We start from the raw sequence: 253053 nt of genomic DNA, 5'->3' as shown, positions 1-253053 counted from the left end.
GAGCATAGCTGAAACACCAATATCGTAGAGTCACAGAAAGGCTTGGATTGAAAGGGACCTTAAGGACAATCTCATTCCATGCCATGGCAGGGACACCTTCCACTGTCCCAGGTTGCTCTAAGCCCCATCCAAGCTGGCCTTGAACGCTTCAGGGATGGGGCAGCCACAGCCTCTCCAGACAACCTGTGCCAGGGCCTCACCACCTTCGCAGGGAAGAAATTCTTCATAATATCTAATCTAAATGTACTCTCTGTCAGTTTAAGGATGTTCCCCTTACATCCTATCACTATCTGTCCATTTAAAAAGTCACTCTCCCTCTATTTTATAAGAGCCTCTCACGTACTGGAAGGGGCTCAAAGGTCCTGCCTGGAGCCTTCTCCTCCCCTGGCTGAACAAGCCCAGCTTTCTCAGCACCTCTGCTTTGAAGACAGGAAATACAGGGAAGATTTTCCCTGTACTTCATTGACTTACCCACCATGGAAATGTTCCTGTGAATAGACCGATGGCAATTTAGCATAAAAATACATAAAACGTATTCCAGCAATTAAAATTATTGGGTCATGATCTTAAAAGGGGCATAGTAATCATAGTTCTCTTAGAAGTTAGTAGAATGTGGGCATGCTAGACCCTTTTCAAGATGAAATCTCTAATTAACTCTAAGGGCCCCATCACAGCATATTTGGGTTTTACTATGGGTAGGAAGTTTCTCCAAGGTGGACAGAACCACTTTGAGCAGGTGCTACTGTTGGCTGTGCTTGCAACACTTAAAAAGGAGGAAACCTTTAGCAAGCAAACAGTTGTTTAATTATGCATAATCTCATTGTGAATTGCTTGCATCCAGGTAGTATGTATATATAAATATACACACACCCATTATATATATAGAGTTAATGTTTGCTCCTCTTTGCTTATAGAACCTAATTTATCACGCACCCCAAATTACATTGTCTCAGTTTCCTGAGCAGATGACTTCCCAAAAAGGATCATGCTAGGAAACTTCAATAAAGAATCTCCAGGGGTCATAGAATCATCTGCAGTAAAATTTGAGAAACTCTCTCAATTTGTACTCATCTTCCCGAACAATGAGCGCAAATGTGCTCCTCCTGTTTGCCCTTCGCGATGCCTTTATAATTGTCCTTCCAGAATGATACATTAATGAGGCTTTTCTGTGATGGTTAGTTTGCCACATGTTGCTTTTATGCTTGGATTCATTAACCAAATAGAAGGAGCAGCTTTGCAGCCCGTGCGAGGTGATTAGAGCTTCACAGGAGCCAGCCCAATCCACACACGCGGAATTCCGCTGCTGCCCACGGGACCGCTCACATTTGGAGCGTGGGGACTAACGCTGCCAAATTGTACTTGATGTGCAGGGCTGGAAGCTGGCATTGCCCATCCACTGGCCATTCAACCTGGGTCACAGTCCTGATTTTGGGATGTGTCAGCAGAAATAAGCCCCTCCTCTGCCTGCCTTTGCCAGAACGCTGAGTGTGCCTTTACCCTGTGCAGCTCTTGGTGTCCTCAGTGAAATCTAAACTACCTTCAGCTCTTTTCAGGCTCCTCTCTTTTTATTTTGTGAGCAGCATCAGAGCCATAACGATTTGCTGGGGGCAAATGAAAAGAATCCAGCAGCATCCCAAAGCCAGTGATTCACTCTCCAAAGTGATGTTCCCTCGCTCACACAATTCCCTGTGCTGGCTGGCTGCTGTGAACACAAAAGAGTGAGAGCAGCAGAAGCCTGAAACATGAGATGTTCTTCCATGCAGAAGAGAAAGGAGTCAGCTCAGCTTCATCTCTCACTCCCAGTCACACACAGCTGGGGCAAAGTTTGGAGAGCTCAGGTAAAGAGTTACCTGACAATTCGTGTCATTCCAACACCTATAAATGTGTATGACTTCATGTCCACGTACAAAGACATCTGTACTCATTCTGACTTCTTTATTGGTGGCCAAAACTATATCCTGTGGGGTTTTTTTAAGCCCAGACTCCATCCTGCTGTGACAAGACAATGAGCCACTCTGTGGTGAAGTATTTTAGCTTTGGGGAAGAAATGGCTTTTTGCAGATGTAAGTCCCACAGAAATCAATTGAAGCCATTTGTTCCAGCCTCCTCTAAATAGCTACACCAAACAAGGAGATTCCAGCTATGACAACTGTCTCTGGCAGAGGCATAATCCCTCGGTTTGGCAGGTGACAAATTCTCTGAGGCAGATTTCTTCTAAATTGTTTCCCACACTGAGGAAATCAGAGGTTCCATCCTGCTGGTGTAAATTGACTCATTGATGTGGATCCATTTCCTTTCACTTGCTTCTTCACCTCTAAGAACTCAAATCCATCCAATGATTTTCCCAGCAGCTGAGTGAACCACTGTTGCCAACTCTTCCATTAAAGTCTTGGAGACTGGATGTTTTTATCCCATCTAGCTATCTATTCTGATAGAACTGAAGTGCTGGCTAACACAATACTTTTTAAGCAGCCAGAATGGCTGCTCATTTTACCACAAAATTCCTTGAATTAGATCGGCCCAAATATGACTTCCTGTGCCTACAAACCACATACAATTTATGTGTTACATACATATGGACCAATTTTCACTGACACCTTATTAGAGAATAGCCACTGTTTGAAATTTATCAGCAGATGGAGCTGATAAGCCAGAGCTGGGACACTTGGCATTAGGCAAAGTCAGAGATATTTCTAGTAAAGCAGTCCAAGGTGCTTTTAATGGCAATACCTTGAAGGCATGTCCCTTACCCAGGCTATTAAAGCTCTGGACACTGCAGATTGATAAGGCTTTGGAGTCTTTGGGAGAAGGGACCGTGAAAGGAATATATGTGTGTATACATAGATATAGATATAGATGATATAGATGATATAGATATAGATATAGATTATATAGATTATATAGATAGATAGATAGATAGATAGATAGATAGATAGATAGATAGATAGATAGATAGAGATATGTTTCATTTGAAGGGTTTAAAGCGGCGCCTTTGGCTGCGGCGGGGGGGCAGGAAGGTAGGAAGGGAGCGGAGGCGGAACGGTCGGGGCGGTGCGGCAGTTTCCGGGGAGCGCTGAGCTGCGCGGCGCCGCCCGGACTGAAGGCGCGTTGCACGCAGGCGGGAGCGCATGGAGCCGGCGGCCGGGCCGGGCCGGGGTGGCATTTGCCCGGCTCCGGGGGGCGAGGGGGGCACCGATCCGGGCCAGGGCTCCTCCGCGGCCGGGAGGGCCCCGGCGGCACAGGGCAGCTGGTCGGGGGCGGCTGGCGGCAATTGGATCACGGCTCACCCCACGGTAGGCCGGGGCGGGGGTCCCTTGGTGTCTCGGGGGTCCCGCTCTCCCGCCCGGCCCCGCAGGATTCTCCCCTCGCGGCTCTCGAGGTGCACGTGGGGTCCCCCCAGGAGGGTTCTGCGGGGAGATGCTTGTATAATCTATTGTACTGGGTTTATCGAGGGGGGCTCCGGCCCGTGGGGTAGTTGGGGAATGCCGCTGCCAGCAGGGGCGGAGGTTGTAAATCATGGGATCCCAGCTGGGAAACCTAAATGCTTTAAACTTCTTTATTTTTACCACACCGAAAACATGGAGGTGTTTAATTTGGCCATCGTCTTACGTTGATGTGTTGCAGCAAAAATGGGTACAATTATTTACCCCAACATGGGTAAAATTCTACAAAGCTAGAGCTGTTCCAGAAATAGCTGTGACTCCTCTTGGGTTTGTTTATTTTGCTTGCTTTTTTTAAGCGCTAAAATATGGGGAATGGGGGAAAAAGGAGCTTTTGAGATACTGTGAGGAAACAAGTCCTGCTTTTTGATTGCCTTCAAACTGGTTTGAAGCTCCAGTGGCTCTGCTGGCTGTAGAGATGGTGTGTGCATTCTTAGCATCACCTGTGCTTTCCTTCCTCAACGTTCCTCTTTGGCTCTCAGTTCACAGAAATGATGTCACTTGATGTATCTGACAGCACTCAAGTCTATGCTGCCTTTTTGGTGTACCTGGACCTCTTGGAAGGTAAGTGGGGGAAGGACTGTATCCCAGCTGATGCCCTGAGGAGCTGTTAAATTCATTGTTTGCAGTGGGACAGGACCTTTCCTTCCAAAGTCCTTGGTGCCCATTTTGAAGATTTTTTGTGCTGCAGGTTTCTATGCTCTGCCTCCCTGGAGCCTGTGCAAAGATGAGGGCGTGTTTCATCCAGCACTTCCAGGTGCAGGTTAAGGGAAAAGGCAGTCAGCATGGGAAAAAAGCAAAAGAGGAGTAGGGGGAGGAAAGGAATGTAGGAAGGTGAAGTGACAAGTTCAGTGGTTGAGCTTGTAACAGTCCTCACTGGTAGATTAAAGTGAAGTTCCTCAATCACAGTGTTTCACAAAAGTCACCATTTAGCAATGGCTGCTGTGTGCTGGCCTGTTTTCTGCAAAGGGCACTGGTTCCTCTAGCAAAGAAGATCATTTGCAAGTGTGGTAGCAGTAATTTATAACCATTGTAGTAACAGTAATTTATACAATAAATTGTAGCTGTTGTGCTTAGGGCCATGGCTTGGAGGAGGATCTGGCAGTGTCAGGTCTCTGGTGGGACTCCATGATCTTGGAGGGATTTTCTGGCCAAAATGGTCCTGTGAAATCCAGTGTAGTCTGCTGGTGTCTGCTCAGAGTGGAGCAGAGTTACGTGATATATAAACTTCTGTCTGGCTTCTTCCAAGTTGGCTGTACTGAAAAGGGGCTGTGAGTAGGCAGCCAGCCAGCCTGAGAAAAATATTTCAGTTTTGCTTGGAGCCTGGTGCTTCTCAAGGTCAGGGAAGGGAGGGATTTTACAGTCCAGAAATTGCTGCATCTGTTGCTGTTACACCTCTGAAGGAAATGCCTTAATAGTCTTTAAAAGAAGATTTCTGTAATTGTGCAGCAAAAGCTTCATCCTTATCCCTTGAGCAGGAGGTTAGAACTGTGTATCATCATTAGCCACGCTTTTAGCACCTGCTGCTTCACAGAGCAGGGTGCTGAGTCAGACGACTAAAGCTGTGTGGTTTCATCTTCTTTTTGCCTTTTGCAGAGCAGCTTTGTCAGGCAGCTCACTTCACCACCCGTCAGTGCAGCTCTGGAGCCAGCAGGCTGCTCCTGCTCCTTGGATTTCTTTAGCAGGAATGCTTCTCAGGAGGGGAATTTGGCAGATGAATGGAGTTTTCTGTGAGGAGAGGGAGGGAAAACAAAACCTTAGATGTTAACTTAGATACTGCACTTACTATTTGACCAATTAAGACTTGTGTTTTGTGTTCTGCCCCTCTCATCCCTTTCCAGGGAGGAACTGGCATGAGGTGCACCCGGTGGGCGTGGCAGAGCTGCAGCTGGTGTGTTTGCACGCCCGTGCCAGGGAGCAGGAGGGGCTCCAGGTGATGGTGCCAGTGCCTGCACACATCCTGATCAGCCACGAGAGGTGAGGGTGTGCTCAGTGCTTGTCTCGGCTTTCCACTGACAGAAAATGGAGCACAGCAACATTTTACAGGCTGGTGATGGCTTGGTCAAGAGGGGAAGGAGGAGGAAATAGAGGAATATCAGAGGAAAGCAGCCTCTCAGCCTGTAAGCAGAGTTATTTTGGGTTCTGCAGACACACAGGCAGCTTGGAACATTAAGGAAACCCCAGCTTGCATCAGTCTCTGCCTCTCCCTGTCTGGAAGTGGTTCTTGGAGGTCAAGCAGAAACTGATGCCCACTGATAAACACTTCCTGTTGTCTGGAGTTGCATATGTGCTAGGAGATAACAGTGGACACCAAAGTATGTGTTTGAGAGACAAGGCTAGAACACAAGGCCTTCACAGCTTATGTTTTGAACATTCCTGTGCTGATTTTGTACTCTTGGAAATGTACGATGCTTTCTGAGTTGCTGGACTTGAAAGGACCTAAGAGGAAAGAAATCCTCTTGGAGCTGCCTAAGAGTCATCTTTTTTTATTGTCAGATTTGTGGATAAGCCTTGTATGGTTTGCTTTGCTTTTGTTTTCAAACTATCATTTGGCTACTTTAAATGGGAAACTCCTCTCACTTTACATTTAGAGTCTCACGTGCCTGTGATTTTTGACTTGATTTCCTCACACATGCAAGAGCAATTCTTCAAGCAGAAAACAGCACAGCCATGAATTTGTTACATTACAGATATTTACAGCCTAGAACACTTCCACTTCAGTAGTTTTACAGTCTCTTTTAACTGGCCCCTAAAGCAGCCTCAGACACACAATCTGATTTACTCTCTGATAAAGGCTGCCTTCTCTGAATGGTATTTGCCATGATGACTCTGAAGACCTGAGACATGGTTGTACATTTTTCAGTTTCTTCTGTTCCCACTCCTGCTAGGAGCTGGCTCAGGGCTGGCTTTACAAATCTTACTGCTTTTGCTGCTTCCTCTTGCCCTGTGGGCAGCAGCCTGACACAGTGCTAGGTGGCTAATTAATTGCACTTATTAGATGTGTGTGTGTGCTCTAGGAGAGATGCTTTTGCTTTTCATTTTGGATTTTAGAAGTGACAGATCTTGCTAGCAGACTTTCATTATCATTTTATTGTTTGTTGGGTGAGGGGGAAGAAAATTATTTACTACATATTGATGGGGTTCAGTACTGTTTTTGTACTGAAAAAAATATTACATTTGCAAGTATTGGTCAATTACTCCTGGGGGCTTGGTGATGTGATCTCCACAGCAGAGGAAAGCTGCTGAGAGGCCTTGCAGGGTGAAATGCTGAGTGTCATTCAGCCTGTCTGCAAGCAGGAGATGTGTGCGTGTGTGTGTGGGAATGAAAAGGACATGCTGCAGCTCTCAGCTCAGACAAGATTTTAGGTGGAAATAGAAGGCAGTCAGTGAGCATGTGGGATCTTTGAGGAATTCCACCTACAAGCTGAGCTGTTGTGCTTGGTTAATATAGTGTGTTTCCACCTGGGCTGAAAACTTGGATTCCTGGCATTGGGTAAAGGCTGGGAATATGTTCTGATTGACTTTTAATAACAGATATTCCACTGCATACATGTCCTATCTTATTCTGTGTCATTGGAGCTTTTCACGGGGAGCCTCTGCACTTGTTTGTTCTGTGGTGATGCTGTTTGCTCTGCCTCTGGCACCAGAGTGTCTGGAATCCAGTGCTGGAAGGATGTGTGTGGAGAGGCAAAGAGTGAATGCATCACATTGATTAAAAGTACAGTTTGTAACCAGGGTTTGCTGCACAGCAATGGCACAGGGTGTGTTGTCACTAAAACGAGCTGAATCCCAGGCTGCAGTGCCAGCTGTGTCCATAAAGGCCTAAATGTGTTCAATAGCCATGGATGTTGTCAGGCTGGGAGGTTTTTTTTTGTGTACAACACTTGTATTTGTGGTGTTGAAGGTGCATCTGCATTTTGTTCAAAGCAGCACTGTGTGGTTTTGTGTTACCTGCTAAAAGCAGGGGAGGAGGTATAAGTACAAGTGAATGCAGCTCACTTAGTGTTGAAAATAAGCCCTTGGAGGGATTTGGGATGGTGAAAATGTTCTGTCTCTATTCTGGGCCTGGAACTGTGCTAACTGCAAAAGAAGTCAGCAACAGCAGCATTTATGGGCAGCACTTCCTTGTTTAACCAATAGGGTTTGGAAGTGACACCTTGAAATCAGACTTCCATCTTCATTCTGCTCTGTTTTCCTTATTGCTAGAAGAAAGAAAGTGGTTCTTTGGGAAAAAAATGGATTTTAGTGCTATGTATGTGCTAAAAAAGATCTCACATTTTGCCAATGTTAGTCAGTCACTCTTGTGGGCTTGGTCTTCCAGAGAAATATAGTGGTGGTTCTCTACTTGAAATCCATGTCAGCCAAGCTCTGCCTTCCCAGGTGTCTCATGAAGTTCCCAACTTGGCTGCCACTGAGAAGTGTGTCCTTAAAAGGCCACAGGAAAGTTGCTGTGGAAATTACCAGCAGGACACCTCGGCAAATGACAAATATGAGTGCCCTACAAAAAATAAAATCTATTCAATGTTTTTTAGCCAATTACAAAATTTCATCACGTCCAGTTTGAGCACGACAGTTAAGTGCTGAAGGCAAAAGCTGTTCTGCTTCCTAAGCTCACTGTCCACTTCTGCAGAGCTGGGTGGAAGCTGCTCGTCCAGCTGTGGCAGGGTAGGGCTACACAGGAACCCACTAAATTAGAGAATTATGGGCTGTGGAGCAAAGAGTCTTGAGAAGTGGCTTTGTGCTCTGTGTGTTCTTGAGATGAAGATTGCTGAATCTTCTGTGAGCGAAGCCCTGCGGAATACGATGCAATTTCTGTCTATCTTGGCCTGCTGTGACCCACACACAGCTGGCTGAGGCTTGGAGAGCCTCTGAATTCAGCAGGGACTCTGAAGGAGTTTGCAGGTGCATAGGCTGGGGTGTGTTTGCTGCTCACTACAACACCTCAGTGCATGCCAAGTACCTTGTTGTCAGTACATTCCAGAACTGTGGCTCCCCACTGTGGAGGAAGCAGTGAATCCTGGGAGTGCTGCTTCAGAGCTGGCAGAAATAACTTGCATAAACCAAGCTCAGCAAGTTAGGAGAGCTCACAATGTTGGCAGCTGGATTTTTAGATAGCCTGGAAAGCCTTGAGCCTTCAGGGACCAGGCAGTTAGGTCCCAGATCTAATAGAATTGGGCACTGTTTGTCCTAGACAAATAACTCTGTCTAAGCACAATGTTGCAGATAAACTGTCAGATTAAATGACATGTCACTGCTCTGTTTGTATTTTGTGTACAAGTGTTGTAAATGAAGGATGAAGTTGCCTTAGGTCATGAAGACCTGTGAAGTTTGGGAAGGGCTTATTCTGTTAAAATGCTAACTTACTTTAGAAGAAAGCAATACATAAATGTTTTGTTTTAAAGCTGATAAGTATCCTAAGAAGGAAATCTGAGGACTGGAATTTACTGTCTTCAAAGCCTGTAGACTTTGAAATAAATCTTGCCATAAACTGAAAACTCCCATTATTTTAAAGCACTGGAAGTGTGACGTGCATCTTGCATTCTCTTCACAGTTTTGTGAGTAACTCCCTTGCTATAAGCATAATTTACTCATGCAGTAAATTACACATTGAAAATATAATTAGTGGCTCCTAAATGTAAGCTCTTTATTAGTGTTTTTATTTAATTTTTTAAATTTAATATTTTAAATAATATTGCAGCTCCCACAGCAGAGTGGGTTATGCAGTACTGTGGTTGAATATCCAGTAGTAAGTGTGTCCTGTAGAACTTTGCTGAACTTTGATACCTCCCTTTTGTGTGGTTTCTCTTGTTTTCTTCTTGAACTTCCATGGGAAAAGATCTTTATACTCCTTGGGACTTCACTTCCTTCTCCTGACCAGTGTGGCATGTGGTGTTTTATTTGCATTTATTTTTTTTCTTTCCATTGCAAAAACTGAGTTTCTTTTAGCATTCCCTGTTTGTGTGTTTTTGGAACAAATCCCAAGGAACACACCTTCTCCCAGTCCCATGTGCTCCTTCCCACATATTTCAAGGCACTGGGTTAATGCTGCTGCCTGCCCTGCAGCAGGGTCTGGAGCAGCATTCCTGATGTGCTGAAGTTTGCAGTGCTGGCTAAATCCAAGGAATTGTGCTCTCTGGGAGGTTCCTGTGCCATGGTGCTGGCCCAGGCTGGGACAATGGCACGCTCCAGTGCCTGGGGTAATGATCTCTGCAGTGGCACAGAGACCAACTTGTGTGCACTCTGCAGCCCTGCCTGGCCAGCAGGGGAGGGAGCTGTTCAGCCTGGCCAAGCCTGCAAGGAATTATTCATCCTAGTATAAAGGGCAGATTGAAAGCCTTTGGTTTTTATGGGATGGAAGGCAGTAGTTCCATTTCAGCTCAATGGAGCTCTATGCAACCTCCATAAAACTGCTCTGAGCTTGCAGAGGGACGCTGCTTCTCAGAGGCATTGCATGGGATGTGTCTCTGAAATGCTCTTTTGTTCATCACAGAATTTGCTGCTTGAATTCTTTATGATTCTGCCCTTGGTTGTTTTTTGCAGAGTCAGTTGAAACCTCAGGGTCACCAGCTGTACACCTGGTTCTTTCTCCCAGAGAAAAGGGCAGTGTTATTTTGTTAGGAGCAGATATTGGGAAACACAGCACAGATTTCTGATGGGTGTTGAGGGCCTACATAGTGCAAAATTAAGATGGGGGAAGGATGCATTTCTAAAACACTTTGCATTAGAAAAAGGGCTCAGAAAAGGCTTCCTAGTTATCTACAGGGTGCTGGGGAATGTAGGTGGTCAAGGCTGTTGGCATCTGCCAGACTGCTGGATGCACTGAATTCCTCTGCTCCACTGATGTTTGACACTTTCAGAAATGTTAAATCCACTTTTATTTAAGCAAATAAAATAAACTTTTATAGTTGTCATCACCTGTATGGTGTAGCAGATTGTACTGGTCACTAAGGAGCTTATTGATAGCTATTAACTGGGTAATTTAAATCACCAGGCTCTCTTGGGGGTGTTAGCACATGGGCTTCTTGCCTAGGACTTTATTTCCATCATTGACTGCAGCTGCTTGTGAGATGGGCAGCCTTGAAATAAAGGGTTCTTGCCTGGTTTAGGATGTCCAACGTGCATTCTTTGAATTTCAGAAGACCAACAAGGCTTCATGCTTTCTTTATTTTTCCATAGACAGCATTAGATGCATTAAAAGGATTACAAAAGCTATACCTTTCCTGCAGTATTTCATCTTCCTGCTCATGGCAGGCAGCAAGCACAGTAAAATCAGAGGTTCCATGGCTCCTTTGCAATGTCTGCTGGTGCAGAGGAACGTTGTGATCAGGCTGGACACAGAGGCTGCTGGGGATGCCTTCAGGGAAGGAGGGCAAGGGATGATGTCTGGCACAGGCTTCCTGAATTCCAAAGCTTATCCCTGTAAAAGATAGCCTCTCGCTGCTTTGCAGATGTGCTGCCGTGCACTGTGGCTCCTGTGGTATGCATGAATGAGAGCCCTTGTCTTGGGGCTGCCTGTGTGGAGGGAGGGGGGAAGGGGAAAAGGGTGCATTTGCAGTTGTCATTCTTCATCTGTGGACAGCAGAGTTAGCAGATCATCCTGATACAATGGTGTGTCTTTGTGCTTCTTACATAAATCCTGGAACTCTTGACTCCTGGAAAGGAAGAAGAAATGTCATTAATCTGTTGTCAGAACCTGGCTGCTTTTGGGATCATGGGGCATCTTCAAAGTCCTAGTTGCTAAATAGGGGGAAATAAAGTCTCAGGTGTTTGTGCTTGGCAGTATAAGAAGAAATCATGAGTATCAGAAATGTAGATCTAAGGCCTCACTGTTCCATCTCTCCTCCTAATAGACTATGAGGAAAACCAGTGACAGATATTAAAGAAAACAGGAAGGCTGACAGGTGAATCCAGGCCTCTGCCTGAGTCTGCTCTCAGATACAACATCATCCACATTCAACGCAAGTTTGGTTTCTTTGGCTCCCAAAATATCTCTCCTGGGTAGCTGTGCCCTTTAATCTGGCGTTTTGTCATGAATTCTATATTGCATTCACAGGAGAAAGAGATCAGTGTCCATTGCTTCATGGATAGTTCTTTCCTCACGGGGTCTCTGCCAGCAGTGCCAGCTTGGAGCTTTCTCCAGACACTTGGCTGCTGAAGGTGGCAAGGCCCTGGCACAGCTGCCCAGTGAAGCTGTGGCTGCCCCATCCCTGGAAGTGTCCAAGGCCACGATGGATGGGGCTTGGTGCAAACTGGGAAAATGGAATGTCCCTGCCTGTGGATGGAACTGGATGAGCTTTGAGGTCCCCTCCAACCCAAATAATTTCATGATTCTGCATGTGGTAATTGGATTCTTGCTCTCTGCATGTGTCAGGAAGGAAGGAGATCTGTAATCTTTTCCCAGGCTCTTGTCCCCTGCCAGGGCTTTGGCAGGACATTGTGGTGCTGGGGGTACCTCTGCACAGGGGCTGGAAGTGACAGGAGCCTGAGGTTCAGAGCACAGAGTAAGTAACCTGCCAAATAAACCTGCAGACAGCCTGCTGAGGTGGCAGTGAGCACAGGAGTAGATGCCTCATTGTCTGAAGGAGTCTCTTGCAGTGTCTCTCCTCTGCCAGTGGCCAGCACAGTCTCTCACCTTATTTGTTGTGTTGTTAGGAATGTGCTGATGTGGGAGGGCTAGGATACTGCTTTTCCCAGCCATGGTATCTCTGTTGCATGAAGTAAATGTGTTGTGTTGCCTTGCTGTGTGTCTGGACCAGTAGTGCAGGCAGGAGGAGAGGCCCTCCTGAATTTACCAGGCTAGATTATGCACAGCTCAGAACACAGATGGATCCTTAAGAAGGTCATGGGCTTAACAGCGAGGCTTTCCAGGCTGCTGCTCATTCTCTGCCACGTTCCATTTGGCTTTTATTAGAGGATCAAAGGGGTTCTGAGGGAAGATGGTGATTGAAGTCTGAAAGCTGCTGCCTTTAGAGAGAGCCCTGTTTCCAGCTGCAGTGCCTGGCCTCAGAGCTGCCTGTGCTCTGCTGGTTGAGCTCTCCAGGGTGCAGGAAGCCAGGACTGGTTTATCCTCATGCACAGCTGAACTCCCCCTGGAATGTAACCTGTCCCAGCAATCTAAGAGGAGCCCTTTTGCACCTGATATGTGGGGGAAGGGTTAATCTCTGGGCACCACACTCCTTCAGAACTTGCTCCCCAGTCAGACCAGGAATTCAGGGACTCCAGGGATCAATGTTGTCCTGAGCTCTGAACCGTAAAGTAACTGGCATGTTTCTCTTAAAATAAGCTAAACAGGAAAAATTGCATAACTTTGTCTTGAGCTTTTAAGGAAGACATTATTTGGGCTCACTGTTCTGAAGAAGAGCATTAGTCTTGTGGCTTTTAGTCTAGACAGGGAGGTAGAGAAACCTGGCTTGGGCTCCTGGGCCTTCCATAGTCTGGCAGAGACCTGTGGCACAGGGATTGGAAGACTTACCTCTGCAAATGGAACAAGTCTTAATTATTCAGTTCTCCAACTGAACACCAGGTGTTACTTAATTAGATTTCTTCTATAAGTCTGCTGAAAACGAGGCCGGTAGAGATTGCTATGCTGGGATTGTGGTGGATGAGGGATGGCTGAGGCACGAGTACACCTAAACAAAGTGTAAAAGCATGCGTTGAGCCATTTCCAGCAGAGATGTGTGCAACTGATTCTGTTATTTTCTTTTGTTGCTTGATTACACAACTTTAGATTTTTATTAGAACAGATATTATGCTCACTTTAGTGAAGATGAGTTTGCAGAGTGAAAACGGGCTGAATAAAAATGGTGCTGTTCAACCTTTGTGCCACCGTAGGTGGTTGTGAACTCCTTTCTAAGTGATTTTTTTCCTCTCCTAGGTTAAGGGAAATACTGAAGAAAGCCTCTCTCCCTCCAGAGGATCCCGACACCCTGCTGTCAGTTACCTTGGCCATAGTTGAGACAGACTCCACAATAGTCTACTATAAAATGACTGATGGCTTTGTAATGCCAGATCCTCCTGATGATACCAAAGATGTGGATAATAAACAGTGGAGGAAGAAAAGAAAGAAACTTTTCAAATGACTGGGGCAGAGAAAACAAAACGTTTCTTGAACTCCTGTGCTCAAACCCAAACAAATGCAGGAACTGATGTATGTGAATAAGTGGTGTGCTAAAGTCTGCCTTGGCATACCAAGATGTGTTCAGGGAGAACAGAGGCTTGTGCAGCTGCACTGTGATGAAATGCCATTTGAGGTATGCTTTGACACAGATCGGTCCTGACTAATAAATACTCTTGGGAAGTGTTAGCAAAGCTTGTGTTTCCTCTCTATCTGGTCAGGCAAATAACAGAATAAACACACCCTTTCCCATACTGTAAACATTGGTTACAGGTAAGTCTGAAGGGCTTGTGGCAGGACTGAAGGCTTTTGTAGTTTAGAGTGTCTTTGTCTTAGCCCTGTCAGAAGACTCATGCTGCCCCCCAGGTAATGTTTCTGAACTTTGCTTTCTTCCCTCTGCTTTTGGAGAAAAGGCTCTTCCACAGAAATACCTTATTTTAATTTTTCCCTGCAGAGGAAAACTAATTACAGCAGCACCAGCAGCACCAGAGGCAACTGAAATACCAAAGTATGTCACCACCTATGCTGTAAGAGCACACCAGTTACCTGCTTCAGGCACCAACTAATTTTCTAAAGCCATTGTCATTCCTAGGACTTATTTTGTCTTTGGACACAGCTTCTGCATATTGGAAGTGATTGCCCAGGAAGTGTTTCATCTTGCAGTTAAGACAAAAAAATCTGACTTTTAGTTACTTCTGCAGGAATTTTCCATGTCTTCTGCATGAAGATCTCCAGGTTAAACTGAAGAGTTCCCTGGCATTCAAATAACATCCCAGAGCAGCTTCTTGAGCACAGGATTGTCTGTGTGACAGCTGTGTGGCCAAGGATCAAACATTCAGAAGGTGAAGCACAAGAGGTTGTCTTCTTGCATGAGTAGAAGAATGAGAGAGAATCCAAAAAACCAAGCTGGAAATGAAAGACAATTTAAGCTTTGCTGTCTCTGGGACTAGAGTGGATGTTTCTGTAGCTGTGGAGCTTGATGCTAGTTTGGCCAGATGTGCTGGGAGGCAGAATGATCCTGCACACCCTTGGAGGAGGTGTGTCACTGTCACACAGAGCTCTGTAGGATACCTTTATTCCAATACAGCCAGGGGAGACTCAGCATCTGTGGGTTTCAGTCATGGAGAAAAAGAGTTTTTCTTTGCCTTTCTCAGCATTGCTCCCCTCGTGGAGGAAACCACCATTTTACTTTGGTGTGATGCTGTCCTGCCTTGAAGGGCTCCCTGTGTGCTGACTCCTGCCATGCTGCATGACCTTGATGTTGGTATTTCCTGGCATCTGTGGCTTATTCCATAAAGCAAGTGTTACACCTGGCTAGGCTACCTGCCACCAGGTAACTTGTCCTGGTTACAAGCTGGGAAGTATTTCAGCCCTGCAGGAAAAGAGCTGGTTTGTGTGAAAGAGGCTGTAACAGATGTGGCATGTGGCAGATTTGGTATTTAAGAGACACATGCTTAACCCTAAAAGCAAATTCTTTTGCATTTGCTTCAGTTTCTGGGAAATACTGTCAGTTTGCAGTTTGCTGCATGACTGATGCTTGGCTTTACCCTTCATTTTGTCATTTCTGTTCACAGAAAGAGTAGCCTCATAACTTGAGCCTCATTTTCTATACACTGAAAACTGCTGACCCAACTTCACAGGTCAAATTGGATAAACTGTGTCTGAAGGCTTTGATTTCTGTTTCTTCTTGTGTCCCACTGAGAAATGATTATATAGGACTTTTTCCAGCCTCCTTAGATTGTGATGATTCTTTATTTCTGAGGGGAAAAAACAGAGAAGAACTAATAATATCACAGCACTGTTTGTCCCATAGGTATTACAGTGTAAACACGGGGATGTTAAATAAGCTTGGAGCCAGCTGTGCTGCTCCTTTACATTCCACTGAAGTATTTCTCTCTGTCAAATCAACAACACACAGACTGAAGCCTCTGGTCTTCCAGGCACTGAATAAAGATGGGAGGAGACTTCCTGTAGAAGTATATCAGTTCAGAGCAGTAGCTCATTAACATTCCTGAATCCATAGCATCTTGGTCCTGTGCCCAAAGTGTTCAGGCATAACTCTGCTTTAAGTGTTTGTGAGACATCCATGGAAGTGTGAGAGCCATGACACTGCTGCCAATCCAGCACTTATTTCAGCCCAGAAGATTTTGCAGGCTCCATACTGCTATCTTCTAGAGTTTTTTTAGGTTTTATTTGCCAAGCACAGCTTGAGACGTTTCACTGAATGCCCCTGACCAACAGAAGGTGTTTTAAAATCTGGAGAGGATCATTTTGCAGTAGTTTATTGTTCCAAGCCTTTCCTCTCTGCGGAGGGATGTTTGCATTGACGCTTCCCTACAGAGTCAAGAATGACAGAAAAGCAAAGGGCTGTTTTGGCCTGGCTTTGACAGTGAGACTCTTACATAAGGGAGCCCTTGCTGATGCAGACTGTGTCTCCTTGAGGCACTCCTGGCACCATCACCCACCTCTCCCGGATGCAGCCTCACTGTTTGCAGCGAACACAGAACATTTCATGCGAAGAAATGCTGGTGGAGAGGCAGGAGAGCCTTGTCACGTCCATGAGGAGGAGCTGTGCTTGTCAGCAGTGGCCAAGAGAGCTCCCACAGCCCTTGTGAGCCCACTCTGAGCACGGGGGGCTGTTTGGGCAGCAGCTGCTCCCCTGGGAGTCTCCCAGGCCTCCGTGGCTGCGTGTGCTCTGGGCCAGTGCAGGAATCTCTGGCTCAGCATGTGTCTCTGCTTCCTGGGCATGCTGGCTTGGCAGCGAGGCAGAGGCCAGGTAAAGGGGTGTTGCTTCCACATCTTAAGCACAATCTACAAAGTGCCCCTCAGCATCTCTACAAAACACTTCAGTTTCTCAGAAATAACTGGAAGGAAGATGCGGACTCTTGTAACCCATCCTTGATCTTGGCACAATTTTAGATAGGATCTCCTGCTGGGACACAGCAGTTAGATAATAACACTGCTACTGCTAAAGCTAAGTCATCTTAATCTTTCTCTTTTCTGTCAACAAAAGCATTTTTGTTTCTTTTCCCAATAAAAAATCCATATGAATTTATTAATTGGCCTAACAGTGTTGCAGAGGTATAGAAATTAGATGTTTAATAGCTTGTCCAAGTAGTTTTCAGCAGATTTCAGTAGAATCTAAATGCTATCAACTAGCCTGCAAGCCCTGTTCTATGTAAATGAACACTTGTTAACCTTCTCTAGTCCTCCAGGGCCAGGACCCGAGGGAAGGCTGGAGCTCAGGGAAAGGTTCTCCCCCAGAGGGTGCTGGGCACTGCCCAGGCTCCCCAGGGAATGGGCACGGCCCCAAGGCTGGCAGAGCTCCAGGAGCATTTGAACAATGCTCTAAGGGATGCACAGGCTGGGATTGTTGGGGTGTCCTGAGCCAGGAGTTAGACTGGATGACTGATCCTTGTGACTCCCTTCCCACTCAGGATATTTCATACTTCTAAAAATAGCTGCAGCTCATATTTCAGAGTATCCAGGGAGCTGCTGGCTTTTCTGTTTCATTCCCTCATTTCTCAGATGCTCCCACTGAGACCCCAGATCCCTGCCTGCAGCAGACCTCACTCAATTAATGATGCTCTGACTCCTGCTCAGCTCCTTGCTGGGTGTTGTGTTTGCAGCACCTGACAGACAGGATTCATTGCCTGATGCCTCCTTAGCTATTCTTTGCACCCCACCTGGCTACATGTTTCTCCTCATGTATCTCACCTGGCCATCAAGCTCTCAGTGCCAGACTAGAATGGCTCTGCTCATCTTTTCCACTGCTTTTTTATTTCCCCTCTTTCTCACTGCTGTAGTCATCTCAGCAAATTTCTTACTATTGTTCACTGCCCTCTTGACCCACATTTCATATCCTTAATTACCTTCAAATTTATCTTTCCATGCTATCTGGAAACACTTCTTTCTTTCCAAGCTTCCTGTCTTCTACTGGAGTGCCCGGATGGTCTATTAAGAACCATCTATGCCTTTCTCTGCTCCAATCCAGGTACCAACTGATCCTCTCAATTCCACCAGATCGATGCCATTTACCACGACAAATTTGGGTAAATTCTGAAGGAAAGTCTTGTGAGCCCTGTGCCAATGTCCAGCCAACACAGACTGACAGAACATCCTGAGCTGGAAGGGACCCTCAGGATCATCCAGTCCAGCCCCTGTCCCTGCCCAGACACCCCAACAATCCCAGCCTGTGCATCCCTGGGAGCGTTGTCCAAACCCTCCTGGAGCTCTGGCAGCCTCGGGGCCGTGCCCATTCCCTGGGGAGCCTGGGCAGTGCCAGCACCCTCTGGGGAAGAACCTTTCCCTGAGCTCCAGCCTCACCCTGCCCTGGCACAGCCCCAGCCATTCCCTGGGTCCTGTCCCTGGGCACAGGGAGCAGAGATCAAAAGGCCCTCTCTCCTGGAGAGCGCTGCCTTCTCAGGGCAGGGAGGCTGTCACCCCCCTTTCCATAATCCCAAATATCCCCATTAACATCCGCCATGGATGTTCCCTGGATAAATCCGCCGGCAGAGCTGGCTGGAGCTGCTGGTTGTGTCTGCGCCAGAGGGCGCTTGGAGACTGCCAAGCCAGAGCCTTCCTCCTCTGGCAATGCTGGAGCTTTGCAGAATTCCCCTTACACACCTCGCCTGCTTCTCCTAAACAAAAAGAGGGAGGAAAGCCCTGTCAGCAGAAACACCTGCCTTGGCAATTCTTCCTACCTGAAGGAAATGGTATTACTTAAACCTTCCTGGAGAGGGACTTTGGACAAGGGAATGTCATGACAGGACAAAGGGAATGGCTTTAAGCTGACAGAGGGCAGGATTAGATGGGATGTTGGGAAAGAATTCTTCCCTGTGAGGGTGGGGAGGCCCTGGCACAGGGTGCCCAGAGAAGCTGTGGCTGCCCCTGGATCCCTGGCAGGGTTGGACAGGGCTTGGAGCAACCTGGGCTAGTGGAAGGTGTCCCTGCCCATGGCAGGGGGTAGCCCTGGATGGGCCTTTCAGCCCAAACCATTCCAGGATTCCGTGAGAATGATTCTATGAAGCAGCAGCTTGTGTGGAGGCTGCAGGAATGCAGATCATACAGGGGTATGCATACACTAATTGTTGCCCACTTCTACATCTGTTAGCAGAAACCCAAGATTTTGGGGTGTTTCAATTCCTCCTGACCATCTGGATCCTCTGCAGCAGATTTTTTCACCCCAGAGCTTGAGGCAGGGTGTGAAAGCAAGGGCAGCCTTGCCAAAAGTTACAGCAAAACACAAGAGTCTTTTAGCCAGCCAGCACTTCTCTGCTGCTTGCATGCCTTAGAAACTGCAGTAGCCTCCAACTGAACAGCCAGATTATCAGGCTTCTCCAGACCTACCCCACTGCTCACCTGTTCCCATTTAATTCCTCCTCATATGACATAGAATTATATCCTCTGTGTTAGGAGTTGACCCCAGCACGACAGTAATGCCAGCTGCCCACCCACCTCCTGCCCAGAGCTTTGCAGTGCTCTTAGGTTCAGCCATGCATGTTTTGAAAGCCTAGAGTAAGTATCCAGAGGGAAAATTGCAGCTTGAAACTAGCAATAAAAGATCATATTCACTATAAAAGAACATAAGATGACATAAATAATACAGTATTGTATAAAAGAAGTGGCTGAGAGAGATGAGAAATACTCATTGTGCTTAAAAATGTGACATTCTGCAGGAAATTATAGAGTGAAAAAAGAAATTGGTCATTGTCCCAGGAAAATCTGATTTAGTGAAAAAAATCAAAATTGAAAGTAGAAGAAGAGTAATAAATCACTTGGACTCCAGCATTTAAAATACATTGCTTCTTTTTCTGAGAAGCAGGTTGATGCTAGAGAGGCATTTAAAATCATCCCTAGGAAGTGATGGGCTGAGCTGACCAAGGTAATGGTAAATCAAAATTATCCAAACAGAGTGGTTCTAATTATGGGGGAAGTGGGTTTAGACATGAGAGAGTGTGATAGATGAGGAAGTGCTTAGAAGAGAAATACCGAGTCATAGATATTAAGGGAAGCATCAGAGTGGAAGGAGGTTACTCATGGATTTGTTCAAGGGTTGATCTTGGGTCTGGTATGGTTTGTGTTCTAATTGATGGTGTTGGACTAAACCTAAGCACAAAGTTGATGAAGTGACAAGGCAGCAAAAAATATGGAAAAATATGGAACTTCTGTGTTGTAAACTTTGAGTTCCAGATGAGGATGAATGGAAACTAGGCTTTGAACATATTGGCCACGCTCAGCCAAGAGCCACCACATAACAAGGCTGTGAGAAGACAACTCTAGGACCTCTCAGGCAAAACATTCCCAGCAGAGCTGTGCAGCCCAGTAGGCCCAGCACTGAACAAGGCACCTGCCAGCCTCGGGCACCCAGGGTCCATCAGGCAGGCTGGGGCACGGTGGGTCCCCCCAGAAATGAGGTATGCAGGGGTGGGTGCTCTCTGTGGGGTCAGAGAGCGTGGCCAGGACTTTACACAGGCATCTGCTCATGCTCAAAGGTTTCTTCCCCACCTGGTCTACAGTAAAAAAAAAATGTGTTGATCCCCAGATGCAGGAAGAAATTATGTCTGGCTCCAGATCAGAAGGCTGAAGGATAGCTTTATTAAAACGATACCATATTACAGTAATATACTATTTAAAGATATACTATACTATTCTACATACTTCTTACTTACTTACCTATCTAACTAACAAACCAGTGACTCTCTGCTGAGAGCCCGAGCCACAGCTGGATCCATTGGTCACTGAACCCAAACACCCTGCACCAGAATCCAACCCAGCAATCACTGCAGGTGAACAATCTCCACACCACATTCCACATGGGGAAAACAAAGGAGCAGAGATAAAGTTTTCTCTTCTTCTCTCTGTGCTTCTCCTGAGAGACAGAATTTTGTCTCTCTGTCCAGAGAATGTGAGTGTCACACTGGTCAAACTCACTTTTCATGGAAGTGGAGGCGCAGGCGTGGGATCGCAGCACAGTGAGGAGCACCAGTTCGGCCGAGGCTCAGCTGGTCCCTCAGCCATCAGAGGGTTACACACACACAGACCCTTTCTACTCGCTGGGAGTGAGGGAGAACCACCACAGGCTGCCTCCCACAGCGTGGAGTTGTGTTGGGATTATGGGGTGGTCCTCCTGGGAAGGGGGATGTCTGGCTTAGATGAATAAACACGTGAGTGATTTCCCCTCTTGTCTTGTATTTGCTGTTGAAGCTCTACGTGAATGGCAAAGGTTTGCTGGGAGAGCTGAGAAAAAGAGTCAGTAGAGTATTTGCATCCAGGAATTTGGTTTCAAGATTACCATGAGAAATACAGGCTGGGATCAGAGCTGGCTGGAAACAGTTTTAAAGTGTGTCTTTTAAAACTCAGCTATTGAAATGTGTTGTCAAAGTAATGCATTTGGTTAGAAGAGTTTTAGCAGAGCAAAGGGAATTTACATAGCAGCACAAAAAAATCAAAAACCTCTGGGTGGTAATTTCCCTAAGTCAGAGTAATTCCCATCTATCTTCTTCCCCAGCAGCATCTTTAATTGCTGGAGCCTCACAAAAAGCCTGTGTGAGGAAAGGAAGAGAATAATTAGCCAAGCTTTTTTGTTGTGAGCTTGCAGGGACTGGTCTCTCCAACATTTGTTACTTGGTTGAATCATTTTGTTCTAGTAGATTCGTAGAAGGGAGAGCTGGGATGGAGGAAGGGTGTTGTGCTGTGCAAGAGATCTCTAGGATACTTCAGGGACATGAATTTTGCAGGCACTTGTCAAAGAAAAAGTTAACAAAATCACGGCTTTTTAGAGCTATGAAAGGAAAATCCTGATGGTAATGTAGGGCAGCTTGGGCTTTAAACTGAAAAACTGAAGGAGAGCAGATTTAGGTGAGATGTTAGGGAGAACTGTTTCCCTATGAGGGTGGGCAGGCCCTGGCACAGGGTGCCCAGAGAAGCTGTGGCTGTCCCTGGATCCCTGGAAGTGTCCAAGGCCAGGCTGGACAGGGCTTGGAGCAATCTGGGCTGGTGGAAAGTGTCCCTGCCCATGCCAGGGGTGGAATGAGATAAGCTTTAAAGTCTCTTCCAACCCAAACTGTTCTGGGATGCTGTGATTCTAGGAAAAAATCTGAGAAGACCTGAAACTGAACAAATCCAGCAGAAAAGCAGAGTGGAGCAGTGGGCAGAGTCCTCTGTTGCTGCCCCTTTCCACCTGCAGCACGCAGGGAAGGTTTGGTATGGCCTGAGCAGCCAAGCAGCTTTGAAGTGCTGGTTTTCATCTTTGGAGGTCCTGCCAGAAACACAGACTTCCCAGAACAGAACCATGGAAGCAGTTACGTTTGAAAATCCCTGTAAGGTCACGGAAATCAACCATCCCCCAGCACTGGCAGGGCCACCACTAACCCACATCCCCAAGGGCCACGTGTACAGGGCTTTTAGATCCCTCCAGGGATGGGGACTCCACCCCTGCCCTGGGCAGCTGTGCCAGGCTGGCCAACCATTTGGATGAAGGATTTTTTCCTAATATCCAGTCTAAACCTCCCCGATACAACTGTGGTGACTGTAAAGAGCAGGGATGTCTCCTCAAGCAAGGTCCTCCTTGGGTGTGGTACCACAGTGCAAGAGGGAATTTGGGCCTGTTATGGGGAGTTTCAGAGCCTGGCACTAGGAGATCCCAGAATTCAGGCTGCTTGTGCATCCTGAACCTGGTCTTGTCATCCTGGACTTGATCTTCTTGTGGATAAGTGTTGAAAAGCCCTTTGTTATAGGTTTCAAAACTTATTTTTCCATTTGGTAAATGTGGAGTCACTCAAAAGACTTTTGTCTCCTTCTCATTAGCATATTACTTTATAAGTTATTAATCAAAGGGTATCTGGACATGACACTGAATACAGAAGTCCTTTGAGGTGTTTCACCAGAATTTCAAACAAAGCATAAATATTAGTGAGCTGCCAGCTCTGTAATCCTGTGTAATTAGATTAAGAAATTAGACAGGGGTGATGCTGCTTCCTTTTGCAGACAGAGATCTGAGAAACTGAGATTAAGACTGTGTCTAATAATTTCCAGTGTTCAGTTTCAGATAAAGAGAGATTAATTTTTAAATTTTATTTAATTTAATTGTCCATGCCTAGCAATTCTACTGCCCTTCACTGGCTCAACATGCTGTGGAAGCAATAGCTAAACCATAAAGTCTTCACACCTTGAAGCAAACTTCACTTTTGGAAGCTAAACTGGCATCTAAGGAGGAGGAGGGACCTCGTCAGGGATGCAGTGTGGTCCTGAGGGTCCTCAAGCCCACCTGGAAATAAACTCATCCCGACAAAGCCCTGCACTGCAGGCACACAGTTTGTGGTAATTGGGAGTGGGGCTGCAGCCCAGCCTCATCCCTAATGAGCTACAGCTGTGAGAAGCAGGTGAGCAGCACTGACAGCAATGAGCCATGGAGTGCCCAGGGGCACTGAGCAATCCCAAAGGGAACAGAGGCACACAGGTGCAGTGTGTGAACATGAGGGGATAAAAAGTTGGGCTGAAGAACAAGAAGGGTGGATGCTTGCAGCCTTCTGAAGTGACAGGGTGTTGGTCTGCAGGGGTAGACACCTGAAGCCTTCTGATGTGGTCAGGTGCTACTGTGTATGGGTTGCAGCTTTCTGCCATTGCATGGTGACACTCTGTGTGTTGTGGCCATCTCAACTGTGGCATGTGCTGTGATGCTGCACCTCCTTATTTGTTTTAATTTCATCTCAGATATATGACCCCTGTGCATTAAGCAATGTTAAGACAGCTGCAAGTCCCAGTCTCCTGGCCAGGGCTCAGCACAGCTCCTGACACTTGGTGCTCCTGGGATGGAGAGTTGGGCTCTGACTGAATGTTGCCTCTCTCAGCACTTGGCCCCTCAGCCCAGCAAACTGCCAGAAACACCTATTATTTTTTCCTTGCTTGTTTTTCTACCAATACATTAAAATCTTAGTTTCTGTTGGGTTTACTGTGCCCTTCCCAGAAGAGTGGCTGCTCTGGGATTGGTGTGCAGTTTTAGAATCACAGGATCACAGAATGGTTTGGGTGGAAAGGGACCTTTAAAGGTCACCCAGCCCAACCCCCTGCCATGAGCACTGCAACTTCATCCATGGCCAATTGGATTTGTGTTCTGAGCCCTGGGTTCCCCTGTGTTGGTGATGTGTACTGCTGTGATACACATCTAGACACATAAACCCTGCTCTTCAACATGTCCCACAGTAGCTCCTCTTTGTCCAGAGTCTCCAGATGGTGCTGAAATGCTCAGAGCTTTGGGGTTTTGTTTGTTTATTTTTAGATAACTTCCCACACCTGGGCCCTCATCAGGATGCCTCAGCCTTTCCATTCACCAAACAATGTCACTTCTAGTTCATTTTGTCCTCACTGCTGGCCCCCTTCCCAAGCAGGTCTGTGATTAATTGTTGTGGTTTATTATTAGTGCTGGTGCTGAAGTTCAGTTTCTGAGTCTCTTGTTGTTTTTCCCCTTCCCAAAGTAAATTTGCAATTTCCCTTGTGTTGTGATGTCAGTGATGTGCTTACCTCAATGCTGGATCTGGACCAACTTTTCCACGTTGGTTATTGGCTGTTAAAAAGCAAAACAGAATAAGTGATCTCATGTGCTGAGCCCCAGCCCCACTGCCAGCATCTTTGTGGTGGTAACACCACGTCCACCTTCCGCTGCTTCTTTGCCTTTGGGGAATCAGCCCCCAAAATCAGCATTTGGCAAACATACAACTGTAACCAAGGGATTTTTCATGGGGGGAACAGGTTGAGCACCTCCAAGGATGGCAAAATTAGCAGCCCTACAGAAGAGCAGCTCAACTGTGTGTTCTGCAGCTCCTCCTGAGGAGCAGCTCCAATCTCTGCTCCCTGTGACCCATGAGAGGACCCAGGGACGGGCTGGATGTGCCAGGGGAGAGTCAGCCTGGCTCTCAGGAAAAGGCTCTTCCTCCAGAGGGTGGTGGGGCACTGAACAGGCTCCCCAGGGCAGCCTCTGCCATGGCCAGCAGCTCCCTCCATCCCTCCTCATCCTGGCAGGGAATGAGGAATTCTCTTTCCCTGCCTTTGGTTTTGGAGTGAGGGCTGCAGCTCCTCAGTTGGTCAGGTTATATTTAGCTGCTGTGTAGTAGCATTTCCAGCTTCCTATTTTTGTAAATCCTCATTTCCCAGGAAAGAGGCTGAGCCCCAGGGGACAGGAGATGTGTTTCTTCTGTGTGACTGCACCTGTGCCAGTGCTGGAGCTGGTCCAGGCAGTGCCTACAGCTCTGCCAGTGGGATCTGCTGCACACCCACTCCCCTTCCCTAGGGCACATCCCACAGCCATTCCTCCTTCCCTTTCAGTGCCTGCAGGGTTTCCCCCCTCTGTGCCTTCATCTCCCCATTGCAATCACTCATGGAATAATTTTCTATCTCCTTGGCACCCTCCCTGCTCCAGCCAGGGCACTTTAGGGCTTGAGCTTGGGTCACACTGCATTGCTTTCTGCCCATATGGGGTTGCACAGAGGTAGATGCATAAATATATTATATAAATAGCATGATAGATAGTATACAAGAAGCACAGCACAGTGGCAGGAAAATAACAGCAAATGAATCCAGTGTGGGAATATCAGTACAAAAAGCTCTGAGTTCCCTTCTTGGTGGACAAAGAGTTTTAGGCTGTACAGGGTTATTCCTTAGACATCTTAAAAACCATGTGCTGGCAGCAGTGTCCCCTGGAAAGACCATAACTGGTTATGGTGGTCCTGGGACCATGGATATGAGATCCAGAGGGATTGGGATAATTTCCCCAGTGAAGCACTGGGCAGCTTCCCAGCTCTCTGTGCTGGCAGTTTTTCAACTTTCTTCCCAGGAAGTGACTCCAACAGCAGACATTTACTGGGTTTTCTTTAGTGTGAAGAGCCTTTTCATGTCCAGGTGATGTGTCAGCCCAATACAGCCCTGACATGTATCACAACACACTTGGCTGGTCCTTCAGGCTGGGAAAGGGACCTAAATCTCCCATTTCTTTCCATGTCTTTAATGCAAAGCTTTTCAAAGGCTTTGCTGTGAGAGCTATCAGGGTGGACCCAGACCCTGTGAGGCTCCCACAAAGCCAGGAGAGGAAAGGGAGAAAACTGATGTTCAAAACACAAACACTCTTTCTGGGGTCCAATGGGGACCTTGTGGGGTTTCTCTCTAGTGCAGCATCTCCTTGGCCTGAGAATAACCTCATATGTCTTTGAACTTGTGGTCAGTGGGCTCTGGCCAGATTTACAGAGAACCCAGGAGAGTCTCTCATTAGTGCTGAAGGTAAACTTGGGATTCCCTTTCTCAGTGCTCCACAAGCAGCAGCTTCCTGAAAGAGCACCTCAGGTTAAACCTGTTCTTCTAGGCTGGCACAGCTTTCCCCTGCAGTCATAGGTATTCCTAAATATTCCTAAATATTAGATATGCCAGTGTAAACCATGGAATTGAAGAAAGAGGGGGAGACATTGAGTTGGTGACTTGGGTTTGCCATGCACCACCTACAGTTGCACAAAAAGAGGCCACCCAAAGCCCTTTGTCACCCAAATGCTTTGAGCCATCTAAAGCCTCTCATCACCCAACATTTTTGTGTTTTCTGAATACCTGAAGATGCTATGTTTGAAAAAGCTGTCACAGCTTACCAGCATGGGGACAGAGTTTGGAGGGGAGGCTATTGCCACAAGGAAAGAAAATGTAATGCAGGGCAGGTTTTTCTCACTGCCTGTGGGGTTTTTCTCAGCTGGAGTGCTGGGTCTCAGCAGGGTAGGATAGTTCAGCCCTACAATGAGTAACTCACCCAAAATCTGAATTGCAGAGGTGCTGTTTGGCTCAGGCTTGAGAACTGGAGGAACCTAACGCTAAAACTACAGCTCAGTGACTACTCCAAGCCCTCTTTGGCTGATGGGGACAGCACACAATGACAAGCCACCCACCACCTGATGCCCATTATCACCCAGACAAACCAGAGGGCAGGAGCCACCCAGCTGGATCAGAGCACACAGGTCTGTTTTCAACAGCTCGTTCATTCTTTGTACCTGGTAGTGTCAGTTCATCCACACAGACAGCACACTGAAGATGAGCCACTTAACCCAGCTCTTTCCTGAAGCTGTGTTTAGTTTTTAATGCTGTTTTCACATGGGGAGGTGCTCAGGAGGCCCACAGTTTGCTGGTTGAGTTTACAGTCATTTCAGAAGCTGCACATTCTTGTAATCTGATTTACCTGCAGTGAAAAATGGAGGTGGGAAGAAGTGAGCAAATTCTACCCTGGATTTTTCCTTCTTCTTTGCAATAAACTGTACATTCTGCTTCCAACCTGATGTGTTATATCCTTTTCAGTTGCAGTCTGAGTTCAGTGCTCCATGGTGTACACATGCTTGAAGTATTCCTGAAGTCCATCTCTCAGTTGCTTTGATGCTTTTTTCTTTGATGCTTTTTTTCTTCCTAAATTGTACTCTGGGTTTATGACATAATGGGGTGCTGAACAGTTCCAATACGGGGATAGAGCAGATACAAGTGTAGTTACCTTATTCTGTGCTTATAACAGAAAACTGAGGCCATAAATGATAATATTTATTATAGAAACTGACCCAAGAAGTTATTGTTATTTCCTGGACCCACCACAAACTCTACTTGTCCACCTCTCCATTACTCACAAGCCTCTGAGCTGGGAGAAGTTGTTCTTTCTTGACCTCAGTGAGCAATACATGGAAAAGCCAGAAACCACCTCAGTATCTAAAACTGGAGAGTCCATTGTACCTTCCTCTGCCCAGATGAATTTCTTTTAGCCCTTCTGCTTCTCCTCAGACAACATTTCTTCTGATGTTATTCCAGGGCTGATACCAGGCTCCTTTGATGCACTGAAATTCTCCAAAGAACAATACCCAACACTTATCTGCATGTATATATTCCTTTTCTCTGCCTCCAAGGAATACTTTCCTATGATCTTCCAATGTTTATTTAGGTCATTTTTGTCTCGATCCAAATTTCTCTTTGGAGAAGAAAGCCTATATGTTTCTTCAGATGTCACTCTCACTCTGTACAGTCACCATAAATATTCAGCTATGAAGTCTTTCCTCTGTGTAAACATTGAAATATAGAGAAAGTATCCCAATTATCTCCAAGATTTACCCTTGGGGTACCCCTTCCCCTTGAAGTCTGTATTAGCTTTAGTGTTCCCTTCAATTAGAAGCATTAACCCAACACCAAGGCAATTTCCAAAGCCTCCACCCAAGTTTCTGCTACCAGGGTTTGCTTCTCCCAAGGCTCCAAGACATACTCTGCACATTTCATGCTCGTGCAACAATTCATTGTATCCATAGGAACTTAAAAGACACTTTTTACAGATTTGATTTCAGCTAATTTTTGGATATGAAGCTGTTTGAGAGCAGGAGTGGCCCCAGTCGGGAGGCAGCCCTGTCCTGCCTCTCCCTGGGTGAGGGACCAGCTGGTCTGCTACAACCAGCCACCACGAGACTGCAAAAGAGGAAAACAAGGCTGGTTTTGTGTCTAGTTATCAGACAGTGCAAGATGCTTCAAGGCTGCCAAGCTGGCATTAGAGGGATTTGCTGAATTTCTGCTGATTTCTGTGATTTGCCATGGCCCAGGTATCGCTGGCACACGCAGAACCAGTTTGTTCTGCAGTAAAACAGCCTCCAGCAGCACCCAGCTCAGCAGGAGCAGGGCTTGCTCACTGCCTTTCTAGCTCCCAGGCCGGAGGGACTGGAGCAGAATGGGGCTTGAGCCAGCTTTTCTCATGTGGGACAAAGAGCACAAATGAGCATCGGCACCACTCAGCTCCAAGGTTTTGGGAGATGCTAAATGTCAGCCCAGGGCTGCTGGTCTTTTGTAGGCACTAATCTGCTGACATGGCAACTGGATCCACTTGGGTGGATCCTGGGATAAGCACAAATTTCCGTGGCAGGAGACTGCATGGGCAAAGAACAAAAGCCCCTTGGTGCCAGCAGAGCCAGGTGCCAAATTCTGCTCGCTGTAATCTCTCGGTGAAACCACTTATCTGAAAAGGCAGGAGGAAGCTGGCTCCAGTCCTTTGCATAATTAAAGGCCTGGTGCTCTGGGCACGTATCTTTGGAGTAGAAATCTTATTATCCCACTTCTCAGCTGCCAAGGAAACGTGGTTTAGCTGGAGTGGCTTGGTGATGTATAGGATCAGGATCTATACCCCTCTCTTGCCATCTGATGGGTCCAGAGCCAGCCCCAAACCAGGTGGGAGCACACCTGATATTTCAGGCATGGGTATGAGCTTGGGAGATGAGTATTTACATCTCATCACATGATTTAAAAGCTGCTTTAAGTTTTGGGAATAAATAGTTTTGTATTCATATATACATATCTGTGTGTGGGTGTGTATAAAAACACACAGGTGTAGGTGAGAGAGTGGGCTATTTATCTCAAAAGCAGATTTGAAAAGGAACAAAAGTATTTCTGAGTGTCTGGGGATGTGTCAGTATTGGCCTCTCAATGCCTTGTCCACTGACAAATTTTACTGAGAAGTTCATTTATTCACTCAGAGAAATGCATTTATTTCACCAAATTCTTGGCAAAGAATAAAGGTTGGACTGTCCTACTTACATCAAGTAATTTGGGTTTAAAGGGTTTTTTTTATTCCTCTGGTGGACACGAGTGGTCAAATTTAATAACCTTTTTAACCTCTATTTATAACTTGTCACAGCAAAGTGAGCAAAGGTCTTTTTGTACTTCCATGAAGAGCAATGCAAAAGGAAAGGAAAAATATCCCATTGCTCTGTTATGGCTCTGCTTTCTGCTCAGCAGCTGCACGACTCGGGCTCCTGGCTTGTTCCTCACCATTAGTTTTACTACTCATGGTCCTCTGTTTTTTTTCCTGCTCCTGCCTAGGAGCAGGATGCATTCCCATAAGGCTGGGATGGGAAAGGCAGAAGTTATAATCAAAAATAGTGCCAAATTTTGGAGGGGAGCTTTGAAAAGAGAGAATCACAGGATCCCAGGAAGGTTTAGGCTGGAAGGGACCTTAAAGATCATCCAGTTCTACCTGCCCTGCCATGGACAGGGACACTTCCCACTAGACTTCCAGCACTGAGCCTTTCCACAAGAGCTGGAATTCCACCCACTGAGGTGAGGACCAGCATCTTCACGCTCACCTGTGTGGTCCTGCCCCTACAAGTGCTAAAACTCATGCTGTTTTAATGTCCTCAAAATGCTAGACCAGCTGCAAATCTGGTGGGTGACCTTGTGCAAAGCAGCAAATCTGGATGTGCTCTGTCTCTAGCTGGAGCAGGGCGAGGGTCTGAGCCAGCTGAGCCAGCGCTGCTGATGGGAGAGGGGCCAACACTTGGGCTCCTTCACATGGCTCTGAGCTCCACAAGGAGCTCCCTGGGAGGTGGGTTTGGATGTCTCTGGAAAGACAGATATTGCTGAGCTGCTTCCCAGCTGCTGGTGGTTAAAGGCTGAGAACAGCCCTGCATGCTCACTCAGGCAGACAAGCTATTTTTGCATGAGTAACCCCGAAACTCTGGATTGAAAGTCTGGTAACAAGAAGGTTGTGTTCTGCATCCAAATGCAGTTATAATTTTGCTGCTGGGTAGTTTATATTCAGGCACTGTTGCTTAAGGATGTAGCTGCAGAATCAATGATCTTAACAAAGCAGCAAATTAACCAACAACTCATTTATAATGTCAGTTCTGTCTGGAAAAGTGACTATTACTGTTGGTGCTGGAACAAGCCTGATTGTTCAAGTGGGTTGAAATGCATCTCCTGTGTCCTTTGGTGGCACAAAGGTGGCACCTCAACTGACAATTGGCTTCATTTTAGACTGGCTTGTCTTATAACTGGGGACTCATCTTTGGACTCTGTACGTGGATTTGGGTTTTCATTTTTCATTTTGCATTTAAAGTTATGTTCATGAGCAGAGATTGCTTTGCAACAAACTGATTCAAGGTCCAGCATGTAGTCAGTACACCAGCTTGGGGTGGGGTGAACCCTTGGCAGTTGTGGGTGGTGCTGGACCTTCCCTTGGTCACTTACTGCTCTGTTGTGCTGATATTTTGCAGGCAGTAAACACAAATACTTGCAGGGTTACTCTTTCCACTGACATGAACCTGTCAGCTGCTCAACTAAAGTCCTAATCCCAAATCCCTGTTAGAGCAGAAGAAATCTACTCCTCAATACTCTCCTCCATAAATCTGGCTGCTTCTGTGGTGCCTTGTAAGGTTTAACCCCACAGGTCTGGGAGACACCTCTGACACATGTGGTGATCTGCTCTGATCTTACAATAAATCCACTGCCTTGAGCAGCACTGTTTTCCAAGATGGGGTTTTCACATGTCAATATTGATGCTCTCAGCATGGATATCTAAAACCAATTTTTTTAGAGTTCATCCAAGATAAATAGAAGGAAAAGGTAATAGTATAATTGATGCCTTAAGTTTTAGCTTTCATATATTTTAGATTCTGTACTGCCTTAGTGTGTGACTCTGAACTTCATATATAACTGAAGTGTTAGCAAGTTCTCTTCACAGGGTAGTTAGACAAAACAATCCTTTTCCAGCTTGAGAACCAAGGACACTGCTGCAGCTTTAGGCTCAAGAAGTGTAAACAACAGAGAATTGAGGAGAGCAACCTGGGAGGATGGGACTTCTTAACCTGAAGCTGTAATTGGACAATTGACCCCAACATGTAAATGGACCAAAACTTACAGAATTGTGAAAACTAGTGACTGGTCATCAATCTTGCATTCATCTTGGGTCCATCTTGGGCAGAACCACAGCCAGGCTCTTGTATTGCCCAAGGTGTATCCTTTGAAGGCCTTTTAATAAACTCCAGCTTTGTTCCTTTAACTCTGTCTAGCCTCTGTTCCAGGGCAGCCTCTTTAGGCATCATGACAAGCCAGCTCCTACTGACTTCAGAGGGAGCATGGATGCCACCCAACAGTGTTTCAGGCCCACAGAGCACCTTCCCTCTGACTCCAACATTGCATGCTTTGCTGATCAATGCACTGTGGTGATTCATGCACTGGAGCTGCTTATCTCTAGCTGCACCATTTGTGAGCTCCAAGGTCCTGAGAAGAGCCCAGCCCTGGTGACAGTCCCAGGATGAGAGCTGCCAGTGGCACGTGCCTGTCTCAGCTCTGGGATGCCATTGCTGGGTGCTCATCCTTCAGCAGAAGGAAGCAGCAGGAAGCGTGTGGTCCCCGGCAGCCCCTCGCAGCCGTCGGGATGGGAACAGCTCCAAGAGGGAATACTTAGCAGATGAAAGATGTTTGTTTCCAACGTCATCTAGTTTGGATAAGCTAATTCTTTTTGTCATCCCTCAGACTCAGAAGAGACTGTGATAAGGCCTGACAGGGAAACTGTCAGAACAACAGGGAAAGCAGAGCACTGCTGTCAACCACTTGACTGCCCAGTCCCCCTAGGTCTCTGTTAATTCTCTGTTATGCACTTGGGCCATCAGTCTTTTGATCTAAAGAGCGGGTGGCTGGAGTGTCCAGCTTGTCAGCAGGTTTGAGTGAAGTCTGTCCCAGGCATTCTCTGTCAGCTCAACAATCCCTCATGGAATGTGTATCTTCTTGCAGATGTCTGCCCACAGCCCTGGCCATGTGTCAGCAGCCGGCATGAGCCGCTGGGCGTGGGGGCACGACAAAATGGTGTTTGCTCCAAGAAAATGGAACAGGGACCTGTCCACACCAACCAGGCAGCAAGTTTCCAGGTCACAACTCCTCCTTTTACTGGTACTGAGTTACAGGAAAGTGCACAAACTAAATTCAACCAATGACAAAGATTTTGTGTACCCCCCTGCCCAGCTGGTTCTACCCATGGGGGAGTTGAAGTTCCTAACAAGTCCCCAGGGTTTTTTCACCACCACTGGAGCAGGAGTCTGATGAAGAGCAGCTGAGGGAGCTGGGAAGGGGCTCAGCCTGGAGAAAAGGAGGCTCAGGGGGACCTTCTGGTTCTGCACAACTCCTGACAGGAGGGGACAGCCAGGGGGGGTCAGGCTCTGCTCCCAGGAACAGGGACAGGAGGAGAGGGAACGGCCTCAGGCTGTGGCAGGTGAAATTCAGGTTGGATATTAGGGAAATTTCTTAATGGAAAGGGCTGTCCAGCCCCGGCACAGGCTGTGGTGGAGTCCCTATCCCTGGAAGGATCTAAAAGCTGTGTAGATGTGGCACTTAGGGACATGGGTCAGTGGTGGCCTTGGCAGTGCTGAGGGAACAGCTAGAGCTGATCTTAGAGGTCTTCTTCAGCCTAAAAGGTTCTTTGATTCCATGACCTTTCAGTCTGGAGTGTTGCTTTCCTCGACTCAAGTTTCTGAGGGCTTTCATAATAACCTCATTCTTGGGTACGTACTGTGTCTGGGGACCAAAAAAGAGACACGTTCCCAAAGGTGTCCACAAAACCCAGAGCAACACCTGCTTTGAATATGTCCCTAACATGTCCCTGTTCTGTGCAGGGCAGAGGTTGATGTAACACCCATTCCCCCCCAAGAGACATCAGCTTAGACCAGATTTAATCAACTTCTGTAGCCTAAGAAATTAATGGGTGAAGGTAGGAGCTGATGCAGGGCAAGCCATCTTACTGCCCCTTGCAGAAAGGATGTAAATTTAAGATTTTTGTTGTTCCATTCCCTTGTTGTGTCAGGGCAGTGGCGCACAAGCACCACTCATCCTTTCTTTTTTCTAGTGGATATTCCAGTAGGAACTCTGACACTCCAGAGCAAGCCACCATGAAAAATTAAAGGATGTCTGACATCTAACAGTGAAGATATTTATTCCATGCTCTAGACTGATGCACGGCGATGTGTAAGACAAAGCAGTCCCTGCTGGTTCACCCTCCCCTCAGGATGCCCTTGTATTTCAGAGGTGGGAAGACATTCTCTCCACAAGTTTCAAGCACAACAGAGTGGTAGGTCCAGTCCAACGAGCCCTCTAAAAGCTCTAGTGCACCACTGAGGGCTCCCCCTGCTCTATACCAGCTGTGCAGAAACGTCTTCCTAAGAGGTGCATTTTTACTTTGATTATGTTTTGGTTTAAATAGCCTTTGAGGCCTCAGTTTGCCTCCTGTAAAGTCTGAGCCAAGTATTCCTGCAGGCTCAGTAACCCCACCTACAAAGAAAGAAATGTCCTAAACAGTTTCTGTATAGGATGTGAGAGATTCCCAATTCGTGACCAAACAAGGGGAAGTAAAAGAAGCTTACAAAACCCACTGCTTATATTGAAGCCATTTTTATGGCCTTGAATGGCCTAATGGGGAATTATCTTATTAGCTCTGGTGATGGGATGCAGAGGATACCTTACAGGTGACTTTATTTTCAGCTTTTTTTGGATGCAGACATTGGCAACACAGGAACTGGAGGCCAACTTGGCTTTGAAAGAAATCCTCTCAGCACTTCATCACTACAAAAGGTACACAAGAGAGCCTTGGAAATTTGGAAAGGCAGAGTTTGCCTTGCTGAAGCCACACAAGCTCCGAATCAATGCTGGGGAAACCAAAGGTGCACACCAATGTGTGCATTTTTCATCATAAGGATGGACACACCCCAGGGCACGTGGCATCCAGGTGCAAGGGGTTGTCTTCATCTCCTTGTTGACACAAGCTTCTTTCAGCTCCAGAAAGCTCATCAAAGCCCATGAGATCATGGCTGGGACCTAACCACTAAAAGCTTTCAGATAATGCTTAAAGAATAAGCTTCCAAAGAGCAGGTGGGGAGAATGGAAATGAGACAAGATTTCCTTCTAACCCCTGATGTGATGGACAGCATTACCCTGCAACGTGTCTCGTTTCTGCAGCCTCCAAAGCAGAGCTGTGGAAGAGCAGGGCTGGAAACCATTTATCTGAAGTCTCAGCAGCTGCTCAGTTCAGCCACGCTTGAACCTCTCACTTATTCTTTGCAAGCCATCTGTAAACAGCCAGGGAAAGGGCTTTTTGTTCTCACAAAACATTTGGGAAGTGCCTCTGTGTGCTAAATATCCAGAATTGTGCACGTACAAAAATCTATTTGTTCTTCCATTGACAGAACCTCCCAAACATCATTCATAAATAGCAGCTGCCATGACTGTGTGCTTTGTGAACTGCTGTAAATGGTTTTTAATAGTTCGTTCCTATCTTCATAGTTACAGAAAGAAACATTCCAAAAACTAAGAGGAAATCTGTGAAAGAAGGGATTTTTTTGGTGCTTTGTACAGCTGCCAGATACTACGCGCAAAAAAAAAAAAAAAAAAAAAAGGCATCGTTTGAGGTTCCCTGTAAGGGTAATTTAAAGTTCATCTGCTTGTGGGGGCAATTTAACAAACTCCTCAGCTAATGTCCAGATACAAAGATACAACAAGTCCCCCTATGGCTGCACCTTTGTCCATGCCTGCCAGCAATCCTGCTGAACCCAATTTAGCAGTCTGACACAGCAGCCGTGGTGCCCATTCAGAAACCCGTGCCTGTTTTTGGAATCCAGTCATGCAGGACGTCCCCTCTGCATTGCCTGCCAAAGCAATTGCCCTCTGCAGGACCACTGAGATGGCCAGTGGTGCTCCCAGCCCACCATTGCCGTGGATCAGCTGAGTGGAGCGGTTTGAGTGATGAAAACAGGGTAGAAAAACTCAGCAATGCTGCAGAGCAACAACAAAAAAATCAGTTTATCCACTTCTGTGCCTCATTATTCCCTGCCTAGTGCAAAGATTCTCTTCTCCCCAGATTTTAGGGCATGCTGCTCCACAGCCTCATCTCTTCTCATGCAAATAAGAGCTCCCTGTGCATGAATAAGCAAAGAAGTTTGAGTTTCCCTCCCGCTTTAGAGAATTCAGCCTGTCTGGAAGCAGAAATGATGTTACTTAGGTGATGGCATGGGGCAGGAGGGAGGAATAGCAATGGTGATAGAGACGTGTCTGAAAGCTGAAGGAATACATCCAAACTACTTCACAAGCACTTAAAATACTAATTAGCAAGTCAAGATGCATCAAGGACGGCAGTTATAATTAAACAAATAATTTGGCTGCTGATGCTGCAGGGCTTGTTGTAGTACAAGCAGTGCCTTTTCATGGCACCAGACAAGAAATCTACATTCATGTCCACCCTCACTCTCCTTCCAGTTTCCTCTAAGCCATGGGAGCAACTGTTTGCTTCCAGGATTTTCCACCTTTTTATGCAAGAAGGAGGAGGGAGGGAAGCTGCAGGTGGGCTTGGGCTGGCATCCAGCTGGTTGTGTACCCTGAGGTGGCAGCAGGATGTGGGGTCACTGCAAACAGGGAAGATGCACTTGAGACACAAATCCTACCTGGCCCCACTGCTGCTGTGTTTCCTCTGAGGTGCCAATCACTGCCCTTCTGCATTTGCCTCTTTCTCATAGAGGAGGTCAGCAAGGCCAGCACTTTGCCTTATTTCCATGCAGAGGACCTCATTTGGTGGCTCCTTCTTCCAATTTCCTTATCCTTGGGCCAGGGATACCCCCAGCACACATGCCCAGTTGCTTTTCTTTGCAGGAAATAAATTCATTTGTTTGGTAATAAAATCCAGCCATTTGGCACCTCTTGTTGATGGGGTGAATCCCTCCTGTCTCCTTAGTGTGGTGCCACCAATCCAGTTCCTTTTTCCTGGTTTCCCTCTAAATGCTTCACACAAGCTGGTGTTTGCCTCGTCAGGTCTGATAAGCTTTCCTGAGGGACATCTGAACAACGGACAGGCAGTTTCCAAGAGCAGCTCCTTCCTTCTCCTCACAGAGGAAATGTGCAGGGCACACACTACCCCTGGCATCTGCACCATGGGAACAAATCCGGAGTTTCTCGAGTTGAGGGAACTCAGCTGGGGATCTGATGGTGGCACTTTGACAGCTGAACCTGCAGTAGCCACCCGGCTCCAGGAGATGTTGCTGTGCTTTCAGCTAAAGGCCTGGAGGGGACGCGTACAGAGCGTGGGGATTGCAAAGAGTTAGAGAAAACATTCCAAGTGCTCTTGGAGCAAGTAGAGCTGGGGGCTGTGACAGCACGAGTAAAAGCTGTGCTTGGGGCACTTCTGCACTTCCCAGGCTGCCGAGTGGAGATGAAGGAGGCATCTAGTAAAAAGCAGGTGGGTGTTAGCATCAAGGGTTGGGTCCCTGTTTCGGGGTTTCTATCACATCTCAGACGGATGCTGCTTTTCCATACTTGCTGGTCTGATGCCACACAGGAGGCAGGTCCCTGCTTTAAATAAAAAATCCACTTCTTCCCAATTGCCTTTTGGAAAAACACCCCACTGCATGGCCAGTGAAGCACAACTCTCTAGAGAACAAAACAACAAATGAGGTAGACACTTAATCTAAGCATTTAGACAAGAGTCTGCATCTTGTGATAGCACCAAGGCTGTGAGCAAAGTCGCCAGAAGGGCCAGGGCTCAGGTGAGGAAGGATCTGACTGAAGGAAGCACTGAGGTGCCCAGAAGTCCTGGTTGGACTGGGTCTGTCCCGGGATGCCAGCGGGATCAGTCAGCGTGGTGCCTTGGGGTTTGCTCGGGGCAGAGGCTCTGTGCTGGGTCACCCCTCCCAGGATGCAGCCTGGGAACGAGCTCGTTCCAGTGCCTGCAGCAGCCAGGACAGACTTCTCCTGCAGGGTCACTCCCGTGCTTGTGGCCACCCTGTGTGACCCAGCCTGGGGGCCTGCAGCCTGTGTTTGTGTGCAAAGAGCAGCCACCCTACGAGCAGAAATAAGGACAGCCAGGGAGAGCAGGAGCACCGAGGCTGTGTTTGTTCCCCATGTGCACAGGAGGAACTGCAGCATGGCATTGTCAACACCCACGCAGACCTGATGGCCAAGGTGTGCCCAGCCCACCTCAGCTCTGCTGGCAGCCAGGAGCACTGTGGTGACCTGTCTGCTGTTGGCTCACCCTGCTGTGTCCTCCCCATCCGTCATCCACTCATCCTTCTACTCCTGCAGGACATCCCTGCAGGTCTCTCAGCAGCGAGGAGAACATCAGAGCTTGGCACTGCTGCAAGCACTGTGTCCAACCCAGACACAGGGTGACTGTTGGTAGAGATATTTCCCTGAGCCATGGCTTCATCCAAACAGGAGCCATGGAAGCCAAAATCCCTGTGAGAGCAATGAAAAGAGTGTTTGGGGTAATTAAACTCCTCTGTTTGAGTTGTGCTCCCTGCCCCAAGGAAATTGCCATCTCATCAGGGACAAACACAGATGTTACAGCAAAAACTAAGAGATGATGATAACAGACAGGGACACAAGGGCTGCTCAGAGGGTTGAGTCAGCATCCGTTTGCCCGCAGCACAGGGGATAGGAATGCTGAAATAGCTCTTTGTGAGGCCAGCAGCCCTCCAGTGCCTAATCCCTGCAAAACTCCACTTCATCTGCACTGCTCCCAGGTGAGTGCATCCATGCAGGGAGGGGGAGGTGGAGAGGGGTCCAGGCTGTGAGGGTCCTCTTCATGCACCCACTTGTGAGCAGAGTTATGCACATGTACTGTTCCCAGTACCTGAGGAACACATTGACTGCTGTTATTCCTAGCAAGGGTCTGAGTGTACAACAATGACAAAAGGCCAGTAGTGTCTAGACACAGGTCTGGAAACAGCAGCTCTTTGTTGTGCTCAAGACTGCTGTGGAGGGGACGTGATGTGTCAGGAGCACAAGAGGCTGCTTTGTGCCCATGTAATTCCTTACTGCAGGTGGGAGACAGTGCCTGAAAAATTCAGGGCACCTCCATGCTTTGCACAGAGCTTTGATCCCCAAATGCAAAGCACTCCTTGAAACAGAGCCTTGCTGCTGCTGCCTCCCTGTCCAGCCTTTAACCGTCCAGGTTTTACCAACAATATGTCAAAATAGACTAGAAATATGACTAGGATATGTCAAAAAGAATGGAGAGGAGGGGAAAATGTGCTGGTTTTTAAGTATTCTGTTCTCCTGACTGAAGGCAGCTGTGGGCACAAGGGATTGGATGCTGAGCAACATAGAGACTTAAAATCTCCATTTGCCATCGCTTCTGCCCATCCTAATGTCTTCACCTCGGGACATGGGCTGGTGCAGGAGGAGCAGCTGGCTCCAGAAGCATGGCATGAGAAGGATTAATGGAAATATATCCTTTGTGGTGACCTCTGTGTTGGCAAGCTCTGAAATATCAACTAGAAAAGCACAACATGGAGGTAGTGGTGGGCAAACACTGGGTCAGCCACGACTGCCAGCCTTAAGCAACTAGGGTGCAGGTGGGTATCTGGATTGGGGGATTCATTTGAAAAGTATTTGCATTCACTGAAGTGTCTCAGAGTTCAAAACAGCCTCAAGAATGCTGCAGAATTGCAGCTGGGGCTCCAGAGGCTCCCAGTCTGTCCTAGACCAATTAGCCCTGCTGAAACAGCTCTGAGCAACCTGGTCTAGTGGAAAGTGTCCCTGCCCATGGCAGGGGGTTGGAATTAAATGATCTTTAAGGTCCCTTCCAAGCCAAGCCATTGCAGGATTCTATGAAATAGGGCCATGACAGGGAGTGTTTGATCTTTAGTGATGCTGAGGTCTCAGCTTGCACCAAATATCGCTTTTCCAAGCAGCACATGAGAGAGCAGGAGCCCCAGGCTCAGCCCAGAAAGCATCTTTTTCCTTTGTCCACGAAAAAATGAAGCTGATCCATGCAAAAGCATGCAGGGGCTTCCAGGTGTGGCTATCCTGTCACCACAGACAGGCAGCAAAGGTCTGAGGCAGAGCTGAGTTTACATCATGACATTTAACATGCGTGGCAAAACCAGAAGTTGAGCATCAGCTGTTAAGATTAGATCCCAACGTCAAAGAGTTTGGAATTAGAAGCACAGGCAAAAGGGAAAGCAGCTCCACCTCACAGCAAGCTCCTGTTTCATTCTTGAGACATTCTAATTGCTACTATTTTTAATTGCATATTTATACCACCAGCTATTTCTTTCCCTTTAATGAGACAGGAGTGAAATCAGCCTATAATATTTCTACATCTTTTCATGAAGGTGTTGAAGGAACTGCCTGCTCATTTTTACTTTTTTAGGGCTGAAGAAAAAGGGAATTGATAAATGCCAAAGGAATGAAAAGTCAGAGTTCCTTCCCAGCTGGGAGATTTCCATGTGGGTAAGGGAAGGAGCCCAGGAAAAGGGGGACAGGGGGTCCAGGTCTGAACCCATGGCCACTTCTCCAAAACAGGCTCCACCTGGCAGGAGAGTTCAGTGGGGAGCTGTGGCCTTTGACAGAGTTGATGAAACATCTTCAGGGCAGCTTGGGTTTAAAAACATCCTGGTGCTCCCAGGTCAGGGGGGTGGTAAGAAGGCTGGGATCAGTTTTCCTGTACGTGGAAGTTCAAGTAAGAAGGCATGGCAAGAGAGGTGGTACTGCCTCTTTCAGGCTTGCAGGAGCCCTCCTCTGTTGCTAGTCCAGATCTTCACCTCCCAGATGTTCACCTACCAACCTTCAGGGTGGACAAGGTGAGGGGAAGAAAGCAAGGAAGGAGGAAGCATCCTCCATCTCATAACTCTTAGTGAATGCAGGAGTAATGAAAAGGAATGAGGAAAAACACCCCAACATAATATTTTAGCTTCCAAATTTTAATGTGTTCAACTAGAAACACAGAAAATTCAAGTTTTCACCATTTGTGCAAACAGTTGTAAATTTTGTTGAATCTTTTAAAGCTGACCTGTTACACCATAGATGCCCAATTGCATTCAGGAGGGCAGGCTGAGAGACAAGGAAGAAACCCATTTGAAGGGATGCCTTAGGGATAAAACATGTTCTGGGGGTGGCCTTTTTTGGGAATTGGCTAAGGCAGGCAGATAAAATACCCAGTGTGACCTGTAGAGTGGTAAAGCAAATGAATTAATGTGTTTGGGATTATTTGGACTGTTTTTTGTGTGGTTAGGGTTTTTGTGTCAGTGTTTTTTTGGGGTTTTTTGGAGGTTTTGGTTGTGTGTGGTTTTGTTTGTTTGTTTGTTTGTAATTTTTTTTTTTTTTTTTGGGGGGGAGGGTTTTGTTTGGTTTGGGTTTTTTTTTTTTAATGCCTTAAAGGATCAGCACTTGAGGAAATAAACCTCAGAGGGGCTATTTGGGTACTGTAGATCAAAGCAAAAATGTTTCTCTAAGCCTGAAAATCAAGGAATAGCTTCAGTGGAAGTCCTGGATGACCTGACAGTGGGCTCACTGCTCATCCTTCCCAAACCACTTTCTTCAAAATCAGATGCCTCCAGTCACCAAAGCAGGAGCAGGACAGGGCCTGGAGGAATCCCTGAGTGACCTCCCTTGTAAGATCCTCCAGACAGAGCACAAACCACTGACCCAGTGATCCTGGCAGTTTCCCCACTCTTTTAGCTCTCCACCCATCCAGGCAGTAACACCCCAAACTGGACACAAGAAAATTGAGGGACACAGCAGCAAAGCCTGACTAAGGACAAGGCAAGTGGCATCCACTGCTTTCCCTCACACACAGATTCAGTCACAGAATATCCAGAGTTGGAAGGGACCCACAAGGATCATCGCAGCCCAGCTCCTGGCCCTGCACTCTCCCTGAGCAGTGGGCAGCCTGGGATTAAAGGGAAAAGTACTTTTAGGTTCTAAATCAGGCTCTGAACTTTTAGGTTCAGAAACAGCTCTGAAGCTGTCAGAAGCTCCCAGCCACAGGAGCCACTTGGAAGTTACAAAGAGCAAACTGAACTTCAGGATAACAAAAGCTGAACAACAAGTGCCCCAAGATATAACAAACCCTACAAGCAAACAGCAAAACCCAAAGAAAACCTCACCCCCAGAAAAGCCTGCCTGTATAAATAATTCACAAATGGTCAAGAAAACAAAACAGGGAACCACCTACTTCCCCAGACTGTCAGAAATGGAGGGGGAAGACAACAACAAAGTCAACAGCCATCCAAACAAACTGCCCAAACCCAGGAACAATAACCCCCCCCCTCCCCAACCTGCTGAAAAGGCCCACAGCATTAATGTTCCCTGCTGAAAAGCTATCCAGAAAAAAATAAAAAGAACAAAATAAAGACAGAAGCCAAACAATAGTTTGTTGGTTTCTTGGAAATATTTATGAACAATATTCAGAGGAAATGTTCTCAAGGGGAAGTCACGTAACCACGTACAGAACCCAGGCAGAGATCGGGAAAACAGATGGATCTTGCTCTCCAGAGGGGATTTCTGATGCCTAACAAGTCCAAAGCCCCACTCCTACCACACACATACATCAAGGCTCTGACAAAGAACAGCCTTGCACCTTACTTACTGGCACTCCTGATGAGACACAAAGCTTGGATGTATCAACCCAAGAGCTGACTGATGCCAGTAGAGTCATCCAGTTTTCAGAGGGGTTTCCAATTCATTTCCTTTTTTCAGCTGAAAATTTCAAATGTTCTTTAACTAAATACCCATAGGATGATTTGCTGTTAATGGCCCTTGCAAGAAAGAATTTTGCACCAGAGGAGATCATTTTTGCAAGAAAGTAACAGACCACAAGACAGGTATCGATAAGTTTGAATAAAATAAGGCAATGGTGATGAATTCTGGTCCATGAAAAGCTATCTTTGTCATTTAGCATCCATTTGAAGAAAATGTAATTAAGCACTGAGTTCATATGAAGATTTTAGTATTGTGCTGCTTTAATGTTTTGTTTGACCACAGGTAGGAAATAATTATTCAGAGGATATCACATTAGAGCACCTCATCATAAAGTCCACCTTCCATGCTCCTAATCAATACTGACATTTAAAACCTCACTGAGAGCTTCTGAACAAGCAAGGACCTTACTCCAAATGTCTACTGGGGAAAAAATGAATGAACAAATTCCACCAGGAATAAAACATCAGCCTCAACGGGCTGCTTGAAGCCTCTGACACCCACACAGCTTTCCATGTATTGGTAAGTAGTGGTGCTTCTCCCAGCCACAGAAGACAATTTATTTGGAGGTCTAACTGGCATCTTTAGCACTTGTAATTGTCTCTTCCCCCCGAATTTTGGCAGCTGAGGTGATGGGTGGCCACCCCCTGTTTTGCATGCCCGGGGGCTGTGCAGGTGAGACTCCCAGCGTGGTTTCCCACCCGACTGGGGCAGGAGAGCATTCCACTGCACAAACACGGGCTGAGCTCTTCCTGCACTGCTCTGTGCCCACCAGGCTGAGCTTGCTCCTGGGTGTCTCCAGTTGCTACGCCAGCAAAGCCCCAGTAATGAACGCTCAGCATCTGAGGGTGTCCCCCTGCCTCCACTCACAGCAAACAGGGGAAACCACTCTTTTTGTAGCTGTGCCTGAAAACCCTTTGCTGGTTTGCCTTAAAATTCAGCTTCAGACAGGCCTCATCAGGACTGGGGTCCTCGTCCCCTCAGTGTCCCCCTGTGAGCAGAGCTGCAGGGTCCTGGGACACGTTCCATTTCCCAGAGTGAGAGATCTGCTTTCAGGACACCCAAGCTCATGTGACACGGGCTTGGAGACTTGTTTACAGTGAGCAAACCCAGCAGCCTGGGCAGACCTGTTGGGACATTTATAATTGTGTCACCAGGCTATGTGAGCCCTGTCCAAGAGCAGGACAGGCTGTCCTCTGCCCTTCCCAGCCTCTTACCCACAGCCTTAACTGGAGGCTGATATCACTGCTTTGCCCTACTCTTCTTTAGCAAAAAACCAGAATGCTTGCATCTGTCACAAATGCATCGAGCACACGTGCTGATTGTCACAAGAAATGTTTGATTTGGGACTTTCTGCCTCAAGAAAGTCACATGATCTCCAAGGAAATTTAAATGAATTCCAGGCAAGTCTCCACGCACCCCCATATGCAGCCAGCCAGTACTCATCAATCTTAGGAACTATTTAAAAGTTCTGCAAGAATAAAAATCTGATTTTATGAACATTTTAAATACACTGTACGTTTGATATCCTCCATTAAGTTTCCAGGAGACATTCCCACTCTGTTAATAATCTTTTATCTCTAAGTAATTCTCATTTTTCATTCACAAGTTACAGTACTACTGAGTCTCTTACAGTGCATTTTTCTTAAGTTCCCCAAGCATTTAAGCCAGGGAAGAAGGGAAGGTCAAAAGAAACTAAGCAACTTGCTGAAGGTCCCTAAAAAAATAAGAAGAGGCAAGAAAACCCAGGTGTCTCCACATTGGCTCAGCACTCTTATAAACAGATTCGTTTTACTGTCCTTCAAAGGTCAAAGCCAAAAAGAGATTACAAGGAGACAATAAAAATACATGGAGACTGAAAACTCTGCACACCAAACCTAGAGTTATGTAGATGTTTTGAAAGCCTGAATAAAAGCACTCTCACTTGTTGACCATCAGAGCTCAGAGCTCTTGTGTTTTAGGAAACACAGATCCCTTCTAGGTGCCCCCACAAGACTTGGTGTTGTACAAGTGCTGAGAGAAAAAAAATCCCACTCTCCTCTTGAGTAGTACCAAAATTATTCTTTTTTTGGCAAGTTGCACAAAAGCCAATCCTGTTGATGCTCGAGCAGGGGGTCTCAGGCACAGCACGGAACCTCAGCACCTCTGAAGCCTTCCGAAGGATTGCCATCTTCTTGAAGAGTTTGTTTTCCTTAAGAAATAAGGAGTTTGGCTCCTTTGCTAAGGTAAAATAAACAGATAAAACTTCCCCAAAACCCAGAGAACAAAAGCCAAAACCCAGCTTTGAGTCAGAAATCTCCTGTAACTCTGTGCTGGAGAGAGCCCAAGGGTCTGCACATCCCTGCTCACCCTGCAGGCTGATTGATACCTGAGGGCACCTGTGAAGCAGCACAGGCACAGAGGGCAGGAGGAAAAGCAGAGCACTTTTAAGACTCAACAGTCAATGACTCAGCTTGCTGTGACATGGCAGCAGCCAAATTCTCTGATACCCAGCAGTCCAACCTCCCCAGCACCAAGTGAGAGCTGGGAGAGCTCTCATCCCAGATGGTACACTCACATGTGCCCTCTGCAATCTCCTGAGTTCTCAAAAAGCCCATGCAATTTTATTCTAAACTTTTTCACACTTTAGGACAGACTAACAGAGCATCCATTATTTTACCTCCCTCCCATGTCCTTTCTTTGTCTCCCCTGACAGAATGGGAACACCTCCCATGCCAGGGAGCATTTCCAGCCACTTTGAACACCCACACTCGGCAGCAATGGGAGGCCACTGCACAAAGTCAGTACAGCTGCTTGAGTCAGAGCTTGGCTTTCTAGATGAAAGCTTCCCACAGGCTCCAATTCCACTTTCCTTGGCCCAGCTCCTTAGAACCTCACAGCCCAGCAAGGCTCAATCCTCCCCAAAAGCTTCAGGAATTTCTGAGAGGAGGAACCTGCCGCCAGTGTGAGTTTTTACAAGCCCTGGGTTGCAACACTCAGGGCAGCTCTGAACGAGGTGGCACAGCTGATCCTCCCAGCCTGATCCTCTCCCTAAAGCTGTTTCAGCACTGAGGAACACCACAGCTGAACGCTGGGGAGCTTTCCCTCTGGGAGAAGGTAAAGGCAGCTCCTGGTCTTCGACGACATGACTGTGGCATCACGGGTGTTTCAGGTGTTTCACTGGGTGTTTCAGGTCTCTTGGAGCAGAGGTTTAGCTGTAACTCAGTTTAGCAGAGTCAGCTGCCTCCATCCCACCAGGTTCTGCTGGCAGGGACACGCTCCAGGAAGGGACATTCAGTTTGGATGGGTAAACAGTAACGGTTGCCAGCAGGAGAGATTAACTGCTGAGGTGAAAAGGTTGTCAGCAGAGCTGTGCTGAAAGTTTTCAGTGCAGCCTGAACCTCAGACACTGCCCTACAAGCCCAGGTGAGCACAGGAGGAAGCACAGCCCAGTTTGGTTTGGAGATGCACCATTTCCTCACAAAGAGGGACTTGGTTTCAAGAGATCAGCTTTGAAATAAAATGCTCAACAGCAAGTGAGATTCATGTTAAAACAGGCAAAGTGTTGGATGGTTAAATGCAGCTGATGAACTTGATTCAACATCACATCTTGATAAGTCCTGCATACCTTCTTCAGAAGCCACTTTGCAACCCCAAATTTTCCACAATTAAGAGAGTATAAGGGCAGCATTTCACAGAAGTGGATGGCTTTTGAAAGACTTCTTCTGCTTATGCTGTCTTCCAAGGGGGAAGGACACAAGCTGGATAGCTGTTGGTTTCCATTATGAAACTTTACTACATCTGAAGTTTTGAGTCCTCTGTGTGTGCTGGCTTTTCCCTGCTGCAGCTGATCCAACGCCTCAACATCTGAGCTAAACACCGTCCCTGGTGCTGCTGTACTTGCCACCACCCTCCTGGCAGAGCGACAGGACCAGTCCAAGGAGTCAGATGTGGGAACTGGAGGAGGGAAGAGTGAATGGGAACAGATGCAGCATAATCCACATGGCTAAAATGTACCCTTAAGTTCCCATGCTTGCCTTCCTTTATATATATATATATAAAATAGAGCTTGGCAACAGTTCAGGCCTAAGATTAAAATAATCTCTTTGTGTCATCCTAAAGTAAGAGCAGAGGGCACCTCTATGCTTTGCCAGCTTTCTGCCCCTGCTGCCAGCACAGACTCTGCAGGCTCCAGCACCCCCTGGACAAGCAGGAGCCAAGAAAGTTCCTTCTTCATAGCCATTATTTGGAGATATGCATAGAATCAGAGAATCCAGAATGGTTTGGGTTGGAAGGAACCTTAAAGTTCCTTCAGTTCCACCCCAACATGGGCAGGAACACCTTCTACTATCCCAGGTTGCTCCAAGCCCTGTCCAGCCTGGCCTTGGACACTTCATGAAGTCCACAGATTCAAGCTCTTCCCTCAGATGTGCTTTTCTTGGTTGGGAAGGCTCAGTTTGGGAGATTTTTAAAATCAGCTACCAGTTTCTAAGCTCAGGGGTGATAACCTGCACTACACACAAATCCAGATGGAGAAGATCCACCTCAGGTGGTAGCAATAACCTGCAGCAGTGTTCAGTTCACCCTGGAAGAGTTATGAAACATACAGTCAGCTTCTCTAGAGTTGCTATTGCCAGAGAATCTGGCTTTTCATTTAGAAATAGATTTATTTCCACAAATATGAAGGCTTGAGAGTTTGAGAACAAGAACTCAATGTTTACACATCAGTAAGCAAATAAAGACCCTGAGGTTTCTTTGTATTAAAAAGACAAAAAAAAAAAAAAAAAAAAAAAAAGCAGCAAAGAAAAAAAAGAAAAAGAAAAAGAAGTTACGACTGAGGCCTGACTTGTAGTTTTCAAATTCTTAGAGGCAGCAAACTCAGTATTCTGCAGTCTCTTGTGGATTGGGATGTTCATGAGTTTCCCTGTGCGTAGCTGACTGAAGTTTCACACAAGACTTTCAACCCCATTGCCGTGCTCCATGGAAATCTGTTCCATTGAATGCAGTCCAGGAAAACTGGTCTGTGACTTCCTCAGGAGATGCTCATGAATAATACATCTAGCTGCTTTCAGCAAATCCAAACCTCTAATGAAAAGCAAAGGCATATTCCCAGTTTGAGCTCCACTGAGCACCAGATCAGACCCTGGCAATGCAAATCCACGGCCAGGGGCAGAATGCAGACCTTCAGCCTGCCTTAACCTGGAGCACTAAGCCAAAGGCTTCTCTTTAAATGTGCTGCTTCACCTTCTAGATCAGGGATTTATAGATATTGGCTTATACTATTGGACATTCTCTGCAGCACAATCAGCACAGAGATTTTTTTCTTTTTGTATGCACTGCTGCATAAAGATTTTTTTTAAGCGTGATTTTTGGAATGCATTTTTCATGTATATAATTATATAATTATAGGATCACAGACTGGTTTGGGTTGGAAGGGACCTTAAGATCATCTTGTTCCACTCCCTGCCATGGGCAGGGACACCTTCCATTATCTGGTTGCTCCAAGCCCTGTCCAGCCTGGCCTTTGAACACTTCCAGGGATGGGATGTAATTTTTTTTTTATTCATATACAAAATGTTTTTCATCTCCACTGCTGCCCCACGTCAAATACCCGAGGCCATTCAGTGGTTTAGCAACGGGAGTCCAGAGGAGTTTCAGACTTACATAGGCACTGGGTGGGGGTGGCTGGGTCCCCAGGATGTCCCCTACCCAAAGCCTTGATCACACATTCTGGTCAGCAGGACAGAGCAGCCTCTCAGCGTGTTCCCAGGAGCATTGGCTCACCCCTGTCACACATGGCCCAGTAGGCTGGGTTTAGGGTCTCTCTCTGGGCAGAGCAGGCCAGAATCAGGGCTGATAGGTTTGCTTTGCCCCAGGTGTCTCTGCTCCTTGCCCAGCTGTTATTCCAGGTCCTGCTGGAGGCCAACTCCATCCCCACTGCCCAGCACTCTGCAGAGCCCTGCAAATTGATAAGGCTGCTTCATGATCTATGGCTGCTGGTTTTAATTAAAGCTGCCTCCTCTGCATTGCTCCCAGCCTTGTGCAGACAGCAGCACAAATGATTCCAGCCTCTGATCCACCAGATGCCAAGCTCTTAGTTACAAGCTGACATTATTCAAGAAAATTCTCCCCCTGCTCCCACTGGCTCAAGTGAAGTTAGAAGCAGAGAACTAAGGGGAAGGTGCACAATGACAGCAAACTAACCCTCCATGTCATCTCCAAACCTCCCCATCTCGGGAGCTCCTGGAGGGCAGCCACAGAGGGGATGAGGAGTCAGCCCAAGTGACCCCTCACTCACAGCCTCTCTCAGGGCTGCAGGCAGCTCCTGGTCCCTCGAGCTAACAAGACAGGTCCCAGTCTGGAAAGCTCAGTGTTTCCTACTTGTGAGAATCCATTCTTAATCCCTACTGACACATTCTGGGAGTGGGGTGCAGGTGAGGGTTCCATTTACACCTGGAGTCACTTCTGGAGTTATCATTCCCTCATTCCTCTGCAGGTGGGACCGAGGACATTAATGGGCTGAGACTGCCCTGACCACTCTTCACTGGGACCCACAACTCTCTGCCCTGCACAAAGGCAGGCCCAGAAAGCTTCCCATGGGCACCACATGTTGTCCTCACTTTCATGCTGTAGCTTGTACAGCATATAAGGTTCAAGCAAGACATTTTACCTTCCAAGCACCCTGGTGGAGGGGGAAAAGAAAAACCCCCAGACTCCTGACCCTGCATTCCAGGTGGGGATGTCCAGCATTTGGACCTTGCTTTTAGGACCGCCCTTGGTAGAGAAAGTACTTAAATTCTGCAGTACCAGACCATTGACAGATAATCTTGTTTGCAGAGTGGGAGGTTGTCTTCTTCCCTCTTATAATCAGGAGAGCAGAAGACAGAGCTGCCACCAGCTCATTTCTCACAGGCTCCCTTCACCTCAGGGTCCTAAAATTTGGGTCAGAGGCACCACAGCTACAGTCAACTCCAGACTTGCTGTTGAGGGTCTTGGAGGGAGATGTCAGACTCAGGTGCTGTGCACCTGACTCATGCAAACATGCAAATAAACACAAATGCTAATTGATGAGAGGGCTTTGTGGTCACTGCAGGATTGCAGGCAGCTTCAGCTCTTTCATGTGTGGGATGTGCAGTGTCTTATTTCTCTCATATTTCCAGTGTTGTCATAGAAGCAAGCAACATATTTTCTGGTACAGATCTACTCTGGTACATCCCAACTGGTACATTCCGTGCTTTGTTTGTGTCTCCAGAGGACAAGAACAGCCATCTTGAACCTATGGGAACTTTGAGGATGTTGCAGCATGCTGGGTGCTTTCAAAGGACCTGTGATATCCATCTCCAGGAAACAGATTGGAATGGCAGGGGGCGAGTGGTTGTACCAGGCAGTGATGCTGCTCCACGGGTTTGGACTCTTAATGCAGAAGTGAAATGATTTATGTGAAAATGCCAAATATTTTTAGAAATTATTTGTACATTCAGCCTTTAATAGAGGTGGAGGGGAAAGATGTTTCGTGACTACAATTGATCCGGAATTTGACTCAAATGAAGAAGCTGAACAAATCCAAATTCACACTTAGAATTTATTTAAGTTTCAAAAGCTACATAAAAGTGGGTGCAGCTCAAATCTTCTCCCATCATGGAAATGAAAGTGATTCAAATCCAGTTAATTCCTGCGTTCTGTAGCCAGTTTGCTCACACTGTGGCACTTGGTGATCCCACAGAAACACAGTTCAAAGCTGGGTGCCTGTCCCAGGGCCCTGAGCTCCAGCTGTGCTTCAAAGGGAAGCCTGCTAAGAAGGTGGATCTGGAGACACAAGGCACCTGGGAGGGTGTCCCTTGTTACAGCCAGCTGGGAGACAGGGTCCCTGTGCTTCAGCTGGGGACCAACAGCCCCAGCCTTTGCTCAGAGCTGCATGTTGTGATGACTCAAATGAGCATTTCTGCCTGTGGTCTAGCAGGAGCTGCACACTGTGCTCTCTGTGTGTCCTAGCTGAGGAGACGTTTCCCATAACATACGGAGCTCCAAGCGCTGTTTATAACAAGGCATGTCACTTAAGAGCACAGCACTTCCCCCCATGCCAAAGAGAAAACAACCACCCAGGAGATAAAGTGCTACTCAGCCATCTCAGAACCAAATGTTTTTCTTCTCAGTGAAATGAAAATGCAGCATGATTAGGACTGCCAGCCTGAACACAGAGCTCCATGCAAAATTCATACAAATTTTGTTTCCTGGGTCCCTTTCTTCCTTCCTTCTCATTCAGGCATCTTGTACAAAAGCATCTAAGCACAGTAAGCAGCACCCAGCTGGTCCAGTCCCTTCACCAGGAATGTCCCTTCATCCTGCAGAGCTTGGAAAGTGATGGCTGGAGACACTGGCCCTCTCTGGAGGCAGCAGGACACTCTGCAAGCAGGCATTTGCTCTGAGCTCTGCCTGGACAGATATTTGTAGCCCTCTGGTACCCTCAAAAAGACACTGGTTCCCCTCTCACACCATGGCTCACACTCATGGTGTCTCTGCAGGCACTTATCAAGCTGTGCCATTCCTCCATGGGCTCAGCCTGGGAAGAGCATCCATCTATTCTGGCAGGAGTCCTTGGGAGTTCTGCTTTTTGCTCTCCCTCCTCTGCACCTCCCCGAGGCCATGCTGGCCATTTGTGAGCACCCACTCTCCAAAAATCACCTTTTCCTGGCTGAAAAGAACACCCTCCTGCCCTTGGAGGGTACCTGTAGCCTCCTGTCCCCAGCCCTGGGATGGGATCTCCTCCATCTGCAGCAGCTTTGGGGTGAATGCAAACTTGGGAAAGTGCTCTTGCTTTTTCCAGGAGAAAGCTCTGGTGCTTCCCTCTGACATAAAAGATGATGGCTGGGACTCTTTTGGAGTCACAGATGATCCTAACTACAATTACAGCTTCTGTTTTAGCAAACTTAACTATGGTTCTCCACACAAATCCTCAGGTCCAACCAACATGTTTGTCTTGTGTGAGGAAACTTCACTTGTCTCTGTCCTACCTAAAAACAGATGGAAAGTGGTAAAGGTGAATTAGGGTCTTCTCAGTGGTGCCAGGACCAGAGGCAACAGGCACAAAGTGAAATGTATGAAATTCCACCCAAACATAATGAGAACTTGTTTGTTGTGCAAGGGGATGGACAAAGCAGCAGGTTGTCGGGAGAGGCTGTGAACTATCCAACCCTGGAGCACTGCGTGGATGCAGTCCTGGGCAAGCTATTCCAGCTGGTCCAGCTTTGTGGGGGGCTGGATTACACATCTCTAGAAACACCTGGAGAGATCTCCAACCTCAACTGCTCTCACCTACCATTGTAACTTCATTGACAGGCGTTGCCAGCAGCTTTCTGTAGCATGTGGGGGAAAAAGCTTGGCTCTCCAAGGAGACACTGCAGCTGTGCCCCTTTCTCTGACCCTTAAGCAAAGTCTTCTCTAAACAGAAATCTAGGCCATAGTTTAATTTTCTTTAATTTTTTTTCCATAAAGTAATGTCCCAATCTTTTTTTTTTTTTTATTTCCTGCATGTGGCAGAAGGCAGAAATCAGGGAGGATGAAAGCCATACATGGGAGAACTGGGAAGCAGCGTCAGAGCCACTGAGTTACCTCGGGGTTGCTGTCAAATCCATTATTATTCATTACAGTAACCTCCTGCAGACTAATGGACATGTGTCCTATTAGTCCTGCAGTCACTGTGGGTAAAATAAAAAGCTTTGGACAGTTCCAGGAAGGGTCTCAATTTCAAGCCAATTTTATATCACAGCCTATTTTTGGTCAGTGCTGCTCACTTGGGTTCTCCTCAGAGCTGCAGTTATGGAAACAGAATTTCTTCCTTCAAGATGACCATGTCTTGTTGACTGTACCTCATGCTCTAGGGGATAAAACTGCAGGGAATGGTGTCAGAATCAGGGTGGAATCCAGACCTGAGCCCTGGTGAATTCAATGGGGCCAGAGCTACTTAGGTGGCTGTTCAAACAAAAATATGTATTTGGGAAATTTTATTCAAGACTACAATCCACCGTGTTTCAACATTGGACACTATTTATTTTTATATTTATTTATATTTATATTTATTGGACACTATCTATTTTTTATTAGAAAATAATTTTTTAGCAAAAAACATGTCATTGTTCTGCAAAGCTTGCTGACCTTGTGCTAATTAAGCACGCTGGTAGGCACACAGCACAGCCTCATGCTAAGCTAAACAATGAGCAACCTATAAATAAAAAAGAGCTACTGCTAAATTTCACATGTTTGGCTTCAAACTCAAAGACTTCCAAGGGGGTTGGAGGTCGCTTCATTCTATATTTATCTCTTTAAAATTAACAGAAAGGAAAAAATAAGCCCCTTTGCCCTCGGACTGGAACATAAGGTCAGGATGACAAGTGGCATGGGCAGGGCTGGGGGAGTCTGGCAGCTCAGCCATCACCATGGATGCCCTGGGCTCAACACGCTGCATCCATCAGGAAATGTATTCCCCTCGTGTCCTGAGTCACTGCCCTGAGATTTTACACCCACGACATGCTAAAAAAAAATTAGTATCAGTCTTTCCTGCCACTTCCTGGCATGCGATTGCTAAAAACATCAGGAGAAAAATACTTTCCATTTGTTTCCAGAAGCCCTGGGGAGCAAAGATGTGAAACCTGGGAGTGGCTCAGAGGCTCTCCTAGAAAATGGCCCTTGTCACACAGCCAGATATTCCACAGACCCCAGGAGCTGCTGCTGGTGAAGGGACAGGCACCCCCTCAGCCCTGAGCTGTGTCGGGGTGTCTGTGCTCTCCTCTCCCTGCAGGCACCACTGCCGTGCCTGGCCATGGTGGGAGCTGTCCTTGGGCTGAAGGGAACAGAGACCCTCAGGCTCTCTTGGTGTCCTTGCTCTCCTCTGCTCTTCCTGTGGCCCTGCTCGGCTCTAGCCAGGCTGGTGATGGACCACCTCCACAGGGAAACAGGCACAGACCCTGCCAAAACATGGGGATGCTGAGCTGAGCCTACCCCGAGCTGCTGGTGGCTCAAATGCCATTCCAAGGCAATTGCTTTATCTTGGATTTCTAAATTATGAACCTAGGCCTCCAAAAATGGAAATTCTTGTCTCTCTAATGGGGTGGCGAGGCCCTGGCACAGGTAGCCCAGGGAAGCTGTTGCTGCCTCATCCCTGAAAGTGTCCAAGGCCAGGCTGGACAGGGCTTGGAGCAACCTGGGCTAGTGGAACGTGTCCCTGCTCATGGCAGAGGTAGGATGGGCTTTAGGGTCTCTTCCAACCCAGACCATTTCATGATTTTATGATATTTGGACACTGAAGTGTCCTAAATGCTAGAGCAATTGACAAAGAAATTATTAGGAAGTGGATCCTGTTTTGATAAACCTCATTTTGCTGTTAAAATAATTCTTCACCTGTAACCTTTGACTCAACCTCAGTTGCAAATCTAAGGTAGCAGGTCATAAGGGTCACTGGTAAAACAGGGGAAGAGAGGATGGATGTGGACTGAGGGGCCTTTGACACTAGTTACAAACACAAGTGAAGGCAAACATAGAAGACAGTGACTTTGACAATCTCATTCCTGAGAGGAGTCAGGGAGCAGCAGGGCCCCTGAACACAGGTCTCACATCCGTTGATGGAAAGTTGCATGGCAGGATTTTTCCAGAAGCATCCCAGGTTAGTCTTCCTGCCTGCAGGGGCCTGTGGTCATCCTGCTCTGCCTGCAGCCACGTGAGGCCCATGAGAACCCAGCCATGAGCCACTGGCCAGGTCCTGTCACCTGCTGAGCTCAGCAACACCACAGCAAGGGGAAGCTGAGGACACTGAGGATTGTCTGATGAACACGGAGCATCAACTGCATTCTTTGATCACCTTTGCCATGGTTAGCACTCATAGCACAGTTTTAATTGCTGAAGATACAGCCACAGTGCTTGGATCTGTCCCAAGGACTGAGAAACTCGAGGACACTGCCTTTTTTGTCCCTCTCTCTTGCTCATCCAGTAACGCTTGGTGTGCTGGGCAGATGTACAACATCACTGCAGTGCCTCAGGCAACCAGCTCCAGTGGAAAAAACCAAGAAGTTCATACTCGTGTTGTGCCGAGCTCTTTCAGCCTGTAAATGGCCCTGAAGCACTCGGGGGAATGGGAAATAAAATATTCCTTCCCCTGGATACTACTGGGCTAAAACACATCATCCAAAGGCCCCGCTGTAGGCCGAGATTCCCCCATGGGGCTGCAGATGAGGATGCTGAGTTTGAGGCTGCTTGTTGGCATTTGGAAGGAATTTGTTCCACCACTGGAAACTTTTGTGGCTGAAGAAGTTAGAGGGGGAAAAGCCAGTTAAACTTTGGCCTTTTTCTATGGAGGGTAAACTTAGAAACATGACTTAGATGCATAATTTAGAAAACCAAGATAAAAGTCAAGCCAGCTGCTTACCCCAGAGGTTTTTTTATGATTACTGCTTACCAGGCTTAGCCACAGGGACTAAGTGCCATGTTTGGAGTGCAGACTCTTCTGGCTGGTAGCCATGAAACCCACCAAGTATAATTTTTGCCCATGTAATTCATCCTCCCTGAACAGACTCAAAACCTAGTGAAGCAGGAAGGAATAGGATGTGAATTGCAAAGCATCTTTGTGCACTCAGGCTTTGGTGACCAGTGATACCCGTGTTGTGGTGTGATTAAATTTGCCAAGGGGTTTTCTGATGAGAGAATATCAGTGGATGATAAAGCTGAAAGCCTTGATGCATCAGAGGACCTGTCTTTGTGCATGGACAGTGAAAATAGGTTTATCACTTATTTTGTCTTGGTCTAAACTAAACCAAAATTAATGCCATGGCCTCATCTCACCCTAGACTGGCTTCTAGTTAACAGTTCTGAATAATTCAGGAGAAAGTCTCTCTCCTGCCAATTACTGCTGCAGACAGCCCCATCAGCGTGCACAGCCCCAGCTCTTCGCTCCTCTGGCAGACACTGCCTACCCTGGGCAGGGTGTAAAAATGAGATTTCTGTCTGCTGCATTGGTTAGACACTTCCACGTGATAAGGGAAAAAGGGGAAATCCAGCTCTTCTTCATCGTGTTATGAATAAACTGTTGGTTAGTGCTACGTGTAGCTTTAATAAATTCATTGCTGCAGTTACAAATCTCTCCTACTGAGTGAGGTTGTGGTTAACAAGACAAATTACAAAAATCTGTGCATTCCCACAGATGCAAATCAATAATGAGACACTCTCCTGCTCCATGCTGCTCCTTGAGCACCTCTTGTGACAAAGAAGTTTTCTGCAAACAGAGTTGCAAGAGCATATTGGGATGTACTGAAATATCCTCAGTCACATTTTGTACTGACAACAGTCAGGTTTTTCAGACATTTCATCCTGCTCTCTCACACTGTCCCAGCTTCCAATAAGAAAATATTGAAACCTTGGCTCTTTTCAGACTTCTGTAGGCATTGAGAAATTGATCTCCCCAGGGTTCTGGACACTGTAATTAATTTATTCTCTTTCTAATGTTAAAAACTTTCTTTGTGATTTCACTGTCCCAGACAGACATCATGGAAAAATGGTGCACGTCCCATCTCTTAATGCATTAAAATAGACTTGGAGGGCCAAGGTAGGAGCAGAAGGCTGTGAATCAGATCATGCACAAGTTCTGCTGGTTTCCATTTGCACCCTTTAGCAGAAGCCTGAGTCCCTTCCACAGCGCAAAAAACTTCATGCCAAGCTTTTGAAATGACTGTTTTAACAGTCTTGGTGATCTGCACAAATCCAGGCAGTCAGAGCTGCGGGCAGGCAGGTACCACCTGCTCCCCTTACTGGGACTCGAGCAGGGCACCCCAGCAGGATATGGGGAAGCCAAGGAAGGATTTCTGCCAGGCTGTTTGCCAACTGGTTGGCCCCCAGGACCTTCTTGTGCCTGGAGTTGTTGCTCCAAAGGGGCAGCCTTGTACTTCTTGTTGAAATTTGTGTGCTCCTGCCAACCCGTTTCTCCAGGCTGCCGAGGTGCCCATGGGTGGCACATCCATCCAGGTCCATCAGCCATTCCTCTGGGTTTTGTGTCACCTGCAAACTTGCTGAGGGTGCTCTCTGCCCCATCATCCATCACTCAGGTCATTAAGGCAGAGGGCTGGGCAGCACATGGAAGGATTTCAGCCTTCTTGGTGGCCCAGGTTGGTTCTGATGAGCTCAGGGTGGGATTTCTGGATACAGTCAGGAGCTCATCTTCCTTTTAAAAAGCCCGAACACTTGCAAACATCGGTGTTAAACAGGGGCTGTTCGATTTGCAAGTACAAGCACTTCAGAAGTGCCAGCATTAAAGTTTCATATCCCACTTAAATCAGTTCTCTCAGCTGCTGTTCACTGGCTCACAGGCGCTTTTCCCTGGAGCAGACAGAGCACACAAACGTGTGGTTAACGTGTGGTTTGACATGACACTGCCTTCTGCTGCACAAGTGGGTAATGGGCCCCAAAACTGCTATCACCAGCTAGTCAAGGACTTCCTCTGGACCACAGTGTCTTGTCCCCAAGTGGTGCCAGGAAAACTCTTTGTGAGGCCAGGCTATCAGATCATTTGTGGACATTACCTGGTTTAAAAATGGGTAGCAGGGAAGAAGCAGCCTGCTGTGTTGACTTGGCATTAAGTACTCCTCTAAAGATTAAAGCAAGGGTTCCACTCAAAAACTGGATGAATTTGCAAGGGAATTGAAGCAGAAATAGAGTTGTGATAAGCCATGCCCTTGTCTAACTTTTGAGTGGGTGACTGTTTTAGGAGTTACTAAAGAAAATAAGACCAGTGGCCTGTGGCTCACTTTTGGTGACTGCTCTTCATTTTGGGACCAGTTAGCAACAGATCAATGTAAGGAGCAGCCAGCATGTGTCATTCCCAGACACTTCATCCCCACGGAGATCCCCTGCCAATACCTTGTTTGCAGTGAGATCAATGACCTGGCAGTTCACCTTTAGGCTCCATGGGAAAGTACTTTCAGGAGGAAGAATGGGAAGGTCTGCTTTTGTCAAGCCGGCTCTGGCAGATTGTCAAACTGGCAGCTGCCAAGTGCAGGTGAGGAGAAGGCTTTTAGCCTGGTTTCCTGTGGAAATGAGGCTGCTACCATCAGACTGTGATCAGCTTAATCCAAGGCAGAAACCAGGCTGCAGTGAAGAGCTTAAAAAAAATAAAGTCCTCTAAACTTCGTAAGAATAGAGAAGCACATAGAGAAAAGTGATGTTATTGGTGCTGCCACAGAGGGAACGGCAGGGAGAACTTTCCTCCTAGACATTGCCTTCAGCAGATGCTGCTGGCCATGGATGTACTCACCAACTAATCCACAGGAATGAAACTCAAGGGAGCTGCTTGTGCAGTCCTCTGGCTGGGTGAAGAGAGAACATTTTGTGTGGTGGTCAGGGATGACGTGAGAGAGGAACTGATGAAAGAAAAGATCCAGGAGAGGAGGAGAGCAGAACTGAAGCTGTTTTGAAGAGAGCAGAGCTCAATGACTGTGTATTGTAGGAGGTTTGCTGGACCTGGGGCTATAGCAGTGCAAGAGGTGCAGCAGTGTGTGACTGTCTGCAAGAAACCAGGCTACAAGAGTTCTTTTTTATCATTTTGATAGCTTCCACAGTAACTTTAGTGCCATGGATTAATGTTTTTGCAGAGAAAAGGATCTGAAAGCTGGGTGACTTGTTCATGGGTCTTCCTGCATCAGCAGAAATACATCTCACATTCAGCCCCACTTGGCAAACCAAGTTGTGTTTAGCTAGAAATGTTTATAATTTGTTTTAATATTTATAATTTGTCCCTGAAAACTGCACTGAGCATGTCATCATGCTGGAAAGTATTCAGCTGGTGTCAGCTGAATTAAGGGAGATGGGCAATTATCTTGCAAGGAGTCTATGGATTCAGGTATTAAAACACCCACCACTGCTGCAGTCTGGCCCATGTGAAAGGCTCAGCTGCTTTGCAGTCTATTTTTACGGCTCCTTGGGGTCAAATCATCTCTGCAAAGGAAGGATTTAATGAGAAGGACTGACCCGTTTTGCTCCTCCTGCTATTCAACAATGACATTTTACCCAGCTTGTCTTCTCCTCAGAAAACAAACCACTCATCAGGCCCATTTTGTATAATGGGTGTTTCCATGAGATGGCCATGGTACCCCTGGGGGTTTCAAAGGCCTCTCAAGGAGAAGGATTTGCCTGGCACTTGTGTTCCCTGACTAGCCAGCCTTGTCCCATAATGTCATGGCATCAGTGCAACCAGGCCATCAGCCACTCTTCTGTGCCTCAGGAGCCCGTGGCAGGAGGGGAGAGCAGAAACATTTCTCCCAGCAAAACATGTCCAACCCAGCAAGTTCACCAGGTAAAGGTTTGCCAGCAGCTCGGTTTGTGGCAGCTCCTCAGGATCCCCACAAGACAATTCACTCTGAAACCCAGTCATCCAAAATCCCGGGAGGATTTGGATGTGTCAGGTAGTGTCAGTCTGATTTCACCAGTGCCCTGAGCCTTGGTCTGAGGGCTCCGTGGCTCCTCTTACAGCCAAGCATTTTTCAGCCACCGCAGAAAAGGGATGGGGAGAAACAGGCTGTAATTCCGGCAAGTCCATGAACCTCTCCAGTCAGCTACAGATAGGAGCATCTTTGACTCAAAGCTCTGAGCATCTGGAGGTATCCCTCCTTCTTCCACCAGGAGAAAGAAATGTTCTTGCTAAAAATGGGGGCTGGGGTGGGGTACATAGAATCACAAAATCTTAGGCTCACTTAGGTTGGAAAAGACCTCTGAGCCCTTGGAATCCAACAGCTGCCCCAGCACCACCACGGCCACAACTAAGACATGTCCACAAGTGCCACGTCCACATGGCTTTGAAATCTCTCCAGGGATGGGGACTCACTCAATAACTGCCCTGGGCAGATTGTACCAGTGCTTGACAACCTTTTGGACAAAGAAAATTCTCAAAATCCAACCTATAACATTCCTGGGGCATGATTATTATTATTTTCTCTTGTCCTGTTGCTTGTTACTTAGGAGAAGACATCAACACCTCCAAACCCACCCCCAATCACCTTCTAGCATTTGCATTTGAACCTCAGATTCATCTTGAGTTAAAAGGAGAATGCACAGCACAAACCTTAAAACAGCTTGGCCAGGGGTCTGTGCTCCTCTTCCCCCAAAGCCTGAGCTGCATTTTCCTGCAACTGTGACTGGTGCCATCAGATCATGGTGGCAGCTCTCCATTTCAAAGAGTTAATTTTGCTTTATGAGATCAATCCCTTCAGTAATTTTTCTGCCATTACTCCAGACAGCAATGATCACAATATTTAAAATATTAGACAGCAGTTTTTTCTGTAATGGCCAACAAAAAGTAAATCTGGAATACCAGAAGGTAATACCAAGGTGACTGGTTATTAGGGTATTTTTGTGGTAGGCAGAGTTCATATTCCTGGCCATGATTTGGTTTATATTAGTGAGGGAAAATGAAGTTTTAATTTAAAATTTGAAGGACTTGTGGTCCTGATAGCTGAAAAGTTTCTTCTAACTCCATCTACCCTGAGAAAAGATATTCTCCCCCAGTGTTTTGTGTTTCCTGCCCAAGCAGACAAATCTGAAGTTACTCAGACCATGATCTTTGTAACTGCCTGTGGCAACAGATGGCAGCCCAAAAGCAACACTCATCCAGGGAGATGTACCTGAATAATTTCATTTTCTTTGGTACTATCTTTGCATTGCAAAATTATCCAGTCTCGTCTATTTGTGGTCTAGGGCTTAATATGGCCCAGGTTTATATCGTCTGAGTAATTACCAGGATTTGCTCTGTGAAGCAGAGGAGTTCTGGGCAGACATTTTAATTTCCATCAGCTGTCATACCCTGGGAAGATAATTAAACACTCTTCATTTTCCATTTTAAATGATATACAAACGCTGGACATTAAACCCAGAGAGCTTTCCAGAGGGAACATGTGGGTAGCTTCAAACTTTCCTTTGGCACCCAGCCACCAGCGAGGGTCAGCCCAAGTTCACCATTTCCCATTGTGTAAGGCTATTTGTTTAACATTTCTTTTGTCTGAAGTGGCCTTGTCAAATGAGATCTCCACATAATTTTCATTTGGCCCTTCACTCACATCTGAGCTGTCACTCCTATGGAAGCAGTTTGACTTTGAGCTTAACAGGAATGTAGGCATAACTAGACAAAGCTTTAAGAAATTAATATAATTTTTCAGCTTAACCATAAAGGTATCCCTAAAAAAATGGAGTAGGCAGCTTCAGAATCTCATGCTGTAAAAATCCAAAGACACTTCCAAGGACTAAGGCTCAATAACTTGGTTCACTCTGCTGTTGTAGACAGGCTGGCCCAGGTTTTGCAGCCAAATTTCAATCTCTGTATTTTGACTAGATTAAAAAAATAAGCCTCACATTGTTTTGAGTGAGGGACACATCCTTCTTCACATCCTGTCCTGCATGGCATTGCTGAGTGAGGCTGAAAGCTTCCCCTCCTCCAGCATGAGGCCACCACGCGTAGGTGCACGTCATCCCCGGTGCCCTCGGGGTCCCTGTGACACTCTGTCTCGCTGTGTTTGCTCTCTGTGATGCAAGGACATCCCTGAAACAAATTAATGTCATCTCCTGGTAGGTCTGTGCTCCAGGTTTTAGCTGGGGATTGGAGCTGCAGTCACTGTTGCCATTCTAGTTAATCCTCCTCGGTCACAGTTTTATTCCAAGATTTCCAGCTGGGCACATACCTGCTCGTGTACTCGCTCACCAAGCTGCTACTGAACAGGAATGGTGGCAATTTCTCTTATTTTAAATCTAAATTAAACACAACATGGAAAGGGATGTTGCTGAGCACTTCTATAATTACAGGTGCTATCACTGAACACGGTACAGATCCACCTCTAGTGGTATTTGATGTGCAAATGAAAGAGATCATGTTGCTGTTGGCACAGAACCACAGGGGTTGTGAAGGGCCTCCAGAGGACCTCTACTCACTCCCACTTCCTCATCAGTGCAGCTACAGTGAGCTGCTTAGAACCATGTCCATTTAAATTCTGGATATATCCAAAGATGGAGCTTTTGCAGCCTCTCTGAGCAGCTGATGTCAGTTTTTCTCTACCCTCATGGTAGAAAATTCTTTTCTTCTATAGAGCTGGAATTTTAAGCTGATATGAACAGCAAGAGGAAAAAACATCAGCTCAAGCTGCAACTAGAAGCTACACTCATTTCTGGCGTGGTTTCTAAGCCCCTCAAAATTTCTGCTTCCTCCTTAGCATTTTCCCACTGCTAACAAAATTACATTTCTCTAATCATCTCCATTGTCCACACGCCCCATTTGTGTCCTGGAAACTGCCAAGGTTGTGTCTCATTTCAATTTCTTGATGGCCTTGCTCAAAGGCCAGTTGCCATTGTATGGAAGTCCAGTATATTTAAAATAATCAATTACAGAAAATGACACAGTTCCAGCTGCCTTCCAGAAGGCTCCTTTGGCAGGAGCTAAACATTGCAGCAGAAGCACATACAGGGCTATCTTCTCATGGGTAAATGCATAGAAATTTGAGAGTTAAATCAGGAATACATATTATTTCAATGAGATGTTTAAAATACTTTTTTTTAGTTAATCATGGCATTGTGGAGGAGCTTTGAACAATCCCTTCCTCACTCCAAATCCCAATCACATCTTCCAAATGTGACATGGAGTAACAAGGACGATTCAGATTTCAAAAATCTGAAATTGTCGTTGAAAATGAAAGATTTTATTGTTCACTTTTTTAAATGGGCAAAATAAAATACTATGCTAAAGCAAATCTTTAATGTAGCACATTTTTCGTTTAACAAGAAAAACCAGGCAATAATTTCCATCACAGTGGAAGAAGTGCAGCTCTTTGCATGGTGTTCTCAAGCAGGCTCCCTCTGTGTTAACATGCACCACAAGCTGTAGCTATTTTAATAGTTTTTAACTTCAGCATTCCTACATGTCATTGAAAACATCCGGCTTTCCACAAAACAAATCTGTGCTTCGTTGAGGTATCTGTCTAGAATACATATTTCTTCCCATGATATCAGATAGGAAGTTTGGAAATACAACAATAAAATACACACAAACCAGACCAAAGATGAACATCCTGCACCCATGGTACAAGGCTCTGCCTATGTACAATGTGGCAAACTGTTCCTTCTCTTTCCACAGTTCTTCTATTATTCTCTGCCTTTTTTTCAGGGCTGATCATAAAATCTGATCACTTCCCTGCTTCTCTATCTGTGCGACTTTGCCTTTTAAGAAGAGATGTTAATGAATAAGATTAAGTAACATAAAGCTACTTTAAATATATTCCCCCTAATATAACAGCTGTTTCCTGTGAAGAAAAGATTTTCTTCAAGAGATTTCCTTCTGGAGAAGAAATCTCCTCTCATTTGCCCCAAAGGAGTTTTCTCCTTTACCTTTAAAGTTAGACTGTGTGTATTTTGAATTTGTCTAGTGTTTTCCTGCTGTGACCTTCCACACACTTCCTTCTCAGATCAGAGTTGATGGCTGGGTCTGCTTTCACTCAGCTTCTCACAAGGTCATAACTCTGGTGTGGTTTTGCTCTCAGAAAGCAAAAATCCCACCTGGAGTTTCAGGGAGGTGCCATTGCCATTGCAGGCTACCAGTTGCATTTTCCCTTCAACCCTCAGATGATCCTTCTATGAATAAGCTGAGCTTCAGAACATGAAATTACTAGCAAATGGGCATTTTGCACACTTATATGGGCATTTTCTCCTCTTCCTGGCAAGGAATTGCTGCAGCATTGGACTAAAAAGTGATAGCTGGTGGGTTCCTCAGGAGCCGACCTCACCACACGTGTGTGGTTCTGTACAGGCTTCTCCAGACTGTCACCAGAGAAACTTCTGGTTCTGTATGGAAACACAGCGAGGGCTGAGGACTGAATCCACAGGGTTTTTGTTTTGAAAATGAATAATTAACCAATTATTAAGCTAATTCTCATCTCCCTTACTTCATTCCATGCGACACCTAAAAATTCTCCTCAGTTTTCACTGACTTCTCCATCCTTCCATGGCTCACTCCTGTGGGACTGTGCCTGTCTGGAGAGCAGAGCTCCTGCCCCATCCTCACAGGGAGGCTGCTGCCACCAGCTTTTCTCCTGATGCAAGGTGACTGTGTCCCTTGGGGGGGTTTATGCTTCCATGCATCCAGCTCCAGGGCCTCAGGAGAATGCTAAAAAACCCCTCTTCTCCAGACAGCACAGCTGGGCTGGGCTGGGCCAGACATGAACTGGGCTCCACTGATTGCAAGCAGAGACAAGGCAAAGCCTTCTAGTGTGGCTGTTCAAACCAGGCAGGGAGACCATCACCAGCACTGTCCCTCTGATGAGGGTCCATCACCTGCCCAGCACTCATCCCAAGCTGGCTGTTCAGCCTTGGTCACTGCAAAGAGGTGGGAATTACACCTCAGCTCACCTCAGGAAAGGACAGGGTTTTGACTTGATCCAGTCAAAAATTTATTGCAGCTGCCCTTAAACCTAGGGCAGGCTCTTGCTAGCAATGACTCAGGATAAAAGTGGTGTTGTGGCCCTAAGGACTAAAGGAAGTAAATTGTATTAAAATGTTTAATTTTGGTGACAGACTTGGCATCAACCCAATGGGTGGTTTAGTAATAGAATCATTGAATATCCCCAGTTGGAAGAACCCTCAGGATCATCCAGTCCAGCCTCTGGCCCTGCCCAGACACCCCAACAATCCCACCCTGTGCATCCCTGGGAGCGTTGTCCAAACCCTCCTGGAGCTCTGGCAGCCTCGGGGCTGTGCCCATTCCCTGGGGAGCCTGGGCAGTGCCTGACCAGTGAGGGACTGCAAATATACCAGGCCATTTACAACATCATTCAAGACTTCCAACGCTGCAGCAATAAAGCCAGCTCAATGTGTAATTTCATGAAGAAATTCTCTCTTCAGGTCTCAATATGTGTATGACTCTGCCAGTTCTTCTCTTCTTTGCAAATGAAATTTTTATCTTTGCATCAATTTCTCCCACAGTCAGGTTCCAAAGAAGGATGTTCAATTATCTAAACACTGAAGCTGGCTTGGGCACTTGCCAGCTTTGAAGGCATCATGTTCCCTACTGGACTGCTTTGAAGGATGCCTTTCTTCTAAAATACTACATCCTTTAGAATTACATTTTATTTCTATTTTATTGGGTCTTTATTTCTAGAAGTTTCTTTCACCCCTCACTGGCGTCCAGAAGAAATTCTGTGGCAGAGATGAGGTAAATTAAAACTAACTATCAGAAGGGAAAGGTTATTTCTGCTAATGAAATCAGCAAATGCCTCTGTCAGGAAGGTGTGGATCCCAGGAAGGACAGTTGCTTCACTATGTTTCCTTAGCACATTTAATCCTTGGGCAGTGGTCACAAGAGATGGCAGTGGACAATAATGGGGAGAGCTCGGGACACTTCTGGTCTGGCTCAGAGGAGATGCAGCATCCTGGGGCCATGGGAGGCAAGACTTCCTTGTTTTCCCTTTCAGCTGAGATAAAGAAGCAGCAGCACATTGCAGCCCCAAGGGTGCACAAACAGGAGCTGCAGAAACACAGGCAGCCACCTCACACCACGGACACAACCGAGAGTCCATCTGCTGCAAGGCTGGCAATGGAGCTGCCCGAGCCAACCCACCAACCTTCCCTGCAAGTGAGCTGTAGCTGCTTTCCAGACTCAGCTGCCTGAGGTGCCCTGCCCTGAGGATTCACATTTGCCTCGTGTTCTGCTCTCTGCAACTCAGAGGAGCTGCTGTGAAAGCAGCTCTGCTCACAGCCTGTAGCCCACGTGGGGACAGGAGCTGTCGGAAGTCTCCGCAGGGAAAACGCGCCGGGCTCTACTCATTCCTGTGGAGTCCCTGCTCCTTTGGGCACTGCTCTGCACCAAGGTGTTTGCTCTGCCAGCAGCTGGAAGGAAGGCATGGGTAAGTTCTTCCAGTGCTGGGTGATCCAAGCCTGGAGTTTTCCTCACACCGTGCAATATTTCTTCATTAAGAAGTCCTGACGCCAGCGAGATAACAGTTGCTGAACTAAGTCATTGCTGACAGGAAATTTTCATCCTGTGCTTAAGACACAGTTTTTCTTTATTTTAGGAATAAAGTTTTTTCACTACTTTGTGTTTTTCTCTAGTTTTTTCACTATGTTGTTCACTATGATGTCTTTCATGGCATCAGTGTGGATTACAGAAGCAGAGGACACAGTCTCAAGCTGCATCAAGGGAAATATAGGTTGGATATTAGGAAGAAGTTTTTTACAGAAAGGGTGATAAAGTTCTGGAATGATCTGCCTGGGGAGGTGGTGGAGTTACCATCCCTGGATCTGTTTAAACAAAGCCTGGATGTGGCACTTGATGCCATGGTTTAGTTGAGGTGTTGGGGTATGGGTTGGACTCAATGATCTTTAAGGTCTCTTCCAACCCAGTCGTGATGTGAATTCTGTGAATTATCAAAGAATTGAGTAGGAGCATCAGATGATGCAGAGGTCAAAGTGGTTTTGGTTTTGGTGGTTGAATACAAAGATTGGAATTAAGAGTTCAAATAATCTTCCTGGGAATTGTTTGCCTGGGAAATATTTGAAAAGTGACAGATTTGGTCCAGTGTACATTAACTTTCTGAAATTCATATGAATACTTTGTTTCTGTAATTTTAGATTTCACCTAAATCTCTGCCACTATGCAAAAAACCTGAATGACAAAAATGCTTAGGAGCATGACAGAGAACTATTTTGCTATGACTTTTAAAGATAGAAAATATTAAAATATGTGAAGTAACATGAACTTAAGCCCAGTAACATACAACAGACAGAAAATGGCAATGGTTACTGGCTAGAAATGGAGAATTTTCAGTAGTAGAACAACTTCTTTCTTGTGACCCTGTCTAGCAACCTCTGCTGTGAACAGAACTATTGATCCAGGGAGGGTGTTTTGCTCAGAGGCTGGAAATCAGCCTCTCTGTGTGCAGGCAGCTCTGCTCCTAGCCTGCTGCCCAGCAGGGCTCCAGCCAAGTGGAGATGACCTTGCAGTTCACAGTCTCTGTTTTCTGACTGATAAACCCAGGCCCAGCCCAGGCACTGGTTTCCCCTTCAGCTGCACATGTACAGGGGCTTTCTTCTGCATCATTTCAAAAATGCAGTTCCTCTCTGTCACATTGATCCAGATTTCAGGCCAGCTTTCACTTGCATTTCAACCTTCTTATCATCTGCAGCTGAGTCATCTCCCACGTTTCCTGTAGTCTGGATTAATTCCTTCTTTGGCAGATGGGATTTCCACTCCCACTCTGCCTCCACAGACGACTCCTCGAGCAAGTCATCTTGCTTTTCTGCCTTAGCTTTTCCATCTCTAGCATGGGAATCAGGACACTTTCCTTCCTTGGACCAATTCTGAGAACAAATCCACTTCTGTCTACAGAATACTGTGATGACTGCCACTGGAAACTGCAGTGCAATCAGTGTAATCTATAATGTGCTTTCACAGGGCTATCCATGAATAAAGAAATCCACTGTATTCCTCTTCCCAGATAACCACACCCTAGGAATGGAGAATTACAGCCACATCAATATTATAACACACATGCTGAAGGATAAGTATCAACTGTACCACAGACAGGGGAGGTGTGGCAGGAAAAGGATAAAAATGGAGTTTTTGTGGAGCTGAGGATTTGTGGGGCTCAACCTGAGCCCATAGAGGAGGAGGAGGAAGAGAAGATGCTTAATGGACCAAGCACAGACATCTGGTTTTTGGGACAGAAGCAACAGTGATGGAGAATAAAGCTTGGAAGGCCTTTTAGCATCATTCAGGAAACAACCTGAGATTTTAGTAGACAGCCCTATAAGTGCCCTTCCTCCACAGCCTTGGTCACATTCTGGTGACAGAAAACAATCTCCTGGGGAAATCCACAGGGCTGTAGAGCGCTGAAGTTAATGAAAACATCATCCAGCTCTCCACCTGTCAATATTGACCAAATTGCTGATGGTGTTAAATAGACTCTCTCTCATTTGAAATGCAAACAGGTAAATATTAGTGCTGCCTCTAATGAGACTTGGAGAACGCACAGAGCAGCCCCTGTTCATTACCCCCAGGCACAGCCTGGAGGGTACAGAGCAATGGAGAGGATATGCTCTGTCACAGCTAACTCAGACCCAGCTGCAGGAAAGCTAAAAGCAGAAAGAGCTCTCAGCTTATGCTGGACACAAGCTCGTGCATTGGAAATTATTCCAGAATGCTCTGTATTCATGTTTCATCTGTATTTTCTCAGCTCAGAGTAAGGCCCAAACAACTCCTCCTGCAGTCACAGGTGTGTGAGGGACACCCACACAGGATGGATGTGCCTGAGGAATCTCCTGTCCCTCCCTGTGGAGAATGGGACCAAAGGACACCTGAACTCCCTTGGCTTCCAGTAATGCTTCAATTTATTTTCACAGCCACACCAAACCAAAGAGGACACAGCCTTGCACACCCTTTGTATACATTCTTTGGAGTCCTTCTTTGCAGAGTAAATAAAATATTTACAGTCTATAAATCTAGGAAAATCGTTTCTCTTTTAGCAGCAGATCGACTTTCCTGGCCGGCTGCAGGGCAAATTGTGTACCAGTCTCTAACTCATCTCCTTGCCTGCAAGATTTATGTATTTTTAGAGCATCTTGGAAAAGATTTTTGTGATTTACATACATTTTTTTTTTTTTTGCCGGAGAGGATACTGGGGGCTTTGGGCTTCTCCTACAATACAAATTATATTCTGCAACTATTGTTATGAGAGTCTTTTGTAATACAGTTTTGTAGAATGCAGACTTTCTTTTGTTGGCCTTATTTACATCTGCTGTGTTTTATGGGCTCTGCACCACTCACATTTCTGAATCATGTGCATTGTTCCTCATACCCTTTTGGCTGAGAGCAGCACTGGGTTTCACACAGCTCTTTACTAGCAGGACATGCATGTTGAAACAAATCATAATGCTTGGGATTTGTATCCTTAAAGTCCTCTTCAAAGACAGCCAAGTACAGCTTTGCACCATTGGGGAGGGAACCAAGAAGAGTTGATTGCTGCTTCAATGGAAATTGAGTGGCTAAAGTGACACTGTGTCCCCACAAACCCAGTACGTGCCCAGGTGGGACGTCAGTGCTGGCCCCCACCACGCCGAGGGAAGAACGGGCTCCTTTTATTTTGGAAATGGTGAGTCCCATTCAAAGGAGATTTAATGCTATTTTGAACCATAGAAACACAACATTTGGTGTATTTCCATGCAGTCTCAGAAGTCATTGGGCTCATTTCCTCCCTGTCCAGCACCACGGAGCTGGGCGAGGCTGAACCTCCTCCAGTGCTTCTCTGGCTGCACACACAAATACATAACAAGATTATGCATAGTGTGAAGGCTCCTGTCTGGTCACAGTATACAAAATGTAGATAACACTTAATCCAGTTAAATGGAATAAGATTAATGGGGGCAGTTACTTTCCAAAAGGAAGTACAGGAGCGCAGGTTGTTGCAGAGATGAATCAAATAGTCTCATTCCACAACTACTGGGATGTGTGTTAGGACATTTAGGAGCCTCATTGAAACAAAAGCAGAAAAACAGTAATCCTCTGCTTTTTGATAACTGGGATGTGCTCGATCTCTTAGTTACTCTGATTTTTCCTTCATTTAACTGCTCCACCACCAGCTAAAGTCACAAGCATGGTGTCTGCTAAAAGAGTACAAATAGGTAAGGCTTATTCCTGCACATTCTGCACATTAAATGAACTAATGAAATAGGAGGTCCTGCTCATCCAGACGTCTCAAAGCCTGACATGGAGTAGGCCAGCCTAAGGTAGATGTTTGAGGGCAGACTGACACCTATCAAAAGCCATGGCCACTGCTGACAGATGCCTTTAGACCCCGTGTTTTCAGCTAATCTTTCTTTACACTTCAGATTTAATCAGGCTTTGCACACGACTCAGACATATCTGGGGAAAAGAGATGCACAAGGAACTATGAGAAAGGTTTCCAACATAGCTGATGGAACAGTGTTCTTCCATTTGTGAAAAGCTTTGCTGGACAGACACTGGGTACTGAGACCTGCCTTCCCCTTTTTGGTTGAGAGCAGAAGTCACAAATAGCATGAGCTGTTGGTTCAGGTTTACTCCACACTCTGCAATGCCAACAGCAGGTCACAGAGGCAAGCACAGCCCCAAGGCCACTAAGGGAGGAAATAACACTTTGCATTTCCCTACCATAGTTGTGCAAAGTTGGGAAATCTCCCTTTACCATTGCATGGATGATGAAAACCAAGGGTTTCTAGAAGCCAGATGAAGTGGTCCACCTCTGAACAGTGGCAGAGACTTGTTTAAGGATCTTTAAAGTATTTTCTTTTAATGTGGTTCAATCCCATTTTTCTTTGGCATGGTACCTGGGCCTCTGAGTCACAGCGAGCTCCAGAGACTGGCAGTTCTTTCCCTCTCTAAAAATCACACACACACATTCAAAACAAACAACAAACCAGTAACAGATGTTTGCACGGTCTCAGATGTAGCATACCCGTAAAAAATGACACTGCCACAGTCCTTGGAGGCAGGTTAACCTTTAGTTTGGCTTACAGTTTCTTCAGACTCCCAGGGCAAGAGTAACCTTAGGGCAGATACCTCCATAATTTTTGAAGCCTGAAGCACCCCATCCCAGCAGCAGCACACTGCAGATGCTGTTGGAGCTGATGCAGAAAGGCTGCAGCTTTCCTTTTTTCTCCTGTAGCACTGTTGGTGAGACTTTCATCTCTTACCCTCACACAGAAAAGGCTGCATTATCTCTATATTTATATTTGGATCACCTGGGTGGGCATTAATACACAGTCACGTGCCCAACTCCTGCCTCTGCTGTGGCTCAGCAATTTAGGGAAGTTGTTAGTGACCCTCAGCTGGTTTTGTAAAACTACAATTAACATGGACTGTCACAGGCTCAGACTGTGGAGGAAACGTTTCTCTCTTTTATTCCTAAAGCCAGATTCCCTTCCAATCTCCACGGTCACTGGTGACTGACATTCTCCTGGGTATCCATTGTCTGTTTGCCATGAAAAGCACCATTTGCCCCACAGGCAGACTTGCATCTCTCCTCCTTGCAGAGATGTTTTCTCAAGGGGTGACAGGAGTCTGGCACCTCACTCAATCCATTTGGGACCCTGCTCAGGGATAAGGAACACCAGTGGATTTTCTGTGCAGTTCTTCAGAGGCAGGTTGTACCAAAACAGACTCAGGGAGGGCTGGGCAAGATGTTCAGCCTTCTCCACGTCATCCTGTGAACCTGTCCTGGCTTTACCCTCCTCTCTCCTTATTGTTCAGCAACAGAAGAAGCTGGTGAGAGGACCCCACTTCACAGAGGTCTTTGGACTTCAAAAAAAGAAATATAGTTGAATTTTGTGATAACAGCACAGAACTGCATATTGCTACTGCCCTTCACTGGTTTGAGAGTGGCCAGAATGTTTTTAACAAAACAGCCTCTCTACAGCCTCTCACTGGGATGTATAAATCTTTGAACTGGACATTGAATCTGAATTTCTAGGTCCATAATGGTCTCCATTGGCCAGACATTATAATGGAAAGTGCATTTTTTCATTCTGTTTAAACATGCATAAATAACACCCAAACAATGTGTCATATATTAACACATTTCTGTTATTCACTTATTCTGATTTGTCCCCAAACCAACTAAACTTACCTGGAATGAACTCCTAAGTGATTTGCAACTTTAAATCACCTTGAGTTTTTATTATGACTTTGTGGAAGTCTTGTTTTTTAATGTCTCCTATTGCCATCCCAGTTCCCCTCTCTGTGTCTAACCTACAGAGATGATTCAGACAAAACTGCTGGCAATACCATTCCTGCCTTTTTTTAAGGAACATCCTTTTTTCTACTAATTTCTCCTTCTTCCTCACAGACAGAACCTTTTAAGCAGCCTAGGGAGCAAAGGAGTTTGTTTTGATAATGAACTGAAAACCCTTTTTTTTCAGTAGATACTGCTGAAGTGGAAGCATTTTCACAGATCTGCAAGTTGAAAATGACAAGGAGGAAGAAGGATAGATAGACACGGCAAACGTAGGAAAGAAAGACAGGCAAAGCTTTTCATATGTTTATTGAGAGGAAGCTCCCAAAAATGATGAGGAAATGATTGTCTTCCTAAACACCATCAAATTGCCCAAGGGTGGATTCACCTGACATGGCTTAGACATCAGGACATAGGTGCCTGTGCTCGTGCCAGTTATCCCAGCAAAACACAAGCCTCTGGAAGGTCATTCACTTCATTTCAACACCAATCAGCCTTTGGAGGTCCTTACTTCCCCTCAGTGACTCTAAAGAGATCCATGGTGGAGTTGCTGCAGCACAGGAGAAGGCAGGCAAATCCTAACCCACAGCTCTGTATCACCACCTATATGTAAAAGCTATGATGAAAGTGCATTTGTCATTAATCACATATCCTAACAAGTTGGGAAATTCCATGTAATAGTTCCCTTATGAACCATAACACACACTTCCTGTCAGCTTAATGTTTTCTCAAAAGGTGTGCAGCAACAATTGCTCCAGAAGAGCTCAGTGTTTTGGACCAAGTTACAGTTTCTAAGGGAATCATAACTTTGCCTTGATTTGAATGCAATTAAATTCTCTACCATAATAGCAGCATAATGACAAGAATATTTTTTCTTTATTTCCTCAGCTTGGAAATTAAAAGGGAATAACACACATTGGTGCACAAGGAAATAGACCTTGAATTCCATACAGACAGCAGTGTTCTCAAGTCAGTGTGTTCTCCTTTCTGATAAGGAAAGGGATGCAGGAAAACCCAATTATATATTTCTTTTTAATGCCCACTTCCTGTGCATGAAAAGGAGGAAGTTGTGCCAGCAGTTAGAACATGGACTCAGCCATGGCTCGTAGCTTTTCTTCTCAGCCCACTCTGGGCTTTAGGCTACTTATTGAATCCCTGTTTGCCAGCCTGAGATGTTGAGACCTGAGACTTGATCTGATAAAAGCTGTGTACAGGTTTAAGTTTGCACAAGGCACACAGTAGAGCACAAATGATTTCATCTATGTTAGTTCTACTGCTTGAAGCCATCCTTCAACTAGTTATGAACTTAGAATGTTGTTTATTGGTTTTTTGTTTGTTTGGGTTTTTTTTTTGTGCATAAAATACATTTAAAAATCCTCCAATTCTTCATTACTGTTATAGTCACCTGTTTTTGCTTTATGTTCTTGCAAGCAGTGTTTTTATGGGTCCCTGAAAGACTGATTTACATAAAATTTAACAGTGTTTATCTCTTAATGTAGGAGATACAGCTGAGATATTATCACAACAAGTAAACTGCTGTTGTTATTGGGACAGGTTCTCTTTTTGTCTCTTAAAACACTAACTTAAAACTAGGCTTTAACTTACAATTGTGTATATTCCTGAGGGAGGTGAGGAGTGGGAGTGATTCTGTGCTTTGCAAACATCTGTGCCAGAGAAGAAATCACCAGTGAGCAGTGTCCCTCCCAAAATGAGACGTGCACCTTTCCCCAGGAGGAGGTAGAACAGCTCACACAAGTGTTCTCTGTATAATTTAGTGTCAGAATGAGCTATGTTAAAGCATAAGATGCTTAAAGAGAAAGTTCTGCAAGCCTGACTGGTACTGAGAAACAAACGTGCAGCCTAGAAGAAAATGTTCTTGGCTTTTTTGGTGCTAGCTCAGTAATGAGCAGAACTCAGCCTGTGCTTTGGATCCAATTCTGCACCTTGAAAGCCAGAGGGGCCTTCTGCTGGTGACCTGAACAGGACCACAGCACCCAATCCTCACTTTCCACTCCTTCCCTGGGTTTTCAGACCATATATTGTCTTTTTAGAGAAGTGGCATAGTAAAAGGGGCATGGGTTCTGGTGAACTGGACCTTCAGGCACACAAATAAGAGTCGATCTTGGGAGTTAGATTTGATGATCCTGGTGGGCCCCTTCCATCTCAGGGTATTGCATGACTCTGTGATTCTGTGATCTTCACTGACTTATCTTATTCTAGCACAGGTACATGGCCTGTGATTCCAGTCCCAGCATGAAGCATTCTTCAGGCTCAAACCCCAGTGTACTGGCTTTGGCAGTATCTGTGCTGCATCCAAATGTTCAACAGTTGACAATTAAAGTTCCTGCTTAGCCTTTCCTCTCTCAGCCCTTGCCTGAAATTAACAGACAGTTTTGCTAAATTGTTAATCTGGAATTAGGACCTCAGGATTGCATGCTCTGCCACCGACCTTTTCTTCTTGTTTATACAGCTTCCAAAATGTGGGTGGTTTATTGGAGGGTTTATCTACCTATTTTGTCTTATCTTTCCTAATTGCAAGCTCAGGTATAAACACAATAATTGAATCTGCAGAGTAAATAAACAAGCACTGCACACAGAACTGGGATCAGTAAAGGTTGCCTGAAAATTCCCAGGTGTATCTGTAGCTTTCTCCTACAGCTGGGCTTGCTTTGTGTCCCAGGGTTTTGATGTAGGCCCTGCTGTGTGATGATGAAGTTGTGAAACAGAAAACTCTGGAGAATTATGCAGCGTTAAGTGACGCAGAATAATCTTTGACTCTTTTAAAAATTTCATTCTCCTTTTTGCCCTCTGAACAGGTGCAGTGCTGGCAGGGTGAATGAGAGCAGTTTCTACTTCCAAGGGCATTATTTATTCAGACATAATTATTTATTGGTTAAAATGCATTCTCTTATATGCCCAGGATTTGCAATCCATGTTTTTCTGTATTGCAGATTAACATCCATTTCCATTTTAATAACGACAGTGAATGCAACAAGCAGGGCCAGACTGTGCAAAACAAATGCCTGCTAATTTGTAGTCTTTAAAATATGTAAAGCTAGTCTTTGATGTTAACACACCATTAAAAAGGAGCTGGGAAGTTCACATGTCTGTTCCTGTGTCGCTTGTCGAGCAGCAGAACAGCTCAAAGAGCAGCTTGTTGGTTTGCAGCATCAAACTCACCTCAACAACTTTGGCATCCTGTAAAATCCTGACATCTTAAAATTTTATAGAACATGCAAAATCCGTGGGAGGAAGCTGCATCTGCAGGGCTCATGCCTTTCTGTGCCCTTTATTCTCTCTCCAGCAGCAACAGCAATGTGGTCCACGTGAGCCTGACTGGGCTTCTCCACAGTCCTTGGGGATGGAGCAATAGCCACCTCACCCTGGCAGCCAGAGTCCCTGCACAGTGACCGTACCTTCCAACCCCGGGGACTGTGTTCACAAAAATCTTTGACTATCAACACAGTTAGGAAATAGTTCAATGTTTTGGGACTACAATACTTGAAGGGAAAATGCATTTGTCTTTGTGGGGTTTACTTTAGCCAGGGTCGAGGTGATAACAATTAATAAAAATCCTTAAACTGTTTCTGGCAGCAGCTTGTGCAGCATTTTAGTTTTCCTTCTGAACTCCTGTTAATTGGGAAAAATGTGCAGCAGTTTCAGTTTTTCCTCTATAAGGTGAGCCATGACTGCTCTCATTTTTTCCATTTCTGAAGTGAAGAGCTTCACTGAAGTATCAGGAAATCATCAGTGCCTTTCAGAAAATAAAACAGGGTAACTTAGGCATTTGAAACAGTTTTCAGCTTGAAACATAGACAGTTGTGCTGATAGCAGCTACCTGATCCAAGTAATGGTCTATTTTTCACCCATAACAAGTAGGACACAAGTACAGTATACATACTTTTGGCATAAACAATGAACTGCATTCCCATTTTTAGGGGAAGACAGACAGTCTCATTAGCATTGCTGTATTGATATGACTGAGGGAACATGTGAGGCATGCACACACTGATTACACTGCAGTACTGTGATGAAAGCCAAATCTTTTTTCTCTCATAAATAGGCCAAACTGGTGTTTCTACACCACTGTTTTACCTGCTATCTTCAGAGGCTTTTTCTTTTCTTTTGGCACAGAGGTGGAGCTGCTTTCCAAAGAAGACAACCAGGTACAAGCCATTGACTTTCCATACTCAAATGTATCCTCATCTTTCCTCTTTCCAAGAGTTTTGAGTGCTTATTATTATAAAATAATGATAATTTCATCTTTGCAAATATTTGTCTCTGGTTACTTTCAGTCCATGACTCTCCCAGATCCAAGTCAATTCATTCCAACAGCAGCAGGAGAACCGAAGAAGGAAAGCCAATTTCTGTTCTCATGTACAAAAAAGTCAGGATGAAATTTGTCCTCCTCTTGCTGGAACAACCCCCAGCACTTGGTTTTGATATTAAACCCGTAATTTATTTGTGAGTTAATAAACTAGTATCTGGTTTGAGCATCACTAGGCAGGGACAGAGCACAAGGCCCAGCTGATGTACCAAAATTGTCCTAGATATCAGAAATTGTTTACACTGTTTATCATTTTTCAGCTTCTAAAAATAACTCCCCAATATGCACTGTCTCATCTCAGAAATGAGTAAAACAAACACCAGAAATCAGGGAAATAACTATTTTCTGATTTTAAACATATTGTTGACGACATGAGAGTGGCAGACAAAGACTCCATAAACAAATTTGTGCATAAGGAAATGGATTTTCATGTAATTAATTATTATGAATGTTAACTAGCTGCACACATCATCAGGAAAACATCAGGAAGGTTTGTTTGTGGAGGCTATACAAAATATGTTTGCTTCCTGCTGGTCTTTTATGGGCATTTTTATTGGAAGCACAGTTTACAGAGGCATAGCAATCATATATGTTTCACTGTAAAAGCACTGTTTCTTTGGAAACAGTATCAGGCTCTCTGCAGAAAAACAAAGTTGGCCAAACTTCACAGTTATCAATCTAGAGCTGAAAATATTCCCTTTTCTGGAATGTCTTGATGTTGTTTATGTGCACCTTTCTGGTAGTGATTTCCAGTGCAGTGAAAAATAATTAATTGCTAGAAATCTGAAGGTAGAAATTACTTCAAATGGGATCTTGCCAAGGATTTGGCAAACAAACTGTTATTTATTTCAACATTTTCATCATGGTGAAGGAAAAATGTTCTTCGATGAAAACTTATCTGCCTGGTTTATTGGATGATACTAAAACTGTATGATGAAAAGGATGTAGGCTTGCTGGAGTCTTTCTAGTTCACGTGGTAGCACCTCCTGGCAGGAACAGTCTGAGACAGCTTTTATAACCCAATCTTCAAAGAGGCCTCACCTCCATCTCCAGTTTTTCAGTTGTTTTCATGAAAAACTCTGCCTCTGTGAACAGAAAAACACAGGCTTCCAGGGAAAGTTTGGGTGCATGGTGCCATAGAGCTGATAGGCATTGCATTCCTGGGAAAACAACTTCCATGCTAAGGAAGAGAAGCATTCTGCTGTCCCCCTGCTGAGGGGGCACCAAAGGCACAGGGGGCTGTGTTTGAGATCCACATAAATATCCCAGAGGCAGGTGCCAAGAGGATGGTGCCAGACTCTTTTCAGTGGTGCTCAGTGACAGGACAAGGAGCAATGGACAAAAAGTAAAACACAAGAAGTTTAAAAACATGGAACCATGGAATATCCAAAGTTGGAAGGACCCTCAGGATCATCCAGTCCAGCCTCTGGTCCTGCCCAGTCACCCCAACAATCCCACCCTGTGCATCCCTGGGAGCGTTGTCCAAACCCTCCTGGAGCTCTGGCAGCCTCGGGGCCGTGCCCATTCCCTGGGGAGCCTGGGCAGTGCCAGCACCCTCTGGGGAAGAACCTTTCCCTGAGCTCCAGCCTGACCCTGCCCTAGCACAGCTCCTGCCACTCCCTGGGTCCTGTCCCTGGGCACAGAGAGCAGAGATTGGAGCTGACCCTCCACTTCCATGGGGAAGAACTTTCCATGAAGGGTAGCAGAACCCTGGAACAGCTGCCCAGGGAAGGTGTGGAGCCTCCAACTCTGAAATATGCCAAACCCACCTGTGTCACCTGCTCCGAGTGACACTGCCTTGGTGAGGGGTTGGACTGCATCATCTCCAGAGGTCCCTCCTACCCCCACCGATTCCATGAGATGTGTTCGTGCATTTGTGACCTCACCGGGCGCTTGGTGCCTCCCTGCGCTGTGACACCGCGGATCCGAGTGCGGGATGAGCAGCGCCGGTACCCCAGACCCGTGTGCAGGATGAACACTCCCGGTACTCCCAGACCCGTGTGCAGGATGAACACTCCCGGTACCCCAGACCCGTGTGCGGATGAGCACTCCCGGTACCCCGGGGTCTGTGTGCAGGATGAGCACTCCCGGTACCCCAGACCCGTGTGCGGATGAGCACTCCCGGTACCCCAGACCCGTGTGCAGGATGAACACTCCCGGTACTCCCAGACCCGTGTGCGGATGAGCACGCCCGGTACCCCAGACCCGTGTGCGGATGAGCACTCCCGGTACCCCGGGGTCTGTGTGCAGGATGAGCACTCCCGGTACCCCAGACCCGTGTGCGGAGGAGCACGCCCGGTACTCCCGCACCCCGCGGGGACCCGGCGGGCGGGCGGGCGGCTCCTCCCCGCGGTGACGGCCCGCGCCCGCCCCGCCCCGCCCCGCCCGCTCCCCGAGAGGCCGCTCGGCTCGGCTCCGCTCCGCTCCCTGCCGCCGCACACCGCCCGGGAGCCGCAGCCGCCCGCGCCCGCCGCCCGCTCCGGCCCGGGGGAGCCGCTCCGAGCGCGGCTGCCGAGGTGAGCGCCCGGGGCCGGGGCAGCGCGAGTCAGGGGCCCGGGGGGAGCCCCCCCCATCCTCCGCGGGGCCGCTCCCCCTTCCATTCCCTTATCTCTCGTACGCCGACCCCCCTCGCCGCCGCCTCCGGGCGATGTTTTATTCATGGCCCGGCGGGCTTTGTGCGGGGCGGGCTCGCCGGGAGCGCCGGACCCGCGGCCGCGGCGGGGAAATGGCTGCGGGTGGGCGGCTCGGAGCCCCCCGGCGCTGCCGGGCCGGGGCCGTCGCGCCCGGGGGGGCTCGGCTGCGGCTCCACGGCCGCGGCGGGAGCGAGCCCTGCGAGCCGCTCTCCGGCGGGTTTTGTGTTATAGCCGTGTGTCGATATATCTGTGTCTGTATATTCTACGTTCTTTTTCGATGTTCGGCAGCAGCGTATTGCAGCACCGACCGCTCGTGCGCCGGGCGGCACTTACACCATCACCGAGTTAACTGTAGATGTCAGACTGTGCTTGCTCTGGGTGATGTCAGATTGGTAATAAAGCGCAGAAATGGGAATTCGGTGCGGGCAGAGCTGATGGAGACGGCACAGACCCAGCTGGCGCGGACAGGGCCGGCGGAGCCGCTCTGTTCCCGGTGCAGGGCCTGCTGCGGGGGCAGTGCCCCGGCGCGGGCGGAGCGTGGGGGCACTGCGATAATTAGCAATTACTTGTGGGTAGCTGCGGACTCGGAGGAGCAGATATCTATGCCTGGAGCAGAGATACTTGGCTGGTTTTGCCTTACAAAGGTATTCAGGCGTGTTTTGGTTAGAGAGTCGGCTGATGGCTGTCTTGTCTGCCAGTTGTGCCATAAGGCAACCTCCTCGGGTATCGTCAGTCCGGAGGAGGAATTCTGTTGTGTGCTGTGGAAAGCTGGCTGTGATCAATAGGCAGTGTAATGTTAGCTCCTGATACCGCCTCTTGATTTCTCCCAGGCTGATCATGGACCAGTGAACTAAAGCTGAGGGATGCTGAAACACGTCCCTCACCTTATTCAGTTCCCCATTCGCCTGCCCTTCACTTTCCCTACGCCCTGGTTGGTTGGATTTCAAAGGAAAAATTCTGATTCTGGGCCTGTTAAAGAAATCCGTGTGTTTTGATTTTGCTTGTCTAACTTGCCGTTTAATAATAGCTGTGAGGCTGAACATCCCCGTGCCCAGGGGCTGGGGGTATTTGCCCTTCTGTACAAGCGAAGTTAACCGATACTGCTTGATGCTGTTTAACCTTGTATTATCTTAGGTGTCATATGATGAGGCAGCTTGATTTGTTTAAGGTTTTGTGATGATGCAATGCAATAATAATTATAAATCTTCTCATTGTCTGAAGAATCTTTAAATACTACTCTGTCTTGGGAGGTACTTCATGTGTGTTTATTCCCAAGAGGCATGGGCATGGATGAGCAGATGATATTAATCATCTTCATTTTGGGGTGGGAGCAGTTTGACACAGGTGCTTTAAGTTGTAATTTATGGGTGTGATGTCATGTGCTAGATAAGCTTTCATAGGATCTGCGATGTAAATTACAGCCTTTGTTTATATACGTGCAATTTCGTGTTTTGGAAATCCGCGCTGTATAGTTTGCTTGCGAGCCTGCGCCCGAGCTGTGAGTGAGATCCAGCAGAACGCGCTCCAGTTGCGCAGTGGAGCTCAGGGGTTGAGAACATTTTGCTTTGCCTTGTGCTCGCAGCCCGCTCCAGGTGCGAATGTGCCCCGTGGCATCTGCGTGCCGCGATGTGTGTGGTGGTTGGCTGCGAAAGCAGTGGCCGGGTACTTTGTTTGTGTTCTTCTTTCTCCATGATCTGGTCTGTTCTGTTTTTCAGAAGAAGCGGGGTGCTGAAATGACTGATTTCAACTAATGTGTGCAGGAGAGAGCAGCTTGGTTATTTCAGGCTGCTGTGGTTTGTTATGCAATCAGATTAACAAAGGTTGAAATGATCATTCAGCTTTGGGTAAACACGATCTATAGAACAGTGTGGATTAGGGCAGCTGTTTACATCGGGCAGATCTGCTGCACTTGGCGTGTTGCAAATACTGGATGGAAACACAATGGGTGGACACAGTAATGTACTAAACAAATTTTTAGTAATCTCTTTGGGATTATGATGTATTTACTATCGATTGTCTGTGCTCCAGGAGCTTCTGCAGTGCCTTAGGTGCTGCCTGCACGCATGGGCAAACTTACTTTCGGCTTCATTTAGTTGACAATCCAAGGCCTCGTGGAAAGTCTTTGTGCACAGCTGCTGGTGCCTGGGGTGCTGTGTGGGCTCTGGGCTACTGCAGTCCAGGGCTTGGGGCAAGCAAGATGACCAACGCTCAACTGGAAGCTTCCTGAATTAAACAAAAAACACAATTCCAGCCATGTTTGCTGAAGCCGGCAGCCCCTCAACCGGTCCATTATTAGTTGGCCGTTTCTTGTCGCTGCCGTGGAGGTAGCATTGCTGCAGGAGAGGCTCTCAGGGCTTGTCTCCCTGAATCTGCTCGGTGAGGAGGCGATGACGCGCGGGCAGAGATTGGCGCAGGCATCGCCACCGTGCTGGAGGTGAGAGGAGCTCAGAGGGGAAGGGGCAGGCTGGGATGTGGGCAAGTACCTGGAGTGTGGGGAGGAGAGGGAGGTGTTGGTCAGCATGGACCTCTCCATAGGTGTGTGCAGTGCCTCGCTGGCACCCCCGTCTGCAGCTGCACTGGGCTGGGCTCTACTGCTCTGTGAGGGCATCTCGTTCTGAAAATACAGGATGTGATGGCATCAAGTGTTCGGGGAAAAGGAGGAGTAAGCAACTCCTGCAGTCAGTTTTCCAGAGGCCTTTGTGTTGGAGTGGAGCCTGAGCCTTCCAATCTTCCCCTCATTCACAGAAAGGTAAGGGACCCTCGAGGGTGCTGCTTTTCCATCCTCTAGCAGGGGATGGAACAGTACTACATTTTGAATATATGCTCAAAAATACTCTGGAAAGAGTTTATTATTATTATTGTTACTTATTTCCTTGCTGGCTGTGTTTAATTCTATAGAAGCAGGTATGTAATTGCAAAGGGATTTCACAGGCACTTGCAAATGTCTATCACCGTGCTACTGTCTACTCTGTGTGCTGTATTACATTTGTGATAAATGTACACAAGCACATTTTGGGTACACTGGAATCCAAAGAGGTACTTCAGGGAATAGGTAATATTATTAAGGCTGTGTTGTAGGATGTTCAGAGGAGGCAGTGTGGAATGTGATAGGCAGTCAGTCATGTTAAGACTATTTCTTTTGCTGGTACGAGTATATTTCAACTCTGATTTATTAACAGGTTGGTCTCTTGTCATCTTCAATCTTGTGAATGAAGTAAGAGCAGTTATTCTGTGTCAGACTAGAGGTCTGTCTAGCTTGGTAGCTCTTCTGATGAGACCACTCCCAGGTGCATAGAAAAACTGGAACAGTGAAGTTCTCTTCCTGGTAAACCCTTGTAGCAGTCACCAGTCTAGGAGACCTTTGGGCTGGCAGTTCCAGGGAGGAATTAAACTGTGTTTAACAGCTGCTGATGGATTGTCTTCTCTAAAAAAATGTCTTAATTAGTTTGGAAAAACTTCATTACATTAGTGTTCACAGCCTCCTGTGCTGATGAACGTCTGGTATAATTGTCCAGTCTGAAAAGGATTTTATACTTTCATTTTACAGTTTGCCATTTGAAGTCCTTGTGAGTCTATCTGAATTCTAGAAGAATATATTTCTTTTTAGATTTTCACACAGAAATGAACTATATGTGAGGATGCTAAGTGAACCTAGAAGGTAAATGAAGATAATGGCTTTATATTTGCAGTGAGGTATAATCCCAGCCCTGTTTGCAGTCATGTTTCATGCATAGGTACCATTATGGCTGTCATATTTAGGTGACTGTATGCAAAAAAATCTTCAAATACAAGAAGTGATTTCTGCAGCTGTGCATCCTTGACATAGGACAGGGTGAGTCTTGATTCAGAAACACTCAGATGACAAAAGAGTTGCTGCAAGCCAAGGAGCAACTTCAGCAATGTTGTTGGAAGATTTGCCAAAGTAAATCTTAGCAAGGGATCCGGTGCAACATTTTAGGGCATGCGTAAGAGTGCAGAGAATAGAATTTTAAAGTTCTATTGAAGAGTTTGAAGTTAAGTAATACAGATTCCAGCAAGTGCTGCATGATGCAGAAAAAGTAGTACTCAGTCCCTGAACTGTTCTATAGGTTGGCTTCCACCATGCCATCCTCGACCATTTCAAGAATAGATGGGTGGTAACAAAGTTGTGGTTTAAATTCCACTTTTTCTTTGTGTGGCAGGGAAGCAGAATCTTTTGGCTGTGAATTGACCTACAGTATTTGCTTTTGTGCTGGTGGTTCAAGAATGTGAACCACCAGCAGGAGTTTGTCTGGGTTGCAGGAGCCCTCTGGGTCACAGACTTCTGGATGCTGGTGGTAAAGTTGTGTTTGGCTTATTAAAATAAGCTCTTCAAAGGTTGCTAATTTATTCAGAGTCATACAATCAAAGAGTATCTTGAGCTGGAAGGGACCAGGAAGGATCACTGAGTCCAACCCTCTCCCTGCACAGATGCTCCACCAGTTCTACCCTGTGCATCCCTGGGAGCATTGTCCCATCACTCCTGGAGCTCTGGCAGCCTTGGGGCCGTGCCCATTCCCTGGGAAGCCTGGGCAGTGCCCTTATTGTGGTGGCTTCTGAAATCCTGTTGGTAAAAATGGGTAGAATTTTCATACTTCTAAAGCAAATAGAAACTCTTGATCTTGTCATTTCTACTACTTTTCCACCCTCAAGCCTGTAAACTTATGATTAAAGTGGCTGGGATTTCAGCCTGATGGTTTACGGGTGGGATAATAGTAGAGACTGACCAGACAAACATTTTGTTTTAAAAATAGAGAGGCTTACATAATGATGCTATACACAACAACAGTATATGTATATTGGTAAGCTCTCTGGAGTGGTGTGAATCCAACAGCATCCCTTGCCTGCATGTCTTCTGTTGCTTGCTTCAAAGGAAGGTAATTCTGGAGTGAAGAGATGTCAGTGCTGAGTGATTTAACTGGAGTATTGATCCAGTCCTGAGCAGACTTCAGGCACGGCTCTGGTTAGAAGTTTGGAGAAACGGGTTTTTAAACCATTGTGAGCTCCTAATCTGAGGCCCCATTTTGGAGAATAAAAATAACAATCCAGTGAACATATCTGAAAGCATCAGGATGGCATCAGAGGCTTTCCTCTTGCTATGAAAGCAGCCTCAGTTTCTTCTCCTTCTGTTTCTGTATCTCTAAGAGAAAAGCACAGACTTTTATCTGTCAAGTTTGGAAAAAGATAAAGAGCAAGATCTCTTGAAATATGTATTTAATAGGGAAAATTTCCCAGGATCTATATATACAGGTGGGCATTTTCCCAAAAGTATGTGAGGTGTTGAGGCCATAAAAATGTTGCTGCTAACCAAAATTCTAGCCCTGAATGTATCTATAAATACCATAGCCTCACCCCTTTGGCTCTGTGAAATTATATGTAGCTGGAATAATTTCATACATCAGGACATAAAAGGACCTTGATGAACTTGTGCTTTTATAATAAACAAGGAAAAGTTTATCTAGGTTGCCCAGTTTATTCACACAAAGACAGCTCTTTACTCGGGGAGGTACTTACCTCGTAGACTTTCCTCCTTAGGATTTTTATCTCATCCTGTCCCAAGATTTTATTAATGAAAGCAAAACAACTTTAATGTTTATGCATTTAGACAGACAGAGCTCTGCATTTTGGAGTCATGGCTAATTACATTTGTGGAGCCTGTGCAATTTTGGATATTGGGCAGGGAGATTGTTTTTGCAGGAAGACACAGAGGAAGGAACACGTTGCTCGTATTCCCTTTCTCACAGCAGCATTTTCCATGGCCTGTGCATGTTCATGATGTTGGTGTGCTGTTCCTGGGGAAGCAGGCTTGTTGAGTGTTGGGAGAATTCCTTTTAAAACTGCTGTTCAGTAAAGCTCTGTGTAGCAGACATTTGCACTTCCCCAGTGGAAAACAGTCTGAGGGAAGAATCGACTGGTAAACCAAAACAAATGCTGCCTTTCTAAGGGCTGGTAATGGGCTGTAAGCCCATTTCTGCTTCAACTTTGAGGGATGACTAAGATGTTTCTCTGTTCTGGCAATATGCACTTTGGATCCTGCTGCTTAATTTCATCTACAGGCCTGCTCCCCCCAGCTGCATCTTGAAGGGAGCACAGCTGACGTGCAGTAAATGCATGGACAGGCTGACTGCAGTAAATGCACTGACAGGGTGTGCAGGAGCTGCTCTGTTGTTACCGATGGCTGTGCCCGGCTCCAGGGGTTCTCTGGGCTGGGCTCTTTCAGGCTGTGCTGTGGGCTGCTGAGCATGGCCAGCCATGTGATGCTGAAGGACAGGCTGCTGCTCCTCTCCTCGCAGCGCAGCCGTGCCTGTGCCTCGTATGTGCGTGCAGTAGTTGTGGTCTGGTGGATGCCCAGAGGCTCAGCTTTCCCTTCCGAGTCTTTATTTTTGCAGGAAATCTGAAATAGCAGAGCTGAAGCTGCTGAATAAGCCAGACTGAATCCAGGGGAGCAGATCTGGCTCTCCCCTTCATCTGCCACAGAAATGTGGAGAGGAAAAACTCCTGTGAGTACTTCAGGGAAATGTTTGATTAGTGGGTGAAAGGAAAACCAGACAGGGTTTTCTAATCCCATCTCTATTCTTTTTACCACTCAAAGGTCTAATGGATATAATTGTTTTTTCTTATGATTTATGTTTTTAAATTACTCCCTAGTTTTCAGGTATGGAAGTCTATCAGCTGGGGCTGTTGAAATTAAAATCAGAACCTCATGATGAACAAGCTCCTGAGAGGGAGCTGTATTCTTTCTGCTTTGGCCATGTTGGATAAGGTGTATCTTTGAGATTAAAAAGTCCTGATGCTCATGGGAGGAGGGGAGTGCTTCTTTCTTTTGTCTCCAGCATTGCAGCAGGGATGCTAATTAAGTACCAAACAAATTGGATTTGGGCAAGTTTGCCTTTGCTATGGCAGTGAAAATGTTTTGTTTGGGAGAGCTGCGCAAATTACACCCGCAGGCGTTCACGCAGAGATAAATCAGCCCCTGCCTGCCCCAAATCTTCCTGCTTCAGTCTGCAGAAATATGCCAGAGAAGCTCTGGGGATGGCAGGAGTCAGCGAGCATGTTCTGGAGCAGATTGTGTAGGGGCACAGCCCTGAGCAAAGACGTCACAGCGAGCAGTGACTGTGATGGCAGCACGGAGAGGCTCTGCCGGCGGGACAGCGCCTCGGGGTGCGCAGCTCCAAATGTGGGGCTGCTCTGCTCTTCTTCCCCAACAACAGCGCTCTGAGCTGGCTTTTCCTCTCACTGCCATTCTGTGCTGTTCTCTGAAAAATCAGGCCTTAAAACATGGAATAAGAGACCTCAGGCTTAGTAACAACGTTGAGGAGAATAAGAAACGCTCAGCCTTGTGAAGCTGCGTTTAGTTGTACGTTTATTTGGGGATTTTTTTACAAGCATAATGGAAAATTATGTACTCGACTCTTCTCTTCTCGACTCTTGCCGTGGGATTCAGGGGACCTAATTTCCCTAAGACTATGAAAATCCCAGGCTTTGCCATTTAATTTTTGTTTGCCTTTACACTTCTGTACTAGTCTCTGAGCCTTCTTTCATCCACAGCAAATGCTTGGGTGCTGCAACAGAAATAGTTTGAAAGCCAATGATTTGAGAGAAAAAGGGCTGGAGCTTCTTAGATGTCTGGGGACTGGATGAAGTAGGATTAATCTGGCATTAAGGCAGAAATTTGTGAGAGAAGCTCGGTCAAGTGACTGACTGGAGAGAGGGGGATTCATGAAGTCAGTCACTTCTTCAGCCAAAGGGGGATCAGGCTGATACATTTCTGACAGGGTGTTTTGCCTGGCCTCTCCCACGGACTCTGGGTAGCTGTCACATACTTTCTCTGCAATTGCTTGGCATTCTGAAAGATCATGCCTTAAAAAAAGACTCTCACAGTGAGCAGCTTTCCAGAAGGTCATTGGAAATTTAATGCTACAGTGTAATGAGGTTTGTGAGTTACCTGTAACACAAATAACAGTGCTGACGAGTTGCTTTTCAATTATTAATTCTTGTACAGTAAGCTGTGGCCATTAAGATGGGTTGTCTATGCAAAGTGGTTCCATAAAATGCAAATTATTAGTTTCTATGTGGGTCAGAAAATATTGCATACTTGGTGTAACTCTTGTAGTTAAATAGACTCCTTTGCTAAGCAAATAATTTAAGCACTGGTTACTCTCAGCTTTGTCAAAAACATACATGAGTTCTTGCTGAGTGTAAATAAAAGAGTTTCAGCTTTGAATGATGACTGCAGGATTTGGCTTAAAAGCTATTTTTGGGCCACGGGCACAGCCCAAAGCCGGGGGACGTATGTGGCTCTGCCCCTGGAATGGCGTCAGGATGGAGGATGACTGAGTCACCCCTGCAACTTCCTGCTTGCTCCAGAAAGGTGGTGATTTACTGCAGCTCTGTCAGCGGTGAATCGCTGTCCACCCGCGCTGATTCAGCCGCCCAGCTTAGCTGGGAGTTAGGGCTGTGCCCTGGCTCCCTCCTGGCTCCTTCCCACCCAGCAGCTGCCGCGGTGGAAGCGGCACCATCGCCCTTCCTGCCCCGTGTCCCAGCGCCAGCCCGCCCTGAGCCCTGTCCCCGTGCAAACGTGGCATTGGGGTGCCCTTCTTGCTGAGTCAGGGAAGAACGGCTGGGCAAAGCCTTGGGGCGTTGGGCTCCTGAAGGTGCTGAGGTTGAAGCGAAAGCAAACGTGGCAGAACCAGCGCATAGTGATGGTGCTGCTCGGTGAAGAATTGGTCCAAACCCTTCCAGGCCCTGCCCTGGCTTTCCTTTGTGGGCAGAACAGGTTGGGCAGCAGCACAGGAGTCGGGAGACTACACACAACAAGGGGGAGTTCACTGCAGATGCTCATTAGGTGTACCATGTTGAGGGCTCCTGTTTTTCTGGGGTTTGCAATGCCTTCAGTGCATGAGGACAGATTTTTTAGCTCCTGTTGTGATGAGTAAGGCAAGTAGTTGTTTTACTGCTGCCTTTTCCCTCCTGCCTGCCCTCCAAAAGAAAGCCCAAGGTGCAAACCCCCACGAGTCTAAAGACCTGATTTTGAAATAAACCATTTCAGGTACAGGAATGATCTGGCTGTGATGGAGACTGATGGCAATGCCTCCTCTCTTCTCTTCCACCCTGCTCTCCCAAGAGCTGCTGCTATCCTGGGAAAGCACATGAAGAACTCACTTGCTCGCTCTTGTTGTCACAGCCCTTATCTCTTCAGTGGAGTGTAAATAACTGGGATATTTGTTGTGTTCCTGCATGTTTTATGCCCTAAGCCAAATCCAGAAGAAACAACTCTTTTCTGGGGCATTTTTGCATCATCCTGTGCTTTGAAAAGGCACAAACAGTCTGTTGTTGGCCATAATCGGCGTCAGCTGCTTCCTGAGGTGTCTCTGGCCAAGCAGGAGTCAAGTTTTGATGCAGTCCTGGTCAGAGGCAGAGGTGGGAGGGAAGATCCCAGGTGAATTAACCATGCCATAAGAATAAGGAAATTATCCCCCAAAATCTGTGAGCTTTCCTAGCGTGTGGGGTCAGCTCTGCTTTTGATTGTGACTGAATATCCTCAGGAATAAAAACTTGCAAGTAAGAGTGGAGGCAGCTCTGAAGACTTCTGGATTTCTGTTTCATGGTTGCTACCTGCTGAATGGTGCTGTTTGGTTTGCTGATGGATTCTTTTAATTGGTAAATTGGTGATGCCTCTGCTTTTTTAAGTGTTCAATTTCCCATTCTTCTTTTCCTTGTCTATGATTTTCCATTCCCTACCTGCTGCCATCTCCCCTGCCATGGTCATGAACATGCCTGAATTTTTGTGTTGAAATGGTTTTATTGCTTTCAAAATACTATGTGTGACTTGGTGTAAAAATGAAAGTAGCTTCAGTGCCAGTGATATCAAACTCTGTGAGCTAGCATCTATATCCATAAGGTTTTTTCCAAGTGCAGACTGAGATGTGGTGCTGACCATGGGAATGCTGACCAATGTTGAGGGAGAAGGGCCCCAGCACTGGAGGAGTGCAGGGACCTTTCTGTATCATCAGACTGCAGGACTGGTTTGGGGCCTCGATTTAAATGTCAAAGGTGTGATGGAAAGCAGAAGATGAGAGTGACTTTGGCCCTTAAGGCAGAGTATGCCTGTTGGTGGTAGGGGTTGGAAGCTGTCTCCAATCTCCTGTTCCTCATCCCTATCTGGTCATTAGCCACCAGGTTGAGTAGGTTGAAGGATTCAGGGTGCTCTAGGACTAAGTTTAAAACTGATGGAAATTACAGTGGACTCAGGGAAAGCATCTTTAGGCCTTCAGTTGTTTGTACTTACCTGGACATGTAGGAGTGCTGTGTGCATCTGTCTTCGGCAGTTCCCCTGGTTTCTCTCCTGTTTGCTGCTTTGTTTTAGGGAATACTGGGGAAAAAAGAGAACAAGCATGCACTGGTAAAACAGCTTCAAAGCCTGTGATAAGGAGGAGAAAATGTATGTGCTTCCAGATATTGCTGGAATAGGAGAAAAAGGACATGGGGTAGAGAATGGTGCACTGGGATGGGAGCTGGAGGACCACAGCTCTTTTTCCCAGAGGGCTGTGGAGCTGCTGTGGTGAGAGTTGCCCAGCCAGGCTCTCTGCAGCCAAAACAGTGTCTTTGTGGTAAGACTCTGAGCTTGTTATGTGCTTTGCTATCAAAAAGATAAAAACTGGTTCTTTTTCTTGATTTTCAAGTATTTTTGTTTGTTTGTTTCTTTAAGCCAGAGTGAAATCTGGATTATTTTTCAAAATTGTTTGATCAACTTGAACTTCAGTATCTTAATTTTGTTCTCATAATAGATTTGCTTGTCAAATGCTATTTTTAAGTTCAGAATTACAGCAGAGAGTGTTTCCTCTTGCTGTCTATGACAAGTACTACTGCTCAGAGTGCAGTCCTGGGGCTGGGGTGTGCGTCCTTATTTCCTGATGTTTTTTGAAGCTTCACCTGCCTCCGCAGGGCGAAGGCAGTGCTGATGGACTGCGGGGTTGCATTGCTAATAACTGTAAACAATAATTCTGACTCACTGGTCATGGAAGACAGAAGTACAGTCATATATTGTGGCTATGTTAATTTGTTTACAAATAGGAAAATTTGTATAGAGGAGGTTTAGCACATGTCTTTCTGGTTGCCCTCTTTAGAAGGTGTATGGCTCCCCTGCACATCTGGTGTTTGGTTGTCCCCCAACTTCAGCTCCCACCACCTTTCTGCAGTCCCTACCTACCTCATACAGACTGGAGTCTTTAAGTACCTTGGGCTTAGCATGCGTTAAAAATTAACTTCTAGGAAGAAGTTCAGAGTAATGGTTGGCCACCATGATGCCCAGCAAAGGAGATTTTATAGATGTTCACAGCATGGCCTGGGTTGGAAGGCACCTTGGAGATTTTATCATTCCAACCCCTGGAATAGCAGGGACACCTTCCACTAGACCAGATTGATCCAGGCCTCATCCAGCCTGGCCTTGGGTATTTCATTTTGGCTGACTTTTCATTTTGGGGTAAAGGCAGAGCCTGAGCATGTTGTGTTTGGGTTGTCACCATCTAGAGCTGGTGTCAGTAACCAGAAAAATGACATGGGGAGTGGGAGTATAATGTTCATAAATGTAATGAACAAGGAGGCGGCAAGGTGGAGCGCTGACAGGGAATGTGAAGAGCTAAACAGCTGATGGCATGAGGCTGGAAACGTGAGCAGGAGAAACTGAGGCACGGCCTAGCAAAACCAGAAAGAGGCACTTGGTGTTGGAAAGGAAATTGTGTAAGGGCACACGTGTGCTTTGCATTGCTGTCTCAAGTTGTGTGGTCAGGGGCAGAAATGATCAAATGCTTCTTTCTCCCATCCTTCATGTGGTGTGTGTTACAAATAAAAACTTTCTGAATGAGTGCTCAGGGCCAGAGCTGATTTCTCTAGGCTGCCATGGCTTTGTGTCGCTTTTCTTCATTGTGCACCCTTCTCTTCTAATGGGGGACATAGAGTTGGGCTGGACCCAGACAGAAAATTTGTCACTCGAATCATGCTGAACAGCACCACTAGGTAAGGGCAAGGCAAAAGAGGAAGGATTCAGTCAGGGTTTTTCTTCAATTCTGAAATACTAAAGATCAGCCAAAAAGCTTGTAAATATTCCAGTTGTGAACTGCAGTGATTCTGCTTGATGTGCTTTACTGATCTTCCTGTCATCTCTTCCATAGGGAAATGTTAATATTCCACTTAGGAGCAGTATTTCTTTTGATCTCTGGCTGCACCCCTTGTTTGTTCCCTAAACCTTCTCTCTTTCTACCACAAACCACTTAGATAACTGGTGTTACAGCAAAATAATCACCACTTAGTGTTAGTTCCCTGATTCTCAGTGGGGCTGGTTTGTATTCTGGGATTTGACTGCAAGACAGACAAGTAGATAAGTAAGTAAAAGGCAAAGCAACAGCAACGAGGAAAAAAAAGAAATTGTATTTAATTAAAATCCATTTTACTGTGGTACCTTAACTGTAGCTAATCAGTGTGTGTTTTGGGGGGAGAAGTGAGGGTACAGGTGAAATTTAATGGATGAGCCTTCACTTGTTAAGCTTGGGATGGGGTTTGATGGAAGAAATGAGTCTCATTGTGGCATGGACACACTGCTGGGAAGGAGGGAGCACTAGTGCTGGCTGTGGGAATAATACAGTTGATGTGATTCCAGTAGCTTTGACTGGTTAAAGGCCCTGCTCTGTAGATGGAGGCTTGTTGGTATTTCTGTTTTATGTCCCCACCCATGCTGTGTGGTGTTGCAGTGACCTGCAAAAGTCAGAGCAGCACCAATTTCCATGCAGTTTCATGTTGCCACTTGTGCTGGCACACGGGATGTTTGACAGGAGAGGTCCTGGCAGGACACCAAAGAGCAAGAGCTGGCTTGTCAGCAGAGGTAGTGGAGGGAAGGCACTGGTGCAGCAGGGCCTCCTGTCCAGGATAAAGAGCTCCAGTGCTGGTTTTGGGCAGGGAACCTCATGTGTGTGGTGTCTGCAAAGTCTTAGGCAACATAAAGTTGTTCCATGGGGGTCTTCTTTACTGGCTTAAAATTTTAAGGTGTTTCTAAAAAACTCCTAAGAAATTCCTTGGCTAATTTTGCTTCCAAGTCAAAAAGCTGTTCTTAAGGAGCTTCCTCTCTCCAGCACTGGCACCATTTCCCATTTCCTCTTCTTAAATTTCCCCTCACCACATTACCAGTTGTGTTATGTTGGTGCAGGGAAGCCCCAGATGAGATCAGGTGTTGTTCTGGGAAGTGCAGTCATGCCTTTCAGCAAGGAGTTTGGTTTTCCAAAGCTCACAAGGTGGGGAAGAGGGAAGGAAGGAGGAAATGGACAGGAGAGCCCGACAGCCTTGATGGTCAGTCCATGTTGACTTGCTGTGTTGCACTTCCTACAACTTTAGTTACTCTTTGAAGGAGAAAAGAGTTGGGGTAGGAGGGAGAGTTACCACGTGATGGTTTCTGTATTCCTACACCATTCCACATGTATCTGCTTTTGGTTTCTCTTGGGTGCAGGATGAAATGGACTTCATAGACTGCATGTTGTTGGGAATAACTGCATTGTCAATTCACCTTTAAAGTCTTGGGTGAGCTTGTGGGGTCTGTGTAGGATGACTGGGGGGATTGGGGGATTCCACTGAAGGCTTCCTAAAGAAGGAATTGCTGCTTTCTTTGTTTCTGTACATCCCCAGCTGAGCTTTTGGGATAGCAACCATTTGGGAAAGCAGAGGAATATAATGAAAGCTTGCCATCAAATTTGAAAATGAAAAAGGCCTATTTCTTCCATGGATAGAAGAGCAGAGGGATGGAAAGGTGGAAGTTTCTTTTGCCTCTGCTGTGCTACTTGTCCTTTGCTTTCCTGTCTGTGAGATGCTGTAAAAATGCCAGCCACCTCTGCTCAGCACAGAGGAATGAAGATGTAAAGTGCTTTCCCCATTCACAAAAAGGACAACTGTTCTGTTGGCTTTGGAGCGTGGGGGAGGGGGTGGGTTGCCTGTCTTTAATTTCTTTTACATTGTTTTCTCATCTTCCTCTCCGATGAGTGAGGAAGGAAGTGCTGGTATTCCTGCAGTCTCTGAGGAATGATGGATTATCATCTGTTAAGGGACTGACAGTCTAATCAAAGTGGAGCACACTGTGAGTTCACTTGTTCCTTGAGTGCTGTTACTCAGTGTCTGTGGAGTACGAATGTTTGCTTGTGACAAAACTCACTTTCATGTTTATGGACTTAATGATTTGTTTTGGTAAAACTCCCTTAATTTAGTCTCTTTGAAGCCAGTAGAAAAATTAATTTACTTTCAGAGTTGGTCACTTTTTTTAAGATTGCATTTTTCCTCATGTCTTCTGCCTACTCAACTATGCACAGCCAATCAGAATGTTTTTAGTCCTACTATAATTTGTATGGTAAATAAGCAGTTTATTCTATTCTCCATCAGATTCCAGTATAAAATGACTGAAGTGATTGGGCAGTGACTCTTAAGAACAAAGGGTTTTCCATGTCCAGTCTCATGAAGTGCCTCTGTGCAGATGTGGGAGCAGGGATGGCAGGAATGCACCTGTTCCTCCAAAGGAACTCTAATAAAAGGTGCAAGTGTCCGTAACTGAAGGTATATTTGTAACATTGATAATAATAATCTCTACTGTAGCTTTTAAGTACAATTTTAGAGTCATTAAAGTTTAAAAAGATCTCTAAGATCGAGTCCTGCTGTTCCCCCAGCACTCCCAAGCCCACCGCTAACCCGTGTCTTGTGAATGCCCCCAAGGATGGTGACTCCATCCCTGCCCTGGGCAGCCTGTTCCAGTGCCTGACTGCCCTTTGAATGAAGGAATTTTCCCTGATATTCAATCCAGTATTCCCAATCTAAACCTTCCCTGGCACAGCTTGAGGCCGTTCCCTCTTGTCCCATCCCTGCTCCCTGGGAGCAGAGCCCAGCTGCACCCTCCTGTCAGGGAGCTGTGCAGAGCCACAAGGTAATAGGGATAAATAAGTAGCAGAACACATGCAGAGACAATAGGGCAGATTGCAGCATAGGACAGCTGTCCAGGTAAGCACCCAGTGTCCCCTGATGACCCTGAGATTAGCGTTGTGACAGACAGGGACATTATCTGTGATTGTGGGTTGGGTACCTTTTTTGTGTTCTGAGTTAATTAGCGATTTGTGTGCAGATTGAGTTGGGTGGCAGTAATTACTGGGGTGCCTGTGCCCAAGGAGAGTGTACAGGTCTGTCAGGATTTCGGGAGGGTGGGTGGATGTGCAGACAGACCATGGCAGCAGCAAGGCTCTGGTGTAGCTTTTCTGCTGATTGCTTGGCAGCAAAACCTCACTTAGCCCTACCTTTCACTCTCCTCCCATTTTGCACATGTTAATTGGCTTTAGCCAAAGATGTTCCTGCTGAACTTGTTACAAGTGGAAGCCAATCTAGAGCACGTTGTAGCATTGTGCATATTCAGGCAGTAGCAAATGTGCTGGAGCTTTTTCAGGAGGTGTGGAAATCTGTCCTGGCTGTGGGTTTGGTGTCAGCAGTCACCCTGCTCCTGGTGGCTTTCCATTCTCCTTCGTCAGCTTTGTGAGGAAGCAGACTTGAAGCAGGAGGAGAAGGTAAGTGGAGACTGAAATGAATACTAAGCATTTCTAGATTAATTTCACTGACAAAATCTGCTGCTTGATTTCTGTGGGAGGAGCATTTGCCAGAACCTTGCCAAATTATCCCAGAAAGGAGCTAGAGAATGTTAAGCAGAAACCCCACAGCATTTCACAGGAGTTTATTCTGTTGTTTCAGTAGTGACTCATCTCCAGAATGATCCATGCTCTTCGCAATGTATATGTGGGGGGAAAAACCACTGACAAAGGTCTCAGAGCCATCTCAGAGCTATACAAAATGCAGTGTCCTGTTCAATTATTACTTAAAGCATCTGAGTGTCTCAAGTCCTTAGGCAATTTTGAGAGTTATCCTGGCAAAAGATGTTTGCAGTCAAACCTGGTTCGCTTTTTGTTAAACGTCCTGAATTTTTGTAAGAGTGTGGAATGAGACAGAAGTGGTAAGTATAGACAGAGGAAAACGTGTTAGGCATGATTCTCTGAGTGGACAGAATTGTCGTTTTTAAAACCTCAGGGATTGTTAGAACATCACTTTTTCTTTTCTGTCCATAACATTTTTGGCTAAATGACCTGAAAATTAAGGCTCAGCATTCCAGTGTGTTTGTTAAATGCTTTGCTTCCTGAGGTTGCTGTTCAGAAAGCTGAGGGCTCTCGTCTCGATTTTTCATCCTGCCCCGACTCAGCATCCTCAAAAGGCAGCAGTGAGTGCAAAAACAGGAAAGGGGAATGATAAAGTGTGGGAATGAAGGGAATGCTGAATTAGCAATGCCAGGAGGAAACAGCTCTAACGACAGCCATGCTGCTGGTGAAAAATAAATGGAGGTGAACTGACTTACAATACTTCTGAAAATGGAGTTCTCTTTCTTGTCACATTTTTCTGTGACTTCTTCTAACAATTTTTAATGCAATAAAGTAGAGAGCACACCCGTTGTAGTGACTGGATGCTGGCATTAGTGTTTTAGCAAACACCTACACAGCATATATATGGACTAAATTATCTAAAGGGCTTGTTAGCATATCATCTGCATGCAGAAGAAAGTGATGGTGGTGATGCATGCTGCTTAGAAATCTTGTGAAGGATTCTAGCTCCTTCTTGCTTTCCTTTTTCCTTTCATTGTTTTCTCCACAACAAAAATGTCCACAGCATTTGAGGAGGACTTTTTCTCTCTGTCATAATTTTCTGTTGTTGTTTTGAAGGCTTTGAGACATTTTTGAGACATTTTATTGTAGGGAAATTTTGTAAGGTATACAGCCAGTGCTTTTGTGAAGTTCATAGAGCACATGAAATAGTGGAGAGCAAAACCATCTGCCAGTGACAGTATTTGATCTACAGAACAAGCTATTTCTGAGGGAAGTTGAGTAATGCTTGACTTGACGTTGTTTTGTTTTGCTTTGGTTTCTTGGCTTCCAAATCAGTGTTGAAAAATACCTGCCAGCTGTAATTATTTTACTGGAAGTTTAATGCAAGGTCTAATTTTACTGGAAGCCTGGAGGAGAGGAGGAGACAGAGCTGGAGAATGGCATCTGATGTGGAGCAATGGTGATGCCGGGCATATTTAAGATAAGTGAACTTGCTGTTAATAAAATAAACACACAATGCTGCTTCTGGCCCACTGTGGGCCATGGAAGTACTTGTGGCAAGCTGGTCACTTCACTACTGGGCCAAAAGGCTTTGCTGGTAGTTTTGGTTTTCTTTCATCAGACTCTCTTGGCATATGTGTAACTTTGAGCCCTCAAGCTTGCTGTGATCGAAGTATGTGTATGTTTGAAATGCTTTGGCTGAAAAGAAAATCAGTACTATTCTGATAAGGAGATGGGAAGTATTAAATAGCTTAAAATACTAATTTTTTCTCATGGGATTCAAGTTTTCTGTTAAAAACTCACCATTGTGCTGGTATTTCTCCATCAGGGAATCTTTGAAGCAATTTCAGCATTTTGAGATGGGTCTGCTAAAACCTTCCTTGTCCAGCTTTTCTTTTAAGAAGGACGGAAAGTAAAGAGAAGAGGAAAAAAAGTGAATTTTCAGAGGGAATCAAGATAAAGAGCAGGCTGTCTGGGGAGGATCCAATTTCTTCCACATTATGTGATGCTCCATGGTAGAGATTCCCAGATGTGCAGGCACTGATGTGTAGCTGTGGTGAGACAGGTGAGTTACACCTGATGGCTTTGCATCGAGCAGAAACCCCGACATTTGTCTTTGGTCCCAAAAGGAATGATTTGAGAGGGAACATCTGTTGCTTTTAGAACTTAAGGCTTTTTGATATGATCCTGGTCATCCCTCTGGAGTTCTCTTCCCTGTGTTCAGGGTGAGCTGCATTCATCTTGTGGGTCACTTATTTGTTTGTTTGTGTATTGAGTGAAAGACCAAACCCCCTTTTCAGACCCCCCCCAAATCTTTCATTTAACTTAGCAGGTTATGTGTACCACTGACTTCTGGTTTTGCTGCCCATCACAAGAGTGTGTGAGGAGTTTTAACTGCAGGACTGATGCATTTCTGAAATTGGAGAGCTAATAAAGGATTGGTGGTTCAGATGTGCTTTGTGAGAAGCTTTTTCAGAGCACAAGGGTTGTGGCAGGAGCAGTTTAATAATTTAGGCCAAGTGTTTGGGAAGAAAGCAATGGGAAAATATTTTCATATTGTTCTCAAAGGGAAATAGAATCCATCCTGTGAGCATTGGGCAGGACAGTGACAGTGCTGGGCACAATGCAGTTTTGTAGCTCACTGTGAAAATGAAGAAGGATGAAGGGAAAGGGGACTTTTCTCCCTCACCCACTTTTTCTTCAGGAAAAAAACCCAGATCCAGAGGTTTTCTCAATTCACTCATTGAGATTAAACTTGTAAAGGTGTTTATAAACCACAGGGTTTATGTGATTTGTCTGGTTAAGCAAATCAGCAGAATCTGCTTAGGCAAGGAGCCAGGGAGGGTATTGCTGCCTTTCTTTTAAATTTCAGGTAGAACCTTAAAATTAGAGGTTGCTACAAGTCCCTCCAGCGTGTTGCATATAATTTGATATTTACACACTGAAAGCCTGTCTAGACTCTTCCCAGTTGTGTTTGTTATGTACAGCGTCAATCACTGTGTGTCTCTCCTTGTCAGTTTGTGTATATGAGATTCATCCTGCTCTACCTTCATCTCCTTTTTCCCCAGAAAACTCCCCCCAAAAGGCTTACTCCTCTTTTCCCATAAAACTGCTCCTGTCAGGAGCCCAGCAGTGTCCTGAGCATTGGTTCAGTCTATGAGCATGGCATGTTTTAGCTGATGCTCCAGGCTGGCTGCAGACACCTCAGCTGACTGGGTCTGCTTCTCAAAACAATCTGGCCTGGTTGAGCAGATGTTTGGGGAATGGGAGAAGAATCAGAAAAGGTAAAACCTGTGGGTTGAGATAAGAACGGTTTAATGCTTGAATTAAGCAATAATGATATTATTAGTATTGTTGTTATTATAATGAGAAGGGAGACCCCTAAAGAAGGGAGTACAATCCAGACAGATGAGTGATCACAGTGCAGTCCCTCACCACCCACCCCCTGATGCCCAGCCTGTCCCTCAGCAGCCTTCAGCCCCTCCTGGCCAACTGCCCCAGTTCCCAGCTGGGCATGGCATCCCGTGGTGTGGCACGGCCTCTGCCCAGGGGGATCGGCTGTCCTGGCCCTGCTCCATCCCAGCTTTGCTGCAGCTCCTCACTGGCACAGCCTGGCACACTGCAGAGTCCTTGACTTGGGGGGAGCTCTGCTCAGCAGCAGCTGAAGCATCAACATTATTCCCAGGCTGAATCCAAACCTCAGCACTGTACCAGCTACTGGGGAGAAGATTAACTCTCTCCCAGCCCAAACCAGGACACCATCTTTTAAGCTGAAGGTGATTCATTGTGTTCACAGGCTAAGGGCTGATCTATTTTAATCTGGAACCCACTGCAATTATGTTTGGATGTCTCTTTGCACCTTTGCAATATGGGAATTGTGGTACCCTCCATCTTCTGTGTGGTACCCACCATATTCTGAAAACTCAGCCTGGTGGCTGGAATGAGCAGCATTTTATAGGGCTGGATGATAGTAGTTATAGTGTTTATTGTTAAACCCAGTTTGAGTTTTTGTGTATCTAGAAGTAAAATTAGTTTGAGTAGGAATTGCAGATTGTCTTTTGTGTGACCTTGTGCTAGTTCTGTTTTATGCTTTAATCACAGACTTTTTGGGGGAACTTGCTCCATGTTTACAGTGTCCAGCACAGAGGGATTCTTTCTCCTGCTGCTCCTATGTACTACAGAAGTTGCAGTAATAATAAAATTATTATTATCTCCTCCACAAACTGCTTTAAATTGTTCAACTCCTCCTTTCTTATCTGCAGCTCTGTGAATTGTGCCTAGAATTGTTCTGAGCTTGTCACAGCTCCTTCCTGCCTGTTTGGTAACAAGGGACACACTTTACTTACATAGTGGTAAACCCTTTATGTTAAACAGGAGCAGAAGCTGTTTGCTGTGTTCTGAGGAATTCAAGAAATCTTGAACTACAAACAGTTTTTCCTGTTTCTTTTCTAAGTGCTGAAATATTTACTTCTTGTCTTAATCTTGCAGAGACATCCTTCACAGAACATGTGTTTAAAAAGAAGCAAATCTGAAATTTGTAGACAAGAGATTAGAAAGTCAAATCCCAGTTTGGAAGGTAGCTATATTTATTCTCTGTGTTCGCACTTGTTTACAGTAGATGCAGCATTTGGTTTTGTTTTGGCTTTTTCCTATCCCTTGCTGCTTCTGCAAGTATTTTGCATATTTAATTAACAGTTTCACATTTGAATTACTCCCCACCAAATTTTTGCTTCCTGTTATTGGTCTCTTCTCTTCTGCTGTCATGTGAAACACTTCCTTTCAAGTACAAGAATCAAGGGAAGGCTGGAGCTCCTGTTTGTGCTGAGGTGTGTGGATGCAGCCTTGAGAGCATTAGAGGGCAGAAGAAGTGCACAGAGTTCCTTGTGAATAACTGTGAGTGTGAATAACTGTGTGAGTGTTGGTCCTCCTGGTGCTGTGGATGGAGCATCTTGTCCTGCACATCTGCAGAGAGCCTTGGCAAAGAGCTCCTCCTGTTTTGGGTCTCACTGACCTGTCTGGCAGAGCTTCTTGTCTGTAGGATTGAGATGAAATCCCTTATTGCCAGTGCATTCTTGTTGTACAATCTACAAGAATTTGGGGTTTGTGAGTGGCTGAAAACGAAACCTGATACTGAGAACTACATCAGTTTATTTTCTCATTTAATGGAATTGTCTTCCTTCCTTTATGTATAAAGAAAACACATGCACATGGAAGGGGAAGATTTCATTGGCTTTTTGGGGCTGGAATCCTACCAAAGCAGTGATAATTTCCTTTATTGACTTTTTTTCAATTGATTGGAAACAACATCATTTTTTTTTTGTCCCCTATGTTCGTATTGTGCTCTGTGAACGTTACATGACCTTTTTCTTCCTGACCCATGGTACAGCAGATAGATATCTCTGTTGCTGGATGTCTTCCCTGGTCTGTCCTGCCTTGCTCTGTCCCAGCCTTGGTGCAGTTTTCCTGGTCCTTGGTGTCTTTAGGGGTCCTGGTTCCAGCTGTGCACTACAGGTAGCTTGTGGTAACTGTTGCTGTTTATACCAGGGTCAGGATGCTTGGAGCATGAATCCATGTTCCCAGCTATTCTGGTATTAAGACTTCCCAGTGCCGAGTGAGAAATGTGTCATTGTGACCTGGATCTCTGCATCTTCACCTGGAGTCACAGCTCATGAAACTGAACTCATTTGGTTAAAAAAAAAAAAAAAAAAAAAAAAAAAAAAAATATATATATATATATATATATATATATATATATATATGGAATGAGGAGTTGGTAAGGGATCCAACAAGATGTTTCCCCACCTCTCTGTAGGGAGTGCATCTTCACAGTCGTGGAAGAGGTCTTGTTCAAAGCTGTCTTGTGTTTCTAGAGAAAAATTCCTGCTGAGGATGCAGAAACCTTCTTCTAATCCAGATCATCAGGATTCTGGATTGTTATTGTTATTTATCAACAGGAGTACCCTGCAGTAAAATCCTTCTGTAGATTTTAAGTTCATAAAAGGCAGACCACAGAGTTAAGGCTGGTGGGGTTTTCTCGTCCCTTGGATTTTAATGTTGCTGAATGATAATGGTATCCATTTTTAAACCTGCTTTTGCAGCCTGCAGCCAATTTTTTTTCATTGAATTTCATGCAGGTAGACTACATATAAATGCAATATTGTCATTAATGATATGGGTGGTGTCCTGAATATCTTCATACGTGGTGTTTGCATGTTAAAAATGGTTAACCTTCATTTCAGAGGTCTGATGTTTCTTCAGCAAGAAGATAATTGAGTAGCACAGGAACATGCTCCTGCTAAACACTGAAGGATGCCCTGTTGTAAGAGAAACTTGAGTGCATGTTAAACAACTGTAGGCTGATCTATTTTGTAATTTAATGGAGGAGCTCATTTGAATGTTTTCCTGAGGGAATGCCACTTCAGCGAGCATGTTGGTTGACTTGTAAGTACTAAACCACTTGCATCAGAAGAGAAGCCCTGTGGGATGTCGTGTTGAGAGGGGATGTTGAACAGGGTGATTGTTTGAATTTTTTGGATATGGATTTGCTGTCACAATGAAGTTTTGGATGAGGCAGAAAATGAAGGTAATCCCTTGGTTCAGGCCCAAAGCCCCTCTCCAGTTCCCCTGTAGCCCCTTTAGGCACTGGGAAGCACCTTTCCCATAGAACTTCTTGTTTTCTTGCTTTTGCTTCTCTGAGCATTTGGGATACAGGAAATACTGAACACCAAAATGTTTTTTTTCTTTTTTTTTAAGCAAGTTAGAAAGTTATTAGCATTTTGCCCCTGTGCTTTGTTCCCCAAACCCTGTTCCTGATGGCATTGGGCACCTCTGGCTTGTGCCTAGAACCCAAATGCTGCCAGCTCCTACCCCAGATTTGGAGGTGGCTCCAGGAATCTGAGATGATGTTAAATTTGCTATTTCAATTATTATTATCTGCACAGAGCTTTTATTCTCTAGTCTGTCTCGCTGTTAAATGCTTACTTTTTACAACTTGGACACCTCTGGCTCTGCAGTTGAAGTTAAGGCTATTTGGTAAAGGAGAGGGAAGTTGTTTTTTTTTGGCTTTTTTCCTGAAATACAAATTATTTTAAAAAGTGGCTAATGTACTGAAAAGTGCTTGTATGCCTCATGTACAATTTTATCTGTATATAGGGCAGGTTAGTAATCTTTGCAGAATAACAGCTTACTACCTCAGCTCTGAAATCATTCTTATTTCCTGTAAAAGTGCTTTTTTATTCCATTAAGAGGTTGTGCCCCTTACATGTCAGCAGTGATCACCCTTTTGGCCATTGCACTCGTGGCAATTGTTGACTACACAATCTCCTACCTTTTGGCTTATGAGAGATTATTCATGAAACTATCATAATGCCTGGCAAGTATAATTGTTTTAAGGTGCTATGTTAAAATGCATTTTACTGTGTCTGCTACAATTTATTTTTGTAAGGGTTTAGTATTTGCATTGCAATAGCATTAAAACCTTCATGCTCCTCGACTCTTTGCTTGCCTTCAGGAATACTCAAGATTTTGCAACCTGAATAGGACATGATGCTTTTCCCCTGAAAAATTTCTGCTATGAGCTTTTTTCTTGGCAGATAGCCAGCTTTTTCTTAAAAAGTATACCTGCACTTAAACAGTGGACAAAAGCAACAAATTTTTCTTGATCTTTTTGTCCAAGTACTAATTACACGATTTGTAGAAAGCCCTCAGACTTCAAATGCAGCATATCTCCATTTTGAAGGACAGACCTTGAGTACTGGTTTTTCAAATGCCATTAAAAAAAGCCGTAAGTGAAGGTGTCTAACATACAATTCTGTAAGAACACCATCCCAAGGATAGCCAAATCCCTAAAGCTTTAAGCTTCTCTTTGATCCCAGGGATTAGTGGAGGTTTCTACTTTTGCATGGCAAATTTTTGGGCTGTTAGAGATGCCCAGAGGATCCCTGTGTTCCAGGGAGATGAGTCAGGTAGGATCAATATTGCTCCCAGTCCTCCTCCAGGTGTTGGTAGAGCAGCTCCAGATGGGTTGGAACTTTCCACTTGTACTTTGTTAAAGCCAAGGATTTATGCTGCAGCTGTTGATGGGGTCAGTGACAGTCAGACACATTCAGGTGGCATTGCCACACCAGCCTCATGTCACAGGCTTGGAGCAGAGGCTCTCTGAGAAATGCAGAGTTCTTCACCTTGGGTGAAACATTTGCAGTTTTTTTGGGTAATAGAAGACAATACACGGCAAATGTTTAAGTCCTGGTGGAATGATTCTCTTGCCCATGCAGTAATAACCACCTGATAACTCATGCTGGTTGCTCTCACCTGTGAGGATGTTTCTAAACAGGCTGTTCATGAGGAAAGCTACAGGGAGAAAGGTTGCAGAGACACCAGAAGGGGATTTTCAGGGGCAAGGAGAAAGCTGTAAGGTGACATAAGAAGAGATATTAGTGATATTTAGAAGAAGACAGATGGTCTGTAGGCCAGCAACATCTGTATGTAAAAGAAGGACTGGTTTGTATCGTCCATTTACAGTCTAAAATTAGTATTTACAGTATAAATGCTGTAATGTGCTTGTAGCATCTCTTCTGGTGACAGTCCTGAGCAATACAGGAATCCTGTTTAGTGGAGTTAGGGTTCAGCTGTCTGGGTGAACTGTGGCTTCTCTCAGGCCAGAATGTTATAGATTTAAACCTTAACAATGAAGTAGCATCAGGCTAAAGAAATGCTCAGATAAAGAATGGGAGCTGTCTCAAGGATTATCAAAACCATCCTATGGTGTTGTCCTAAGTCCTTCAAGAGCTTCAGGAGCAGCATGGATGTGGTCAGCTGTGGCAGGGCTGCCATGCCAGGCTGACTCCTTCCTCCTGGGGGACTGTGTGAGGGATAAGCCAGGTAGGTTTGGTTACACAGGAGTTTTAATTTGGTCTCATTCAGTGGTACAGTCACTCTTCATCTTTACTGCTAACCCCCAGATCAGCATCCTTTGTCAGACACTCACTGGTGCTGTACCTGGTGAAAAGAGACAAGTTCCTTTGACAGCTGTGGTTGTTAAAACTCAATTTTGTAAATAATTCACCTCTAGCAGGGCCTTACAGCCTGAGCAGCTGCAGGTATGAATCGAGGAGGACCTTGGTGAATATTTCATCATTTTTTTGAAGGGCTGTTTCTGGCAGGGACTAAAGCAAAGGAATTCAAGGTTGTAAAATATGTGTACTTAGAGACAAATATTTTTGGGTATAGAGAGAGGAGACAAATATTTTTGGGTGTAGCGAGAGGTCATGTGACAGCATCCTATCAAACTCCCAAGTGTGCTTTTGTAATCTAAAGCAAGAAAACAAGATTCTGCTCAGCAGATGAGAGTAAAATTTAAAGCAGGGGTAAAACAAACAAGCGGGAGACTTTTAATACTTTTTAAAAATGATTTAAAGTTGTACCATTCTCCTGCTGTTTTGATAGAATTATCTGTTTCTTGGTTTATCTTCTGCAGGGGATAGGATAGATCATGCTTATGAGTGGCATGAGCAATTAAAAAAAATTACTTTATTTTTCATGTGTGTTGTTTCCCATCACCATAGTGTGAAGCTCTAACAATAGAAGCCTACAATTAAGAAAGGATATTATTAGTATCTGAAGGTTTCTGACACTGTTCTTTACTGTAGGTTTGTCAACATATATACTTTGTCCTTGTCTCCTGCTTTCAAGTTTTTAGTAGTGTATAGCGTGAAAAGCTTTGTTTTTGCATAATAAAAATACTGTCAGTGCATAACAATTGCATTGTTTTTAGTGAAAAACCCCAAACCCACCCTGAACAAAACAATTTCCAAGTGATGTACTTTCATAGCAGCTACCAAACTGATATTCCTGGAGAGCTGTGTTTTAATTAAAGCCTGTATTATTATTTGTTGCAACCAAAGATGTTTGCTCTGTTGCAAGACACTTTACTTTGTCCTGTGAATCTGCTGCTCAGCCAGGCACTGAAAGTCTTAACAATCCTTTATATTTGTCATCTCATGTTTGGGAAGCCCTGGAGAGCAGAACCCCAGTAGGGTGCAGCCGTTTCTTTGCTCGGCATCTGGAATTGTGCTGTGATTTCACGGCTTATTCTTAACCTGAACCATCAGAACACAGCTCAGCAGAGGCTGTTGCTTGGCATCGAGGAGAAATTACATAAATCTGAAGGCTGGGGCTGTTTCTGTCAGAAATGAAGGCTCCCAGGAGTACTGGAAATTCATCTGGAGTCATTGGGAGTGCCTTGGCTTGGGGAGCTTGACATGCACGTGTCACAAGGGTTATGGGCCCTTCCTCCCCACCCCATCCTTCCTGTCCTGCAGGCAGTTCTTCCCAGCTTCTTGGAGGAGAGCTGCACAGTCACAGAATATACTGCTTTAATTTAGAAGGTCCATACAGTGTTGTTATTTAGAGGGGGAGATCTCATTTGGATTAATATTAATCAACATCACTTGAGGTTTAGGTTAAAGGCAATAAATAAATGCAGCTTTTTTAATCAGGGGAAGTATTTGCAATGGTTTTGGAAAATGTTTTAAAAACCAGTGTTGGGATAATTGACCGGAAAGTTGTTTAAAAGCTTGCCTTGCAGCCCCTCTGGAAAGTAATTCTGATGTTTAAGAGAATGAGAGATGTTTTCTGTCCTGGAAACCAGTTGGCAGAAGCTCTGGCACAAAGTGCTCTTAAATCTGTTTGAACTGAGAGAGCCTGGCACCATGGGAGGAGGAGGAGGTAAGGACTGGCATTTTTAGGAATCCTGGTTTTGAAATGCAAAGATGTGCAACTTGGTGCCTTCTAGATGCTTTGTTTTCCTTTACAGGATATACACACGTAAATTTTTATATGTATGTGTGTGTGTACACATACTTTTTATATATATTTGTATGGGCAGATACACCTTTGTGACATTTTCATGCCAGAGGGGAAGATGTAGGGGAGCACAGGAGCAGATATTCAGAGGTGCCCATGGCTTCCGCTCCCTTGCTCATTCATGAATTGTCCTAGATTTGCCTCGTTTACCTTGGGGAGTTGGAAGATACTAATTTTGCTCTCTGAACCAAGAGGGTATCTGGAGGAGCTGAAGGTGGCTGGGCTTTTCCCTTTTTACTTCCCAGCAGTAATTTGTTTGAAACATCTAATGAACTTTCATAAAATGTCGAAGGAGAGGGGGAAAAAAAAAAAAACCTCATGTAGGGTTTTTACTCCAGAGGTTTTCTAGGCTAAAAAAGCAGTCCAAAAATATATTATGGCAGCCCCAGCTGCACTGTGACAAAAATACTCCTTGAAAAAAGGAAATTCAAGTAACTCTTACTGCGAGATGAGTGAAAATGTACGGACTCGGTGTGTGGGACCAACAGGAAATGATCCAAGTGGGAAGAGTGCATTGCCCTCAGTCTGGGGAAGTGGGAGGAAATGTGCCAGTCAGGATTGTTTTTCAGCTCTCCTTGCTCTGCTGTTTTGACTGAGCCTCCTTGTACAAAATACGATGCTTTTTTACAGGGAGAGCATCCATTGACAGGGCAGCTCGTGGAAGGGGATGCTTGGGGTTGAGTTGAAGACTTAATGAAGGGCTGTTGGCAAGGAGCTGTCTGGGAGCATAAGCTGACTGTGATGCTGCTCAGGAATACAAATGCCTCCCTCTTAGGGAAGGCATCGGGGGGTGCATATGGAGTCTCTCATGCTGAGCATGGAAATTTAATCTGGGTAAACAACATCCCCTGGTTGGTGGAAATTAGGGAAGAGGAGCTGCAGCTCATGGGTCTGCTAATAGAGTGCCAGCAGCGAGGGGCTCATGGGGCTTTCACCAGAGATTGTATGAGGCAGGCATAATCTGCAAGAGCTGCCTGGCATGTTACGATGCCACATCCTGACACCTCTCCAGGGTGTTTTCCGTGACTAGAACTTGCTGTGAAATGGTGCTGTGCCTTCAAGAGGGCTTTTTAGAATTAGTGAGAGATCTACTGAATTACAGTCTATCAGGGTGAAGCCTTCTGCTGGTGAGACCAGTTGACTGTTGATGTGCATAAACAAAGTCTGTGTGAGGATGATTGTGAGCTACATTTTATTTTGGTGATCAGGATTGTAGCTGTTACAGCTCATCCTGCTATACAAATCAGTACAAATGTTTTGATGTAGTTTTTTAAAAGTATTTTAACTCAGTATTCAGAATATCCTGTGGTTAATAATGAAATGAAGGCAAGAAATAAAATATCACAGTGCTGATCTAGCTGTATGTCTTGGTTTTTGTCAGGTTTTCACCAAGTTTTCTGAATCCCAATGATACATTGTCATTAGTTGTCTACGGTAAAGCCTGCATCACAGTTGTACATTATTCCTTCTAATCTGTGTTACCTTGTGCTTGTCAAGATAAGTTTATTTCAAGTTCAGGCATCTTAATTATCTGGCTGTTCTCTGGCCCCTTGGGATTTTGCCATTTTCTCTAGTCTTGATGAATTTGCACTTTAGTACCACACATCATGTATAGCTCTTCCTTGGCCACTCCTTGCAGGAAATGTGTTTTAGCCCATATCTGGATTCAAGGATGAATGCTGCTGTGGGGTTTTGGGGTGTTTTTTGTCACTGAAGTTGATTGCTGTGTGATTGGAGTGGATTAATGAGGACTAGGGAGGTCATAGGACCAGTCACCAGGCCCAGCTTAGGCTCTGGCTCCGGAGTGTTCCCAGAGGAGTTCTTTGCTTATGCTGACATTCGTTATGCTGGCGTCCTCTTGAGGGTGAACTTGTTCCTGTGAAGATCTCCCTCTTCTTTTCCCTCTGGCAGGCCAGGTAACATTCTGAGGTTCCTTCCAAGCCACTTCCCAGGTATCTCCAACAAAGCTCCTTCAAGTCACTGTCCCTGGCTTTTGAATGTTCAAGTAACATGACATTTTCTTTATCCCAAAAAACCAAGCACTCTGACTTCTCTGACTGAAGCTTAAAATTTCTTGGTTTAACATCTTTCTCTAGTTGCTTTCAAACACTATCATTAATTAATTCTGATTTCAAACAACTTGTAAGGCTGATCAATCTATAATTTTCAAGATCTTTCCAGAGTGTTTCCCACTCTAGCTGGCTTGGATGGGAAATGGAATATTTTTCCCAGGTAAATTGTGAGTAAAATCAATCATTTATGGCTTTATATCAACCAATCAACCATGTTCTTGCTAAGTGGGGAGCAGGGAGGTGTCAGGGGCACACCATGCACCTCAAGCTCTGCCTGTAATGCACCCATTAATTCCTCCCTGTGCAGTGAGAAGAGACCAGGGCAGTGTATTTACCTCATTTAGTTTAATTTGCTAAAATGAACAGATTTTATTGCTGTGCTGTGCTGGCCTGTTCCCCAGGAGCCCCTGGGTTTGGTTCCCAGTTGTCCCATCCCATGTCATTGGTATTCTGTGAGGGTGTGTGGCAGCTTGCAGGGAGAGAAAGAAGTCCTGGGGGCTCAGGGGGAAATTGCCAGCCTGGGCTGGCTTTTCACTCTCAAACCATTGAGGGAAGCTAAGTGCCATGATGAAAATACAAAAGTTTGGGATTTTATCATGTAAAATTGGATTACCTACTCTTCTCCTTATGAATAAGTCTGCTGTGCTCTGAAATACCAGTCTTGGTTTTTATACACTGATAAAAAAATCTGTTAATGTCTCTCTCTGAGGCTGTACTTTGGCTTATATAAAATCAGATCCTTCCCTCCTCCCTCCCCCCCATAAGGCACTTAACCCTAAATTAAGATTAATGTTCCATTACACTTTTATCAGTTATGTTATAGACTGAAATGCACTAGTTACATGCGGATGGATGCTCTGTGTCAATAGTAGCAAAAATCAATATTTTTATTTTTAAACCACTGTATCTACAGAAACACTCATTGCATCAAGTAACTCCCTTGTTCTGTTGGATCTCAGCTGGGGGATCTGTATGTTGCTCAGGCTGAAGCTGCTGGAAAGCCCAGCTTTAAGCCCTGGGATCTGTGAGCACCAACATCATTCCTCCTGTCACATTTTAACTTAACGTGATAATTTGTTCTTGGAATTCAGAGGCCTCTACAAGATCTTTTTATGGCCTAAAAAGAGAGGATTAACTGAGCTGTTGGGGTTATAGCCTCCATTCCAGCTGGTGCTGGCTGGCAAATGCCCCAGGAGCTGCTGGGCCTGATTTGGCATCTTGGCCATATTTAAAGTTTGATCTCTGGTGCTTGCTCAGAAACTCCCTTTTTGGCCTGCCTGAGAGGAGGTTGTTGGCATTTGTGTATGGAAATCCAAGTGGCTGCTTTGTGTAGATCCTGATGGTGATCAAGTGTGCCTTCCCAAGATTTCTGCTGCTTTATTTCTTCATTGGGTAGCTGATTCCTGTTAATTTTCCCCTGCATCTGGTACAGGCTGATTTAGCCCATCAAAAACCATCTGAGTAATGTGACTCAGGTCAGCTGAGGACCTTGGAGAAGACAAAGTTTGTATGTTTAATTCCTTTACCTTTATCTTTTCAACTTCTTTCATCCAACTGGCTGTCAGAATAAGAGAGTTGCTAAGCAACTTCTCCCCTTCTTCCCATGGCATTTGTCTCCTTCCCTGGTGTTTTGGTGGACTTCAGAGGGTCTCTTCCATCTCAGTAAGCAGTCACTTCCACTCTGAGGAGGCAGGATGATATTGGTGCAGCACAAGGCTGATTTCACTTAATTCCTTATCAAAACTGCTTCTCGTGCTGCTCGGATTCCTCGTGAGCTGCTCTGGCAGGTCTCCAGAGGAGACCAGGCACTGGGTCTGGCTGTGTTGACAAAGCCCTTCCAGGGGTGCTGGTGCTGGTGTAAAACCACGTCCCTCATAAATAGGGAGGGCTCAGGTGTTACCACGCAGCAGAGGAAGGAGATGAGGGAGTGGTGCATTACAGAAAGCTGCCTATCAGAAGGCAAAGTGCAATGATTTCTGGGCAGAATGTCCTGAGGTATTTTTATTTTTGCTTTTAAACTTAACAGCATTTTTTTTGTAAACCTGAGCATTTAGACTTTGCTTCTCTTTTAGCCATGGAGAAGTGAGGAAAAAAAATCAGGGAAAACATAAAATTTTTAGTTTTTATTTCAGCATATTTTAAAACCTGTCATAGAATCCTAGAATAGTTTGGGTTGGGAAGGATCCCATCTCATTCTACCCACTGCCATGGTGTACATCTTCCACTAGCCCAGGTTGCTCCAAGCCCTGTCCAGGCTGGCCTTGAACAGAAACTGGTTCCTCTTGATGAACCAGAGACAATGTTTCTGTCCTTGCTGGTTTTTAGCTTCAGGTTCTCACAGTGATATTCTGGATTTAGCCTTTGGAGTTTTGAGGCTGTCAACTTCACCTGGATGCAGTAAGGGGTTTTTTATGAGCATTGACATATGTATTAAATGATTCACTGGAGATGAGAAAATAGTGGCTCTCTGTCATGTAATTTTTAATTATAAAACATGCAACTGAAGAGAAACAAAGTCAAGACAGAAGAATCCACTTATTATTTCTGGGGTGGAGGCTTCTCTGCTGTTGCTGTCTTGATGTTTTTTGCAGTGGGATAAAGGCACCTTTAAATAGTCTGTTTAAAATATAATTGGTAAGTGCTCAGCTACAGTATTATAATTCATTTGCATGGAATTCACTTATGACATGGGAATGGAAAAATACAGTAATAGTGAGAAAGATTTATGGTGTTTTGGTGCATATTGCTCTGGATGCTGATTTTCCTGAGCCTGGGTTTATCAGTTGTCTGGCAGTGGATGATTTACAGGTGCTATAAATGACACCAGCATTTACAGTTGTGTTGTTTTGAGTTAAATGCTGTTCCAGGGAACTGGACTCAGTTAATGGGTTTTTCTTGCAAATAACATTGAATCAGCTTCCAGCTACAGCTCCTTGCACAGCCATGACCATCCCAGTCATGGGTTTGGGAGGGAGGTGCTCAGTCTGCAGGACCTTGCACATTGTACAATTGGCTCTCCCATTTTCCTTTATTTTCCCCCTCCTTCTTTTTAATATCCAATTCAGTGTTTTTTGAATTTAGTCTCAGTATTGCTTTCCTAGCATAATAAAAGTGTATCTAAGAGAGCCAGCCTGATTCAGCCTTCATAAACGTATCTCTTTTTTCTAATTTTAAAAAGGAATCCTCCTCACACTTGACCCTAGAAGAGGGAGAGAAAGCCCATAAAGGGTTTGCAGAATTGACTCTCAGAAAAGCAGCTGCTGTTTTCATGTGCAGAAAGCTAAATGTGGGAGTAAAGGGGCCTTTGAGCTCGACAGTGTCCAGCTGCCTTTCAGCATGGGATGCAGCTGTGTCCAAGTGTCGCTGTCATGGGGAATCACAGACCCTGGACACTGGAATGGTCCTGCTGGACCTGCAGAGCTGGACATGGAGACCTCAGGTTGCTGCACCTAGTCCTTGCTGGACACAAGGAGGGAAATAACAACAAAACAATGGACAAAATACAAACGGCATTTAAGCAACACTGCTTCACTTCCCAAATTAATAAACGTGACAGGGTTAAAAAAACTTTAGAGACAAGTCCCTGGGGAAGATCATAAAACCTTGGCAACCTTTTAGAGAGGCTTTCAAAAGTACTGAGCTGATGCTGTGCTACTGAATAACAGAATCCCAGAACAGTTTGTATTGGAAGGGACCTTAAAGCTCATCTCATTCCATGCCCTGCCATGTGCAGGGGCACCTTCCACTAGAACACATTGCTCAGAACCCCATCCAGCCTGGCCTTGGACACTTGAGTGTAAGCACTTTTGAAATGTGATGGTTTTCATGTAGTTTCTGCCTGAATTATCAGCAGGCCAAAGTATATAGAGCTTGGAGGTTGTTGAAGGTGAATTCTTCATGGCTGTGTGGGTGGTTCAGAGAAGTACATGTTCCTTGGCCCCTTACCTAGTGACATTATGTAATTACTGACACAGAACTGGAAAAGGAGCAGTATTTAAACGTTTGAATACTAAAGTAATTGTAAGGAGAATCCTTTGGGGCAGAAGGAGAAGGACTTAACTTGTAGAGGGTCAGCTCAGATGATCCCCATGAAAAGGGAGATCTGCTTGGAGCACAGTGGAAGAACATGGGAACTACTTTTGAGACAGAGTTGTCCTCAGGATGATGAAAACAGCGAGGTGGGTCAGATTTTCACTTGCCTGTGGATGTTGTCCTCTGCTCACAGGTGTGAGTGAGGGTCCCAGTGTGGGCCAGCCTGGGGGATGCCTTTTCACTCTCAGAGCCAGTCCCTGCTCTGTCCCTCCTCCAGCCAAACAAACTGTGCACTCGTGCTGTCCTTGCTTTTCAACGTTGCCTCAGTCTTTTGCAATCTGTATTTCGGATTTCTTCAGGGGCCTTGTATTACTTTGTCCCACTCTCACAAATTGAACAGTGTTGCATTGACTCTTCTCCCCATCGGGTTTCTCTTCCTGAGAAAACTGCATGAACATCTGCAGAGCTTTAGTGTGTTTGGATGCCTGCTCTGGCCTATTTTGACCTGGGTTTTCCACATGAATTATGATCCTGTAGCCATTTGTATTGTTCTGACACTACAATTCTTAAAAAAAATCCTATTGCATTTCAATTCCTACTGCTTGTATTCAATGGTCTTTGGAAGCCTTTTCAATTATTTACAATACATTTTTTCTCCTCTCTTACAGCTGAGCAGAATTTGTATTTTTTTCCCTGCTCTGTATGGATTTTCTCCTTGCTTTGACTGCTGTGAGGCTGTTTCCAGCTGGGCTTTTCCCCTCCTTTCTATTCATGTGTCCATTTGGCAGGAAAATGTCACTGTGGTCTGGCAGTGTGGGAGAACACTCCATTTTCCTGTGCTTTCAGGATTATTTCCTCCAGCCTGCCCCTGCTCAGTGACAGACCTTTCACAACTGCAGGACCACGAGCCACCAGTTCATCTCCCTGCATCCAGAAGCTTCCCAGTCCCACAGCTGGGCTGACATGGGACCCCCTGCTCCCTCCTCAGTGGGTTATGTTCTGTGTGCTGCCTAAAGGGACTTGGAAGCAGGACTCAGAATAGTTTTGGGTGGTCCCTGGTTGCCAGGTCAGCTCCAGTTTCAGTTTTTGGTGGTGAGCAGCACAGATAAGTTTATGCCCTTCACTGTTCCTGCACAGATGTGAAGGCACATACACACTTTGCAAGGATGACTTACATTATTTAATACCTTCTGCAGCCCCTGCAGTCGTGCTGTGCATGCAGGAAGCCCTGGCATGGTGTTTGCATGCATTGCTGCTGAATCTAACTCAATATCTAACCAATATCTAACAGACCTTTCCAAAAGGATGGCTGTGTCCCTTTGCTGCATGGGTTTTGCTGAGCTGGGACTCATGGGTGAGGTGTAAATGCTCTCAGGGTGGTTCTTAAACCTCTTTATGTACCAAAAATTGCATCATCATTACTATTCTGCATGGTATTTGGTTTAAATAAATTCAGGTGGTATCCAGGAAAAGTTTGCACCATCAGACAGAAAGTTGTGCTTTATACACAGTTGGCTTTAAATGGTGGGTTTTGAGTTCAAACAGGTGCTTAAACTGTGGCTCAAAGCTGAAGAGCACTATACAGGTGTAGGAAATGCAGAAGAGGGCCCAGCTCCCTATACGCAGAAAATTATTGTGGTCACTTTTGGGAAATGTAACATTAAGTCAAAATACAGAAACAGGATGCTGCCAGCTGGAATAAGATGTAGGTAGTTAAAAAAAGACAGAAGCTGGTTTCTGTGTTCTAGATCCTTGTGAGGTCTGTTGCTGTCTTGGCTGCTCCTTGTCATCAGTGGGAGGAGAGATCTGCAGCCCTCCCTCTCCTGTGCCACTGATCCAGTTCTGCCCTGGCTGGTTGTGTTTGACTTATAACTGTGTTAACATGAACTGAAAATACTGCAATTGGCTTTGGCTAGTCTGCTTGCTCATTTATTTATATCATAGGCTGAAACATGGTTTAGATGTTGTTTTGTGAATGTCTAGGCTTGGTTATGGACGTATCCATTCAGCATCTCACCATGGAACTGTAACTGATGATGTTCTAAGACATTTTTTAAAATTAAAAAAAGGAGAAAGCCACTACCCAAAGCTGGGACTGGAGTAAACTCCTAAATCTGTGTTGAAGGAAATGTTTTTCCTCCATCAGGGATGTCCAGAAGCTCCTCTGAGTATTGCATGGTGGGGGGGGTGGGATGAAAGTAGGGACTGGATCAAAACAGGTTTTACAGGAGCAGAACCTGGTTCCTCTCTCACCTGTGTTTTTCCAGCTCCCTGTTCTGGGCTGGAGGTTTCTGAAGCTCTGCTGCTTTCAGAGCACAGCCTGCTTTCTCAGCTCCCCTCCCAGCTGGGGATTCTCAGGGATAACCTGTGGGATAGGGTATGAGATTGAATAGCATATGGCATAGGGCTCTTGGGTCAAACTATACCAGCACAAACATTCAGGTACTGTGGCCTTCAGCACCAAAAAATCCTGTGTTCTCCTCCTTGATGCTGAGGAGTTATCCTGCAAAGCAGGAGGGAGCAGTCAGTAGTGTCATTTTGGGAATGCAGATGGCAATGTGCATCCCTTTCATTCCTGCTTGTGCCATTTCCCCAGGCCTACAGTTAGGAAATCATTAAAATAACAGTAGAAATATTATGCAGTTGTTCAGAAGAGCTAAGAGTGAAGTGAGCTGCTTTGTTAGCTCTTATCCTGACTTTTACCTGCTGATTTTTAGCAAGATTGCAGCTGCTGGTTGAGCCATGGAGGAGGCAGATGTGCATGGAATTGGGTGCCTGTGCTGGGATCGCTCCTCAGCAGCCTGGATGAGTCACCTCCTGTGGTTTTGAGCAGCATCCCTGCACTTATTCTGTCATTTAAGTGTTATCAGGTTAGTGAAGAAAGATTTCTTATTTCTGTAGCTCATTTGCCAAAAGAGGAGGCCCCTTGAAACTGCTCTATCCCCTAATTGCACAGCAGCAGACGTACATATGGCAAATGTTTCCTTGCTGGCACATTAGCAGTAGGTCCCCAGCATCTCAGCCCCTTGGCTTCTGCATAGCTCAGTTGTTCTGTGTTATGTTTATCCTCAGTGGCACATAAAGTAGCTCTTGCTGTAGTTCTTTGGATGAAAAATGCCTTGGAAGCGAGGGGGGGGCGGGTTGTGGGCTCAGCGTGGGTGCAGAGACATCCAGGGACATCCAGCCACCCCCCTCCAGCGTGCAGCTGCTTTCCCCTTCCTCTGCGGGCAGGAATTTGGCCCAGACATGCTGTTTGGCCAAGCTTACCAGCATGCAAGGAAAGGTCTCCAGGTGGAAGCTGGAAGCACACAGCATAACTGGAGAGTGTATATTCAAGGTAAAGTCAAAGCAGTTTCCTGTGCTGGGTTTTTGAGCAGAGAGGTGAATTGCTGCTGTGTATGTATTCATCATTCATTGATGGAGCTGGAGGTGGAGGGAGATGCCAGGGTCTGTCATCTCATTTGTGGATATTTTTAAGAGTTTTCTAGGGAATAACCAGTCAGCTGACTGTGGGGCTTTTTGTTGTAGAGCTGTTATGATAAATCAGTGGGTCTAAAGGGAGGTGAGACCCCACAAATGTGCAATTACAGATAATTGCATTAGGACCCATCTCAGTGTGGTTATTTCTACCTTCATGGTGGCACACAGGAAAGATTAAGAAGTAGTTTGGAAAGGAAATCAAAGTGTGAAAGAAGAAAAAAAATGAAGATTAGACATTCAAGTCTTAAAATTTCAGGTCTTTGCTACCACACTAGTGGGTGGTATTAGGCCCTTGATGCTTTTCCTGTTGAAATAAGGAAGTATGTGCTTCACGTTTTTAGGAGAGACTTGTTAAACCACTGCCTTTTCTGGGAGAGGGGTAGTCCTTAAAAGAGCTCAGCTCCAGGCCAGAGTCAGTGTTGACAAGTGGAGATTGATCCCTCAGCCCTGGTGGGAAGGTGAGAGGAGCCCAGGAGAACAAGGCTGTTTTGTCAGTGTGGTAATTATCCCTCAAGGTCTTCCTCCAAAGCAGAGGGTCTTGTTGATGAAGTGGCTGCAGTTTCTACATCATTATTTTAGTGTGATTTGACATGATGATGGTGACTGCCTAGATGTAATGGTTGCATCTTTAAATTACTTTATTAAGGCAGAGCAAGGGGAGTGAGTCTTCAAAAGGGAGATGATGCTCAGACCTGTGCTTGGAGCGTATTAAATATTGCATAAATCTCTGTTCCTGTACCTCAGGGCCTTTTACTGTGTCCTGCTCAGTAAAGCACATCTTACTCTTAAACCATGAAGACAGAAATAAAATTAAATAGGAGAGCTTATTGCTTGCTTTTTTTATACTTTAGAGGTGCTTGAGCTACTTTCCCATTACGGTAAATGCTGGAGATTATTCTTAGATACACAAGAAAGTCACGTACTGAAAATGGAGCCTGGCTTTTCTGTAGTCCTGTCTAGTGTCTCACATCACTTCAGCCCAAGGTGCCACCACCAGCACTGCATTTTCAAATTAATGAAATAAATCACAAAACAATCTTTGTTTCCTGAAACTGGAGGTTCAGGAAGTGACCTCAAGCCACCTCAAGTCAGTGGAAAGCTCTTGTTGCTTTTAATCAGATCCCTAAATGTGGTTGCTGGTGGGTTTTTAGTTATCTGGTGTTGACTGTAGTCATTTTTAGTGTGGGGCGAGGTAATGGCTACAAACTGCCAGAGGGCAGGGTTGGATGGGATATTTTGGAAGAAATTCCTCCCTGGCAGGGTGGGCAGGCCCTGGCACAGGGTGCCCAGAGAAGCTGTGGCTGCCCCTGGATCCCTGGAAGTGTCCAAGGCCAGGTTGGACAGGGCTTGGAGCACCCTGGGCTGGTGGAAGATACCTGTCATGGCAGGGGTAGGATGGAGTGGGCTTTAAGGTCCTTCCCACCCAAACCATTCTGTGATTTTGTGAATATCTCTCATGTCCTTCTAACAACCACAGCAATCTCTGCTGTAGAAGCAGTAAATATTTAGGTGTTCTCTGCATATTGTCATATCTTGTTTTTTTATGAAAAAAAAATCTTATTTTTTATGAAAAGTTCTTGTTTTTTTGTGAAAATATTTTGGATAAGTGTCCTAAATCTTTGGAAATCTGGTTGAGTAGTACCTGCTTCTATGTTAAAGGCCAGCTCTGGTACTGCTCCTGGTTTGGCAGAGGTTGTGCAGATGAAATATGTTTGAAAAGTTTGGGTTCTCACCTGAAACAGGCCATCTCTGTGTGCTCCTGGCTTTACAGCATGCAGCTGATTCCCTCCTCTTGCAGGCAGTCACTGCTCTGCTCACCTGGCTCTCTGGGACAGCCTGCTTCCAGCAGGAGGCTGAAATGTGTAATAAACACAGGACTTGAGCATGACAGGGGCAAACAATTCATAGAAGGGCAGAAAATGCTTCATTTCCTGGCTGTTTGTACCAGGGGGTGAGGGCAGCATATTCTGTCCATGGCTCCCAAGGAACAGAAGTCACCACTCACTTTGACTTTTCTTTTCCCCCTAGTGCCACTGGAAGATGATGCTCTAGAGTGTTTGCATCACTCATTCTGCTGTTCATTTAGCCCTGCTTATTTAGCAAGTCAGTGGGTTAATTTTCAATATAACTGCACTATTCGTGCCAATTTGAATAATTTGAAGAAGGAGAAAGAGACCTTATATGAACTTTTTTTTTTTAATATTTTTTTCTTTCCCTCCTTAGGCCATTGGTGCACTTCAAAGGCAAAAGTGATATCTTTTTGGCTCCAAAAATGTCTTTTGGTTGTTGAATAAAACCCAAAAAGCTGTCTTTTGTGGTGGAGGGTAGCTGAGAAAGAGAGATGTCGCAGTGGAGAAGTGCAGGACAAATTTGGAATTAATTTCTGCTTTCTTCTTTTTGGGTAAAAAAATGAAATGGAAATCAAACAGGCCTATTTCTTATAGGAAATAATGTAATTAGTAGCAGTAAGTTAAATCCTCAAGGTCTGCCTGGAACAGGTTGTTTCATAGGAAAAGCCAGTGTGGCTTTTTTAGCTTAGGGGTTTTTCATGGTCGCATGAAAATTGTTGCTTTGATCTCTTGAGCATTGTGAAATTTTAACCTGATTTCCTGTGTGGTCAGCACAGAAAGAAACTTATGGATGTATCTGCAGCCTGAAGATGATGCAAGATCAGTTATCTCAATGCAATAAAGATGAAAACAAACACACCTGTTGTAATAGAAGAATTAACATGCATTTGTTGTAAAACACTGGAAGTCCTCCATTTGTATGAAGCGCTTGTGGAAGCAAAATGTGTTTTGTCAAGGATGCAGCCTTTGACCGCCAGAAATAAAGGTGAGGGTGTAATGAGTGGATTAATGAAGTGATGAAAGAGTTGGTAAAAGAAAAAACACATCATAGACATTGCTCAGAAGAAAGAAAAAAGGAATTGCTGAAGGTTTCCAAAGGTATTTTCTATTCTAAGAGTTGAGCTCCCCCATTTTTAGCTCAGAAGAAACTTGGGGTACAAAGCACAGCATCTGAGAGTGCCTCTAGTCTTCTTCTGACCTGCTGTAAGATGTTAATCCTCAACCTGCTCCATTTCATTTGGGGGTGGTGTAGACACTTTTGATCTGCCTGAGAGATTTTTCTCACCAGCATTTTGCAGATAGGAGCCTGCAAATTGCCTCTCAAATCTTGATAATTAGTGATGGTGGGTGGTGAACATGAACTGCAAATGGTTTGAGGTTTTCTTCTTCTTTTTATTTTTGGCTTCTGAAAATATGTGTGCCCCCAAAATGCTGTGGAAGACAAAAGGGAAGATTACATTTGTGCACAAGTGGGGGAGGAGGAACGGATGTGTTGTTCTGCTGCTGGGTGAAGTGCTGTGTTTCACATCCCCAAAGCTTTGCCAGGCATCCCACTGAGTGAGGACCAGCCCCTCTCTTTGAGTGATTCCCAAACCTCGTCCCTGAGGGCTCTGGTCCTCAGGCAGGGGTGGTCTCCCAAGGCTGGAGAACATCGTGCTGCCCTGTACCGGATTGTATCCCCTGTGAAATTATTGCTGCTTTCCTCCCATTCTGTTCTTGGTATTAAATCCTCTACTATCCCTGGGTTGTATTTATTACCTGTGTTCACAGTGCTATATTAACAGCAGTCCAAGGAACATGCCTGGAAGTGTGTGTTAGACTCACCTTGGAGGTCATTTCTCAGTAGCTTTCTCAGCCCAGTTTATTGGCACCAGGAGAAGTTTGCCTCCATAACCCAACTATTAATTGTACGGCTTTTTCAGGTGCTGCTGTGATTGCTATTCTTTAATGTAAAAAGTGAAACTTCCAGTTCTTGTATCCCCATCTGTTTCCTTTAATCACAGCATGCTTTCAATCGTGACCATATTTTTAGAGGTTGATGTGTGCTACCAAAATGCTGCGGGAGAGATTTGACAGTGGATATTTCTTCCTTTTCTCCTGCAAAGAGCTTTATCCTTCTGCATTCCTGTTCTATATCTCCTTGCTCCTGATTGTTCATGCAGCTCAGTGGTCCTGGGACCATCACCATCCTGGGCACTAATCAATAATTATTTTGCAATTTGTTGTGCTGCATGCTGGCTGTATAAAGCTTCATAAAAAATCTCCTTCCTAAACCCAACCCACTGCTCCTTTGTGAAATACATTTGGGTTTTATTACTAAGCAGCTGTTTTCCCTTTTGTAAACGGTCCCTGCTGAGAGACAGAAAAGGAAACAGGAAAAATAATTGAATATGGCAGGAGCATAATTCATTCAACAGGTACTTCTGTGCCTGCAGTTCTGCTCAGAGGTGCTGAGCTGTGGTAGGCAGTAATTGCCCCACGACAGCCTCCTACCCAGGTCTCACCCAAACACCTCCACATCCTTTCCAGCGTTACATCAAGCCTTCCCTTGCTCCTTTTCCTATAGCTGGCCACACCCTTTTCCCTGGAATAATACTACTGGTTGTATTTTAAACCAGAAGTCAGTGTTTTCAGGCTCTTTCTGGAGCCTGGAGGCTCCTGCTTTTCTCTGAAATCTGAAGCAAGGACTCTGTTGATTTTTACCCCCTCATTTGTTTCAACTGGTCCATTAAAAGCTTTTGTCTTCAACCAAATTGATGTCCTCTGGGAAGAAAAGTCCCTGTTTCATTTCCAGTCCAGGTAGCAGTTCCCTCTCCCAGTCTGCTATTTCTCCTCCTTCTCCCACACCCCTGTGTGTCTTTACCTATCTCCAAGCACTGCCTGGCTGATGCTTTAAATCCCTCTGGATCCTTGTTTCCCCCCAACAGTGAGATGAAGACCTTAGTGCAGGCTGCTACTTGAACAGAGGAGGGGATGAACTGTCAGCTGTGACCCTCCCTGAACTGCAGAAACTGAGGAACTTCCCTGGCTTTGTAGTGACTTTTCCTGTAAAATCCAGGTTTTCTGGGATGGGGTGAAGTTATGTAACCATGTAGGGTTAAAAAAATCGCTCCAGAGGGGTGTGCTCACTCCCTTCCACTCACAGCAACAATGCCTGGTGTTAATTGCCCAAAACATTGGCTGCCCTGGAAGTGTCCAAGGCCAGGTTGGATGGGGCTTGGAGCAGCCTGGGCTAGAGGATGGTGTCCCTGCCCATGGCAGAGGTTGCAACGAGATGAGTTCAAAGTCCCTCCAAACCCAGGCTTTTCTGTGATCCTATAAAATCTGGGTTTTGGAATGAATAATTAGCTTTGTCTAAGGGGGAAGAGAAGGATGGAGCAATAAGAGATTCAGGCTCAGGTGTGCACGTATAGGAGAAGGAAGAAAGTAGAGCATGTTGGGGGATGTACTGAAATAAAACTAGGGAGGGGTGGCTGCTGGGAGCAGGGGTTAGCAGATACACATTGCATGTCTGGGACACCCTTGCCAAGTGGAGCAGAAGCACTGCTCTGTGCAGAGAAGGGGGAAGCTGGCTGTGAGTAGGAGTTAGAGGTGGTTCTGCATCCAGAGTCCTTCCCCTTGCTTGGTGAAAGCCATGGTCTGCTAAATGGAATCGCTCTGAGCCTGGCTGCCACATCCTCATGTCTGTGGCTTTGGGGATGGGCAGGAAAATCCCTGCGGAGGCAGGAGCAGAACTCCCTAGACCATGTGCTGGTGTGTCACTGACCTGCCCAGTGCTGAGTGCTCAGGGAAAGGAAGGTCACCACATCCCTTGGGATTATACATTTCTGCTGGAATGGGTACTGCTGTGTCATAGAATGCTTTGGGTTGGAAGGGACTTTAAAGATCACCTTGCTCCAGCTCTCCCTGTCCTAGGTAAGAGTGCTTGTCTGATGTTACACATTAAATTGTCAGCGTGGAGCAAAATGAGCCACAGCCTTGTAAAGTACATGCTCAGAAGTAATGAATTAAGAAATTGTGTGTATGATCTTATGCTATAGCTGAGCTAAAAAAATTGGCAAAAGGGGGAGTTTCTCACTTTTCTTTCTTCTGAAAAGTCTGGCTGGTTTGAAAGGCAAACCAGGTCATCTCTCCAAACTTTGAGGTAGCTTTTGTTCCAGTGCAGAACCATTTAGCAACATACAGTTCATGAATTTGAATTTCTTTTTAACCTAAAATATTACAGTTCTGGATTAGATTTTTCTTTTCCCTTTTGTTTTATGTGACATCTGGACTGTTCAGGGAGTGTTATTCTATCTTAAAATGGGGGTGGTTGTCTTTTTGAGCGATGGAGGTTTTATGGATTGAGTAGAATAATGAACACGTAGAGAAAAGATAATACAGCTGACTATCGCCTTTCACATCTGGGAACACGAGATCTTTAATTGATTTAGAGGAGTTATTTTGTCCGAACACTCGCAATTAGCAGCTCTTAATCAGTAAAATGCTTTTAAGAAATCTGGCTCGATGGGTAGATTGGTAAAAGGAGCAGGAGGAGCAGATATTGATGGTTTCTTATCTCCTCTCCCAAAACCCTCTGCGTTCTGTGAGAATAGCTGGCTGGGTGGGAAACAGATCTGCACGCTACTTTCTTCAAGCCATGGCTTAAAGAATCAGGCTGGAAGAGGCTTTTGAGTTCAACTGCTCTGTCCCAGGGCAGGGTGGAGGTACCTTTATCATGACCTGCCTGTACCAGCTCTTAAGGAATATGGTTTCAGCAGCCTAAGGCCGTGGAGGCTGTGCCCTTGTGCTCCTCCTCACAAACTCCATTTTTTATCTCCTTGAAGCTTGCCGTGTCGAGGGTACCTTGTGTGAATGTTTTCCTCTCTCTTTGGCCGTGTTTAGGTGAAGGGCACGTGAGAGCCGAGCAGGAAGGTGGATTATTTCTGCGAGGATGAGCGGGCGTTGCTAGAGATGATCTGTGGTTCGGTGCAGCTGGAGCTGTCTGAATGAAGCTATGGGCTGTGCCTCCGCCAAGCATGTGTCTACTGTTCAAAACGAAGAGGAAACTCAGAAGGGCAAGAACTACCAGAACGGAGATGTGTTTGGGGGTGAGTGTTGCTGGATTGTCTTTCTCCCAGCACCATGAATGTCCTGGAAGGTGTACGAGGGAGTCTTAACCTTTCACCAAATAAAAAGCAAAATGCCTGCTAAAATATAGCACAATGACAGGGCAGTTGGCCCATCCAGGGGAGGGTACCATGACACTTGAAACAGGTGAAATCCTTAGTGAAAAAAATAACATTTTAAGTGGTGTATGGTACTACACTGTCTTTGCCTCCACAAATCCTGGAATAGTTCAAAGACAATGAGTTGCACGACTCCCTCATGTATTTATATATGTATTTATATATGTATTTATATATGTGTCTCTGTTATATGTTTTTATGTCATTGGGTACCAACACAGTTGACTCATTTCCTAAAAATAAAAATCTGTTTGGTAGGAAAAGTAATTCCTCACTTCTGTAAAGCAATAAAACATAAGTTCTGAAGTCCTGGAGCAAACAAGGTTTGAAGGGACAATGAAACTAGAAACTGAGGGATTTAGTGGTGCTGGGAAGCTGGGAACGTGGGATGAAAACATCTGGTTCATTGTGAAGACTGGTCTGTGATCCAGGTCTTGTGCATCAGGAGAGGTAAATGATAGCAGATAAAATCATAGTCAACTTCATGGGGTTTTTTTGCCCCAGATTCTGTTAGTATACACAATGTTTTTTTTAGATAAAGATGTAAATCTTTAAGTACAGATTTTAAAATGGCAGGAGTTATCTTAAAGACTGTTCAAAAATGAAATTTCTGAACCTGGATAAGGTTTTACCTGAAGAGAAAGCAGTTGTTGAACAAACTTCAGGACTGTTCAGTCCTCTTTCTCATGGCTGGGAGATGCTGGGTTTGGAATTGTGAGCTCAGTACACTGCTTTTGTTTAAAATAGGCTTTAAGTGCTGTCATAAACAGAAAATTCTATCAGTTGCTCAAAGGAATTTGAGTTTACATTTTATCTTATAGTTAGCAAGGGAGCAATTTTTGGCAGAAGGTGAGAGTCAGTCTTTTTTTTTTTTTTTTTTTTTTTTTTTTTTTTTTTTTTTTTGGTGGTGGTTTAACCACCTGCTGTGGGCCAAAGATCATAACTTTAACACAGCAAACTCAAAGTAGCTTCTGGACTCAGAGGATCAAGAAGATTGAAGGGATTTTAAAAGGCTCCCATTTATAGAGCTGGACTGGTGTCAGCAGTATCATTTAGGTATTCTGGCATCCATTTGAGGGCTGTTAATTGTTTTGTATTTTACTGTCAGGAGTATTACCTGCTGTTAACCATTTTCTGGCCCATGCTTTAGTTTAGGTGTGGGATTTGTCATTCCTAAAGACCTGAGTCCATGACTGATTCCTTCTTAGCAGAGCTGGAGTCTGACTTAACTCATTGAATGGTGACCATAGAAGCCACATTTTTCTCTTGCTGTTGAAAGACAGCTTCTAGGTCAGGAGCTGGGTGCAGGAGGAGGTTGAGCTGGAGTTTTACAGATCATCCAGTGCCACCCCTGCCCTAGGCAGGGACACCTTCCACTGTCCCAGGGTGCTCTAAGCCCCATCCAGCCTGGCCTTGGACGCTGCCAGGCATCCAGGGCATCCACAGCTGCTCTGGGCACCCTGTGCCGGGGCTTCCCCACCCTGATGTTTCCTTTCTTATTTTTGGGAAGGGACAGCAGTATCTCACCCAGCCAGTGGCCACGAGCAGAGTATCTATGCTGCCTGTAGGGATTGAAAGCTCCCTCCAGTAAGAATAGGCAGAGCTAAACCAAGGTGAGTGGTGGGGAAACAAGGAGGAAAGGAGGTGATGGAAAGGGAGTTAGAGGTTAGTTCTTAGGAAGGAGGCTGCAAAGTAAAGGAAGCAGAAGTCAAGTGGGGCTGGAAGGTGGCTGATGTGTCGGAAACACCCTGAGAATCTCAGTGAGCATGAGCCATGCTGTGCACGGACAGGGAGCACAGGCAGTGTTGGCAGCTGGGGACTTATGTGACATCAGGTGCCTGTGCAGAGCTAGCAGGGATGAGCCTCGTGGCTGTGATAGCCACATTGCCTCAGAGGTTTCACAAGGGGAGGAAATCCTGAGGGATTTGGTACAGCAAGGAGAGGATTAAAGCACAAGAGCAGAGTGCTGGTGCTGCCTCCCCTGGGCAGGCGGTGGGGTCTGAAGGATGTGGCTGACAGGAAATTGCCCCTCGCTGTGTAACTACACCCCACTGGAAACAGTTCACCTTCCTTCCTCTAGCACCTGCCCCAGACAAGCTGCAGGCAGAAAGAGTCAATAGTAAGGATTGTACTTTCCAGTTAAGCAGTTTGGATTTGTTTTCCCCATGAGTAGTTTTTACTTGACTGACATTGAATCCAGAGAGAATTTTCTGAGCTTCTCAGAGCGATGCGGTTCTGCTTTGGCTCTTCCTCAGAACCTCTGGATCTTTTTTTCTTCTTTCGTGGTGGGATTGGTTGCAGTCAAGTCTATTGACTTATTGGGAGATCATGGCTTCTGGGAGATTTTTTTTTAAACTTTTTAAAGACACTGCAGGTTAAGATTGATCTCCAGTACCCTATTTCTTCCCCAGCTATAACCTTTTATTTTAGCTGAGCAGACACATTGAGCCATGTACTTGCTGTCAATTTGAAATCCTGGTGTTTAAAACCAAGAAACCCATCATGAAACCCATGAATTCTGTAAGGATAAATCCTGGTAAATGAAACCAAAACATAAAAATTTCCACCCTGTCCCAAGATGTAGAAGTCATGCTGCATTTTGCTGTAATATATATTTAAATAATTGAGTTAGCAGGCCTATCAAAGGAGATGTTCTAGAGAAGATTGAATATAATATGATTATTATGTCTGTTGGTCTCTAATGACTTTAAAATCCCTCTAATAAGGATAGTAATAATAAATCTTCATTTATTCATCATTCCACTTCAAAGCTGATTTCCAGGGCAATACATAAGAACTATAATATGTAAATACCAATGAAGAACAAAATGCCGTGATAAAGTCTTGAGCATTGTTGATTTCAGCATATGTTTTAATAATATAGCATCTCTTGCAGATTAATTTTATTTGTGCCTTTATAAAAATTATGGGATGTTCCTTTGAGGAGGAGGTTATTGAAGTAATTCTTTCTGTAAGAAAGTAAGAGGTAATGCAATTTTTGGGGGGAAAAAAAAACAACATTCTAGAATGTGTTCATTAGTCTGAAAGGTTTAATCCAGATGTTTCCATGGAGCTCCTGGGTGCTTTGCAAAAAGGGGAGTTACCATGTCAGGTCAGAATTTTCTGACAAAATGGGAATATCATAGTGGGATTTCTGTTACTAAGAGCAGCTCCAGTTGCTAAACCTGTCTAAATAAAGCTGAACGCAAAGCACAATAGTTTATGAACCAGTTTGTCTCAGAACAGCTGGGAGAAGGCTAGGAGAGGAAATCTTCAGCAGTAAAATATTGTAATGAGATTGAAAAATTGATAAATGCACAAGGGCAGGCTGGATGGGGCTTGGAGCAAGCTGGGATAGTGGGAGGTGTCCCTGGCCATGGCAGGGGCTCTAAGAGATGGGCTCTAAGGTCCCTCCCAACCCAATCCCAATCCTTCTGGGATTCTGTGGTAGTGTCTGATTGCTTCACCAACCCTAGGGCAGTTTTCTTTCTCACACTGATGTTTTCTTTCTTCCTGTGTGTTTTATGGGATTGTCTCGCCTCTGTTCATCCCTGTCTTGTGACAGCTATTTCCTTCCTTTTCTCTGTCAAAGACAGCAGAACCCTGACTTAGTTTGAAGTAAATGCCAAATTGCTAAAATAATTGAAACCCTTAAAATATGTCCACTCTATGCAAAAGGAGAATAACAAGGGGGAATTTGGACTATGATTTACCTTTCCTAAATATGCATTGTCATCTCCAGAAATAGTGTGTCCAGACCTTTGTAGAGGTTCATTTGTTTTGAAGGCTCTTTCTTTAACAGGCCAGAAATATCAGTTTACTGAAAACTTCAGTCTTGGGATGTTGCTCAGGACAATTCAAAATATCTCTAGGCCTAGGAAGACTGCTCAGATGTCCTTAATGAATAGGAGGTAACTTCTAAACCCGTCTTGTTCTGGTACACAAAATTCTGGAGGTCATCTGGCCGCTTGAAGTGGGGAAGTCTTCAGTTAAAATTTTCAGTCAGAAAAATATCTGGGAAGTGTTTTCAGTAAATAACATCTTCCTGATGTTACACCATTTTAACCCCTCTCTCTTCCCCTCAATTGTCAGGGGAAAAAAAATCTAAAATTGAAAACAAGAATTTCTTTGTTCTAGAAGACAGCATGGCTATCCTCAATGAACTGAAGCTGTCTGGAATGCTGTAGCTTAAGCAATGGAACTTGTGTCCTGTCAGGTGTGGATCTGTGCTGGGATCAGGTCTCACTGCACCAAACACACGTTTCCCTTTGCCTCTATTTGCTTGGCAGCCTTTATTTCATGGGCTGTGGTGGTTAGCTGATGAACACCCCAGGAGGAACTGCTCCAGCTCATGTGGCTGTCCTGGTATGTTCTGCATACCAGTATTCTGAGTATCAGCTCATACTCATTCTGAGGACAGATGCATAAGGGGGGCAGCCCCATACTGTGTCCTAATTCCATCCTTTGAGACTACAGCTTTTTTAAAAGGCATTTTCAAACATGAGAAATATTTCAGGTGCAATCCCAGGCACTTGTTCTTAATCCAAGCTCCATGGAAGTGAGTGGCCTGTAGGCACCCACTCTCTGAAAACTCAGTCTCAGGGGTCTAAAACCAGATATCACAGTGAGTTTCAAATGAGGAGATTTTCATTGCTTAAATTCAGATTCTGCCAGAGCTCCTGGAAGGGAGGGTTTCATGTTGTTCATGGTTCCAGCAGCTCATGTTGTAAAGTACATCTTGTTCCAGTGCTTGAAAGCTTAAGAAAAGCAGATGAGTGAGTGAGTGAGTGCATTGCAGCAGAGGGTTGAAGTGCACGAGCATCTTCCAGAATTGTACTGGACTCTGTGCTTTTTAACTGCCAGAAGGCAGATTTAGATTAGGGATTGGGAAGGAATTGTTCCCTGTGAGGGTGGGCAGGCTCTGGCACAGGGTGCCCAGAGAAGCTGTGGCTGCCCCTGGATCCCTGGAAGTGTCCAAGGCCAGGCTGGACAGGGCTTGGAGCAACCTGGGCTAGTGGAAGGTGTCCCTGCCTGTGGCAGGGGTGGGATGGGATAATCTTCCAACCCAAACCATTCTGTGATTCTCATTACTTGCCTTATTTAGCAATTTGTTGATAGCCTGCTTCTTATCTAAGCAAACAGGGCAGTTCTAAACAAGTGCTTCAGGAAGTGAGAGAAACAAATAGAACCAAACCCTACGTACCCTGGTTATGTTTATGTGAGAGATGTAACAAAATTGCATGTGTTATCTAGGTTTATGATGTATTTGTGTAACTCTGAGAACACTCTTGGTAAGTCAATAATTTACTATTTTATTACCATAAGGAAGCAATAGAGTTTAAAGAAAATCAAAACAAAACCAAACTGCACCCTCAGGTTTTGTCTAGTTACGTATTCATGATCAATATGTGCAAAGAAAGTGTTTTCCACATGAATTAAAACTGTATTTTCACCTTTTATGTATGGAAGTGGCTCATCTTCATAGCTCTTGGTGCTGCTTTTGCAGAAGAGGGAAGAGGCTGCTCTTCCCTCTCCAAGCTCTTCTCCCTCTCCAGCACAGAAATATAGATGTATAGATATAGAAACATTGCAAAAAGAGCAGTCCCAGGCATGGCAGTGAACCAGATCCAGGGACTGCAGTGAGGAGCACCAGGAGACGAGGCTGGAGACAGGGAGAGGAGAGATGGGAGAGAAAAGACTTTACAAGCTGGGGGTGAAGTCCCTCCAGGAGATGAAATAGTTCTCCCTTCTCCTGCTCTTTTGCCCATTTTTCCCCCCCGTGGAAGTGCAGAAACACTGAGCTGGTGTTCCTTTGGGGTGACATCCAGGCCTGTGGAAAGGTTCCTGTGGACTCCAAGAAGGTACCTTACCTCTTTTTGGCAAGATTGGTTTTCAGTGTCTATTTTCACCAATCCAGCAGAGAAGAAAACCAGTTCAGAAGTGATGGGAGTGGGAGAGTGGCTTTTTAGATACCTGGGTGCTGGAAAATTACTTAGCTGTAAATGGTCCAGGCAATAGAGCAATAGTGTTTGAAGATATTTCTTGGTGCCTATTTGAAAAAATAATCAGGAAGACCCAAAAAGAGATGCCTTTCCTGAATGGATAGAAGATCTTTGCCATGGAAAGGTTGCTGAGGTTTTCCTACCTGAAAGAGAGCTGGACTTAGAACAGATATCCATAAATTAGTTAGGCAGCCCTTGCACTCTATGGTGACCTTCTTCTGGTGGTTAATCTTCTTGGACTGTTTTTACAGCTCCTTGTCATGGTATTAGATGAGGGAATTATTCTGCACTGTCATTCTCCTTAGTGGAAGGGAGCTGTTTTTATCCAGATCTTTGCAGTGCTGGGTTTGGAATGATACACACACAGCTGGACTCGGCACTTTGAACAGGGATTTACAGTACAGAGACAGAAGGTGAGCCAAGGTGGAGAAACAGTTGATATCCCTTTTTTAGGAGCAGAAATTAATCACAGGCAGGTCATCACTTCCTTGCTGCTTATTTTCATGTGAGCTTTCCCCTTTTACAAGCTCTCCATGGGCATCAGAGCACCCAGAGGGTGACCAGAGGGCTCCAAAGGACCCCGAGTCTCTGCAGTCCCTGGGCAGAGGGAACTAGGTGTTATTCTAGGGAGTGACCTTTCCTCCAAGCTGCTTAGCCCCATGGAGAGTCCAGTCCCAGCCCATAAAAATGAAGTGCAAGGGGTGTGCATTTCACAATTGCATTAGTGGGCTATAAATAGGGCCATACATCCGCCTTTGGCGCTGGCTAGAAAGGAGCCAGGATGTGTTTTCTGGCAGCCTTGGTGCTAAAGGAAATCCGTTTATTTTATGGTACAGACACACTTAGTTTTTCACTTCATCTTTTAAAGACAATCTCTGGCATTCATTGCCTACCTGTACATGCAAGCAAGGAAAAATCGTGGTAAAAATGCCATATACTTTCAGTTACTGCAGTGTTCCTTTAGCCATTTTCCAAGTGTTTTATTACTGGGCCACAAATTTGGAGAACTGAAAGACCAAGAGAAAACCCCAAAGGCTGAAATTTGGCCAGAAAAGACTCACTCTGGGCAATAATTCCCAATTCCCCAGGTAAGCCTTGTGTAGCTGCACGGGTGAGTATTCATTTCAGCAACACAAAACTGAAATTTTTAAGGCTCTAATTTTATATTAGGAAATATCTGCTGGTAGAAATAGCTGTTAAATACAAAGAAAAGGTACCTGACCAATAAGTATTTGTGTATCTTTGGCATACACAGCCAGAGGTGCTTTTATAGGATGGAGGAAGTGAACATTTTTCCAGTAGGTAATTCTCCAAAACACTGTGCCATCATGGGTATTTTAAATAAATATTACAACCAAGTGGTCTCATGTTCTCCTTGGTCAGAGGCCCAAGACTGACAGTGCTCTGTCTTGAGCCAGCACCAGAAAAAAATGAGAACAAAATGGAAAATGTTAAGACTTCTGCCTGGTGTGCTTGTGAAAAACAAAGCCTGCCTTCTGCTGAGGGGGTGTCATTATGCCCTGCCGTGCACTTTTTCTTCTTACCTGTATGAGCGGGGGCTCTGGCAGAAAGGATCAGGGTTAGGGTGCTTTTAAATGCTGCTTTTCCTTTCTGCTCTTGTCACGAGAGCACTGCAGGGGCTGTTCAGGCAGCTCAGGTGCAGAGCACTTCGTGTTCTGTGGTACCAGGAAGGAGCATGCAGTCACCTTTGTTTCAGGAGTTACGGCTCCATGAATGATCTTGAACTATTCAGAGGGAAAAAAAAGGGAGTGTAGTGGTTTAGTTTTTTCCACTGAAGTCTTCTGAATTGTGTAATGGTTGTATTTGTTACGATTGCATGCATCTTATCCCCTGTATTTTGTTGTCAAGTGGTCACATCCCCCAAGGCTGCCAGAGCTCCAGGGGCATTTGGAAAATGCTCTTAGGGATGCACAGGGTGGGATTGGATTTTTTTTTTTAGCTATTACTAAACTATTTTCTTTCAGACATTGGTATTTTGCTTTCTTTTAAAAAGTGTTGCCCAAAGAGAAGGGAAGAAGGCATGGAAAATCTGTAACCAGTGTAAAATATTAATCTTTCTAATAGGTTACTTTTGGAGCTGATAGATGGTCTGTAAGTAAAATAATATAATTAACTTCTGTATCTTTTGCATCTGGAAATGTGTGCTGTATTTTGTAAGTCAAGTTTTTGTTACATCTCCCCTCTTGGTTTAAAGAAATACTGACAGTGAGGAAATGTTACTGGTTCTGGGTATTTATTCAGTCCCTTCCATATTGGAAGTAATAAAAATGAAATAGCTGCTGATTTACAAACCCTCTTTGAGGTCTGTGAGCAGGGAAAATTTGATAGCCTAATATTAATAGAAAAAAGTTACTATCCCTGAAAGGGTATGAAAATCCATTTCAAGTCAGACGTTGCGGGGCAACAATCTCATTTAATAGCTGACTGATTGAGAATGGCATTGCTTGTTAAGGATAGAGGAATTGGCTTTTTTATTGACAAGGAAACTGAAGGCACCTCATCCTGTGTTTGCAGTAATAGGAGATGTGTAATTTCAAGGGTGTGGAGTGGTAATGACTTATTTTCCAGGGAATGCTTGGGGTGTCTCCGTTCAGGAGTGGTTTTGGGTGGATGGATGCCTTAGAGGGGCTGTAAGAGGCACAGCCTCCAGTGCTGCACGAGGGATGCTCACAGAAATGGTCAGTTAGGTATTTTTACTGGAATTGAATAGTTCCTGACAGGTTTTGTGCCAAAGTGAGGGATGTTCAATGGAGTGCATAGACAGATGGGGGTGAAGGGAGGCTCAGCAGAGACTGGGAGTTTCATTAATGACATTGAAAAACCTGAAAAGAATTAAATATTTTGTGTTTGGTGGTTTGTTTTTTTTTTGTTTTTTTTTTTTTTAACTTACTGAGGGAGAATTTCAAACCAGAACAGTGAAATGGAGTTGAAGGAGTTTTTCCAAACTGGCCATGCTGTGCTGTGTTCAAGGCAGCCTGGATCCTGACACTCACCTGGGGACTTCATATGAACAGTCATCTTTTCAAGGCACAGACCCTTTATTTTCCTTCTGTCCACTTCCTTTAATTAATCTCTCTGCGACTTGTTCCCTCTCCTGCTTTCATTTCTCAATTTCATCTTTTTAGTGGGCTAGATAATTGCATTTACTGGATATCCTTCCTGCCAAGCACCGTGGCTGTAATCTCCTCCACCTGAGAAATGGTTTCCTTTAAACAGCCTGGTGTCTGCCTCAAAGTTATGTGTTAATTAAATGAAAACAAAAAGGTTAAAAAAGTGTGTGTGTGTATATATATATTTATATATATATATATATGTATATATGAATTATATAGTTTCAGCAAGCAGAAATCTGGGTAGCTGAAAGATAGTTATGAGTGCACACCACCAGCACTCTTCTTTGGCTTTGTAATTACAGAGGAGTGCACAAAAGTCTTTAATTATATGATCACATGGCAGTTTTTTTCAATACCATCTCACATATGGTGTTTCCTCAGATTTTGAACACAAAGACAGTAGGAGCAGGGCAGAGATTGTGTTTTTAGCATTAACTAGATTTGGGAATGTTGAGGTTTTATTTTAAAATCTTCCCTGAGGTAATGAAATGGCCTCTGAGGCTGTGGTTCCTCTGACCTACCTCCAGCTAAGGCAGACCTGGCAGATAGAGAGCAGTGGGCCTGTGGCCCTGGTGTAAGGTTAGTTAAAACAATCCTTAACTCATAATGTGACAGAAAATTGTATGTACAACTCCAGTTTTCACAGCGCTTGGACTAGATGACAGCTCGAAATGTAGAGCAGCCTTGGGGACTTTTTGACCAAGAACAAACCAAGTAGTGGAAGGAACCAAGAAGAAAAAGCAAGTAGAGGGAACTAAGAAGGAACCAAGTGAAGGTGGGAAGCAAGTAACCCCCTCCTTGATTTGGCTGCACATCTCCTGCTGTGCCAGCTGATGTACAGTGGTTTGTTTCTGCGAGTCACGTGCCAGATCTGAAAATTGAACCTGTAGATTTAAACAAGGGAGCTAAATTATGATTTCATCGTCACCTGCCACCTTTAAACTGGGGGGAAAGTAATCAGGAAACACAGGACACACAAACTGAGGCACCCGAGGAGCGGCAGCAGCGCAGGTTGGGAGAGGCCTTCTGCCACAGGCAGAGATCAGGCTGGGAGAGGACAGAGTTGCCAAGGGATGGAGAGCTGTGAGCAGCTCTGGAAGCTGCTGACAGCACTGCTGAGGGGTGGGCTAACACAGAAACATCAGGGTTTGTGCTTCTCCGGCAGCAAACATCATGTCCAGGACAGTTAATGGAGTCGTGTCCTGTCACCCTGTTGGCCTCAGGGATTGCTGCTGAAAGATGTCATGGTTTGGGCCTGCAGGAGGGAGGTTTGGCAAAATAGAAGGGAAGTTGCTAAATTTTTTCAGGTAGGCATCACCCTTGAGCGAGTTAATGTTTCATGGAGTGCTGGATATGCCATAGGGCTGCTGGATAGCTTAGAAAAGAGCTACCCCCGTCTCGCTGGATGTCCTTCCAGTTCTGCAGGAATCCTCCATTTAGGGACTGACTTTTGTTACCCTGAGTGTCTCAGTCCCATTTTCTCCTATAAAAAACCAGCCCTAGTGGTCACATCTGCCTTGTGCAGAAGCAGCCGTTGGCGTTCCTTGGGTACCTGTCAGGGTTGTGTAGGAAGAAGGAGAAGTGCTTGAGGGTGGTCTTTGCAGATGTGCTGCAATCTGTGTGGTGTGTTGATTTTTAAAGAGCTGTTCTGTCAGAGGATTTAGATTTTGTTGGAAGAATTGGTGTGTTGCTCATGCACCTGTTCTCTGTTTATTATCTGGTGGTGTCCACTGCCTCGACTCCCAGCAGTGGCTGTATTTTTAGATTGGATTAGGGTAAGGTAAATTAATTTGGGAAATCTGAATGAGCATTTTCAGATAATCCTTTGAGAAAAATGGGTTGGCTTATTTCCTAAGCTATTTTTATTATTCTATTCATGTTAGTAAAACCATGATCACTTGGATCAGGAATTGCCTGTGAATTGATAGCGTTGAGGGTTGGTAATGGAGGAAAACAACAGGCTGCTCACCCAATATTGGTTGACCTCCAATGAAATTTCACTCCCAGCCCACATCCAAGTGGATCAGAAACCCACCCCCACAGCTGAGCAAATGCTTTAACCCCTTAGACTCAAATGAACCATAGAGCTGCTGCTTTCTGTGAGTGCTTGAAGCTGGACCTAAGAAGATAACTCAGATATCCTCAATTTCTTAACATTTAGTTCAAGAAATATTAATTTGCAGGATTTTTGCAACTAATTTCTCTGACTGTTGATGGTTTTTGGGATTTTTGGCGTAACTTCTGTGGTACCCAGGCAGTTGATAACCACATACATAACAGGGTTGGAATAACCTGAGTAGCTCATCTCACCCTTCCAGTCCTCCAGACCAGATGCACATGAACCCAAGGCTAATGACTCAGGTGCTGGAAACTGCAGCCACCCAAGCAATCCAGTTCTGCTCCTTGACTCTCCTGGTGGTGTGTGATTTTGTTTTTGACCCTGATGTGTAGCTGGCTCTTTCTAGAGCTGAGCCCACCACTGCTTGTGTCCTTCTAGTGCAGCTGTGGATCTTGGAGTGTTCCTCCTTCCCAGTGGCACTGGAGATGGGCTCCAGGAGAGCTGCATCCAGCTCCAGCATCCCAGCACAGGCAGGACATGGAGCTGTTGGAGCCAGTCCAGAGGAGGCCATCAAGATGATCAGAGGGATGGAGCAGCTTTGCTGTGAGGGAAGGCTGGGAGAATTAGAATTGTTCAGCCTGGAGAAGAGAAGCTTCAGGCCTTCCATTAGCCTTCCAGTGCCTGAAGGGAGCTGACAAAAAAGATGGAGTGACTATTTACAAAGGCTGGAGTGACAGGACACAGGGAATCGCTTCCCACTGCCAGAGGGCAGGATTAGATGGGATATTGGGAAGGAATTGTTCTCTGTGAGGGTGGGCAGGCCCTGGCTGTGGCTGCCCCTGGATTCCTGGCAGTGCCCAAAGCCAGGTTGGATTGGGCTTGGAGCACCCTGGGCTGGTGGAAGTTGTCCCTGCCCATGGCAGGGGGTGGAATTGGATGATTTTTAAGATCCCTTCCCACCCAAACCATTTTGGGACGTTTGGCATGTTCTGTGCTCAGCATCTAAGTGGCTCACCTGCTGCTCTATGTTTCAGTTAAATTGCATCAAAATCTCTTACGGTTCTTAACAAATATTTTTAGAAAAAGCGATTCAGTCCTTTATCTAAATATAACTTTGAGCTTTCAAGCCTCTGGGAGAGGGGAGCATGTGGAGCTTTGATCCGTGGCATTCACAGCAGCAGGAGCACTTTCTGCACCTGGCAGAACTAAGTGCAGTGCAGAGGAATTTGTTAAACAGAAAACTCCTATTTTATATAACAGACGTGTAGTTTAGTATGGATGGAGGATAAATCTTGGCATGTCATGTGATAGAAAGGCAGGAGAACCTGCAGAAAAATAGGTGGCACAGGAAAATGAAGGTGTGTTTGGAAACCTCCCTCTTGGTGGTATCACTGAAGTACCACTCACCTCCTGCCTGATACTTGATATCTTGCTAAAAATAGAGAAGAGGCTCACCCATCGTCCCTCTTGATGACAGTGGAACCAAATCTGTTTGTCCTTAGATGTCTGAAATGGGAATGCAATGAAAATCAGCATTATATTTATTTACTTATTCAAAGGCTTGCTGTTTGACCAAATATTTCTCTGAAAGTCACAGTGACTCTACATATATTTGACAAAGTTATACTTTTTTCTGGTGTTGCTCTTTCCTTTAAACTCAGCTAGAATTAATGTCATTGCCCATATTCCTGTGGTAAAGGCACTTACAGCCGTGTCTGAGAGTGCTGAAGACATTCTTCTCATGGGAACCACCACAGTTTTGTGCCCCCCACCCAGTAATTGTTTCAATATTCTAAGTTGATATGCTCATTTATCACTGAAATTGTTATTAATGAGTGCTGTTTTTCTTTGTCACATTGCCATGGCAACTGGGTGACATGTTTGAGTGGAATTATCTGTTTCCAGATGGAGATCTTCATTCATAAGATTTGCCTGCTGAGAATTTTTGCAGCATATTCAATTTCAAAATTCTTCCTCCCTGTGCCTTTCCACAGTTTGGAGCTAGAAGCATTCCTGCTTTCTGGTTTATATCCTGTGATTTTGTGGTGGGTGTTATGCTCGCAGTATTTCTGTCTTTTGTGGTTCATTTATGTTGTTTTTCTTTCAATTTAATTGAGTTGCTTTTCTTCAACTCAGGATTTGCTATGACACTCCTGTAAAGCCATTCCTCCCCCATATGAGTTATTGGAAATTTTCTCATTTTATATAATACACCACACAATAGAAGAGAGGACTTGATTTTGTTTTTGCTCCTGAAAGGAGCATAAGGATGCATTTCTCTTTATGATATATCACATTCTGAGTGATAGTTTTCTAATTTTTTTATCTTATTCACTACTTGATTTTTGGTTCTGTACAAGAAAGAAGAATGAACATGTTTCACTCTTCTTTTTGATATAAAACTGTATTTAAGAAAAAGACCAAGGTAAATACACATAGAGTACAAATTTCCTTTATCCTGAACTTCATACAGTTTTAGAGATCTTGTTGGCTGCCAGACTTAATGAGGTCCTGCTGGATTTCAGTCAACATTTCAGGATTTCTCTGGATTTGTTTCTGATCACTCAGACCAAATTACTGCAAAATGCTGTGTTTACTTCAGTAGAAATCAGAAGGTAAAACTTAAAAGATGGTTTTTATTGTCCTTTACTTCTTCGACTCCAGGTCACTCCTAAGTTATTGAGCAAAACCAAGTTGGTGGTTTTTTTGCACATACCTACAGGAAAGGCATTTAGGGCTCATCATCCAACCTGTCTTTAATCTAATTTTCATTTTCACCTCAAACTATTAATGACCATACCCCTCACGATCTACTTCAAGGTCTCTGTGTTGCATAAACATCCCTTTTGCACTTGCAGTGCTTTCATCCTGACAGTAACTTTAGAGCAAGAGCAATCTCATGAATAGCTCAGAATCTGAAGTTTCTGGACTCCTTACCTTATGTGTAAGGTAAGGAGTTTATGTGTAAGGTATCTATAGAAGACAAATTTTGTCTTCACCTAGTCAAAAAAAAGTCTGGATATCATTGTGTCCTCCCAAAAATAACATAATGCAGTGCAAGAGCCATCTTCTGAAAATAATTATCTTAATTCCTATATTTAATATATTTGAAATGAAGAATGTTGTCTTACCTATGAATAAGGCTTTCTGTTATACCAGCAAGCAGTATCCTCCTGGCTGTATAATTCTGTATAATTACTTAGTTGTTCTTTTCCCTTGCAAAGTGGAATCATATCTATTTATACCTCCCTCCAGCAAGAGACCACTCAATACTAACAAATGTTTCCAATATATTGTATCAGTGCTCCTTGTTTTAAGGGAAGTATTTTGCCTGTGATAGGGAACTAGGAGACCTTATGAGTAATGATGTTGCTTCAAATGTAACGAATCTCTGATCTGCTCCCTTCATTTCTGTGTGTAGCTGATAAAACAGTTGTTATGGCTCAGTTATTATAACCAAAATGAAGTTGATCCCTGGCTTCCCACAGGCCAGTGCTGCATTTGCATTTTGGTCTCACCGTGGTGCAGAGCCCCTGGGGTTGCTGGAGCTGGAATCTGCCTGGAGCTCCAGGCTGTTCATCACTCCTTGAGGCACTGGGGTCTGAGTGCCAGCCCCTCAACCCCTTCCCCAGTGGGCCTCATCCCAGGAGATAATCTCTTGCCCTTTAAAGCAGATCCTCAGCTTTAGATTGTGTCAAAGCTTTATTGCTTTTTGGGATACAAGCAGACATTTCTTCTGCTCAAACAGATACCTTCTATTAGAGCCAGGACATTTATATTAATTTTCTAAGACACTTTCAATTACTAGGTTGATTCTGGCAGCATCTGCAGGGGCTTCCTGATTTTTTTTAACTGTATCCACAGAATGGATACAGTTGGAAGGGATCTTAAAGCCCCTCCAGTGCCACCCCCTGCCATAGGACACCTCCCACTGTTCCAGATTGCTCCAAGCCCTGTCCAGCCTGGCCTTGGACACTTCCACGGATCCAGGGACAGCCACAGCTTCTCTGGGCACCCTGTGCCAGGGCCTGCCCACCCTCCTTCCCAATATCCCATCTAATCCTGCCCTCTGGCAGTGGGAAGCCATTCTCCTAAGGTGACGTTGGATTTCTCCAAAGTAAGACTTGCTGTTTGCTGTGGTGGATTCATCCTGTCCAGAAAATGTTATGAAAAATGACTGGTTTATTTTTCAAAACTTTCTTGCTGCTGCATATCTTGGGCATAAATTATCCAGTTGTCTGCGCTTCTGCAGTTGGTAGGATGGAGGGAAGAGTAACACCAGCTGTGCCAAAGATAATTGAATACTTATTGTATCATCAGGAAAGTATTGAAGTTTACTAACACTGTTGGAAATAGCTCTGGAAATACCATAAGAAATCTCTGCAAAGCTTTCTGCTGCCTCTTCAGAGCTACTTGATGTATCTGGCAAATGATGCAGCATTTGAAGGACCTGTGCCCATGTCCATTGTGAATTTTAAATTTTTGATCTCTAGGAAGACTCTGTCCTGTCCAGGTGTATCAAAATTTCACATGTCAGTCTGATTATCCGGGCTATCAGTCAGGGACTCCTCAGTGCCCTGGTTGACTTGCTCCAAGGGATGATGTGTCCGAGGAAGCACCCCTCCTATATCATCCCCACAGGATCAGCTGCTGCCTGGAAGTGGTGTTTGATCACAATTAATCTCTTGGAATAAGCAGCAGACACATTTCAGGGTTATTTTTGTCATGGAACATCAGCCCCTCCATACCTTCCTTGTTTTCCACAAGGCTGGGCTGAGCTTCCTCTTTCCTCCAGTGCCCATGGACTGGCTTTGGGTTGGGAAATGTCCTCTGTGCTGCTTTCTCTTGCTCATCTGTTTCCCCATTCAGATCCCTGTGTGCCTCTGTGGGAGTTTGATGCTTTTTCTGAGTGTGGGTTTTATTGCTAATCACAACACAGAGCACTGAGGCAGGGAGGAAAATGTAAGTTAGATAATTACAGTCAATCAACTATTTCTAATTCCCAGGCTTTATTGTGTTCAGCCCTTTTGGGCTTATGAATTGTCATTTCCAGACTAGCTGAATTACACTGGAAAAAAAAAACCCCTCAGAGTTGTTCACATTTACCAGTCTGATAATACTGTCTTAAATTCTTCCATCTGATTTGAGGCTCTGTGTCTGAGATGCTTCTATTTGATTAATTCAGTTTATTTGAATTCTGTAATAAAGAAAATGTATAGGTGCAGACTAGACCAAATGCAAAACCATGATGTATTTTTTAAAATAAGATTGTTTTTTGAAACAAGTTTATTCAAAAAATAAGCCTTATTTTTCAAAGCAAGGCTTATTTAACTTCCAGACTCTGTGATTAACAGTTTCCTGAAAACAACTTTGTCTAAATAATATTGATTCTTTTTTTAGCAATACAGTAACCCAGAAAAATCTATTTGTGCTTTGTTTTTCCCTTAGTGTAAGTGAGAGGAATTGCTTGAAAACCCAAAGAAAAGGAGGAAAGTTTGTGCAGTGTTTTCTAATTTGTCATGGTTTTGCCCTTTATTCCGAGTGTACTGTGCCTCATTTCACTTTGTATTAATATTTTTCCACCTTTGTGGGATTGAGTTTCTCTTCTGCATTGTTTATCCTGGCTAGAGGAGGGTGGATGCACAACTTTGGGTGTTTTTTCCAATAGATTCACAGGCTGCAAAGATAACCAGAGCAGAAAGTGACTGAGCAAGGGCAGTGTTGGTCCTGCAAGAACTGGATTCACAGGCTGTGGGGAAGAATCATTCTTCCTGAAATCCCATCTTGTCCTACCAAGGAAAAAAATCCCTTGTTGGACTTTTGGGTTTACTGTGGTATAGTACCTGAATTTTAGGTAACATTTCCATACTGGCATTAGAGCTGGGAATTCCAGTATTTGAAGAGCTGATAAACATTGAGAATAAACCACGGATCTTACTTTTCTCACTTATTTTCAGGCTGCATTTCTGTCTGGATAACATTTGTGTGCAGGGAAAAATAGTGGTTGGTGGGGGAAGTGGAAAGAGGAAGATGGTCATCATGGGGCCTTTTCTCCAGAAATCATTCTATGACTGTGCATTGTGTCATTAGGAAAAACTAAATTAAAAAAAAAAGCCAAAGTGATTATGGTGTGGGTTGGTTTTTTTCCAGTTTTTAACCTACATTTTCAGTATCCTCCATCAGCTTGGCTGTGCAGGGAGCACCCATGAGCAGCCTTCTCTCAAGTAGCCACTGTCCATAGCTTGTTGGTCCACTGAGAATGAATATCTAGGGAGGGTGCAGGAGGAAAGAACTTGTTTGTATTGAACATATTAAATAGAAAACTAGGGATTTGGGAGAGACTACACACCAAACATCCCTGTTTCCTGGTGCTGTGCCTATACTAGACCAGAGAGCTATTGAAATTCTTATTGAAGCTTTAGGCAGGAGAAACTTCCATTGTATTAGTCACATGTAAGCCTTTGAAAAGATATACATGTAATTTTTAGTTGCTTTGCTTAACTAGGGTCTATTCTAGTCAGCTGTTTTGGTTTTAGTTTGGTTTTTATCCCAGCTGCTGAACGACACTGGTTCAAAATTTTTTTTTTCTTTTTTTTTCTTGGTGCTCAGATGAGTATAGGATCAAACCAGTGGAAGAGGTCAAATACATGAAAAATGGGGGAGAAGATGATCAGAAAATAGCAGCCAGGAACCAAGAAAACTTGGTAAGGATTGAACTTATCACTTCTCTAATGAACTAACGTGGCTCTGCTTTTGTAATGGAATATGCAGCGTGCAGCACCCTCCAGCTCGGCTTATGCGCGGCAAGAGGATTTTCTCCAAAATGTCACAACTCCCTGCAAAGCTCTCATGGAAGGTGCAAAATACAACTTTTTCCTGCTTGTCTTTCTGAATTAGACTCTACTTGATCTTGGAGTGAGTGCCTCCATGATTATAAGTCACTCCCCTCCCTTGCAAATCCAAAAATACTCTATTTGGAAATGTGTGTGTCTGTGTTACAAACGAGCTGGAGTAAAACAGCACTTCTCTGCCATTAAGAAAATGACCTACTTATGTAGATACTTGCTGGTTTTCTGTATTTTAAAATTCCCAGGGAAGGCAGTTTGGAGCAGAAAAAAAAGAATATATTCATAACACAGCAGTCACAAAAATCATGTGTGTTTCTTTTGCCCCGATTCGAGCACTTTGCCAGCTCGTAGTTCCATTAAGGGAAGGCAATCACAGGTAAACTCTTAGGACTACTTAAAATAACTAAGATGCTGTTGAAGCAGCTTAAAAATCACGGTTGAGTCACCTCTGGCATTTCTGAAAAGTTGTTTCTTCTCTTCTAAAGCTGATGGACCATAGGTTTTCTTATTGGCTGGCTGGGGCTTTGACCAGTCAAAGTTTTCACAGACATCCCACAATTCTTGTAGTTGGGTGCAGGTTTTCACATCTGGTTCCACTCATTCAGTGCAGCTTTTCTTCACATAGAATGGTTGGGTTTTCCCCCCTCCATCTGTAGGTCCAGAGGGGAAACAGCAGCAGCAGATTCCAGTGGAACCATAACCATTATCATCAGCTGAGCATTTGCTTTTTGCCATTATTGGGCAGCTGTAGAAAAAGCCCTGTTTGGGATTTTTTTTACTTTTGATGAATATGTGAGCTCCAGCAACTTGGCTACTTTATATTTCCTCTCCTAGACACACATACTTCCATGACACAACTACAGGTGCATTCCTGGAGCAAATGGAGTTTATTTTGCTGCCCTATCCTGTGGCTGAGCAGCAGGCAATATAATTTCTGCACCTCCAATGGGTGGTGCAACTTCAGCTTGGAGCAGGATTTAGAGGTTGTTAACAGATTGTTGGGGAGTCCTGTGCAGGGCCAGGAGTTGGAGTCAGTGATCCCTGTGAGTCCCTTCCAGCTCTGGATATACTGTGATTCTATGTTAGATTTTCAACTGGCCTTCAGCTGTAGTTAAATGAGAGTATTTGCAGAAGGTCCCGTGTCCCTGGAATGACAGTGAGGAAGAGCTCGGGAAAGCTCAGGTCTGCTAGGAGACACACTTGCTGAAGGTCTGCTCAAAACTAGCTCGAGCTATTTTGCACTTTGGCTGGTGCTAGCTGTCTTGTACCACCCATTCTCACCTGATTAAATGTAGGGAGAGCACAGTGCTTCTTATTTTATTATTGGTGGGTCATGTTTGATGGGAGCAGTGAGTTTGTTGGAAAATGTAACAGTAAGGATTTGGAAGGCTGGTGTAGCTCTTTTCTGTCATGTTTATCATGAGAAAAAAAAAGGCAATAACACAGGAAAATCTTCAACCAGACAGGATGGATATGCCTTAAAACAAAAACTGTCTTGCCCACCAAAAAGACTTTATTTGCCTTTTCCTCATCTTACTATAAGGAGATTACCTTGTCTGTAATATATGCAGCTTTTTAATCCTGGGAATTGTCAAGTCCTCATCACTTCTGGTTTTTTTAAAGGGCTTTCACTATTCAAGTTCTCTTTAGTAAACATGTTTTAACTCACTGCTTAGATGATGGGTTAAGCTACCCATCACTGAGGCTTTAATTTCCTTAGCATGTGAGAAGTTGGCAAACACTTACATAATCCCATCTTCTCATCAGCCAATTTCCAGGCAACTGAAATTTTAGGAACAAGAAAAGGCAGTGGGAGAATTGACTGGCCCTTTTTCCTTCTCTCTTGTTTCTTAACCCCAATTTCTTTATTGTCACAGGGCTGCAAATTCACATCCCCTTCAGAAACACAGCCCAGATGAGATGTGTAACCTCAGTGGCTGGGAATTGCTCTGGGTGGCTTATGTTATCCCCTGATTCTGGTGCTTGAATTATGTTACTCAGATGCCATTGAATTTTTCAATCCCATTATCATCTCTGTTACTTTTTTGAAGGTATTCTGAAGTCTTGCTCAAAAAAAAAATATCTGAGCTCAAGTGAAAATAAGCCTGCTTCCCTTGTAACTTAGGCTCTTTGATGTGCTGCCATCTCTGCCTTTGGTGCTGCAGTATTTCTGAGTCAGGAGGAAAGAAGGTCACATGAGTAGATGAAGAGAATAGAAGGACATGGCAGTCATCAGGGAAGCTGTCATTTCACACTGGGTGCTGAGGTCAGAGTCCCAGGCTTTGATTCTGCTTGAGGAAGAGCCAGAGAAGGGCTGGTACAAATGTGGGTATCTGTGGGAGAGATGAGGCTCTGTCAGTGAATCACCACCACCTCAGCTTCAACCTGAGGCTTAAGCAGGGCTCCAAACTTGAGCAGGTCTGGCACAGTAAAGCAGAAATGCTCCTAAGACACAGTGCCAACAGGGATGGCTGTGCTAGGGCTGTCTGCCAGGGGAAACACAAGATGCTCCATGGGAAGACATTTTCTGCTGGAATCAAAGGCCCCTTTGGATTAAAATGTAGGCTTTTGACAAGGGGGAAAAGAAATAAGGAAAGCTAAACTAAGCTTGTTTTCCTGCTGTTCCTTTGTATCCATAGGCCTGATTCACTTCTTTAGTCAGGTTGTTTCTCCAGTTCTTCACCTGCCACTGGGATCTCTCTGCTCCTGGTTTCATTCCAAGTACCTCTGACACCTTCCAGAGCATCTCCACCTTCAAAACAAAGCCAGAGTCATTGCACTTGAGCTGGCAGTCCCACATCCCATCCACATCCCAGCCTGCAGGGTGGGAATGGGATGTTGCAGGATTGGGCACTGCAGAGCTGGAGCTACACCGGCTACACTGCAGCACGTGCTTTGGTGGCTGCTCAGCTAAACCAGGGATGTTTGGAGTCAGGACAGTGAAGAACTAGTAGATAGGTGAAAGAAGGAAGTAATTTGTACTACATATTATATATGTTTTTAAATCACAAGCATTGGTTTGTGCATATATATATATATATATATATATATATATATTTACCCACATGTAAGAAAACATGGGAGCTGTGCTAATTTTTGTGTGAGATGAGGCATGGAAGGTAATGTGTGTGCTATTATTCCTGGAGGTAAATGAGCTGCTAGGATGGTTATTTGTGAGTTCAGAAGCAGAAGGCCTGGCTGGGATGGTATATTGGGTTCCTGGGCTTTGTCTCTGTGCCCAGCTTGGTGCCAATGTGCCACATGTGGTGCCGAACTCCACTTTGTGCTAAAACTAAACTTCAGCTCCCCATGACTCCACAGTGGCTCCACAAAACCTCTCCTGCATTTCCCCAACTTCTTGGGGGGAAGGTTTTATGCTAAGCCTTCACCACAACAAAGGGACTTTTGCCAGCGTTGAGTTTGCCACTCAGCAGATCTGGATGGGGTTTTTTTGACCCTAAAGATTAGCCAAAGCTAAGGGTGGATTTGTCACTGTGAAAGCTAAAGTGCCAAAGCTTGGGCAGTATTAATATTTTACAAGCAGGTATGACCAAAATAAATAACATATTAATAAAGACCTAATAATTTCTTGTTTGGAAGGGACTGTGTAGCTCTACGCCATCATGTTAAATATGCAGAGTACAATTACATAACAGCCTTTTTAATACTTGCAATAGGGCAAATTTAATTGTCCTCCTTTCCATACTCTCTCAGCACTCCTGGCTTCCCATTGTAAAATATTACTGCCAGAAAGGGTAAAATGAGAAGGTGTGGGGTATTCCTGCAGCTTAGCATTGCTTTGGCAAACTTCAGGAGTTGGATCAATTTTCCTCTGCACTGGGCTGTCATAGTACAGATATCCCTGAAAATACCAAATCCCTAAAGCTGCATTTCTTTTCTGTTGGGTAGTTATCTTGATATTTATTGCAGTTCAGGTTTTGGATGTTTTTATAACTTTTATTCATCATTTTCTGGGCTGCGCCGGCACAAAAGGCCACTTACTGGGATTTTTATGCTTTGTTATCCAAACCTCCAAAACAATTAGATATAATCCTGTGTTTCATCCTGGAGCTCTGTAGTGAAATTGCATGTTAGAGCTTGAGATGAATTCCTGCTGGAGCTGGGAGAAAATTGCCTCTCTGTTACTCTTGCTACCTCTCACACCACCTTTAATAACAATGTTTTGCTTTTTGTTTTACCCAATTTCCACAAATTTCCACTCCACTTACCTGCAAATGTGATTTTTGTCTCCCTTGAGCTTCTCAGCCCAGCTGCTGTTCTCCATTTGTCACCCAGCTCCACATTACTTGGAATTGCAACCCCCCCCCCCCGTCTCCCTGACTCTTTGTTCAACACCAGTTTTCGTTTTCTGTAGTGATTTGTTTAAAGTAGGCAGTAATATCTGATAGTGAAGTGTGTGAAATTAAAAGCCTGGCAGAAAATGCAGAATGAAACACCTTAATAACCATATCAAATGTAATATGTGAAAGGGAAGACCCCTATTTAAATATATATATTATACACAAGGTGTAAAATGCATGTTATAGATGCATCAATCATAAATATTTTTGATGTGCAAAGACAGTTATATGTTGAATTCCACATCAATTTAGGAAAATACATTTTAATTCTATTACCAACCTGTCCAATCTAGGTGCTAAAAAAGCTAAATAAAAAAGAAATAAGCCAGCTAAAAGAAATAGAGTAGCCACCACTAAGTTTATCAGGGGTATTTGTGGTGTTTTCCTTTCTACAGATGTAAAATACCACTAGGGCAAATTTAAGCATGGAAATATAATTAATTTGGTACTTTAAAATACTTAAACCCTGTGTTGCTTATTATTGCTAGGTAAACTTTGAATTGCAGTGTTTTAAATGCATAACTGCATTTTTATTTCAGCACTGGTGCAGTACATTGGTGAAGAGCTTTGTACAAACTGAAGTTAGCACGTATTAATGCATATTCCAGTACACATTAGTGCATATTCCAGTGTGAAGATTTCTCTCTCTAATGTCCTAATTATTTATTTTAAACCATTGTGCCATGGCAGTGTTTCAGAACACACCATTTCAGGATAGAACTTGCTCTTGCTCTGCTTATAAGGGGAAAGAAACCAAAAATGCCCAAGAGCCTTCATGCCCTTAGAAAGAAGAGGTTTTTCTGGGTTTTGTCTATCCTGAAGAGTTTGGGTGTGTTAAATCCTGTGCTGGCCCCTCGTTTGCTTTCCTTCCTGTGTGACATTCTCCAGGAGCCCTGTTCCACCAGCACAGGGTCAGCTCCACTGCAAGTGTTGGGAAAACTTCATCCTGTTGGTTCATTATCCCCTGTAAAGGATGGATATCTAGAAATGTATTTTCTATACATAAAGGAGAGGCTATTAATTTCTCTGTGTCTTGCCCCCCACCCATTTTCCCATCTGCTTTCAGATCACAGAATCTCAGGTAGGTTTAGGTTGGAAGGAGCTTAAGCTCATCCAGTGCCACCCCCTGCTGTGGGCAGGGACACCTTTCACTATCCCAGGTTGCTCCAAGCCCTGTCCAAGCTGGCCTTGGGCACTTCCAGGGATGGAGCAACCTGTGCCAGGGCCTCCCCACCCTCACAGGGAGGAGTTTCTGCTCAGTTACTCACCTAACCATGCCCTCTGTGAGTTTGAAGCCATTTCCCCTTGTCCTCTCACTCCAGGCCCTTGTCCAAATTCCCTCTCCAACTCTCCTGGAGCCTCTTTAGGTATGGAATACCAGTACATATAGATGGAGCATATCTGTATATGTATGTGTTTGTGTGTATATCTATATACATATATATATATATATAGCCTCAGATTAATGAAATACTTGGAGATGATGTTGGTTCTTGGAATCCAGGCAGGGTGAAACCCACAAAAACACATAGCAAAATAAAATGCAGCTTGGGTCATTGTGGGAGGGGAAAAAGAAATTGAGTTGCCCTTTTTCTTTGGTTCCTGGGGCATAGGAGTGCTGAAAGGACAAAGTGAGCATCAGCAGATGTGCCTGGAGATGGGATGATGTGCAGAGGTTCCTGTGGTGTTCATCCATACTGCTCCTGTGCTGCTGAGAGTTAGGAGAGAGCAGGAATGGAGGGCTTCAAAGCCAGCCTGCTCCCCCACGCGTTTTCCCACAGGGACAGGCATCCACTTTGCCCAGGTGCTGTGTCAGCCAAACCCCAGGGCCCGGGGCAGCTCTGTGGGAACAGGTCCCACAGGTTCCTCACAGCCCAGCATGGAGCTGCTCCACATCTGGACTCTCCTCCCTCCACTTGAAGAAACAAACCACAAAACAAAAGCTGCCGCTACAAAAGCGCAGCTCCAGAATCAGTGAGTAAAGGGAAGCCAGGGATTAAAATGCAGAAGTAAGTAGGTGAAGGAGGGAGAGTTGTAATGCCAGGCTCCTTCTGCCCGAGGTGGCAGGGCTCACACTGGGATAAAGGAGGTGGGTGGGCTGGGCACCCCTGCCCCAGGCAGCTGCGAGGGCCAAGGTGGGGCTTCCTCCAGGCAGAGCTGCTCTGAGCAGTGCTGGGACAGAGAGGGCAAAGCAAGGGCTGGCCCCCACTGGGGGAAGGTGCATTCCAGATCCATGGAGGAAAACACCTTTGCACTTCTGGATACCTGGTCCCCCATCCCTGAAAGTGTCCAAGGCCAGGTTGGATGGGACTTGGGACAACTGGTGATAGTGGAAGGTGTCCCTGTCCATAGCAGGGGGTGAGACTGGGATGAGCTTTAAGGTCCCTTCCAACCCAAACCTTTGTAGGATACTAAGAGAAATTTGACATTCTACTTTTGTAAGATGATACCTAGAAAACTCCCTGGGAATATACAGTATTTTCCTCCAGTCTTTGTTGATGGGGCCTGGGTTGGCACATTTTACACTGCATGCCATCCAAGGTTCCCTTTCTCAGAGAAATGAGAATTATAGAATCATCCTTTGGATTTCTTTTTTTTCCCCCAGAGTCTGAGATTCTAAATGAATGCTGCCCTATCACTATCAGTACTAAGTAATTACAGCATTTCAATTTTCATAACACAGCCTCTCCAGTGTTTTTTGCAGCTGAAATAGAAGTGCACAGAAAGGACATTGCTACTGGAGCCAGTTATTTTAAACACTGTGCAATTACCTCATTTCCATATTGCTCATTTCATTTCAAATTTGCATTGATATTCTTCAAAGAATGGTTTCTCATAATGAATTTATGACAGTTCTAGCTCATTCCACTTACGGGTCACTACATATTATAGAGACATCAAAGTAAATGATTGCACTGGGTATTAATATTCTTCTTCTGAATTCCATTAAAATGGTTCTGGTGAAGAAGTATTCATTTTTTTCCCCCAGTATTTAATTTTGAAAATTTAGAAGATAAATTAACATCATTAATAAATATTTTTAGCAGGTCAGAATATCATAAAAAAGTTGTGCTCCAGATGCATTGCTTCAGACCAGACTTTTTTTCCTTCTTTCTGCTTTGTTGAATAAATCTGCACAGTGCCCTATGGAGAGGTAGAATGATACGATTTTTCAAGTTCTTGATGAATGTGATTTTAAAGTAGAAAGCTTAAAAGTATATAATGCTATTTCTTTCAAAGTGTATTAAAATAACAGTGTCCAGGAGCAACATGTAATTGCGGGCTTGATGGTGGAGAAAATGTAGCAGTGATGGGCAGCTCTCAGGAACACGGTTCAGGACCAGCCCACATTGTTGGTGGAAAGGATTCTTGCAAAACCTACAGAGACATTCCCACTGTCACTTGTGGAAGCAGATCATTTTCCATACAGGTTGTGTTGTTTCCATGCCTGTATCATTTTAACACGTGAGTTTCTGCCTGGGGTTTCCCCCCCCCTCTCTGGGAAAGCTGATGCTTTTGAGGAGGATGGACACAGAGCTGTTGGTGAAACAGAGGAGTCAGCAGTCATGGCAAGGTGGTAGGTTCTTGATTTAAGAGTTTCTTCCACAATTGTGAGGACCAGGAACCTTCAGATTCTTTCTTATTATTTTTATTTTTTTTTTAAAGGACATGAGCATCTCCACACTTGCAGAACTGAAGCTTTAAGAAAGATGAGGTGTAGGATTTTGCAAGCTGTCAGCAAGAGAAGCTCTCTGTATCCTCTGGTACTTGCTATTCAGCAATTGCCTAGTAGGTGTTAATTATTAACTCTGCTGTTTTGGAACAGAGGATGAGGCAAGATTCAGGCAGAATGGGTCATGCAGAAAATCATCAGAAGTCACTGATGGAGACTAAAGCTGTAAATCCAGGCGGCTTCTATGCCCTGAGAGTCCCACTTTGGAGCACTCCTGACCACTGGTGAGCTGTGATCTCCTGACCTCCTTGTGACAGTGGCAAAGTAATTCAGCCTTTCATCTGTTCACATTTAATTATAGATATAATGTGGTCTGCTCATACTTTCTTTTCAGGGATTCCTTGAGTCAAAGTGTTTGTGGTGGAAATCTAGGGTCTGGGATATCCCTATCTGGTGAGGTGCTAATTTAGACTGCTGTAGAGCATGGAGATAACAACAAGTTCATCCACGGGTGCTTCATTAGATGTTTATCCGTACAGCCTTTGTGATCTCTCAGTTTCAGTGTGAATACAGTATTGCATCTGGAAAAGGGAGGGAGGGATGTGCCATTTTAGACCCCAAACCAGTACAAATGTTGTGCCTGGGGAGGTGGTTAGTGGTGGGGTTGGCAGTGCTGAGTCAATGGTTTGACTAGTGATCTTAGAGGGATTTTCCTGGTTCTATGAATTTATTAATTTTGATGTTTTGAAGCTGAGGTGAAGCCCTTGGAAGGGTGTGATTTTTGGGGCTGGTTTCAGGCAGATCCTTTGTACAGTCGCTGTTCTGGCTGGACCTTGTTTATTACTGCAGGTATTTTTTTCAGTAGAAAGTGTTTTCTTTTGCAAGCTTTCCTAACTGATGTCTTTGAAGGGCAGTTAAAGGAGGTGAACTTGAAGCTAGTCAAATGAAAAATGTGAACATCTCCAGCACCCAGTTTTGGAGATATAACCATAGAATCTCAGAAGATTTGAGTTGAAAGGGACCTTAAAGCAGTCCAGAGCCCAAAGAGGAATGTGTGTTAGTGGGAGTTAAGTGACCATCCCAGGAAGAGACTGGAGGGATAAAGAAGGAAGGGAAAAACGTGACAAGAAAGGAAAAAAGGAGCAGAAGAACCACTAGGAGAGGTGAGAAGAGACTCAGAGGGCTCTCTGCAGCACTGAACTTCTCTTCTTGCCACAAACAGCACAGGATAGCAGTGTGTTGCATAATCCAGAGTTGTCATTATTTGACAGTGTTCTAACTTATTTTTTCAAATGAATGTTTTCAGCTTTGAATTTGCCACTATTTTTTAAAAGCCCTGTTGCTCCACTGTTCTGGGATTAGAAAATCAGGAGCTCCCAGTCCACTTTGTACCATTATTGTTTTGAAATAACTTGGGTTTTGTCTCCTGTTTTATACCAAAAATGCCATTTTTCTCCAATCCAATCCACATGAGGCTTTTTTCATCATCTAAATTATTTTTAGTTTGTTTTTTTTTTTTCCCCATTCATGCTGGTTATTTAGTAAGAAATGTTAAAAAATACCTTTATAGGCAACATAAACTAGAAGATCCAAGAGTGAGGAGTACTCCCAGTAGCACAAGTTGTAGCACTAGTTATTTAACTAAGCTTCAAGTAGACAATGTCTTTTGTACTAAGGAGCATGAAATGTTACTTTCCTGTTTCAATAGTCACTGCTTTGGTTAGCTTTCTATCTATTAGGCAATTTTATGCTCACATCATCTTTGAGGAGGAGCATTCCCACCACTGCAAGCTGGAGTTTTGCTTGTTCCATATTTTGGTTGTACTTCACCACTAGATGTGGGAAGGTGGGAAATGTTTCATGTTTGTCATGGAGAAAATGGTGTTTTGCTCAAAATTACTTGAAACTGTGGTGAACATTTTTGAGTGGACTTCTTTTCTTCTTAATTCTTCCAGGGAAATTCAGGGGCTGGGCAGGGGCTGGGCTACCCAGGCTTAGGCTTTTTGGGATGTGAGGGCACACATCAGCAGGAAAGATGTTGATTTGTGGTGTCTTCTGTAGAGAGAGGGAAGGAGCTGCTGGGGAAGCTCATTAGCTGCATTAACAGGTTCTTTAGCCTTAATTGCTGTGTGCTCAGGGTGACAGGATTGGCAGATCCAGGTTTCCCGAGGACCTGGTGTGAACTCGGGATGTGCTCACTCAGCTGTGTGCATGTTCTGGGAGCTCTGGGAAGGGCACAGCAGCCTCACCCACAGCCTGCCCAGGGCTCTGTGCTGCTCTGTGCTGTGCAGCCACGGCGTGACCCTCAGGGAGCAGGTGGGTGAGACAAGGGAGGGGATTTATTAAAGCAGGCAGATTAAAGCAGGATGGGTGTACAGCCCCCCAGGAAAAAAGAGTTGGGCTGCCTCTAGCTGAGCTAGAGGTGCTTCAGCCACCTCCAGGAATAAAGCAGTGAGTGTATCCATCCTTCTGCATTGTGTATTCCTACACCAGGGCTGGAAGAAGCTCAGCCTCGTCTGTTTTTCACTATAATTGAGCTTTTGGACTTTGGTTGTTTCCCTTTGATTTTGTGGATAGCCAAGACCAGCTGCTCTGCAGGCAGCTGGGAGACTCAAATGTGTGTTGGAAGGGATTTCTGCATTTCAGCTGGTGGAAAGAAGAGTAAGAAATTGGACTGGGAGGAGGGGAAACAATGCAAGAGTATAACGTTCAAGAGTTCAGGATTTTTTTAAGTAAGAAGTCAGGGATGGAAAGAAAATCTCTATGGAAATAAGTTTATGCCAGTAAAGGCAAGTATTTCAATATTCTGAAAAGCTGAGCAGATAATTCAGACTCTTGTGCGTACAGAGTTTGGAATTACATCTAGGTATGTTAAAAAATTCTCCTGAATAATTCATGAATAATTCCTAATAGAAAGCAGTGGTTTATACAGATACCAAGGTAATACTGACCTAAGGTAATATTCAGCTTCATGATTGTTCTCACTGAGAAGAAAATCCTTTTTTGCTTTAAATTATTTGTTCCTTGCTCCTGGAAGAAGCAGTGTTGGAGCTCAAACAGAGCTCTCAGTGCTCTGCTTTCATCTCCCACATTTGGCCTGTGTGGACCATGTGCTGCTCTATCTAATATGTAATCTTTCCATGGGATACCATCAAAAGACAGGCAGCTTTAAAAAAAAAATTAAGCCAACAGATAATCTCTGCATGGGAACACAAAGCCAGTGCTTCTTAATAAGGTAATCATATTATAATTGTGTGTGTGTGTATATGCATTTAAATGCAGTTTGTATTGCAGCAGCACCTGAAGGCAAGTGCTGGGAATCAGAAGCAGCTGCTCTGCCTGCAAACACAGCAAGAATGGGCTCACATATTACCAGTGCTTCCCCAGAAGTTTATCCAAACGGGTGCTTTTATTCCAAAATCCTTGTACTTCCAGGACAGTGAGCTGGGGGGAGTTTGCAAAGCCCAGGGTGTTTAAAAAAAAGGCACAACATGGTGAGGGGAAAGTTCTGTGACACAGGGATGTTGTGCTGTCCTCTTCCCCCAGTATGGGCCTACAAGAGAGAGGGACCTGGCACTAGGGTCTGGAGTGACAAAACTGAGGGGGAAGGGCCTTAAATTCCAGAGGGCAGGGTTGGACTGGATATTAGGAAGAAATTCTTCCTGGCATAGGTTGCACAGAAAAGCTTTGGCTGTCCCTGGATCCCTGGAAGTGTCCAAGAAGGCCATTTTGGACAGGGCTTGGAGCAACCTGGGATAGTGGAAGGTGTCCCTGCCCATGGCTGGGGGTGGAATGAGATGGATTTTAAGTTGCCTTCCACCCAAACTCTGTGATTCTGTGAACATTTGGATGTTGGGCTCCATGGTGGGGCAGTTTGGGAGGGAGTGCTGTCAAGCTGCCCTTTTCCCTTTGTTTTCTCCTTTCCTTTAGCCTTTCAAAGAAACAAAGCTGCTGTGCAAGAGAGGAGGGACAGATTTGTCTTTCAGGTGTGGTGGAACACAGAGGGTGTTTTGGTTGGAGCAATGCTGGTAGTGTGGCACTTCTGCTGAAATGCTGTGAGTTTGCCAGATTACCCTTTCCTTTTCATGGAATCACAGACTGGTTTGGGTGCAAAGGGACCTTAAAGATTGTACAGTTCCAGCCCTGCCTTGGGCAGGGACACCTTCCACTATCCCTGGTTGCTCCAAGCCTTGCCAGCCTGGCTTTGGGCACTTCCAGGGATGGGGTGTCAGCAACTTCTCTGGCATCAGCAACTTCTTTGTAGAGTTGGAGAGCTCATTTCCATAGACAAGCAATCACCTGAGCTAGGCATAGGAAATCTCAGCCATTTCAGCTTACTGGTGAGGCTCTGAAATTACCAGCTTCAAGTTGCTTCAGAGTGTCTAAGAGTGAGTCAAGGTCAAAACGTGCCTTACTTTTTTTTTTTTTGTAAGGGCTTGGCTGCATTCACAAGTTTAGCAGCTTGTATATTTGTGGGATTTGTTGCTGCTGGAGATCTCCTGGCTCTCTAAGTCACTGCATCCTGCCCAGCTTTTCCAAAGAATAACATCCGCATGGGAACGCTGCCTCTGAAGTGTTTACACTCATTTCCTTCCTGGGGAAAACATTCAGCACTGAAACAGGCCTTGGGTGACGACGAGGAGACAGTGGCACATCTTCCCAGAGTACAGCTCGTTCTTAGCTGGTTGTGTATGGAGTTCTCTGCATCCTCTTTTCCTTTTCTTCATAAGAAAAGCAAGCAGAAATCTCTTCCCAAGCTAAGGCATCGCTCAGCCTCGCAGCAAACCCAGCCAGGGCTGGCCGCCGGCCAAGCCTTCGCTCGCTGCAACCTGCACACCGTGTAACTCCTCTAAGAATAGCCCTGGTGATCTTATTAAAAAAAAAACCAACACAACATCAAAAAAAGGCTTTTTTAGCAATGTATTATCTTCAGCCCTTCTGTGAAGCAGTGGAGTTCGGAGGGGATTTTTGCCCCCACGCCCGTGTCCGTTGTTCCTCCCGCAATGAGCTGTCGCTAATGCCGAGAAATATTTTTGGACTTAATGCAGTGAGTCAGGGCTTAGCTGTAAATTGGTCATGGGATGGGAGGGATTCAGATTGTCTGTTACCCAGGGTCTGGTTTCAGCCATTTCGGTAACATGAGCAATTTCTCAACTGACGGTAATTAGACTCATAACTCTCTCTGAGATGATTTAAAGAGAGGATTAATTATAAAAGTTTCTCGGTGTTAGAACATGTTTCTTTAGTTAAAGTTTGGCATGCTTTCATTTTGTGATGAGCCTGAAAAAATGTTCCTCTACTTAAAATCTCTAAATACACCATTCTGTCATGCTGTGTAAACACCCATATTTGTGAGTTTATCTAAACAAATCTCTTAAATGGGGAAAACACATAGAAGGCCCAAGAGCCAATTCAAGGGCTCCTGGAGTGGACTTACATATTCCTTGTGGGCCTGGTTGGGTTTTGGTAACTGTTTCTCTGGCTGTACTTGATTTCTCACTACAATAAACAAAATATAGTAGTTTTTTCTATCTTCATTAAAAGATAAGTGACCTAAGTACCCTGATGTGCTTCTCCTTTTGTCTCCATAGACAGGGACTTTGCCAGGGCCAGCTCAGTGGGTTATTGATGGAGCTGGGGATCCAGTAGTCCCATGTTAAACCACCTCCTTTGGTTGTATTGCCTTAAAAAAAAAAAAAGTAAAGTTGTGAGGTGTGAAAAGAGCCAGCTCACATCAAACCTCATCAGTCTACCTTTTAGAAAACCTAAATAAAAGTGGTTGGATGGGATTATGGAAGGCTTGGCTTGACTTGATGGCATAGATTCACAAAAGGCTAGATGGTATGACACATCTTCTCTATGTTCCTTATTTTCCTGGGGGTAAATTCCAGCAACTTCTCACAGCATAATAACAGAATATTCCCAGTTAATATTTGAAAATCTTGTCCAAGTTTTCATTTTGTTCACTTTTTTACTTCCTAAACCTATTTTCGTATGATTAAGTCACATAGTCATACAGTGATGTCATTTTTCTTTTTTTCTATTCTACTTCTGTGAGTACTTGTAAAAGATAAGAGATCCATATCTGGCTCCTTGGCTGCTGTGTTTGAAGTCTGTTTTTCTAGAAAAACATTGTGTTATTAGCCTGTCCTTAAGCTCTGGGCACAGGAAGTTGTTGGGGGGTTTTTGCTTGTAATAAATTTAGACTTAGATTCATATAATTTGTTCATGTTTTTAATAACCTGACACTCCAGATCTCCCTTGCTTTATGGCCTGCACTTATGATTCCTGCATTATGGATGCTGATGATTACTATGAGCATGTAAGTTATTGAAATGCTTTTATGAATGGTAGCATAGAACATGAAGCCGAGTTCACTTAAGGAAATAAAACAAGGCAAACAGACTAAAATATTAACAGTGTGTTTTTTGTGTCATGTGGCTTGTAATTCATTGAAACCCTTTTGTGAAGTGGTGCTTCAGCATCACTCACTCTCCAGTCCCCACTGTCCCCGAACTTGGCCCAGTTACCTTTGAGACCAAATATATTGGATCCACTTTGAGTTTACAAGTGGTGACAGATTAATTTGGAAAGACAGATTGCAAACATGCAGCATGGGCCCAGTCTGAGTCGTAAAAATGTGATGTATGGCTGGTGCAGAATGATAAAAATTCATATCAGGGGAACAGCTTAATTAACTATTCTTGATTAAAGTAATACAGTATGTGAATTTAATAGCTTGTCTTCAAAAGCAGAATGTGAAATCACTTATTACTTTGGTGTATCTTGCTGTCAAATAGGGAGCTGCCAGCGGTTCTTCGTGATTGAGTTTAGAGGAACTTAACACTGGGGTGGGAGATACCAAATAATTATTCTGCTCTTGTTTCAAGCTTATTGCCTTACATGAATAAAGAAGTTGTCAGGAACAAAGTTGTGGGAGTGGACTAGGAAAAGGATCGAGAATGCATGAAATAGGATTGATAGCTAGGAATAAGATTGATAGAGAAGGGAAGGCATGTTGGAATTGTGAAGAATACAGGGCAAGGGCTGGAGCTCTGCCATCATAGTATTAGTTAAACACTTTACCATCCAGATCCCCGTGTTGCTGATCCATTTGTTGGTCCTTGGGGTGGTGGTAGGTATGGAGAGCAGGAGAACATTGTCTCACTGCTGTCACCTTGGAGCTCTGGTCCATGGAGTGTTTTCTCCACTTCATGTGGAGCTGTTGTCGTTCTTGTTCTTTGACACCTTCCTGGTGGCTGTAGCCAAGTCACTCATTCTGCAGCCATCCCAGCTTCTAGATTCATCAGGACGAGGCCTGGCTTGGTTGCAAGAGCAGGATATTCATGGCAGGTGTCCAGCAAGCTTCTAGATCCTGTCCAGCAGAGCTACTGCATAAGCTAGTGCTTCCATGCTGGTTATTTTATTATTGATATATCAATATATTATTGTATCCTGTTGGTTATTCTGCAGGTGTACTAGGACATGGAACTTGTTGGAGTGATCTCCTGACTTTTTCAGGACATCTCTCCAAGTTGTCAAGGTAACTTTGAATCCTGCAAAACAGAGCCTTTCCTGGCTTGGTACTCTCTGGGGTTTTGGAAAGCAGTTGTAGTCTCCAGTTCATTATTATTCCTCATCCCAGTCCCTAGTGAAAATCCAGCTCTAGGATAGATACCAGCAAAATCCTACTTGATGTATTCCTCCATTTAAACAATGTTCCATTGTAAAGTACCTTCTTCTCAGCCAGCTTTGCACTTTGGTATTAGTCAAAGCTTAGATTCAGCCACTCTGATCAATTAGCACAGACGTGTAAGTAGTGAACTTTTGACATCATTATATTATGTCAAAATGTGCTTGGAGAAGGGTTTTCTCACCCTCTTTAAAATAGTACACAAATCCTGCTTTACATTTCTTCCAGAGTCAGTACCTTCAATATGTTTACACATGAAATCATCTGAAGAACTTTCCTGATTCCAGTCATTGATAGTTTTCAGGGCATTTTTTTCACTTTAAGTAGATGAATATTCTAGTTGGACAGCTGAGCATTGCTGGTGCTTTACAGTAGGGTGGGTGAAAACAGGAACTTAGAGCAGCTTTACTGGCTTGGAGACTGGGCATCTGCACACCTGTGACTGAGCCAAGATGCAGAATTTGGGTTTGCTCCTAATTTTTTCCTGATCCAAGATGAAGAAATAATGTTCCTAAAGTTTTCCTAATTTGTTAGGTTTGTACGTGGGATTTACCTTGACTAGTGTTACTGAATGTCTGGGTTCTGAATTACACAGCAAAGAGGTTTCCCTGGGAGATACTCTTTCCTGCTGGTGCCTTTCTCCTGGGAGCAGGGCTCACTGCAGCAGGTGGGCTGGCTGAAATGAATAGGACTGCCTGTGGCTGAAGATACTGTACCCGACAGTAAGGAAAGATAAAGCCCAACCTTCTTAAGGGCATGTCTGTGTCAACACATTCTCCTTGGAGATACACGTGTTGCAGAAGCTGCTGCTGCAATTACACGTCATTATAAGACACCATGTTTTTGTATTTTATGAGTGCTTTGAAAAAATTAGCAAAGTCCATTAATAACGTGGCCGGTGAACTCAAATTGCCTGACGATGCTGTTCTGTGCACACAGTGGAAAAATCGATCCATTTAATTCAAGGTAAAGCTGTCTGGCTCTCCAGAGGTGGAGGCTGCCTCGGTTGCTGAGGGCTGGAAATCATTGCCTCATGCTAATTGAGTAACATCCAGCAATTGCCAGGCTGAATCTTCCAGACTGGTTTGACTCACGGGGGCTGAGTATCTAAATGAAGTATATTTGTCGTGCTGCAGTCCTACAGGATTAAGAGTACTTGGATTCGTTTGATCTGATGCATTCCAACAATATTAAGTAAGTTCATTTTTTATTGTCCTTTGCGCCTTGTATTTTTCTGGCTGTAAAAGTCCAGCATCTTACTTTTTGGAAACTGAGCTGTGATACGACAAATATTTCTGGCCAGTATTTGTAGCTCTGGCAGGGCTTGAAGAATTCTTGGCTGGCTTTTACACTAGGCTGATAGCTGAGACCAAATATAACAAGAAGCAGAGTACTGCATGTAGAATTAAATCATATTGCTAGTTATTTTATTATTTTTCTTGTCTTGAAATTATTCACTGTACTCTGTTTTTTGTGATAAATAGTAATTCTACAGTGTTCAAATCAATACTTCAATGTTAAAGAATTTTAAACAACACTTTGAGAGATCCTTCTGTCTTTCAGCAAGATAATGATGCTGTGAAATTTGCTTTCCTAATTCATTTGGGAAGTCCAGCTTATTGAATGTTTGGAATGAAGGACTTTATCCTGATACATCTGTGATTTCTCTTCTGCAGTCTTCTTTGTTTAGTGTCAGACCTCAGTCAAATGGCCATGAATTGTGGCTGCTCCACCCCTGGAAGTGTCCCAGGTCAGGCTGGATGGGGCTTGGAGCAGTCTGGGACAGTGGAAGGTGTCCCTGCCCATGGCAGGGGTTGGAACGAATGACCTTTAATGTCCCTTCCAACCCAAACCACTCCATGATTCCAAATTGACTGCAAAGTTGCACTCTTAATGAGAGAGGGACCTGATGAGAGGAAAATAAATACCTTTAGGTATTGAAAAATATTCTCAGAACACATATTGTGTTATTAGTGCTGGCCAGAGTTTCTGGTCAGTTCAGGAGAACATGTGCTAAGTGTCCATGGTGGTGGCTGTGCGGTTCCCCCAGGGCCCATCGTGCCTAGTATTAAAATTAATTGAAAGCCATTTTAAGCCCCAGGAATTTGGGGCTTAAACTAAACTCTGAATTTGAGGATTATGAACAGACTAACTAATCATCTAAGCATTTGTCTTCCCAGATAAGCCTTGACAACATCCTGAGCATTCCCTGCACCCCAGCTGCTGAGTGAGCTGTGTGATGTGGCCTTTCAGAAGTGAGGGGATGGGGAGGAGAGCTGAGAACCATCCCATTCTGGGACTGCATGGTCACAGTTTGCTCACTTGCTGCTGCCAGCAGCAGGAAAGTCCATGGGAGGGCTGGAGAAGAGTCCATGGGTGCAGGAGCTCAGGTTTGAGGCAAGAACTCAGGTGAGCAGCACATGGCAAGGCCTTGCAATGGCTGAGGCAAAGCAGCAAGCTCTGTGCATAGTAACAGAAAGGATTTAATGACCCTAGAACTTAATTAGGACGGTGCAATGTTACCACCTGCTTATTTATAGCTGTAAGTTTAGGCCATGTGTGACTCTTCATTTAGAAGAAAGGAGTACAAGAGCCTTGGCTGAAAGGAATCTATTTCCTTCTGCTCATTACACTCAGATGATCACTGTTGTTTAAGTGAAGTTTAAGCATCATAAAATGTGCCCTCATCTTGTGATCCCCATCTGCTGTTCGCCCTTCCTTTCTCTGCTGAAGGTTATTTCAGCAATTTTGCCAGTAGCACAGGATGCTGTTCCTGGGGCGGGTTGTTTGCCCATCTTCCCCGACAGCTTTCCCTCCCTGCAGGCCTTACCCAGCTGTTCTAAACAGAGTCCTTCCAGCATGGAGTCGTTCCTGTTACCATCATGTTTAATAACTGCAAGATAAGTCTTCAGCACATGCTGGAAGACTTGTCCAGGCCATGATTCAGGAGAGCAGCGAGTGGCCCTGTGCACCATTGACCTGCAGGGGATTTAGGCACCTCTGTGTTTAGGGACATTTAAGGACCTCTGGTCCTTCAAGTGCTTTGCAGATCCAGGAGCAAAGTGTTGAAGTTTACATCAGGAAAACTGTTAGCAGTGAATTTAGGCATGTTTTGTTGAGGACATACTCGACCGCATCCCAAAGCCTCGGTGGTGTGGAAGGCTGTGCTCTTCGTGAGGAGTCAGGGAATTAGAGCAGCTCTGCATTTCACTGGTGGGGGAAACACAAGATCCTCACACACACTTAGTGCCTCCATTTGTTTCAAAACTGCTTTTGCAATCCTTCAGGTTGGGAAGTTTAGGGCTTGTCAGATTGTTAGATTTGGCTGCTAAGTGCCAAGCGTGATGTTTTTGGTTTTCTTTGTTAAGTTGCATGATCTGTTTGTCGTTGTTTATCTTACAGAGTTTAAGAGCTTGCTGGAAGGTCACGTGTGCTCCTTGCTGGGTCTTGATGTTCTGGGTTTGGTAGGTCTCTAGTCTGGTTTTGAGTGCTTATAAAGCGTGAGGCATAGAAAGGCCAAGGGAGGGATTCATATCATGGGGTCTCTGCTGTGGGTTGTTAAAAAGGTGAAAGTTTTGTCAGAATGAATGATCTAACCAGGTGCTTGATCATAGGTACAGGATCTCCAGAGAGCCTCGATCACCATCTCTGCTGCTCTTCAATTTGCAGAGAGATGAACAAGTGAGAACTATTAATCACAGCAAACTGATTTTGATTTCAAAATAGATTTTGTTAATCTTTTTAGTGGCAATTGGGGAAGATTCCTGTCCTGATGCATCTGCTGTGCTTTTATATGAATCACAGTGTTATAAAAAGGAAGAGGAATTATGGGGCTTGGGTGACTTAAATAAAATCTATTTTTGCTGTTAGGATCATAGCATTGACATGGTATATGGTTTGAATTAAAGTTCTCATTATCACATTAAGATTCAACAAGGAGCTAATTAAGTGTAGGGATGTAATTGAATGCTAATAGTACAACATTGCAGTGAAAAAGGATGCCATATCTCCATACTAAACTAGTTTTCTCCTCCTTGTGAGTACTATGCCTATGACCATGCATTGGAGTGCACTCTGACTCAGGAAGAGAGCTTTCTTGTTTGGGGCATGCTGGTCCATCATTTTTCAACATTCCTGTGATGGGACAACCATGTTAAATTTTAGAGGTGCTTATCTTTTCACTCACCTCACTTGAAAAGAAAATAGAGCTTGTGTTAAAACTTGTGTCTGCAAATGGCAGGAAGTCAACTATAGACTTGGAAGCCAGTTTTGCTTAGATAGCAAAATTGAAATGATTTAAGAACACCTGTTTTGCATGTTGCATGTGATTTTGGTTAATTTTAAGGAGACCTGACGGACTGTGAATCATAGAACATGTGGATTTTTTACTTCCTTATATTTCTGTTAGCACCAAATTGTTTTGTTTAATATTTCAAGCATTGAGACAGGAAGAGAGACCATCCCCACCAACTTTTTGGCATGAGAGACATCTTGAGCACTGTACCACAAATGTTTTGTAGCCATTAGAGAAGGTGAGTTTAGCTAATTTCTCCTTCAAGATTCTTTTACTTTAGTTTTTTTGAGTATGAATGCATAGTTTACAGGTGCACCCTGTATTTGTTGTAGGTCAACCTCGCTTGTTTGAGGTAATGAATTAAAAACAGGAATAAAAAAAAAAAAAATACAGCAATGCATGTGATCCATCCTGACTTGAGAGGGGCTTTAAATACTGTGGCTGAAATTGGAAATGTGCTCGGTAGAAAAGATGTGGGCAGATGGGGAAGAGCCAGAGGGGAGTGACAAGAATAGGATACTTAGCAAACGTAAGCTGTAATGGAAGATGGAAGGAATTGATTTGTTTAGCCTAAAAATACAGAAGGAAACGAGTCATCCAATATAGGAAAGGTTGCTTTAAAAGGCACGACAATAGTTGTTTCTCCATGACTCCTGAGAGAGGCAGGAAGGCATCAGGCAAGGATTAAAGCTTGGGTAGTAGGTTAAATATTTGAACTTTCAGGGAAGTGGTAAGATGAAAGACAGACTGTTGGGAAAACCTGTGGGATGGGAGTTTGGAGAACAGGTTAGACAGAAATCTGTTGGAGTGGTTTGGGTATATGCCCTGGGGTGGTGCAATTGGGTGGTATTTTGAAATATCTTACTTTTGTGATGGTTGATACCAGGTGAAGATCTGAGGACACTGATCTTGTAGGGTTTCACTAAGCTATTTCATGTTCTGATCGAGAGAGACATTGAAATTTTGTGGGTGAACGATGGATCCATCCCTGCTTGCCTGATCTTGCACAGCATGGTGTCTCCTTTTCCATGGCCAGTCACTCCCAAGGGAGCTGACACCAAATCCCAGCCCTGGCTGGGCTTATGCACTGCTGGGACTGATGCACACAGCCACCTCGGGCTGGCTGTGAGCCTTTCCTGGAGGAAAGATTTGCTGCCTTCTGGAAGAGGAAGGCAGAGCTCATTTTGAGTCTCTTCCATGTCCTCTCCCACCTACGAGGAGTGGTCTTGGGAAGAGGGGATACAGAAGATGAGAGGATGGAAAAGCAGAGTGGATATTAAAGGCTATAACAGGCATACAGTCATTTTGGGACTCTGAAATACTGGTCATCTTAGGTTGATAGAATCGTAGAATTGCTAAGGTTGAAAAAGACCTCTGAGATCATTGAATCCCATTGTTAATGTCCTAAATGGACTTGAGTATTTCCAGGTCTGTAATTGAATTTTAGGCTAATTTTTCTCCATGTATTGGTTTGGATATCTTCTAACCTGCACCACCCTGAGTATCAGAGCTATATTTCTACAACCTCATTGGAATATATTGGTGCCTCATTTTGCCAGCACTTAAGAGTTACATTTATTTACCTGCTCTTCTTCCAAGGAAGCTTAGAGGAGATAAACACTTAAGACCCAGCCTCCATTACTGATTTAAATGGCTTATAAAAATTTTAAGCCATTTATGATTGTCTTCCATTCTGATGTATATGGTTTCTCTTCTCAGTATTACTCTCAGATGAATGTGTTGGGAGAATCCAGGCAAAATCCTTATACAGCTGAGGACTGGAAACACAGTAAGTGAGCAGGCCACTGTAGTCTGTGAAACAATAATGATTCTTTCTGCTGGTCAAAAGTAACTGCTAAAACAAGGAGAAGGTGGTACAAAATACGCAGATCAGATGCAAGGCTTCTCCTGCAGTCCTAATGTTTCTCGTGTGTGTCATAGTACATATGTGATACTTAATAATATTCCAACTATTATGTCCTTTAAAATGCACACTTTACCCAGGCATGCTGGAATTTGCCATGTAGCAAGAGCTGTTATTCATTCTCTTGGGTCTTAAATCTTATGCCTGGTGCAAATTTGAGAATTAATGCAAATAAAACAGACGCTGCGAGGAGGAAAATACAGACATTGAAAATATGTTCCAGCAATGGCATTTACATAATTGCAATTACTAAAAATCTCAAAATTAGAGCCTTGGACAGTGCTGGAAGAATGAGAGCTTTTTGTAGGGAATTCTTTCTGGTTTGGAACACACAAACCCTTCCTGAAGTGAATGTATGTGTGTTGCTGAGTAGCATCACTCTTGGTTTTCTGTTACCTCACTTCTCAGGGTTACATCATTCATAATTTCTTGCTACCATTTCACTCTGCTTATCTATGTCATAACAGTATCTTTTAATTTGCACCACATCTTTAATTAGTTTGGGTTTTCCTCTTAACAACAACAACAACAAACTCAGAAGGACTTCGTCTTTGTTTTCTCTTGTTCCATCCAACCTGTAAATCCCAGGTTGGAGCAAGATGGGGAAAAAGTATCTTCATAGGATCATAGAGTGATTTGGGTTGAAGGAACCTTTAAGCTTATCTCATCCCACCCCCTGCCCTGGGCAAGGACACCTTCCACTAGCCCAGGTTGCTCCAAGCCCTGTCCAACCTGGCCTTGGGCACTGCCAGGGATCCAGGGGCAGCCACAGCTTCTCTGGGCACCCTGTGCCAGGGCCTGCCTACCCTCACAGAGAACAATTCCTTCCCAATATCCCATCTATCCCTGCCCTCTGGCAGAGGGAAGCATTTCCCCTTGTCCTGGCACTCCGTTTCTTGTAGACAGTCTCTCTCCACATTTCCTTTTGGCTCCTTCAGGCACTGCAAGGCCACAGTTAAGTCACCCTGAAGCTTCTCTTCTCCAGGCCGAACAATCCCAATTCTCTCAGCCTTTCCTCACAGCTGAGCTGCTCCATCTTAGGTGTATCCTGCTAAATTCCCTGTTAAGACTTGGCTAATGGGACACTGTCATTATCCTGACATCTAGGAGGATGTCAGTGCACTTTATGGAACTACTTGGATGTAGTAGAAAAATGTAATAAGCATAGTCTGCCCAAAGCTGCAGTTGACAGATCAAAGCCAGTGACCACCATAACTCCAGAGGAAGCACCATCACCATGCTGTTGTTTGCAGATGGGGGAACCAGCTGCTATTTTTAACACCTCCTCAATGTGGCTGTTTGGTGGTCACCATCATTTCATTGGGGCCATCCTACATGGTAACCCCAAACGTTGTATTAGGGAGGTGAGGGCGGATCTGTGTGCATCTGCAGTCTTGTTTGGTTTTGACAGCACAGAAAGATCTCAGGAGGCTTTGCTTGTATGTAAAGGCATCTCTCAGGAAACTGATTTTACAAAGGGTTAAAGTAGAGCATGTTCCAAAAACAGGCTGAAAAAGGCCAGTTTTGGCTCTAGAAAAGCAGCTTAAGAATTTGCTACAGCTGCTGAAAATGTAGACCCAGCTATTTAAGCAGGGCACATCCCTTTCTCTAGCTGTGTTCTCTCATATATGTTTGAAGGGCATAAAACTCTTCAAAACCATCCCAGTAAAAAGTTCTGCAAAACTGTGGTGCTGTAACCCTCCTGCCGTTCCAGCAAGGTGCCTTCATGGAGCAGGAATTCCCTGACACCCCAACTCCCTCTCACAGCATTTGTCCCTGGCTGTAAATGTTTCACAGACTTTACCCAGTCCTGTTGTTTCATGCTCATGGCCAGCTCTTTCTGTTTTACTGCACTTGGTGGAAAACTGCCTCCAGGAGGCACACATGAAGAACTGGGACCACGAGTAATATCTACATTTACCATAAATAAGTATATTTTTGTAAAAGCTGGTTGAGTGAGAGAGACAGAATAGTTGATGACACAGGCTTATTAAGCAGAAAATTAAATTTTGAGCCAGGTTTTGTTATCTAGGGTGGCTCTACAATCCAGAAAAGCAACATACCTGCAGAAGTGCAAGGTTGCCAAGTGCTTTTTGTTGCCAAATGTTTTCTGAAGTTTCCTCAAGAGTCAGCCTAGTCTTCCAAGTCATCAGTAATGGAGTTTTAAACTTTTTTCTATCTGATTTTGATTTGCTAGGTAAAAGTTTCAACCACTCTGATGTACCAAAGCCACTGAAGATCGGGTGTATTATTGAGAGCTGGAGAGCAGGTCGCCTTCCTGCCCACAGCATTTTGTTTGCAGTATTTTGGATATCTTCTGATGCCACTGTTCTTCATGCTCTAAGGCACCTTGCCACCTGGATTTCTGGGGCATACAGCTGTGAGGGACAGTTTTCAGCCTCGTGCCAAGTTGTTGGTGGAGGGGATGTTCCCCATCTTCCTTCTGCAGGTCCCCTCGTGCTGGCAGTCCTGCAGACGTGTCCCTTCCCCTGCTTCCTGCCCGTGCTCTCTGCGTTTATTACACGGATGGGCAGGGCTCCTGCTGCAGGAGCAAGGCAATTTCCCATGTGACCTGAAACTTCATGCACCTTTGGAAACAAGTGTTCTGGCTTTATTTATCTCTGCTATGCTCATTTTCTTACCCTGGCTGACCTTTTGGAGTGCTGCAGAGGAGCGCTGAAGGAACCAGAAAACCCTGATTGTCAGGGCAGCATAATCCTCATATTTCACAACAGAGGCATCTCACCAGTGATTACACCTCTTGTTTTCTGTAGAGGACACCTTGAGGTTTATCAGTCTGTCTGCAGAAAGGAACTTTGAGGTAGAAATCCAGATGTTATTTTTCTGGACCTTAGTGTGCCAAGCTATAAAGAACCCCAAGGACTGACCCATGTGGGTTGATAAAAGCTCAGAGCTCTGAAAGGGAGCAGGATGGCAGTGTGCAGGGAAGAGTTTCCCTGCAGGACTCATTGGTAGTACTTATTTATCATTTATGTGCCTTATTTGTAATTTCATCTGTTTACCTGGCCTAATTTCCTGTCGTCAGGCCAGCTGCTGCTCCATGTCTGCTTTTCACACAAAACCCTGGTTTTTGGCTTCTACTCGACAGAATTAACTGGAATTACTGTAACTAATTAGCCCAGACTTTCTAATATTGACTGGGAGAAAAGATGATGTTTAGAAAGTTGTAGCCATTAGACTTAGTAAATACTCTGTGAAGCTCTGTGAAAACCCTTCAGTGGTGGGAATTGCCCTCCTTTTTTTATCCCCTGCTCTTCAATGATGTCCTCCACCAAAGCTCAAAGGCCACTGACTTGGGCTGAGGGTGAACTATATTTAGGTACTGCAGAAGTCCTGTAACTCACTTCTGAGGGAGCTTTTTCCTTCCTCTTCCTTTGTTTTCTTCTTTATTTTTTCCCTGACTTTATACTTTGGGCTGGATTTTTCTGATTTTTGAGCTCTTGCAGCTTGAGTTGAGTGTAAAGGGCATGTTAGATGTTCTTCTGAAAACAATCCCTTCATAGTTTTTAAGATCTCAAAAGCATTTAAAAAGAGTTACCAATGTGTTACTGCACCACTGTGTGTGCCCCTCTGCATGACTGGTAAATAAACACTGAAAGCAGCATTCCCTGTTTTCTCAGCAATGGAGACCTTTTGGTGGGCTGCAGACAGCTGCTCAGGATTTACACATTTCTCTTTTTTTACCTGTTTTTTATCCCATTTTGAGTTTTTTTTTTTTTTTTTTTTTTTTTTGGAGGGGGCTTTACAAATCTTCCATATTGCATTCCAGGAACTGGAGTTCCGACAGCAGAATTTCCCAGTACAGTAGTTTTCCCTGGGAAGGAGGAGCTCCATTGAGCTCCATTAAGTGGCTGGTTTCAGGATGAGGTCTGCCCTCTGGAACACGTTTTGGATCCCTGATGAAAGCACAGGATTTTTCCCTGCCAAGCCTGGGTTACACTCCCCGTGTCAGTGCAGACGCACTGCGTGATGCTGGCTGGGTTTGCAGAATTGGGTTTTTTTTCTAAAATGAATGCCAGGCCCTGTGTCTGCTGCTGCCTTCCCCTTGCATGCCTGAATGGCCTCAGTCTCTCCCACTGCTGCCTGGGGATAAAACTCAACAAACCTACTCAAAAGTGGGATTTTTCCAGTTTCTGACTATAATTTATCACCGAACTAAAGGCTGGATGAGGTTGGAAGAGACCTCTGGATGTCTTCTAGTCCAGCCCCATGACTCAAGCAGGGCTATCTGGAACCTCCTGCCCAGAGTCAAGTCCAGACAGCTTTGAGACATCTCCAGGGATGGAAGATACTGACAGGGGTGGGGCCTCATGGGCAACTCCTTCATGCTGGGCTGAGGAGATACTGACCTGACACAGCAGGAGTACTTATTAAAACATTCCATTTAAGACAAGGTTTTTATTACGAAATGTGACCTCAAGCTTCACCCAAATGCACAGATAACCAGCCATGTTTTCAAGTCCTCCCTGCGAGGATCAAGGTGCTCCAGCAGCAGGACAGCCAAGGGAGCGTGGTGACAATGTCTTTGTTAGGTGTCTTCTGACCACCAGAATCCATTCCTGCCCGTGTGCCCTGATGGTTAAATTCACTGCTAAGCCCTGCCTCTAGGGTCTGGTGTACATTGTGGGGGTGATGTGCATCTGGAGCTCATGGTGTGGTTCTGACAGGATCATTATCCTGTGCAGGACCAGGATCATTGTGGGTTCATTCCAAGTCAGGATGTTCTGTGATCCTGTGAGGCACTGCTTGGTGTGTGCACACCGAGCTCCTTCCCAGCCTGGCTTCCAAAGCCCATGGTCAGATGGGTCCTTGGTTTTCATCATCCCTCATTCCCTGTGGGGATCTGAGAGGGGGAGAGCAGACTCCTGTGTCAGCACCATCCATGCCATGCCCAGGACACCCTCCTGGACTGGATGCCTGTACACATTCTGGCAGGGCTAATGTGATTCCTCTGATGAAATTGCATCCAACAATAATCTCCTTTGACTAGTATCTGAGATTTTTACATATCTGATTTGCCCCTTCGTTATGAAGTTACTCTAAATGACGTTTTCAGGTGGTTTTGCTTCCAGGTAGGTAGAGAAAAAGAGAGAGGCTCTCTTTCTGCCAAAGGACAGCACAAAAAATGAGCCCTTACGTACATAGAAAGCAAGGAAACGAGTAAATCTCATGGGTCAGTGCTTCTCCCTTGTTCATCCTGATGGATCAGACAGCCCATGTGAGGTATTACTACCTGAGGCTGGTGCTCATGACTGAGTGAGGTCAAAAAGCGCTGGGCTGGCATATTGAAATTTAACATCTCATCGTTCAGTCCATTTCTAACTGATGCATTTGCTTCCTCCTTTTCAGATACAATTATTTTTAAGAATATTTTATGGTATAAAAAGAAAACAAATACTTCATTTTTCCTCTAACTCACTTTAATGATGATTTGCTTGGGTCTAGAAAGCAGCTGAAGGTGCTGTTGGCTCCTTTGAAGAAAAGTGTCATCTTGATATAAATCAGGAATATTATTTTATAAGGACTGTTAGCAGCTTACATGAGTCAATCTGTGGCGGCCTTATGAAGAAAAGCAAAACACTTCAAATGAAGTTCACATGTCTCTAGAAATGGGCTTGTCAGAGGGGAGGCATCAAGAGAAATGTTGACAGATATTTAATTATAATGGCAGTAGTGGCTGTTGCTGTGTTAATAGCATCTGGCAGCAGAGTCACTGCCATCTGTTAGTGCCCTGAAATCCTGGAGATGGTGCATCCTTTATGGAGGAATTAACAATAATTAACAAATCTATCACATAAAATCACCTTGATTGGATGACAGCCCTACCTTGATAATGATTAATTGCAAAATAATGTGGAATAAAATGTCCACTATTCTCCTTTTTTGCTACTGCTGCTCTACAAGTGCAGCATGCTGGGGGATTTTCTTTCAAGCCTGTGGTGTGAGGCAGCATTTACTGCATTTATTGTAAATAATCCTTATAAGCGGAGCTAGATTAAAACCAAACTTCTGCATATTCATTTCAATTTACAACAGATTAAGTCTCTAAAACCAGTTGTGGTTCTTTTGGTGCGTGGTAACTTACTTAATGTTAAGTGAGGGAGAAAATTGGACTGCCAGAAGTGACCCTTCAGCCAAAGTCAAGTCAGTCTGGAAGAACAATCTGACTGCATTAAAGCATTTCAAGGTGTTTTTGTTAGCTTAGTGTTAGAAGCCAAGCCATTAATTTCTGATGAGTCAGTTTGTCTTCAAAGCTATGAGAAAAAATATTCTATTTGTTTGCATTTGGAAGAATTATTTTTGAATGTCTATTTTTATCCAAGCCAATAATTCGATCAGTGCAGTGAAATATCACTGCCGTAAATAAGAGTTATAAACAAAGCAATGAGCCAATTTGAGACCTGCTTGGGTTTTATTTTTCTCTTAACTCTTCCTTCTCTGTCTGCTCCTGCTGAGCAACAGATGGAGAAGGTAACATACTCTTTGCTTAAATAGGAGAATTGCAGTAGATAATTGAGGTGTGGTAATTATCAGGAGCAATAGGAGGGAAAGAGTAAACTCTGGAATCTTGAAGTCAACTAAACAGGAATTTTATTTCTCTTTTCCCATGCATGTCAGTTAATAATCTGAATATTGCTCTGGGACCCACAGTGAGAAGGCAGCATATACTTTTCTTGTGTCTTTCTATTTGTTCCTAAGTGCCAGAAGTTTCTTTAGGCTGGGATTTGGACTGACTCCAGCTCTTGATAGAGCTGCACTGACACCAAACCATGAGCAGAGATGTGGAAAGCTGAGTTTGTGCTGCCTTGATTTATCACAGCTTCCAACACAGGAGATCTAGATCAGAGTCTTCCCTTCCCTTTCCCATCCCATGGAGTAGATCTGAGGATAAAGGCAAGAGGCTGGGGTTTAGCTGATTTATGGCTTTGTTGTCTTCTCCTTGACACCCATCCCTCTCTTTTTGTTTTGCTTTGACAGCCATGTGAGTCAGACATGAGCTCATGGGTTGTGTGTCTGTGTGCACATGTGTTCATCACACACAACATGTACGTGTCACACCCTCCTAGCACTGTTAAGACTGGAAGATGCTTTGAAAAAAGTGATTTTGGTTTTTGTTCTGCTGCTCTGGCATGATACCACAGGATCCTGAGCAGGCAGTGGCTGGTGGGGTGTAGCAAACACAGACACCCTTGTTAAGGCTGGAAGAAGGGCTTGTTTCTCTCTCACTGCTATTTTCATGCAAGGCACTGTTCCCTGGTTAGGAGGATTAGAAGATATGCATTAAACAGTGTTAAATATGCTGAGGCAGTTGATGTTTACAGCCCTTGTAGAATTATTCATTAAAATATTAACTGCTAGACAGCCTCCTTTTCTTTTTTTTTTTTTTTTAATTCAGTGATTTAGTAGCCCTTTCCAAAATCTTGTGTGATTCAAACATTCAAAGACTAAATAAGGCTAAATAAAACCACCAAAATTACCCACAAAAACACTGATTCTTGGGTTTATGTTTCTTAAATTGCCATGGGTGTGACATGCCTAAGAAATACAGAGGGATTTGTGGAGTGTGTGAGCTCTAAGATTTGACTCAGACCTCTCCCATCTGCACCAGCAGCTTTCCCTAACACATGGCACTGGGAAGATCTGGAAGAGGCTGTATCCCTCTGAAGGATTTTGGAGACAATAGATACGTGTTTGCATTAAGTTTTGGGTTACAAAAGCTCGTGACATGATGAGGAGGTCTTACCAAGCAGTGCTGGCTCTCAACTCTCCCCTCCCAGGCCTTTTTTAAGATGTTTTTAATGGTTCTGGTCCTCTGCAAAGGACAGGGTTGTGTTCTTGTCTATAAACACAGACTGGTTTGTCTTGGAAGGAACTTTAAAGCCCATCCAGTGCCACCCCTGCCATAGGCAGGGACACCTTCCACTAGCCCAGGGTGCTCCAAGCCCCCTCTAACCTGGCCTTGGACACTTCCAGGGATCCAGGGGCAGCCACAGCTTCTCTGGGCACCCTGTGCCAGGGCCTGCCCACCCTCACAGGGAACAATTCCTTCCAATATCCCATCTATCCCTGCCCTCTGGCAGAGAGAAGTGATTTCCCCTTGTCTTTTCCCTCCATCCCTTGTCCCAAGTCCCTCTCCCTGGAGCCCCTTAGGCACTGGAGGGGCTCTGAGGTGTCCCCAGAGCCTTCTCCTCTCCAGGTGAACACCCCCAGCTCTCCCAGCTTGGCTCCCGAGGAGAGGGGCTCCAGCCCTTGGCACATCTCTGAGGCCTTCTCTGGACTCTCCCCAGCAGCCCCACATCCTAAATTTGGGGATCTTCAGAGCTGATTTGCTTCTTTGGGCCCCTTGTGCCCAGTTTTGTGGCTGAGCAGTTGCTGCTCTTCCCCGGCACATCTGACATGTGCTTCCTCCTGCAGGCAGTTCTTTGATGCTGATGTTTCCCCACTCTGTTCTGAGCCAGCCTGGGGGTGCTGGGTGACTCTGGGACTGTCTTCCCAGTGCTTTGCCTTGCTCTGGTGCAGGTGGAGGCTGGTGTTGTTGTTGATTTATATGAGCACACCCCATTTTCCATGGACCACTGGAGAGTTTCCAGCCAGCATGGAGTTTGATCCCTGGATTTCATCCAGTGACCCAGAGGCAATTCCACATGCCACTGAGCCCAGGGTGTTTAAAAATTGCCCACCTGGGGTCATTTCATCTCTTGTGTTACCTTTAATTTCATTTTTGCTGAGCTTTTCTCAGTCAGTTGAGCCTGGACCCAGCCGAGTGTGACACCCTGATGACAAATGCCTGTCACCTCTGTGTGCTTAATAAATACTGATGCTGTTGTGTGCTTTTTGTGTGTTTCAGGAAAAAAGTGCCAGTTCAAACTCAAGACTTAAATCTAATAAAGAGATCCCAGGATTAGTACATCAACCCAGAGCAAAGTAAGTTCAATTTCTGTTGTTTAAATCATAATACAAATAAACACAAGCAGTGTCTGTGAGGTTCACAATTACTGCCTAGGCAAAGACCAAATGACCCTGTAGCCCTAAAGTCATGCTGAGTTAAGTACTAGAGGTAAGATCACCTGTGTCCTAAGACTGGGAAGCATCCTCTCCTTTGCACAGCAAAGATGCAGGACTTGAAAAAAGGTGAGATGCATCCTATTGTGCCCAACAGAAGACCTGTGCTATTTCTCAGCTTTCTATACAACTTACACAGAACAAACTTCTCTATATCCACTGGTGTTCCTAAATACAAGTGGGTCAGTCCCAGGGAGGTTTTTGCTAGCTCCTGGTGTAGATTAGCACCTGTTCTGCCTGGGACTGGGAATGGTCAGGTTGTTACAATGAAGGTTGTTCTTCCCTGCTTGGTTGGCAGTTCTGTGCCCATGCTCTGCCTGGGGTCAGTCAGTGTTACATTTGCCTCTTGTGGCAGAGCTGGTTGTTGATAGTAGTAACTCATTTCTTTTCTAACTCAGTGTTACATTTTAATCGCTAATTGGCTGAGGAATAACTGATTACACAGAGCCACATATCAGGTTCATGAACAGCAAGTGATAAAGGTTTGTGATTTGGGTTTTGAACACCAGTGGAAATGCTGTTCCTTGTGCCCTGCCCTCAGGGCACTTACTAACTTAAACTTGCTGCCTATCAAGTGCCTTGAGCACTATTTCAAGTCTGGAAACTTTAGTTATTTCCTAATCAGCTGACAGTGTAATTCAGCCTCTTTTCAAAGGGAAAAGCCAAGTGCTTTGGCTGTAATTGCAAAGAAATTCATGGTAGGGAGGTGGAGGTAGAAGCACTCTTCAGAAAAGCTGTACTTCATTATTGTGGCTCAGTCCTTCCCAGCAGGGCCAGAGATGTATTTAACATGCTCTAACATGAGGCTAATTACTTTGGGATAAAAAAGGCTGTTCTTTTGGTGGGTCATCTTTTGGTACATCCACAGCAGAGGAATTGCATGGGGCCAGGGCTTCCATTCCTTCATAAAACTCTAATTTGAAAAGTCCCTGCAGAAATCAGAGCTGACCGAAAAGCCTGTTTTTTACATTGCATTGACAGAGATAAATATTTCTGTCACAGACCTGCAAAAATAAGGATACTTCCCAGAGAGGTGCAGAATGTAACATAAGGTTGTTGGGTAGATTCTCCAGTGTTTGCCCAACCTACCACTGCATTTCTGTTTATAAAGTGGGCACGTGTGTTTGAGTTGCTAATTGCCAAGTCAGCAAACAGCTGTTATAATGTACAATTTTTTTTAAGGTTTATCATCTAAAAACCATAACAATTCTGACTGCAAGGTGGGGTGGCATTGGGTGGAAAAGGTCTACTCAGCTGGAAGAGCAGAAATTAATAGATATATCATTAGATGCATCTTACAGTACTGTTCTGGTACAATGGGTGTTACTTCTAAACAAAACATGGACTTTACAATTATTCTACAATATTTTGATGTCAGCTGAAAAGTAAGATCCCCCTGCAGGAGGATTTTTTCCATCCAGAGCCCTGGACTTCATAACCAGGGGGTGTAGGGAGCCAGCAGTAGCTTTTATGGGGGTCTTTGGCAGAGGGAGAAGGGTTGGTCCTTCCTCTTTACACCCAGTCCTGGTACCTGCCACACCTTCAGGGCTTCCCCCTGCACCCTGACCCGACCTCACAGGCACTTGCTCTGTCTTTTCATCACCAAACTTACTCCCCTGACACCTTGAATGATCAAACACACCCACCAAGTACCCTGGGACAAGTTCATAACTCAGGGTGTGACAGCAGCCTGAAGCATCAAATGAAAGTGGTTATTTCAGACCAGTTTTACCCTGCCAAATCACAAACTCTCGGAATGGTTTGGGTTGGCACATGAAAAATCAACTAACCCAACCTCCCTGCCATGGGCAGGGACACCTTCTACTAGACCAGATCTGTAGGATTATCCTGTGGGAATTTTCAGGGATATGACTACACAATACTCCTTTTTTTCCCCCCTGCCTTCTTTTAGTTCTGTTATGAATTATGGTTGGGGTGAGCCACTACAGTATTATCTCATTTTATTAGAAACTGGATTTATGATGTTTTAAAGGCAAGACTATTTTTCAAGCACTTGCCTACTCAAAAAGGGCTGCACTGCTCTAAAATCCCTTTCCAAGGCACCTGAGTATGCAGGTGATGGGGTCAGCTGTCCCAAAAAAAGCATCTCTTCCCCATCTGAGGTTCAGGTGGAAAGCTGAGGAACAGGCAGACAGCTGGGGACAGGAACTCCCTCAACCACTGAAAGGTGAATTGTTCCTGCTCCTGAATCACCAGCTTTAGGTTTTAATGCCATTTCTGAGCCCTCCTCGTGTGAACTGAGCTTCATTTATGTCCCACATAAGCAGATCTTTGTATACGTTCACCGATAGCAGGGAGGGCTCAATGCTGAGCTTTGTGGGGAAGTGCAGCCCGTTGTTGGGCACTTAGGGAGAGCATTAACTCATTACAGCTGAAAGGATCGCTCTGAGGAAGAGGGGATGGGTGGGAATTCAGCAAGCCCAGCCAGCTTTCTGTGCTGGGGAAAATCTCCAAGAGCTGTGTGTCCTTCTGACCGCTTGGCATCATTGTCGCCGCTGGCTCCGGTCCCCATCCTCCCCTTTCTGCATCTTTTTGTGTTGCACATGGAGTCCCTGGCACATTTCCCCAGCTGCCTGTGAGCCCAGTGCTCCTCCCTGCTGCGGGTCCAGAGGATGCTCCAGCCTCACCTTCCTGGAGGGGTGTTACTCCTGCATGAAGGAGGCTCTCACCATCCCCCCAGTACCACCTGCCATCCATCCTCACCCTTGTCTCCTCCTCCTTTCTGTGTTTTTGGCTTGCAAGTTCCCCATGGGGAAGGGCCTGTGGTCTCATGTGACCATCAGCGTTTTATAGACAAAGAAAAAAAGAGTATTTTCCAGCCCTCTTTACTACTGCAAAATCATATCACTGAGCCTCTTGGTCCTGAAGAATTAATTGAAGTGAAGGCTCTGGAGCACCAGGAGTGGCTGAGGGAGCTGGGAAGGGGCTCAGCCTGGAGAAAAGGAGGCTCAGAGGGGGCCTTCTGGCTCTGCACAACTCCTGACAGGAGGTTGTAGCAGTTGTCAGTCTCTTCTCCCCTATAACAAGTGGCAGGACGAGAGGACACAGTCTTTAACCTCACGTTGTGGGTGTCTCATTCTGTGGTGGTGAGGCTGGCAGTCCTGGAAAACCTCCTGTCCTGAAGGAGAGGGGGCTCTCACTCTCCCTGTCAGGGAGAGGTACTGTGCTACCAACTTTGCAGTCAGCCTGGAAAAGGGAACAGTCTCTTCTGGATGTATGTGGATCCATCCCAGTTACCACCCCAAGTGTTGCACATGTACACAGAACTAAATGCAGTAATTTTTTGTGGGCAAACAAAAAATAGGGGGAAAAAGATTAAAAATTGACATTGTAGATGAAACCATAAAGTAATTTATTTTTCATGGTGGTGGAAGCTGACAGCTGGCCCCTCAACAACCCTGGGCTGTTTTATAATGGAAGAAATCCTGTTGGTATTGATAGTGTTCCTTTGCCTTCCAGCATGCACATCTCCGAAAGCCAACAAGAATTCTTCAGAATGCTTGATGAAAAAATTGAAAAGGTAAGACACAGTAATGTGAACATCCAGTCTCCCTCAGGGGTGGGCACAGCTTCATGGGGAGGACAGTGACCTGCCTGCTGCAGCTCCCTGTGTTCTCCATTATTTGGGGGGGGGGGGGGTGTGGCCCAAGATTTCCCTTCCAGCTCCTTGGTTAGATAGCTCAAGTACAAAGAAGACCAGGAGGGTGAGGAATTTGCTGAGAGAATCCTTTGTTTTGTGGGAATGTCGCCAGTCTGGGATTCATGGCAGGCTAACTCAGATGTTGAGGATATACATGCTGGGTAAAGGTGAAGAGCAGAGTGGGATTTTATATCATTGCTGATTTGATCTTGCATCTCACCGGAGACAACTGGAGTGTTAATGCTGGTAGTAGCTGGGATACCCCAGGAATTCTTGCTGAATCTCCTCGAAATAGCCACTGGCTCCAAGGGATGGTGTGGCTGTAAGAGTGGGTAACCCTGCCCCAGGGCTGTGCCAGTGAAGTAATGGTGCTGGAGATGTTTTGAAGAAGAGGATGAATAATTCTTTGCATATCTCAGCTGTCCTGAGAGCAGCTTTTGTGCGTTTCAGAAAGCTTTTAAATGACAGCCTTGGCTTCTTTGTGAGACACAGTGAAGGAGCTGGAGCACAGCTCATACTGCGAGTGGCTGAGGGGGATGGGGGGGCTGATGTTCACACACCAATTTACTCTTTACACTGCCTATTTTGGGATTGTGCATCTTGTTTAAATACTTCATATTAAATATTAGCTTCCTCAGTAGCAGTACACTGAGGAACTAATTTGTACTGAGTACTGATTACTAATCAGCAGTACACTGAGTACCAGTTTCAGACTGGTTTCAGACTGGATATGAGGAAGCATTCCTTTATGGAAAGGGAAGTCAGACATTGGAACAGGCTTCCCAGAAAGGTGGTGGATGCCCCAGGCCTGACAGTGTTCAGGAGACATTTGGACAATGCCCTTAGCAACAGGCTGTAATTTCTGATCAGCCCTGAAGTGCTCGGGCAGTTGTTGATTGTAGGTCCCCTCCAAAAGAAATACTTCTAGTCCAGTCTAGACTATTCTTCTGTTCTTTTCTGTTCTGTTCTATTCTATTAAGTTGTCCTGTTGGGTTGCAGAGTGGAAGGGAAATTTTTACTTGCATGGCTCTGAACTTTGGTTTTTTTTGCCAGCACTCCTGGTCCTAGGAGTCAGAGTGCTGCAGTGGGTGCATCTCGTATTTGTCCCAAGCAACACATTTGTTACTTTCTTCTTAAAAAATAAAAATTATGAAAACAAAAGAAGACATAAAGGGGAAGAATAAAAGTGAGGAGTTCATAGATTCATGAGAAGAATATTTCAGTACCCAGTGTTTTCCCTGGGGTAAGATTTTATGTAATCTAATGCATTTAAAGGTAGAATTTCTACATATCCATAATACAGCTATATCTCCTTTGAGTAAATGCATTCACTCCATGAATATTCAGATGCTTTTTCTGGACATCATCACCTTCCATAATGTTGAGCACAGAATCTCCAACAAAATGCATTTTCCAAAGACATTTCCTATCTGCAGACCAGACAATGCCATCAGGCTGTATCTATTATGAATTTTGGTTAATTTTTGTTCCCAGGGTCTGTGGCAGGGCACTAACACCCTCATTCCCCAGCTGCCACGCTGAGGTGCAGCTGACCCTGTCTCCTGTGGTTGGAGCTGTTTGGATCCACTTTGAGATGTTCCCAGGTGATCTCCAGGGCTAATTTATCTTGGGCATAATTTATCTTTGGGATCAGGAGATTGTCTGTTCAGAGGAAATCCACGGTTTATCTGTCAAAGAGACCAAGTTGCTGACAGCTGATGGGATTGGCAGGAGTTAATGTGCAGCTGGATGTGGGATTTGTGTTCCCTGGGGACCTCCTGTGCCTGAGGAAATAGTCTTCATTAGAGAAGTTTGGGGGTTTTTAATTCATCTTTGCTCAGAACGCATTTTTTCTCTAGGTGTTGTCACAAATGCCAAAAAAGATTGGAAAATCTAAGGGGTTTGTCTGATCCTTAAATAGCATTTTCAGTCCCTTCTCCAGGGAGATGGAGGACAGCAGTCAGACATTTAGAAGGATTGTATCAGTGGCAGCTGACAAAGTCTGTGGACGTGTGGGGGGTGTTGCCAGTGGCTGGTGAGGTCCCAGACCTGGTGGTGTTCCCATGGTTACCGTGGCTTTGGATTTGTGATGGAGGCTCTGTGGGCTGTGCTTAGGAAACTCCAGTCAGGAGCAAAACACCCTCAGCTGCACTGAGATGCCCCGGGGTGCTGGGTCACCAAATCCAAGTGCCCAACAGCAGCTCTGACATGAGAGCATTAGGCAGGAGCATTACATGGGGGCTTGGACCTGGCACAGCCATTCTGTGAAATAAAACTCCTGCAGCCAGAGTGTGCAATGGAAAGAACACGGGCTGGTGTTTCGTCAGCTGCAAACAGGAAGTGTTTGTGAGTCCTGGAGATCAAAAAAAGCCTTATTGAAACAGTCTGGAGAGTTTCTCTGGAAGTCCTGCTCCCAGCAGTGCATTCCTGGCTGCCCCTACAAAGCTCCACTGCCTCCTGCAAACGTCACCCGAAGGTAAAAACCAAAATGTCACGAAGCATGGAGCTTCTGTCTACCAAAATTCAGTGTCAAAACACTGTGAGTCGTTCAGAGGGGGACATCTGCTCTGTCTCTGAGTGAGTCTGTCCCTGCTGCAGGAGCTGGAGCTGAACTGGCAGGTACAGAACTGCCTGTGGTGGTGGGAATGCCATTCAAAGGGTTTGCTGGAAGGAAGAAATACTGGGATTAGGGCTGGGGTAGGACTGACTGAGAATGTGAAAGTCAGCCTCCAACGTAGGCTTAGATACTGGTTCTGCTGGAGTCAGCCCAGTCCTTTCAGAAACACGAGAATTTGAGGTAAAATTACTCCCAAGACCGATGAGAATCCAGAGTTAGAGGTTAGATGGGAGACTGGGAGCAGCTGCAGAGAGCTGAGCAGTCAACAGCACAAGAAGCTGTAGTTACTCTACTACTGTAGCTGTAGTTAGAATATCCTGAGCTGGCAGAGACCCACAGGGACCATGGAGTCCAGCTCACAGGACAGCCCCAAGAATCCCACCACGTGCCTGAAAGCCTTGTCCAAACACTTTCTGACCTGTGGCACACCATGGAGAGGAGAGCAAAGGGGAAGACCAAGGACCTGTGTGCAGCACAAGGCCCTGAGTGGTGGCAGAGCAGGCTCAGAAATGTTCCCAACATCTGGCAGCAGCTGCAGCGAGTCCTCGTGGGGCTTCCCACTCACTGAGGTTACTGGGAGTAGAGTCACGGGCTCTGCTTTGGGAGACAAAAGGCACATCTGTTCCAGAGTTCAGGGGGAAATGGAACAGAGACAGGCAGTGGGAAGGAGGCAGCTCATCTGCTGTCAGCATTATCATCATTTATTGAAAATTAGCCTGAAATCACAGAAGTATATTCCAGTGGAGGATGAGCAACAGGTAATAGCAGCAATTAAGCTCGAGGAGAGCGTTCCCTGGAGTAAATTAGAAAGATGTGGGTCAGGAGTACAAGTGATTTGCTTGACCTGAGAGATGAAGGCAGAAATACACAGAAATATGGCTTTGGAGACCAGAGAAGGAAGCAGAGAATGACTGAACAGTCCTCCTAAAGGGAACTCTGCTGCTGCTGGATAAATCTGAGACCTGCTGTGCCCAGCAGAGGAGAAATGGGCTCCACTGGCTGCAGCTGGGACTGGGACAATCACTGCACGCCTATGGTGGGATAAATCTGATTTTGATCTATCAGCTCTGATTAAGAAGATAGAAACATGTCCTTGTATCAGGCCATTTGTGTTGGTATTCAGGCAAGTAAATTAATGACCTGGGTTCCCTCCAATCTGATACATCAAGGCCTAATTTAGTCAGATGTTGCATTTGGACAGAAAAAGATTTGCAGTGAAACACACGATGAAGAATTAACTTGTCTCTCCTAAAGTTTCTCCAGACTGTGGCTGTTTTTATCTTCTTTCTACATCTCAAATTTTTTGGACCCTGATTCCACAGGGCTCCATGCAAATTCCACGTTACTCTCTGAAAAGAAATGGCAGCACAGGAAGGACATAGACCTGTTGCTGGAGAGGGACTTGGGACATGGGCCTGGAGTACCATTTGAAAAGGGGGAATGGCTTCCCACTGGCAGAGGGTGGGGTTGGATGAGATATTGGGAAGAAATCCTTCCCTGTGAGGGTGGGGAGGCCCTGGCACAGGGTTCCCAGAGAAGCTGTGGCTGCCCCTGGATCCCTGGCAGTGCCCAAGGCCAGGTTGGACAGGGCTTGGAGCACGCTGGGACAGTGGAAGGTGTCCCTGCCCGTGGCAGGGGTGAGACTGGGATGAGCTTTAAGGTCCCTTCCCCACCCAAACCCTTCTGGGATTCCATGAATTGCAGAGGGTGGCTCAGAGCAGAGTTGACCCTGGGCAGAGCCCTGCAAGCTCAAGTCTTGAAGGGGCCCTGTCCCACCAGGGCTTGCATGAAATAAATATAAATAAAAATTAAAAGCTATAACATACGAAGTGCTGACTGTGAAAAATGTACCCATTTAGTGCTTGCTAGCAAAAACATCTTGATGATGGCTCTCCTGGAAAATGGTTGGAAAAACAACTGCTGTCTCTGAATCCTGCATGGAGCAGTACAACGATGTGGAGGAGTTATCTCCTTGAAGTGCATGTTATTACTGGAGGCCTTGGCAGAGTGTATAGGCAACTGCCTCCCTGCAGGGAAAAGGCTGAGGGGTAATGGAACAACTGACAGGCAATTCCTAGGATTATATTTGGGGATTGTAACCCCACAAGAGAAGCACCTCTGGCTTTGTGGTTCAAAGGGACCATGGCAAAACAATCCTGGGCAGCTGTGCCAGAGGAGATCCATCACTGGTCCCATCATCATGAACTGGCTCCTACATGGCTACGGTGATTTGTAAAAAATAATCACAATGCAAACATGCTCATGGACAAAAATGAGATTAAAAAATGAGATGTGTTGCTGTGAACTCTGATGGGCACCCTGAGCCTGGGACATGGTGTTGCCATGCCCATGGGGGATGTCACCGTGGGTCAGCCTTTTGAGCACCAGCACTTGTGTTGGGGTGGGCGTGCAGGGATTTTTCCCCCAGTCCACTCGCCTGGCCTCGGGAGCTGGTGGGAGAGCAGGCAGCCCGTGGGAAGGATGCCCGGCAGCAGCTCCCTGCATCCCTCGTTAGTAACGCTGGCCGCGGCAGCGGGGAGGGGGCACAAAGCGGCTCCTTGGATGGGATGGAGGGAGGGAGTGCCCTTGGGAACGGGCTGCCAGCCCCACGTACGCCAGGGCACGCTGGTTAGGCTGGAACTCATTAGCAAAGTGGATTGCTCTTAATGACTCCATTGATTTTTCCCTAACAAAATGAGAAACGGACAAAAACCAGCGCAGTACATGCAATGATTTAGTGCCGCCTCCCGGCATTTTCTTCCCGTCCTTTCTGAGAGCACTGTAAACAAAACCAGCCCGATGAAAAGAAAAGGGTTCCCAGCGCGGGGTGGGGCGGGGGCTGCCAGCCGGGCCCCTCAAAGGGGCCACTGTGTCCCCAGCCCCATCAGCCCGCAGGAGGAGCTGCTTGCTGCGGCTCCTGGCCCTCTCCATCCTCTGCCTCCTCTCCCTCCTCTGCCTCTCCTGCCTCCTTTACCTCTCCTCCCACCTCTCCCTCCCCTGCCTCTTCTCTCTCCTCTCCCTCCCCTGCTTCCCCTCCATCCTCATCCTCCTGTCCCTCCCCTGCCTGGCCCAGTCCTCAGGCACAAGAGGCCATTGAGCCAGGTTGTTTATTGGCCTGTCACCCACACAATGGGGAAAAGGCCTTTTTCCTGCGAGTTTTTTCTTTCTCTTTTTATTCCCTAAAAGGACATCATGAGCATTCCCTGGAGGGGCATCATGAGGGGAGCACTTTGGAGGTGCAGCAAGGGGAGAGATGGGGGATGAGCCCTTCTGGTTTGGGTGCAGGCAGCAGGAAAAGAACATCAGGCTGCTTTTTAATTTATCTTAAATTCACTCACTCATTTAGAAACACTCATGGTGTTCTGTGGACATCTACAAAAGCTGACAGTTGTATTTTGAAACTGCAGAGGTGGGAGATGGGAATCCTCAGGGATTAGCTGGACTTGGAGGCACATATTACAGTTCTCATCTTCCTCAACATACTTCATTTAAACTTTTAATCATTAAAACTTCTAAGAAATCACAGAATTAGAAGGGACCCACAAGAATCATTGAGTCCAACTTTTAAGTGAGTGGCCCATGGAGATTGAACCCACAATTTACTTAGTCCATGGCTGGCCCATACATTCCTGTTAGTAGCCTCTCAGTACCTCTGGCTCCTCTGGATGCAGGAGACTGCTCCTCTGGACAGAATTTGACTGCCAGTCATGGAATTGTAGAATCAGAGAGTGGTTTGGGTTGGAAGGGATCTTTAAAGGCCACTTTGCCAACCCCTGCAGCAAGCAGGGACACTTCCACTAGAGCAGCGTGGTTTCTGCTAGCTCTTAGCTGACCATTTCCCATGAGGTGTTCCCAGGCCCATCTCAAGCACAGCAGCCTCTCAGTGATCAAGGGATCATCTCCTCCAGCATCTGGCAGACATCCTCTGAAACAACCAACAGGCCAAAAATGGACATTTTAAAGTATTTAACTGGATTGTGGCTGAAGCTGCCTTTCCTCTGCCACCAGGGAGAGGAAGGAGCTCCAAGGGCACAACCCTTGTCTTGGATTTCTTGTGCAGCGGGGAAGGCTGTGACAACAGGGCACTTTATTCCTTCTCTGATCTTCCTGAGCAATGCTGACCTTGCTATTACTGACAAAAATTTGGGGTGTAACGTGTATACCAAAGCTCTGTGGGGCACCATTGGGACTCACTGCAGTCTGGGCATCACCTGAGCTGGCCGGGTCACCAGAAGGATACAGATGTGTCCCCATCCCCAGCAGTGTGCAGATGGAAGTGACGTGTCTGGGAGGACCAGCCCAGCTCCTGGTGGCCTTCAGGCCTTGGTGGGAGGTGCTGTGTCTGTGCCATGGCTAAGACTTGCTCAGCACGTTGGTTTGGAGCAGTTCCTTGGCGTCCATTTGGGGACTGATGCACTTGGCAGCCACGGAGCAAACCCAGAAGCAGGAGAACAGCAGGAGGAGGAGGAGGAGGGGAAAAGTGCAGGATGGCTTTTCTTCTGTCAGATTTGGGTCTGCCTGGGGCTTTAATAGCAGTGATGGCCACCAGTGGGGAGTGCTGGGCCATGGGGCTCCCTCTTGAGCAGGTAAGGGATGTCCTGGAAATGCCCTGAGCTCAGCCCTCAGTCTCTGCTGCTGCCTTTCACAGCTCTGAAGCATTTTGGACAAAGCCTTCATCACCACCAACTCAGTCTCCTGGATTTGTCCAAATGTGGTCCCTGGCCTGGAGAAAACCGACAGATTTGTGCTTCACTGCAAAGAATTGAAATGTTCCTTCTTTTTGAGTTACAGCTTTTAGTGCAAAAAATGTAATTTTTTTTCCCTTTCTTTCTGGGTCAGTGATTGCTGAGTCGGAATTTGGGCTGATGAGTCTCTTGGGGGTTATTTTAACGTACTTAGAAAACACTTCTGCTCTCAGTGCTGGGCCACAGGGAGTTGTCAGAGCACTGCACATTCCTGGGTCTGGGCTCCAGCAAAGCCAGCTCTGCAGTCCCACCATCAGCACTGGGACTGCAGAGACGTTTTGGAGCCTTTGTTCCAGATGTGCAGCCCAGCTGGGTGTCCCAAATAAACTGATCACTCCTACAAAATATCTCCCCTTTTTCTGTTGTCTTTCTGGCTCTCCTTCTCCAGGTGCTCAGGTGATACACCCAGCACACGGGAACAATGGGAAATAGTCCAGAGGTTGAGATTTTGGGTCCTGCACTTGAGGCAGTTGTTTGATGCAAGATCCCCTGGGGGGCTTGTGCTGAGCAGCTCAGCTCCAGCTGGTTTTGTGCAGGGAAGCAAGGACAGTGGCTCCCAGCAGGTCCTTTCTTGCTGCTCTGCAAGAACTGGGTAGGGAGGGATGGGATGTGCCTTCTCCAGGCCACCCCAAGGGAAATACCCAGAGAGATGCTGCTCCACACCTTTGGGATGGGATAAAAGGCATAACATGACTGGTCTGATAAGAAATCCGTGTTTTGTGAAGCTGAGGCTGAATCCCCTGTAGCACAAGCATAATTTCAGTACAAATGGCATCTTTTGCTCTGGGGTTGAACTTTTGCTGGGGTTATCAGATGAGGGATTCTTGTTCACAGCAGCTGCCTTGTGTTGCTCATAGGATTATATGCTTTGTTGCTTTTGCCTCGGAGATTATCCTTTCACAACAAATCTGGGGGCTGTGTCCATCAAGGTGGATCTTTACATAAAGCAGGTTTGTAAATCAGTTTGTTGGACCCCCCCTGGAATTCACTATATGGGGGATGATGTTTATGAGATTAATAGCGACAGAAAGGGAAGTGTCTCTTATCCTGGCTTCCTGCAAATTCCCTGTGTCTGAGGTTTCTACCCAGCTGTGAATTTAAACCCCCCAAGTTCAGAGAACTGCTCTCAGTAAGTGTTGCCTGAATTTATTCCTGTGTGCTGTCTCTAAGTACCAACTGCCTGGCCTTTGTCCCTGCAGGGTCGTGACTACTGTTCAGAGGAGGAGGATGTCACATAGTGCCAGCTCTGCGCTCGCCCCAGGAGCACCTCCAGTGTAAATAGATCCAACCCAGCCTTCTGGATACAACCTTTGGGATGTCTGCTCAAGTGAACAGCACTCCATAACAGAAGAAGACCATTTCCACATTATATGCTCCATTCAGTTACAGTGTTTCCTAATGAACACATGAGGAATATTGCTAAGAACTCGTAAGGAACTGTTTTTGTTGCTGCTAGTTAAAACTTGTTGCAACTTCTCACTTTTTTCTGTGTCCAGATATGCAGCAAATCCTTAAAAGTTAATCCAAAAGACGTTGTTGATTTTATTGAGGCTTCTGGCCTGTTTTCTATCAGATGAGGTAGTGTTATACCAAGCTTCCATAAGTGAACATCCAAGCATCTAAGAAACACCCCTGAGCTGTGTGTCCGTCCGTGTCGGGGCCAGAGTGCTTGTTAGTGCTGGTGATTCCAGGCTTTGGAGATGGGATGATTTTGCCATGGCAGGCCTTGTTTCTCAGCTGAGAAGAAGCTGAGAAACTATTATCCATTAAAAGCATGTTATCACTGAAATACTGGAAGTGATACAGGAGCAGGAACTTGTATTTTATGAGGAAAAAAAGTTTCATTTAAAAGGTATCTTAATCAAGGACTAAGCTTGCAGTATTGGCTTTGCTGAGCACGAATGGGAGTGTGATCACAATCATTTTGAATCTCTTTTTTTCTAAGAAAATAAACATTTTACTGTTTTTATGTATTCTTGTCTTTTACCATTCCTACAACACGATGTTTTAAGAGTCTGGGGACAAGGAAGACCAAACCTCTCCTCCGCCTTGATGTGTCCTGTGGATCTGATCTCTTAAAGCAGCTCTGTGCCAACTGGGGGGATGTGTTGTGTGTCCTGTAGAGTTTATTTTTCCATATTAAATGGAGAGGATATTACCTTCTCAAAAGCAGATGTAATATTTTTAACAAATGCTGTCATGAGTTAAAAAAAAAAAGGAAAAAAATACAGCTTTTGTATTTATTATTTCAAAGAAGATTGTTACCTGTGCTGATATTTCTTCCAGCTTTGATGCCATATGAGGGCAGGGTTTGCACTGCATCCAGTGGAGATGCTTTGTCAGTGTAGTTTGCTGTCACTGTGTTGATTTCATTTGTGGGATGGGTGTGGACCAGACTGAGAGTGCATTAACAGCATCTCCTACGATGTGGCTGACACTTGAGTGGAGCACTTAGCCCAAATATTGGCCATTTTTCACTGGGCTTTCTGAAAATCAGATCCCTCTAAAGGATGTAAGCCCCTCAAAGATCACCTGTGAGCTCTGCAAATCTCTTAAGTTACTGCTGAATTTCTTGACTAAAGAGGTTTCCCTGAATGCTGGCTCTGAGTGGGGCTGGACAGTCCACATCAGAAGATTTCATTCCCCATCAGTACTGTGCTGTACCTGGAATATCTCCAGAAACCCCCAGCTCCCTCTGCTGCCATCCCTGCACTGGATTTACCTTTGGCTTTTGGGGATGAGCACTGGGGACAGACCTGGCAGGTGCTCCTGAAGGGCTGGGTGTGAGCCCATCCAGCAGGAGCAGCTTTCCAAGCAGCAGCTGTGAGGCTGCAAATCAACCTCTTTCCTAAAGGTAGAAGCTATTTCTGAGCTCTGCAGGCTGCCCAGGCCCCTGCCTGCCTCAGCCTGAGCCCAGTGGTTGCTGTGTTGCAGGATTCAGACAACTCAAGAGCTTCCACAGCTTCCCCTATACAAGCTCAGTGTCAGGGTCCAGCATATTCAGCTGTATCCTGTTAATGGTCAAAAACCACCAGCCAGCTCTGATTTCCCTAGATCCTTGCTCATTTGAGGAGCTGCATTGGCCAGGCAGCCCCTCCCAAGTATCGTGACCTCCCTGGAGACAAAGTTTCTCTGCCTCCCTCCCATCACATTGCTGTTCCTGGGGCTGTGGCATCTCTCAGTGCTACGGAGCCATTGGGTTTTGTGATGAATTCTTCTAGGTGATGTCTCTCTCCTCCTGGATATGATTTTTTTTCCATAATTTATGCCAGCCCTTGAGCAGGTGAGTTACGCTTAGGAGAGTCGAGAGACTGTGCATTTCAATTATTTAAAGCACTTTAATTAATAAAGAGTCCTGGGGCTTGTTCCCACAAACCCTTCTCTGCAAAGCCCTTTGGAAAGCTTTCACCATAGTGCAGGAGTGATGGGGTTGGGTCTGTTGTTTTGAAACATTTCCTTGTCCAGGTGCTGAACATCTCGTGTGTAAATGTCCCACACAAACACTGAGCTAGACACATCGTGGTCTTTCTTTCAGCCACCTCTTAGTTTTAAGAATTCTTTTATTTAATATTTTCCTTGCTGCTGCTGGTGGTACTGGAGACCTGCGCTTCGGTGGATGTTTTGTGAGAGAGGAGAAGCAATTCCCATCTTACCTGTGCTTGTATTCCAACCAGCAGCAGGTGCTTTAGACTTCTGGATGAGTTCCAGCCTCCCTGCTGGACCTGTAGATGGCAATATTTGTGAAGGCCTGGGTAGGCTGTGGTGCTGCTGGCTGGGAGGCACGAGGGTGGGCAGGAGGTTTGGAACCTGCTGGTGTTCTTCCACCTTTGCAAAATCCTGGCAGATTTTGTTAGACGTCTAAATATATGTGGCAGCTGAAGGTCTGTAATAATACAAGCAGATTACTTGGCTGAAAATGCATCTCTCCTTGGAGCTCTACCTCCCCATTGATTTGCTCTGCTCAAATACATTCAGCAGTGTGGAAAAGAGGAGGCTGGGAAGAGAAGAACTTGCTCTGTATGCTGTGCTTGGCTGTAAATGGGATTTCAAGATTCATCTCAAAGTGCCAGGGAAGTGATTTGAGGTCCAAGCTTCTCTTTAGGAAGCTGATGCATTATTTCCTGAGCTCCACAGCATATTCTGGGATCTTGGAGAAAATTATGGTGAAGGGGTTTTGCAATCAACCTTCTTCCCTTGAAGTGCTTTCTCCTTTGTCCAGAGCCCTTTGAGTGGTTTTCCTCCTTGGAGCCTGCCCCATCACTGGAAGGGGAACTGGGGAGCTGCTGCCCATCCCAGCCCCTTCCACCCCCCAATTAACATTGATTTCTTCCCTTGCATTCAGTCAGAGGTTTGGTTCTTTTGAATTAGGTCTCCCTGCCAGGATCCAGCAGGACCTCTGTGTCCTCCCCTGCCACAAGCCCTTTGTGGCCACGGATGGGCCACACAGCTCCGGGCTGGCTCACCTCTCCATGCCCTTCTAAACAGCAGGAGCAGCAGTGCTTTAACAATCCCAGGATTTTTTGTGGTGTGCCTCTTTCTTGGTGTAAGAACACCCAGGCTGATGACTGGCCCCAGAGTACAAGAGGATTTGAAGTCTGGATGATGAGACGGGAGCGAAGGGGTCCATGAAGCACCAGGGAGACGTGTTTGAGCTCCGAAGACATCGCTGTCATCGCATGAGAATGGGCTTGGAGATAAATATTCTGTTCTCAGCTATTTTGGTTTTACCAGGTCTGTAAAACAGTAATTTCCTGTCACTTTCATTTGGAGTTAGCAGTGACTCAACTCCAGATCAGCCTGGCTGACACTCCAGACCTTCAGGAGAAGAGAGGCTGGTGATGTGTGTGTCTGTCAAAGAGCAAATGTCATGTGGGCTTTGCACAAAAAGGGTGGTTCCCAGTTCCACCGTGGTGGTGGGACCCTGGCACAGGGTGCCCAGAGAAGCTGTGGCTGCCCCTGGATCCCTGGAAGTGTCCAAGGCCAGGCTGGACAGGGCTTGGAGCCAGCTGGGCTAGTGGAAGGCCTATGGCAGGAGGGAACATTGTTCCAGGTTGCCCATGGAACAAGATGATTTTTAAGGTCCCTTCCAGTCCAAACCATTCTGAGATTCCATGACTATAAAAGCAGTGCCCTGACTCAGGTCCTTTGTGGGGTGCTGGGGAGTCTGAGCAACATCCCTGTGCTAAAGAAGCTTTTACCTGTCTGGGGCAGCCCCAGCCCAGGGGGTAAGTAATGGCATTTGGACTCTGGAAAATCAAAAGCTTTGATCTCAGCCAAGATCACTGTGTGGTAGGGGCAATTTTTAGAGTGTTCACTGAGAAAGCACAGATTTATGGCACTTCTGCCAATGTGGCTTTATGGAAGATACTTTTGGGAGAACTGAACACTGCAAGACTCTGCTTTGGGTCCTGGTGGTGCTGGGCAATTCTTCTTTTTCAGGCTGAAATCTCTCTCTGTTTAGTTTAATTCTGTAGGAGTTTTGGAAGAGGAGACAAGAAATGAAGGGATGGCTTTGGAAGGGCACCTTATTTGCTTGTTGTTGGGGAGATCAGACATCCAAAAAGCTGGGTAAGCCCTGAGTGAAATTTCTATTATTGTTACTGAAATTCCTATTATTGTTACTGTGCTGTTGTAGCAAAGGGAAAGAAGCCCCAGGCTCAGGGTACTTCAAGATGGGAAAGTTGATAGAATTCAAAGATGTTCATATCTTTGCTTTATAAAAAATCATATTATTTTCTTTCAGTTTAGCTGCTCACATCTACCCATGACATCCAGGGAAATACTCACTTTGAGTTTGAAGATGGGACAGTCACCATCATCATCCTCAGGATCATCATCTTCTTCATCAACACGTGTGGGACTGTGAACCTCCTTCATAGAAGCCAACTCCAACACCGGCCTCATGGACACCCATGGCAGCAAAAGGAGAAGCCTGTGATTCTTCCCTCTTGAAATTACTCCCTTTCTCCACCCTGCTGCTCTGCCATCCCAGATGGAGCCTGGCCCTGGAGCAACCATCCTTCATCCCTGCAGAACAGCCCCTGCTAAAGCCTTCCAGGTGTGAGTTCAACAGAAAATTTATATATTGAGTTCTTCTAATATATCTGTATATTAAATTTTGAGACAAAAAGTTCTCAAGAGCAGTTGCTGTGAGAAGCTAGAAAGCTCCGTGTGGGAACAGAGCATATTCCTGGGGTTTTGGCATTCTGCTTTTGTGTCTATTAATAATCCCCTGGAGTGAGTCATATGGAGCTGCATTTATTCACTGACTCGGAGAGAGCTGCTACCCAAAATAGCAGCTCTGTAATTTTTTATGATGCTGTAATGCCAGTGCAGTGAAGATTGACATCATTTGAGGGAGATGCTCCAGCCTGGCACTCAGAGAACCCGTGTCCAGCCCCACGAGGAACGTGGAGAGCCACGTGCTCCATTACATAAAAGCGCCGGGGAGCCAACACAGGGCGGAGATGCCTTTTCTGTCCTCACCTGAGCATCTTTTCCCCAGATTTTTCCCCACTTTTAGGTCTTTCTAAGCAATCTTTGATAATTTTCTTCAATCATGAAGAGCACTGGGCCAGAGGACGATGAGGAAATGGCTTTTGCTGCGGGGAGGAGCCTCAAGCACGTCTCAAACCATCAACCTGCCTGCCAGGAGGTCCATAGGGAAATCCTGAAATGCATCAAATTCAGCATCACCAGCTCATCCTTTTTCTCACCCACAGTGCTGCTCTGTGTCCCTTCCTGAACCCCTGAGCATCCCCTGGGCCAAGGCCTGTGCCCAAAATCCACCAGCTCCTTCCCAGCCCCGTGTTCCCCAGGCAAAGGGCAGAGAAACGCTGGGGTAGGGTTTGGGCTGGGTTTTTTAAGGATGGATCTGGTTTTCTGGATGGCTTTTCATTCTCTGCCCTGCACTGCTGCCATCAGGTCTGTCCTGGAGTGGCAGCCAATGGGGCATCTAAGATATCCTGGGGTGGCCCTGCTGCTCCCCAAAAACACCATGGGTACTACACAGGCTGTTTGGCACAATTCTGGCTAAAATTCCTCTGCAGGAGCCCCAGCCCATCACTCTGCACTCTCCACCCAAAGCATTAGGAAAGATGAATTTGCCTGTGCTGGGCATTAATAGCCTGGGTGAACTTTTGCAGGTCAACAGTGTTTTATAGGCTCCATTCTGGCTGGAAATGTTTGTTAATGTTACCTTTTCACGGAGCACTTGGGGAGAAAATGGAACTCCTGCCATAGCAGCCTTGAGCCAGTGTGACTGATGGGATGAGCAGCAGCTGTGGCTGAATTTCAGTCAGAGCAGCTCAAGTCCTTTGGGTGAAGGGTGTCACACCTTTGGGTGACCTGCATGGAAAATGGAAATGTGACAATTGAGCTAGAGGCCTTCAATACAACCACTGGCATAAATTAATAAATATAGTTTTAGTAGGGGTGAGGACTTGGTGTCCCTTGTTTTTCAAAGGGGGCAGAAAGGGCCTTTGCTCCAAAATACTCCAGTCCCTAAGCCCTGATGTTAAGCCCAGAAACAGGAGGCTGAAGGAATTTAGCACTTCCCTAGCAAGGCTGGCAATGCTTTCTGCTTCATATCATAAACACTGCTCAGCACTTACACAAGGACTTGGATTTAGGACTCCTGCATCTTAATCCTAACTTCCAGAGAGGAAAAACTTACAGGAATAGAGGTGGTGGAGGAGAGCTCATAACAGAGGAAGGATGAGGGATACAGCCCTCTAAGACTTACCTTGTCAGGCCCAAGTGAGACCTGGTTTTTTCATTCTAAATAAAACAGATGCAGCAGTCAAAATGAACTCTTGAGGATCTGGCTTCTGGATTTTAAACATAAAACAGTAATGCCCAAGTCAGAGAAGAGAGGTTGAAATAGTCCCATTAGATCTGGTTGCTGAGAGCCTGTCCAGTTTCCGTTCTAGACTGAAGAGGTGGTGTTTTGGTTATTACAATACCTCTGGGTTCAGCCAACTTCCCAGGGAAAAATTCCAGGCTTCTCCAGGGTGGCTCCAGCACTGAAGCTGCCAATGAAGGACTGGTGTGACTGCCTTGCTGAAAGTGACAGCCAACAGCAATGCAGAAATGAGCATCAGTTCAGCACAGCTTGACCAGAATATTTACATTTTATTAAATCTTTACAATCAGCAGTTATAATCAAGTACACAATTATGTACACGGATTATGTACATTTTAGCCCAGACTTTTACATCACAGTACATTGTTGCCCTTAGAAATACTGGGTACACTTGTCACCAGAGAGTAAAACCCAACAATGGTATTACAGCACCTGTTATTAGACATCTTCCATAAGAAAATATACGGCTGTAAATTGGTCTGGCTAAAAAAAAAAAAAAAAACACAAACCAAAAATCTTATAAAATCTGAACATACAAGTTTCATTCACAGAATGGTTTGTTTTCTATGTTCTGACTGATGCCTGTTGCATAAGATGTCCTGTTTTTCACCTCTCAACACACACTCACTGGTGCCTACTCAGGGACATTTGGCAGGAAGAGGAGAACCAGAGCTGGGCTCATTCTCAAACTTCATTAAGAAACAATAAATGTAAACAATTAAGATTCCTCTAAGATCAAATGAGAAGTTAATTGGCTGATCTGAATTACATGGCATGGAATAAGTGCTAGTTGCAGCTGTGATTCCTGAATTCTTCCGTGTTCAATACCATACAAAGAAATGTACAATGCTATACACTAAGGGTGATTCCTGATTAATGACGAGCAATATTCCATATGCAGGAAGCAGACTTCCAAACATTTGGGAAGAACACTCCTTCCCCTTTCCAAAAGGGTTTTTCTTTTTGATGAATACATTCTTTTTGCTTTTTTTAAGAGGATAGTAAGAGAAAACTGAACTCTTTCCAGAATGATATGAACAGGTGAAACTAAAGCCTATGTCCTCATAAGGAAATACAAAGTGAAAATAACCTGAATAAAACTGTCCCCCCAATTTAATCCTCTTTCCCAAAAGGTCAACCTTGCCTGATTCAGTTCTGTAAAAAAAGCTATGGCTCTCATGATGGTTTCAAAGGTGAAGCAGAACTAAATGAAACAAAAACCACTTCAAAAGAAAGGAGGCAACAGTAAGCTGAGGTAGGCCACCACCAAAATGCTGCCCCCTAAATCCATATGGAGTTCTGGGATCCCTGAAAGGTAATGCCTGCTGCTCTAATAACAGGTGAAGAAAGCAATTACTAAAAATGAGCTGGTGATGGCAAGGAAAGTTAACCTTTTAATAAAATTTGACATCTACACCTAAATCTGCAAGTAAAAAAAAGAAAACCTTTAGCTGCTATATTGAGATAGTAATGACCAAATGACCAGAGGCCTCTAGGATATAAAAATAACTCTATTTCCACCAAAAGAGCTACCAAGAAGGAAGATGATGTCCATGACAAAAAGCATGGGAACAAAGATGCTCCTTTTGTGGCACTGAGCACTGACAGATCAATGGAATTCTCTGAGTGAAAACGTTTGATCTGCACCTCATGGTTTGATCCTGCACTTGGCCGTGTCCTGGCACTCCCAGGGCTCCAAGGAACCAAGGACACTTACAAGGCTCCCCTGGTCAAATGCCTTCTATGAACTCGTGTAACAAAACCCATAAATAAAAACATTCCCAACTGAAAACCCCCAGCTGCTTCAAGTCCAAGCCTCCAGTTACTTGTGCAAAGGAATGACAACTCCATTTAAGAGCTAATTTCTTTCAAAGGACACTTATTCACTATTCCTCCTCAAATTCCCTCCTGCCCTGGTGATTTAAAGTTCTGGATGATATTTAGATGGACTGCCATGCTCTCAAAAGGTGCCTGTGCATTCTGAGACTTTTGAAAGCAAGTGTGGCTGAGTACACAGATCCAACATGCCTGGGATTGCTCTGCTCACTGTACAGAGTATAAATACAGAGTATGGCTGTGCTAATTAACAGTTGCATATTCAGCACGTGTAATATCACCAGCTAAATCAAAGGTGCAGTCCAGAGTGGGGCTTCCTGTTTATTTACTCCATTGCAATGATGAACATAAACCTGCATTTTTAGCCTGGTGCAGCATATAGGCAGTGTTCATTTAGTCTTTAATATAAAACCATTTTTTGAACCACAATTCACTAAAAGCAGTTTATATAAATCAAGTTAATTAGTTTTTGGCAGTTTCTTTGGACACAGTCAAAATGCCTCTATGTTGTTTAAACTTCCCCATTTTTACTTAAATATAATGTGGATAACAAATTTGGACTCCCACTTACCTGTAACAAACTCAGAGCCTGGGTGAACCCCCTGGACTCTGAACTATCGACCCAACCGCCAGAACTGTTGCTCTTCCTCACTGCCCCTGGCCTCCCTGCTGAAACACCACATACACAAGTTGTATGTAAAAAGAACAATGGAGTCAGGCTGTTGAAGTCAAACTTGTAGAAATAGGTTTGTTACAGCTGATGGAGCTGTGTCCTTTCAGAGACTGTTTCAGATTTCGGGCAGACTGGAGTTTTTCCACCTGGGAGGCCAAGGGAAACACCTGGGACTCAACACCTGCCTTTTCTGCTTCCCCTCAGCCTCCAGCAGGACCTTCCCACACCTTCTCCTAGTGGCCCCATGGCTGGCCCAGCCTCCCTGACAGGACCTGCTCAAACTCTGCCTTTGGTTTGTACAATTCCTCCAGCTGGAGAGCAGGAGGGGAACTCCCAGGTCCCCCTGTGGTTCCTCTTGGTAAGGGGTGCAAGGAGTGGTGAGCAGCACTGTGATATGTCAGACAAAACCAGACTGCTTCCAGCTGTGCAAACACCTGGAAACAACTCCCCTGCTGCTGTAAGGAAGGCTTTCAGCTGGGGAGGGGTGGGTGCCCCATCAAGAACCAGTCCATGGTCTGTCACCCCACCCTACTCAGCTGCTTCCCAGAGCCCCAGGAGTCCCCTCAGAGCCTGGAAGGTATGAGTCAGGCTTGTCCCTGCCTGGGGCTCAGCACCAGCCACGGGGCCACACAAATGCTTCGATTGCACGTTCCCATTTTTAAACAGGAAAAATTAAAACATACAAAGAGCCTGTGCTGGAATTCTGAGTTGTTTTCCAGGTGACACCTGGTTTCTCATCCCAATACTGAATATGTTTTCTTGGATATCAGGGCCTCACTTCTACCCAAAGAGGTCTCCATTTGTTTATTAACAAATAAGTTATTACTACAAGTCATAGCTCATCCTTTTCCATCATTTCAAATGCTTCTATATCTTCATTCCAGTCTGCTAATATGGATTCCATAGGCTGGACTTTACTATCCCAGTGAGCTTTGGAACTGGCCTCTGTCTGGGCGTTTTGTTCCTGAGGCTGGCTGTCCCCTGGTGTACACGCTGGCTCCGGAGCACCGGCCTCTGCAGGTCCAGAGGCGTGGGGATCCTGATCTGCCACGGGAGCACTGGCACTGGCTGCACTGGCAGGAGACAAAGGGTCAGGGGCACCAACAGCAGAGCTCTCTCCTCCTCCTTCGGGCTCCTCGCTGACTGCTCCAGCATCCTGAGATTCTGAAGGAGCTTCCTCGGAATTTGGTTTGTGTGAATCATTTTCAGATGATTTCTGGTCCATATTCTCCATTTCCAAGTCTTTGAAAGGGAAGGAAAAAAGAAAAAAAAAAAAGTTAAAACAACCGTAGGAATGCAACATTTTATTATGTATTCTAAAATCAAGGTCACTTCCCTTGCTCTTCAAGGAAGAGCTGACTTTCCAATGATATGAAAACTTAATGGTACTGAGGAATATATTTTACAAAGGGAGAGGAGGGAAGCCTTTTAAACACATTTTAAATGAGGGCAAACAATACACTGAGGCTCATTTTGGTTCCTCAAACTTCAGGAGTGACTTGTGGGTCAGTGCCAGTTACCCTCCTTCAGCCTTAAGCAAATATCCACTGCGTGCACTGAACTTTAATGCTGGATTTTAAAGCACTCCCAGATCCACCAGGATCCCACATCTGAGCACACAGGAGTTGGACAGAGTTTCCTAGGTTTCCTGAACTGTGCATTTGAGAGAGCCAAAGCCAGAGCTTCCCCACTCAAAGCAAGTAACACCTGTCTCCCATGTCCTGGCTTAGCTCCCAACAACTGCCCAATTTAATCATGCAGATTTCTCTGGGTTTGATGTTTACAGCTATAAGCAGGACACTGATATTTCAGGATTTTTAGGGAATTTAACTGCACATGCCACTGTTGACATGGGATACTTACTGCTATCAATAATGTAGTTTGGAATCATTTTACCTTTAAAGATTGTTGCTGGGATTCCAAATGGAAGCACGAGGAGGGGGAAGAAGCAGATATGGATTACAAACTCTCAAAGTCAGAGCTATCCTGTGTTTAGCATTTTGTCAGAGCACTGAGCATCATTATCAACAGGAGGGATTCATAAGTTAGGAACAAACAAAACAAGATTTTGGCATATCCCCTTTGCAAACAGGCTGATTTTCTAGATACTTGTTCTTACCTACTCTGCTTGGACACAGCAGTGCTACAAGGAAGGCTTACAAGAGGAAAATCTGGAATTTTCTGCTGCATTCAAACATTTCAACTGGGAATGTATTAGCTTGCAATTTTCTTGCGTTATACAAGAACACCCACGGAACATCTGAGGTCAGCAGCCTTATTTCTTGTGTTAACCACTTCCCCTTAGATAGACAAAATAGTTCTAGCACTTGTCTCTCTCCTTTTGAGTCCCAGGAATGTCACTGGGGATCTTGGTGAGGGAGAGATGCTCACAATGTAGGGCACTGGAAACACGCTGTTCCTGATGCTACTTCAAAGCAGCTGATGACAAAAAGGGTTCAAAAGGAATCCAAAAGACTGGATTTTCTCATAAGCCAAAGTGACATTTAGGAACAGCATTTCTGGATATTACCTTGTGGGGGGAGTGAAAATCAAAGATATCTCTCAGATAATGTCTTGCTTAATAAAAATCTAATTCCAGTGTCAAACAGAAAACCACAGCACCTCTGGGCTGCAGTGCAAATCATTCCTGTCCATTTTCCACAGTGCCATAGCACAGATGGGAGCTAGATTTACATAAATCACCTCAAACCTTACCTCTGTCTTTTGCTTTATCAGAAAGAAGCACCTCCACAGCCTCGTACTCCCGGATGGCATCCAGGATGATGTTCCCTTCCTTGTTGAAGAGGAAGAGCATGGGAATGGTGATGTCATCTGTGTTCTTGCCATCCCCAGCCATTTGGAAGAGAGGGGCTGTGTCACTGCTGCTGCCCTCGTTGTCATCTAGGCAGAGCATACCAGAGGAAGGGCAAACTTCCCATTAGATCAGCTGAACTTGGAACAGCCTCCCCTGCCCAGTCACTTCACACACAACCTGGTGTGTTTTCCTCCACTTTTCATTTCTATCCCCATTCTTTCTCAGCAGTTAGTACTGACAGTACCCTGCAATCCTTAAAGTAACAACTTTTAGTCTGCAAAAACACTGACAACCCCTCATCTCAATTTGTGTCTGCACAGAACCAGGCAAACCCCAAACATCTCTTCATCTTCTGAAAGCACATTTGCTGTGCTTCTCAGCTTAAAGCTTGTCAGCTTTCCTGTATCTTCAAATCTGTAAAATTAGGTTACATTTACACAAATTAAGAACTTGGAAATGTATTTACCAATGACAATGCCTCCTATTGCTCCAGCTTTCTGAATGTTTCGTGCCTTTTCAGCAAACATGCACTGGCCTCTTTGCATCAAAGCAATTTTCTCTTTCACTGCCTCAGGATTAGTGATCTCTGAGCATCCATTATATGGCTTAATGGTTGCAACGAATCCTCTTGTCTGTTTGGAAAAAACAAAAATAAAGAGAGAATTAGAGCACTGTGGTCATGCTTGTGAAAGATTCCCATGTATTTTTGTTCCTTCAGTCATTCTACTGCATTTAGTGTAGTCTTGTGTCAGTGCAGACAATCTGTGCCCTGCACCTGGAGCTCTAGAAGCAAAGGATGACTGAATGAAAACCTAATTCTCGTGATCAGTGTGGTTTGTCTACACCTGGGAAGTGCTGTTTCTGGAAATTTTTCTCCTGTGAACTGCTAGTCTGGAACTCCTCTTTGGGGCTGCAACATGGGTTTTCCTAATGCTTCCCATAGAGACCCCTGCCTCTGAGGATTGCCCTCTTCCATCTACATAGAACCTTCTAGAAAAGCTTTTGTTAGAACAACTTGCTCTAACTCTAAAAAGCTTCTGCCAGCTCCTGGATGATATGGCAGGGAAACTTCCCCTAAATCACCATCATCTTAGCTGTGCACTGCAGACTGGATAAGCTTGCTTTGCAACTCAAGCTGTGCATGTGTTTTAAATCCTAAACCATGGCTGATGACTCAGGAGCAGAACACAGAGCACAGACAGATAAGTCACTCATCCCCACGACTGTAACTGCTGTCATTGTCACCACTGGGCCCTGCCATTTTAACCACTGTAATTAAGTGATCACCTGGAGGATCAGCTGGATGCCCTCAAACAGCAGCAGTACTGTAAAGCTGAGGCTTGTGCAACAGGGAAAGCAACAGACACACCCACATGTCACATACCCCTGCTTTGTGTTTGGACAAGTCCATCCCAAACTGTGCTGGCCCAGCAGTCAAGACTACCCTGCCAAAGAAGGGATGGGAAACAATCTGGACAGCACGAGGAGGGAGCTGCTGCTCCTTCTGCTGCTGGCTGGAGAGTTCAATCATCTCCTGCATGAACCGTAAGCCATCCTCAGCATCCAGGGAACTTGCTGCCTGCAGAGAAAAGAATCAATAAACCATTTTATCTTAAATGTTTGAGGAATTTGAGGGAAAAGAAACTCAAGTTGTGTTTGCTTGGACCACTGCTACAAAGACTTTAACACACAGGGTAGATGCTCACTTCCACTCATGCATCATTTCACAAAAGGTTTAGCACCTGCACCACCCAGGAAACTGAAAATATACAAATATCTAGACCTCATAAAGAGATGAAGTATCTCACACTGAAAGTAGTGTTTTCAGCCAAGATGCTGTTGGCTACATCACTTCAACCTGATGTGCAGGTTGCAGCCTCTACCTAATTGGTGGAAGATTAGTTAGAAGTGTTGCTGAGGCAAAAGATTAACAACCATCAGCCTGCTAAATACAGCTACAATATCCAGCTCATGTGCCTCCTTCCACAGGGTGGCTGTCCCTCCTGAAGCTCCAGGTATCAAGTATCACTGCTAGGAGGACTTCACTGAGAAGTCTGAGAAATAAAATCCTGCCAGGTTGTCTTACTTGCACTGCGTGCTGCACTAGTTGGACTCGTCCATCTTTCAGATGGATCAAACTGACTCCCATCTTCTTCAGGATCTCCAAGTGCTCAGGATTACTGGCCATGAAATCTCTGGCTCTCAACGGTGGTTTTGGTCCACTTCCCAAACTCTCTTCTCTGCCAAAAGACATCAGAGATCAAAGCTTTAAAAGTCAGATTATCTTTGAAACAGAACTCTAGTGTTATCCGTGCCATCACAAGACTGGAATTCTTGGTACACTGAGTGCAAGCTTTAGTGGAATGCAACTTCTCAATCAAGTTATCTTTTTTTAAAAGTTGTCTATATAATCAATAATTTTATAGTGCAAAACCTCCCTTCCCAAGTATTGATAACAAAACTGCCCTATACTTTCTCTCATTTGTAAGTAGTCTGCATTATTGCAACACTGACCAAACCCAGCTTGCCCCATACAGTTCCAACTCAGTTTTATTCATGAAATACAAATATAGCAGAGGTGGTCAAACTTCCTCAGCCTTAACACTGACCTAAATTCCTCAAAATGGGTGCAGCTATGTGTGGCAGCATAATTTCCTTGCTACAAAGAAGACTTTCAGAATTGTTCAGGAGGCTGCAGAAATTAATTTTACAAATCAGAGACACACACTTCCTACAATACTCCAAGTGGGAGCTGCAGCCAAGGTATGCAGCTCATTCAGCTCCTTTTGCTTTGAAAGACTTGCTAATTCCAGCTGGAAACAAACTAAGTCTTGCTGAGAGAAATCCAAAGCGATTTTTCCTGTGACCAGGAATTATCCCTTTGGCCCATCCCAAAAGGACTGCCAGCTCCAGCACACCTCATGCTTCTCCTTCCCTGCAGAGCAGCCCCAGTTGCAGTCAGCCCTGTGCTAACAAAAAGAGGAAATATCCATCTTACGCTCTGGAAATGCCCCGGGGACAGCTCTTATCCACCACATTCTTCAGAGGCTCGCGGATGCTTTGGGCAAACATGGGGTCATTTGGGAAGAGGATCTGGGTGTTGGGACAGGTCCAGTCAAAGTTGCTGTCATCCAACTCTGTGTACTCTGTGCTCTAAAATCAAAGATACAGAGTAAAAAAAAATTGCAGGTTTTATTTTTAGATAAAGAACATCAACAGATAATCCTAACTTAAGTCATCTGTGTTCTGGGGACATGTGGCAGCTGAGTGCAAAAGAGGGGAGTCAGTGCACTGCAACCCCTTGGACAGATGAATACAAAACTCATTCTAATTTGTAATTTACTAAATTTATATACAGTTTATAGATTTTTTTTTTTCAGCAACAGCTAATCCTCTGCTGGCAGACAGTACTTCTCAAGCCTGCTCATGACAAAGCCAGTGCCCTGTATTTTATGTGCTGGACAAGTAAAGGGAATAGTTTTGGTTTCACCTGATAATGGCTTTACAGCGAGTGACCAGCTGCAGGCTTTAGGTCATTCTTACTAAAAATGTCACATCTTTTCATGTGAACAAAAGATTCTCTTCCTTAGGAGCCACACGCAAGTCTGGATGAGCAAGGATGAATCTCTATATAATTCAAACAATTTCTATTTTCAGGAAAGATGGCAGAGTGAACATCTGCACAAATTGCTGGTTTGTAACATGTGAAACATGTCTGGTGGTTTGGAGCCACATTTAGCATGTCCTTAGCTTAGCAAATAACTGGCTATAGATAACTGGCAAGCTCATTTCATAACCCATAAAAATTAATGTAGTATTTATCCACCTAAAAAGACTCACCCCTCCTGTTTGCAACATACTGGCCAATGAAAAATCAAGTATTTAAAGGCTCCCTAAAACCCAAGACCTAAAGGGCTGTTACTAAGACATGACCTTTCTCATTTATTAGAGCAAATACAAACAGGATGTTGGGTTGATAGTACCAAGCATCTCTCTCACAGTTTGTTTTAATAGCACTGTATTTATGTTAAAAATCATTTACACATTCCATCTGTTCAGATAAAATTCCATAGAAGAGGAACACCCAACGTCACAGCCTTTCAGCCACCTGACACCATTTTCAGTGGGTTTTGCTTACTTGGATTATGCCCATTTGCACCTTTGACTCAAAGAGCTTAAAAAATTGCATTTGGGCAATTTATTCTATCCTCTCTATTGGCCTTTCACTAACATTTGCAGCTCTCAATAGAACAAACCAAGTTAGGCCAGCACTTAAAACAGCACCAGCTGTGGGAACCCTGCCTGTCTCAAAGGTATTAAATTCTTATATTGGGAACAAAAGTTACATAAAATGCTCCTTCAGACCCTTCAGAAAACTTCTTGCTTAGTTCAGAAAACAGCCTGTTTCCAAAACTCAAAGAGGAAAGATAAATTCTCAGGGCAGGAACATTTCAGAGAGGGTGTGGGATTTCCACCCTGAAGGAACGTTTAACACCAAACACATGACCCATTAAAACATAACCAGTGTTTGACATTAAGATCAAATAACTAAAATTTTGTCACTACTTAATGCTAAAGTCCAGCAAACAGTGATTTTTCCAGGATACATGGCTTGACACACAATAGAAGCCTTTTCCTCTGATCCAGGCATTATTCTAAAACTCTTAGAAAATTTTAAAAATAGAGGCACAAATAAGGGAATTTGTGTCCTTGATGTTTTCTCTTTCTCTTCTTCTTACTGCCTTACAGACAAATGATGTCACCTTATTGACCACAAAATCAAAAAAAGGTGAGGATTTATGATGCTTCATGGCAGAGCCAGGTTATTCTGGAAGGTTAAACAATTTATAAACCCAAAACTGTTCTCATATTTATGCAATAGGTGCCTACTGCATGGACTAAAGTGATTGAACATCCCTAATCTGTCTGCAGCTGTATCTTGTCAAATTAACTCCACAGCTGTCTCAAAAAACCTCTCAAAATTTGTTCACAAGAACAAAGTAGGTTTTAGAAAAAATAATAAAAAATAAAGATGGGGACAAAATATCCTACTATGTTATCTTCCAATTTATACAGAAGTGGGGAATTATTTTCTTTTTAAATCTTGCTAATAATTCCTATCTTTTATTTCAAGGTTCAGCAGTGCAGAATAAAGTCATTATCCCTACTCTTGTGACTGCACTGTTAATATGATGAAATAGTGCCTATTAAACAATGTGTTCAAACTGGTGCACTTCGTCAAACTATGATCTTTCCTGATTTTATTTCCATTTCCCCTCATAAAAAGGAAGTGTACCACAGAAACTGATTTAGATTGGAGCTGTTACATACTGTATTTTTTTTAGAGATGGTTTGGTTTGTAGTGGAGAGCCAGAGTGGCAACAGATGAGCTTCTGTAGTGAAGATATAATCTTCAATGTCAAAAATCATGTCCTCCTTATCAGCAAACAGCAGGTACAGATATTTAAACATCTCGGCCAGGAAGAATGAGTCCATCCTGTAGAGAAAAAGGAGCTGTCCTTTAGGGAGACCTCATTTCTAGAACATCAGTAAAATAAATATTCCTAGTTCTCCAGCTCTCAAGATTTGATGACTATTACTGCTGGACATAATTCCATTAGCATTCCTTCTGCTTCTGCTTGAAAAAGCTATGTTTGGAGGGAAATGATTCAGCACATTCAGTACAAAAGAGTATTGCAGAAAAAGCAAATAAACCTCCTGACAAACTTACAGATTTGAAGCATATTTAGCTTGAATGTAATTCATCTATTGCTCTCAGACAAATGAAAGGTTATTAAACTGAAATTATTCTTCTAGAGTACCCTATGACCCTACTGAAACAGTGCACAGATTGTTTCAATGCATTTACAGTTCAATGCAATTACAAACAGGTAATTTAAGACTTGGTTATCAGACTGAAGACAGACAGCTCCTCAAATCTCAATTAATTCAATTACACAGGGAAATTTGATTTTTTTTTTTCTGTAATTCTCTATATAAAAAAAAAAAATGTGCAAACTTTACCTATCTTCATGACTTCCTGTCCGAACATCCTTCATTGCAGCAAACCCACAGGGAACTCTGGCATACTTGTTCAAGTTTTCAATGAGGGTTTTTCCTACTTCTAGGTAGTAAGGGTCTCCTGTAGCCTATGAAATAAAACCAAAAAAAAATTATAACCATTGCATCTTGTTTATATCCTAAAGTGGCTCCAGTGGATAAGTTAAGCTGGAGATATGCTACTCAATTCTGCATTGAAATAAAACAGCAACAAAACTCTAGGTGCAAGAAGAAGTGCTCAAAGGTCAGAGGAGTGAATGTACCTTATACAAGAAGTAGGTGCTTTCAGCAAATTCAGGCCTCAGAGGATGCTGAGCCCAGTGAACTCTGAAGTCTGTTGTGAATGCCTGAGGATGAAAAAGAACAGACAAAAAGAAATGCAGGAATGCAAACCAAACACAGGTTTATTTGAATTCTATGTTAACTGCATAACCAGCCTAGCTTTGATAAATGCCATTTTTGCAAACATACCTACCACCTGACACCTCCAGTGCAGTCAAGTGTCACTGCACACTGACAGATGGTTAAGCAGCTGTTTCTAAATTAATACCACAGGCTAGCAGTCACATACCTAAAAATTTCCTAGTCTATCTATTCACTCTTAATGTCCACTGGGAAAAGCCACTTCTGTCATATATTCACTACTATTTCATACTAAGGTTTAAACCAAGTCTTTGCTTAGGGGATGGTCTGTTGGCTTAAATGCAACTACCTGACCTTTTAAAGTTTCTTTCATAAGTACAAAACAAAACAAAAAAAACAACCAAAAAGCCCATAAAGAGCCAAATTACACCATTTTAAAAGCCCTCAAAAAAAAAAGTCATTCCAGTGCTTAGCATTCTTTGCTCTCAATAACCACACTAGGTGAATGTGATGTTAATTAAAATGTTCTCTAACAGAAATAAGCTTACACTAGAGGAAAGTCAAAATTAAACCCGGAGTCAGAAGCTTTCAAATATAATCTGAGTCATCACAGATTAAAGACATACACATCAGCAGGTAAACAAGCTTTTCTGTGCACAATGGACTTGCTCAAAGACTTGCAGCATCTGCAGTAAGTTTGTGTGCTGACTTTCAAAGACATTATACAAAATTTCAGAACATCCTCTCAGCTGTCGTACAAGCAGAACTGCAAATCACACAAGAATGCTGTGGAAATGAGCCTTTGATTTTAATAATATATATACCTGCTGGTTTTTCAAATGGGCATCTGCAACTGTTCAAACTGAGGTAAGAAACAGTTTACACAATCAAAAATACAAAGTTTTGATTTACAAAATCAAAAAACTACTACCTTACCTCTGGAAGAAAGTTATGCTTTTTTATAACCTGATACAGCATCTCATGTGTTTCAATAGCAGGTCTAATATCACCCTTCAACACCTAAAATTAAATAACAGAAGTAACACTAATTCACCAAGCATAGGAATAATACTCAAGGTTAAAAACAGTCATGGTGTGTTCACGTAAAGCTACAGAGCAGTCACTACATATTGTCATTATTAATCCCTATCAGTGTAAGTCACAGCTACTCCTTAAGACTTTTTTAAGCAAAATCAGTGAACTCATTAAAATTATTGCCTGTGTAGAACAAGGACCTCTGACATTTACAGAGAACTGGGGTGAAATGTCATCTAGTTTATCTTAAAGATGTCAATGGAACACAGAGTAGAAAACCAGTCACTAGTAAAAAGGCAGCTTAATTGGAGTATTTTCATGACTAGGAGTGAAGGAAGCAAATTACAGGAACATACTTGTCCTGATACTGAACACAGCCAGAAAAGCACATTAACTTGCATCATAGCATTGAAGTGACTGGAAGAGTAAGCAGAGAAGTCATGGAATCAAAATGGTTTAGGTTGGAAGGGACCTTAAAGCCCATCCAGTGCCAGCCCTGCCATGGGCAGGGACACCTTCCACTAGCCCAGGTTGCTCCAAGCCCTGTCCAGCCTGGCCTTGGACACTTCCAGGGATGTTCCCTCAGTATTTCTGAAAATCAAATTACTACACTTGACTTGAAAATCATATATCCAACCCAGTTAATAATTTCTTTGTTATTAAAACCATCTCTACATGAGTTTTACACCTTACCTGCAATCCAGGGAAGAAAGCAAGCAGAGAATCCATCCAGGTCCTAGCATTTAGCATTGGTTTATGAATGTGAACATCAAGGAGAAGAGGTGGCTGGCTGATGTATCTCATTATGGCATCATAGTGCTGTCAAACATCAGGAAAAGCAGGAATTTGTGTATCAATTTATTCCCCAAAAGAGAGACAGATCACCAGACTGGCATTGTATTTGAATGGAAAAGCCATTACTACATTCCCAGTCATTACTATGTTTGGCAGTGCCTCTAATCTCTAGTTTTGCAAACTAAAACCAAGTGTAGTAAATACTGAAAAGCTCCACAGTATTACACTTGCAGAACTTAGCACATTTCCAAGGAATACACACACACAAAGTATATCCAGCAGCCATGTGATAAACCAGGAACTAGCACAGTTAAGGCACATTTGTTTTGGCTGAATCTTAAAGCACACTCTAAAGAAAGCTGAAATTGCTTTCTCTGAACAACAGAATTCCAAAGCATATGGATCTCAGGAGGAAAAGGAGGTTAAAAAACCCAAACAAAGCAGCTGAACCGGATGGCTCAGAAGAACTTCTAAACCCACTAGGTCACACTTGCCACATTGCTGACTTCCAATCTTAAACTTTGTTTTCAGAAGGTGCAATCCTGAGCACATGAGCCAAACTGACAGGAAACACTTAACAGATCTAGCTCAAGGAAAATGTAACACTGGGGGCTGCCCCTTAGGACAAGGAAATCATCTTTACACCTAAAGTATTACAACTTTAACTATGGAATTATTCCACTTCTAATAAAAAAATCATGCTATATGATATAAAATCATTTTATAATCTAAGATGCTTTCAATGGATATTGCTATTTGCAAAAGAAATAATGCTTTTATTAAATATGATGCTGACCAAGTTGCTCAGTAATTTATGAATTAAAAAAATCTAAGTGTGGTTTTCAGCTTGTATACTGAAATGTATCCTGGGTCTGAAGATCTGCAGTGCAAAGCAAGATCCACATGCTAACTTTTTGTGCATCCAGGACAGAATGAAATCGTACAATGGCTTGGAAGAAGAGGGCCTTACATTCTTTTACAGAAACATCTGCAGTACTGGTCTGGAAATACAGCTTCTCCCATGCTGGGAACATGGATAAAGGCCTAGAAGGTTCTGAGTTTTACTGGATGGGGTTAAAGTAACTGCTCAGGTGACAGCTAATCACCCAAGATTAGCAAAAACCCTCAGTATAAAGAGCTGGCTCTAAACACAGCAGAAGTCACAGAAATTCTGCTAAAGATCCCTTCTCAGGCTAACAGTTGACAACACAATTACTCTGAAATTTGTATTGCAGAAGGCACAAACCTGAGCAAGGTGTTAACTTACCGTGTTAAATCTTTCCAGGAAACTGTCATCTCCCAACAAGACATAGGCTTTTAATAAATATTCATAGTATGAATCTATTCCTGCTCCAACTCCACTATCTAGGAACAGGCGAAAATAAAAAGGTGGGTTTATGTAGTGATTATGGGTTTATGGGTTTATGTAGTGAAAATATGGGTATTTTCCACATTTTCCCACATTAATTTGGAAGGCTCTTCCAGTGAAAGGAAAAGCCTCCTTTCACTGGAATTAAGGCACAGATGGAAGCAGAGACACAATAGTGTGTGCCTATGCCAAAGGCTTTGCACAACCAGTGCACATAATAATATGGACAGACATGCATTGAAGACACTTATTTCACAGGACATCACTTCTCCCATCCTATTTATATTTTTCCCATGTATTTATAGCCAAGTCTCTCAAAATTCATCCCAAGGCATTTCCCTCTTGGCGTTAAAGAGGATCAGGGAACACTTTGCCATGAATAAAACCAGTTTCTCTACCAGAGAGGGCTTTGCTCTCTGAGAGCAGAGCCAGGCTTTGGGGCAGCAGGTTTCTCCACTCCCTATGCCATGAATATCTTTCAGCAGCCCAGGTAAGCATGCTGGGGGTGGGTGAGATCCCCCTGGCTGGGGGGCAGCCCCACCTTTGCGGACCCAGTCTCCAGTGTGGATGTTAATGGTGACCCCCACTAAGTTGCTGCTGCGCTGCCTCTTCTCCCAGATAAAATCCAGCGCCTTCCGGGCATATTCCTGCAGCAACAACAACACCAGGGAATTAGGGAAACACAGACACTAAACTCTCTGATTCTTCTGGCTATTTCAATGAAGATGCTAGGAAAGGAATAGGATGTTTCTTGTCTAACAATTTTAGAACTCCTTCTGATCTTCTGATTATTTATTTTGTTTACTTCTGTATTACTCTAACTACTTTCAATCAAAATTATTTCCTGTGATTCAAAAAATTATTAAAAAAAAAATCAAACCTTAGAAGAAAGCCCACAAACACTAGAAATCCCAACATATACCAATGTTTTTGTGCAGCACAGCTAAGGTATCAGTTTCATGAACTCAGAATTGTTTTTCCAAAATTACACAACGTAGACACAACGCTAAAGACCTAGGACAAAAAATAAGATATTGTAGAAAGCAAACCTCAAATATAGATGTTCCCGTGAATCTGCTTAAAGCTGCAAACTCAAGGATCAAGGTACCAGCACAAGCTGTACAGGTATCAGTTTCTGTTCCTGTTCGTGCCTCTGGATGTCTTACACCAAATTTTAAGTTAACCTAGAGAAAAATAGAGATTAACATCTTCATTTTTCCTAGCTGAAAGAATTTACACTCCTAGAATTGTATAGCAAGTATATAATCTATGCTCTTTCTACAGACAAGAAAAAACAGATCTCTTTGGTTTTGCTCTGCCAATTTAGACATGCACAGAGAACGATCCACAAATACTCAAAATCTCAACCCTCCCCAACAAGATCCTGTTGCCTGGTTCACTAGACATTTGAATAAGAGAATACACTATAAAAATCGAACCCAAGCAATTTTTATAACAACAAATCAGGAACTCAGAATATCACAAGTGCTCCTGGAAATTTAGTTTTGTAAATATCTCACTACTGCTGGCTCCTGAGAGTACCTGCAATTTATCAGCTTTCTATTTTCTGGCCACTTAGAAATGATTTTGGAAACAGATATAAAATCAAAACAACAGAACTCTTGATTACAGCTGTAATCCTGCATTAGAGAAAGAGAACTTACTCTTGGATAAGGGAGACCACTAGTGGTGTTAAAAGCAGGTAAAAGCTTGTAGCCCAGTTCCTTTGCCATGTGCAGGAGTTCACCATTGTACCACTGCATATATTCACCTTTTTCTTTCAGCATAATTGCCACTGAATGCCCGCCTAGGAGACCTCTAAACACAAGAGAAACGATCCACATCTCAAAAGGTACGTTCATCTGAACAGCCAGGACAACTCTGTACAATTTAGATGACATGTGCATAACTGTGGCCCTAGTTTTTAGACTGATCCAATTCCCATTATAATCAAGGTTAGCTACCAGTATTTTGGAAGCAATTCTTCTTGTTTATCATTGCAATCATAGATTCATCAATACTAGACAGGAATAGCAACCAAGACCTCCAAAATGGCATATAATAACTTAAAATTACATGCTCTGATCCTGCACTGAGCCCCAGAGGTCCCTTCCAAGCTGAAATGATCTCTGACCCCAGGTATCAAAATATGGAAAATCAAGTATGGAACAGAGCCATTTGCAAACCTGTTTCCCTTAAGCAAACCCACTGCTCCCTCAGCATCACAAGGGGTTCTTAATCAGCAAAGCTGTGCCTGCAGCAGTGAGATGGGGGCAGCTTGATCCAATACCACTGCAGCAAGTCCTGCCTTGCATTTTAAAACGACTCTCAGGCAAACCGACAAAGGCACAACTATTTCAAGTAGGTGGAACAGCACAGAAAGACACTGCCTAAAATCCACATTTTTAGGAGTTTTGAAAACAAAAGGTACTCACCCAAGTACTCTTATGTTGGTTTCAAAGACAGACACAACTATGTCATTATCTAAATTAACATCCTTTATTACTTTTTTTACAGCCTCTTCAAACTCTTTGGTTTTATTTAACACCTGGAATACAACAGTGAGCAGGTGTTCAGTTCCAGTATAGCTAATGCAGTCACAGTGTATTTGCATACAGGATATTTCAGTGCACACAAAGTTACCCAAGAAATATGAACATACAATTTAAACCAGAAATACATCAGTGGTTATTAAGAGGTACCCATCACAAACTGAGCCTCTTGCTCTAGACTATAAGGGAAAGCAAACCCTTTTGTGTTAAGTTAGAACCAAAAAAAAAAGGCAATATAAAAAAGTATCAATGAAATGTGAAGGAACTGCTGCAGTTATTTCAGCCAATTCCAAACTCCATCCTCACAGCACTTCAAAATTCCCACAAGCAACAGTCACTTCAAACAGAGCCAGAGATCAATGGTCATGAAAAAGAAATCTAAAAATAAATCTGAGCATCAGAAGATAATCTCTTTGTTTTATCAAAGCTTATCAACAGATTAAGCTTACCACAAGAGTGTCCAACGTATCAATTAAGGTCAGTGAAAACCTATGAAAGAAAAATTAAAATAGATTTACTATAGATCTGTATGTATAGGAATTAAGTGATTTTTAATAGTAACTGATACCAGGGAAGAAACTAAATTCTCACAGACCACCAGCTGCAAAACAATCAGTTGTACTCAACATGTTTAGTATCAAAACCTCTTTCTAAGTTTCTCCCCTTTGCTAGTGAGCAGAATAGGAGCTGACAAAGAAGCTAAGATTACAGATAAATTTATTTACTGCTAAGCTTTCTAACTTCTGGTAAGCAAATTTAATTTTTATTTCTTGTCTCCAATCAAATCTATTAAGAACCCCAGCATAAAAGGTTTAAGTAATTTTCCAGCTTCTGTTTCACTTGTTTTTTCAAAAAAAAAAGGAAAAATGTTGAGATCAAAAGCTATTCCAAGCTAAACCTCTCATACCAGAAACTATTCCAACACTAGCAAGTGGTAGGCTTAAAATAAAGAACTACTTTATTTATTCTAAAATAAAGAACTATTTTAGCAGTGTCCAAGGCCAGGCTGGACAGGGCTTGGAGCAAGCTGGGCTAGTGGAAGGTGTCCCTGCCCATGGTATTGGATGGGCTTTAAGGGCTCTTCCAACCCAAACCAGGTTGGGATTCTGTGATTATTCCATGAAAAGAGAGCATCAAGTCAGCTCCACAGTGTCTGAAACAAGAAGATCCTAAAGAGGATCAGAGGTTTTCTCCAGGCTGTTCTAGTGCATCCCAAGCTGAGGGGGCCTTTCCCCATCCCAGGAATTATATCTATAATTATTATCTTAAATATGTCTAATTCTAACAACTGCTCCTATGCTAAGACACAGCCACAACACAGAATAGAACTTACAGAACACGATGGTGTTAAAACTGAACACTTTAGAACAGTTAAAATTGCCTACTGAGGAGCACACACCAAGGATTTCAGTAAGTGCCCAATGTCTGAAACCTTGTAGGCAACATGTGACAACCAGAATTCTAATTAAGTGTTCCTATATTATAATTCTCTTTAATTTGTAAAGATATAAGGGCATTCTGTGAGTGCTGTTTTACAGGAGACAGAGATTAACTAATGACTGTGCACAACTGCCTAACAAATTCACAACTTCTTCAGTACAAAAGGAGGGAAATGATGCATTTCACATCTATATGGAAGGCTCCTAAGTTCTCCAGGGAAACAGAACTGACCCAGCTGCCTCACCCTGTCATTCTGTGATTGCAAAGACTGGCAGAGAACACAACTGATGAGGCAGCTGGCAAGCAAAAGGATTAGATAAGAAATCTGCTACATGATAATGTAACTAATTATAAAGTACAGAATAAAGCATGTATAGAGAAAAACAATAAATACACACAATAATTTAATGCATCTAAGGGTAGATGGTAGGGGGGAAGGTATTTTTACTCAAATGCTAGTATGTTACTTTTAAAAAAGGTCATTCAAAAGAATGGATTAAAAATACATTTTCTTGATACTTTTCACCTCCTGTATCTTTGGATATCTCCAAGGCAGCAGGACTATATGAAAATCTCTAGACTAAAGAACATTTGTACATAACAAAACATAGCCAAAATAACATGCTCAATATCCTAGAGACAATTAAAAGCAGTATTTAAGAGAAGGATCTCAGCTTTGATTAACACTATTGTGCTTAGAGACATTAAACAGTGATATTTTAAAAAAACAGCTATTTGGTATTGAAGAATTTAATCTATTAACTGCACATATTCAAAGGTATCAATTACACATGTATATAGAGTAGGTCAATTTTGCCTTTCATTATTTCATTTCACATGGAAAAAAACAGTCCTTAAATCTACATTTTGCTAGCCAAAGGATCAGTATTTATACTATCAGCTCCCTTAAAAGAAAGAATAGAAATATTTCCAAGTCTGAAATAATGTTTTATACTTCGGCAAAGGCCTCCGGCTATCATACACATGATAATCATTTGACTGCTTGTTTTCAGAAAACTTTCTACTTAAAAAAACCACTTTAAATACCACTTATTAGGCCAGCATCATAGATAAGAGTTTATTGTTTTGTTCAGCTGATCATAGCCCTCATAACCTGTACTACTTATACCATAAATGTCAGCCCACATTTGGAAGATTTTCCTATCGAAAATACTTGGGAGAATGGTTAAAAAATTTCTCCTTGGATCTCTTCACTGGTCAATTCTTCCAATTAAGGTACAATTTCACATCGGTTAACTTCACAATAATAAAAACACTTCTTACAAGTGTAAGTTTCTGGCCATATCAACAGAACAAACAAGTTTATGGGCTGCCAATTGTACTTCTATTCCTAGATGTTTACAGTGACCATTTCAGACACTAACTTTCCCAAGGCATCATCCACATCCCCTCGACTTGGCTCCTGACCCCGCACTCGTCCACGACAAGTTAAAGGCATGAGTTCATCAGCTGGATACGCATGCTCCTGTTGGGAACAAAACAGGGGAATCAGTTACAGTGCTCACAGCCACTCCTGGGAGCGTGTAATAAAAGGAAGCCTCATCATGCTGCTCTTCAGAAAAACTGCATGGCCATCACAGAGCCTTGCAAGTGGGAAGGGACCTCTAGAGTTCATCTTGTCCAAGCCCTCTGCTGGAGCAGGGCCACCCGGACCCAGCTGCCCAGTGCCATGTCCCTACAAGTCCTGAGCATCTCCAAGGAGGGAGACTCCATGGCCTCTCTGGGCACCCTGTGCCAGTACCTGGTCAACTCCACAGTGTAAAAGTGTTTCCTCCTATTCAGAGGGAACCTCCTGTGGTTCAGTTTATGCCCATTTCCTCTGAGCACTGCTGAGAAGAGCCTGGCTCTGTCTTCTTGAAAGCCTCCTTTGTTAAATTCCCTGGAGCCTTCCCTTGTCCAGGCTGAACAGCCCCAGCTCCCTCAGCCTTTCTTTACAGGGAAGATGCTCCAGCCTCTCCATCACCTTGATGGCCCTTCACTGGACTCTGCACAATGAGCTCACCTGGCTGAGGGTGACAATCAGTGACAGGTAAGAGAACTCAGAAGTTCAAACAAAAAATTGGTGAATTACTACATGAGACATAAAAGATAACATTCACAAAAAAAAAGCCCTAACAAGACTGAGCCTTTTACAAATGTAACTGACACTAATATAACAAATATAAGACTGACATCAATGACAATGAATCTTAAACATATCTAATTCCAACCAACACGAAGCTGCCTCCTTTAGAAGCTTAACACAAGTGGTTTGGGATAGAGCTTTTCTCTTGATTTCAGCAGGAAACTGGCTGCTGTACTGAGGTCTCCAGTTTGACTTCTAGTGGAGAACTAACATGTGGCAGGATAAAAAACTTCAATTGCTGCACAGAATCTGCAAGTAAACACATTCAAAATCTTTCCAAATATATGGTACAAAAATAATCTATCGTGAAATAAAAATAAAAAAGGAACGTTCCTCTATAAATAAACAGCTCTTACAGCAACTTCTTTTGAAACTGATGGTTTGTTTCCCTGTATACCACCCTCCTGAGTGTTTTGGTCTTTGCTCAAGTCTTTGTTCTCCTCAAGTTTAACTACAAAAGGCAGAATCTAGATCATTTTAATACAGCTTAGATGTTTCTGAATATCTCTGAAAAGTATTCAGAAAAGCATATTAAAGAAGTACACAACAAAAGCAATGTCAAAACTGAGATCTCTGGCTTAAATTTTGGATAAGAGAAGTGATAAAAAATCTGGAAAATAAACTTTTAGCTTTACAAATATAGAACTTGAAGCATTTTGAAAAATGAAAGTTCACTCATTCTCTGCCTGCAGCACAGAATAAGCAGCTATTGGATTGAATTATTTCCCAACTTGTCACTGGCCTCAAGTGACTGACATTTTCACATGTTCTGACAGCCAAGAAGAAAAATATCCCCATTATTACAAATGTTGTTGAAGGACCTAAAAAAACCAGCAGCTTTTTCTCAAAGCTTCTGTTAATAACGTAAAAAAGAAAAAAAAAAAAAGGCAAGGGACTTTCCCCTGCAAGCAAACATGAATTTTCAGTCTTCTAAATACGCATGTCTAAAATACGTATTAATAGAAACAGAAAATCAAAACTTTTCAGCTGGCTGTTTCAAAAACACCTGCAAAAATACTTAATTCTCCTGTTGCCAGAATCAAGTCTGATACTCCAATCTTTTCTTCAACTTTAAACAAGCATTTCACATTTTTCTGTTTGTTTAGTGCTCCAGCATACGTGGCAAATAAATATCCTTTTGGCTTCAAAGTTTCCAGGACAGCTGAAGTTTTCCCTCTCCTTCAAACAGAATTTTCTTGCTTCAGATATGGCAAGACCCCTGCCAGTCGCCAATTTATCATACAACGAACAGTAGAAGCACAGATCCTTGTAGTATTTTATCCAATTTTGCCAAACAAATAGGTTTTCTATTGAGGAAATTCAAGCCAAGCGTTTCTCATAGAACCAGATTACAAAAATTATGACCAAAAAGCCTTGATGTTTAACTGCTAAAGGTCTCAAAAGTACAGAGCTTAAGTTAAAAGGAGAAACTACACCCCTTCGAAAATCCTCTTGGCTTGGCTTTCTGTCCACTCTACAGTCCTGTAGCTCTCCCATGCTGTATGAAGTTTTAACTCCTGAGATCTTAAGTTTGAATTACATATTAAACTTTAAACCATAACACACAACCTGGGACACGTGGCAAGATGCTGCCAGGAAACAGCAGTTTGTGCTGCAGGAACTGATGCAACTTGAGAGGGGTTTCTGTAACAGCCACGAAGAATGTGCAAGAATGTCCATTGAAAGCCAGTAAGAATTAATCTTTTATATTTATCTTAGTCATATCCACACTTTCTCCTCAGAAGTGTATTACTTACAGAATATTTCAAAGTAATTTTTACTTGAGGAAGTCCACTCCAAGTAAGTATTTATTGTTAAGCTTTTGTAAACAGAGCCAGACCAGGGTGTGTGGAATGGCTCAGAGGACCAGAACAGGAGGACACCTGCACAGAATCACAAGTCAGAGCAAAAGAAGCCACAGCCAGCATGGCCCATGGTCATATGACAGTCACACCCTGGGCACAGCCTGGAATGCCTGGAGATGGCACCAGATTCCCTTCTCTTCTACAAATAGTTTGTAGAAGAACGCCCCAACTGCATCTGCCATAGCTTAGCACTGAAGAAATATTAAATGTCATTTTTACCTACAAAAATAAATAAGATCAATTTGTGATGTCCAGAATCTAATGTCTACAGCCAGCTCTTCCAAACTTCCTTTTCCTGGAATTTCCAAGCAAATACTTTACTGTTGATAGCCTGACATGAGATAAACTGGCTTGGGAAAGGTCAGGCATGGATTAGGAGTTACCACAAGCAATTCTTAGTTACCACTCAAAGTCATCACAACTCTCCTGAAAGTAATACTTGTGGTCTTTTTAAAGGCTTTATAGGTGCTGTTATTTATTTTAGCTCCATTTTCACCCCTCCTTCCCAGATATTTCTATAGAATGTCATGTACTGTAAGTTGCTTTCTGCCCCAGGTCAGCAACAACTCCTCTGAAAAACTCCAAACAATTATTTGACTTACCATATAATTGCTATATGCATGATCAAACATTTCAAGCACTTGATTTCTAAAAAAGAAAAAAGAAAAAGCATTAGTGGTCTGTCTCCCAAAGGCCTTTAATAAACCATCTTATATGTATCACACGTTAATATCTGAATGACAGGCACAGGTCCTCTACTAACATACTCTACTCAAGTAAATGAAATATAGAATAATAATTTTTCTTGATTCAGCTGCTCTTGTCCTCTCCAGAAAGGAAAAACTCTTTCTTCACCTAACATGAAATGATTTGGGGATCTCTTGGCAAGCAAATACTGAAGAAAACCCTTACATTTGTTTCGTATGTTTGAAAGGACAGAAATGCTTCTACATATAAAAACTCCACAAAAACTACATTGTTTTTTTAAGACACAGCACTACTTCTGATCATTCCTAACTGTTTCACTAAGGAGCCCTGCAAGGAAAAAAGGATGCTAATTTCTGCCATCAACATAATTCACCACCTCTGCTGATAAGACAGAACATAAAGGAGCCAGGAGCACCACAATTATATTGTAAATATCCAATTTAGTTCAATGACTTGGAAATTCAAGAAGTAGTTTTAACTCATCAAGTGCATTAAGGCATCAAAAGAGCAGAGGATGGTGCTTCTCCCAGGTGCCTCTCAGGTTGCAGCAGGCAAAACCCCAGATAAACACACAGAGCTGCTGGGTGATGCAGCACACAGAAAATTGCTTTAAGCTTACAGCCAAACACAAACCACAGCAGGACATGGCCTGCACATGCCTGGGGCATCAGATGATATTTTAAGTGCAATGCAAAAATTTTAAAACAAATTGGGGGATGAGATTTCAACTCCTTGCGTAGCCTCATGAAGAAAACATGTAAAAGACTGCACACACAAATTATGCTGAGAACACATGATGGAAAACCCCCGTAACTGTAAACACTGGAGTTAAATATCAACTTATACATGACAGCTGGACTTGATGATCTTGGAGGCCTTTTCCAACCTTAACAACTCCATGATTAACAAATGTGAGAGTATCCACACTGCTTCTCCAGCAGACTTTTGGCATTACTGTTCTGTACAACTGACCACTGGATGGGAAGAGGACGATGAAACTGCCCCCAGAAACATACTAACACAAAATAAAGATTGCAGATTTGTTTAAAAAGTCCCACTCCATGCATGCAGGAAAATGCATTTCCACGTACGTTGCAATATTTACCCTTCACCTAAAAATTACAATAAAAGAATCAGCCTCTTACACGTACATGCACGGGGACCGAAGCAGTTTAGGTTGCATACAGGAACTAGGCAGAACACACGTAAACATTCACCTTTTTTATGACTCCCGCACTCTCACAAAGGCACGGCCATAATTAACCGAGTGGGGATTTACATTTACCTTTGCTCGCTTTCACCCCAAGCTCCACGCAAGCCCTGCCTGAAACCTCCAAGGCGAGCTACAAGCTCACACAGCACATGGCTCGATCCCCCTCGGGAGAAGGGGCCGCGTGTCCCCAGCAGCCGGGTGAGCCGGCCCAAAACCCGCCAGGGTCCGGCACACGCAGCCCCGACACGGCGGGGCGCGGACGCCACGCGTGCCCCGGACTGTTCGGGGCCAGAGGGGCGGCCGGACAGGGGACGCCGTCCCGAAGCTCTGCGCCTGCAGCCGCCCAGCCCAACCCCTGGGGCAGCGCACACCCCGTGCCCAGCACGGCCCGCCGTCCTTCCCTCCCGCCGTCCCTGCGCTCACCCCAGCCGGCGCTTCTCCTCCCTGCTCATGGCCCCGGCGCCCGGGGCGGCCGCCAGCACGGAGGAGGCGGAGAGCAGGCCAAGGGCCAGGAGCTTCCAGGGCCTCCTCCAGCGGGGCCCCCGCTCCCCGGCGCGGCAGCCCGGAGCTCCGCTGAGGGCCATGGCGGCCGGCCGGGTGCCCGCTAGTCCCGCCGCGGGCCCATCGCCGCTCCCCGGGCAGGAAGGGCCCGGCCCGGCCCCTCCGCGCGCGCCCGCGGGGGCGTAGCCAAGGAAACGGCCTCGCGCCGCCGCCGCCGCTTCCGGCACCGCCCCCCCCAGCGCGCGCCGCCGGGCCAATGGGGGAGCGCGGCGCGGGGGCCACGTGAGCCGGCAGGGAACGCGTGACGGGAGGGTCGACGTGGCCGAAGGGCGGGGAACCACAACTCCCGGCGTGCCCCGCGCCCCGCCGCACACAGCTCCCGGCGTGCCCCGCGCTCCCTGAGGCGCTGCCCGGAGCGGCCCCGAGCGCGGAGTGTGCCGGGAAGGCGCGGGGGGCTCGCACGGACCAGCTCATTGTGGGCAGGGACGTGATTACAGAGCCCTGTCCGGCCTGGCCTCGCACACTCCCGGGGATGGGGCAGCCACGGGTTCTCTGGGCTCCCTGTGGCAGAGCCTCACCACCCCCACGGCCAAGAACTTCCTCCTAAATACCCAATCTAACGCTCAGTTTGAAGCCGTTCCCCCTCACGCTGTCACTCCGTGCTGCCCTGAAAACTCCCCTCTCCGTGTTGGAAACACCGCCGTCACTCCCAGCTGCCTGAGGAACGTTTCTTTAATAAAATCCCCCAAATTACCAAACCCTCACAAAAAGCAGCCTCCCAGCAAAGGAAGGGAAGAGCGTCTTTATTTCCACGACAAGCGTTTGTACAAAGTTCCAAGCAAATACAATGTGTTTCGTGTGCTGGCCCTTAACAGTGGAGACCCCGCGGAATTCCACACCCCAGCCCGCTCCCCTCAGGGCACCCGGCTCTCGGCCGTGGGCCACGAGAGGAGATTTATTACAGTTCACGGTTTGTGAAGGGAACTGCAAGAAAGCAACAAAATCGACGGAATGGGTGCATGATTATAATTTCTAATCAGTGGTCCCATGTAACCTTGCAGATTGCTGAGCTCTTCTAACCAAGCTGTCGCTTCTAACCGACGACCAGAAAAGCACTATATCCATTTGCAAACGGGCAGAAAATGCCCAACACCGGGAAAAAAGTCCCATGGCCACCAGGAACTGCAATTTGAATTATACAGGCTGAATCTTCCCCATCCTTTCCCATCTCTCTGGTGGAAAACATCTGAGCATCTGCATTCAGCAACGCAACACATATCACAGGAAAATATTATCCAGATCTAGGCCTGCCACAGAAATAACTCCAAAATTACCATTATGGAAATACTTACACAAAATGCTCTCTGTACAGATGTATCTAATTCATATTAGAATGAATTCGTTTCCTTTTGCAGGAGGCTGCAGTCCTTTTTGCTGCCATGCTAATTGTCTTTCATGCAAAAAAAGTACTAAAACCCCATCACATCCCCTAATTTTAGCTTAAAAAGGCTGCTTGCTGCTTAACTCTAGAGCACTTTATAAATTTGAAGTCATTTAACACTCAGTACCAATTAAAAATAGTTAATAATTTGTAAAAGTGAAGCAGCTGACAGTGAAATAACCAATGATTTGTAAAAAAAAAAAAAAAAAAAAAAAAAATGGCTGGCAGTGATTAGTACGTTTCCAAATTAGTATTTTTTGCATGAAATATAAGGAGGAAATGAGTCAAAGTACTTCTGCAAGGAAAATGTCTGTGACCTTCACGTTTTCATACCACAGTACAGCTTCTAGAATAAATAGGAACTGCATTTATTTTACTGCAGTGACAGAGTGGTTAATCCAGTTACTCAACAAGGTTCCTTCCTCACACAGTAATATTTGCCTGTTCCTCTAGTGTCAATTTCTGTTAGTATTAAAGAATATTTTGATAGCATTAAAAGACTTTGCACAGTTTGCTGAAGTTAAATGCTAACACATATTATGCTCCCAGGACTTTGTTATTTCTTCCTGTGTCTTTATGGGCATAAATCCTGCAGTCCTTGCTGTAATTGTAATTAATCTTTGCTGTCCTGCACTGTATGACATTCAGAAACAGTCTCAAAACACCGGGCCAGAATTTCAAGGTGCCTTAAACTGACCTCTGAAGTGAGGTCTTGCATTTGAAAGGCCAATTTACTAAAATACTGGGTTTCATCTCCAAGCTTTTCTGTGCAAACTGAGATACAAAGAACACATTTAAGCAACTCTGCGCCAAGATCATGCCTTGATACAGATTGAGTGTATGAAAGCAACTGTCTCATTTTAATAACTGCTTTTGTAATGTGATTCTGCCCTCCAAAATCTAAGCACATGAAAAACAACCTCTGGCTGCCTGTCACTCCAGTTAATATCTGCATTAGAAATTAGATGCAATGATTCTGGTATTTCACAATTGTTGCCACTTATTACATGATTTCCACACCTAAAAAGGTCTACAGACCTGAGTAACTCAGTGGGAATGGGAATGGCAGGACTCAATATTCTGTATGAAAATGCTGTAAGTGAACCTATTTTATGGTGGGATTTAAACCAGAGAAATGCTGCCTAATGGTTATAGTTATTGTAAACATTCTCTTCTCTCCCTTCCATAAAACAAAACAAAACAAAATAGCCATAAAGTGCTCTGGAAGGCTAAATAACCCTGAAGTGCAGAGTGGGACTGAGAAACCTGCTCCCATACCTTCCCCTTTTTAAATAAAGCAATAAGAGAAAAAAAAAAATCAGAATATTTGCTTGTCTTTGATATCTGCCAAATCTTAACAATAATTAAGTAATCAGTATGCAGAGTTTGCACCATGTGGCTTTTCTGCAATCTACTAAATCAACTATTTGGTTCTGTTTACTACCAAAAAATGTTTTTATTTCCTGTATACTGCATGCATATACTAAAAGCATCCTCGGGTATGTATGTACCAATCACCAGAATGAGAGCGGTACTTGTCAAAACTATGCATTTAAAAGTCAAGAGGATCCCTAAGAACAGCTAAGTTGTTAAAATAAGTTGATGATAGTTGGGCGTTTGAAGCATTCTGTGGTCACATTTCCAGACTTTTTCTCTAGCTTTAAAAGGGAGCAGATTTGAAGTGACAGCTGAGATTCCTCAGCAGTAACCTGGTTTTAACCAAAAGGAAACCCGTCACCCATCCCTCAGGAAGGGATTCGTGGGAAACCTGCAGGAGCTGGGGACACCACAACAAAGCGCATTTCCTCCAGCCCCGACCTGAACAAGTATTCCAAACTGAACAGGGATTACTGGAGCAAACAGGTCCTGCAGGGCTGGGCTGAAAGCTGCTTTCTACTCCTCAGAGTTTTGCTGCGCAGGACCATCTCCTCGGTGCTCTTCTGGGAGAATCGCTTTTCCTCCGGTGCTTTGAATTCCTGCGTGTGAAGAGGATTGATCTCCTGGCTCCCCCTCTCGCCGCCCAGGCTCTGTGTCTGCCGTGCGCTCTGCCCTGGGCTGCCCCAGGTGCTGCTGCTGCGGCTCCAGGGACACCGGCTCCAGCAGTCCTGGGCCCGGGTTTGCTCTATCCAGGATGGGCACGTCCCTCATGGCTGCATCTGCAGCAGGGCTCGGAAAGGAGCTCTGTGTCCCACCGTCCTCCAGGACAACGTGGCTGTTCCCTGTTCCTTCCTCCCCATGCACCGCAGTTCCCGTGTGTTCCTCTGGCTGCAACCTCTCACCTTCCGCACCTGCGTACCACACACTTGGTTTGCTCTCCACCTCTGCCTTTGCCTCCTGAGGCGGAGCCCAGCTCTCCACCAGCCACGGAGCTTGTGCCCCCCTGGGCACGCTCTCTAGCCTCGCACCATCTGTCCCCAGGCTGGCTGAGGACGGTCGCTCCTCCTTGATCTCCACACATTCTGCTGCATCTTCACTCTTCATCTTCTGGCTCACCTGAATTTCTGCCACAGTCACTTCGCTCAACTCGTAGTTCCCATTATGGTGCTCCTGCAACTTCAGCAGCTCGCCCTCACAGACCTCCTTTATGTTCTCAGCTGGAGTATCTGCTGGGATCTCAACTGTCAGCATCAGCAAACTCCTTATCTCATTCACATCATCGGGGGATTTACAACTCTTTTCTTCTGACTGGCTTTCTTTTTCAGGAGTATCCCCAAACCCTGCTTTCCCTGTCTTTTCATCCTGGGAAACAATCTTTGTCTCAGTACTCTCACCACTTTTTTTTTTACTATCCCCTTCCAACCCTGTTCCTACAGCATTTTCACTCTGAGAAAATTTTCCCATAATTTCATTTTCTACCTTGCTTTTCTTTTCCGCACTCCCTAAAATCTCTGCATCTGTTACACTCTTAGGTGGGAAAGTGAGCTTTATCTCAGAAACTTTATCCTGTGCTGTGCTTGCTTTCTCAGTGCTGCTGACAGACACAGCAGCCGTTACTGTTTGACTCGCTGAAGTCACCTCTTCCTCCACTGCTCCTTCAGGTACCTTCAGTTCTTTTTTAGGGCTGGCTTCAAAGTTTTTTATTGCAGTATCAGTCCCAGAAGCTACTTTTTCCTCCACAGCTGTTTTTTGTGCCTTGAGTTCTTTCTCAGTGCTCACTACACACTCTGATACATTTTCCAACGCACTTTTTCCCTCTGCAACTCCTTGTTTAGCGTGGCCAGCTGAAGGGCACTCCTGTTTGTCACCAGTGTCTGTAACAGCCACTGCTTCCCTCCTGCTGGCCTGATCACCAGCTGCACTAACAGAGGTGCCTGCCTCTTTGTCTGGTGACTTTCCCTCATCAGCATCCTTCTCCCACACGATTTTCCCTGTCACAAGGAGTGTTTCGTCCCCGTGGCTCTCGGTGTCCGACCCCTCGGCTCGGGGAGCTGCGGGCGCCTTGGCGGGGGTGCTCTGTGCTGATCCCACGGGGGTCCTCAGCTCCGTCAGGCTGGACACGCTCTCGCAGGGCACGTTCAGGTTATCCTCAAACAGGTTGTGCTTCCTCAGAACAGCAGCTTCGTTGATCACTGAATAAAACAGAAACACCAAACTGCTTTGGGAACGCTGACAGAGGCACAGGGAAGAACATACACTGCTTTCCCAAGTTGATGTTGTACAGTTTGATATTAAAAACAACACTAATGTTCAGCTTCCTAATTTTCAGCTTCCTTTTAGTTCACATTTCTTTTCTGGGGATGGGGATTTTATTTTTTGAATAATGGCACTTTATTATTGACCCAAGCATTTCTGAAGCAGAGGACCCACAATGCACAAGGGTAATGCTTCAGTGCAGAAGGATTTACATTGAATATGCCAATAAAAGTATGCTGGTTACAATTATTATACTGCTGTTTTGGAAGAGGAGTGCCTATGTTCTGTAAAAACATCCTTTGTAGTACATCTGTTTGTCTTTTATCCAGGGTATAGACAGACGGGCACATAGAGAGAGATACAAGTAAAGTATTTATATATATATATGTGTGTAGCATTTATTAAGAATAGTCTCATTTTCTGACACAGAAGCAGAGAGATCTGCCAGGAGTACTGCACTGGCATCAGTGCGTACTGGAAACTGCATCCAGCAGTTCATTTCATTTGAGGAAATTAATCTCTGTTACCATTAGTCTTTGAAATTCTCTTAGTCTTGCAATTGGCATAGTCTTGCCATTTAGTCATCACCAAATCTGTACAAGTAAGGATAGAATTTCCCTCCTTGGCCCAGGGAACTGAGATCAAGTGAAGTTGCCATAATTACATTTTGTTAGAAAAAGGCTTGTGCCAAGCCATCACTCTTAACTTCCACGGATTTAGTAAAGCTGCCCCATAACTCAGATTTTAGGGCTTGCAGAGCATCTTCAGTGAGCCAAATGAAAAAACATTCTAGGGACCTAACCCCCAGTGTTGGAGAAAGCAGGACAGGAACAGCCAGGTGAGGCTCTGGGAAGCTCTGAAGGAACAGCTAATGGGCCACAGGCTGCAATGTTATTCCTGTCACCTCAGAAATGTTCTCACCTTTCAGGGCCTCTTCAAGCAGTGTCTGATGCAAAATCTCTTCATACACGTTCTCTACTTGGATCACACTTGTGTAATCAGCAAAAATGTACTGCTCGTATCTCTGCAGCTCCTGTGCAGGTAGGAAAGAAAGGAACAGATGGAGAAAACCGAGGGATTCTGAGTCCTACTGCAACCAAACAGCTCAGAGATGCCATGGAGCAGGTCTTGCAACACCCCATGACAGCTCCTGGGGTGCACTGTTTGAACTATGACTCCATGAGCTACGTGTGTCCACAATCAATTATGTACTTACCAAACACAATCACTTACCTGCAGTACAACCACAGTTAAAAGCACTACACATCACTGCCTGCTGAAACAAACAGCTGCTGAGGAAATGCCTCACAACTTGTTTGTCCAAGGAGGCAAAATCCACGGTGCACGGGAGATGTGGGGTTGGTTTTGTTTTTCTAATAGGTGTGTAACACTTAGAGCTCACTGATTTATACCCATCAGGCTGCCTAACTGAATCACTATCATCAAGCAGCTGCTTGGTGGTCTATAAAAAGTAAATTAAGTGACCTCTGACCACTTCTAGAAGAGGCACCTACATAAATCACCTGGAGGTTTTCAAGTTAAAGGTCAGGACTTGGCAGGTCCTGTCAGCTGCGCCACGCTTTGGCTTCTAGAGCTGGCTGCTCATTTCTGCAGAGGCACAAATACAAAAGGCTGGTGGGAAACTAAACAGAAAGGGCTTGTGGAAGTTTGCTCCACCACTGCTTCTTCTGTGACAGAGACATGAGGTGTCTGCACACATATTCTAGGTGATAAAAGGCTCGTCCCTGTGCTCCACACCTACCCAACCCATGACGTGGCAAATCTCAACACTGAGCATGCAGGAGATCTGCACAGATCTCTGAGAGCAAACAGCCTGATAGTGTTAAGGGATTACTACCAAGGTGCTGTTCCTCCCCTGCCTTCCATTTTTGGTTTTTGATGTTTTTTTGTCACAGACACCTACTGGTTTGCATGTTGAAGCCAGTGTCTTCTGCATTGTGGGCAAGGTAATCTGCACCAGTGCCTCTTGGAATATCTTCTTGCGGATGGTGCTGCTGTCGTAGTCATATTGCTGCCAAAACACACCAAAAAGAAACAAGCCCATGCGTGCCTGGGGTTATTCACCACTCCCACAGGGAACTGCTTCCTGTCAGCCTGTAGCTGCTGCATCACAGGTGCACAGGGGTTGGAATGGCCACACAGGTTAGTCCAGCTTCTACCAAATCACTCTAAAATCTACTGCTGTGGGATCTCTTTTGCTTCTTTTAACTCTTAGACTAGAAACAGCCCCTGACTGCCCTCCCCAGGTGTTTCAGCAGTGCCCTTTTTGAGAGTAACAAATCCTCGTGGCAGGCTAATTATAAAGTTAATTAAAAATTATTTATGCATATCCACAGCATATATATAATCCGATTTACCTAGAATTAAAGCGACTGCACATGCAAATACTTTTATAAGTGTCTGCCCAGAACTAGGTTTTATCCCCCAAATGGGCAGCTTTGCTAAGTGCCACTAAAACAATATTTTCAGCTGGATGGTAAAAGCTTATCCTCTTTCAAATACTGAGGTACATTCATATAAAATATATTCTCTGTTTCCAGATAGGCAGCTTGCAAATGTACTACATGACATTTACCTTCAGCACTCTCAGTTTGACTTTTTCAATGGTTGTTGCAACTTTGGCCGAGTCTGCCTGGTGGCTTGGAGAGAACAACTGCTCAAAAGTATAAACTGCATTTTCCATCAGCTAAAAATAGTAATTAGAAAAAATCTGTTAAATATCAGTAACATCAAATTCCTGCAAACATGATAAGTGCAACTGTTAATTTAAATTGTGTTTCTGAGAAGGTGCTCTGAAGAGCACTGAAATGCTGCAATAAATAAATAAAATTAAAGCTGTTGTATCATTATCATGCTGTCCCAGCTTTCTTGTACAGATTTGATCTCATGTCACCACCCAAACTGATGGTGGCAGAGCCAAAATGCGGAATTGATTATCTGTGTATACAGACCACAGTCAAAACTCATTATCCCTAATAAGACGACTCCCATTGACTTCTATCATTAATAAACAGTATTTAATCATACAGCACATCATTTTCAGTAGCTTTCATTATAATACAAATAAATAATCAGCAAAAATCAAACAGAGTGCAATAATTTCTCTCAGAATTATGCTAAGCTGGCATTTACAATATTTTCAGTTTATCATTAAGAATATTATGCCCCTACTCTGAAGATATTTCAGACAAACAGTTCTGCAAGCGGTAATTGAGTCTATTTAATGAGGCTCTGCATTTTCTTTAGCTGTTCCCATTCAAATTTTAACATTTTCTTATTGGAGAAGTACAGGGAGATATGCAGGGGGGCCATTCCTTCAGCCAGCTGAGCACCGTGCTCCCAGATTTCCTGAAATTGGCCACTAGAGGATGCCAAGCTCCCAAGGCAAGGAATCCTGCTCCACCCTCCACCCCAGGTACATTTTAGCCAAATACTACACCAACAAAGACATGTCTGATTTCACTTATTTATGAAATAAATAATGTCCATGGACAAAAAGGGAAACGACACAATATTTTTATGAGGAAAATACCAGCCTCCTAAAGAGGAAGATGCAATAACAGCATGTTTAGAACAACTCCTGCTATAATTTATTTCTTCCTAATTTTGGCTCATGTTCTGTTCACAAAAAAATGACCTCTTAGTTTATATGGGATTTATTTTCTGTCTACTTCTTTGTCTTGACTCATGGTCTTCACTCAGTGAAAGACACTTTATTTGGCAGCATTTTGGAATGGTCCCCCCTGAAAGACCCAGACATGAAATCAGAATTTTATTTCTGAGTAATTCCTTGGCTGCTGGTCCTGGCTGTACTCAGAAGAGCTGCTTTTAGAAAAACCCTATCCCAGCCCTGTCCTAGACACTTGTTTTCCATATTCATAACTTCCACTCCATAGATCTGGACCAGCTCCATTTCACAAGATTACTGAGCAGATTAGTAAATTTCCCAAATACAGATTAAAATCAAAGGGTTCCATTTAGAGCTCCAAGGCCAAATCTGCCTTGTGATCTGGCAACTGAAATCAGTCTGCTGACCAGCTCCTCAGAGACTTCTGGCCAGGCATCCAGGAGGAATCCAGGCAAAGCAGAGTTACAGCCTATACCAACACACACAAGAGGGGACAAAGATGTGGAGCTCAGTTTTCATCTGGAATGATATTGTCACCTCCACCACTGCCCTGAAAAGTGAGGATGGATAAAGCACCTACACCCTGAAAGGTTGTCTGTCTCTGAGTTTCTAACATTAATTGCTTTACTTTATATTAGTGAGAAAATCAACTACCAAGGAGGAGACATTCCATTTTGGCAAAACACATTTAATACTCTTCCTGAAAAATCGAGCCTTGAGAAAAGGAATCAGGTGAATTTTAGCCACCCCACTAGTTACACACACAACTTTCTTGGGTGCTGAGACACTGGGAATCCAGAACCTGAAAGTTCAGGGGAACAGATGATCCATCCAAAATTTTCATGCCTTGCTGAACAACTCACACACACAGAGTCTCACAAATATCAGTGTCAAGCAGCTTCTAGCTGGTTTTCTCAGGTTTGGTTACCTGTACCTTGCCTGAGAGACACTCTGGGGCTCTTTCACAGCTTTTATCAAGATTACTTTGAAGCAGATTAGCAGGACAAACCTAACCTGTTCTGCCAGGAGGAAAAACTGGATCTTACAGTACCTCTTGCATGAAGTTCTGTGTCCTCTGAATCACAAAATCGATGTGATAGACCTTGAAGCGACTCTTGAGGTCCTGCAGGAGCTCCTGGAGCAGGTTCACTTTCAGATAGCAGGGCTCCATTTTCACCGAGTTGAAGGGCAGGGTCATGAGCTGATCCACATTCTGCATTCCCATGTAGGTTGAGAGAAAGTAACCAGAGGTGAATTTTTAATAGAGAATGTAACAATTTGGCTTTAACCCAAATTCTGATATCTGCACTCCATTTGCACAAATACTGCAGGACTTTCTAAATGACAAAAACAGGTGCTCATATGCTTCCACCTGGGAAAGCAAATCCTGCTGCCAGCCAAGAACATCCTTGTGCTGATACAAAGGCTCCAGCTCTGTTTGTTTTTTTTTTTTTTTTTTTTGTCTTACCTCCTTTAGCCTGGTCATGTCATTGGTCTTCTGGAAGTCCTGGATGATTTCATTCACTTCCTTATCAAAAAGCGCGCGCACTTCCGTGAATCCGGAACTGACGGGACCCATGAGCTCCTCCAGGATGGAGGTGAGGAATGGCTGGATATTCTCTGTGCAGCACTTCTGGGCAGGCTCAGAAACACTGGCTGGAGGGTCACACAGGACAACAGTTGCATTTAGAGACAGTGAAACAAGTCATTGGAACTTATCTCTTTACAGTGAATTCAATGGTTTTGTATTTTCCCCTGGAGTCACACCACCACAGAGGTGATGAGGGTGTGAAAGGAGTTCACAGCTTTATGGGTGACACTGAAAACCCTTGTCCCAAGCCTCACCTAAGCAAACACTGGCAGTTGGGGGGACTGTGAGGGGAGAGGAAAGGGCACCTCTCAGTATGATTACCAGCTATGTATTTATTTATTTGCCAGCTTAAGCAACACCAACAACATTTTGCCGGCTCTTTACATTCCTTTTTATATTCATAAAAAAATTATGATTACTTCACATTAAATAAAAGCCACCTAAGGAGCCCTTTGGCTTAAATATTCTTTGAAAGCCCATGGACTTGTCACATAACCAGAACCTGGTTTTGTGGTACATTCCTAGAGATCAGGTCTTTTAATTATGCTCATGTGACCTGTATTTTCACTACCTAAGACTGTGCAAGTGAAAATGAAAGCAGAAGGAACAACTCTGATCAGGATTCTCAAAATCTGTCAGCTCCAGTTTGAGAAGGCGTGGTATTTTCACAGACACAGTGGCCACAGGTATCAGTTCCCATCAAAGGCAACACAGGCTCATTTGTGTTCTGAAAATTGGTGTCTCCAGTTGGATTTCTCAAAACACACAAGGATTTCAAAATAAGCACATCTGGTAATTTGAGCAACACAATGGAAAACATTGGAGAATTGCTCCAAAGCACAGCTGTTCCTCCACTAACCTTTGATTTTTCCAGCTAAGAAGTTCTTGGAGTTCAGAATCTGATCCATGTCTGAACGAATGGTCCCTTCAAGAGTTTTTGCAAATTCTCTACATTCTTCTTTCAAGGTACTTAATCCTTCTGCCACCTGCTGCTGGACTAAGCCATAGGTTTCCTCTACGATCTGGACGCAAATCAAATTGAGAAGCAGAGATCAGAATCAGCACCCACAGAGAGCTGCTATGAGCAACAGCTACTCTGCAAGGCTCAGTCCTTACCCCAAACCAGGCCCGTTTCCTGTCATTTCTCTTTCCCTTCATTTTAGGCAGGATCATTGTCTGGAGGTTAGGCAGTAGTTCCTCCATCACCAGGTTGCTCAGGATCTGTATGGTCAGATGAAAATGACAGCTTCACACCCTGTTCTCTGTTCTTTACCTGAAGGCTGAGCACTGCAGCACAGTGATGTGTGCAGGCAGTGGCTCAGCTGTCCCTCCCTTCCAGCTGCCAGGAATTACCCACAGAGGCTTTGCACTCTCTCTGCCTAGATTTGAACTGCAACTCCTTCCTTACCTGTCCCATTCAAATGCACCAAATAAATATGCAAGACTTAATATACATCTGATTTTGGGAGTCTAGGCCTCCCTCTTCATGTTTTTATTTATGGACATTGTCTCTGGCCTGAGAAAGCTGCACCAACAGCCCAGCACAGTCCACATTCAGGATTACATCCCTGCTGTACCCAGCTGCTGGCTGAGCCAATACAGAGTGCAAAAACACCCTCAACTTTCCATTTTCATCATGCCAGGGCTTTTTTATTCATTTGCGTGCTCCCAGACACTGCACCTCATGTATTACAACTGCCAGAAAGATCTGAGGCATGCACCAACACCAGCAGAGGGAACAGGCAGGAACTAGAGCAGCACAAGTAAAGGACTCTGACTGCAGCCCAGTGTAAAACAGGGCATAAACAGCCCCTATGGAATTACAACACTCAATACCTGCTGTAATATACCTCTAATATACCTCAAATATGCAATTCAATTTGACTGTAGTTTCATTTAAGTACTTAGAGATAATGCCACAGCAGCACTTCAGCACTGCTGACTCAAATGTCTGTCAAAAGCAATTCACTAATTCAGGTCCTAATGGCTCCCTTGAAAAAGATCTCATGAACAACCCAAACTATCACAAATAATAAACATGACAACAGATGAGATAGATTTAAAAGCCAAGGGAAAGGCATGAAGCTCTGGCAGGGGAGGGTTAGGTTGGCTGTCAAGGAAAGGTTCTTCCCCAGAGGGTGCCAGGCTCCCCAGGGAATGGGCATGGTCCCAGGGCTGCCAGAGCTCCAGGAGGGTTTGGACAACGCTCCCAGGGATGCACAGGGTGGGATTGTTGGGGTGTTTGTGCAGGGGCAGGAGCTGGACTGAATGGTCCTTGTGAGTCCCTTTCAGTTCAGGACATTCTGTGATTCCACAACTTCATATTGTGAAGAATCTTGAGTTCTCTGGGAACATTTTTAAGGCATTGGTGGATCTTCCCTCAGGTGCCTTGGCTCGTGCGCCCACTCCAGCCATGCTGCAGTCCCAGTGTGAGCTGACATGGCAGGGACTCAGCCACCACAAATGAGTGTCAAAAAATACATTTCTTCACATTCTGCAAGGACTTTTACAGCAACAAATTTCAGCCTGCTTGCTCCAAACCACTCACTTAGCTTGGATATTTGCCTAAAATAATTATTATGTTTGGTCCAAGCAGGCCATGAGAACACACTATACTCACAGAATGAATTTTTGCTAAGAAGATAATAGTGGAACTAGGCTGGATGTCTTCTGATTACAGCTCTCTTGAGACATATGAGTTATGAGTAAGATGTTGGCAAGCAATAGGAAAAATAAAACATAAAATGAAACTAGCATTATAATAGCTCCATAACATGAAGGAGGAGGGGAGAAGAGAAAAACCCTCATGTAACTCCTTAAAGAATTTATTATCAAATGTTAGCAGAGAATTTCAATCACTGACATGATGGCAGTGGGAAAGACACTGTTTATAGATTTTTCTCCAGATTCCACATTTCTCAGCATTTCAAAGGTAGGCTTCTTCTAAAACAATAATCTGGTTCCTTAAAACAAACCACTCTCCTTAAGGTTTTTTCCATTTTCCCAAAGGGAAGCCAGATTTCATCAAGGAAAACAGCCGGCAGTTGGCACTAAAGTAAACAAGTAAATATTTGCTGCTGAGTGCTCAGTGTTTGAAAAAAATATATAAATCAGGGTGTAAATAAAGCCCTAGAAATCATGTGGAGTCATGCCAATGGGATTGTGGGGCAATCTCAGCTACCATGAGTGCTCCAAAGCCAGGTACCCAAGTATGGACCCAGACGCTGGGCTTAGCATTTCTTTTCTGCAGAACTGAAGTACACAGATTTTTGGTGTTTAAGTGTAACTGTTACTCTACAAGACTCTGTTTCAGAAGTTTTTATTAAAAAAGAATTATCACTTACATATGAGCAAGAGATGTCTTAAAATCTCAGGTATTTCTATCTATGAAATTTTCTTTTTTAAGATGCCCTTTTAGCCAAAAGAATTTATAATCTTCACTACCCTCAGAGCTGCCATACCCAAAGCCAAGAAGCCCATCAGGGATATATTCTTTTACCTCTTTTTCATTGCCAGTTATCATTTCCCACGTGCCATAGTGGCCCTTCTCCTGACGGAAGAACTGAATGGCCTCTAAGAACGCCTCCACTTCATACGTGGTCTGTTTGAGAAAGTCTGGAGAAAACAAAAAGTAACATAAACAATTTACCCAGAAATAATCTTTAAAAATAACCATCCTTTTCTGAGCCATTTCCCACTCCACATGCACCTAGCAGTAATATTTTTAAATCATTTTCTAAGCCTGGATGCCTGGAGACCTTGGGCATTCATGAAGATTTAGAAGTGTATTAACATAGGAAAGCTCATTCCTTGCCTTTACACCTGTGAGCAATGTAAGGTGGCACGTAGGAAGACTCTGACAGTGTGTGGCAGGGCCAACAGTTGGGAATTCTTCCTCTTTAGTTTACAATAATGGCAGGCAGCTTATTGGATAACTTGCTAAATCCCGAATTAACATTCCCCAATAATGTTTTAGTTCCTTTGTTTTGTTAAAAAAATGATGATCAAGATGGTTTTTCATGGATATACAAGAAAACAGACCTCAACAAAGAAAGCACCATGCTTGTACCAGTTAAGAACAAAAACTCCTGACAAGATCATGCTGATTTCCCTAAATATTTCAGGAATGTTCAACCAGAGCTCTGGAATATCTGGTTATTGTGCAAGGCAACTTCTGCCAGATGGGAGCTCTTCCTGAGAAAGGTGTGGTGGCCTGGGGACGCCTTGGCCTCAAAACAGAGTGAAGCAGAGTGGCTGCTTGGCAAACCTGAGTGAAAAAACACTTCAGTGCTTGTAGTGCTGTGTCTTCACTATCAGACCATCAGGATTACTATCTTGTGGGAAAACAAAGCCACAAAGGCTTACTGTCCCCTCTCCAAGATTATCTCCTGCAGCCTTGAGCAGATGAAGTCCTGTTGTGCACTCTGAGAACAAAGGAGGGAAGAACAAGAATGTTGATTCTCTCAAAGGGAATTATGCTGCTTTAGAAGGTACTGATACATACAAACAGTTGTGATGAGAGGAGTCAGGAGTAAGTCCTCAAGCCTTGCTTGTCAAGCAACACTTCTTTGGGCTTGCTCATGAAACTGCTCAAGAGAGAAGCTTTACAGGAGCCTTGCATAAATGCCAAGGGCAATGCAGGGATTAGAGAAATTATGGGAAACATGGAGGATTAACACCAAAGTAATGCCTGAAATATCTCCTCCATGCAGTTTAACAAAAACAAAAGCTACAGAAACCTACAATTAACTTCATCAGGGCTTTGTCCTTGAAGCTTGAAAACTACTTGAAAACTGCATGGTTTTGGATCTTCTCAGAGCCCAAATGCCAAAATTTGCCCTTTCAGAGTTTCACCTGGCTGCAATGACTGCAGGAAGGTTTGTTAAACACACTGAGGGGCAATAAACACTCTCTTAGTGCCACTTTCTTGATACTGTTCTTCATCTGCAGACATTTGGAGATCCAAAGACATCACACAGACTCTCCAAGCTCATACAGTGATCCAACAAAAAGAAAAATCAGCCAGGTAAAATCCCAACCCTACTTTCACTGCTGCCTCCAGGATTTATAGCATTTGTCATGGCACGTCACAAACAGTATTAGTTTTGAGTCAGGCTGTTCAGTGCTGAGAGAACATCCTCTGACCACAGTTTTAATGAAAGAATGGAGTGTTCCACCTGAGCAACTGAGGTGGAGCATTGCATTCAAAAACTTTTGTCCTCCCAAAATAAAACTGAAAAGATTTTGATGAGAAGAGGGCCTGGTTTGGCAGCAGGGAGGGAAAACTGCAGCTCCCACAGCCCTCCAGTCATGACTCACATGTTTTCCTCCTTCACAGCTGTGCTCCCTCCTAACCCAAAGGGACAACAGACCATCCAAGAGGCTGGATCTTGGAGCTGCTGAGATGGTGACACATCAATGCTGACAGGAGTCTGCCCTCTACGATCATCAAGTTTTAAATCCATGCTCAAGGGAGTATTCTCTCTCTGTTCTGACTGTCCCCAAGCCTGTACTGTAGTGAGAAGAAGGTGCTAAAAATCCAAGAGTGATTCATTTGAATAGCTCATGGGAAAAACTTGAAGCTGTAAGTGCCATAAAATCCCAATCCTACATTCTTTCCTCTGCCAGTAAACACAGGACACAAACACAATCATGGCAGTCTCGCTACAAAAACAACTCCAAGCAGAAAGCAAGCTTTATCCTTCAAGGCTGCTACAATTGCTTAATTTAGGCAATTTCATTCTCACTTTCCATAGGAGGAAAAGATTGCCTCAGTGATAAGGCTTTGAACAAGTAGATCCATCCAGTGCTGTGCAGAAGCTGCTGGCGAGGCACACGAGACAGAAGCACATTCATGGACAGGGCTCAAGAAAAGGGAATTGTACCCAGCTGAAAGGAGCTGCCACGCACATTCTGCACGACCTATGGGGGAGAGCCAGCGTTCTGCCCATCCCACCCAGCAGTCCATGGAAAGGCTGCAGGAGGGTGGTGGCTTGGCAGCCACAGCAAGGCCAGGGAAACAAGGGCTGGGCTGTTGGGGGAGCCCCGCTGGCGTGCGAGGGAGCAGCTGGGCCGTGGGCCATGGCAGCAGAGCTGCAGCTGCAAACGGGGCAGGTGGCAAAGCCCAGCGGTGCCAGGGACGAGTGTTCACCAGGGAGAAGCATGATGGGTGCTCCCCTCTCCTGGAGCCTTCACAGGGGCTTCCCCTCGGCCATCCTGGCCCCTGTCCTGAATGATCCACGTGTCCTGCTGGTTGTACGGAGGGGAGCAGCTTAGGGCAGCTTGGTGCAGTGCTTGGCTGCAGTATTCCTTACCCAAATCTCACACAAAGCCAGGAAGGTTACCGAGTGTTCTCCAGCAAAAGGCCAGTGAGGATTTACAGGTACCCAGACTGATACTGTGTGCTTAATCCAGGATGCCTTGCACTTGGAAAACTGCCCAAGCATCTTCTCTAGCTGCTAATTAACATAACATCCCTTATGTGTAGAGATTAAAACAAAATTCTGCTTGTTCTGTTTAATTTTAAAAAAAGAAAACCTGCCTAGAGACTCTACATATCCAAGCATAGAACCCAATTTCAGTAACAGATACTGCTAACCACAGATTTCTTTTATAAATGCAAGAGTAACTGCTATACAGCTCCCTTTGACTTTGGGAGATGGAAGGATAACTGGAAGCACCATGACTTTATAAATCTTCCCAAACTTGCACATGACTCAATGGTATGGCTCAGTTTGTTCAGGACTGCAGAAAGCTTTCTGGGAAGGAAGTAGCTTCCATGCAGTGAATAATTTCTCTTTTAAAAAACATAATTATGTCAATCCTTAACTCATCAAAATGATACCCAGAGGACCAGGCTACTGGACACCCTCTGAGAGCACCTGCACATGGTGCAGAAGAGTTAACTTAGAGGGTTCTGTTCCCAGTCTCAGCTGCCTCCCGTGCTTGGGCTGCCCTGGGAATGGCAGCCTTCTAACGGGGTGCCTGGGGCTGTGAGCTGCTCTTCTGTCCCTTAGCAGGTGAATGTTTGGGGAGTGATGAGCAAATCTTCATTCCCAAGGTCCTGTGGGCTCTCCCAGCCCTGTCCATGGCAGGACAGCTGCACCCTTGGAGATGGACATGGCTACAGCCCCTCAGGACAGGCTGTCCATTTGTGACTCAGCAACACTTCCTGTGCATCCAACGACAGCAGCAGGAATTAACTGCTCTCATGGATTTGGTCTCATCCACAGCCACAGATCAGCTGGTCTTACACCAGTCAGAGCACTGGAGAGCTCTGTGCAAGAACTTCTGCAGATGGACCTCCTTACCAGAGAGGCTGAGTGTTCCAGCTGCCTCTGGCTCAAACTGTATTTCCAGCACATCCAGATAATACGAAATCTGCTTTTGAACATTTCAGTTCAAACTGTGCATCTGTCTGTCCTGCACACCGCTGCCTTGGGGCTGCTGGTGAGGAGGTTTAATCACTCAGATGATGATTTTTCTTAATTACAAGCAAAGGAAGATGCCTTTATAACATTGGCATAGCTGTTAAAAAGTGATTATTTCAACATCCCACTTAAACTGTCCCTCTGAACAGTAACTGTCACTAATGGCACGTGGGGACATGGTTTAGTGGTGAACATGGCTGGGTTAATGGTTGAACTCAGCTGCAATCCAGTAACAGTGAAGGGGTCTATTGACTGTGGATAAAGTGCTTTCCCAAAGTGAGCTCCACCATGAAGAATAGCCTCAGCCTTTTGGCTGACATTTCACACAAGGCTGAGGCCCAAAGACCTAGCTGAACAAGTGTTAAGCCAGAATCCAGAAGTGTGAGCTCACAGAGCACAGGTTTTAATTAAAGAAATGCTGACTCTGACATAATGCCCTTCAACTGACGACCAAAACTCAGGAGCAATCCACCCTGACTTCATCTGCTTCCTGCAGCACCCCAGCCAGACTCTGCATGCAGGGAGTATCATTTATATGATCCTGGAATTCTTCCTGCAGGTAACTAATTGATATTAGCAATGTGGCAACCAGTGATGGCTGTTTTTGTAGGAGATTATCATGTCATGGGCTCAGGCTCACCAGCCTCAGGAACTGCAGCTCTCTCTTCCCAACACAAGACATTCACAACCAATACAAAAAACTCATGACTTTTTAGTTTCCTCCTACAAGACAGCAGGGCCCATGAATATCCTCTCAAATCATTCAAAGTCACAGGCTTTGGACAAAGACTGGAGAAGGCAGGAGAGCAATCACTGGAAGGAGATGAAGATGACCAAGGAGTCCAGTCTGGTGGCCTTTCACTGAGGAGGAGAATGTCACTTACTAATAATTTTTGGAATATGATAAATGAGTAAAAAACTGCATCTGATTTTAGGTGATCTCACAATATTATTTCCTTGCTTCCTCATCCATTTGATGGAGAGCTGACTCTGGTAAAGGCAGTGCCAAAGCATCTCTAGTAACTCCTTCTTTCTGGTCACTTTATAGAGCCTTTTTCTGGGACACAAAAAAATCTCAGTACAGATATTAGTGCAGGGCCTTCCCTCTTGTGATGTCACAAATAGACAGTAAGAGGCAGATAAAGAAGTACTTGGAATTTAAAGTGCAGTCTCAAAAGCTAGTGATTCCATCCCTTCTTATTTCCACTAGACACTGCTGCCCTCAAGAGAATAGATTTCATGCTAAGAAATGCAAATTACATTTTCCCAATTTTCTCATCCTTCCAAGTCATTCCCCTCTCACCTTGCCATCTGTTTCTTTTGTATATATTTAGAGTTGCTTTCCCCCTGCTTTCCACTATACACACTCTGTAATTTAAAAAACAGTCAATTCCTGTTTTTTTTAAATTTAGTTCTTTTAAAACAAAAGCTGCTAAAAAAGAGGAAAATACACAGCCCCAAACCAACTAAAGAGACAGGATAGTGGTACTGACAGTTCAAAGACAGTGCTCCCACTCTGACAGCCCCCAAGGATTTGGGGTGGAGGCAGCTGGAGACCATCAGGGAACAAGAGACATTCCTGCAGGGAAGGAATCAGTCTGCCAGCCTTCCAGCACCACAATTAGGGAACGCCCTTCAAATAAAAAATAAATGAGCACAATAAAAAATCATTTCCCTTTCTAAGAGCTCACGTGAGTTCCAGCATGTTTTAAGAGCTGCTGCATTTAGATACCACAGACAGCTGGTGAAAAAGCCATGGCCATCCAACCCTACAAAATTAAATTGTGGAAATTCTGTCTCCAAAAAATAAGCAATGGTCCCAACCCACTGGGATGGCAGGTAAGAAAAGCAACATGCTTTGAACCTGGGGAGATGAGGAAAACTCAGGAAGTGCACCTAAGGAAAAGAGAGCTTACCTGGGGCTTGGGACATGGCTCAAGCACAGCTGAAAATGACCCTCTAAATAAAAGGACGCACATTTTACCCTCACAAAATGCTGTCCTGTGTTGCTAGCATCCAAACTGAGAACAAAGTGAGATATATATGGTGCTCTGGGCCTGAGAGGCATCAACCTCCCAGCTCTGGGGATTTCCTGTGAGCAGTGTGCTGTCACATTATCCACAGAGCATGTGGTGTGAAGCTGCTAACCACCAACAGAAGCTAGATGAGGTCACTTCCAAACATGATACAGCCCTGAAAGAATACGTTGTACTTATAGCAAATAGAGCTTCCTTCTGTGGCCACCAAACCGACACTGAGCAGGGTTAACTGTTTGCTCATCAGCACACAGCACCCAGATTGATGCTGCTCAAAGCAGCACCAGACAGGGCACAATGAACCTCCAGTGGGAAGCCCAGCAGGTGTGGGTTTCATACTCTAAAAAATTAATGAACACTGCATAAACACACACAAAGGATCACAGTATGACTTATTTCTGACATTTTCCAGGTGCTTTCCAAACTAGCTACTGTATTCCTGGAGCAGGTGGGAATTTGGAGAAGAAAAGGTTCTGTTTATTGTGCCCTTTCAGTACCTACAGGGGCACAAAGAGAGTTGGAGAGGGACTCTGGACAAGGGATGGAGTGACAGGACAAGGGGGAATGGCTTCCCACTGCCAGAGGGCAGGATTAGATGGGATATTGGAAAGGAATTGTTTCCTGTGAGTGTGGTGAGGCCCTGGCCCAGGGTGCCCAAAGAAGCTGTGGCTGCCCCTGGATCCCTGGAAGTGTCCAAGGCCAGGCTGGATGGGGCTTGGAGCAATCTGGGATAGTGGAAGGTGTCCCTGCCCATGGCAGGAGGTTCCTTCCCACCCAAACCATTCCATGGTTCTGTGATTTCTCTGCTGCAGAACTTCGAAGCTGGAGTCTGACCATCACCTTACTCTGCACAAATGAGTCTTCACAGCTCCTAAAACAGGCTGGGGTGGAGGGCTCAGGGCAGTGGCTTCCCTGCACCACCCCATGCTTGACAGTATGCAAGATGATGATAATCAGCCCGAGGTGAGAGGGATAGGAAGAACGTAATGGCAATTATGATTTCAGCACATCCATCATCTAGCTGTTTCAGAATTAATGTCACTCCTACAGACCAAAAATCCTCACCACCAGTAGGTGGAAACCAGGCTGGCAGGAAAGGCAAAAGCCACACTGACTGAATGAACTCATGCTGTAGAGCAAAAACATCCTAGAAAGAGGAGAAATAGTCTTATTTCAAGCAAAATACCCTAAATTATACAAATATTTTCTATATCATGTCCTAAAAGTTTTAGTGAGTTTTTTTTTTTATGACCCCACAAGCCTCATCAAAGGTATTTCTAGTGCAATGGCTTTGTCTGTTATGACTACATTAATATCCCTATGCACATCAGTTTGAAAAGTCTATTTGGAACTCATGTGACTGGTGAAAGAACAGCCAGGTCTCAGCCACTCATATGGATCACAGGTGTTCTTATCTTATTAACCAAAAAGGGGTTTAATTAACCCAAGTACAGCAGCTGCTTGAGAGGACCCAAGACACAAGTCTTGGTAGATTAAAGGGTAAATATTATCTCCATTTGTACTTTTTCCCACCCCAAATTACCACACAAACTTTCCAAAAGGCCTTACTTTCATCCCAGTGCACAAAGACATTTTTCTTTAATGTCATAAAAAGCAATTTCCTCCTCAGTTCTCCTTTAATTGCTCCCTCCACATCCACTGGAAACAGGCAATAAGAAAATCCTTCCCCTCATCTCACTCACTGGGGAAGAAAGGCCACCCTGTTTGTGGCATGAAGTCTCAGAAACCCGTCCAAAGTGGTATGTGGACTCCTGACAGCTGCTCTGCTCTGTATATAGACATATATAGACACATTCATCCCTCAGCTCAAGGATTTCATGTCAGCTTCTCAGCCTTTATCAGTGCTCCCAGAATTATTCTGAATTCTGGTTCAAGAGTTGGTAAGTCCTATACAGGTACTATAGACATGTAACATAGGAAATTTAGAAATAACTATGAGAAAAACATCTGTCAGATAAATTCAGAGCTGAAAAAGGAAATGAAGACACTGATAATGGCAACCCTGAAAATCAGAGATGGAGAAAAAAAATCTGCCCTCCACAAGTTTTTGCCTTTCTCTCTTGCTTAATCTATTTCTTTATTATACTTCTTTAATATATTTATTGCTCAAAATAATTTTTGTTGTTGTTTCTGTTGAAATTGGAGGTGACAGGATATGGTTTTGAAAGGCCCTCAGCTTCCTGTGTCAGGAGGGTGATTGTCAAGATGTGGATGTGAAATCAAACCAGACCAAAAAAAAATAAAATCACGAAGTGAAACTCTGTGTCTCCCAGAATGAGCTAGTTGTCACTTCCTTCCCATCATGCAGACTTCCCTCTATCCGAGCACCAAGTGGTCAGGATTCCCCACCTTCAACAGCAAATACTGAATGAAACTCATACAGGAAGCAAGAAGACTTAAAAAAACAAGTAATTTAAGAAGTACTCAGAAGGAACTTCAGTCTGATTTTCAAGGCATGCAAACATAAAGGATTAAAACCTGTGGAATAGCTAATATTAGAGCCCTGTGGATATTCTGAGCCTTTCCCTCACTGTTGCCATTGTGGGACTGATAGAACATCCCCATTGGGGGCTAGGTGGCCACTTCAGCAGCAGATTTCCCCCAGATTTGAGGTGTGCACTTGTCACATTTCACTAAGGAAACAGGGAGCAAGATGGAACCAGATAAGTCCAGGTTGTGGATCAAAGTGGATCATGGGGCTAAGGCAAACCAAAGGATCCCATGTTGCCACCCCCATCTAACCTGGCAGGAGCAGCTTAGAAAATTGGAGGAGAATGCTAAACTGCTTCCTCCACACTCCACCTAAACTCAAGCACAGCTTCTTTAAAAAGCTGAGGAGTGTTAAAAATCCTACACTGCTGTAGGTCTGACCTGCAGAGACACTTGGGAAGCACGGGCTCCCCAGAAGCAGCAGAGAACAGTCAGCAGTCCCCTCCAGGGACCCCCTGCACCCACCAGGCTGTTGGGGTTCCTCTGCTGCTCCCTGGGTACTTGTCTTCTCACTGATTAGCCCTAATCACACCACCTCACAAATTAAAACCCAAAAAGCATTTCATCTTCATGTTCCATTGCTGGTGAAGGAGATCATTGTCTCCTCAAACCATCAAGCCCTCATCAATAAAGGGCAAAGACAAGAGGAAAATTGAGAGGGGAACAACACAACAACCCACACTCCAAACATCTGAATGCCATTTCCCAGTGGTGCTCACTAAATCCCAATGCTTTTGCTCTGCCCAGAAATCCCAGAAACACAGGCTGGGCTGGTATTTATACCAGAGGGGGACAGGAAGCAGCTGAATGCCAGGGCGGCTCCCAGCGCTGATTCACTCCAGCTTTCCGTGTTTAACTCTGCTTCCTGGGAGAAAGAAAACACATTGTAGCCATGAACTAGAGTCCTTGGCTAAAGCCCAGTGCAATACATTCCTTTCCAGGAGTGGCAGATCACAGCAGGGACAGAAAGACTACTTCTGATCAGACATGGCATTTATCTTTGTCCTGCCCTTGCCAAATCTGCCCTGGTAAATGGGAACTCGGCACTTTGGGAAGAGGTGGAGTGAGTATTGCCCTGGTCCATGCTCCTTATACCGCTAAATTATATTTCACAATCAAAGATGAAAGATTTTTCACAGTTCTTTTCTCTTTTCAACTATTTTTTAATAAAAGAGCACAGTCAAATTTTCTACTGCAGTCCTTACTACCCATTGTTTTGCTGCACATAGCTGTAACTTTGTCAGATTGCTCGCACACCTGTTTTTGTCAGCAGAATTGTTTGCAGAAAAGACTTTAAAGAAGTATTAATAAACGAATATTTTTCAGTGATGTGTGAATGACTAGGAATCAATATGAAGCCCTTGGGAAAAAAATTCTCCCCAAGAGCAGAGTTCAATTTACTGAGGTGCTTGTCAGTGATCATTTTTCTGCTTGCAGCACCTAGATCTCCATGGGGTAACATAACTCCAGGAAATCCACACAAAAGGGGCTCCTGCTTCCTTGATAGCCTTTGAAACTCTATTCCTGGTTCAACAGTAGATCCTAATCCAGACTGTCTTTATCTGCTTCTCACCCTGTTGGGCAGAAGTAAGGATGAGCCTTGAGGCATTGTCTGTCAGATAAAAACTGGACCACAGGAAAAGCTGAGAGGGATAAATCCTGGAACAGATGCATAAATGAGCACTAGCTAAGCCATATGAAATATAATGAAGTGCAGACTCACAGGCTTTGGAGACAGAAAAGACCTCTTAGGTCATCTAAATCCAGCTTCTGCCAGTTCAGGATTGGCCCCTAGAGTGATGTGCTGAACTTTAAGAAAAAAACAGGCTGCCAAAAGCTTTGTCAAACCCATTACACTTGTTCCAGGAGAGAAATGAAAATCCCCAAACATCATGAACAGGTTTCAAGTCATGGAGTGCCAGGAAAACTTGATTGTGTCCTCATCTCCCTACCAAACCTCAGTGAGAAGCCAAGTCCAGAGTGTCAGGGCACTGTACACCACCTGGGAATGCAATTTGGGTTGTGCAGCACCTGGACAGCCCTGGGATCAGGAATGGGGAGTGTACACCACCTGGATAGCACTGAGATAGGGAATCTCACATTTCCTGTGAAGAAGGCCCCTGAAACCAACCAGCCCTGACCCCCACACAAGTAACTGCACATCTTAGGAAACTGCCTAGAAATGCAGTCGTGTGTGTTTTCCTCGTGGGAATGGAGTCCTACAGGAAACCAGGAATGTCTTTAGCAGTGGAGACAAGGGAAAAGAGATGGTAGTTGAGAATGACCCAGGGAGGACAGCAGGAGAAAGCTGTCTGAGGGCAATGGGATGAAGCTGATCACCAGGAGACTAAAGTGACAGCTAAAAAACATTCACCAGGAGCCACTTCTGTAAATAAAAGGGACTGTTCACACCCTGCACTCACAATTCATTTACCCACAAGCCTGGGCTTCAGACCCAAGCAGCTGAGTTTAGTGGAAAAGTTGCTGAGTGTTCCCATCTCCCACCAAGGGCAGCAGGAGCAGATGGGACTCCAAAGTGACACTAAAGGCATGGAAAACCCTGGAGACCAGTGGGGAACTGAGGGCATCTAGGTGGAAAAAACGTCATCTAAAAATCAGGAAAGCATTTATTTTTCTGAAGGGTCCAATTCATAAATGATCTTCCAATTTCTTGGGAGCAAAGCTGTTTTTATAACCCTAGCAAGTCACAAATTAGAGTTTTTTTAAAGTTTTCTAGTCTATCCTACTCAGAAAGTGATATTCATAATTTATCTTTGTGCAGACAATCAATACTGTGTCCTACACACCATTCATGGACCAGTTACAAGGCTTAACCATGGCTGGGGTGCCGTTGAAACATCTGCAGAAAGGTCAAATGTTTGATCAGGAGAGGTGTGTGTATAACAACACAGGAATGTACTGGGGGAATACACTCCCTCTGTGTTGTACACCCCTCATCTCCTGAGTGGCATAGGGTGGGATTCTTGGGATTGTCTGTGCAGGGCCACGAGTTGGACTCCATGATCCTTATGAGTCCCTTTCAATTCAGGATATTCCATTATTCCTGACTCTATAGCTGTGATGCATTAGCCAGCTTGCAAACACAGGTGAGGATTTGTTGTGCCTTAGTAACAAACACCTCTTAGGGATTTTGGATCATTACACAACTTCCAAAGCAATTCCCATGTTTTATCCCCAAGCTCACACCTAACTGTGTTCCCAGCACTGCAGGAAGCAGGGCTGTGTTGATTCATTCCTCAGGGTGCTGAAGCCAAGCACCTTTTGTAAGTGACTTGCATTTTCCCACAGCTGGGTGGGTGGGTGACACTGACCCAGGCTGAGCTCTTCCTGCACTCACTGTGGTTGAAATACCCTACACAGTCCCATCCCTCACTCACCATGGTTGGAATGCCTCACGCAGTCCCTTCCCGCACTCACCGTGGTTGGAATGTCCCACAGGGTCCCATCCCTCACTCACCATGGTTGGAATGCCTCACGCAGTCCCTTCCCTCACTCACCATGGTTGGAATGCCTCACGCAGTCCCTTCCCTCACTCACCGTGGTTGGAATGCCTCACGCAGTCCCCGCACTCACCATGGTTGGAATGCCTCACGCAGTCCCTTCCCTCACTCACCGTGGTTGGAATGCCTCACGCAGTCCCTTCCCTCACTCACCATGGTTGGAATGCCTCACGCAGTCCCTTCCCTCACTCACCATGGTTGGAATGCCTCACACAGTCCCTTCCCTCACTCACTGTGGTTGGAATGTCCCACAGGGTCCCATCCCTCACTCACCATGGTTGGAATGCCTCACACAGTCCCTTCCCTCACTCACCGTGGTTGGAATGCCTCACGCAGTCCCTTCCCTCACTCACCGTGGTTGGAATGCCTCACGCAGTCCCCGCACTCACCATGGTTGGAATGCCTCACGCAGTCCCTTCCCTCACTCACCATGGTTGGAATGCCTCACGCAGTCCCTTCCCTCACTCACCATGGTTGGAATGCCTCACGCAGTCCCTTCCCTCACTCACTGTGGTTGGAATGTCCCACAGGGTCCCATCCCTCACTCACCATGGTTGGAATGCCTCACGCAGTCCCTTCCCTCACTCACCGTGGTTGGAATGCCTCACGCAGTCCCTTCCCTCACTCACCGTGGTTGGAATGCCTCACGCAGTCCCCCAGCATGGCGCTGAAGCGCCGCTGTGCCCCTGGCTCAGGGAAGCAGAAGTAGCTGTGCCGGGAGAAGGGCTGCCACAGGTACACCGGGAACTCCTTCGGGAGCGGGACGAAGGCTGCAGCCGCCTCCTCGCTTGAGCCTGCACAAAAACACCTCTGTTTGAGAGCTGCAGATTTCCTGGGGGTTGGCTCTGTGCCAGACCTTTGCCAGCAAGTTAATCTCCTTCCCAGTCCAGGAGATTGGGCACAGAGGGCAGGGGGACACAGCTGGGATGGGCACACTCAGCTGGCATCAACCCTCTCTGTGCTACACCACAGCAACTTGATGGCCTCTTGCTTTGTCTTCAAGGTGGCAAAAATCTAATTTTGGTAAAATTTCAAAGAAACTATTTCACTAGATTGCAGCTGCTAGGGAAATGTTTTTCATGGCAGATAAGTAAATTAGTGGGGAGAGCTGGTCTCTTCCACATAAAGACCATTTAGGAGCATATGGACTTTTGTACAGAAACAAGCTGCATTAAATAAACCATGTTGGAACAGCAGTGCTTTCCCTGGTTCCAGGATCTCCACACACAACTGCCCTTAAAAACTGTCACTTCAATTCCTTGCAGGTGATGTAAAGAAAGCACCAGCTTTCTACCTCCAGCTCCCACCTGCCCTGGGTCCCTGCACACAGGGGATGCTGGACAGCACATTTAGGGATGACCAAGCCCAGTCTGGAGTCACTGACGTGCACTGAGAGCCCAGACACATGAGGTTCACCTTGGAGGGTTTTCAGCACCACACAGAGAGTAGTGCCATAAAGATGAAGTGATGACCCTTTGGAAGGGACAGCCATGGGAGGCCCACGAGCACCCTCGGGGTGTTCCACATCACTCAACCCCAACTGCTGCAGAGCTGTGGTGACACAGACAGATGCCTCTGACCACCCTGTGCCTTGGGAAAGAGTGTGAGAGGGCACCTAACTTTTAAATCCTAGGGATTTAAAGGACTCAAAAAATAAACTCTTGTCTTCAAGTTGCCTTTATCCCTTTCATTATGTGGCATCCCATTCTCCAATGGGATGCAATGTGAGATCCTCCTCCATAAAGCCTGAATTTTCTCCATCTTGGTGCAGTGGGGGCAGGCAGGACCACAGCAGTTCCCGACCCAGAAACAACAAACTCAGAAGCAGCCACCTTCCTGCCCTCTCTGTGGGACTCATTATCAGCTGTGAGTCAACACAGACAGCTGGCATCTAAAAATGGAAACAAATAAACCAGGAATATTAACAAAGGCTGGGAACAATGGTGCTGTGGTTCCTGCCCTGCTTCTGCACAGCTTCCAGCAGCTTTGTGCTGGTATGCTGGGAAGAAAGGGAGCCAGCATTTCTCTGAATGTTGGCTTACAGCATCTGCTTTGTTCATCCATTCTGGAGCTGTGCTTGAACTTGGGAAAAGGGCTGTGGGCATCTTCTGCTACCCCATTTTAAACTGGAGCCTAAAAGCCTTTCCAGAACAGAGTAAGGAACAGAGCCTGGGCTTTGGCAGTTCAGCTTTGAACAGGACTTACCAACAGGGTCTGGAAAATTTTTATCAGACAGCAAATTGTAATCTTCTTCTGAAGTCAGGACTTTGCCTCCTGCAGGAATAACATGATATTTAGGGCTGGCTCCCTTCTGGTAGGCCTGGAAAATCAACAGAGAGGAGTACTGTCAAATAGAGATTTAAGCAGAGAGAAAACATAAAATACACAATTCATTGACAAAGCCAGGAGTTGACTCCATGATCCTTGTGGGTCCCTTCCAGCTCAGGCTATTCTGTGATTCTAATCCATGGGGATATTGCCCAAAGGGAGAATCTTTTTGTCAGGCTAAATTTTGGAAATGTTCCCTAGGCATGTCAAATCTAAAACAAATCTAATCTCTTAGTGCTTATCTGCTGTGGTGAGGAGTGAAGGATGGAAGGGAGGGAAAAAGGATGGGATTTTCTCCTGAGCCCAATTAGTTGGATTTGTCAGCCTGGACTAGCTTGACTATGGCAGCTTCCAGGCAAAAACCTCCACTGTAGCCAGCCTGGAGCCACCCAAACCCTGCTACTTCAGATCCAACTTCAGGAGCACAGGGATGTATTACAGGGATATAGAGATGTGAAGTGCTCTGGGACAGGCACAGGAGGGTTCAAGTGCTGTTAAAAGGGTTTGTTAGTTCTTGCTGACGTAACTGGCCAAGGAATGTCCCATTTGTTAGTTCTGCCAAGGCAGGGCACTTTACTGTACCTTCAGCCATCCCTGTGAGGCTTCTACTGGAGCCACCCTGATGAGGACAAAGTTTCACCTCCTATTGCTGAAGGCAAGGCAGCAGCAGCAAATCCACTTGCCATTGGTTTATCTGGAGTGTACAAGCAGATCCACAGAAGCAGCACTCACCTCTTTGGTCTCAAAGCAATCCACAGTGTAGTCATTTTTGATCACGATGTATCTGTCCTTCCACTTCTTCAGGTCCTCACTGAAATGCAGCAGCTCTGCTTCGTACAGAACTGTCCCGGCTTCCCCCGCAGGCTACAGGGACAAGTGGTGACATTTGAGACCCCTCCGCACCACTGACCATCTTGAAGCTTTTATTTCTACATTCCCATAATGCTGCTCTGAGGGCTTTTGAGCCTTCAAATGCAATTTGGAGTCATAAACATCTCTGATTTCAGAAGGTTCTACAGACACAAGCAAATTCTTGTAGCCAAGGTGAGGAGGCAGCAGAAGAGCTCTGCCTTCCAAAACACTGCCAGATTTCTGAGACATTTATTTACTTTCAGCTGACAGAGAATCCTACAGTGGTTTGGGTTGGAAGAGACCTGAAAGATCATCTAATTCCACCCCCTGCAGGATGACTTGGAGTTCACCACCTCCCATTTTCCACTACGTAATATAAATATTTCATTGATATGAAAAGCAGGGTTTTATTATAATATAGTAAATTGTTTCCCATTTTTTTGTAATGCTTTTGCATCTGTGCTGTAGCAACTGATATGCACCTTTCTGAAAGACACGGATCTTCTATTATCCCACCTCACTGCTGGGTTACTCATTTCAAGAGCACTGGAAATCCATGGTTTTTATCAGACAGATTTTTATCAGAAATCCATGATTTCCAGTATGTTCAGAACATTTAAATTTTTATCTTCTTAATCTTGAAGGCTAGTTCTCTGCGTTTTCCTCTTGTAAAGAGACTTGTGTCTCTCTTTTTGTCTCCCCTCTAATAAAAACCAGCTTTCAGTAGTTCACTCCACAGAGGAAATTATTGCCATATTCTTTATGGAACCCTGAGCCACAGATTACAGGATTAATTACATTTCTTACATAATCTCTTCCCTGGAAGTATGATATCTGTCCCTAGATTTTGCAGAATCTTGCAACCGGCAAGAAGGAACCAGTTTTGTCCAAAGGTCCAGCTCCTTGTACCAGAAACTCATGTCATGGTTCTCCTCATGCCACGATAAACAACTAAACAAGACCAAAATATAGATGAATTTTCAAAAGTAAAACTTAAAACCTGCACCCAGATGCAACTTTTCCATCCCAAACCAAAATGACCCAAATCCAACACCTGCACATGCACTTGGGTCACAGAGAAGGAAATGAGCATCCTCCTACCCTGGTTTTCAGGAAGCGGGACTGGGAGTGGCGGTGCTGCTCCAGCTCCTCCTGCACGTGCCTGCAGAAAGCCACGGCGTACTGGCGGCGGTAGTGGGGGCTGAAGTTCTTGATGGTGGCCTCTGTTTTCCCTGAGGTGAAACAGAGATTTAAAGGTATTTCATATACATGGCTTCACAGCCTGTAACACAGAACCAAGGCACTTCTCACCAGTGACCCGAATTCTTCTCTTTGGAGAAGAGGCAGTTCCAGGGTCACCTAATAGTGACCTTCCAGGACCTGAAGGGAGCCCACAAGAAACATGGAGAGAGACTCTGGACAAGGGATGGAAAGACAGGATGAAGGGGAATGGCTTCCCACTGACAGTAGGTTTAGATGGGATATTGGGAAGGAATTGTTCCCTGTGAGGGTGGGCAGGCCCTGGCACAGGGTGCCCAGAGAAGCTGTGGCTGCCCCTGGATCCCTAGAGGTATCCAAGGCCAGGCTGGATGGGGCTTGGAGCAAGCTGGGATAGTGGGAAGTGTCCCTGCCCAGAGCAGCGAGTGGAACTGGATGGGCTTTAAGGTCCATCTAACCCAAACCATTCCATGAGAAAACCTCCTGAATGTACCAAGGGCCACTTGCTGCACAGATCAGGAAACCCTTGGAGATGCATTCAGAGGGAATTTGTCCAGGAAAATATTGGGTTTGGGACTTTGTTTTTTCTTCTAAGATCAAACAAAGAATTCTCCAAATTCATTTCTCTAAGGAAAGATGCTCTCTGCCTCTCCCTGGGACACGCTGCCCCAGAGCCAAGGGTGGTCAAGGGGTGAAAGGGTTTTCAAGGACAACCAGTGACACTGGCTAATGTTCAGCCATAGGAGCCAATTTTATCACTTACTGAGATTCTAAAGATGACTCAAAGCTCTACAAAGGATTTTTCTAGGCTTGGGACTACAGTCTCATCTTTGTTTTAATGCAAACATACCATCAGTCATGCTGCAATAAACACTAATCTGGTATTGTCTCACTGTGATCAAGATCTCATGGGTAACAGCAGCAGCAATAAACACACTGAGGTCTCACTTCTGAGAATCTTAAAACAATTTACAAGCAATTAACTATTAACCCTACCAAAGAAATAATGGTGCTTTGCAGACAGAGAAGTGAAGCTAAAATTAAAGGCATGTACATATATGTAACTGAGTCTGTAGCAATGCAAGAACCAGAACCTGGCCTATGACCTAGATAGCATCCCAAACATCCTGGATACTGGAGAGATCCCTTTCTTCTTGGTATTAAGGAGCTCCATGTCAAAGAACATTTCTGAGCATACAACAGAGAAATGCAATTTCACATCTCAAGCAACTTTGATGCTTACAAAATTTAATTTTGTTCCACTTGGGGAAAAAAAAATCATCTTTTCTGTATAGAAAAGAAATGTTAATTCTCAAAATAAGACTTTTTAATGCCTTTAGATGGACTCCTAGACCAGGACTGGCACACAGCATTCCTGAAATGGAATTCATGGAAGTGTTCAAGGCCAGGGGCAAGGAGCAATCTGGTTTAGTGGAAGGTGTCACTGCCCATGGCAGGGCATGGGACTGGATGGGTTTGAAGATCCTTCCCAACCCAAACCATTGTGGGATTCTAGGAATTATTCCCTAAGTTCCTAACATGGATGTGCATGAGAAGACAAACCTACATACCAGCTCCTCCGCTTCTGCAGGTGAATTTCCAGTGTGAGCAGAACAAGACGCACCCCTCAAGTTCAGGGGCAATGCCAACGCTTTACATTCCATAACGCCACCTTTCATTCCAGCCACTCCTGTGTCACCAGCTCAGAGGGGTGAGCTGGAGCCTTCTCCTTCACAAGCACCAATGTGATTGCTGCCTTCCACTCAACTGGAAGCCCCTTTTGCCCCACTGCTGCCCCATTCCAATCCCACACCAGCACTGGGAGATCTGATACCCTGGAGCCCTCTCCAGGCACAGGAGGAGCCAGCTCAGCATTGGCACAGCCATCCCACTCAGCTGGAGGGATGTCAGAAGCAGAGTCAATTCATCACTCATGTAAGGCTTTCACAGAGTTACTTGTGGGACAGCACCCGGTGACAATCTGGACTCCTAATCTTCAGCTTTAAGATGGATTTTTAGAGACATACTGATTATAGGATGTGCTTGGGTATAATAGCAGGATATGGTGCTGCTAAAGCAGAATATCCCAGCCCTACAAAAACTAGCCTGCTTTGGGCAGAGGCATAGACTTATTCTCCAAATAAGGACAAAGTTTCCCAAAACTTTCTTTACAGCATTTTTTTCCCCCTGGTCCCAGCCAGCAGTAGGATGTTGTTGGCCCCAGCCCCGGCAGAGCTTCCTGCTCAGGGTTTGCCCCTGTTTTGCGCTGTGGCTTTTTCTTTTCCAGCTCGCATCATCCTCTTAATTTGTTAGAGAAGGCTCTGGGACACTGCACCTCACTTGGCTACTGCCTGCATCCTGCAGTAAAAGTTTGTAGAGGAAGTGGGACAAAGAATAAAATTCTGGTGTTGGGAAAAAACTTGCAACAATCACAGGAAATACCTGTAATTTTGGCAAAGATTCTCAATTAAGGCTAAATGGCCTCAGAAGTGTCATTCTTCACTGTCAGTACTGCTTAGATCAGCTTAAAGCACAATGACTGAAGAGAAAGAAACTCTGCAATTCACAACATATATGTCAGAAATAGGACATTGATGATGTAATTTTTATGTGCAGACAATACTTATGACAAACCAAAACAAGAATCAAGAGGAAAATGTTTCTGGTTGTTTCTTCCAATCTTCACATTACTTGTTGCAAAGAAGCTTTGCATTAAAAATACTCCCTCTTAAAATTAGAAGAAAAGTTTATTTAAAGAGATTGTGAGTGGCACCATATGAGGACCTGGCCTTGCAGGGCTCGGCTGAACAGGAATTTCAGTGCTGCCTGAAGGTGGGAAGAGAAGCAGACAGACCCTTGATCCATTGTTCCTCAATGGATATTTAAACTCTTTTGGTTTACAGAAAATAAAAATATGCTATCTGAAAATAAACATGATGGAAACAGTCCAGAGTACCAGAAACTCTTCCCATGAAACGATAACATGGGGCAACTGGAGATAAAATACTCCAGGGCAATTGAAAAATGAGTTCCCCCAATTCTTTTCCAAATTTAGTGTGGCTGGCTTAGTCAGAGCTGTTTATATGGAGCACGGCCAACGCTCCCACTTGGCTGGTCTGGCAGTGGCACAGCTCCAGCCCATCTAAATGGGACTTGAAGGCCAGCAGCTGGGATGTTTATCCTGGGAGAATGAGGAGTCTGATCAGCTCCAGGACGAGCCTGCATGCAACCTCCTGCTCCTGTGCTGGGCCAGGAGTTGGACTCAATGATTGGTCCCTGTGGGTTCCCTCCAACTTGGGATATTCTGCGATTCCCTGAATCAAAATTACCAACAGGAAAAGACCACAAGATGGAGGTGGAAGGATTTCCATCCAATTAACATGGCAAGGGTCTGTTCCTCCTTTGCTGAGGGTTTAGATCCTGCTCCAGAATAAACTTTGCTAATGACACACCTCCTGCTCTGCAGAACTGCCCCTGCACACAACCACAAAATTTTAGCATGAGTTATGATACCTCTTTTAAGACTAAAACCAAATGTCACTGCACTGAGAAACAAGAAACATCTACCTGTTGCCCCCCTGGAAATCAGTAATCAACCCCAATTTTTTTTTCCTTGCTTTTCCCCTGCCTTTGACCTTCTTAATTGTGTCACCCATGTTGGACACTTGTATGTAACTCCAAGTCATCAGGCCCACAGAATGGCCTCAAATACCCAACTTTATAGTGGGGGTTTCACTGCTTTTATTGAAATAACTGACATACAGCTTTTTCAAACAAGGGCACTCTTCAGCAAGTTCTCCCAGGAATAAATTCCTGCTGGTCTAGCCACTGGCTCCCAGTGCAGCCTATCCAGCTCACCCTGCCACATCTCCCTGCTCTCAACAACATTGCCACGTGGCCAGTCCAGGTGCAGGTCAGGAAAACTCAGGAAAAAAGGTCAGAAAACAATAACGTCTTGGCTGGCATACAAGACAGTGATTGCTCACACTCCCAGAACTTCAGCCATTTGGAAGTTAAGAATGGAAAGAGGGAAGGACTTGCCATAAAAGCTATTTCACTTAAATATTGGTGTTTGGCAGTAAGATGACCCTTCCAAGAGTAGGAAAATGTTCACAATCCTTCCCCTTCACAGCACAATTGCCTTTCTCAGCACCTTTTGGAAAGGATTTTCCAAATTTACCACAACCAGTGATATGAATCTCTTTGGAGGTCTGGCAGCTGACGTATCTTCTTACACCATTTAAGCTCCAGGGGACATAAATGTAAAGGAAGTAGATTATTTGCTGCATTAAAACAAATCCTGGACAAAATAAAACCTAAAAGAAATAGGCACTGCGTGTGCTGAATGTCAGTACACCCAGCACTTCAAACAAGTAAAGCAGTGAGACGGAACAGGAACCTTGCCTTATTTCCTCCAACAGGCCATGAGCAAAGCTGTCAGAAAACAATCTAAAATGCTCAGCTGATCATACCCACACAGTGCTCCGCAAGCCAGGATGTAACCCACAACTGGGGGTATCCTTTTAAGTTATAAACTAAAAACCAGTTAATCTAGATGTACTGTATGCAAATGCATACAGTACATAAACTGTACTTAATGCAAATTGAGCTTAAAATTACTGCTGTCCATCCATCCATCCATCCATCCATCCATCCATCCATCCATCCATCCATCCATCCACTTTTCTATCCATAAACACAGTCTTATTCTCACAGCCCATCATGGTAGCAGCAAAATGAGTTAACAAAATAATTCCAGTGTTCAGCTCCTGGGCCAACTTCATCCCAAGTCCAAGAAAAGCACAACTCTGATTGAGGTAAACACCTGAAATTGCAGATGCTCTATGTAAGCCCTGAAAGCTGGATGTCAGTACTGGCAGCTCTGAAATGGGCTGGATGCTCAACAGGAAGGGAAGGAAGCAGTCACTCACCATAAAAACTGCTTTTCCTCAGATCACCCATTCACTGCAAACATCATTATCAGTTGCTAAATGCATCTGGTAGCCAGAAAACCTGTGAAAGTGATTCTGTTTGGCATATCCTGACAGTGTCCACCACCTTCCAGTGCTCTGGTATAGAACAGTGTAGTGGGATTTACAAGTGATTCCCTCTTTCCTTCAGTCTTCTTCCTTATGCAGTACTTACAATACCACCCAGGAAGTGTTTAAGTTCAAGTGCTCCCAGACTTTATCTAGGAAGGCAATGTAAACTATTCTTGATGTTGAAAGCAGAACTCATCTTCATCTTTATTTGTAGAAATAGTATTTCAATTACTCTGAGTCAGGACTTAATACCTGCTATGACAAAAAGGGATGGCAGACACAAATCCCAGGTTCGGATTTGGGTGGATCACCCCTCACAGGTTTCTTTGCACTCAGCCAAACCCAGCAGCTCTGGCTGGTGGAGCCACCCCTCTTTCCCAAGCAGGAACATGTGGTTTGCACCTGGTAAAATACTGAAACCAATTATTTATCCCAACCTCGGTTTATATTAATGGAGACTGCTCTCAATAAAACCTTACAATTCTGTGGCTCCAGTGGTGTGCACACACCCTCAAATCACCTGTTTGCCATGCTGGCAAAATCCCTGTTAGTCACCCAAAACTCAGTGCAGAGGAGTGGGCAACACCCATCACACCTCAGATCAGCCTCTCCTCTAGTCTCAGCATATAGCACTCCTCAGGTGCTTAGTCCATCTTCTCTATAGGAAAAAACTGATGCTGTCTTGTGAAAAAATCAGATTTTTTCACAAGTTTTTTCACAAGTTTGACAGCTGAGACTGTGGGTGTGATATTTGTGCTCCATCAGAAGCAAAGCTTTTGTTTCACAGCAAGCTACACAAACACATTTGTACATTCATCCAGACATGATCCCTGGCAAAAGAGGTGCCAGAAGTAACAGGCTCCATCCCAACCTTGCACATCACCCTTTCTACAATTTTACCCCTATACTTTGCTCTTCCTCAAGTGCTCTGCTACACAAGGCTGAATTTTGTCCTGAGATGGACAATTATCCACAGATTTCCAAAGGTTTACATACTTATGTTGTTCCCAGGCAGCTTTGGGAGCATCTTGCATTCAGAGAGAGCAGATTGAGTTCAGTGAGACCTCATGCACTCTATAAAAATGCTTCTTTTGTGAAGAGTAGCTTGTGATCTAACTAATGGAGCTTGCTGGTTTAAGTTAATTCTGAATGCTGTCTGATTATGAAAAATGAAGAACAAACAGCAGAGCACAGATCCTGCACAAACACAGAGTGGCTCTTGGGTCAAACCCAGAGACTCATTCCTGCAGCTGGCTTTCACTTCCCCTGCTCCCACTGCCCAATCCTTATTTATGGGAGAAGGAAGATTTCACAAATTGCCTTTGAACTTCTGTCAGGCTAAAAAATCCTAATAATCATGAATTACAGAAAGGCCAGTGCTTGTGGTTGATCAGGCTGAAACAAGCCAAGGGTTTGATTAACACTGTGTCAGATAAGCTTATCTCAAAGCCTGCTAAAATCTACCCTTTCTTGGTAATGGGGTTAGAAGCAGCAACACTCTGTCTAAAAACAATTACTCATGGTCAGATTCAACTAGAATAAGGTCTGACAAGACTTTATTTATAAGCTTCTTTCACAGCACCAGAAGGACTTGGGATTTAATAACCAAATGAACCCAATCTAATTCCTGGGGGGGGGTCACATGAAACTAAACTATGATCTGTGATAAATAAATTTGGTGAAGGTCAGTGGTTTTCAAGTTTTGGGGCATTTTTCAACTCCCTGAGCCACAAGCTGAGCCACTCCTGGGGACACAGACACCAGGCACGTCTTGAGCAGCTTTCTCCAATCCACATCTCAGCACCACGTTACACGTCACTGGAGGTCACACAAAAATGCTTCTTGGGAACATTTAAACAGCATTCCAAAAATGTAAGCCAATGCTGCATCACCCTTTAAATCAGGATGATGTATTCCCCCTTCCCTCCCTTTTGGGTGACAGTTACCTCACTGCCCAACCATCCACAAGACAAAATGACAAAAAGACACAGAGGCATGGATAACAAAAATAACCACCTTCATGACATTAGTTGAAGTTTTTTTCTGAATATATATATATTGATATTTATACAGACAGACACACACCTTCAAAGATGATTTCCATGCAATGCTTGGCATATGCTCATACAAATCTAGGAGATATTTTTACTAATTTCTTTTTTCTTAATTACTTTGCCAAATTATACCACAGTACATGGCTCTATCACAAAATTACTCCAGGGAGTACATGAGATTGGCCAAAGCTATGAGTACACCTTTCCATGAGGGGCTTCATTTACGCTGAGGTTTCCTTACCTTAGTCATGAATTCCCTTTATTCCCTCAGTGTTCCAACTGCTGTCACCATCAGCCCAGATGGACTCCTCAAAGTACCCCATTTCCCACAAAGTAATCACTTTTTAAGCACTGTAGCAGAAGGCCAGTATTCCATGGCAGGATTTTATTCCATTTCTCTTCAACAAACACAGAAACTGTACAAAACAGAGTAACAAAATGAAAATAATGGTATTGGAGCCTCATTTCTTACAATTTTCCTCATCAATTCTAAGGCATTTGCTTCATTTTTGGCTCCTGTATATGCTGAAAATGAGTAAATCCCATGATTTGCAAAGGACTTTCAGCTAAGCCTATGCACAAGAAGGGTAAAACCAAGACTAATCTCTAAACTAAACAGAGGTCTCAAAGCAAGGACATTTACTTTAATGACCTCCCAACACAACCACACCGCTTGATTTTACCACAGGAAATAACTCCAGCCTCAGAGCCCCTTCTTGCCACTCTGAACCCCACAACAACACCGGGGTGAATGCACAGATTTTAACCCAACAAGCACCATTCAGATCTTTGAAGCCCAAGGCCATGCTCATGTCACAGTTTTGCCAATTGGGACCATTTTCCAATTTCACCTGGCTTGCCTTGCTTGTGCCAACACCTTCTCACCTTGGTCCTCTGTAGGGCAGCAACTGTGAATTATATATTTGTATATAATATTAAGCTTCTAATAAAACTTTATAATAGAGGAAAAGGAGTATGCAAAATGCAATTCACATTCCAAAGAATTTTTAAATTTTTTTACCTGACTTCACACTTTACATTCAGCTCGAACAACAAAAATGGAAATATTTTTCCTTTGCAGTGCATATTTAGTAATTTGTTCAGGCTCTCACTAGTTTCAGGTTAAAATACTGGAATATGACTGCAGGAAAATGTAACTTGTCAGAGCAAAACAATTGGGCAGAGGATGGGAGAACTTACTTTATAAAACTTAGAAGTTCGAGTGAAGCTTATAAAATGTCTTTAATGTGTCATATATTTTGTTGCTACAAAGCTTATAAAATCTCTTTGATCTGTTATATATTTTGTTGTTACACAGCAGAGTCTACAATGGGATCACTTTCTGACATCACATGGGCTTTGTTGGCCATGCAGATGCTACAGCAGGAATTGTTCAAGGCTGACACAACCTACAAGACAAAAATGTTCCATAGCACTACACTATGGTCAATCCCTCAAAGCCTTAGATAAGACAAACTAGACAAACCCTCCTTGCTGGTAGTCTGTTCTTATGTTCAGAAAAATAACATAATAGCTCTAAAAGCATTTGCTAAATCTTTAGAAATAAATTGATTTTAAAAAAGGATTGCATTCATTCCTTTGCAAGGAATACTGCCAGGCATTAAAAGGGTCTATAGTAATGCAACTGAAGGTCTCCCCTTTCACAAACAAAGCCTTCTCTACCTCTCCAT

General features: G+C 44.7%; 4 protein-coding genes and 2 long non-coding RNA genes across 12 annotated transcripts in view; 2 read left to right on the top strand and 4 right to left on the bottom strand.

Annotated features, from left to right (window-relative positions):
* Nucleotides 1-3092: 3092 nt before the first annotated feature.
* Nucleotides 3093-13767, top strand: TSEN15 (tRNA splicing endonuclease subunit 15). Its single transcript, XM_053985716.1, has 4 exons — nucleotides 3093-3293; nucleotides 3923-4004; nucleotides 5282-5417; nucleotides 13315-13767. The coding sequence occupies exons 1-4, from the start codon at nucleotides 3129-3131 to the stop codon at nucleotides 13517-13519; spliced, it is 588 nt and encodes a 195-aa protein (XP_053841691.1). The 5' UTR covers nucleotides 3093-3128; the 3' UTR covers nucleotides 13520-13767.
* Nucleotides 13768-75779: 62012 nt separating this feature from the next.
* LOC128811713 (uncharacterized) lies at nucleotides 75780-76749 on the bottom strand. Its single transcript, XR_008438437.1, has 2 exons — nucleotides 76662-76749; nucleotides 75780-75977 (listed from the first exon to the last, which is right to left on the bottom strand). It is a non-coding gene; the product is annotated as an uncharacterized LOC128811713 (long non-coding RNA).
* Nucleotides 76750-77290: 541 nt separating this feature from the next.
* On the top strand, nucleotides 77291-182794 carry C9H1orf21 (chromosome 9 C1orf21 homolog). 3 transcript variants are annotated; one of them, XM_053984545.1, is made up of 6 exons: nucleotides 77291-77408; nucleotides 120384-120589; nucleotides 138531-138625; nucleotides 169584-169660; nucleotides 173279-173339; nucleotides 182021-182794. In XM_053984545.1, the coding sequence occupies exons 2-6, from the start codon at nucleotides 120496-120498 to the stop codon at nucleotides 182057-182059; spliced, it is 366 nt and encodes a 121-aa protein (XP_053840520.1). In that variant the 5' UTR covers nucleotides 77291-77408; nucleotides 120384-120495; the 3' UTR covers nucleotides 182060-182794. The 3 variants fall into 3 exon arrangements, with proteins under 3 accessions (XP_053840520.1, XP_053840519.1, XP_053840518.1); XM_053984544.1 differs by lacking the exon at nucleotides 182021-182794 and adding an exon at nucleotides 174954-175016; XM_053984543.1 differs by lacking the exons at nucleotides 169584-169660; nucleotides 173279-173339; nucleotides 182021-182794 and adding exons at nucleotides 144912-145104; nucleotides 145736-145882.
* Nucleotides 182795-188934: 6140 nt separating this feature from the next.
* On the bottom strand, nucleotides 188935-214205 carry EDEM3 (ER degradation enhancing alpha-mannosidase like protein 3). Of its 4 annotated transcripts, XM_053984539.1 has the most exons (21): nucleotides 213979-214205; nucleotides 212237-212282; nucleotides 209009-209109; nucleotides 206633-206672; nucleotides 206067-206179; nucleotides 205296-205449; nucleotides 204681-204815; nucleotides 204173-204278; nucleotides 203530-203627; nucleotides 202161-202286; nucleotides 201369-201452; nucleotides 200333-200416; nucleotides 200034-200158; nucleotides 199341-199506; nucleotides 197008-197162; nucleotides 196096-196249; nucleotides 195394-195588; nucleotides 194476-194641; nucleotides 193910-194095; nucleotides 193058-193105; nucleotides 188935-192436 (listed from the first exon to the last, which is right to left on the bottom strand). In XM_053984539.1, exons 1-21 carry the CDS (start codon nucleotides 214137-214139, stop codon nucleotides 192027-192029), a joined length of 2853 nt encoding a protein of 950 aa, XP_053840514.1. In that variant the 5' UTR covers nucleotides 214140-214205; the 3' UTR covers nucleotides 188935-192026. The 4 variants fall into 4 exon arrangements, with proteins under 4 accessions (XP_053840514.1, XP_053840515.1, XP_053840516.1 ...); XM_053984540.1 differs by lacking the exon at nucleotides 193058-193105; XM_053984541.1 differs by lacking the exons at nucleotides 209009-209109; nucleotides 212237-212282; nucleotides 213979-214205 and having other exon boundaries at nucleotides 206067-206561.
* A 638-nt stretch (nucleotides 214206-214843) lies between these two features.
* On the bottom strand, nucleotides 214844-245126 carry NIBAN1 (niban apoptosis regulator 1). Its single transcript, XM_053985134.1, has 15 exons — nucleotides 245117-245126; nucleotides 244360-244428; nucleotides 244150-244280; nucleotides 242929-243060; nucleotides 242074-242188; nucleotides 240498-240662; nucleotides 227870-227985; nucleotides 225487-225591; nucleotides 225230-225392; nucleotides 224248-224435; nucleotides 223831-223992; nucleotides 221727-221837; nucleotides 221055-221162; nucleotides 220052-220163; nucleotides 214844-219066 (listed from the first exon to the last, which is right to left on the bottom strand). Exons 1-15 carry the CDS (start codon nucleotides 245124-245126, stop codon nucleotides 217391-217393), a joined length of 3363 nt encoding a protein of 1120 aa, XP_053841109.1. The 3' UTR covers nucleotides 214844-217390.
* A 6462-nt stretch (nucleotides 245127-251588) lies between these two features.
* Nucleotides 251589-253053, bottom strand: part of LOC128811509 (uncharacterized) — a 3249-nt gene continuing 1784 nt past the window's right edge. Inside the window, exons 2-3 of one of the 2 annotated variants that reach the window (XR_008438368.1) lie at nucleotides 253046-253053; nucleotides 251589-251778 (exon numbers count right to left, since the gene is read on the bottom strand). The exon at nucleotides 253046-253053 is cut by the window's right edge and continues 109 nt beyond it. This is a non-coding gene — a long non-coding RNA (uncharacterized LOC128811509). Of the gene's footprint in view, nucleotides 251779-252475; nucleotides 252772-253045 lie in introns of those variants that run through there. The other variant, XR_008438367.1, reaches the window with a different exon arrangement.

Source organism: Vidua macroura, chromosome 9 (assembly GCF_024509145.1).
Source record: "Vidua macroura isolate BioBank_ID:100142 chromosome 9, ASM2450914v1, whole genome shotgun sequence".
Lineage (NCBI taxonomy): Eukaryota > Metazoa > Chordata > Aves > Passeriformes > Viduidae > Vidua > Vidua macroura.
The sequence above is the reverse complement of the archived record's forward strand: the minus strand, read 5'-3'. Positions and strand labels throughout refer to the sequence as shown.

Bases quoted from the DNA above. Each gene is read 5' to 3' on its own strand.
- TSEN15 (XM_053985716.1), top strand. From the start codon at position 3,129: ATGGAGCCGGCGGCCGGGCCGGGCCGGGGTGGCATTTGCCCGGCTCCG. The intron at 3,294-3,922 runs GTAGGCCGGGGC...TTTGGCTCTCAG, and splicing joins GGATCACGGCTCACCCCACG to TTCACAGAAATGATGTCACT. The intron at 5,418-13,314 runs GTGAGGGTGTGC...TTCCTCTCCTAG, and splicing joins ATCCTGATCAGCCACGAGAG to GTTAAGGGAAATACTGAAGA.
- C9H1orf21 (XM_053984543.1), top strand. From the start codon at position 120,496: ATGGGCTGTGCCTCCGCCAAGCATGTGTCTACTGTTCAAAACGAAGAG. The intron at 120,590-138,530 runs GTGAGTGTTGCT...CTTGGTGCTCAG, and splicing joins GAACGGAGATGTGTTTGGGG to ATGAGTATAGGATCAAACCA. The intron at 145,105-145,735 runs GTGAGTAAAGGG...TTTTTCCCCCAG, and splicing joins AAAGCGCAGCTCCAGAATCA to AGTCTGAGATTCTAAATGAA.
- EDEM3 (XM_053984539.1), bottom strand. From the start codon at position 214,139: ATGGCCCTCAGCGGAGCTCCGGGCTGCCGCGCCGGGGAGCGGGGGCCC. The intron at 196,250-197,007 runs GTAAGATGGATA...GTCTTTTGGCAG, and splicing joins CCCCGGGGCATTTCCAGAGC to AGAAGAGAGTTTGGGAAGTG. The intron at 194,096-194,475 runs GTAAATACATTT...TGCTCTGCCTAG, and splicing joins AATAGGAGGCATTGTCATTG to ATGACAACGAGGGCAGCAGC.
- NIBAN1 (XM_053985134.1), bottom strand. The intron at 225,592-227,869 runs GTAAAAGAATAT...CTGACCATACAG, and splicing joins TAACTGGCAATGAAAAAGAG to ATCCTGAGCAACCTGGTGAT. The intron at 221,838-223,830 runs GTACTGTAAGAT...TACTATTTTTAG, and splicing joins CACAGAACTTCATGCAAGAG to CTGATGGAAAATGCAGTTTA.